The following is a 214,688-nucleotide window of genomic DNA, read 5'->3' on the forward strand; positions in this document are numbered from 1 at the left end:
CAGCTACAAGCCTTTCACCCCCACGTCATACTGTGTATGGTTGTGTGTGTGTGACAAATAAAATTTGAATTTGAATTTGAAATAAAAATGTAGTGTCGCATCTACAAAAAAAAAAGAAGAAGAAGCATACAGTAACTTAAAACTAGCATTACAGACAAATACAGTTTTAGCATTGCCTGACTATGATAAGCCCTTCTACCTGCATGTAGCGAGTCATAGAAGCGAAACCGCTCACATCCTCATACTCAGCTCAAAGTGCAGAACTCACAGCAGTAATACGTGCATGTGAATTACACGAAGGGTAAGACATAAACATACACACAGACAGTCAGTATGTTTTTTCAGCAGTACATCACTTTGCAAAAATTTGGCAGAACAGAGGAATGATTACACTGGACACCCAGTACAAACACTATTAGAAGTAATAATATTGCCAAAACAGTTAGGGTTGTGTAAATGTGCTGCACATCAAAAAGATAAATCAGAAATAACTAAAGGCAATAACTTTGCAGCTAAAGCAGCTAAGTTAGCCGCACAACAAACTGTAGACACATTAATGTCTGCATCCGCTATGCAAATACCATTTGACGTCCTTAAAGACGAACAAAGCGCAGCACCAACCACAGAACAAAAGAAATGGTTAAAGTGTGGAGCACAACTAAAAGATGATCTGTGAAGGAAAACCAATACTTCCTAAGTCCCTACACAGAACAGCAGCATTAGTGACCCATGGGGTAACCCATGTGTCATCAGGAGGGAGGCTCCAGATCATTATTACACACTTTTACACTCTAAATGTCGAAACTTCAGCAAAAGAATTTGTGAGAACATGCATGATCTGTCAAAAACACAATTCACGAGGCAGTCTGAGGACAAAAAGAGGACATTTCCCCACACCACCTCATCCATTTCACACCATTCATATGGACTTCATTGAATTAAGTGAAAGTCAAGGCTCAACATATGCTCTAGTGATTATAGACGTATTCTCAAAATGGCCAGTGAAAAAAAGCAGATGCAATCTCAGTTGCAAAATGCCTATGTAACCATTTCATTCCAACATATGGCATCCCTACTCTGATAAGATCAGATAATGGGACACATATTTTGTCAATGATGCGATCAGTAAAGTCTCTGAAGCACTAGGATTCAGCATAAGAAACCATTGTGCTTCTCACCCACAGAGTCCAGGCTTAGTAACAGATAGCTTTAAGATGGCCTTAAGATGTTTATGCATACTGTTATCATATTAACTTTGTATTTCAGATGCAGTTATAATTATGTTATACACATTGCATATCTGCGCTTATTTTGAGTTGATGTTTGGTTCATTAAGGGTCTTAAGCTTCACTGGCGTGACTGTCCAGGTGATACATGCTGAGGGAAACTAGAACATAGAAGAAATTGCAATACATGCTTACAAAACACTTATATCAGGTTATTTTTATTATCATTGATAAGTTCATATTTTTGTATTAAGCTTTTAGTAGAGGTGCTTGATTAAAACATTTATTTAGTAGATGATATATACATAGTTTCAGTTCAGGTTAGTACATACATGAGAGTGGCTTCTGTCTCTCTGTCTGGTGGGAGGTCAGGAGCTAGTCGGCGAGGTGAAGTAGGGTGCAATTGTGGTTAGCACACACACACACACACACACACACACACACACACACACACACACACACACACACACACACACACTCAGTTAGAGAGAATCATTTATAGGTGAAAGTTTAAGCATGTTTTGCTTGGGGTTGCAAAAGGAGCAGTTTGTCGCAGAACTGCAGCTGATGTGTCTGGATGACAAGCGAGCATCCGGCAGTAACAGGATGTACCTGTTATGATGACGACGGCGGCGTTCTTTTTAAATTGTGTTAAAAGTCATTGTGGTTTTGACCTGATCTATGTATAAAATGTATCTGTGACGTTGAAGGGGCGTCATTAAATTTAAGCCCAGGTGATGTAAAATATCTGTTTATGCTTTGATTAAGTCGAAGATCAATTGCTGTCTGTGGTGATCTTCCCACGCGTGTTTTAAAATCATCGTTTGACTTCACCCGGCCGGATCAGTGTGGTTATTCTTCGATCCCCTCTTGTACCCTTCCTCAATATTGAACCCTTAACAGCTTAAAACAGAGACTCAGAAAATGCATGGAAGAGACAGGAAGACCATGGCCTGAATGCACAGGCCTAGTAAAAATGTGGATGAGATTAACACAAGGCTCTCAAAAACTTACACCATTTGAGGTTGTTCATGGGAGACCTTTTCCACTATCCTTAGACAAATCTGTCAGAGAAGCAACTCTGGCAGAATGGATGGCAAAACTATTAGAATTTGAATGTTATGTTTCTTTCCACTGTGTTCCTGTTAATGATAGACTACAGATTTACCCTAAATTACTAAAATATCAACATTTTAATGTGAGAATCAATTCTAGAACATAAATGACTGTATCGGAGGAATCAATATTTCAGTATTGATCCGCACATCACTAGTACAGGGCTCTGTGCTGGAAAGCTAGCCAGATGCACGTGTACAGAAACCGTGTGTGAAAAGTGGTCAATAAAGAGAAGCCGTAAAGCATTGTGGCGGAGGTGTGGTCCTGGGTGCGGCTGCAGGGGAGGAGTGGTGCAGTGGGCTCAACGGGGCGGTGCTGGAGATGCCGGTGAGAACAGCTGATGGCGATTTGGACTGATAATGGTTTCCCTCCCTTTTTATAGTGAGACAGAGAGGAGCGGAGAGAGAGGGAAATCAGCTGGGACCGACAGCTGTCAGACTGTGTTCAGTCATAACCTGGGAAAATTGTAAATAAATGTGGAACCTGGTGATAAAGACCTGTGTGTGTGTGTGTGTGTGTGTGTACCTGTGTATAGTGCATTTCACAAGCATGTTCATGCAAACATCGTCGGGTCTGCCGTGATATGTTTAACATGGGACTTTTGCTCCTGAACCTCTGCAGACCGGAGCTGTACGAAGTCACTTTCCTCTTTACGCAGGACTGTAAGCTGTCATCTGTGAGGTGTGAGCGGTGTTTGTTTTTATCATAGTTCAAGGTGTGGGATAGCTACTCAAATACATATGTGGAAGATCGACAATCAACAAATTAGGCATACTGGTAGACCGCTCTCATCAGAAACGCAAATAAATCTGCTCAGACATCATTAAATGTTCTGTTTTCTTCAGATATTTTTTTTCTTGCGTTTCTCCATACTTGGCCTACCTGGGGTTGAAAGTCTCGACAGGGGCGGATCTAGAAAAATCTTCTTATGGCGGCATGAGGGTGGCAAAGAAATCAAATGGAGGGGAAAAATCAAAGCCTTTTTTTTTCAAAGACATACGCAGGTGGTTACATATGGTTAAAATGATTCAACTGCAGTAAGTGTGCACGTTTCTCATATCAATATAGTCCATTAGTTGATTATTGTCTGTGGCCCACATGATTAAACACTTTAGTTACATAAAACATGTGAGTTTAGATTTTATCTGCTGTATAGCATGTATAATAAATTAATATGTAGCCCAATAAGTATAAAATCCAGAAAGCTACACAACATGGGGCGGTTCATTTACAAACACAGGTCTAACTTGAGTTTCACACAGTTTTTATTAGAAAACAGTCAAATTGTTAAATGCTTAAAGTACACAAAATGTCAGAAATCTGCACCGTCATGAACACAAATTTAAAGCTAATTTTTCGTGAGTTGTTGATTAACCCTCCGAGGTCTAAATCCCACGTTGTGCACATCAACATCACAGATTTGTACAAATAAAGACATGTTAAATATTAAGCTCTGGAAACAGCTTGTTGTTTTTGTTTGGAACATGTTGTTTTGTTGCCATAGCGATGCCTCCAGGGAAAAGTTAGGGATTTAAGCATGTTTTGAACGAAAACATCAGCATATGAACACAAAACTGAAGAGACACTGCAACCGTATGAAAGCAGACCACTATTTAGTGACATTTCGACGTTTCCCTGAGGATTAACTGCTCTGTAATTTACCAAGAACTAAAGTAAGCTCAAATTTCACTTTACAAACTTAAGATCATTTACTTCAATATAAAGCCTGATTTTCCTGCCTGCCAGGACAGTATTTATGTACTTTACATTGTGCAAGACTAGACTATATTTTCCATCATAGAGAGGATGATGTGGATCTATTATTCAGGAAAACAAATGAAGACTTAACTATTTGTCAGCTGATGTAATATTTGACAAATTATACATAAATGAGAAAATGTTCTTAATCATATCTGAGTGACAGAAGCTCTTTTTAACACGATTATTTTCTTAATTTAGGAAAATAGAGAAGACTTAAGTTTTCAAATTCAAATTTTATTTGTCACACACACACAACCATACACAGTATGACATGGGGGTGAAATGCTTGTAGCTGTGCAATGCCCGACCATTTTGTTCTCCAACAAACTATTAGAATTTCTGAGAAACTGAGGCTGCGTCCACATGTACACGGCTGTTTCTGAAAGCGCAGCTTTGTCTCTGCATTTGGGCCTTTCATCCACACCTAAACAGCAGATTGAGTCACTGAAAGGTGAGATTTTTAAAAACTCCTGCCAGGGTGGAGATTTTTGAAAACGACGTTTTTGTGTTTAGGTGTGGACGAGGAAAACGGACATTTACTCAGGCAATGTCAAAAGTGTGCGCCGCTGTTGACGCTGTGGCCACGTTAGTGTTTACATGAGATCCATTTCTACAATGGCGGATGTAGACAACATACTGTGTCTGTTACTCTTAGTATCTGCAGTTTTTACACGCTTACATATACACACACAGTTACTGTGCCTCCATTTAGAAACACAGAGGCATCAGACGTGGCTTCTACATTCAACACAGACGCTCTCCCAACCCAAATCCTGACGTCAGTTTGGAATAAATGTCATTTAAAGAAATGACATTTATGTATGCTGTATGCATTTTGTCCATTCCAAAGTTGTGAGTCTGTTCCAGCCAAAAAGCTGTCTTTAGTTATTAACATTTGAAACAATGAAGGCACGTGAAAGTAACACAAAATTAGCTGCTTTTCCAGAAAAAGACAAAAACTTCTCAGAAGTACGTAAGGTTTTGTGAGGTTTTCCCACCCAGGCTTCTAGACTTCTGATTGGCCAACATTTCCACACGGTTAAGATTTGGCGTGTTCTTGACAGCGTTTCAGTTTGTTTTTAGCGTTTACATGTGGAAGGAGATATTTTTTCAAAACTGCACATGTGGACTGGATTTTTTTTAAACGAAAAAGGAAAACGTGCGTTTTCAAACACAGCCGCGTACGTTCGGACGCAGCCTGAAGTCATCACAAAAAAAGCAAATTCTCTGAACATGCTGAGTTGAGGTTTACTGATCATTGTTGTTTTGTGTTCCTTGTAGTCAAAATGAGTGGAAGAGGAGATGGATCACACAATAACCGTCATGGTAAGCACATGTGCTCAGTCTTAAAATGGATGAAAAACAGATTTTCAGCAGATAGTTATGGATGTTAATTAAAAGATTAAATGATCTTGCAGGCCGACAGGTTAACCCACAAAGGTTTGAAAGAGGAGATCAGGAACCAGCTAATGAACCAGTTAATGGACCAGTTAATGGACCAGCTTTCGAGCCTATTCATGGACTCCGGGGCTTCCAGATCGATCTTTATTTTCTTCTCAATGATATGTGTTGGATGCTGAATGAGCTAATAGATGTATTAGTGGAACAATATGTTAATTACCGTCACAATGCCAATGACAATAATGTCAACATTCAAAATATGAATGTGAGGGACAATAATGCCAATGCTGACAACAATGAACAGCACGAGGATCATAATGCTGTTGTTGTTGGTGGCATTGAAAATGAGGATTCTGATGAGGCATTTGAAGACTGTGAGGATGTTCACCAGTACATCCCAGAAGAGGATCCTCAGCCAGGTGTATCCAGGAGGAGGTCTAGAGAGATGGATGAAGCAGATGTGGAACCAAACAAAAGAATCAGATGGAGCGAGGAGTTTTCTGATGACGACTCTGACTTCTTCTCTGCTTGTGACACTGATAGCGAGGGCTGTCCTCAGCAGGTAACAGAAGAAGAACCGCAGCCTGGTGGATCCACGAAAAAGTCCAGAGAGGAAGATGTAGACGAAGAAGAGCATAATAGCAAAAAATCCAGGCTTGCAAACTCTGATTCGGGGACCAGCTCAGCTGTGTACGACCACTCTGAGAGCAGCAGTGATGAACTTTTTGAAGATGCGCACGAAGAGCTTGACAACCATGAAGCTGGAGGCTCGAGGAAGCGTTCCCGAGAGGACTTTGAGGAAGAAGAGGAATACTTGCCTGTTTGCAAACTTTGGAGGTGTTCAAATGAGTCCAGCAGCAGCAGTGATGAAGACTAACACTATTTCGACGGGTTTCTTCAGTATCCTTTTAGTAGGCTGATGGCCTACTCAGGTGACCCTGAATCCTCCATGCTGCAATAAGCTGGGCATACACTGTGCGATTTCTTTCAGTCGCGTTATTCAGCTCCTGCTCAAACTGTACGATTGACTCGCAGGGGTGAGAAGTTTGTGCCTCCATCGCTTGTGTCCAGATCACACACCGCACCGCCGTTCGACTCCATCTTTTTGCTCTCATTTCTGCGTTTGCGCGTGGGCAGTGTGAGACGCTGCGGTGACACCCTCAGGACGACCCACAGGATTTCAAACAGGTTTGGTTTTCTTGCGAGCAAACGATTGATGATCGGGAGCTGGTCGTGAGGTTTTAATTGCTTCTCATTACCCCGTTACCCTCGTTATGTAGACGATGCACGACACACGATTAAGGCCAAACTCGGGACGACTCCCAAAACGGTCGCACGACTGAAAAATCGGCTCAAAATGGGCCAAAAAGAGCACAGTGCATGCCCAGCCTAATGCTGCCGCGGGATTCCCATGATGCACTGGGTGTTTCTTCCTCACCCACTATGTTTAACAGACCTCTCTGTACTGAATTGTACTTGTTATTAACCTCTGGCTCTCTTCCACAGCATGTCTTTATCCTGTTTTCCTTGCCCCTCCCCAACCGGTCGCAGCAGATGGCCGCCCCTCCCTGAGCCTGGTTCTGCCGGAGGTTTCTTCCTGTTAAAAGGGAGTTTTTCCTTCCCACTGTCGCCAAAGTGCTTGCTCATAGGGGGTCATATGATTGTTGGGGCTTTCCCTCCCCTGTCTCTATCCTTCTTTCTATCTACCCCCCCCCCCCCCCCCCCCATCTGTCCTCTTAATCTCTTCTTTACAACCCCTCCCCCCCATTTTCATTTCCTCCATCATCTCTCTACCCTGTGTTCACTTTTGAGAACACAGGGTAGAGAGATGATAATAAAATGATAACAATAAACACAATTGGCTACATTTTACATGTGTCGGATCAATGTCTTCATTTAAGTCTGTCTTTGTGTATAATATGCATACTTTACAGACATTGTTTGACTTGTTATCATTCAAGACCTGATGGAGACGTTGGAGCTGTGCATGTTTAATGCTACGTTTCGATCAAGAAATGAACTTGTAGCATAAATGTCTACTCATCTGTGATTGTATTAATCATTTCAGCTTCATAAATCAAACTGACTCAATCACCAAAACCAAAACGGGGCTCACACAGTAGTGTGTCCTTGACACAGCTGGGTCAGATAACTCTAGTGAGAACGCGTTTGTGTACCATCACAGACTAACACATGTACATTATCTCATCAGCAGAGGCTTCTATAATCTTACATTTCATGGCATTTGCATTCTACAAGCTTATTTATTGAGAAGTCTCAATAACAGCATGTTTGTGCAGGTGCTGCTTTGTTGCACAGACACTAACTCACACCAATATTCCCCCTTTTCACAAAATAAGCATTCTGCTTCTCTTATCCTAAAGCGTCTTTAATCTTCCGTCAAATGCCATTCAGTATTACTTGATTCCACAAATTTAAACAACACTCTAATACCAAGTACGCCTGTAAAGATTCCCTAAAATGTTGGAAGTGTTTAGACATAAAATTCACGGAGGTTAAGGTAAGCTGAGAGAGAACAAGGGGTTTGGGGAAAACAACAATACTGAGGCCAGAAATGCAAAAGCATGTCTTTTTCTGGATTCATGTTCAAGGTGGGTATCGGTTTTCACAGGGTCTTCAAAACCCACAACAAACACACCTGTCGAGTTTCCAAGTGACAACAAAGAGCCATTTCAAATCTCAAAGCGGCTAAAAACCGCACACACCCACATTCCAGCTGACAAGCGGAGGATCGTTTTTTTCAGCTGGATGTTCGACCTGCCTTTCTGCCATTTCCACCCTTAAACGTAACTCCTCAGGTCATGACAGATAAGCAATCACATTCAAACGTCCTGGGAATATTACAAAACATGTATCTCATTGCCTCCTCTCTGTGTTGACCCATCTTGTGTTCATTCGCATTTGTGCTCCTCAGAAGAAGAAAACAAAACAAACAAAGTTTTTAGAGCCAGCCTCCACATACCTCTATTAATGATCCTTCTCATATTTTTGGACCTCAACTGGATCTTTGAAAACCTCCCAGTGAAGTCACTGGGATCCAACTTATCCACTAACAGACAGCCGATACGGTCCAGAACGATCCCATCCTGGCCTTCACTCTGGTTCACCCCCTGGTCCTGATTTTGGTTCAGACAGTGGCCACTGGAACGATCTGAAGCACTGCTTTCAGCCCCAAGGCTGGTGGTGCTTTTGACATCTTCTAGAGACATGTCTCACTATTTGCTCATTAGCCAGTCTCCACAGGAGCTCACCGACACCTCGTAGGATATTGTCAAAATGTGGCCCTCCTCAGAAAAGGAAAGACAACCTTACATTGTTCCACAGAAGCCTCAAAAGAAAAGAATCCTTGTTCCAGACAGGTAAAACTTGAAAAGAGGAAGGAAAAATATTTAAAAAGGACATTTTCATTTTCTTCATCACCTTTTTCCCCACATCTTGGTATCCAGTTTCCTTTCAGGGTTTATTCTCTTTATGTTGTGTTCATCCCGAGACACTGAGCTCATCGCTTTGTTGTTACACAGATCTCCTGAGAGTTCAGGTCTTCCTCTCAAAGCTCTTCCTCACAGTTGTTTAAGTTTTTTTTTAGTTTCTTATTTTATTTGAAAGCAGATTTCAGTTTTCTGTAAGACCTTTCCTTCTCTTTGCGTGCCACGCTTCAACTCTCACATGCTCTCGGAGCGTTTCTGTCTATTTCAGCCCTCTGAGGCACAGCTGTGTTTCTTCACTCTCACGTGGTGAAAAATAAGGGAGGGGGCCAATTCCAAGGACGCAGCTTGATTGGGTGGTTTGTTAAATCTGAGTGGTTCTTTTAGCCCCTCCACTCCTTTGCATTTTCTTCTTCTCTTTTTCCTCTCTAAGGCTACGTTCACTCTGCAGGTCTTGATGCTCAATTCCGATTTTTTGATCAAATCCTATTTTTTTGTCTGCTCGTTCACACTACAAATAAAATGAGACAGCAAACGCGCTCTAGTGTGAACCAAAGCGGCCGCATGCGCAAAAGAAGACGTCACACACAACGCGCTCTGTTTAGACCCAGAGCAAACAATACAGGGAGTGCAGAATTATTAGGCAAATGAGTATTTTGTCCACATCATCCTCTTCATGCATGTTGTCTTACTCCAAGCTGTATAGGCTCAAAAGCCTACTACCAATTAAGCATATTAGGTGATGTGCATCTCTGTAATGAGAAGGGGTGTGGTCTAATGACATCAACACCCTATATCAGGTGTGCATAATTATTAGGCAACGTCCTTTCCTTTGGCAAAATGGGTCAAAAGAAGGACTTGACAGGCTCAGAAAAGTCAAAAACAGTGAGATATCTTGCAGAGGGATGCAGCAGTCTCAAAATTGCAAAGCTTCTGAAGCGTGATCATCGAACAATCAAGCGTTTCATTCAAAATAGTCAACAGGGTCGCAAGAAGCGTGTGGAAAAACCAAGGCGCAAAATAACTGCCCATGAACTGAGAAAAGTCAAGCGTGCAGCTGCCAAGATGCCACTTGCCACCAGTTTGGCCATATTTCAGAGCTGCAACATCACTGGAGTGCCCAAAAGCACAAGGTGTGCAATACTCAGAGACATGGCCAAGGTAAGAAAGGCTGAAAGACGACCACCACTGAACAAGACACACAAGCTGAAACGTTAAGACTGGGCCAAGAAATATCTCAAGACTGGTTTTTCTAAGGTTTTATGGACTGATGAAATGAGAGTGAGTCTTGATGGGCCAGATGGATGGGCCCGTGGCTGGATTGGTAAAGGGCAGAGAGCTCCAGTCCCACTCAGACGCCAGCAAGGTGGAGGTGGAGTACTGGTTTGGGCTGGTATCATCAAAGATGAGCTTGTGGGGCCTTTTCGGGTTGAGGATGGAGTCAAGCTCAACTCCCAGTCCTACTGCCAGTTTCTGGAAGACACCTTCTTCAAGCAGTGGTACAGGAAGAAGTCTGCATCCTTCAAGAAAAACATGATTTCCATGCAGGACAATGCTCCATCACACGCGTCCAAGTACTCCACAGCGTGGCTGGCAAGAAAGGGTATAAAAGAAGAAAAACTAATGACATGGCCTCCTTGTTCACCTGATCTGAACCCCATTGAGAACCTGTGGTCCATCATCAAATGTGAGATTTACAAGGAGGGAAAACAGTACACCTCTCTGAACAGTGTCTGGGAGGCTGTGGTTGCTGCTGCACGCAATGTTGATGGTGAACAGATCAAAACACTGACAGAATCCATGGATGGCAGGCTTTTGAGTGTCCTTGCAAAGAAAGGTGCTATATTGGTCGCTGATTTGTTTTTGTTTTGTTTTTGAATGTCAGAAATGTATATTTGTGAATGTGGAGATGTTATATTGGTGTCACTGGTAAAAATAAATCATTGAAATGGGTATATATTTGTTTTTTGTTAAGTTGCCTAATAATTATGCACAGTAATAGTCACCTGCACACACAGATATCCCCCTAAAATAGCTAAAACTAAAAACAAACTAAAAACTACTTCCAAAAACATTCAGCTTTGATATTAATGAGTTTTTTGGGTTCATTGAGAACATGGTTGTTGTTCAATAATAACATTATTCCTCAAAAATACAACTTGCCTAATAATTCTGCACTCCCTGTATTGTTTGACTGATGGCCCTTAATATAAAGACTTCGGACTTTACGTTTCCCAATTTTTGCTTTAAGTTATTTTGTTAATTACATAATAATGTAACTAACCTAATAATGATCCTTATTGCTGTTTTAGAGAGGAGCAGTGCTTCAAAGGATAGCTGCAGATTTCTGTCAGAATCTGCAGATTATACAGTACAAATAAAATGTTCACGTTTCTCCAACGTTGTCTTCCCAGCAGTTTCACCGGATGGTCAGGAAGCGTTCGCGATGTCTTCTCGGGCACTTCACTGGCGCTGATAGTTGGCGTCTGTCTTGTGTCGGTGACGTAAAAGATGGATTTAATGCGACTTGACCATCAAACAGCAGTCACTTTCTGAAACATCAGATATGTATCGGATTCAGCACCACATACGAAAGTGACCCAGATCGGATTTGTGCCGTTCACACTGTCACACCATGATCGGATATGGGTCGCAGAGGGTCAAAAAAATCGGATTTGATGCACTTTCGCCTGCAGTGTGAACGCAGCCTAACTGCCATTCCTTAACTGTGATTCCTCCCCTGAGCATCCCTCTGTTTTTATCCAGTTTTATGTAGACTGCACAGCTTTTCAACCTTAGTTATCACAACACTGCCAACAAAGAAAGAAATGTGTCACTGCAAGTCAGAGGTGAAAGTTGAGCTGAGAAGACAAAGCGGTGCCATCCAGTCTCACGTTCAACATTCAGTCTGGATTGTAGAAACTACTTCCTCCCACATAGTGTGAGTCGGAGACTGTGCCACAATCAATTGTTTTTTGTGGGGTCTTTTATTATCATAGAATTAATTATTAATCTGAGAATGATGGTTATTTTAAACCCTATTTTTTCACATTTTCCTGCTGTGTACCTCTTACTTTAACCTCAGCAGCCCAAAGCAACCCCTTGTATTTCTTGTCTTATCAAATTGCACCATGTGGGACCTCTGTGACAGGGGACTTTTATCTAAAAGTTACATGTAAGAATCCTACATTCCAATTTACTTTATGAACAGTACAAAAGGATTAGCAATGAATTAAAAGTAAGTCACTAAATGTTAGAATTGGCTGGTTGGTGTGTGCTGAACAGGACTGATACTTTATACATGCATGGCTTCATAAGACTGGTTGAAACAGGCAAAGTAACTGACATGTATGTTTACATTTACTGCATGTTTTACTTCTCAGAGTGAAAATGAAACGTTCACTTTTAGCAACTGCATTTTGCGCATGCTTTCAAAACTACTTAGATTTTTGTTTTGTAATGTAAAAGTATGAACACCACACTGTACACTGCATACAAGGTTGTATGCAAAAGAACTGCATTCCATACATGCGTGTAATTATTTTTAGTAAGTGCTGGGGAAGTATCAAAGGCTTGATTGTCAGACTAATAATTCATTTTTGTTGACTTAAAGTAAAACATCAAAGTGATTAAATTGATTAAAACAGCCTGTATAAGTGAAAAGATGTGTCACGAGTTTAAAATTGATCAGGTTTAAAAGTTGTACCAATGCACCACTGCAATGACCATATTATGTCTGCCAGACCCCCACGACCCCCACCTCCTTATTGTGATATTTTGCCTCAGGCTTTCTGCAGGTCTTTGGAAATACGTTTTTAACTCATTTTCAGTGCGGTCCTTGTCTCTGACCATGTCTTTTAATTGTTAAGCCCCTTCACACAAAACTAAGAACCATTCAAACATAAGGCACCTAACTCAAGGGATGAACTGGTGTTATGTCTACACATAAGACAACTTGCTAAAAAGAACTATACATAGTATCTGTTGGGGGAAAACTCTGTAAAAGACCCAGGAGAAATAAAGACACAATGAGACAAAGTTACTTTCTTTATCAAACGTGTACACGGGTGAGCTGCTAAGAACAACTCACACCATGCACAGTGGCTTGGTAATTTTTATAGGCACAGAGCACAGAGACAGTGAGAACAGGATAACAAATAATAAACAGATAAAATAAAACAACTCCATATATGGCGCTAGTCTCGTCAGCAGAGAGCTAGGGAAGATAAAACAATCTAAAACAATATGTCCCAGAAACAAGATGTGTTTGCTGGGAAAGTCTAAAAAGATAATTCTAAACTAATCTAACCATAGGCAGAGGGCAGACAAAAGGCATCTTTGTACATTTAAAAGAAGGTAAAGAAACATAGAATCATTTTTCCTGTAACAGATAACAACCTGTAAACTGGTATTAACAATGAAACATAGTTGGGATGACGACCATGCCCAGAATGAATAGAATGAATGAAAGCAGATAATTCACACGAAGACATATTAAATGAAATAGAGAGATGCATAAGGTATATTAAGGTTGTGTCATTGTTCAGCCAAGGAAAGTGTGTGAAAAGGAAAATGTCTCCAGCTTGGGAAAGGGTGAAACTGCAGATCACCCGAAGCCCTTGATGGATACAAAATAAAATATCAATAAAATATTGTAATTTACTGTTGGGTCTGTGTTTCCACAAGCCCCGCTAATTCTAGAGACTTATTCATCATGAAGAAAACAAGACAGTCGATCGATCTATTATTTGCGCAAGGGAGGCCTCGTCTGTGTCTACCACGAAAATGACCCCCAGATCTGACCTCCTCCTGCTACCTTTTATTGAGAGACAGTTCACACAAAACACGTCAGAACAAAGCCACGCCCCCTTGGTTCTAAGACAAAGCATTGTATGTATATGTGTGTGTGTGTGTGTGTGTGTGTGTGTGTGTGTGTGTGTGTGTGTGTGTGTGTGTGTGTGTGATCCTGCTGATCAAAGGGTCATATAACATAAAAGCACAGGAGGAACATCCTTGGTCATAAAGAGGGTAGTCTCCCCCACACCCTAGATGGTTCACCCTAGATAGCACAGTGAAGCCATACAAAGGGGAGGAATTTTCCCCACATCAAACAGACCTTCACAAGGGTGTTCCTGTGATAATAAACACTACCGCCCCCCTCCCAGAATCTTAAGGATCTGGGGAGGGGAGGACAGAAATAATTCCTTAAAACTATGTACAAATGGTAAACATAAAAATGACAAACATTTAACAATTCAGCTTAACATTTACCATTGCTGTTATATGTAAAAAAAAAAAAAGATAATAACATTAATAATGACATAATATTAATATGAAGAGGCACCTTAGTCAGTTATGATGTGAGGTGGATAATTGTTAGAAGTAGTCTGCATCAAGCTTAAGGTTGCTCAAATTCAGTACAACGACATATGAGATGAAGAAAATATCTAAACTAATTAAGTGCATAGTGTCACGACCTGCGGGATCAGCATCTCTCCACTCCTAGCCCCCCTTTTTCCTCTCTCTCCCTCTCCCCTGTTTTGCCGGGGCGGAACTCATGGCGGGTTCACGCCCTCGGTCCACGCCTTCCCGGATCGTGCACACCTGGGCCTCATCAGACCAGCTGGTATATTAGAAGGAGGAGATCAGCTGTTCAACGCTGGATTGTTGTGAAGGCTCTTGTCAGTACACACCTAGCTCAAGTTTCCCGTGCCTCTGTCTCAGAGACTTAACGTGTTCTTTTGTTCCTAGATTCCCCGGACCCGTCCCCGTGTTTCCCCGTGTGGAGTGTGGAAGGAGTGGCAGGTCGCTAGCGGAGTGGAGAGAGGCTGTTCTGAGCGCGTGTGTGATTTCCCCATTTTCCCTGGAGCCCTGGACCCCTGCCCCTCACGTCTTGTATATAGCACTAACCTCGCACTGTCTGTACATACACTTGGTGAAGATCTGTAATAAACTATCTCTGTTTGAACGCTACCCAGGAGTCCTGCGAGTGGATCCTCTAAGCAACCCGTGACACAGAGGCATTTGACCTGCTTGAAAACCTGTCATCCTAGATGAGACTTTGCTGAGATATAGAGCACACCTATACTAACAACTAATAAGCTAAACCCTGTATGCAACAGCTAAAGCTACAAGATTAAGAAGCTGAATTAAATATGTGGACACTGCTAAGCTTTTTTTTAGAGCAGGAGCTGCATGATATTAAAGCTCACACATGCAGCTGTCTGTGAGCTCAGTTTTTTCCTCACACTTCTGATTTGTTTTTGGCAGCAGCTTTTTTCTTTTTGTGTCCTGACTCATGTGTGTAAAGCGTTCATGCCATCAGCAACTTGTTTTTGTTTGTTTGTTTGTGTTGTTGGTTTGAAAAATAAATAAATTTGTGATCATACTTGTGGATCACAGTGACACATAATGATTAGGCATATGATTTACTAATGTCTAGTTTTAGAGCTGTGAGCAATGCATCCACATTGAGATTAAAAGCCTGGTGCAGACTTTATATGAAGCTGCTATAGAAAGAATGGAACCTTGTGGGAAAAGTTCAAATAAAGAAGTTTTTTAAATCCTAACTTAAAAGTTTGAAATATGTAAGATGTGTGAATTCTTTGAAAAAAATAGAAATGATCTAAAATGCCTTAAATATCATCATCAGTGGCACACCAGTGGAGAGAGTGGACAGTTTCCGATACCTGGGTGTCCACATCACTCAGGACCTGTCATGGTCCTGCCACATCAACTCCCTGGTTAAGAAAGCCCGTCAGCGTCTCTTCTTCCTCAGAAGACTTAGAGACTTCCATCTGCCACTGAAGGTGCTCAAGAACTTCTACTCCTGCACCATCGAGAGCGTCCTGACGGCAAACATCTGCACCAAGCAGGACAGACGAGATCTGCAAAGAGAGGTGCGCTCAGCCGAACGCATCATTCAATCAGAGCTCGCTGACCTGCTGTCCATCTACACCAAGCGGCGCAAGTCCAAAGCTAGGAAGACTATGATGGACCTCTCCCATCCCAACAATGGACTCTTCTCACTGTTGAGGTCTGGGAAGCGCTTCCGCTCCCTTAAGGCCAAAACAGAGAGAATGAGGAGGAGCTTCTTCCCCCAGGCTATTCGGGGCCTGAACCAGGTGTAGGACTGGACTCTCCCAAACACGTCACTATAAGACTGGACTCTCACACACGTCACCACACGCACCACCACACATTTCCTATAATCCTATAATTCCTATAATTTATAATCTTTATAATCTTTATAATCTCTTCTGCTATTTGCACATTCTTTACTGTAAATTCCTAAGTTAATTTGTAAATTTTGTAGTAACCTGTAAATTGTAAATATTGTAAAACTTTTCTTCTGTCATTTAATGGTCGGGCATTGTACAGCTGCAAGCCTTTCACCCCCACGTCATACTGTGTATGGTTGTGTGTGTGTGACAAATAAAATTTGAATTTGAATTTGAAATAAAAATGTAGTGTCGCATCTACAAAAAAAAAGAAGAAGAAGCATACAGTAACTTAAAACTAGCATTACAGACAAATACAGTTTTAGCATTGCCTGACTATGATAAGCCCTTCTACCTGCATGTAGCGAGTCATAGAAGCGAAACCGCTCACATCCTCATACTCAGCTCAAAGTGCAGAACTCACAGCAGTAATACGTGCATGTGAATTACACGAAGGGTAAGACATAAACATACACACAGACAGTCAGTATGTTTTTTCAGCAGTACATCACTTTGCAAAAATTTGGCAGAACAGAGGAATGATTACACTGGACACCCAGTACAAACACTATTAGAAGTAATAATATTGCCAAAACAGTTAGGGTTGTGTAAATGTGCTGCACATCAAAAAGATAAATCAGAAATAACTAAAGGCAATAACTTTGCAGCTAAAGCAGCTAAGTTAGCCGCACAACAAACTGTAGACACATTAATGTCTGCATCCGCTATGCAAATACCATTTGACGTCCTTAAAGACGAACAAAGCGCAGCACCAACCACAGAACAAAAGAAATGGTTAAAGTGTGGAGCACAACTAAAAGATGATCTGTGAAGGAAAACCAATACTTCCTAAGTCCCTACACAGAACAGCAGCATTAGTGACCCATGGGGTAACCCATGGGTCATCAGGAGGGAGGCTCCAGATCATTATTACACACTTTTACACTCTAAATGTCGAAACTTCAGCAAAAGAATTTGTGAGAACATGCATGATCTGTCAAAAACACAATTCACGAGGCAGTCTGAGGACAAAAAGAGGACATTTCCCCACACCACCTCATCCATTTCACACCATTCATATGGACTTCATTGAATTAAGTGAAAGTCAAGGCTCAACATATGCTCTAGTGATTATAGACGTATTCTCAAAATGGCCAGTGAAAAAAAGCAGATGCAATCTCAGTTGCAAAATGCCTATGTAACCATTTCATTCCAACATATGGCATCCCTACTCTGATAAGATCAGATAATGGGACACATATTTTGTCAATGATGCGATCAGTAAAGTCTCTGAAGCACTAGGATTCAGCATAAGAAACCATTGTGCTTCTCACCCACAGAGTCCAGGCTTAGGCTTTGTGGGGATGAACAAAAGTATTTTACCAGCATAATATAATCTGCAGTATGATCATTGCTTTAACAATGTAACAGATAGCTTTAAGATGGCCTTAAGATGTTTATGCATACTGTTATCATATTAACTTTGTATTTCAGATGCAGTTATAATTATGTTATACACATTGCATATCTGCGCTTATTTTGAGTTGATGTTTGGTTCATTAAGGGTCTTAAGCTTCACTGGCATGACTGTCCAGGTGATACATGCTGAGGGAAACTAGAACATAGAAGAAATTGCAATACATGCTTACAAAACACTTATATCAGGTTATTTTTATTATCATTGATAAGTTCATATTTTTGTATTAAGCTTTTAGTAGAGGTGCTTGATTAAAACATTTATTTAGTAGATGATATATACATAGTTTCAGTTCAGGTTAGTACATACATGAGAGTGGCTTCTGTCTCTCTGTCTGGTGAGAGGTCAGGAGCTAGTCGGCGAGGTGAAGTAGGGTGCAATTGTGGTTAGCACACACACACACACACACACACACACACACACACACTCAGTTAGAGAGAATCATTTATAGGTGAAAGTTTAAGCATGTTTTGCTTGGGGTTGCAAAAGGAGCAGTTTGTCGCAGAACTGCAGCTGATGTGTCTGGATGACAAGCGAGCATCCGGCAGTAACAGGATGTACCTGTTATGATGACGACGGCGGCGTTCTTTTTAAATTGTGTTAAAAGTCATTGTGGTTTTGACCTGATCTATGTATAAAATGTATCTGTGACGTTGAAGGGGCGTCATTAAATTTAAGCCCAGGTGATGTAAAATATCTGTTTATGCTTTGATTAAGTCGAAGATCAATTGCTGTCTGTGGTGATCTTCCCACGCGTGTTTTAAAATCATCGTTTGACTTCACCCGGCCGGATCAGTGTGGTTATTCTTCGATCCCCTCTTGTACCCTTCCTCAATATTGAACCCTTAACAGCTTAAAACAGAGACTCAGAAAATGCATGGAAGAGACAGGAAGACCATGGCCTGAATGCACAGGCCTAGTAAAAATGTGGATGAGATTAACACAAGGCTCTCAAAAACTTACACCATTTGAGGTTGTTCATGGGAGACCTTTTCCACTATCCTTAGACAAATCTGTCAGAGAAGCAACTCTGGCAGAATGGATGGCAAAACTATTAGAATTTGAATGTTATGTTTCTTTCCACTGTGTTCCTGTTAATGATAGACTACAGATTTACCCTAAATTACTAAAATATCAACATTTTAATGTGAGAATCAATTCTAGAACATAAATGACTGTATCGGAGGAATCAATATTTCAGTATTGATCCGCACATCACTAGTACAGGGCTCTGTGCTGGAAAGCTAGCCAGATGCATGTGTACAGAAACCGTGTGTGAAAAGTGGTCAATAAAGAGAAGCCGTAAAGCATTGTGGCGGAGGTGTGGTCCTGTGTGCGGCTGCAGGGGAGGAGTGGTGCAGTGGGCTCAACGGGGCGGTGCTGGAGATGCCGGTGAGAACAGCTGATGGCGATTTGGACTGATAATGGTTTCCCTCCCTTTTTATAGTGAGACAGAGAGGAGCGGAGAGAGAGGGAAATCAGCTGGGACCGACAGCTGTCAGACTGTGTTCAGTCATAACCTGGGAAAATTGTAAATAAATGTGGAACCTGGTGATAAAGACCTGTGTGTGTGTGTGTGTGTGTGTGTGTGTGTGTGTGTGTGTGTGTGTGTGTGTGTGTGTGTGTGTACCTGTGTATAGTGCATTTCACAAGCATGTTCATGCAAACATCGTCGGGTCTGCCGTGATATGTTTAACATGGGACTTTTGCTCCTGAACTTCTGCAGACCGGAGCTGTACGAAGTCACTTTCCTCTTTACGCAGGACTGTAAGCTGTCATCTGTGAGGTGTGAGCGGTGTTTGTTTTTATCATAGTTCAAGGTGTGGGATAGCTACTCAAATACATATGTGGAAGATCGACAATCAACAAATTAGGCATACTGGTAGACCGCTCTCATCAGAAACGCAAATAAATCTGCTCAGACATCATTAAATGTTCTGTTTTCTTCAGATATTTTTTTTCTTGCGTTTCTCCATACTTGGCCTACCTGGGGTTGAAAGTCTCGACAGGGGCGGATCTAGAAAAATCTTCTTATGGCGGCATGAGGGTGGCAAAGAAATCAAATGGAGGGGAAAAATCAAAGCCTTTTTTTTTCAAAGACATACGCAGGTGGTTACATATGGTTAAAATGATTCAACTGCAGTAAGTGTGCACGTTTCTCATATCAATATAGTCCATTAGTTGATTATTGTCTGTAGCCCACATGATTAAACACTTTAGTTACATAAAACATGTGAGTTTAGATTTTATCTGCTGTATAGCATGTATAATAAATTAATATGTAGCCCAATAAGTATAAAATCCAGAAAGCTACACAACATGGGGCGGTTCATTTACAAACACAGGTCTAACTTGAGTTTCACACAGTTTTTATTAGAAAACAGTCAAATTGTTAAATGCTTAAAGTACACAAAATGTCAGAAATCTGCACCGTCATGAACACAAATTTAAACCTAATTTTTCGTGAGTTGTTGATTAACCCTCCGAGGTCTAAATCCCACGTTGTGCACATCAACATCACAGATTTGTACAAATAAAGACATGTTAAATATTAAGCTCTGGAAACAGCTTGGTTGTTTTTGTTTGGAACATGTTGTTTTGTTGCCATAGTGATGCCTCCAGGGAAAAGTTAGGGATTTAAGCATGTTTTGAACGAAAACATCAGCATATGAACACAAAACTGAAGAGACACTGCAACCGTATGAAAGCAGACCACTATTTAGTGACATTTCGACGTTTCCCTGAGGATTAACTGCTCTGTAATTTACCAAGAACTAAAGTAAGCTCAAATTTCACTTTACAAACTTAAGATCATTTACTTCAATATAAAGCCTGATTTTCCTGCCTGCCAGGACAGTATTTATGTACTTCACATTGTGCAAGACTAGACTATATTTTCCATCATAGAGAGGATGATGTGGATCTATTATTCAGGAAAACAAATGAAGACTTAACTATTTGTCAGCTGATGTAATATTTGACAAATTATACATAAATGAGAAAATGTTCTTAATCATATCTGAGTGACAGAAGCTCTTTTTAACACGATTATTTTCTTAATTTAGGAAAATAGAGAAGACTTAAGTTTTCAAATTCAAATTTTATTTGTCACACACACACAACCATACACAGTATGACATGGGGGTGAAATGCTTGTAGCTGTGCAATGCCCGACCATTTTGTTCTCCAACAAACTCTTAGAATTTCTGAGAAACTGAGGCTGCGTCCACATGTACACGGCTGTTTCTGAAAGCGCAGCTTTGTCTCTGCATTTGGGCCTTTCGTCCACACCTAAACAGCAGATTGAGTCACTGAAAGGTGAGATTTTTAAAAACTCCTGCCAGGGTGGAGATTTTTGAAAACGACGTTTTTGTGTTTAGGTGTGGACGAGGAAAACGGACATTTACTCAGGCAATGTCAAAAGTGTGCGCCGCTGTTGACGCTGTGGCCACGTTAGTGTTTACATGAGATCCATTTCTACAATGGCCGATGTAGACAACATACTGTGTCTGTTACTCTTAGTATCTGCAGTTTTTACACGCTTACATATACACACACAGTTACTGTGCCTCCATTTAGAAACACAGAGGCATCAGACGTGGCTTCTACATTCAACACAGACGCTCTCCCAACCCAAATCCTGACGTCAGTTTGGAATAAATGTCATTTAAAGAAATGACATTTATGTATGCTGTATGCATTTTGTCCATTCCAAAGTTGTGAGTCTGTTCCAGCCAAAAAGCTGTCTTTAGTTATTAACATTTGAAACAATGAAGGCACGTGAAAGTAACACAAAATTAGCTGCTTTTCCAGAAAAAGACAAAAACTTCTCAGAAGTACGTAAGGTTTTGTGAGGTTTTCCCACCCAGGCTTCTAGACTTCTGATTGGCCAACATTTCCACACGGTTAAGATTTGGCGTGTTCTTGACAGCGTTTCAGTTTGTTTTTAGCGTTTACATGTGGAAGGAGATATTTTTTCAAAACTGCACATGTGGACTGGATTTTTTTTAAACGAAAAAGGAAAACGTGCGTTTTCAAACACAGCCGCGTACGTTCGGACGCAGCCTGAAGTCATCACAAAAAAAGCAAATTCTCTGAACATGCTGAGTTGAGGTTTACTGATCATTGTTGTTTTGTGTTCCTTGTAGTCAAAATGAGTGGAAGAGGAGATGGATCACACAATAACCGTCATGGTAAGCACATGTGCTCAGTCTTAAAAACAGATTTTCAGCAGATAGTTATGAATGCTAATTAAAAGATTAAATGATCTTGCAGGCCGACAGGTTAACCCACAAAGGTTTGAAAGTGGAGATCAGGAACCAGCTAATGAACCAGTTAATGGACCAGTTAATGGACCAGCTTTCGAGCCTATTCATGGACTCCGGGGCTTCCAGATCGATCTTTATTTTCTTCTCAATGATATGTTTTGGATGCTGAATGAGCTAATAGATGTATTAGTGGAACAATATGTTAATTACCGTCACAATGCCAATGACAATAATGTCAACATTCAAAATATGAATGTGAGGGACAATAATGCCAATGCTGACAACAATGAACAGCACGAGGATCATAATGCTGTTGTTGTTGGTGGCATTGAAAATGAGGATTCTGATGAGGCATTTGAAGACTGTGAGGATGTTCACCAGTACATCCCAGAAGAGGATCCTCAGCCAGGTGTATCCAGGAGGAGGTCTAGAGAGATGGATGAAGCAGATGTGGAACCAAACAAAAGAATCAGATGGAGCGAGGAGTTTTCTGATGACGACTCTGACTTCTTCTCTGCTTGTGACACTGATAGCGAGGGCTGTCCTCAGCAGGTAACAGAAGAAGAACCGCAGCCTGGTGGATCCACGAAAAAGTCCAGAGAGGAAGATGTAGACGAAGAAGAGCATAATAGCAAAAAATCCAGGCTTGCAAACTCTGATTTGGGGACCAGCTCAGCTGTGTACGACCACTCTGAGAGCAGCAGTGATGGACTTTTTGAAGATGCGCACGAAGAGCTTGACAACCATGAAGCTGGAGGCTCGAGGAAGCGTTCCCGAGAGGACTTTGAGGAAGAAGAGGAATACTTGCCTGTTTGCAAACTTTGGAGGTGTTCAAATGAGTCCAGCAGCAGCAGTGATGAAGACTAACACTATTTCGACGGGTTTCTTCAGTATCCTTTTAGTAGGCTGATGGCCTACTCAGGTGACCCTGAATCCTCCATGCTGCAATAAGCTGGGCATACACTGTGCGATTTCTTTCAGTCGCGTTATTCAGCTCCTGCTCAAACTGTACGCTTGACTCGCAGGGGTGAGAAGTTTGTGCCTCCATCGCTTGTGTCCAGATCACACACCGCACCGCCGTTCGACTCCATCTTTTCGCTCTCATTTCTGCGTTTGCGCGTGGGCAGTGTGAGACGCTGCGGTGACACCCTCAGGACGACCCACAGGATTTCAAACAGGTTTGGTTTTCTTACGAGCAAACGATTGATGATCGGGAGCTGGTCGTGAGGTTTTAATTGCTTCTCATTACCCCGTTACCCTCGTTATGTAGACGATGCACGACACACGATTAAGGCCAAACTCGGGACGACTCCCAAAACGGTCGCACGACTGAAAAATCGGCTCAAAATGGGCCAAAAAGAGCACAGTGCATGCCCAGCCTAATGCTGCCGCGGGATTCCCATGATGCACTGGGTGTTTCTTCCTCACCCACTATGTTTAACAGACCTCTCTGTACTGAATTGTACTTGTTATTAACCTCTGGCTCTCTTCCACAGCATGTCTTTATCCTGTTTTCCTTGCCCCTCCCCAACCGGTCGCAGCAGATGGCCGCCCCTCCCTGAGCCTGGTTCTGCCGGAGGTTTCTTCCTGTTAAAAGGGAGTTTTTCCTTCCCACTGTCGCCAAAGTGCTTGCTCATAGGGGGTCATATGATTGTTGGGGCTTTCCCTCCCCTGTCTCTATCCTTCTTGCTATCTACCCCCCCCCCCCCCCCCCCCCCCCCATCTGTCCTCTTAATCTCTTCTTTACAACCCCTCCCCCCCATTTTCATTTCCTCCATCATCTCTCTACCCTGTGTTCACTTTTGAGAACACAGGGTAGAGAGATGATAATAAAATGATAACAATAAACACAATTGGCTACATTTTACATGTGTCGGATCAATGTCTTCATTTAAGTCTGTCTTTGTGTATAATATGCATACTTTACAGACATTGTTTGACTTGTTATCATTCAAGACCTGATGGAGAGGTTGGAGCTGTGCATGTTTAATGCTACGTTTCGATCAAGAAATGAACTTGTAGCATAAATGTCTACTCATCTGTGATTGTATTAATCATTTCAGCTTCATAAATCAAACTGACTCAATCACCAAAACCAAAACGGGGCTCACACAGTAGTGTGTCCTTGACACAGCTGGGTCAGATAACTCTAGTGAGAACGCGTTTGTGTACCATCACAGACTAACACATGTACATTATCTCATCAGCAGAGGCTTCTATAATCTTACATTTCATGGCATTTGCATTCTACAAGCTTATTTATTGAGAAGTCTCAATAACAGCATGTTTGTGCAGGTGCTGCTTTGTTGCACAGACACTAACTCACACCAATATTCCCCCTTTTCACAAAATAAGCATTCTGCTTCTCTTATCCTAAAGCGTCTTTAATCTTCCGTCAAATGCCATTCAGTATTACTTGATTCCACAAATTTAAACAACACTCTAATACCAAGTACGCCTGTAAAGATTCCCTAAAATGTTGGAAGTGTTTAGACATAAAATTCACGGAGGTTAAGGAAAGCTGAGAGAGAACAAGGGGTTTGGGGAAAACAACAATACTGAGGCCAGAAATGCAAAAGCATGTCTTTTTCTGGATTCATGTTCAAGGTGGGTATCGGTTTTCACAGGGTCTTCAAAACCCACAACAAACACACCTGTCGAGTTTCCAAGTGACAACAAAGAGCCATTTCAAATCTCAAAGCGGCTAAAAACCGCACACACCCACATTCCAGCTGACAAGCGGAGGATCGTTTTTTTCAGCTGGATGTTCGACCTGCCTTTCTGCCATTTCCACCCTTAAACGTAACTCCTCAGGTCATGACAGATAAGCAATCACATTCAAACGTCCTGGGAATATTACAAAACATGTATCTCATTGCCTCCTCTCTGTGTTGACCCATCTTGTGTTCATTCGCATTTGTGCTCCTCAGAAGAAGAAAACAAAACAAACAAAGTTTTTAGAGCCAGCCTCCACATACCTCTATTAATGATCCTTCTCATATTTTTGGACCTCAACTGGATCTTTGAAAACCTCCCAGTGAAGTCACTGGGATCCAACTTATCCACTAACAGACAGCCGATACGGTCCAGAACGATCCCATCCTGGCCTTCACTCTGGTTCACCCCCTGGTCCTGATTTTGGTTCAGACAGTGGCCACTGGAACGATCTGAAGCACTGCTTTCAGCCCCAAGGCTGGTGGTGCTTTTGACATCTTCTAGAGACATGTCTCACTATTTGCTCATTAGCCAGTCTCCACAGGAGCTCACCGACACCTCGTAGGATATTGTCAAAATGTGGCCCTCCTCAGAAAAGGAAAGACAACCTTACATTGTTCCACAGAAGCCTCAAAAGAAAAGAATCCTTGTTCCAGACAGGTAAAACTTGAAAAGAGGAAGGAAAAATATTTAAAAAGGACATTTTCATTTTCTTCATCACCTTTTTCCCCACATCTTGGTATCCAGTTTCCTTTCAGGGTTTATTCTCTTTATGTTGTGTTCATCCCGAGACACTGAGCTCATCGCTTTGTTGTTACACAGATCTCCTGAGAGTTCAGGTCTTCCTCTCAAAGCTCTTCCTCACAGTTGTTTAAGTTTTTTTTTAGTTTCTTATTTTATTTGAAAGCAGATTTCAGTTTTCTGTAAGACCTTTCCTTCTCTTTGCGTGCCACGCTTCAACTCTCACATGCTCTCGGAGCGTTTCTGTCTATTTCAGCCCTCTGAGGCACAGCTGTGTTTCTTCACTCTCACGTGGTGAAAAATAAGGGAGGGGGCCAATTCCAAGGACGCAGCTTGATTGGGTGGTTTGTTAAATCTGAGTGGTTCTTTTAGCCCCTCCACTCCTTTGCATTTTCTTCTTCTCTTTTTCCTCTCTAAGGCTACGTTCACTCTGCAGGTCTTGATGCTCAATTCCGATTTTTTGATCAAATCCTATTTTTTTGTCTGCTCGTTCACACTACAAATAAAATGAGACAGCAAACGCGCTCTAGTGTGAACCAAAGCGGCCGCATGCGCAAAAGAAGACGTCACACACAACGCGCTCTGTTTAGACCCAGAGCAAACAATACAGGGAGTGCAGAATTATTAGGCAAATGAGTATTTTGTCCACATCATCCTCTTCATGCATGTTGTCTTACTCCAAGCTGTATAGGCTCGAAAGCCTACTACCAATTAAGCATATTAGGTGATGTGCATCTCTGTAATGAGAAGGGGTGTGGTCTAATGACATCAACACCCTATATCAGGTGTGCATAATTATTAGGCAACGTCCTTTCCTTTGGCAAAATGGGTCAAAAGAAGGACTTGACAGGCTCAGAAAAGTCAAAAATAGTGAGATATCTTGCAGAGGGATGCAGCAGTCTCAAAATTGCAAAGCTTCTGAAGCGTGATCATCGAACAATCAAGCGTTTCATTCAAAATAGTCAACAGGGTGGCAAGAAGCGTGTGGAAAAACCAAGGCGCAAAATAACTGCCCATGAACTGAGAAAAGTCAAGCGTGCAGCTGCCAAGATGCCACTTGCCACCAGTTTGGCCATATTTCAGAGCTGCAACATCACTGGAGTGCCCAAAAGCACAAGGTGTGCAATACTCAGAGACATGGCCAAGGTAAGAAAGGCTGAAAGACGACCACCACTGAACAAGACACACAAGCTGAAACGTCAAGACTGGGCCAAGAAATATCTCAAGACTGGTTTTTCTAAGGTTTTATGGACTGATGAATGAGAGTGAGTCTTGATGGGCCAGATGGATGGGCCCGTGGCTGGATTGGTAAAGGGCAGAGAGCTCCAGTCCGACGCCAGCAAGGTGGAGGTGGAGTACTGGTTTGGGCTGGTATCATCAAAGATGAGCTTGTGGGGCCTTTTCGGGTTGAGGATGGAGTCAAGCTCAACTCCCAGTCCTACTGCCAGTTCCTGGAAGACACCTTCTTCAAGCAGTGGTACAGGAAGAAGTCTGCATCCTTCAAGAAAAACATGATTTTCATGCAGGACAATGCTCCATCACACGCGTCCAAGTACTCCACAGCGTGGCTGCAAGAAAGGGTATAAAAGAAGAAAAACTAATGACATGGCCTCCTTGTTCACCTGATCTGAACCCCATTGAGAACCTGTGGTCCATCATCAAATGTGAGATTTACAAGGAGGGAAAACAGTACACCTCTCTGAACAGTGTCTGGGAGGCTGTGGTTGCTGCTGCACGCAATGTTGATGGTGAACAGATCAAAACACTGACAGAATCCATGGATGGCAGGCTTTTGAGTGTCCTTGCAAAGAAAGGTGGCTATATTGGTCGCTGATTTGTTTTTGTTTTGTTTTTGAATGTCAGAAATGTATATTTGTGAATGTGGAGATGTTATATTGGTGTCACTGGTAAAAATGAATAATTTATATGGGTATATATTTGTTTTTTGTTAAGTTGCCTAATAATTATGCACAGTAATAGTCACCTGCACACACAGATATCCCCCTAAAATAGCTCAAACTAAAAACAAACTAAAAACTACTTCCAAAAACATTCAGCTTTGATATTAATGAGTTTTTTGGGTTCATTGAGAACATGGTTGTTGTTCAATAATAACATTATTCCTCAAAAATACAACTTGCCTAATAATTCTGCACTCCCTGTATTGTTTGACTGATGGCCTTAATATAAAGACTTCGGACTTTACGTTTCCCAATTTTTGCTTTAAGTTATTTTGTTAATTACATAATAATGTAACTAACCTAATAATGATCCTTATTGCTGTTTTAGAGAGGAGCAGTGCTTCAAAGGATAGCTGCAGATTTCTGTCAGAATCTGCAGATTATACAGTACAAATAAAATGTTCACGTTTCTCCAACGTTGTCTTCCCAGCAGTTTCACCGGATGGTCAGGAAGCGTTCGCGATGTCTTCTCGGGCACTTCACTGGCGCTGATAGTTGGCGTCTGTCTTGTGTCGGTGACGTAAAAGATGGATTTAATGCGACTTGACCATCAAACAGCAGTCGCTTTCTGAAACATCAGATATGTATCGGATTCAGCACCACATACGAAAGTGACCCAGATCGGATTTGTGCCGTTCACACTGTCACACCATGATCGGATATGGGTCGCAGAGGGTCAAAAAAATCGGATTTGATGCACTTTCGCCTGCAGTGTGAACGCAGCCTAACTGCCATTCCTTAACTGTGATTCCTCCCCTGAGCATCCCTCTGTTTTTATCCAGTTTTATGTAGACTGCACAGCTTTTCAACCTTAGTTATCACAACACTGCCAACAAAGAAAGAAATGTGTCACTGCAAGTCAGAGGTGAAAGTTGAGCTGAGAAGACAAAGCGGTGCCATCCAGTCTCACGTTCAACATTCAGTCTGGATTGTAGAAACTACTTCCTCCCACATAGTGTGAGTCGGAGACTGTGCCACAATCAATTGTTTTTTGTGGGGTCTTTTATTATCATAGAATTAATTATTAATCTGAGAATGATGGTTATTTTAAACCCTATTTTTTCACATTTTCCTGCTGTGTACCTCTTACTTTAACCTCAGCAGCCCAAAGCAACCCCTTGTATTTCTTGTCTTATCAAATTGCACCATGTGGGACCTCTGTGACAGGGGACTTTTATCTAAAAGTTACATGTAAGAATCCTACATTCCAATTTACTTTATGAACAGTACAAAAGGATTAGCAATGAATTAAAAGTAAGTCACTAAATGTTAGAATTGGCTGGTTGGTGTGTGCTGAACAGGGCTGATACTTTATACATGCATGGCTTCATAAGACTGGTTGAAACAGGCAAAGTAACTGACATGTATGTTTACATTTACTGCATGTTTTACTTCTCAGAGTGAAAATGAAACGTTCACTTTTAGCAACTGCATTTTGCGCATGCTTTCAAAACTACTTAGATTTTTGTTTTGTAATGTAAACGTATGAACACCACACTGTACACTGCATACAAGGTTGTATGCAAAAGAACTGCATTCCATACATGCGTGTAATTATTTTTAGTAAGTGCTGGGGAAGTATCAAAGGCTTGATTGTCAGACTAATAATTCATTTTTGTTGACTTAAAGTAAAACATCAAAGTGATTAAATTGATTAAAACAGCCTGTATAAGTGAAAAGATGTGTCACGAGTTTAAAATTGATCAGGTTTAAAAGTTGTACCAATGCACCACTGCAATGACCATATTATGTCTGCCAGACCCCCACGACCCCCACCTCCTTATTGTGATATTTTGCCTCAGGCTTTCTGCAGGTCTTTGGAAATACGTTTTTAACTCATTTTCAGTGCGGTCCTTGTCTCTGACCATGTCTTTTAATTGTTAAGCCCCTTCACACAAAACTAAGAACCATTCAAACATAAGGCACCTAACTCAAGGGATGAACTGGTGTTATGTCTACACATAAGACAACTTGCTAAAAAGAACTATACATAGTATCTGTTGGGGGAAAACTCTGTAAAAGACCCAGGAGAAATAAAGACACAATGAGACAAAGTTACTTTCTTTATCAAACGTGTACACGGGTGAGCTGCTAAGAACAACTCACACCATGCACAGTGGCTTGGTAATTTTTATAGGCACAGAGCACAGAGACAGTGAGAACAGGATAACAAATAATAAACAGATAAAATAAAACAACTCCATATATGGTGCTAGTCTCGTCAGCAGAGAGCTAGGGAAGATAAAACAATCTAAAACAATATGTCCCAGAAACAAGATGTGTTTGCTGGGAAAGTCTAAAAAGATAATTCTAAACTAATCTAACCATAGGGAGAGGGCAGACAAAAGGCATCTTTGTACATTTAAAAGAAGGTAAAGAAACATAGAATCATTTTTCCTGTAACATTCCCTCCTGTTTTAACTTATTTTAAATGTATACAACAATTGTCTGTGAAGGTTATTTATTAAGTATCTTAAGCAATTTTTTAATTTTCAAAATGTCAGCATAGCAGAAATGGAAGTCATCTGGTCTAAAGAATAAAACAAAAGAAAATAATAAAAAGAAAAACATAGTAAATGAAAATCATAGTAAATGAAATAACAAGTGGAATAAACAAGAAAAATAATAAAACTAAAACTACAAAAAATAAAGGATAAAAACCTTATATTTTAAAACGAAAACTACAAAAAATAAAAGGATGAAAACTAAAATTAAAACTTTGTATTTAAAAATGATGAAAACTTCATATGTAAAATGAAAACTTCAAAAAAAATACAAGGATGAAAACCTTATATTTAAAATGATGCAAACCTTAAATTGAAAACTTTATATGTAAAATAATGAAAACTTCATATTTAAAATGAAAACTTCAAAAAATAAAAGGGTGAAAACCTTATATTGTACCTGCATAAACTACTAATGTGTTAATCAGTGCATGATCACTTGAAAAAGGCAGAAGTCATTTTTAATCACCACGTCATTCATTAGCAGTTATTACAAGTTCTCCTCTAACAGAATTGCAACGGGATGCTGTTCTTCTTTAGGCACGGCAACATAAACAGTCATTGTAGTTGTTATCATCTTTGAAATCATTACTCTTAGACATGGCGGTGTAGCTGCTCCAGATGTGTGGTCAGTGACATATTTTTGCAGAATGGACAAATTCTGCAAAGCTTCATAAATGTCTCCTCCAGTTTCGTATCCATCAGGGATAAAAGTGCAACATGTTTCCCCGATCAGCTTGCAAACTCCTCCTTGTGATGCTGTTAGCAGGTCTAGTGTCAGTCTGTTCTGCAGCACCATCGTTCTGATGGCCTGCTGTTCTCCTGCTAAGGCGGTTCCCAGGGTCTTAGTCAAGTTGATGTGTCGTAGCAGAGCATATCGGTTGATTTCCACGTGATCCCGCACCTCGGCAACTCCAATGCCGGGGATCAAGCTCTGTAAGAATTTCACTCCTCCTCAGATGCGAAACTCTGGTTCCTTTACTGCTTGGTGCCGTCCGTGCACATCCTGTCTGGTAATGAGTCTTTGTTTGTAGTATCATTCGGTAGCTGTAGTTGGAGCGACAGTTGAGGCTCATCAGTGTCTCGTTACTGGCACAGGTTTCGTTGAGTGAACAGTCCATACACTTCCTCTCGTTCCTTGGTGGGCAGAAAGTGTATATGTATTTGCATAGCAGTCAGTTTTATTATTCAAGTAAGCTGTAGTGTTCATAAACTGCCACCAGAAATTAGTGGCATAGCCATGGGGAAACTTGGTGTACTTTCCTTTGTCATACAGTGTCTGCCTTTTCTCCATATAACGTGACTTGTTGTCCCTCACGGAAGCAAAGGTGAGGAGCCCGGCCATGGTCAGGGCCGCTGCAGTTGTTAAGAGCCACCACCTCATGACGACGGGACACACCCTCCTGTCGCGAGTAGACCCCCCGGCCAGGAAAGCTGACCCCTCCACCGGGCGAGATCACAACAAGTGGGCAAGCCTGCCGTCAGCTGTGTTTAGATGGCTTCACTTACTGGCTCTGATGGATGCAAGATGGTCGTTCCGCTATTTTGCAAGCTCCAGTTTTTCCTTTGGAGCACTTTGATCAGAACCCAGTCACCGGGCTGTGATCTGCAAGACACTTGATAGACATCATTACATTCTTCGTCATTTACAATCATCTCTTTATTTTCCTACAACTTAGACATACATTTTGCTACTGAAATTGTATCTGCCTTTTTCACTGGGTAGATTTCTGGCCACTTTGAGAATACATCTATAACCACTAGGGTGTATTTTTACCCTTGGCATTCATTTAGCTCAATAAAGTCCATATGGATTGTGTGGTCTCAGGTTTCCCTGAGCATTATATTTTTGACACGTCATGCATGTTCTGACAAATTGTTTTGCTGAGGTTTCAAAATTTACAGTGTAGAATTTACAGTGTAGAAATGAGAGTATTGTGTAGAATTTACAGTGTAGAAATGAGAGTTGACAATACTGGTCAGTCCCCCCGTTGACAAATGCGTACAGCCATGAGTCACTAATGCCGCCATTTTGTGGAGGAATTTTGGCAACACTGGCTTGCCATAACACATCATTAAGTCGTTTGTCAGAACTGCACCGTGTTTTAGCCATTTTGCCTGCTCTGCTGTGCTTGCTGCTTTTTGTTCATTTTTCAACACATCCAGTGGAATCTGATGTGTGTTCACTGCCATCAATGTGATGTTTGTCTTTTGTGCCGCCTATTTTGCTGCTCTGTCAGCAAAATTGTTGCCTGTAGTAATGAAAGAGTCAGTAGGCGTTGTAAGAGGTTGGCATGCTGGTTTGCCAGTTGGTGTAATCATTCCTCTGGTTTTCCAGATTTTTTGCAAAATGATGCACAGCAGAGAAAACATACTGGCTGTCTATATAAATGGTTATTTGTTTATCTTTGTGTATTTCACATGCGCAACAATCTCGTGTGAAGTGACCTTCCTCTCCACGGTTCTAGCAGGCGTTGTCTCTATGTTATCTGCTGTTTCTGCATGGCTGTCTGCGGCCTTGGTGTTTGTGACTTTGCTCGCCTCTCTGTTCCTGATAGCCACCTGCGAATTAGTGTTTTAGTCTGTTGTCAACAGTCAGCCTTATTTTTAAGTTACAGAATGCTTCTCCCTTTTTTTGTTTTTTTGTTTGGGAGAATAGATGCAACTCTACATTTTCACTTAAGGCAGTTTTAGATAATTTCTAGTTCTTCAAACAATGCATGGATCTCACACATTTCAAACTTTCAAGTTAGGGTTGTTTCCCATTTATACAAATATATATATTTAACTTTGCATTGCTCACAGCTCATAGCTCACAGCTCTAAACCTAGGCATTTTTCAATCATATGCCTAATCACTATGTGTCACTGTGATTCTCAAGTATGGTCACAAGTTCGTTTAAATTCATTTCCAAAACCAACAAAATAATCAAACAAAACCAAAAAACATAAACGTGTCAGGACACAAAAGAAAAAAAGAAAAATGCTGCCACCCGAACAAGGCAGAAGTCTGCATATGTTGGCTTGTAATAGCATGCAGCTTGTAACATGGTAGACTAATGTGCCTGTGTTAATTCAGCTCCATATTATTGTGTGAAGTTGCACTGGGTTGGGAGTGGTTTTGTGTGTGTCACATTTTTGGTGAGCCAATGGCTGGAATGGGGTTGGACTAATTAGAGGCAGGTGTACTTGATTGCACTGATACACCGGTCTTCTTATAGCCCACACTACAAACACTGCTGTTTTGTTTTGTCTCTCTGTGCAGGTATGTAATGTGATGAAATCAGATATGATTGGGATGGATGGGTTTTGCCCTATGAATTTTATATTAGGTGTGTCGTTTTGTCTCTCTGTGCAGGCCAGGGCCTATTATATGCCACAGCCTAAAGGCTGCAGGGTTGCAGAGGCTTGAGTGACCACTGACTATATGCTTGCAGGGTGGTGGGTCTCCAAGGACAACTTCTAACCCTGTTAAAGGCAACATGTGGAGTGCAACTTGGCTGTGTGGCATAGCTGGCTCTGGCCTTGGGACTGTGTGTTTTTATACAATTCATAAGTGGGACACTGGACTGTTTTGTCTTTTATCTCTTGATATATTTTTCGTCAACAAATTATCTTTTAGAATTTTATTGACTGACATCTTTTTGCCCACGACTGAGACGGTTGGTCAGACCTAGAGTCTTTCTTTGGGTGTGTTACAGCAGCTTCTGCTCTAAAAGAAACAAATAAATAAAAAGAAAAGAAAATGTGTAACATGCTCATCAGCTTAGCAGTGTCTACATATTTAATTCAGCTTCTCAATCCTGTAGTTTTAGCTGTTGTCTACAGGGTTTTGCTTATTGGTTGTTATTATAGGTGTGCTCTATATCTCAGCAATGTGTCATTCTAGGATGATAGGTTTCAAGCTGGTCAAGTGCCTCTATGCACTTCATTAGTTTAGTTATTCTCTGTATTGTCTTCATCTCACATGTCATTACACTGAGTTTCAGCAAACCTTAAGCTTGATGCAGACTACTGCTTAACAATTATCCACCTCACATCATAACCGATTAAGGTGCCTCTTCATATTAATATTATGTCATTGTTAATATTATACCCTTTGTCTTATATAACAGCAATAGCATAATATTTTATCAGTGTGTACCACTATACTACTCCTGAGCCAATTTGTTAGTTAGGATCATCTTATTCAGCAAACAGATAATTTAGAATTCATCCAATCTGCGGTCACATTTGTTCTCTCTGTTGCATGGCGGACCAGGCAGTTCTATTATAATATATTATTTATATTTTATTTTGTATCCATCAAGGGCTTCAGATGACCTGCAGAATCATCCTTTTCCCAGGGTGGAGACAGTTACCTTTTCACACACTGTCCTTGGCTGAACAGTGACACAGCCTTAATATACCTTATTTATTTTATTAAAATATTTTTGTGTGAATTATTTGCTTTATATTCATTTTATACATGCTGGGCATGGTCATCCTGCCAACTGTGTTTCATTGTTAATATCACTTTACAGGTTGTTATCCTTGCTATTATTAATTTCAAATACTCTAAAGATAATTTCTACTGTAACTTTCCCTTCATCTTTATTTCGTACTTTTTATATTTATATCTACTCAGTGGGGTCTGTTTTCAACCCTTTTAAACTACTACAAAACTACTGTGATCTCTAGTTTTCACTTAATAAGGGATTATTATGTTCTTCCTGATATGGGTGTTGCTGCAGATGCGGCTGCAGGAATGGGTGATGGTTTACTAAAAGGATTGTGGGAACTGCACAGTGTCTCGTCTTCTGGTTTTACTAAACTGGTAGTTGAGTTCTGTTCTTCTGACTGTTTATATTTTGTTTTCTTAAATCTCTCAGTTTACAGACACTGTTTTTGTCCGGCGTCTGGACTTTTCTTTTCTCACCACTGCTCGTCAGCAGGAGTGAGTTTTAATTTCACTTGCTTGTTTACCCATCTTATTTATGTATTTACTTATTTTTGTTTAAGTAATATATACACAATACAGCTGCTATCACCTTCGCTGGTATTAGAGACGAGAGTGGTTGCTCACACGCCCTTCTACTTTCGGACTATTTCCAAAAGCGGTGTGAACTTTACGAGACGGAACTCGACCGTTCTCTCAACTCACCAGCACGTCAGTGAATAGCAGTAAAAGAAAAACACAGTAGGAGCAGCTCAGTCTCCTATTGGACCGTGAAAATTCAGCTTGCTCCATTAATTATAACAATACACACACATACATTCACACTTATTCGCGCGATCGGAACCCTTATCATAAGGGGAGCTGCCAGTCTTTCTGTAGACGAGCTACTTATTCCCTAGACCCTGTCTAGACCCAGCTGGGGGAGCTACCCAGAGCTCCAAACCTAACCCACAGAAGTGGGGAGCTTCCAGTCGACGAGCTCCAAGCTACCAGCTGACGAGCTACTTTAAACCCACAGAAGTGGGGAGCTTCCAGTCGCGACGAGCTACTTTCGCTATTTTAAATTCCCTGAATTTAAAATACGCTTTTACGCAAGATTGTGTCAGTGTGTCTGTATCTACCTGGTCGGTGTCGCCGGGTCTGGTCCACCTCGATCGGGCCCCACCACCGTGGGTCACTTTCTAAGACGTTGGCCAAGACCCGAATTTAACGCTCTTGGTCTTTTTCCACACACCTGGTGTGTGGGCTGTCGACAGGCGAACAACGTGGACTGGTCACGGAGATGGGACACGATGGAGGTGATCCGGCTCGAAGGACCAAGAAATGTTGGGGGAAAACTCTGTAAAAAACCCAGGAGAAATAAAGACACAATGAGACAAAGTTACTTTCTTTATCAAACGTGTACACGGGTGAGCTGCTAAGAACAACTCACACCATGCACAGTGGCTTGGTAATTTTTATAGGCACAGAGCACAGAGACAGTGAGAACAGGATAACAAATAATAAACAGATAAAATAAAACAACTCCATATATGGTGCTAGTCTCGTCAGCAGAGAGCTAGGGAAGATAAAACAATCTAAAACAATATGTCCCAGAAACAAGATGTGTTTGCTGGGAAAGTCTAAAAAGATAATTCTAAACTAATCTAACCATAGGCAAAGGGCAGACAAAAGGCATCTTTGTACATTTAAAAGAAGGTAAAGAAACATAGAATCATTTTTCCTGTAACAGATAACAACCTGTAAACTGGTATTAACAATGAAACATAGTTGGGATGACGACCATGCCCAGAATGAATAGAATGAATGAAAGCAGATAATTCACACGAAGACATATTAAATGAAATAGAGAGATGCATAAGGTATATTAAGGTTGTGTCATTGTTCAGCCAAGGAAAGTGTGTGAAAAGGAAAATGTCTCCAGCTTGGGAAAGGGTGAAACTGCAGATCACCCGAAGCCCTTGATGGATACAAAATAAAATATCAATAAAATATTGTAATTTACTGTTGGGTCTGTGTTTCCACAAGCCCCGCTAATTCTAGAGACTTATTCATCATGAAGAAAACAAGACAGTCGATCGATCTATTATTTGCGCAAGGGAGGCCTCGTCTGTGTCTACCACGAAAATGACCCCCAGATCTGACCTCCTCCTCGTCAGAACAAAGCCACGCCCCCTTGGTTCTAAGACAAAGCATTGTATGTATATGTGTAAGAGTGTGTGTGTGTGTGTGTGTGTGTGTGTGTGTGTGTGTGTGTGTGATCCTGCTGATCAAAGGGTCATATAACATAAAAGCACAGGAGGAACATCCTTGGTCATAAAGAGGGTAGTCTCCCCCACACCCTAGATGGTTCACCCTAGATAGCACAGTGAAGCCATACAAAGGGGAGGAATTTTCCCCACATCAAACAGACCTTCACAAGGGTGTTCCTGTGATAATAAACACTACCGCCCCCCTCCCAGAATCTTAAGGATCTGGGGAGGGGAGGACAGAAATAATTCCTTAAAACTATGTACAAATGGTAAACATAAAAATGACAAACATTTAACAATTCAGCTTAACATTTACCATTGCTGTTATATGTAAAAAAAAAAAAAGATAATAACATTAATAATGACATAATATTAATATGAAGAGGCACCTTAGTCAGTTATGATGTGAGGTGGATAATTGTTAGAAGTAGTCTGCATCAAGCTTAAGGTTGCTCAAATTCAGTACAACGACATATGAGATGAAGAAAATATCTAAACTAATTAAGTGCATAGTGTCACGACCTGCGGGATCAGCATCTCTCCACTCCTAGCCCCCCTTTTTCCTCTCTCTCCCTCTCCCCTGTTTTGCCGGGGCGGAACTCATGGCGGGTTCACGCCCTCGGTCCACGCCTTCCCGGATCGTGCACACCTGGGCCTCATCAGACCAGCTGGTATATTAGAAGGAGGAGATCAGCTGTTCAACGCTGGATTGTTGTGAAGGCTCTTGTCAGTACACACCTAGCTCAAGTTTCCCGTGCCTCTGTCTCAGAGACTTAACGTGTTCTTTTGTTCCTAGATTCCCCGTGTTTCCCCGTGTGGAGTGTGGAAGGAGTGGCAGGTCGCTAGCGGAGTGGAGAGAGGCTGTTCTGAGCGCGTGTGTGATTTCCCCATTTTCCCTGGAGCCCTGGACCCCTGCCCCTCACGTCTTGTATATAGCACTAACCTCGCACTGTCTGTACATACACTTGGTGAAGATCTGTAATAAACTATCTCTGTTTGAACGCTACCCAGGAGTCCTGCGAGTGGATCCTCTAAGCAACCCGTGACACAGAGGCATTTGACCTGCTTGAAAACCTGTCATCCTAGATGAGACTTTGCTGAGATATAGAGCACACCTATACTAACAACTAATAAGCTAAACCCTGTATGCAACAGCTAAAGCTACAAGATTAAGAAGCTGAATTAAATATGTGGACACTGCTAAGCTAATGAGCAAGTTACACATTTTTTTTTTTTTTTTTTTAGAGCAGGAGCTGCATGATATTAAAGCTCACACATGCAGCTGTCTGTGAGCTCAGTTTTTTCCTCACACTTCTGATTTGTTTTTGGCAGCAGCTTTTTTCTTTTTGTGTCCTGACTCATGTGTGTAAAGCGTTCATGCCATCAGCAACTTGTTTTTGTTTGTTTGTTTGTGTTGTTGGTTTGAAAAATAAATAAATTTGTGATCATACTTGTGGATCACAGTGACACATAATGATTAGGCATATGATTTACTAATGTCTAGTTTTAGAGCTGTGAGCAATGCATCCACATTGAGATTAAAAGCCTGGTGCAGACTTTATATGAAGCTGCTATAGAAAGAATGGAACCTTGTGGGAAAAGTTCAAATAAAGAAGTTTTTTAAATCCTAACTTAAAAGTTTGAAATATGTAAGATGTGTGAATTCTTTGAAAAAAATAGAAATGACCTAAAATGCCTTAAATATCATCATCAGTGGCACACCAGTGGAGAGAGTGGACAGTTTCCGATACCTGGGTGTCCACATCACTCAGGACCTGTCATGGTCCTGCCACATCAACACCCTGGTTAAGAAAGCCCGTCAGCGTCTCTTCTTCCTCAGAAGACTTAGAGACTTCCATCTGCCACTGAAGGTGCTCAAGAACTTCTACTCCTGCACCATCGAGAGCGTCCTGACGGCAAACATCTGCACCAAGCAGGACAGACGAGATCTGCAAAGAGAGGTGCGCTCAGCCGAACGCATCATTCAATCAGAGCTCGCTGACCTGCTGTCCATCTACACCAAGCGGCGCAAGTCCAAAGCTAGGAAGACTATGATGGACCTCTCCCATCCCAACAATGGACTCTTCTCACTGTTGAGGTCTGGGAAGCGCTTCCGCTCCCTTAAGGCCAAAACAGAGAGAATGAGGAGGAGCTTCTTCCCCCAGGCTATTCGGGGCCTGAACCAGGTGTAGGACTGGACTCTCCCAAACACGTCACTATAAGACTGGACTCTCCCACACGTCACCACACGCACCACCACACATTTCCTATAATCCTATAATTCCTATAATTTATAATCTTTATAATCTTTATAATCTCTTCTGCTATTTGCACATTCTTTACTGTAAATTCCTAAGTTAATTTGTAAATTTTGTAGTAACCTGTAAATTGTAAATATTGTAAAACTTTTCTTCTGTCATTTAATGGTCGGGCATTGTACAGCTGCAAGCCTTTCACCCCCATGTCATACTGTGTATGGTTGTGTGTGTGTGACAAATAAAATTTGAATTTGAATTTGAAATAAAAATGTAGTGTCGCATCTACAAAAAAAAAGAAGAAGAAGCATACAGTAACTTAAAACTAGCATTACAGACAAATACAGTTTTAGCATTGCCTGACTATGATAAGCCCTTCTACCTGCATGTAGCGAGTCATAGAAGCGAAACCGCTCACATCCTCATACTCAGCTCAAAGTGCAGAACTCACAGCAGTAATACGTGCATGTGAATTACACGAAGGGTAAGACATAAACATACACACAGACAGTCAGTATGTTTTTTCAGCAGTACATCACTTTGCAAAAATTTGGCAGAACAGAGGAATGATTACACTGGACACCCAGTACAAACACTATTAGAAGTAATAATATTGCCAAAACAGTTAGGGTTGTGTAAATGTGCTGCACATCAAAAAGATAAATCAGAAATAACTAAAGGCAATAACTTTGCAGCTAAAGCAGCTAAGTTAGCCGCACAACAAACTGTAGACACATTAATGTCTGCATCCGCTATGCAAATACCATTTGACGTCCTTAAAGACGAACAAAGCGCAGCACCAACCACAGAACAAAAGAAATGGTTAAAGTGTGGAGCACAACTAAAAGATGATCTGTGAAGGAAAACCAATACTTCCTAAGTCCCTACACAGAACAGCAGCATTAGTGACCCATGGGGTAACCCATGGGTCATCAGGAGGGAGGCTCCAGATCATTATTACACACTTTTACACTCTAAATGTCGAAACTTCAGCAAAAGAATTTGTGAGAACATGCATGATCTGTCAAAAACACAATTCACGAGGCAGTCTGAGGACAAAAAGAGGACATTTCCCCACACCACCTCATCCATTTCACACCATTCATATGGACTTCATTGAATTAAGTGAAAGTCAAGGCTCAACATATGCTCTAGTGATTATAGACGTATTCTCAAAATGGCCAGTGAAAAAAAGCAGATGCAATCTCAGTTGCAAAATGCCTATGTAACCATTTCATTCCAACATATGGCATCCCTACTCTGATAAGATCAGATAATGGGACACATATTTTGTCAATGATGCGATCAGTAAAGTCTCTGAAGCACTAGGATTCAGCATAAGAAACCATTGTGCTTCTCACCCACAGAGTCCAGGCTTAGGCTTTGTGGGGATGAACAAAAGTATTTTACCAGCATAATATAATCTGCAGTATGATCATTGCTTTAACAATGTAACAGATAGCTTTAAGATGGCCTTAAGATGTTTATGCATACTGTTATCATATTAACTTTGTATTTCAGATGCAGTTATAATTATGTTATACACATTGCATATCTACGCTTATTTTGAGTTGATGTTTGGTTCATTAAGGGTCTTAAGCTTCACTGGCGTGACTGTCCAGGTGATACATGCTGAGGGAAACTAGAACATAGAAGAAATTGCAATACATGCTTACAAAACACTTATATCAGGTTATTTTTATTATCATTGATAAGTTCATATTTTTGTATTAAGCTTTTAGTAGAGGTGCTTGATTAAAACATTTATTTAGTAGATGATATATACATAGTTTCAGTTCAGGTTAGTACATACATGAGAGTGGCTTCTGTCTCTCTGTCTGGTGAGAGGTCAGGAGCTAGTCGGCGAGGTGAAGTAGGGTGCAATTGTGGTTAGCACACACACACACACACACACACACACACACACACACTCAGTTAGAGAGAATCATTTATAGGTGAAAGTTTAAGCATGTTTTGCTTGGGGTTGCAAAAGGAGCAGTTTGTCGCAGAACTGCAGCTGATGTGTCTGGATGACAAGCGAGCATCCGGCAGTAACAGGATGTACCTGTTATGATGACGACGGCGGCGTTCTTTTTAAATTGTGTTAAAAGTCATTGTGGTTTTGACCTGATCTATGTATAAAATGTATCTGTGACGTTGAAGGGGCGTCATTAAATTTAAGCCCAGGTGATGTAAAATATCTGTTTATGCTTTGATTAAGTCGAAGATCAATTGCTGTCTGTGGTGATCTTCCCACGCGTGTTTTAAAATCATCGTTTGACTTCACCCGGCCGGATCAGTGTGGTTATTCTTCGATCCCCTCTTGTACCCTTCCTCAATATTGAACCCTTAACAGCTTAAAACAGAGACTCAGAAAATGCATGGAAGAGACAGGAAGACCATGGCCTGAATGCACAGGCCTAGTAAAAATGTGGATGAGATTAACACAAGGCTCTCAAAAACTTACACCATTTGAGGTTGTTCATGGGAGACCTTTTCCACTATCCTTAGACAAATCTGTCAGAGAAGCAACTCTGGCAGAATGGATGGCAAAACTATTAGAATTTGAATGTTATGTTTCTTTCCACTGTGTTCCTGTTAATGATAGACTACAGATTTACCCTAAATTACTAAAATATCAACATTTTAATGTGAGAATCAATTCTAGAACATAAATGACTGTATTGGAGGAATCAATATTTCAGTATTGATCCGCACATCACTAGTACAGGGCTCTGTGCTGGAAAGCTAGCCAGATGCATGTGTACAGAAACCGTGTGTGAAAAGTGGTCAATAAAGAGAAGCCGTAAAGCATTGTGGCGGAGGTGTGGTCCTGGGTGCGGCTGCAGGGGAGGAGTGGTGCAGTGGGCTCAACGGGGCGGTGCTGGAGATGCCGGTGAGAACAGCTGATGGCGATTTGGACTGATAATGGTTTCCCTCCCTTTTTATAGTGAGACAGAGAGGAGCGGAGAGAGAGGGAAATCAGCTGGGACCGACAGCTGTCAGACTGTGTTCAGTCATAACCTGGGAAAATTGTAAATAAATGTGGAACCTGGTGATAAAGACCTGTGTGTGTGTGTGTGTGTGTGTGTGTGTGTGTGTGTGTGTGTGTGTGTGTGTGTGTGTGTACCTGTGTATAGTGCATTTCACAAGCATGTTCATGCAAACATCGTCGGGTCTGCCGTGATATGTTTAACATGGGACTTTTGCTCCTGAACCTCTGCAGACCGGAGCTGTACGAAGTCACTTTCCTCTTTACGCAGGACTGTAAGCTGTCATCTGTGAGGTGTGAGCGGTGTTTGTTTTTATCATAGTTCAAGGTGTGGGATAGCTACTCAAATACATATGTGGAAGATCGACAATCAACAAATTAGGCATACTGGTAGACCGCTCTCATCAGAAACGCAAATAAATCTGCTCAGACATCATTAAATGTTCTGTTTTCTTCAGATATTTTTTTTCTTGCGTTTTTCCATACTTGGCCTACCTGGGGTTGAAAGTCTCGACAGGGGCGGATCTAGAAAAATCTTCTTATGGCGGCATGAGGGTGGCAAAGAAATCAAATGGAGGGGAAAAATCAAAGCCTTTTTTTTTCAAAGACATACGCAGGTGGTTACATATGGTTAAAATGATTCAACTGCAGTAAGTGTGCACGTTTCTCATATCAATATAGTCCATTACTTGATTATTGTCTGTGGCCCACATGATTAAACACTTTAGTTACATAAAACATGTGAGTTTAGATTTTATCTGCTGTATAGCCTGTATGATAAATTAATATGTAGCCCAATAAGTATAAAATCCAGAAAGCTACACAACATGGGGCGGTTCATTTACAAACACAGGTCTAACTTGAGTTTCACACAGTTTTTATTAGAAAACAGTCAAATTGTTAAATGCTTAAAGTACACAAAATGTCAGAAATCTGCACCGTCATGAACACAAATTTAAACCTAATTTTTCGTGAGTTGTTGATTAACCCTCCGAGGTCTAAATCCCACGTTGTGCACATCAACATCACAGATTTGTACAAATAAAGTTTATAACAAAGACATGTTAAATATTAAGCTCTGGAAACAGCTTGTTGTTTTTGTTTGGAACATGTTGTTTTGTTGCCATAGCGATGCCTCCAGGGAAAAGTTAGGGATTTAAGCATGTTTTGAACGAAAACATCAGCATATGAACACAAAACTGAAGAGACACTGCAACCGTATGAAAGCAGACCACTATTTAGTGACATTTCGACGTTTCCCTGAGGATTAACTGCTCTGTAATTTACCAAGAACTAAAGTAAGCTCAAATTTCACTTTACAAACTTAAGATCATTTACTTCAATATAAAGCCTGATTTTCCTGCCTGCCAGGACAGTATTTATGTACTTTACATTGTGCAAGACTAGACTATATTTTCCATCATAGAGAGGATGATGTGGATCTATTATTCAGGAAAACAAATGAAGACTTAACTATTTGTCAGCTGATGTAATATTTGACAAATTATACATAAATGAGAAAATGTTCTTAATCATATCTGAGTGACAGAAGCTCTTTTTAACACGATTATTTTCTTAATTTAGGAAAATAGAGAAGACTTAAGTTTTCAAATTCAAATTTTATTTGTCACACACACACAACCATACACAGTATGACATGGGGGTGAAATGCTTGTAGCTGTGCAATGCCCGACCATTTTGTTCTCCAACAAACTCTTAGAATTTCTGAGAAACTGAGGCTGCGTCCACATGTACACGGCTGTTTCTGAAAGCGCAGCTTTGTCTCTGCATTTGGGCCTTTCGTCCACACCTAAACAGCAGATTGAGTCACTGAAAGGTGAGATTTTTAAAAACTCCTGCCAGGGTGGAGATTTTTGAAAACGACGTTTTTGTGTTTAGGTGTGGACGAGGAAAACGGACATTTACTCAGGCAATGTCAAAAGTGTGCGCCGCTGTTGACGCTGTGGCCACGTTAGTGTTTACATGAGATCCATTTCTACAATGGCGGATGTAGACAACATACTGTGTCTGTTACTCTTAGTATCTGCAGTTTTTACACGCTTACATATACACACACAGTTACTGTGCCTCCATTTAGAAACACAGAGGCATCAGACGTGGCTTCTACATTCAACACAGACGCTCTCCCAACCCAAATCCTGACGTCGGTTTGGAATAAATGTCATTTTAAAAAATGACATTTATGTATGCTGTATGCATTTTGTCCATTCCAAAGTTGTGAGTCTGTTCCAGCCAAAAAGCTGTCTTTAGTTATTAACATTTGAAACAATGAAGGCACGTGAAAGTAACACAAAATTAGCTGCTTTTCCAGAAAAAGACAAAAACTTCTCAGAAGTACGTAAGGTTTTGTGAGGTTTTCCCACCCAGGCTTCTAGACTTCTGATTGGCCAACATTTCCACACGGTTAAGATTTGGCGTGTTCTTGACAGCGTTTCAGTTTGTTTTTAGCGTTTACATGTGGAAGGAGATATTTTTTCAAAACTGCACATGTGGACTGGATTTTTTTTAAACGAAAAAGGAAAACGTGCGTTTTCAAACACAGCCGCGTACGTTCGGACGCAGCCTGAAGTCATCACAAAAAAAGCAAATTCTCTGAACATGCTGAGTTGAGGTTTACTGATCATTGTTGTTTTGTGTTCCTTGTAGTCAAAATGAGTGGAAGAGGAGATGGATCACACAATAACCGTCATGGTAAGCACATGTGCTCAGTCTTAAAATGGATGAAAAACAGATTTTCAGCAGATAGTTATGAATGCTAATTAAAAGATTAAATGATCTTGCAGGCCGACAGGTTAACCCACAAAGGTTTGAAAGTGGAGATCAGGAACCAGCTAATGAACCAGTTAATGGACCAGTTAATGGACCAGCTTTCGAGCCTATTCATGGACTCCGGGGCTTCCAGATCGATCTTTATTTTCTTCTCAATGATATGTGTTGGATGCTGAATGAGCTAATAGATGTATTAGTGGAACAATATGTTAATTACCGTCACAATGCCAATGACAATAATGTCAACATTCAAAATATGAATGTGAGGGACAATAATGCCAATGCTGACAACAATGAACAGCACGAGGATCATAATGCTGTTGTTGTTGGTGGCATTGAAAATGAGGATTCTGATGAGGCATTTGAAGACTGTGAGGATGTTCACCAGTACATCCCAGAAGAGGATCCTCAGCCAGGTGTATCCAGGAGGAGGTCTAGAGAGATGGATGAAGCAGATGTGGAACCAAACAAAAGAATCAGATGGAGCGAGGAGTTTTCTGATGACGACTCTGACTTCTTCTCTGCTTGTGACACTGATAGCGAGGGCTGTCCTCAGCAGGTAACAGAAGAAGAACCGCAGCCTGGTGGATCCACGAAAAGGTCCAGAGAGGAAGATGTAGACGAAGAAGAGCATAATAGCAAAAAATCCAGGCTTGCAAACTCTGATTTGGGGACCAGCTCAGCTGTGTACGACCACTCTGAGAGCAGCAGTGATGAACTTTTTGAAGATGCGCACGAAGAGCTTGACAACCATGAAGCTGGAGGCTCGAGGAAGCGTTCCCGAGAGGACTTTGAGGAAGAAGAGGAATACTTGCCTGTTTGCAAACTTTGGAGGTGTTCAAATGAGTCCAGCAGCAGCAGTGATGAAGACTAACACTATTTCGACGGGTTTCTTCAGTATCCTTTTAGTAGGCTGATGGCCTACTCAGGTGACCCTGAATCCTCCATGCTGCAATAAGCTGGGCATACACTGTGCGATTTCTTTCAGTCGCGTTATTCAGCTCCTGCTCAAACTGTACGCTTGACTCGCAGGGGTGAGAAGTTTGTGCCTCCATCGCTTGTGTCCAGATCACACACCGCACCGCCGTTCGACTCCATCTTTTCGCTCTCATTTCTGCGTTTGCGCGTGGGCAGTGTGAGACGCTGCGGTGACACCCTCAGGACGACCCACAGGATTTCAAACAGGTTTGGTTTTCTTGCGAGCAAACGATTGATGATCGGGAGCTGGTCGTGAGGTTTTAATTGCTTCTCATTACCCCGTTACCCTCGTTATGTAGACGATGCACGACACACGATTAAGGCCAAACTCGGGACGACTCCCAAAACGGTCGCACGACTGAAAAATCGGCTCAAAATGGGCCAAAAAGAGCACAGTGCATGCCCAGCCTAATGCTGCCGCGGGATTCCCATGATGCACTGGGTGTTTCTTCCTCACCCACTATGTTTAACAGACCTCTCTGTACTGAATTGTACTTGTTATTAACCTCTGGCTCTCTTCCACAGCATGTCTTTATCCTGTTTTCCTTGCCCCTCCCCAACCGGTCGCAGCAGATGGCCGCCCCTCCCTGAGCCTGGTTCTGCCGGAGGTTTCTTCCTGTTAAAAGGGAGTTTTTCCTTCCCACTGTCGCCAAAGTGCTTGCTCATAGGGGGTCATATGATTGTTGGGGCTTTCCCTCCCCTGTCTCTATCCTTCTTTCTATCTACCCCCCCCCCCCCCCATCTGTCCTCTTAATCTCTTCTTTACAACCCCTCCCCCCCATTTTCATTTCCTCCATCATCTCTCTACCCTGTGTTCACTTTTGAGAACACAGGGTAGAGAGATGATAATAAAATGATAACAATAAACACAATTGGCTACATTTTACATGTGTCGGATCAATGTCTTCATTTAAGTCTGTCTTTGTGTATAATATGCATACTTTACAGACATTGTTTGACTTGTTATCATTCAAGACCTGATGGAGAGGTTGGAGCTGTGCATGTTTAATGCTACGTTTCGATCAAGAAATGAACTTGTAGCATAAATGTCTACTCATCTGTGATTGTATTAATCATTTCAGCTTCATAAATCAAACTGACTCAATCACCAAAACCAAAACGGGGCTCACACAGTAGTGTGTCCTTGACACAGCTGGGTCAGATAACTCTAGTGAGAACGCGTTTGTGTACCATCACAGACTAACACATGTACATTATCTCATCAGCAGAGGCTTCTATAATCTTACATTTCATGGCATTTGCATTCTACAAGCTTATTTATTGAGAAGTCTCAATAACAGCATGTTTGTGCAGGTGCTGCTTTGTTGCACAGACACTAACTCACACCAATATTCCCCCTTTTCACAAAATAAGCATTCTGCTTCTCTTATCCTAAAGCGTCTTTAATCTTCCGTCAAATGCCATTCAGTATTACTTGATTCCACAAATTTAAACAACACTCTAATACCAAGTACGCCTGTAAAGATTCCCTAAAATGTTGGAAGTGTTTAGACATAAAATTCACGGAGGTTAAGGAAAGCTGAGAGAGAACAAGGGGTTTGGGGAAAACAACAATACTGAGGCCAGAAATGCAAAAGCATGTCTTTTTCTGGATTCATGTTCAAGGTGGGTATCGGTTTTCACAGGGTCTTCAAAACCCACAACAAACACACCTGTCGAGTTTCCAAGTGACAACAAAGAGCCATTTCAAATCTCAAAGCGGCTAAAAACCGCACACACCCACATTCCAGCTGACAAGCGGAGGATCGTTTTTTTCAGCTGGATGTTCGACCTGCCTTTCTGCCATTTCCACCCTTAAACGTAACTCCTCAGGTCATGACAGATAAGCAATCACATTCAAACGTCCTGGGAATATTACAAAACATGTATCTCATTGCCTCCTCTCTGTGTTGACCCATCTTGTGTTCATTCGCATTTGTGCTCCTCAGAAGAAGAAAACAAAACAAACAAAGTTTTTAGAGCCAGCCTCCACATACCTCTATTAATGATCCTTCTCATATTTTTGGACCTCAACTGGATCTTTGAAAACCTCCCAGTGAAGTCACTGGGATCCAACTTATCCACTAACAGACAGCCGATACGGTCCAGAACGATCCCATCCTGGCCTTCACTCTGGTTCACCCCCTGGTCCTGATTTTGGTTCAGACAGTGGCCACTGGAACGATCTGAAGCACTGCTTTCAGCCCCAAGGCTGGTGGTGCTTTTGACATCTTCTAGAGACATGTCTCACTATTTGCTCATTAGCCAGTCTCCACAGGAGCTCACCGACACCTCGTAGGATATTGTCAAAATGTGGCCCTCCTCAGAAAAGGAAAGACAACCTTACATTGTTCCACAGAAGCCTCAAAAGAAAAGAATCCTTGTTCCAGACAGGTAAAACTTGAAAAGAGGAAGGAAAAATATTTAAAAAGGACATTTTCATTTTCTTCATCACCTTTTTCCCCACATCTTGGTATCCAGTTTCCTTTCAGGGTTTATTCTCTTTATGTTGTGTTCATCCCGAGACACTGAGCTCATCGCTTTGTTGTTACACAGATCTCCTGAGAGTTCAGGTCTTCCTCTCAAAGCTCTTCCTCACAGTTGTTTAAGTTTTTTTTTAGTTTCTTATTTTATTTGAAAGCAGATTTCAGTTTTCTGTAAGACCTTTCCTTCTCTTTGCGTGCCACGCTTCAACTCTCACATGCTCTCGGAGCGTTTCTGTCTATTTCAGCCCTCTGAGGCACAGCTGTGTTTCTTCACTCTCACGTGGTGAAAAATAAGGGAGGGGGCCAATTCCAAGGACGCAGCTTGATTGGGTGGTTTGTTAAATCTGAGTGGTTCTTTTAGCCCCTCCACTCCTTTGCATTTTCTTCTTCTCTTTTTCCTCTCTAAGGCTACGTTCACTCTGCAGGTCTTGATGCTCAATTCCGATTTTTTGATCAAATCCTATTTTTTTGTCTGCTCGTTCACACTACAAATAAAATGAGACAGCAAACGCGCTCTAGTGTGAACCAAAGCGGCCGCATGCGCAAAAGAAGACGTCACACACAACGCGCTCTGTTTAGACCCAGAGCAAACAATACAGGGAGTGCAGAATTATTAGGCAAATGAGTATTCTGTCCACATCATCCTCTTCATGCATGTTGTCTTACTCCAAGCTGTATAGGCTCGAAAGCCTACTACCAATTAAGCATATTAGGTGATGTGCATCTCTGTAATGAGAAGGGGTGTGGTCTAATGACATCAACACCCTATATCAGGTGTGCATAATTATTAGGCAACATCCTTTCCTTTGGCAAAACGGGTCAAAAGAAGGACTTGACAGGCTCAGAAAAGTCAAAAATAGTGAGATATCTTGCAGAGGGATGCAGCCGTCTCAAAATTGCAAAGCTTCTGAAGCGTGATCATCGAACAATCAAGCGTTTCATTCAAAATAGTCAACAGGGTCGCAAGAAGCGTGTGGAAAAACCAAGGCGCAAAATAACTGCCCATGAACTGAGAAAAGTCAAGCGTGCAGCTGCCAAGATGCCACTTGCCACCAGTTTGGCCATATTTCAGAGCTGCAACATCACTGGAGTGCCCAAAAGCACAAGGTGTGCAATACTCAGAGACATGGCCAAGGTAAGAAAGGCTGAAAGACCACCACCACTGAACAAGACACACAAGCTGAAACGTCAAGACTGGGCCAAGAAATATCTCAAGACTGGTTTTTCTAAGGTTTTATGGACTGATGAATGAGAGTGAGTCTTGATGGGCCAGATGGATGGGCCCGTGGCTGGATTGGTAAAGGGCAGAGAGCTCCACTCAGACGCCAGCAAGGTGGAGGTGGAGTACTGGTTTGGGCTGGTATCATCAAAGATGAGCTTGTGGGGCCTTTTCGGGTTGAGGATGGAGTCAAGCTCAACTCCCAGTCCTACTGCCAGTTTCTGGAAGACACCTTCTTCAAGCAGTGGTACAGGAAGAAGTCTGCATCCTTCAAGAAAAACATGATTTCCATGCAGGACAATGCTCCATCACACGCGTCCAAGTACTCCACAGCGTGGCTGCAAGAAAGGGTATAAAAGAAGAAAAACTAATGACATGGCCTCCTTGTTCACCTGATCTGAACCCCATTGAGAACCTGTGGTCCATCATCAAATGTGAGATTTACAAGGAGGGAAAACAGTACACCTCTCTGAACAGTGTCTGGGAGGCTGTGGTTGCTGCTGCACGCAATGTTGATGGTGAACAGATCAAAACACTGACAGAATCCATGGATGGCAGGCTTTTGAGTGTCCTTGCAAAGAAAGGTGGCTATATTGGTCGCTGATTTGTTTTTGTTTTTGAATGTCAGAAATGTATATTTGTGAATGTGGAGATGTTATATTGGTGTCACTGGTAAAAATAAATAATTGAAATGGGTATATATTTGTTTTTTGTTAAGTTGCCTAATAATTCTGCACAGTAATAGTCACCTGCACACACAGATATCCCCCTAAAATAGCTAAAACTACAAACAAACTAAAAACTACTTCCAAAAACATTCAGCTTTGATATTAATGAGTTTTTTGGGTTCATTGAGAACATGGTTGTTGTTCAATAATAACATTATTCCTCAAAAATACAACTTGCCTAATAATTCTGCACTCCCTGTATTGTTTGACTGATGGCCCTTAATATAAAGACTTCGGACTTTACGTTTCCCAATTTTTGCTTTAAGTTATTTTGTTAATTACATAATAATGTAACTAACCTAATAATGATCCTTATTGCTGTTTTAGAGAGGAGCAGTGCTTCAAAGGATAGCTGCAGATTTCTGTCAGAATCTGCAGATTATACAGTACAAATAAAATGTTCACGTTTCTCCAACGTTGTCTTCCCAGCAGTTTCACCGGATGGTCAGGAAGCGTTCGCGATGTCTTCTCGGGCACTTCACTGGCACTGATAGTTGGCGTCTGTCTTGTGTCGGTGACGTAAAAGATGGATTTAATGCGACTTGACCATCAAACAGCAGTCGCTTTCTGAAACATCAGATATGTATCGGATTCAGCACCACATACGAAAGTGACCCAGATCGGATTTGTGCCGTTCACACTGTCACACCATGATCGGATATGGGTCGCAGAGGGTCAAAAAAATCGGATTTGATGCACTTTCGCCTGCAGTGTGAACGCAGCCTAACTGCCATTCCTTAACTGTGATTCCTCCCCTGAGCATCCCTCTGTTTTTATCCAGTTTTATGTAGACTGCACAGCTTTTCAACCTTAGTTATCACAACACTGCCAACAAAGAAAGAAATGTGTCACTGCAAGTCAGAGGTGAAAGTTGAGCTGAGAAGACAAAGCGGTGCCATCCAGTCTCACGTTCAACATTCAGTCTGGATTGTAGAAACTACTTCCTCCCACATAGTGTGAGTCGGAGACTGTGCCACAATCAATTGTTTTTTGTGGGGTCTTTTATTATCATAGAATTAATTATTAATCTGAGAACGATGGTTATTTTAAACCCTATTTTTTCACATTTTCCTGCTGTGTACCTCTTACTTTAACCTCAGCAGCCCAAAGCAACCCCTTGTATTTCTTGTCTGATCAAATTGCACCATGTGGGACCTCTGTGACAGGGGACTTTTATCTAAAAGTTACATGTAAGAATCCTACATTCCAATTTACTTTATGAACAGTACAAAAGAATTAGCAATGAATTAAAAGTAAGTCACTAAATGTTAGAATTGGCTGGTTGGTGTGTGCTGAACAGGGCTGATACTTTATACATGCATGGCTTCATAAGACTGGTTGAAACAGGCAAAGTAACTGACATGTATGTTTACATTTACTGCATGTTTTACTTCTCAGAGTGAAAATGAAACGTTCACTTTTAGCAACTGCATTTTGCGCATGCTTTCAAAACTACTTAGATTTTTGTTTTGTAATGTAAAAGTATGAACACCACACTGTACACTGCATACAAGGTTGTATGCAAAAGAACTGCATTCCATACATGCGTGTAATTATTTTTAGTAAGTGCTGGGGAAGTATCAAAGGCTTGATTGTCAGACTAATAATTCATTTTTGTTGACTTAAAGTAAAACATCAAAGTGATTAAATTGATTAAAACAGCCTGTATAAGTGAAAAGATGTGTCACGAGTTTAAAATTGATCAGGTTTAAAAGTTGTACCAATGCACCACTGCAATGACCATATTATGTCTGCCAGACCCCCACGACCCCCACCTCCTTATTGTGATATTTTGCCTCAGGCTTTCTGCAGGTCTTTGGAAATACGTTTTTAACTCATTTTCAGTGCGGTCCTTGTCTCTGACCATGTCTTTTAATTGTTAAGCCCCTTCACACAAAACTAAGAACCATTCAAACATAAGGCACCTAACTCAAGGGATGAACTGGTGTTATGTCTACACATAAGACAACTTGCTAAAAAGAACTATACATAGTATCTGTTGGGGGAAAACTCTGTAAAAGACCCAGGAGAAATAAAGACACAATGAGACAAAGTTACTTTCTTTATCAAACGTGTACACGGGTGAGCTGCTAAGAACAACTCACACCATGCACAGTGGCTTGGTAATTTTTATAGGCACAGAGCACAGAGACAGTGAGAACAGGATAACAAATAATAAACAGATAAAATAAAACAACTCCATATATGGTGCTAGTCTCGTCAGCAGAGAGCTAGGGAAGATAAAACAATCTAAAACAATAATTCCCAGAAACAAGATGTGTTTGCTGGGAAAGTCTAAAAAGATAATTCTAAACTAATCTAACCATAGGCAGAGGGCAGACAAAAGGCATCTTTGTACATTTAAAAGAAGGTAAAGAAACATAGAATCATTTTTCCTGTAACATTCCCTCCTGTTTTAACTTATTTTAAATGTATACAACAATTGTCTGTGAAGGTTATTTATTAAGTATCTTAAGCAATTTTTTAATTTTCAAAATGTCAGCATAGCAGAAATGGAAGTCATCTGGTCTAAAGAATAAAACAAAAGAAAATAATAAAAAGAAAAACATAGTAAATGAAAATCATAGTAAATGAAATAACAAGTGGAATAAACAAGAAAAATAATAAAACTAAAACTACAAAAAATAAAAGATAAAAACCTTATATTTTAAAACGAAAACTACAAAAAATAAAAGGATGAAAACTAAAATGAAAACTTTGTATTTAAAAATGATGAAAACTTCATATGTAAAATGAAAACTTCAAAAAAAATACAAGGATGAAAACCTTATACTTAAAATGATGCAAACCTTAAATTGAAAACTTTATATGTAAAATAATGAAAACTTCATATTTAAAATGAAAACTTCAAAAAATAAAGGATGAGAACTTCAAAAAATAAAAGGGTGAAAACCTTATATTGTACCTGCATAAACTACTAATGTGTTAATCAGTGCATGATCACTTGAAAAAGGCAGAAGTCATTTTTAATCACCACGTCATTCATTAGCAGTTATTACAAGTTCTCCTCTAACAGAATTGCAACGGGATGCTGTTCTTCTTTAGGCACGGCAACATAAGCAGTCATTGTAGTTGTTATCATCTTTGAAATCATTACTCTTAGACATGGCGGTGTAGCTGCTCCAGATGTGTGGTCAGTGACATATTTTTGCAGAATGGACAAATTCTGCAAAGCTTCATAAATGTCTCCTCCAGTTTCGTATCCATCAGGGATAAAAGTGCAACATGTTTCCCCGATCAGCTTGCAAACTCCTCCTTGTGATGCTGTTAGCAGGTCTAGTGTCAGTCTGTTCTGCAGCACCATCGTTCTGATGGCCTTCTGTTCTCCTGCTAAGGCGGTTCCCAGGGTCTTAGTCAAGTTGATGTGTCGTAGCAGAGCATATCGGTTGATTTCCACATGATCCCGCACCTCGGCAACTCCAATGCCGGGGATCAAGCTCTGTAAGAATTTCACTCCTCCTCAGATGCGAAACTCTGGTTCCTTTACTGCTGGGTGCCGTCCGTGCACATCCTGTCTGGTAATGAGTCTTTGTTTGTAGTATCATTCGGTAGCTGTAGTTGGAGCGACAGTTGAGGCTCATCAGTGTCGCGTTACTGGCACAGGTTTCGTTGAGTGAACAGTCCATACACTTCCTCTCGTTCCTTGGTGGGCAGAAAGTGTATATGTATTTGCATAGCAGTCAGTTTTATTATTCAAGTAAGCTGTAGTGTTCATAAACTGCCACCAGAAATTAGTGGCATAGCCATGGGGAAACTTGGTGTACTTTCCTTTGTCATACAGTGTCTGCCTTTTCTCCATATAACGTGACTTGTTGTCCCTCACGGAAGCAAAGGTGAGGAGCCCGGCCATGGTCAGGGCCGCTGCAGTTGTTAAGAGCCACCACCTCATGACGACGGGACACACCCTCCTGTCGCGAGTAGACCCCCCGGCCAGGAAAGCTGACCCCTCCACCGGGCGAGATCACAACAAGTGGGCAAGCCTGCCGTCAGCTGTGTTTAGATGGCTTCACTTACTGGCTCTGATGGATGCAAGATGGTCGTTCCGCTATTTTGCAAGCTCCAGTTTTTCCTTTGGAGCACCTTGATCAGAACCCAGTCACCGGGCTGTGATCTGCAAGACACTTGATAGACATCATTACATTCTTCGTCATTTACAATCATCTCTTTATTTTCCTACAACTTAGACATACATTTTGCTACTGAAATTGTATCTGCCTTTTTCACTGGGTAGATTTCTGGCCACTTTGAGAATACATCTATAACCACTAGGGTGTATTTTTACCCTTGGCATTCATTTAGCTCAATAAAGTCCATATGGATTGTGTGGTCTCAGGTTTCCCTGAGCATTATATTTTTGACACGTCATGCATGTTCTGACAAATTGTTTTGCTGAGGTTTCAAAATTTACAGTGTAGAATTTACAGTGTAGAAATGAGAGTATTGTGTAGAATTTACAGTGTAGAAATGAGAGTTGACAATACTGGTCAGTCCCCCCGTTGACAAATGCGTACAGCCATGAGTCACTAATGCCGCCATTTTGTGGAGGAATTTTGGCAACACTGGCTTGCCATAACACATCATTAAGTCGTTTGTCAGAACTGCACCGTGTTTTAGCCATTTTGCCTGCTCTGCTGTGCTTGCTGCTTTTTGTTCATTTTTCAACACATCCAGTGGAATCTGATGTGTGTTTACTGCCATCAATGTGATGTTTGCCTGTTGTGCCGCCTATTTTGCTGCTCTGTCAGCAAAATTGTTGCCTGTAGTAATGAAAGAGTCAGTAGGCGTTGTAAGAGGTTGGCATGCTGGTTTGCCAGTTGGTGTAATCATTCCTCTGGTTTTCCAGATTTTTTGCAAAATGATGCACAGCAGAGAAAACATACTGGCTGTCTATATAAATGGTTATTTGTTTATCTTTGTGTATTTCACATGCGCAACAATCTCGTGTGAAGTGACCTTCCTCTCCACGGTTCTAGCAGGCGTTGTCTCTATGTTATCTGCTGTTTCTGCGTGGCTGTCTGCGGCCTTGGTGTTTGTGACTTTGCTCGCCTCTCTGTTCCTGATAGCCACCTGCGAATTAGTGTTTTAGTCTGTTGTCAACAGTCAGCCTTATTTTTAAGTTACAGAATGCTTCTCCCTTTTTTTGTTTTTTGTTTTTTTGTTTGGGAGAATAGATGCAACTCTACATTTTCACTTAAGGCAGTTTTAGATAATTTCTAGTTCTTCAAACAATGCATGGATCTCACACATTTCAAACTTTCAAGTTAGGGTTGTTTCCCATTTATACAAATATATATATATTTAACTTTGCATTGCTCACAGCTCATAGCTCACAGCTCTAAACCTAGGCATTTTTCAATCATATGCCTAATCACTATGTGTCACTGTGATTCTCAAGTATGGTCACAAGTTCGTTTAAATTCATTTCCAAAACCAACAAAATAATCAAACAAAACCAAAAAACATAAACGTGTCAGGACACAAAAGAAAAAAAGAAAAATGCTGCCACCCGAACAAGGCAGAAGTCTGCATATGTTGGCTTGTAATAGCATGCAGCTTGTAACATGGTAGACTAATGTGCCTGTGTTAATTCAGCTCCATATTATTGTGTGAAGTTGCACTGGGTTGGGAGTGGTTTTGTGTGTGTCACATTTTTGGTGAGCCAATGGCTGGAATGGGGTTGGACTAATTAGAGGCAGGTGTACTTGATTGCACTGATACACTGGTCTACTTATAACACTGCTGTGTTGTTTTGTCTCTCTGTGCAGGTATGTAATGTGATGAAATCAGATATGTTTGGGATGGATGGGTTTTGCCCTATGAATTTTATATTAGGTGTGTCGTTTTGTCTCTCTGTGCAGTCCAGGGCCTATTATATGCCACAGCCTAAAGGCAGCTGGGTTGCAGAGGCTTGAGTGACCACTGACTATATGCTTGCAGGGTGGTGGGTCTCCAAGGACAACTTCTAACCCTGTTAAAGGCAACATGTGGAGTGCAACTTGGCTGTGTGGCATAGCTGGCTCTGGCCTTGGGACTGTGTGTTTTTATACAATTCATAAGTGGGACACTGGACTGTTTTATCTTTTATCTCCTGATATATTTTTTGTCAATAAATTATCTTTTAGAATTTTATTGACTGACATCTTTTTGCCCACGACTGAGACGGTTGGTCAGACCTAGAGTCTTTCTTTGGGTGTGTTACAGCAGCTTCTGCTCTAAAAGAAACAAATAAATAAAAAGAAAAGAAAATGTGGAACATGCTCATCAGCTTAGCAGTGTCTACATATTTAATTCAGCTTCTCAATCCTGTAGTTGTAGCTGTTGTCTACAGGGTTTTGCTTATTGGTTGTTATTATAGGTGTGCTCTATATCTCAGCAATGTGTCATTCTAGGATGATAGGTTTCAAGCTGGTCAAGTGCCTCTATGCACTTCATTAGTTTAGTTATTCTCTGTATTGTCTTCATCTCACATGTCATTACACTGAGTTTCAGCAAACCTTAAGCTTGATGCAGACTACTGCTTAACAATTATCCACCTTACATCATAACCGATTAAGGTGCCTCTTCATATTAATATTATGTCATTGTTAATATTATACCCTTTGTCTTATATAACAGCAATAGCATATTATAATATTTTATCAGTGTGTACCACTATACTACTACTGAGCCAATTTGTTAGTTAGGATCATCTTATTCAGCAAACGGATAATTTTGAATTCATCCAATCTGCGGTCACATTTGTTCTCTCTGTTGCATGGCGGACCAGGCAGTTCTATTATAATGTATTATTTATATTTTATTTTGTATCCATCAAGGGCTTCAGATGACCTGCAGAATCATCCTTTTCCCAGGGTGGAGACAGTTACCTTTTCACACACTGTCCTTGGCTGAACAATGACACAGCCTTAATATACCTTATTAAAATATTTTCGTGTGAATTATTTGCTTTATATTCATTTTATACATGCTGGGCATGGTCATCCTGCCAACTGTGTTTCATTGATAATATCACTTTACAGGTTGTTATCCTTGCTATTATTAATTTCAAATACTCTAAAGATCATTTCTACTGTAACTTTCCCTTTGTTCATCTTTATTTCGTACTTTTTATATTTATATCTACTCAGTGGGGTCTGTTTTCAACCCTTTTAAACTACTACAAAACTACTGTGATCTCTAGTTTTCACTTAATAAGGGATTATTATGTTCTTCCTGATATGGGTGGTGCTGCAGATGCGGCTGCAGGAGTGAGTGATGGTTTACTAAAAGGATTGTGGGAACTGCACAGTGTCTCGTCTTCTGGTTTTACTAAACTGGCAGTTGAGTTCTGGTCTTCTGACTGTTTATATTTTGTTTTCTTAAATCTCTCAGTTTACAGACACTGTTTTTGTCCGGCGTCTGGACTTTTCTTTTCTCACCACTGCTCGTCAGCAGGAGTGAGTTTTAATTTCACTTGCTTGATTACCCATCTTATTTATGTATTTACTTATTTTTGTTTAAGTAATATATACACAATACAGCTGCTATCACCTTCGCTGGTATTAGAGACGAGAGTGGTTGCTCACACGCCCTTCTACTTTCGGACTATTTCCAAAAGCGGTGTGAACTTTACGAGACGGAACTCGACCGTTCTCTCAACTCACCAGCACGTCAGTGAATAGCAGTAAAAGAAAAACACAGTAGGAGCAGCTCAGTCTCTTATTGGACCGTGAAAATTCAGCTTGCTCCGTTAATTAAAACAATACACACACATACATTCACATTCACACTTATTCGCGCGATCGGAACCCTTATCATAAGGGGAGCTGCCAGTCTTTCTGTAGACGAGCTACTTATTCCCTAGACCCTGTCTAGACCCAGCTGGGGGAGCTACCCAGAGCTCCAAACCTAACCCACAGAAGTGGGGAGCTTCCAGTCGACGAGCTCCAAGCTACCAGCCGACGAGCTACTTTAAACCCACAGAGGTGGGGAGCTTCCAGTCGCGACGAGCTACTTTCGCTATTTTAAATTCCCTGAATTTAAAATACGCTTTTACGCAAGATTGTGTCAGTGTGTCTGTATCTACCTGGTCAGTGTCGCCGGGTCTGGTCCACCTCGATCGGGCCCCACCACCGTGGGTCACTTTCTAAGACGTTGGCCAAGACCCGAATTTAACGCTCTTGGTCTTTTTCCACACACCTGGTGTGTGGGCTGTCGACAGGCGAACAACGTGGACTGGTCACGGAGATGGGACACGATGGAGGTGATCCGGCTCGAAGGACCAAGAAATGTTGGGGGAAAACTCTGTAAAAAACCCAGGAGAAATAAAGACACAATGAGACAAAGTTACTTTCTTTATCAAACGTGTACACGGGTGAGCTGCTAAGAACAACTCACACCATGCACAGTGGCTTGGTAATTTTTATAGGCACAGAGCACAGAGACAGTGAGAACAGGATAACAAATAATAAACAGATAAAATAAAACAACTCCATATATGGTGCTAGTCTCGTCAGCAGAGAGCTAGGGAAGATAAAACAATCTAAAACAATATGTCCCAGAAACAAGATGTGTTTGCTGGGAAAGTCTAAAAAGATAATTCTAAACTAATCTAACCATAGGGAGAGGGCAGACAAAAGGCATCTTTGTACATTTAAAAGAAGGTAAAGAAACATAGAATCATTTTTCCTGTAACAGATAACAACCTGTAAACTGGTATTAACAATGAAACATAGTTGGGATGACGACCATGCCCAGAATGAATAGAATGAATGAAAGCAGATAATTCACACGAAGACATATTAAATGAAATAGAGAGATGCATAAGGTATATTAAGGTTGTGTCATTGTTCAGCCAAGGAAAGTGTGTGAAAAGGAAAATGTCTCCAGCTTGGGAAAGGGTGAAACTGCAGATCACCCGAAGCCCTTGATGGATACAAAATAAAATATCAATAAAATATTGTAATTTACTGTTGGGTCTGTGTTTCCACAAGCCCCGCTAATTCTAGAGACTTATTCATCATGAAGAAAACAAGACAGTCGATCGATCTATTATTTGCGCAAGGGAGGCCTCGTCTGTGTCTACCACGAAAATGACCCCCAGATCTGACCTCCTCCTCGTCAGAACAAAGCCACGCCCCCTTGGTTCTAAGACAAAGCATTGTATGTATATGTGTAAGAGTGTGTGTGTGTGTGTGTGTGTGTGTGTGTGTGTGATCCTGCTGATCAAAGGGTCATATAACATAAAAGCACAGGAGGAACATCCTTGGTCATAAAGAGGGTAGTCTCCCCCACACCCTAGATGGTTCACCCTAGATAGCACAGTGAAGCCATACAAAGGGGAGGAATTTTCCCCACATCAAACAGACCTTCACAAGGGTGTTCCTGTGATAATAAACACTACCGCCCCCCTCCCAGAATCTTAAGGATCTGGGGAGGGGAGGACAGAAATAATTCCTTAAAACTATGTACAAATGGTAAACATAAAAATGACAAACATTTAACAATTCAGCTTAACATTTACCATTGCTGTTATATGTAAAAAAAAAAAAAAAAGATAATAACATTAATAATGACATAATATTAATATGAAGAGGCACCTTAGTCAGTTATGATGTGAGGTGGATAATTGTTAGAAGTAGTCTGCATCAAGCTTAAGGTTGCTCAAATTCAGTACAACGACATATGAGATGAAGAAAATATCTAAACTAATTAAGTGCATAGTGTCACGACCTGCGGGATCAGCATCTCTCCACTCCTAGCCCCCCTTCTCTTCTCTTTTTCCTCTCTCTCCCTCTCCCCTGTTTTGCCGGGGCGGAACTCATGGCGGGTTCACGCCCTCGGTCCACGCCTTCCCGGATCGTGCACACCTGGGCCTCATCAGACCAGCTGGTATATTAGAAGGAGGAGATCAGCTGTTCAACGCTGGATTGTTGTGAAGGCTCTTGTCAGTACACACCTAGCTCAAGTTTCCCGTGCCTCTGTCTCAGAGACTTAACGTGTTCTTTTGTTCCTAGATTCCCCGGACCCGTCCCCGTGTTTCCCCGTGTGGAGTGTGGAAGGAGTGGCAGGTCGCTAGCGGAGTGGAGAGAGGCTGTTCTGAGCGCGTGTGTGATTTCCCCATTTTCCCTGGAGCCCTGGACCCCTGCCCCTCACGTCTTGTATATAGCACTAACCTCGCACTGTCTGTACATACACTTGGTGAAGATCTGTAATAAACTATCTCTGTTTGAACGCTACCCAGGAGTCCTGCGAGTGGATCCTCTAAGCAACCCGTGACACAGAGGCATTTGACCTGCTTGAAAACCTGTCATCCTAGATGAGACTTTGCTGAGATATAGAGCACACCTATACTAACAACTAATAAGCTAAACCCTGTATGCAACAGCTAAAGCTACAAGATTAAGAAGCTGAATTAAATATGTGGACACTGCTAAGCTTTTTTTTAGAGCAGGAGCTGCATGATATTAAAGCTCACACATGCAGCTGTCTGTGAGCTCAGTTTTTTCCTCACACTTCTGATTTGTTTTTGGCAGCAGCTTTTTTCTTTTTGTGTCCTGACTCATGTGTGTAAAGCGTTCATGCCATCAGCAACTTGTTTTTGTTTGTTTGTTTGTGTTGTTGGTTTGAAAAATAAATAAATTTGTGATCATACTTGTGGATCACAGTGACACATAATGATTAGGCATATGATTTACTAATGTCTAGTTTTAGAGCTGTGAGCAATGCATCCACATTGAGATTAAAAGCCTGGTGCAGACTTTATATGAAGCTGCTATAGAAAGAATGGAACCTTGTGGGAAAAGTTCAAATAAAGAAGTTTTTTAAATCCTAACTTAAAAGTTTGAAATATGTAAGATGTGTGAATTCTTTGAAAAAAATAGAAATGACCTAAAATTCCTTAAATATCATCATCAGTGGCACACCAGTGGAGAGAGTGGACAGTTTCCGATACCTGGGTGTCCACATCACTCAGGACCTGTCATGGTCCTGCCACATCAACACCCTGGTTAAGAAAGCCCGTCAGCGTCTCTTCTTCCTCAGAAGACTTAGAGACTTCCATCTGCCACTGAAGGTGCTCAAGAACTTCTACTCCTGCACCATCGAGAGCGTCCTGACGGCAAACATCTGCACCAAGCAGGACAGACGAGATCTGCAAAGAGAGGTGCGCTCAGCCGAACGCATCATTCAATCAGAGCTCCCTGACCTGCTGTCCATCTACACCAAGCGGTGCAAGTCCAAAGCTAGGAAGACTATGATGGACCTCTCCCATCCCAACAATGGACTCTTCTCACTGTTGAGGTCTGGGAAGCGCTTCCGCTCCCTTAAGGCCAAAACAGAGAGAATGAGGAGGAGCTTCTTCCCCCAGGCTATTCGGGCCCTGAACCAGGTGTAGGACTGGACTCTCCCAAACACGCCACTATAAGACTGGACTCTCCCACACGTCACCACACGCACCACCACACATTTCCTATAATCCTATAATTCCTATAATTTATAATCTTTATAATCTTTATAATCTCTTCTGCTATTTGCACATTCTTTACTGTAAATTCCTAAGTTAATTTGTAAATTTTGTAGTAAACTGTAAATTGTAAATATTGTGAAACTTTTCTTCTGTCATTTAATGGTCGGGCATTGTACAGCTGCAAGCCTTTCACCCCCACGTCATACTGTGTATGGTTGTGTGTGTGTGACAAATAAAATTTGAATTTGAATTTGAAATAAAAATGTAGTGTCGCATCTACAAAAAAAAAGAAGAAGAAGCATACAGTAACTTAAAACTAGCATTACAGACAAATACAGTTTTAGCATTGCCTGACTATGATAAGCCCTTCTACCTGCATGTAGCGAGTCATAGAAGCGAAACCGCTCACATCCTCATACTCAGCTCAAAGTGCAGAACTCACAGCAGTAATACGTGCATGTGAATTACACGAAGGGTAAGACATAAACATACACACAGACAGTCAGTATGTTTTTTCAGCAGTACATCACTTTGCAAAAATTTGGCAGAACAGAGGAATGATTACACTGGACACCCAGTACAAACACTATTAGAAGTAATAATATTGCCAAAACAGTTAGGGTTGTGTAAATGTGCTGCACATCAAAAAGATAAATCAGAAATAACTAAAGGCAATAACTTTGCAGCTAAAGCAGCTAAGTTAGCCGCACAACAAACTGTAGACACATTAATGTCTGCATCCGCTATGCAAATACCATTTGACGTCCTTAAAGACGAACAAAGCGCAGCACCAACCACAGAACAAAAGAAATGGTTAAAGTGTGGAGCACAACTAAAAGATGATCTGTGAAGGAAAACCAATACTTCCTAAGTCCCTACACAGAACAGCAGCATTAGTGACCCATGGGGTAACCCATGTGTCATCAGGAGGGAGGCTCCAGATCATTATTACACACTTTTACACTCTAAATGTCGAAACTTCAGCAAAAGAATTTGTGAGAACATGCATGATCTGTCAAAAACACAATTCACGAGGCAGTCTGAGGACAAAAAGAGGACATTTCCCCACACCACCTCATCCATTTCACACCATTCATATGGACTTCATTGAATTAAGTGAAAGTCAAGGCTCAACATATGCTCTAGTGATTATAGACGTATTCTCAAAATGGCCAGTGAAAAAAAGCAGATGCAATCTCAGTTGCAAAATGCCTATGTAACCATTTCATTCCAACATATGGCATCCCTACTCTGATAAGATCAGATAATGGGACACATATTTTGTCAATGATGCAATCAGTAAAGTCTCTGAAGCACTAGGATTCAGCATAAGAAACCATTGTGCTTCTCACCCACAGAGTCCAGGCTTAGGCTTTGTGGGGATGAACAAAAGTATTTTACCAGCATAATATAATCTGCAGTATGATCATTGCTTTAACAATGTAACAGATAGCTTTAAGATGGCCTTAAGATGTTTATGCATACTGTTATCATATTAACTTTGTATTTCAGATGCAGTTATAATTATGTTATACACATTGCATATCTGCGCTTATTTTGAGTTGATGTTTGGTTCATTAAGGGTCTTAAGCTTCACTGGCATGACTGTCCAGGTGATACATGCTGAGGGAAACTAGAACATAGAAGAAATTGCAATACATGCTTACAAAACACTTATATCAGGTTATTTTTATTATCATTGATAAGTTCATATTTTTGTATTAAGCTTTTAGTAGAGGTGCTTGATTAAAACATTTATTTAGTAGATGATATATACATAGTTTCAGTTCAGGTTAGTACATACATGAGAGTGGCTTCTGTCTCTCTGTCTGGTGAGAGGTCAGGAGCTAGTCGGCGAGGTGAAGTAGGGTGCAATTGTGGTTAGCACACACACACACACACACACACACACACACACACACACACACACACACACACACACACACACACACTCAGTTAGAGAGAATCATTTATAGGTGAAAGTTTAAGCATGTTTTGCTTGGGGTTGCAAAAGGAGCAGTTTGTCGCAGAACTGCAGCTGATGTGTCTGGATGACAAGCGAGCATCCGGCAGTAACAGGATGTACCTGTTATGATGACGACGGCGGCGTTCTTTTTAAATTGTGTTAAAAGTCATTGTGGTTTTGACCTGATCTATGTATAAAATGTATCTGTGACGTTGAAGGGGCGTCATTAAATTTAAGCCCAGGTGATGTAAAATATCTGTTTATGCTTTGATTAAGTCGAAGATCAATTGCTGTCTGTGGTGATCTTCCCACGCGTGTTTTAAAATCATCGTTTGACTTCACCCGGCCGGATCAGTGTGGTTATTCTTCGATCCCCTCTTGTACCCTTCCTCAATATTGAACCCTTAACAGCTTAAAACAGAGACTCAGAAAATGCATGGAAGAGACAGGAAGACCATGGCCTGAATGCACAGGCCTAGTAAAAATGTGGATGAGATTAACACAAGGCTCTCAAAAACTTACACCATTTGAGGTTGTTCATGGGAGACCTTTTCCACTATCCTTAGACAAATCTGTCAGAGAAGCAACTCTGGCAGAATGGATGGCAAAACTATTAGAATTTGAATGTTATGTTTCTTTCCACTGTGTTCCTGTTAATGATAGACTACAGATTTACCCTAAATTACTAAAATATCAACATTTTAATGTGAGAATCAATTCTAGAACATAAATGACTGTATCGGAGGAATCAATATTTCAGTATTGATCCGCACATCACTAGTACAGGGCTCTGTGCTGGAAAGCTAGCCAGATGCACGTGTACAGAAACCGTGTGTGAAAAGTGGTCAATAAAGAGAAGCCGTAAAGCATTGTGGCGGAGGTGTGGTCCTGGGTGCGGCTGCAGGGGAGGAGTGGTGCAGTGGGCTCAACGGGGCGGTGCTGGAGATGCCGGTGAGAACAGCTGATGGCGATTTGGACTGATAATGGTTTCCCTCCCTTTTTATAGTGAGACGGAGAGGAGCGGAGAGAGAGGGAAATCAGCTGGGACCGACAGCTGTCAGACTGTGTTCAGTCATAACCTGGGAAAATTGTAAATAAATGTGGAACCTGGTGATAAAGACCTGTGTGTGTGTGTGTGTGTGTGTGTGTGTGTGTGTGTGTGTGTGTGTGTGTGTGTGTGTGTGTGTGTGTGTGTACCTGTGTGTACCTGTGTATAGTGCATTTCACAAGCATGTTCATGCAAACATCGTCGGGTCTGCCGTGATATGTTTAACATGGGACTTTTGCTCCTGAACCTCTGCAGACCGGAGCTGTACGAAGTCACTTTCCTCTTTACGCAGGACTGTAAGCTGTCATCTGTGAGGTGTGAGCGGTGTTTGTTTTTATCATAGTTCAAGGTGTGGGATAGCTACTCAAATACATATGTGGAAGATCGACAATCAACAAATTAGGCATACTGGTAGACCGCTCTCATCAGAAACGCAAATAAATCTGCTCAGACATCATTAAATGTTCTGTTTTCTTCAGATATTTTTTTTCTTGCGTTTCTCCATACTTGGCCTACCTGGGGTTGAAAGTCTCGACAGGGGCGGATCTAGAAAAATCTTCTTATGGCGGCATGAGGGTGGCAAAGAAATCAAATGGAGGGGAAAAATCAAAGCTTTTTTTTTTCAAAGACATACGCAGGTGGTTACATATGGTTAAAATGATTCAACTGCAGTAAGTATGCACGTTTCTTATATCAATATAGTCCATTAGTTGATTATTGTCTGTAGCCCACATGATTAAACACTTTAGTTACATAAAACATGTGAGTTTAGATTTTATCTGCTGTATAGCATGTATAATAAATTAATATGTAGCCCAATAAGTATAAAATCCAGAAAGCTACACAACATGGGGCGGTTCATTTACAAACACAGGTCTAACTTGAGTTTCACACAGTTTTTATTAGAAAACAGTCAAATTGTTAAATGCTTAAAGTACACAAAATGTCAGAAATCTGCACCGTCATGAACACAAATTTAAACCTAATTTTTCGTGAGTTGTTGATTAACCCTCCGAGGTCTAAATCCCACGTTGTGCACATCAACATCACAGATTTGTACAAATAAAGACATGTTAAATATTAAGCTCTGGAAACAGCTTGGTTGTTTTTGTTTGGAACATGTTGTTTTGTTGCCATAGCGATGCCTCCAGGGAAAAGTTAGGGATTTAAGCATGTTTTGAACGAAAACATCAGCATATGAACACAAAACTGAAGAGACACTGCAACCGTATGAAAGCAGACCACTATTTAGTGACATTTCGACGTTTCCCTGAGGATTAACTGCTCTGTAATTTACCAAGAACTAAAGTAAGCTCAAATTTCACTTTACAAACTTAAGATCATTTACTTCAATATAAAGCCTGATTTTCCTGCCTGCCAGGACAGTATTTATGTACTTTACATTGTGCAAGACTAGACTATATTTTCCATCATAGAGAGGATGATGTGGATCTATTATTCAGGAAAACAAATGAAGACTTAACTATTTGTCAGCTGATGTAATATTTGACAAATTATACATAAATGAGAAAATGTTCTTAATCATATCTGAGTGACAGAAGCTCTTTTTAACACGATTATTTTCTTAATTTAGGAAAATAGAGAAGACTTAAGTTTTCAAATTCAAATTTTATTTGTCACACACACACAACCATACACAGTATGACATGGGGGTGAAATGCTTGTAGCTGTGCAATGCCCGACCATTTTGTTCTCCAACAAACTCTTAGAATTTCTGAGAAACTGAGGCTGCGTCCACATGTACACGGCTGTTTCTGAAAGCGCAGCTTTGTCTCTGCATTTGGGCCTTTCATCCACACCTAAACAGCAGATTGAGTCACTGAAAGGTGAGATTTTTAAAAACTCCTGCCAGGGTGGAGATTTTTGAAAACGACGTTTTTGTGTTTAGGTGTGGACGAGGAAAACGGACACGTCAAAAGTGTGCGCCGCTGTTGACGTCACGCTGTGGCCACGTTAGTGTTTACATGAGATCCATTTCTACAATGGCGGATGTAGACAACATACTGTGTCTGTTACTCTTAGTATCTGCAGTTTTTACACGCTTACATATACACACACAGTTACTGTGCCTCCATTTAGAAACACAGAGGCATCAGACGTGGCTTCTACATTCAACACAGACGCTCTCCCAACCCAAATCCTGACGTCAGTTTGGAATAAATGTCATTTAAAGAAATGACATTTATGTATGCTGTATGCATTTTGTCCATTCCAAAGTTGTGAGTCTGTTCCAGCCAAAAAGCTGTCTTTAGTTATTAACATTTGAAACAATGAAGGCACGTGAAAGTAACACAAAATTAGCTGCTTTTCCAGAAAAAGACAAAAACTTCTCAGAAGTACGTAAGGTTTTGTGAGGTTTTCCCACCCAGGCTTCTAGACTTCTGATTGGCCAACATTTCCACACGGTTAAGATTTGGCGTGTTCTTGACAGCGTTTCAGTTTGTTTTTAGCGTTTACATGTGGAAGGAGATATTTTTTCAAAACTGCACATGTGGACTGGATTTTTTTTAAACGAAAAAGGAAAACGTGCGTTTTCAAACACAGCCGCGTACGTTCGGACGCAGCCTGAAGTCATCACAAAAAAAGCAAATTCTCTGAACATGCTGAGTTGAGGTTTACTGATCATTGTTGTTTTGTGTTCCTTGTAGTCAAAATGAGTGGAAGAGGAGATGGATCACACAATAACCGTCATGGTAAGCACATGTGCTCAGTCTTAAAATGGATGAAAAACAGATTTTCAGCAGATAGTTATGAATGCTAATTAAAAGATTAAATGATCTTGCAGGCCGACAGGTTAACCCACAAAGGTTTGAAAGAGGAGATCAGGAACCAGCTAATGAACCAGTTAATGGACCAGTTAATGGACCAGCTTTCGAGCCTATTCATGGACTCCGGGGCTTCCAGATCGATCTTTATTTTCTTCTCAATGATATGTGTTGGATGCTGAATGAGCTAATAGATGTATTAGTGGAACAATATGTTAATTACCGTCACAATGCCAATGACAATAATGTCAACATTCAAAATATGAATGTGAGGGACAATAATGCCAATGCTGACAACAATGAACAGCACGAGGATCATAATGCTGTTGTTGTTGGTGGCATTGAAAATGAGGATTCTGATGAGGCATTTGAAGACTGTGAGGATGTTCACCAGTACATCCCAGAAGAGGATCCTCAGCCAGGTGTATCCAGGAGGAGGTCTAGAGAGATGGATGAAGCAGATGTGGAACCAAACAAAAGAATCAGATGGAGCGAGGAGTTTTCTGATGACGACTCTGACTTCTTCTCTGCTTGTGACACTGATAGCGAGGGCTGTCCTCAGCAGGTAACAGAAGAAGAACCGCAGCCTGGTGGATCCACGAAAAAGTCCAGAGAGGAAGATGTAGACGAAGAAGAGCATAATAGCAAAAAATCCAGGCTTGCAAACTCTGATTCGGGGACCAGCTCAGCTGTGTACGACCACTCTGAGAGCAGCAGTGATGAACTTTTTGAAGATGCGCACGAAGAGCTTGACAACCATGAAGCTGGAGGCTCGAGGAAGCGTTCCCGAGAGGACTTTGAGGAAGAAGAGGAATACTTGCCTGTTTGCAAACTTTGGAGGTGTTCAAATGAGTCCAGCAGCAGCAGTGATGAAGACTAACACTATTTCGACGGGTTTCTTCAGTATCCTTTTAGTAGGCTGATGGCCTACTCAGGTGACCCTGAATCCTCCATGCTGCAATAAGCTGGGCATACACTGTGCGATTTCTTTCAGTCGCGTTATTCAGCTCCTGCTCAAACTGTACGCTTGACTCGCAGGGGTGAGAAGTTTGTGCCTCCATCGCTTGTGTCCAGATCACACACCGCACCGCCGTTCGACTCCATCTTTTCGCTCTCATTTCTGCGTTTGCGCGTGGGCAGTGTGAGACGCTGCGGTGACACCCTCAGGACGACCCACAGGATTTCAAACAGGTTTGGTTTTCTTACGAGCAAACGATTGATGATCGGGAGCTGGTCGTGAGGTTTTAATTGCTTCTCATTACCCCGTTACCCTCGTTATGTAGACGATGCACGACACACGATTAAGGCCAAACTCGGGACGACTCCCAAAACGGTCGCACGACTGAAAAATCGGCTCAAAATGGGCCAAAAAGAGCACAGTGCATGCCCAGCCTAATGCTGCCGCGGGATTCCCATGATGCACTGGGTGTTTCTTCCTCACCCACTATGTTTAACAGACCTCTCTGTACTGAATTGTACTTGTTATTAACCTCTGGCTCTCTTCCACAGCATGTCTTTATCCTGTTTTCCTTGCCCCTCCCCAACCGGTCGCAGCAGATGGCCGCCCCTCCCTGAGCCTGGTTCTGCCGGAGGTTTCTTCCTGTTAAAAGGGAGTTTTTCCTTCCCACTGTCGCCAAAGTGCTTGCTCATAGGGGGTCATATGATTGTTGGGGCTTTCCCTCCCCTGTCTCTATCCTTCTTTCTATCTACCCCCCCCCCCCCCCCCATCTGTCCTCTTAATCTCTTCTTTACAACCCCTCCCCCCCATTTTCATTTCCTCCATCATCTCTCTACCCTGTGTTCACTTTTGAGAACACAGGGTAGAGAGATGATAATAAAATGATAACAATAAACACAATTGGCTACATTTTACATGTGTCGGATCAATGTCTTCATTTAAGTCTGTCTTTGTGTATAATATGCATACTTTACAGACATTGTTTGACTTGTTATCATTCAAGACCTGATGGAGAGGTTGGAGCTGTGCATGTTTAATGCTACGTTTCGATCAAGAAATGAACTTGTAGCATAAATGTCTACTCATCTGTGATTGTATTAATCATTTCAGCTTCATAAATCAAACTGACTCAATCACCAAAACCAAAACGGGGCTCACACAGTAGTGTGTCCTTGACACAGCTGGGTCAGATAACTCTAGTGAGAACGCGTTTGTGTACCATCACAGACTAACACATGTACATTATCTCATCAGCAGAGGCTTCTATAATCTTACATTTCATGGCATTTGCATTCTACAAGCTTATTTATTGAGAAGTCTCAATAACAGCATGTTTGTGCAGGTGCTGCTTTGTTGCACAGACACTAACTCACACCAATATTCCCCCTTTTCACAAAATAAGCATTCTGCTTCTCTTATCCTAAAGCGTCTTTAATCTTCCGTCAAATGCCATTCAGTATTACTTGATTCCACAAATTTAAACAACACTCTAATACCAAGTACGCCTGTAAAGATTCCCTAAAATGTTGGAAGTGTTTAGACATAAAATTCACGGAGGTTAAGGTAAGCTGAGAGAGAACAAGGGGTTTGGGGAAAACAACAATACTGAGGCCAGAAATGCAAAAGCATGTCTTTTTCTGGATTCATGTTCAAGGTGGGTATCGGTTTTCACAGGGTCTTCAAAACCCACAACAAACACACCTGTCGAGTTTCCAAGTGACAACAAAGAGCCATTTCAAATCTCAAAGCGGCTAAAAACCGCACACACCCACATTCCAGCTGACAAGCGGAGGATCGTTTTTTTCAGCTGGATGTTCGACCTGCCTTTCTGCCATTTCCACCCTTAAACGTAACTCCTCAGGTCATGACAGATAAGCAATCACATTCAAACGTCCTGGGAATATTACAAAACATGTATCTCATTGCCTCCTCTCTGTGTTGACCCATCTTGTGTTCATTCGCATTTGTGCTCCTCAGAAGAAGAAAACAAAACAAAGTTTTTAGAGCCAGCCTCCACATACCTCTATTAATGATCCTTCTCATATTTTTGGACCTCAACTGGATCTTTGAAAACCTCCCAGTGAAGTCACTGGGATCCAACTTATCCACTAACAGACAGCCGATACGGTCCAGAACGATCCCATCCTGGCCTTCACTCTGGTTCACCCCCTGGTCCTGATTTTGGTTCAGACAGTGGCCACTGGAACGATCTGAAGCACTGCTTTCAGCCCCAAGGCTGGTGGTGCTTTTGACATCTTCTAGAGACATGTCTCACTATTTGCTCATTAGCCAGTCTCCACAGGAGCTCACCGACACCTCGTAGGATATTGTCAAAATGTGGCCCTCCTCAGAAAAGGAAAGACAACCTTACATTGTTCCACAGAAGCCTCAAAAGAAAAGAATCCTTGTTCCAGACAGGTAAAACTTGAAAAGAGGAAGGAAAAATATTTAAAAAGGACATTTTCATTTTCTTCATCACCTTTTTCCCCACATCTTGGTATCCAGTTTCCTTTCAGGGTTTATTCTCTTTATGTTGTGTTCATCCCGAGACACTGAGCTCATCGCTTTGTTGTTACACAGATCTCCTGAGAGTTCAGGTCTTCCTCTCAAAGCTCTTCCTCACAGTTGTTTAAGTTTTTTTTTAGTTTCTTATTTTATTTGAAAGCAGATTTCAGTTTTCTGTAAGACCTTTCCTTCTCTTTGCGTGCCACGCTTCAACTCTCACATGCTCTCGGAGCGTTTCTGTCTATTTCAGCCCTCTGAGGCACAGCTGTGTTTCTTCACTCTCACGTGGTGAAAAATAAGGGAGGGGGCCAATTCCAAGGACGCAGCTTGATTGGGTGGTTTGTTAAATCTGAGTGGTTCTTTTAGCCCCTCCACTCCTTTGCATTTTCTTCTTCTCTTTTTCCTCTCTAAGGCTACGTTCACTCTGCAGGTCTTGATGCTCAATTCCGATTTTTTGATCAAATCCTATTTTTTTGTCTGCTCGTTCACACTACAAATAAAATGAGACAGCAAACGCGCTCTAGTGTGAACCAAAGCGGCCGCATGCGCAAAAGAAGACGTCACACACAACGCGCTCTGTTTAGACCCAGAGCAAACAATACAGGGAGTGCAGAATTATTAGGCAAATGAGTATTTTGTCCACATCATCCTCTTCATGCATGTTGTCTTACTCCAAGCTGTATAGGCTCGAAAGCCTACTACCAATTAAGCATATTAGGTGATGTGCATCTCTGTAATGAGAAGGGGTGTGGTCTAATGACATCAACACCCTATATCAGGTGTGCATAATTATTAGGCAACGTCCTTTCCTTTGGCAAAATGGGTCAAAAGAAGGACTTGACAGGCTCAGAAAATTCAAAAATAGTGAGATATCTTGCAGAGGGATGCAGCAGTCTCAAAATTGCAAAGCTTCTGAAGCGTGATCATCGAACAATCAAGCGTTTCATTCAAAATAGTCAACAGGGTCGCAAGAAGCGTGTGGAAAAACCAAGGCGCAAAATAACTGCCCATGAACTGAGAAAAGTCAAGCGTGCAGCTGCCAAGATGCCACTTGCCACCAGTTTGGCCATATTTCAGAGCTGCAACATCACTGGAGTGCCCAAAAGCACAAGGTGTGCAATACTCAGAGACATGGCCAAGGTAAGAAAGGCTGAAAGACGACCACCACTGAACAAGACACACAAGCTGAAACGTCAAGACTGGGCCAAGAAATATCTCAAGACTGGTTTTTCTAAGGTTTTATGGACTGATGAATGAGAGTGAGTCTTGATGGGCCAGATGGATGGGCCCGTGGCTGGATTGGTAAAGGGCAGAGAGCTCCAGTCCGACGCCAGCAAGGTGGAGGTGGAGTACTGGTTTGGGCTGGTATCATCAAAGATGAGCTTGTGGGGCCTTTTCGGGTTGAGGATGGAGTCAAGCTCAACTCCCAGTCCTACTGCCAGTTTCTGGAAGACACCTTCTTCAAGCAGTGGTACAGGAAGAAGTCTGCATCCTTCAAGAAAAACATGATTTTCATGCAGGACAATGCTCCATCACACGCGTCCAAGTACTCCACAGCGTGGCTGGCAAGAAAGGGTCTAAAAGAAGAAAAACTAATGACATGGCCTCCTTGTTCACCTGATCTGAACCCATTGAGAACCTGTGGTCCATCATCAAATGTGAGATTTACAAGGAGGGAAAACAGTACACCTCTCTGAACAGTGTCTGGGAGGCTGTGGTTGCTGCTGCACGCAATGTTGATGGTGAACAGATCAAAACACTGACAGAATCCATGGATGGCAGGCTTTTGAGTGTCCTTGCAAAGAAAGGTGGCTATATTGGTCGCTGATTTGTTTTTGTTTTGTTTTTGAATGTCAGAAATGTATATTTGTGAATGTGGAGATGTTATATTGGTGTCACTGGTAAAAATAAATAATTGAAATGGGTATATATTTGTTTTTTGTTAAGTTGCCTAATAATTATGCACAGTAATAGTCACCTGCACACACAGATATCCCCCTAAAATAGCTCAAACTAAAAACAAACTAAAAACTACTTCCAAAAACATTCAGCTTTGATATTAATGAGTTTTTTGGGTTCATTGAGAACATGGTTGTTGTTCAATAATAAAATTATTCCTCAAAAATACAACTTGCCTAATAATTCTGCACTCCCTGTATTGTTTGACTGATGGCCCTTAATATAAAGACTTCGGACTTTACGTTTCCCAATTTTTGCTTTAAGTTATTTTGTTAATTACATAATAATGTAACTAACCTAATAATGATCCTTATTGCTGTTTTAGAGAGGAGCAGTGCTTCAAAGGATAGCTGCAGATTTCTGTCAGAATCTGCAGATTATACAGTACAAATAAAATGTTCACGTTTCTCCAACGTTGTCTTCCCAGCAGTTTCACCGGATGGTCAGGAAGCGTTCGCGATGTCTTCTCGGGCACTTCACTGGCGCTGATAGTTGGCGTCTGTCTTGTGTCGGTGACGTAAAAGATGGATTTAATGCGACTTGACCATCAAACAGCAGTCGCTTTCTGAAACATCAGATATGTATCGGATTCAGCACCACATACGAAAGTGACCCAGATCGGATTTGTGCCGTTCACACTGTCACACCATGATTGGATATGGGTCGCAGAGGGTCAAAAAAATCGGATTTGATGCACTTTCGCCTGCAGTGTGAACGCAGCCTAACTGCCATTCCTTAACTGTGATTCCTCCCCTGAGCATCCCTCTGTTTTTATCCAGTTTTATGTAGACTGCACAGCTTTTCAACCTTAGTTATCACAACACTGCCAACAAAGAAAGAAATGTGTCACTGCAAGTCAGAGGTGAAAGTTGAGCTGAGAAGACAAAGCGGTGCCATCCAGTCTCACGTTCAACATTCAGTCTGGATTGTAGAAACTACTTCCTCCCACATAGTGTGAGTCGGAGACTGTGCCACAATCAATTGTTTTTTGTGGGGTCTTTTATTATCATAGAATTAATTATTAATCTGAGAACGATGGTTATTTTAAACCCTATTTTTTCACATTTTCCTGCTGTGTACCTCTTACTTTAACCTCAGCAGCCCAAAGCAACCCCTTGTATTTCTTGTCTGATCAAATTGCACCATGTGGGACCTCTGTGACAGGGGACTTTTATCTAAAAGTTACATGTAAGAATCCTACATTCCAATTTACTTTATGAACAGTACAAAAGGATTAGCAATGAATTAAAAGTAAGTCACTAAATGTTAGAATTGGCTGGTTGGTGTGTGCTGAACAGGGCTGATACTTTATACATGCATGGCTTCATAAGACTGGTTGAAACAGGCAAAGTAACTGACATGTATGTTTACATTTACTGCATGTTTTACTTCTCAGAGTGAAAATGAAACGTTCACTTTTAGCAACTGCATTTTGCGCATGCTTTCAAAACTACTTAGATTTTTGTTTTGTAATGTAAAAGTATGAACACCACACTGTACACTGCATACAAGGTTGTATGCAAAAGAACTGCATTCCATACATGCGTGTAATTATTTTTAGTAAGTGCTGGGGAAGTATCAAAGGCTTGATTGTCAGACTAATAATTCATTTTTGTTGACTTAAAGTAAAACATCAAAGTGATTAAATTGATTAAAACAGCCTGTATAAGTGAAAAGATGTGTCACGAGTTTAAAATTGATCAGGTTTAAAAGTTGTACCAATGCACCACTGCAATGACCATATTATGTCTGCCAGACCCCCACGACCCCCACCTCCTTATTGTGATATTTTGCCTCAGGCTTTCTGCAGGTCTTTGGAAATACGTTTTTAACTCATTTTCAGTGCGGTCCTTGTCTCTGACCATGTCTTTTAATTGTTAAGCCCCTTCACACAAAACTAAGAACCATTCAAACATAAGGCACCTAACTCAAGGGATGAACTGGTGTTATGTCTACACATAAGACAACTTGCTAAAAAGAACTATACATAGTATCTTTAGGCACTTTTCTTCTTAGCAGCCTGTCACAAAACAATAAAACAAAACATAATTTGACCCCATTTCTTTAGTTGAATCGATGAAAATTACCGATATGAGGGCAGATGTGAAGGAACTATCAAGAGAAGTGGCAGTATATAAAAATGCATTTATAGCAGATGAACAGTATCTGAAAGTCATGTCTTTAAGCAATAGAAAACAAGCCAGATCTGAGGTCCAGATCCAGACAGGACCTGAGAGATGCATCTTGCAGTTGAGCCACTGTTTGCTGTAGTCTCATCAGAAATGATCTGAGTGGAAGGGAAACGGAGAAAAGGCCACGGTATGTCAAACTGCACATAAACTTGACTAAAAATCAACAAAAGATGTTAACTACTCGGTTTGAATGATCGTTAATATGTAAGGAAGAGATCAGGAGAGCGGTACAACAGTAACTGGAAAACACAGTGGCGTCTTCTTTTTTTAGCGTGACAATTATTTCAAACACACAAAGCAACACTATCAGTCATGGATTCATCTCTACAGAGTCTGGACCTCAACGTTACTGAAGCAGTGTGGGATCTTGGCAGAGAGCAGAATAAAAGGCAGCAACATCCAAAGAAGAGCTTTGGATGTCCTTCAAGAACTGTTCCTGAAGACTACTTGGAGATATAACACAGTCGTAGTTTAACAGCTGATTATCTTCCATCTGCCATTACCAAGCCCAAACACCGGCTCTACAGTGGTGCCCTCTAGAGCTCAAACGCTCTGCTTACAAATAGTGTTTCTTTCTGAGGAGGTCGGATTTGTTAGTTTGTACGTAAACAAGATTGTTTTGGACACAATTAGCTTTGCCTGCAGCTCAGAAAAGATAAAAACAAGAACTGAGGGCTTGATTTTAAAAACAAAATGAGACATTAAAACACTGATTACAAAAAATGCATCATGGCATTATATCACACTAGCCATTGAAGTGTACACACAAACACAACACAGATGGCTGAGCAGTTACTTTCTGGCAGATTTACTTAAACAATGGAAGGGTGGCCGTGCTCATCCACACCGTACAACCTTATTTAAGCTTCCAAAAATATATTTTGCAAACTTACAGCAATATTATACCGGATTAGTCTCTGCCATTCATGGTAAAAGTTGTCTGATCCACTCGTCATGAGCTCCTTAATTCTGATCTCTGTGACCTGTGAGCGGGATTAAAGAGACTGTCGACAAATACACGGTAAAGCTTAAAAGAGCTCAGCCATTTACACTGACGTGGCAAAAAACAGAGTCTCAAGTATCATAAAAGGGCTTAAAGAAGACTTCTCTACAAAACTCAAGAAACTCTTGATAATAGAGGACCAAAAAGTTTTAAATGATACTCTCACATAGATAATGACTTTGTTTGAATAGTCCATGTTCTTTACAACTAAATGCACAGAAACAAATGCTAATTCAAATTTTAAATAATAAAGTTTCTCTCAAAATGAATCTTTGATGATGCTAAAAGGTAATAAATGCAGGTTTTTTGCTCCACTACAGTGGTGCTGATGTATAAATCAGTCATGCTGCAAAGGCAATTGAAAGCCCCAGTGGGGCAGTGCATTATAATGCACCTCCATATATTCAACAGCAAGTACAAGAAAATTAAAATCTTAAAAAAAAGTTTTCAGATTTAAACAATAACAGAATGACTTCCTTGAAAAAGCTTTGAATCTGTAATAACAATCCCTATCAGTACAAATGCGTGTACTGATGTGCTTATTTAAAAAAGAAATCAAACTAGACTGGTGCAGGGGAAACATGTTCCAAACACCCGTCTGGATTTCAGGAATTGTATACTGGGAACAAATTTAAAGGGATTGAAGGAACTTCAGAGATGCACAGTACTCTGACACACATGTCAAACTGTGTGTGTGTGTGTGTGTGTGTGTGTGTGTGTTACTTGTAGCGTAAGTCCATACACAGAACAATAAGAGTTAACTGGGTCGCTCCTACTGCTGCTGTTGAACTGCTGATCTGCTGTGCACACTTCACCCACAGTACACAACAGAAGGGCACAAAACCCCTATTAAATATCAATCAGATTTCAAAACATTTAAAACAGTCAGCAGGGTAGGGCTGAATGATATATCGCATTTGCGATAATATCGCGACATGATCAAGTGCAATTTTCTAACCGCAAAGGCTGCGATTATACTGCGATTATAAGGCTGTCCAAATTACTACCATATCCCAGAATTCATAGCGCGGCCCAGCCAAACTCCAGTTTCCAGCAATGGCGGCCGCTACTAAGTTTTAAAATTACTCATACTAATCTTTCTGGGTCACAAAATAAACTTTTAACATATTTTCAGGCGAGAAAGTAGTTGTGTAAACATCAAATATCTGCTCGGTTTATCAAGATATCCCATATTTGCAAAAGTGCTTCGACGTTTTCAGAGGCGTCTGCTACCCACCAGCTCGACAGCTAGCCGGGAGCTCGAGGGTTACTGATGCGGCCGAGAACGGCACAACTCCCGGCACATCATTTTCAGATCACCGCGGAGTTTCGCTGCTCGGGTTAAACGTAATATATAAGTCACTTAGACAACCTAAAAATGTTATTGTTGGGCTTTTTTCAGTGTTTTGTTTGTTCGTGAGTAAATCGGTTTGGCTGAGATTAAAGTTATTAGATTAGATCAAATAAAACTTTATTAATCCCCCGGGTGGGTTCCTCCTTGGTTTTCACACAGCTGACTAAACGTCAAACAGAAAACTTATTAAACAGAAGTATGAGACAGTCGAGAATTTACACCAGTGTCTGGTTATATTTTAGATAGCAAGAAGCAGACGGCCGAGTTTATTAAACTCCACCGAGACAGCGGTGACGCTAATCAGAACTAGACCGTCCAATTTCACGCCTTTAAACTTTAAAGGCGTGTTTGTGTGTGTGTTTATACAATTGCTATTATGTTTGCACTTTATGTGTAATGTTACTGACTGCAGAGATCAGTAAGATGTGTGTATTTTTTATTTATTAGTTTTATTTATTTAATATTATTTTTTAATTGAATGACTGTCTAGTAGTTCACAGATGTCGAAAAACTGAGTGTGGTAAAGCCACTGATTTTGTTTATGTATATTTCTGCAATCTGCACATTGTACTGACTTTCATTTTAATGTTTACACCAGGGTTCCTTGTCAGCACTTTATGCTCAGATGTTTGTAAGCTAAAAATAAACTATTGTGTATGTTCAAATATACTGTTGTGATTGAAGAAGTTAAATAAAAATGTCAGTCATCAATTCATGCATCACCTCATGTCATCATAACAGAGGTCTGTCTTCCAGGAAAGAACAGTTTAAAATTAATGTAATATAGTATTGGCCATACTATATGATGTATTGCTTGTCTTTGTTTAATAATACAGAAGACAAAGACCTTAAAAAATAATCGCATATCGCATCGCAATCGCAATATTGGGGCAAAAAATCGCAATTAGATTATTTTCCATAATCGTTCAGCCCTACAGCAGGGTACTGCTGCCTGCTGTGATACATCCTCTAACACTGGCTTCCTCTCACAAAACATCCAAGCTGACTGCTTGGACATCTCAGCAATGAGATAATAACAACGGGAGACCGGATCTCTAGACAACACATTAATCCACAGCCCACAACTCTACATGTCTTCTCAATGAGGAAAAATACCTCATCAGTGAGGGGTCCAAAAGGCCCAGACAGGGTATCAGACAGGCCCCGGAACTGAGAGACGTGCGTGTTTTCTCTTCCAGACGTGACACGCTTTTTTTTTTAAAAATGCTCCCAGACTGTAATCACTGGCAAGTAACACTGCTGCTATTTACATTAGCTCCCTCGCTGATAGCTAAAGTGTAGCGTAGCCATCACTGTTGATTGTTTATGAAGTCTTAATAATATAGCAGGCGTCGCTGTAATATCAGTCAACAAAGTGCTTGGTCCACGTGGTCAGTGGTTCATAACAAACCTCTCTGTTCTAGCCTACAAACTGCACTGGAAAGGCGGTAGCTGGTGGTCTGGAGATGTTTGGACTACAAATCGTCGATATAAGACTGCAACTACACTCAGCCCCGTGGGTTCCCCTTCTCTTAGTATCCCATGATTCCTTGGTGTCTGTGACCTCGCGGAGCACGGGAAGAAGAAGCCGAGCTCGGTCACGCTGTATGCAGGAGGTGGTGCTGCTGGCTGGTTAACTATTGCTCACTTGTACATCATGGCTGCTTCGAAGCCAGTCGAGCCGCAGTCTGGGACTGGACTACCCCGGTGGCAGCTGGCCCTGTTAGTGGGGGCTCCCATAGTACTCGGAGTCGGGGCGGTCTACCTATGGAACCGCAGCAGGACGAAGGAAAAGAAGGGGACCGGGGAGCGGAAAACACCTGAAGGCAGCGCCAGCCCCGTGCAGGGCCAGGACGGCGAATCTCGATCCGGCCGAGAGCAGGAGAGCATGGTGACGCTTCTGCCGCCCTCATTTCACTCTTACCACATTAGCATGATGGGTGTCCGTGCAGTGGGTACACTCTTCTGACTAACGGTGTCATTGCCATAAAAATACAGTCAAGGACATCGGACGTTACCGCCTCCAAGCAGCTGCTCTACCTCCGCAGTGCAAGGCCGGCAGCAGCCGGTCCACTGGAGCCAGATTAGCTTATGCTAATCGCTAGAGAGCTAGCACTCAAGCTAACAGTAGCTAGGTCAGCATGCCTGGCTGCAAATGTTTGCGTCAAAAGACTTGAAAAACGTCCGTATCTGACGCCAAAATTCCCGATGCTGAGCGGTAAAATAGATATCAACCACATGATAATAATAATTACCCGAAATGAGGTTTGAGTTTTGTAACTAATGTTTAGCTGGCTAAGGCTGCTTTCCCAGAAAGTGACGTTGGGCGGGGATGGTTCGAGTCTGTTTTAGGTAGAGACAGTGTAGCAGCCAAAGGTGACTGTCACCTCATTTACTCTCCACTGTCATGCATAATGTCCTCAGTGATGGGCTGTATTTGCTAAACAGTGTAATGAAGCCAGTGCGTTTTAAATAGATGTTAAACATTTTCGGTTTACTTTCTGTTACATGTACATCTTACTAAAGTTTTTACATTATCTTAAAACGGTGTGACACACATGGGTAGGACAATTCTAACTGAAATGGATGAAAGACCAACGTTTTATTAGGTAGATACAGAAGTTTCTGTTCTTAGTTCAGGAAAATCATCAGGACCTTAATAAAACACATGTTAAACTCTTTTGTTTTTGTAAAGTAGGATTTATTTACTTGAGCGAGAAATTCATTTTTGTTTATGAAATAGACGTAAATAACCAAAAAATGCACATATTTCTGTTAAGTATGCCTGTAAGCCATTCCTGGTTATGTGTATAATCAACCCTGATGTCTTTTTTGTGGTCATACTAAATATTAACTTTCGTACAAACTCTGTTTTTGCCTTACATACTTTGCTGCCACATATTTCCCAGTATAATATTAAGAAATTATGAGTGGCTCAAGACATGGCACAGGACCTACTGTGCCTTTCCAAAGGCCTCTAAAATGATCACACTAATTGCTCTCGACACAGTGTAAAAGTGTAGATAAGAGTTCTGTATTTATTCTACCGAAAGGAAGCATCCAGGGTGAAATTACCAAGACTCTGCATGCTACTGAGGTTTTGGGTGAAATTAATTGCGTGTACTTAAAGTTTTTGGTTGTATGCTGGTGTTATGTAGAGTGGGGAAAAGCATTTGTGCATGCAGTGCATAATCAGGCATTCAGTGTGCCCTTGGTGTCAATAATTACTGCAGCAGCTCACCAATTTGTTCGGCAAACCTCAGACTGTCGGTCAGTTGTTGCGTAGTTGTCATAAATTTTTTTTGTTTCCTTGGTCACGTTTCCAGTTTATTGGACAAATCAATAATTGTCCTTCTCTCTCTTTGTTTTTTCATTTAGAGTCCTTTGGATCGGGCCCAAGCATCTAAGAACAAAGGCAACAAGTACTTCAAAGCTGGAAAGTATGAAAACGCCATACAGTGCTACACAGAGGCCATTGCTCTGTGCCCCACAGAGCAGAAGTCGGATTTGTCAACGTTTTACCAGAACAGAGCTGCAGCCTACGAACAGCAGGTTGGCACAACATCCTGTAAACTATGCAGAAGTTGTTGTAGAGTTTAAAAATAATTAAAGGCACATTTTCAGAAGCATAATGTGTACACTGAGCTCCAGCTACCCCAGTTTAAGTGTTATTACTGTTCTCAGTTAGATATTGTCCCCAGAGATGTTCACTAGGTTAAGCTGGTTGGGTTGGACCTAAAATGGCTTTAGTTAAAAAGTCCTGCTGTTCTCACACCCTGATGGCATGCTAAATGAAACAAACTGTGGTTTCTGTCGGCTCCTGCAGAAGCAAACGGTTCGTGTTCTTTGGACAAGATTGTGTTTGAGTCTTAACTTTCCTCTTTTATATTTGAGGATTTACCGCACAAAGTATCTCATTTTGTCTCAGCGAGAGGTTAAAGTGATCTCTCATTGAGACACAGCAGGGATGTTTCAAATTAAAACTTAACTGAACCTTTGATTTCAGATGAAGTGGACAGAGGTGGTACAGGATTGCAGTAAGGCTGTTGAGCTGAATCCACGCTATGTGAAGGCTCTGTTCAGGAGGGCTAAAGCTCTGGAGAGACTAGAAAACAGGAAGGAGTGTCTAGAGGGTGAGATGTTTTTATAAAAATGTTTGTTCCAAGTTTAACTTTTGAGGTGCAACTCTCATTGACAGTCTGCTGCGTTTTTCTCCTGTGATCTCCAGATGTCACAGCGGTGTGTATTCTCGAGGCCTTCCAGAACCAACAGAGCATGCTGCTAGCAGACAAGGTGCTAAAGCAGCTTGGGAAAGAGAAGGCCAAAGAGAAGTACAAGGTGTTTGTTCACTTTCAGATAGAGCTGGGCGATATGAGATTTTTTCATATCACGATATGTTTTTTTCATTTCAGGCGATAACGATATCTATCATGATATAAGCCAAATAACTATATTTGTAAGATTTAAATGTGCCGTTGCTCACAAGTAAAATGTGAAATAATCAGCAGCTTGTTTTTATTTAAATATTTATTTCCCATAATAAGTTCAACAGGGTAGATGTACTTAAGGAACATAAGACTTTTTCAGATAAATAAAGGCAAATATTGCAAACTACACAAAAGGCAGCCGCTAAAGCGTTTAAGTTTCAAAATAGAACAAACGAAACAGACTAAACTGTCAATTCCACTTAGAAACAAAATATTAATTCTAAAAATAAATCTTAGTTTGTTTTACAGAAGAACAGACAAAACTGACTAACTTTTGTCAATATCAAATAAACTGAGAACTAAAAGGAAATTCTCAATCTCTCCTTGTTGTATAGCTGAGCTTTTCAAACAGTTTTAACAGTTACTTTAGTCTGACAAAAGCCGAATGACGAATTAGCGCTTCCAGTCAGAGACTGAGGCTACGTCCACACGTACACGGGTATTTTTGAAAACGGAGATTTTCCGTTTTAAAAAATAATCCCGTCCACACATAAAGGCAGAAATGAAGGAAAACGCTGCTATGAACATGCCAAAGCAGCAGGTGGCGCTAGATTCCTAACCGTGCAGAAATGTTGGCCAATCAGAAGTCTAGAAGCCTCGGTGGGAAAAAGTAAACAAAGCTGGGGCATAGAAGCAGAACCGAGTCGTATGTGTGGAGGGACAGTAACTGTGTGTATATGTAAGCATTTAAACACTGCAGAGAGTAGAATTAACAGTATTGTAGAAATTCATTTCACCGAAACAATAACGTGGCGCACAGTGTGACGCATGCACCAGTTTATTGTATTTCCAGACTTGCTTTCGGCACAATTTACAGTGCAGCTACTCTGTTTTTTGTCAGACTTGAAATAGCCGAAATACCTTCACACTACGGAACTTCTGTGGCTCTTCCGTTCGACAATCTCTCCGGCATTGGAACCATCATCTGTTTTCTCTTCGGTCACGCTCGGTTGATTTTTCTAGTCGGCACACTCATTTCCTCCATTACCCGCTGGCTGCTTCCCAAACAAACACACGTGCGGCTTGGCACTTGTGCTGTACGTAACAAGTCACGCGACGTGACGCTGCGGCTGTGATTGGTTCGGCTCTGCGCTACTTAATTTGGATTGGCTGACCTTTTTTTTTTTTCTTTTTTTTTTTTGAGGACAAGAGCGGCGAGGTCTATCGCGATAGCTTAATTTCTCTATCGAGTAAAAGTTATATCGCGATACATATCGTTCTATCGCCCAGCTCTACTTTCAGACACTTTTAGTTTTCTTTGCCTTTATCTTCACATTGAACTTTTTTTTTCTTTTTCCCAAAAACATTTTGTTGCAGAACCGTGAGCCAATGATGCCTTCGCCTCAGTTCATCAAGTCGTACTTTAGCTCCTTCACTGATGACATAATCTCCCAGCCTCTGCAGAAGGGGGAGAAGAAAGACGAAGACAAGGATAAGGAGGGCGAGGCAGCAGAGGTCTCAGAGAGGTTGGCATATCTTCTTAATCCAAACTTTTTTCATAACCTACGGTTTCTGTTGTTACAGAACAATGTAAAGAATCTGTAGCACTGTGTTTATTTATGGCACCATTCTTGAGAAGAATAATTCAAATCTAACCTGCATGTTGTCGCACGTATTTAGACTAACGAAAGCAGGCAGGCTTAATTAGACTAAAGTTGTCATGGTATGCTAATTTAAAAACTGGTGGTGTGTGCTCATTAGGAGACATTTCTGTAGGTAATAGTTTTCCCTATATGCTTAGCTCTGGGTACCTGAAGGCAAAACAGTACATGGAGGAGGAAAATTATGACAAAATCATCAGCGAATGCACCAAGGAGATCGAGTCAGGAGGAAGATACACCGCTGAGGCGCTGCTGCTGCGCGCCACCTTCTACCTTCTGATTGGAAACTCTACTGCTGCTCAGCCCGACTTGGATCGGGTCATCAACATGCAGGACGCCAACGTGAAGGTACAGACGATTTATTATTGGGGTATTTTGGTTGTTTGTGTGGAAAGACTAAAAAGTCAAATAACGGTCTCGGGTAATTTTATTGTACTTCTTGCAGAATTTTGCCTGACAAGCTAGGTTTTAGCCAGAAGATGAATAGGCTTACCAAGTTGTGACTTTGGGAGCATGCCTGTTTTTTAGATCACATAATTTGTAAGCTCCAAAAACCATTTCTTTACAGGAGTCTTAAAAAGCCTTCTGTACTCTTATCTGAACTTTACAGCTGAGGGCCAATGCGCTGATCAAGCGTGGAAGCATGTACATGCAGCAGCAGCAGCCAATGCTCTCTACACAGGATTTCAACATGGCCGCAGAGATCGACACGAGGAACCCTGATGTGTATCATCACAGGGGGCAGGTACGAGTGAGGGTAAACTAGTAACCTGCTGTTGATTTGGTGTAATAACTGTTAACATCCAGTTATGCATGTATTCTCTCTCAGCTGAAGATCCTGCTCGACCAGGTGGATGAGGCAGTGGTAGACTTTGATCAGTGCATCCTGCTCAGGCCTGACTCTGCTCTGGCGCAGGCACAGAAGTGCTTTGCCCTTGTAAGTAACCAGATAAAGGCAAAGTTAAAAGCAGTGCGGCTCTTCATATGTAACAATGCACAGGTTCAACCACTATCTGAAACTATTCAAAAATCACAGAAGGTAAGATTGTTGGAGAGATCAGTCCACATCAGCACTGATTCAGAACCGGCACACACCAGCAGGGTGTAGGCAGAACTCCACAGGTCACCCTGCAGTCCCAAAGTGATGGTGACAAAATAAAAGGGACAACAAGACAGTGCAGGGTTCCTTAAGCCTTTAGACGGTGTGTCTGAGTAATCTACATATATAATATTATAAAGCAGCGGCCCCCAACCACCGGTCCGTGGCCTGGTCGTTTGGTACCGGACCGTGAGAGTTGAGGCTCGGGTGTGAAAGTTATGGTTTTCAGGGCTTTTATCGTTAACCCGGTTTCCCTGGGTCTAATCTCGTGTTGTAGTTGTGCGTCTTATTTTGAAAGAAATATTTACATATTACCATAGCGACCAGAGTACATTAAGGGGCAGAGAGGAGGATGTTACTCTCAGTGTTGTTGGTGCGTTTTAGGAGGACGCTGCTAATAAAGTTACACAATTACACAGTGAAGTCACGTTTATTATTATTGTAGTATTATTATCGTATCATCTTATTTTGTTGTATTTATCCGCAACAGCTTAAAGGTCTGGCATTAAACCGTCCATGGCACAAAAGGTTGGGGAGCGCTGATATAAAGTCACAATAGAAGAGAGAATTTTAGGGTAACTTTTCCAAAATAGCAGGAATGGCTAATGGTATGAGGAGACCTGGAAGATATGCCAGAAGTCTTTGAAAGTTTGAATGCAAGTCATGTTTGAGATAAAGCCTGAAAAACCTGCTCTCTGGTCCTCAAGCATATCCCACTTTTCACTGATCACTTTCAGTTTCCTCTTAATGGTCTGAGCGTCCCAGTTCCTGCTGTCTGTAACTGCCTGATTTTGCCTTAAATGTTTAATTATTTCTATTCATTATATGATCATATGGTGATTTTTGTCTGTGCCATTTATCATTTTCATTTGACTCTTCTGTCCTTCAGTACAGACAAGCATATACTGGAAGTAATATTTCACAAATACAGACAGCCATGGATGGCTTTGAAGATGTTATCCGGAGGTTTCCAAAATGTGCAGAGGGCTACGCTCTCTACGCTCAGGTATGCTCGGCTGGAGATGGATATAAACAAAATGTGACAGGCTGTAGTGTTGCATTAACACATGAAATAGAAATACCGTGTGTTTCTGTTCTGTTTTAATACTTGTTTGCAGTCTTCTATTTCTCTGTGATAGCTTATTGTAACAAAACTTCTTATCTTGATTTGGCCAACTCCTCATGATATGTATTCAAAATAGCCATAAATCCTTAACATTTCCCACATTTGCTTGGAAATGTGGTTAATATGTGCACTGATTTATTTTTAGTAATTTTGTGAAAGCATTATAATCCTGTTGGGATGGGAAAGTGTCGCTTTCATGCCTGGTGGGCACGTTTTTACCAGTCCTCCTGTGTACTTCTCAGGCTTTGACTGATCAGCAGCAATTTGGAAAAGCCGATGAAATGTACGACAAGTGTATTGAACTGGAACCAGACAATGCTACAACATATGTCCACAAGGGGTAAGGGTTTCTCCCCTGTTATGTGGCTATATTGATCCATATAATGTCTCTGATTTGTTTGTGTAAATGTGACATGTTGTTTGCTCTGTCTGCAGTTTGTTGCAGCTTCAGTGGAAACAGGATCTCGACTTGGGTCTCGACCTGATCAGTAAGGCAATTGAGATCGACAACAAATGTGATTTTGCCTATGAAACCATGGGAACCATTGAAGTTCAAAGGTGAGTCACACAGTATGTGAGTGTTTGTTCCCAGGGATGATTTCTCTGCTGCTTTGTAATGTTTTCACTTGTACAAAGATAAAAATGGTAGCATGCTGGTATTTCTGTCAGGATGTTTTTAGGAGTCCCATAGTGTGCATTTTTCTTCTTTATAAAACACTAAATGAGAGAAAGCAGTCAGCTGCTGCGCTTTGTGCTTTTGTGTTGCCCCTAAAGGAATATATTTGTACCATTTTGAACAGACTGGTTGAAGTGTTACAAACATCATGTTTGCGGTTTAAGGATCTGATTCTTACTTCAGGTGTGACAGGTTCCTGGGTCTGGATGAGCCCTTGTTAATGTTAGGAAAAGGAGGAATAGGAAATATTGTAATCGTGTAACCAGTCTGTCTCAATCTAGACTTGCCCGTGGTGGGAGGCTGTGGGCTGGGGTGGGCATCTTAGTATTCCCTCAACTTGCTCCCTGTAAATTGGGGCTTTTCACGATTGACAAGAGGTTTTTTTTGTTTTTTTTTTTCCCCCTGCACCTTTGGGTCAGGGAACGGGTGCTGACTGTCCTCTGCACTCGCCTAAACAACAGTTCAGCGTATCGGGAGCGCCTCAATGCTGAAGCTGCTGTACTGAGCTGTGGTCACAAGGTGTTTGGCGCCTGTCGTGGGCTGTCTGGCCCGTTGCTAGGAGCCATTCGATCTGTATACAGCCGTTGCAAGAGCTTGGTATGCTTAGCCGACAATAAGTCGAACTCATTCTTGGTGGGTGTTACTCTACCACGACTGCACTTTGTCACTGATTCTGTTCATGATCTTATGGACAGAATTTCTAGGTGTAGCCAAGTGAAGGAAGGCTTCTGCTTGGGCGGTCTCAGAATCTCATCTCTGCTTTTCTTAGATGATGTGGTTCTGTTGGCTTTAGCAGGTGGTGGCCTCCACCTCGCACTGCAGCAGTTCACAGCCAAGTGTGAAGCTGCAGCTCCACACTCGGCTTAGTGATCTTACATTATGGGACTCTTTTGGGAGTAAGATGATGCCTCCAAGAACTTAAAACTCTGATGACTGCTATGGAAACACAGTCCCTGGGAAAAAATTCCTGTGGTGGTAAAAATGATCAAATCTACACATTTTTCAAGTGCTTGGTATAACTGGAGTGTTTTCTTTTTACAGGGGCAATCTTGACAAGGCGATCGAGATGTTCAACAAAGCAATTAACCTAGCGAAGTCAGAGATGGAGATGGCCCACTTGTACTCGTTATGTGACGCCGCCTACGCCCAGACAGAAGTGGCGAGGAAGTACGGGCTGAAACCTCCGACTCTGTAACCGTTTTGCCAATGGATCGCCAATCTCAGTCTTCATTGTTGAATCTAACTGTGTTAAAAGTGCAACTGTCTGACTTCACTTTGATTTGTTAAAAAATAAATACTGGATGATATGGGGGGGAATTTGAAAAAAAGGACAAACCCTGAATATATACTGTTTACGTCACACTGAAGGGGATTATTTTCATGGAAACCAGATTTGTACTCAAAGTCAAACCGAGGCTATGAGCCTGGTCTCTGGTAGACTCAGTGGTTTATCAGGATGTGGGGTGGGGGGTGGATTTTAACCAACACCGCCCTTTATGCTGACACTTAATTCCACAATGGCGTCATTGTCTTTTTTTTTTTATTTTATGGCTCAGAATGAAAATAAAGGTTGTCATTTATGGAGGGAAAGTGTAGATGAGTGAGACGTATACGTGTCAGAAGATGTAGAGAGAATTGAAATGTTCAGTCTGTTGAACCCACAAGGGTTTGGAGACACTTTTAAATCGACAGACAATACTGTGAGAGCTTTATAGTTCCAATGGACTGTTCACTTGTTACTTGATGCTGATCTAAAGTGTTTGTGTCCACCTACTCCCATATTGTAACATACAGTATCAGTTCTGAATGCAAGATTAAAATTATAGTCAAATGTACAATGTCTGTATTGAAATGCTGGAGTTGATCCCAGGATACAAGCCTACAGAGTTTAGGCAAAGTTTTTTTTCTTTCGTTTTAAATGGTGGGATTGCCTGTTTGCTTTTTTATATACTTCGTGCAGCATGTTCACTTTATAAATTAATGTAAATGCAATGCTCGTGCTGTCTTGAACACTAGGAAAACCCTTTTTGAGGCTTTTGTTTTTTTGCAGAACACTGATTAGACAAACTTAGCCAACTTTGTTTTTCGTTTTTTTTTCTTCTTTTTTTAAAAGAAGTTGCCTCTTGTGTCAGAAGGGTATTTAGTGGTTTTTCCCCAGCTCATGTAAATTGGGAAACCTGATTCTTTTTATAGTTTCTGTGATTTTTTTTTTCTTCTTCATGCTACATTTACTTTTGACTGAATACTTAACACGTTGGTTTAATTCTAATTTGCTTTTTTCATCTCTCCTTTTCAAACAACCCGAGCCTTATTGTCTCCAGCCTATGCAGCTCTGAGAATCTCTTGGTACGGTGTGTGGTTTGGTTCTCAAGTAGCATCTGTGCACCACTGATGATTGTACGTCTGGAGCATTTTAAAAAAAAATGCAACAAAAAGCTCCCGTTCTCTGTGACATTCATTAGTCTCACCCCCAGTACACTATCACTGCATGTGTGGTGATGCCAAGGAACCAAATCATGCATTTTGAGCTGCAGCTGGTGAGACGGACTCCAACTAAAACCATATTTACTTAACCTTCAGAACATGGATGTGAACTAGATTTTGGCTGTTTGATATCACTGACATTCTGCATCTACCATACGTGTGGTGACCAAAGTGAAAGAATGAGTCCTAATAAAGTTATAATTCTTGGAATGAGTTTTACATCTGATCATTTCTGTTCACCCGGATTGTGCAGCACATTGTTTTTAAACCCCTGTAGTTAGAAACTAAATTTCGTTCTGATTATCTGAAACTTTGATAGAATTTTACAGTTTTTCTGATTTTCTTGCTAAGTAGCACACGTAAGTATTAAAGATATGTCTATTGAACAGACTATAGAGTCATTTCATAGTATTTCCTAAAAGGCCTCACAGCTGACCTTCCCAGATCTGTTTAATAGGAATTGTGCAAACTTTCCTGTGAGGGATTTTATGAAGACAGGGCTGTTTTTAGATCTTTTTCTGAGGGGCCATTTTAAAATTGCTAATCTATTAAAACACTTAAGCGTGACCTTTCAGATGCTTTAGGGTAAAGCTCTGGCACCATAAATATGAATGTGGACTCTTGGGACTGCTGCTCCATGACGAAGTTGAAACCCCTAAAATATTTGGATGTCTGACCACTGACAGCAGCTCCTGGATATCAGGACATCCTACTGATATTACATTGGATTGATAAAAAACATCACTGTGATATTTCCCCAGACAAGAAATACAATTTAACATTTCATTAAGAGCAACTTTCTGTTATTATTCGAGTCAAAATGTGTGATGGTGTTTGCTCTCTGTGCAGAAATATTTTAGGAACAGCTGTTTGGGAGGTAAGGATATAACAGTGAAGTAGTTTAATACTGACTTATGTTACAAACTCTGTATTAAATTTTCTATATTTCTTTATTGTGTAAAGCTGTGACAGCAACTTTGACAGTTTGCCAAGGATCTGGCTCCAGGTATTGCAGATGCTGGCAAGAAAAAATATATATCTGTGAATGCATTGCTACTAAAATGAAAAGATGGGCAGCAGAATAAATAATATTTAACTATTAGTTCATTAGAAAAAAGAAATATTCATGTCGTCTGGTCTATATGTATTTGGGCATGACACAATTTTTGTAATTTTGTCTTGAAAATAGGTTTTATTTGCTTTGTTATTTGTTATAGAATAACAAGAGAACAGGCCTCACTTTTCCATGAAACAGAACCTAAGTCGACTGTACAATTACTGCTAATCCTCTGGCAATGGCTTTAATTTACAAACATTTCAAACAAGTCTTGATTGTTCAATTTAAAATCAGCTGTTGTGGTGCACACAAGGAAAACTATTTAAAAAACATGTTTACATTTATAACAATACTTACAACTATAATGTATATGCAAAGACTACCACACAAAATCTAAAAAACAAACTTAAGTTTCCATTTATGATTATCTGAAGTTAGGAAAATTTACATTCAAATAAAAATAACTGTCATTCACACGATCAGAGCCAAATGTATAACCTATTTGCATCGATTGCATATGTTTATGTTTTAAGTGAGATATAAAGAATTTCTGACTCCTGACTTTAGTGATGTGTCCCACACTTTCTCACACAAACACAAACTTTGACCCACGTTTAGGATCGTGTCACCGTGTGTAAATTGTTTCTTCATCACACAGGAAGGTTGTTGGGATTAAACTCTGAGGTCAGCACATGTTGATGATGTTTTCTGTTTTTCTCTGTTTGTTGATCAATTATTAACTTTTAGCGCCCAAAATCAAAGCAAACAAGTAGTTTTCTCATCAGTTTCTTATCGCACTTTGATTTCACTTGTCAATCTCGACCCCTCGTTGTTCGGTGACGTCACCGCGCATAACGCGCGTGTTGACGACATCTGACGTGTCTCCGTCAACACAACAATGGCGGATGCCGTGGAGGAAGCTCTTCGGGGCAGCTGGTGAGACAATTTGTTGTTCAGTCAATATTTTCGGAGCCTTTGTCTCGATTGTCAGACAGTCGCGTCGGATTTCTGTCGCAGATTTCCGTGTAAAGTAACTAAAGATGAGTTTTTGTGTTTAAAATAGTGTTGGAGTTTGGTGACGTTACTGCTTACCAGCTAGCCAGCTACATGACAATTAGCTAACCCGGTTCTGATAAATTAACGGTCGATAAATCTCAGACGGATAAAATAACAGCTCTTAAGTCTGTTCGGTGACGAAGTCTACATTTTTATCGGTTTCTCTGCCTCAGTGGGAAGTTTAGTAGCAATGTTAGCCGGACAGCTAATATTTAGGCGGACAGCCGCTTCCCTTTAATCTACCCCAGCCTCACTCTGTTGTTCCAGTTTTATTTTACTCTGAAATATAGAAAAGAGTTTATAGAAAAGTGCTGGTTATATCTAAAAACTTTTAAAGCAGCTGCCATTAAGATGGTTGGCATCGTGAAAGAGGTCTTCATGTGTCAGATTAAAGGAAAAACCTGAACGATAGACCAGCAGAGAGGGCTCTGGTAGCTCTGTTGGTGTGAATGGTGCGTGTCCATTCAGATCTATCGTGAAATGTTTCTACTTTGTTAAGAAAGACCTCTTCTGTGACACTGCCATTTGTCACAGTGCACGGGTCACTGAGGAGTTCCATGAGTATAAAAGTGACCTGGATTTTATACATATGTATAAATGTGTACATACAATCATCGGAGATTTTGAACAAATGCGTTAGACATTGTTCTTCTCCGGCTTCATCAAAACGTCAGATGAGGAAATATCTAAAAATGGTGTTCATCTCTTTGGAGATTTGGAGAACCAACACACAGATTCACAGGGAAGCTGTGAATGCCCCCTTTTATGATGTTGCTGTATTGTTTTCCTCTTGAGTTTGTCACCTGTCTGTATGCGGAGTTAAATTAACATGTATTTTAAAAAAAGGATTAAGATGTAAATTAAGAGCAATAAACAACACAGGGCATTTAGTAAAAGCTGACATAATTTACACAATTACACAGATGTGAATAATGATTGAGTTAAATATGAAGTTAATAATAATGCATGTTGTTAACCCTGTTGCCTCACAGCGAGAAAGTCATGGATTTGAATCCACCATCTGACCCTGTCTTTCTTTGAGTTTGCATGTTCTCTGTGTGATTACTACTCTCGCTTCACCAGTTAACTGCTGTTTCTAAATTGCCCATAGGTGTAAACATTGTCTGTATGTCTTTGTTAGCCTTGCGACAAACTAGCAACCTGTCTCTTGCTCTGTAACATACACTGCAGCCCCCTCGGGAAGATGGATGTATGAACTTAATAAAACGTAGTGCTGGACAGTACAGCACAATTTTGAAGATTGGCAGTTTTGTCGTTTATAGTGGTATTATTAGTAATAATATTGTTTCTGCATCAGTGAGCCTTTGCATGGGTTTACTCTGAACCTTGGTGTAATAATTTACCTTAAAATGAACTCTTCAAATCTTATGTTTTGTTTTCAGCCTATGAACTTTTATCTTTATATTTTGTGGGCTTGTAACTGTGCCGTTCGTTACTCTTCAGGGACCAGGATCTCATTGACGCTCTTGACTCTGGTGGCTCAGACATGGAGATGGAGAGGGGCACCATCCAGGTCCAGGAGCAGTCAGCTGAACACAGGGCCAAGATGTGGAAGGTGAGAACGTTGCAGCAGTTAGATTGTGGTTTCAAACAGTTATTGGACATGTACAACATACTTTGTACGTCTGTGGACAGAAGGCAAGCATTCTTACGTTAAGGTGTGAGTAGACTGGATCATCCCTTATTGGCACACCCAAAGAAAAGACTTCAGTTATGTCTTACATCACATAACAAGAGTCAGTATTGTATGTCAAGCATGTGGATGACAATAATGATGCTACTTATAGGTGACTGACTCGTCTTGGCTTCGCATGCAAAATACCAGCCTGTGAAAAGACACGTCATCGGCTGCACCCAGTTGTAAAGCAGCTTTGAATGGGATGTTTATTGTGTCTGATAATAGGCTGTTTGATAATATCATTAGGAGACCTTTTAGTCACTGTGTAAAGTTCAGAGAGCCTTTAATTTTACACCTCATAAAATTGAATAATTTGGTTTATTATAAAAAAGTTCAAATAATGCTTAAAGTCAAATCAAACACAAAGTGTTTATCAGTGCAGGAGAGCAGATGCAAGATTTCTTTTTTCACTTTAGGAAAACCTTAAAAATGAGAATAAAGTAGGTGTAGTTTTGTTTGTGTCAAATTTTGAAAACATTCGGACCTAAAAGTAAAAATTTGCACTTTGCTCCATTAATCATCGTATAAGTCATAGACTATAAACTGAAATTCACTTGGGCCACACGTGAAATGACAAAAAATATCATGGGCCAGACATTTACATTTGATTGATATGTTATATAATAGTTATTTATTTTTAAAGCTAAGCACTCCATTTACCAAAACAAAGTAATGGATTCTGATTTTAAACAACCTGTTTCACAAGCCTGAATATAACAACTCTGTGGAGTGGGCGTCTGTTTTGTGATAGCACGTCTAAGCCATAATTCCTAGACCTCCTCCTCACCAGTCACTTTCTTTAGCTCCTCCGGGAGTCTTGGGTCTGCCTGAGGGTCATGTCCTAGTTGGACATGCCTAAAACATATGACATGTCCAGGAGGTATCCTGGTCAGATGCCCAGATTACCTCAAAAAGCTCCCCTAGAGCAGGAAAAAAGAAGAAAGCTCATTTCTACCATTTGTATCTGCAGTCTCATTCTGATCATAAGTGAGAGTGGGAACGCAGACTGACCAGTTAATCAACTGCATTCCCTTCATGGTCAGGTTTCTCTTTAACACAACACACTGGTACAACCTTCGCATCAAAGCAGATGCTGCAATCTGGAGCGTTCACTATGGTCTTCTCATTCCTGCAGCTTCAACTTGATAACTCTGTGGTTGTGTGTTTGGAAAAAAAAGAAAAGAATGAAAAGTCTGTAATCGTGTGGTTTCCATGTTACAGCCTGGAGGTATGAAAATGACTGCTCATAAAAAATCTAAAGATATCAAATGAACTTTCAAAGTTGTCGGTGAGTAAATATGGCCTCCCTAAGGGAGACATGAAGAAACGTATCTTTACCACTTTGTTACTTTTCAAAACAAAAACAATTATTTGCTTTAGCTGCGTGCCACGTTCATTGAGATCTGGAGCCTGTTTTACCTGTTCATCGCTCTGCAGCTGTACTGGGGTAAACTGGAGCAGCGGTCTCCAACCTTTTTTGTGCCATGGACCGGTTTATGCCCGACAATATTTTCACAGACCGGCCTTTAAGGTGTCGCGGATAAATACAACAAAATAAAACCAGTACCGGTACCGAAAAAAAGAAGATTTATTCATAACACACCTGAAAAGACCCAGGAAAACCGAGTTAACGATAAAAACGATAACAAAATAACGCTGAAAACCGATAAAAACCCTGAAAACCAGACATTTCACACCTGAGCCTCAACTCTCGCGGCCCGGTACCAAACGACTCACGCACCGGTACCGGTCCGAGGCCCGGGGGTTGGGGACCGCTGAACTAGAGGGTGCAGAGATTTTTTTTTAAATTAATTTCGTTTTTTTTCTCTCAAAATGTTCCAAAAATAATATCAGCAGCTTCTACAGTATTTTCTTCATGTGTATGAATTTGTTGTCCATCAGTGCAGTGAGACTTTGGCCACTTATAGCAGATCAGTCTTTATTTCCTGAATGTCAGGTCTCCTTTTCTCCCCGTGCTCAGCACTGAATCCTTGTTTTGTTTTTGCAGATTGCTCTCAATGTCTCCGGAAAAGGCGACAGCCTGGCTTCCTGGGACGGTGTCCTCGATTTACCAGAACAGAAGCTCATTCATAACCGGAGTCAGCAGCTGATCGGTGAGTAAATGTCGGTGCCTCTGAATACGTTGACACAGTCCTGACTTTTGGATTTGCAGTGAGTTTCTCAAGCGTTTTCTGGCACATCCAACTTGAGAATAAATTTTTAGTTCAGTAAAAGTCAGTGCATTATTTGTGTCAGGAATTTTGCTCTATTTTGTTTTTTGGCTCCATATCTCAACATTTAAGATCCACTGGGTTTGGCTGGTGAGGTTAAGGGGCTAAAATTCAAGAAAAAAAATTATAGGCTGTTTGAGTTTAAAGTTGGATATTTGTGGGGGAAAAACAAGCTCGGCTTAGATGAGATTTATTTTTAAAATTAGGGATAAAATTCACATATTTGAACTCTTTGGATTATTAACTCATAAAGCATGTTAGGTCTTATCTTTAAGTCAGAAAAGAAACTAAAAGCTCATTTTCATTAAATAGAGTTGCTCTGGACTAATAGCACTGGTCTCTGTGTGCAGCTGGCTCTGAGACGACCGTCTACAAAACACAAAGTATTTAGTAATAACATCGATCTGCTGTTTGCAGTTTATCTTATTGCAACTCTTGTCTGATATGATGCGCTGCTAATGGGCTGAATATGAGAGTTTGTGCCTGTGTGATGTTGGTGATCTACTGCTAAGACTTCTGAAGCCCTGATGATCCTCCAGAAATGTTATGTTTGGTTTAAAAATACTTTCTTTAAAGGTTTAAATCTTCTCCCTAATCTCAGTTTCCTATCATGTTCCTGTGAGTTTCCGATGCTGGTGTGGGAGGATACTAACGCTTCCTTGTTGTGGTAGCATTGTCCGCCCTCCATAATGCAAAAACGCCTCAGTGGAGCAGCACTCTTGCTGCTGAAGAGATGCAGAGGAGTTTATTTACCACTTCCTACATTAGATAGAAAAAACGGGGAGTTATACCATCGGGGTAGCCTCGTGAATCATCTAGCCTGCTCTAACTTTGTACTTTTTTCCCTTCTTGTTCAGTAGAATAGCTCCCCTCCCCTCCAGTCTTTGTCACACCCTCCTCTAATTTGAAATTCAAACCAAAAGTCCCGTCATTTATTTAAAGGAGTACGGAGCTGTGAGCATGAACGGCTGTCACAAGTTTAGATTATATGCTGACGTGAAACTATGGGGAGAGATTCAATTGAATAGAAATCTGATAATAATGACATCATTTAATGCATCAATAGGAAAAAAAAAACTTGACCTATTTGGAAAAGATAACTAAAACTGCCGACCCCCTCCGTGTGTCCCATGTTTAGACCAGCTGGCAGTGTCAGAGGAAGAGAGGAGTGAAATGGTGTCCGACATTGAGTCAGTCATCACTTTCTACTGCAAGTCGCGTAACATCACTTTCACCCCTGAGCTCAGCTGGCCGCACCTGCTCAAACCGCTGCTGGGGCTTCATCTACCCCGGAGCGACCTCTACAACTGCTTCTATGCTATCATGAACAAATACATCCCTCGGTGAGTCATCTCAGCCTCCTTGTCCCCTTCACCCCACTCACACAGACCCGCAGGCTTTGACTGTAAAAGCTTTCCCGTTTCAGGGACTGTGTGCCCAAAGGCCGACCCTTCCACCTGTACAGACTACTGCTGCAGTATCACGAGCCAGAGCTGTGCTCGTTCTTGGACACCAAAAAGATCACACCAGACTCCTATGCCATCAACTGGGTATGTTGCCTCATGTTAAATAAGTTTTACAACATTTTTGCCCCATTTCAGAAAAAGATTCAGTCAAAAACAATTAACGGCATACAGCTTCAATTTTGGTGAAATAAAAGTTGGTACCAGCATTTTTACCCCTGCAGAAGTGATATTCGTTCACATACATTTACTCCATATTTTTTCATCAGCTATTCTCCACCTGTGCAGCTCTAGAGCTCAAGTAACACTGCTCTTCATGTGGCCATGGCAAACGATGCGTCTGTGTTTGTCTCTGTTCCACAGCTGGGTAGTCTGTTTTCAAGCCACTGCCTTCCTGAAGTTACCCAGACATTGTGGGACTCGTACCTCCAGCAGGCGGACCCTTTTCTCATCTTCTTTCTCATGCTTATCATCCTCGTCAATGCCAAGTATGCAGCCAGAAAGATAATCCAGCTCGTGGCTGTTTGTGCCAGCTCTGAAAGTTTGTTTTTGTTTGTATCCTCAGAGAGACCATACTTACACAAGAGGGAGAAAGCAAAGAGGACATTATCAGTGAGTTTGTTCCTCTCTTCTCATTTGTACAGTTTTTGAACGTCTTTTTAATGTAATTAAATGTGGGGAAAAAAAATGTCATCCCAGAAATGCTGGAAGCGTCTCCTTCTCTCCTGGAGTCTGAGGACATTGAAGACTTGTTTTCACTGGCCCAGTATTACCAGAGCAAAACCCCTCTGTCGCTCAGAAAGGTGAAGCAAATAAAAACTGAGCAGTGCTGAATATAAACAAAGAGACAACGGCAGCATCTAAAAAAACCTCATTGTTTGTTTCCCTTTGTCTGTTTCTGTAGATGAATCAGAATCTGTTTGGTAGCAGTTTGGTGGCTCTCAAAGAGGAGGACACTGACCTCAGTCAGGCATTGTGCCTCCCTGTGTCTGTCCCTGAAATCCTGCAGGCAAACCAGCTGCAGCAGGTCAGTGACACTTTGAGTGGGAAATTATTAACTGTTCTCAAGTTTGCCCTGTGAGTTTAAGGAAGAAAGAGGATGTGAGGAAACTGGACTTTTTCTTTTTTTTTATTTTTTAGGATGGGGTACGTTTCTTCGTGGTGGATTGCCGGCCTGCAGAGCAGTACAATGCTGGCCATCTGTCCACAGCCTTCCACCTGGACTCAGACCTGGTGAGGGACAGGGGCTTTAGGGATTTGTTGAAAAATATATTTGCAGTAAACGAATATAAAACAAGCTTTATGTCTTCTTACAGATGCTCCAGAACCCATCTGAGTTTGCACTCTCTGTGAAGTCCCTCCTGGAGACACAGAAGCAGTCTTTAGAGTCGGGGTCCATCGCCAGCGGAGAGCACCTGTGCTTCATGGGCAGCGGGAGAGAAGAGGAAGACATGTACATGAACATGGTGTTGGCACATTTCCTGCAGGTGAGCTGTGAAAGTGGGATCCATATATAACGATTACAAACGTTTCCTTTAGATTTTTTCAAACTGTCAAAATCTCTGTTTGCTTATAAAATAAAATAAACGAAGCAGAAGCAGGAAAGTCATTATAATTCATGCTTTAAAAAAAAGTAGTAATCACTGGAAGTTTTAACTGGAAAAATGAGAATTGTGTGACCTTGTTTGGCAAAACAAATGATTTTGTGATCTTTGTGTTGCAATATTATGGATGATATTCTAGCAGATCGGCTAATTTCAAGCTTTCTGTTACAGAAAAACAAAGAGTATGTCAGCATCGCAAAAGGAGGTTTTATGGGTGAGTAGGAAAATGACAATACTGACAAGCACATTAGTCTGCATACACACAGAGAAGTAATATGAACATGGAGAGGCCTATTTTTGCGTGTATGTGTAAGTTATAGTTTTTGTAATGGTTACATCGGTGAGGTGATGCAGCAGTGGCTGTCAGTGATTTGTCAGGATCTTGTTTGGACAAATCCATCATCATTTTTTAGCATGAAATAAAGTTAAAATACTATATTCATTTCTTGTACATATATGTATGTATATAGGGTAGATAGATAGAGAGAGATATGTTTCTGAGAAACTTGTACACATCCACATTTTTATATATCTGTCTTTTGGTCACAACTGCAGTACAGAAAATTGTGAAAGCTAAAATTCACAGAGACACGTGTACTTCCAGCTCTTCAGCAGCACCTGGTAGACATGAACGTCGAGGGGCTTGACTCCTCGTACGTCCACTGGATCGTCAGCACATCTGGATCTCACAGCAGCCTCAGCTCAGCTGATGTAAGAAGTTAGGGGAGCCAGCCAACCCCCTTTATCATAAAGGACATAAACATCACAATATGCTCCACACTGGAGGTGTTAAGAGAGATCTTCTGTCTGATGGCACGGATTGTTACATTTTTCCATGAATACAGGGAGAGTCTCTGAGCGGCCCTGGAGACAGCAAAGGTGTGAAGTCCCTGGTCAACAAAATGACATTTGCTCTCAAGTCCAAGTCGGTCAATGTTAAGGAGAAGATGATCAGCTTCATTGAGAATACCTCTGCCCCCGTCGACAGGTGAGAAACTAGTTCCTCAAAACATTCACCACTGAAGCTCACACTGCAACACACACTCTCAATTTTCTGTGTAAATCATACAGTTCGCTACAATAACAGAATGCAAATTAATATTATAACACTGAAAAAAAATCAAGTTTGTGATTCTTCTCACATATCAAATACTAAAAACCAAAGTACCAGAGCGCCTTCTGAGAGCCAACTGATCCCTCTTCAGATGAAATTCTACCAGAACAGTTCAAATTTACCGTTTTTTGACATCCTGCTAGTTTGGGTTTAGTGCATATTTACACCTGACTGAAAACACCATATTTGCTTTTCCATATTTCCTGTCATGAAATTAAGTTCCTTGTGCCTTATCCCATAATAGAATATCTTTCAATCTACCCTGGCCAGAGAAGGTGATTCCAGATCGGTAAGAGCTCCCAAACATCCAGATGTTTATCACTGGCATGCCCACTGGCTGTAGACCTGCACCACTCCCAGGATTTTGGAGACTTTTAACGCATGCTTAGTATCAGCATCTCCGCCTACACCTGCCTACACTCATGTAACAACACCACACGTTCCCATACAGTACGGGCAGCAGGCTGTCTATGAGATACCGTTTCTTAGAATTTCTCTTCATGCTTTCACTAACAACATAAAACTGCTGTTTTGTCTGCACTGTCGGAGCTGCTCCAGCCTTTTAGGAAGCATTGAGTCATCTTTACATCCACAAGGTCGTCGTTTTCTAGTCTAACTCACCGAGGCCTTTGACTTCACCTTTGTTTGCTTGGAGATGCACTGAAAAGTCTGTCTTTCCATTTCATTATAGTTCTTTCAGATGATAGTCAGGGCTATGCAAAACCATAAAATAAACTATAATTTGCTTTAAATAGCCCTGAATATCATACAACCACTAATCTGTAACCCAGCTGTCGAGCTAGAAATGTCTCGTTTAACCTCTTCCTTTTTGTATTTAACAGCACAACCTGTGGCAGTAGTGGGCTAATATTTTTTTTTTACTGCAGGCTGGAGGTCTTCATGCCATTGATGTTTGTGTGCAAACTGTTTAATGCACTTAATGTATAATTATCTAGTGTGACTATAATGCTCTGACCTGCCTTGTTGCCCTCTGTAATCAGGCATGTGAGCAGCAGCGACCGCGTCGGCAAACCTTACCGGGGAGTGAAGCCTGTGTTCAGTATTGCTGATGAAGAAGAGTACGATACAGGTAAAATTACAGCTAACACAGATTACAATTAGAAGAGGGTATTATTTTGTGAAATATTTAAGCATTGTGAGGGCTTTTATTTTGAAGAACAAAATGATTACTTCCATCTGATCTTCCTGCCAGATGAGATAGACAGTTCCTCCATATCTGATGATGACCGGAAGGAGATTGTCAACATTCAGACCTGGATAAACAAACCTGATGTAAAACATCATATTCCATGTAACGAGGTGAAAGAAACGGGTCACATGTTCCCCAGGTAAGCTGTCAGTTTTGTTTAGGAAACGTTTTAAATGAGTACAGTGACCTTGAAGCATATTGCATGGCAGCCATAATAAGGGCAGGTTGAAGTCTTTAAATACTAAGGTAAGGTGCTTCACTGCTTCCTGAACATAGTTCCTGATTTTCAGAGGCTCCAAATTAATTGAACAAGCTAACATACGTTTAAATACAAGGATTGTTTTTAATAGTTGGATAAAGTCTGGAACCCATGAACATCAATAAATCCTGTGTTTCCTCTGCCACGCCTACCGCGTCTGCCTTCACTTGCTGCTTGTTTATGGGACTTTCTGCTTTCAGTTTTATCTTCAGTAACTGAAAAGAGATCACGTGACTGACTTGGCCATTTCTTTTCCTTCAGAAACTCTTGGGTTGGCTTTGCAGGAAGCTTTGGATCATTATCCATCTGCGCTATAAAATACCATCCCACATGTCTTGCTGCATTTGACTAAATTTGACAGCATTAATCGATAGGGCTGTTCGATATAACGATATATATCGGACGACGATATAAAAACGTCTATCGTTTCATTTTACGCTATCGTTTGTTTCGTGGTGTGGCAAAATAAACTGTTTACAGCAATATTTGTCATGGTTCTGATGGTCACTGTAGTGGCTATATTCATTTCTTAAAGTTCTCTCTTTCTCTTATATTTTATATAACCACACTGCTGACGGACAAGCGCCTGTTTTTATGTGTTGTCCTTAGCAACAACGACGGTAACACCTTCGCGTGTCCGCTTGTTTATGTTCCACGTAAACCTTTCACAATAAAGCTCAAGATCCTGTTGAGACTTTTCAAAATAAACTGAATCACATGAAAGAGCAGATTATTTACGGATGAGAAGTAAAAAAGAGCCGCCAGGTGCTAAAAAATAAACCTTAGACTCAAACGTTAGAACAGGCTTTTCCCCGCAGCACGCCGTGTAATAAATACAAAGAAAACGGCGCCGTTACAACTTATGTCTAAAATGTATCGTTTCATGCATCGGTTAAAACACTCGACTCCAGCTACATGACGCGCAGCTGGAAACACTTCACACAAGTCGAGCTGCCCGAGATTCACAGAGTTTACAGAAAATGTTACATTTTTGTGATTTATATCGTTATCGGACGATAGATGTCTGATATCGGGATATGAGGTTTTGGTCGTATCGCACAGCCCTATTAATCGACTGAATATTAAGAAACTCATTGCAAGTGTCCTGGGAACTCTCAGGATTTTCAAAGTAAAGTGTATGTCTTTGCAAGAAGAGGAGAAAATGTGAATGACTAACATTTCTTGATAATTTAATTTTCTTCACTGAAATCGTGATGCTTCCCATTGAGGTGAAAGTATGTTTTTGGCTTCTTGAGCACAGTTTTTGACATCCTTCCCTGGGTGTCAAAATTCAAATTTTATTTGTCACGTACAGTCATACACAGTACGATATGCAGTGAAATGCTTACACAACTGCTCGTGACCTAAAGAAAAATGAAAAGGCTATGAATAAGATAGGAAATAAATATGAAAATTAAAAAGGGTAAATTTAACTAGGAAGGAATAAAATAAGATAAAATATATAAATTAAAGTTGAAAATAAAATAACTGTACAACAAAATACACAGTATAGAAATATATAAGAATGTATGAAGAAATATATAAAAAAAAAAAAACACCCAGCACGCCCCTGCGGGCGGTTTATCCTTCAAGCTCGGGTCCTCTACCAGAGGCCTGGGAGCTTGAGGGTCCTGCGCAGTATCTTAGCTGTTCCCAGGACTGCGCTCTTCTGGACAGAGATCTCCGATGTTGTTCCCGGGATCTGCTGGAGCCACTCGCCTAGCTTGGGAGTCACCGCACCTAGTGCTCCGATTACCACGGGGACCACCGTTACCTTCACCCTCCACATCCTCTCGAGCTCTTCTCTGAGCCCTTGGTATTTCTCCAGCTTCTCGTGTTCCTTCTTCCTGATATTGCTGTCATTCGGAACCGCTACATCGATCACTACGGCCGTCTTCTTCTGTTTGTCTACCACCACTATGTCCGGTTGGTTAGCCACCACCATTTTGTCCGTCTGTATCTGGAGGTCCCACAGGATCTTAGCTCGGTCATTCTCCACCACCCTTGGGGGCATCTCCCATTTTGACCTCGGGACTTCCAGGTTATACTCGGCACAGATGTTCCTGTACACTATGCCGGCCACTTGGTTATGGCGTTCCATGTATGCCTTGCCTGCTAGCATCTTGCACCCTGCTGTTATGTGCTGGATTGTCTCTGGGGCATCTTTACACAGCCTGCACCTGGGGTCTTGCCTGGTGTGATAGACCCCAGCCTCTATGGATCTTGTGCTCAGAGCTTGTTCTTGTGCTGCCATGATTAGTGCCTCTGTGCTGTCTTTCAGTCCAGCTTTGTCCAGCCACTGGTAGGATTTCTGGATATCAGCCACCTCCTCTATCTGCCGGTGGTACATACCGTGCAGGGGCCTGTCCTTCCATGATGGTTCCTCGTCTCCCTCCTCTTTCTTGGGTTTCTGCTGCCTGAGGTATTCACTGAGCACTCGGTCAGTTGGGGCCATCTTTGTGATGTATTCGTGGATGTTCGTTGTCTCATCCTGGACTGTGGTGCTGACACTCACCAGTCCCCGGCCCCCTTCCTTCCGCTTAGCGTACAGCCTCAGGGTGCTGGACTTGGGGTGAAACCCTCCATGCATGGTAAGGAGCTTTCTTGTCTTTATGTCAGTGGCTTCTATTTCCTCCTTTGGCCAGCCTATTACCCCAGCAGGGTACCTGATCACAGCTTTTGTAGCGGCCTCTTCATGGTTCCCATTCGCCTGCGGGATCCCCAGGTACTGGCAAATATGAATATGAATGAAAAAAATAAATAAATTAATATATATATATATATATATATATATATATATATATATATATATATATATATATATATATATATTAACACAATAACAGCAGCTGTGCAAGTATTAAATGGACATGAAGAAATAATGTCCATGTTGTGCAATCCACATTATGTCTTGTGCAGTGCAAATGTGCTTTAAGTGATGAAGTGAAAACAATGTCCAGAAAGTCCAGTGTGTGTGTAAGAACCATATGTGTGGGTCAGTACTGTGTGGTGGTGTGATTGAGAGACCGTATCGCCTGCGGGAAGAAGCTCCTCCTCAGTCTCTCTGTGTTGGTCTTCAGGGAGCGGAATCGCTTTCCTGACCTCAGCAGAGAGAACAGTCTGTTGTTGGGATGGCTGAGGTCCTTCACCATCTTCCTGGCCTTGGTCCAAGGGTGGACGAGTTTGGCTTCGATGTGCAATGAGAAACGAATAAACAAGCAAGCGCTGCGGCCACTTATTAAACATTAACTCCTAACACTGATTCTTCTTTTGTGTTTCCAGTCATTTGTTGATCACAGCCACTCACATGTACTGCCTGAGGGAGATCGCCACAAGGAAGGGCTTTGCTTACATCCAGTCCAGACAAGCGCTGAACTCAGTGGTGAAGATCACATCCAAAAAGAAGCACCCAGAGCTGATCACGTTCAAGTTTGGAACCAACAATTCAGCTGGAGTGGAGATTTCAGTGGTTGAGAGGTGCTTGTCTGCACGCAGATGAAAAACTAATCAGACATGAATTTTAAAGTAGTGGCTTTACGATTTATTAACATTTTCCCTTTCAGCTAATGTCTTTTTCTCTGTCTCAGATATTTGATTCCCAATGCGGGCGATGCCACGAAGGTCATCAAGCAGCAGATCATGAAAGTCCTGGATGCCCTGGAGAGCTCATAAATGGTGGTGGTGAGCTCGTTTTGGGAGATTAATACAAACTGTAGGAAGAGGCTCCGCCGGTGAAATCTACTCTCCCTCCTGGACAGATCCCAGTGCAGTGTTGACTGTGAAGCCCCGTGTGTCTGTCTTTGGGACATGTGGGCACACTGCTGACTGCAGACCTGTGAGCCAGGCTGCGAGTGTTGAAATATTTAGGTGCTCCGCTGTCATCCAACCATTATATTATACTTATTTAAAAAGAAATATTGGTTGTAGTGTATGTTCTTCTCTACTGTTAGTATAAAAGGGGATCTCATTACAGAGGAGCTCCACTCTGATGAGTTCCCGCTGGCCTTAACGTAGCGTACTGACCGACCAGTGGCGAACTTCTTTCATCCACACGTGACTGACCTTTTCTTTTCCACCTGAGCATTTTGATGATGACCCATTCTTTTGATGTGAGCAGTATTCAGTTTCTCGTAACATGTTGTGTAGATTTAACGATCATCTGGTCAGCATGAGTCAGCCAGCTCGGACATAACGATGCACACCCCCACCCCAGAAAAGCAGTACTGGCACATGAAGCAGATTTCCTACTGCAGTAACTGTTTTTGATAACTTTACTTTTCCAGCAGGCAGCCTTAAATATAAACTATTTGGCGGTTAGTTTATAAATATGTAATGTGTATATATATATTGTGTAAACTGCTCTGTATACAGACCTTTGCAATGTCATTTTGAAAGCATATCCTGAGAGAATATGCAGTGAAACTTGTAAACTTTGCCAGGTTTGAAGTTCCCCTTCTTTCTGATTTTCTGGTTTTATGAAAATTGATTAACCTCATCTCATAGCAGTCTGATGTAGCTCCCAGAAAGCCTTTCTGGACTACATTATGAGCACCTCAGTATTTTCTCGTCCCAGTCAGATTCACCATGTGAATGACATCCCCCGCTCCCCCGATGAGTAAATTATATCCAGAAGGCTGAAACATTAGGGAGAATGAAAACATCACACTAACGAGCTGCAGAGGTTTGAAAGGAATGGACCTGATATGCTCATTTGCAGCTCTATTTTTATTTTTGGATTCAACTAGAGTAGCTTTGCATGACTGGCAGTGCAGAATAATCCTTATTTATGTTGTCCTCCAGCTTCAGTTCATCTGTTGTCTAAAGTTCCTCCTCTTTTAAGGCAACTTGTATTCTGATTGGCCCCCGAACAGCACTGATGTGATCTCTTTGACATCATACAAGTCAAAGTGTGTAACCCCGAGCCCTGAGAGCAGTCGGAAGTCTGAGCTTGGGCTTATGGGGATTACGCGGACATAGCTGATGTGATTATTTGAAAGTGTGGCCATGTTTCATATGTTTAGTATTCGTGTATGACAGGAAATAAGTAAAAGCATATGAAGTCCACTTTAAAGACGGTTTTCACGGTGCACAAAAAGCTGATCTCATTTCTGACCCACATGAACAACTTTTCTGTCCACACAGAATAGAAGAGCAGCACAGGTGGTTCTCAAACTGTGGTGCACAGATCCACAGGTGATTATGACCAGGGGGGAAACATGGGGTTAATCCACCGTGGATGAGTATGATTTTTTTTGAAAGTACAAAAGTAGACAAGAGTTTGGTGTGGTTGTGGTGACATTTATTTCACTGAAATTCAGATTAGATTTTTTTTTTATTGCTATTGATCGTCTCATGTTTTTGAGTGGCAGGCGTGCTACAAAAAGTTTGAGAACCGCTGATGTGAAGTTATCACGACTACACTGATAAATGGGCCGCTGTTGACTTCTGATGGATGTTTCCCACTTACAGGCCCCAGTGTTCATCTGTGCTGTCACAGGATTTTTCGTGCTGACTTAATTTCCAAAGTGATGAAAAGCTTTAAAAAAATAAAAATTATTTTTACAGGGTGAAGATTTGTTTCCCTGGGAAAAAGGCAACATAAGAGGAAAAAGAAAAACGTCATCTATCAGCCAAATTTTTTTGTAACATCAGTACCCAATTTCATAATCGGTGCATCCATATTTATATATAAATATATATCTCTGTCTGTCTCATGTATTAGCTAAAACCATATACTGTGTTAAGCAGTCTGCAGTCCATACTGAGCAGTTTCAGTTTGCTTGCCACTGTTGCCTTCGGCCTCATGCCTGTGACGTGCGATATGGGCACCAGCAGTGGCGTGAAGATCCTCTAAAATCGCGGTTCTGTTCGTAGAGCGGTGGTGTTTAAGGTTCGGCTGAACGGTTTTATTTTGCATGCTTTAACAGCTCCACATGGGTGTCACACTAATGTGCGATTGGTCTGTTTCAGAATTGCCACGCCCCCCTCGATCGCCGTATCTTATTCTTTAGTCATGAAATCTGCTTGGACTCATTCTTGCTTTCTTCCTGCTTATTTATTTGCTTTGAAGTCTAGTTGTGTGTTCAGCCTCCCACAGAGACCTCCAGTGTGACAGTTGCAGTTTAAACTTCAGCCCAGAGGGCATTGGCCCCTTTCTCAGACTGAAAAGCACATTTAAACTATGAGCAAAGTAGAATTCAAGACAAAATCTGTTCCCGACCCTCCCTCCAGTCTGAAGCATTCCTGTGTAATCCATGCGTTGTTGTGCTTTTCTGATATTTTCCCATTGACTGGAACATCCTCGACTGGGAGTCTTTACATTCTCTGTAACATCACTGGATCAGGCTGTCAACCACTAGTCCAGAATGCAACATGTCTCAAATGTAATTTGCACCTTACTGTACTGCTGTTATTTTCTAAGCATTTCTGTTTTTAATAAATGGAGATTATTTGACTGCACGTTTGGACACACTCCTTGTGAAACAGCATTTGACATGCAGTTGTGACCAAAGGTTTTTGGACATTAACTTTAATTTTTTCTGTACAGCAAAGTGGATTGTAAACAAGATGTGATTGAAGTGAAACTCTCAGCCTTAATTCAAGGCTTTAACAAAAGTATTGCAAAATAAAATATTAAACTACAGCCTTAAGATGAACAGTATCAAGTAGAAAGTACGTTATTTGCATTGAAAATATTGTCCAATAGAAGTAGAAGGTAATGTAATGTGAAATTACTTAAAGTACAAGTACAATGAAACATTAAAAGTTTGTAAGCATGTATACTAAATTACCTTTCTCCGTGAGTCCTGCCTGTGCTGACTTTGTAAGACGTTGGTAAGTCAGTAAGACAGCAGGGGTGGGTGGTATGACCCCATGCCACCCCTCTGGACACGCCCCTGTTCTAACAACCTGGAGGAAAATTTCTCATCCTAATTTCTTTTGCTGTTTAAATCTTTGACTAAAAATTATTCAAAACCTGAACAAAATTAATTGTGATTTTAATCATGGCCCACACTAATTTTTTCTTCATTTACTTTAGTATTATTCTGCAAAATATATTTTTCTTAGTTTATCATATTAGTCAAATAAGCAAAAAACAAGAAGCAAGCAAAAAGCAACTTATTTGTTTTATGTCCAGAGAAAAAACATTTAAAAATCTTAATCCTTTATATACTTCAAACAGGGTCACAGTCCTCCTTTTGAATATTTTTGTTTTTCCTTTCCTATATATAGCTTAGCTATTCTCTCTGCAGTGGAAGGTTTGACACTATTTGTGTACCCTGAGTAATCCCCCTATTTTTTAATCGCTGAGGTTCATTAATGCTAGTTCATCTTATTTTTTATTTTTTTTACTTGGAAATACATGTTATATTTAGGAACGTTATTACTGAGCAGAGCCACTGAGATCCTTACATCATTTTTATTGTTTATTAACCAGAAAAGTGAATAATAATGACGATCTTGTGCTGAATCGACCCACCCCCTGTGACGTTACACCGCCTTAAATCTTCACGTTTAACGACCTCAGTTTTTCATAAGCTTAAATTTATATTGTCAACTCACCTAAAAATAACACTTTCGATTTCAAAACAGTCAATATTTTTTAGTACTCTTTATTTATTTATTTTATGTTAAATCAAGAAGGTCTCTTATTTTGAAAACCAATCCGCCACCCGGAATCACATGACCGGACTGTGGCGCGGTGTAGTGAGCAGATAGTCCTGTGTGTACATGTCTACTTTAGCCAAAGTCATGTCCAGTAAGTACAGAGGTCTCCGTGTTTCGCAGTTTAATGTTAAATCGCTGAGCGCGGTTTTGAAGCCTGCGGCTCTCCGTCACTCGCTGAAGTTCCGTGTTTGTTTCCTCAGAGTTCCGTCTGGCGGTGGTTCAGCTGCAGGTGAGCAGCGTCAAAGCAGACAACCTGAGCAGAGCCCGGAGGCTGGTGAGGGAGGCTGCAGGACAGGGCAGCAAAGTGGTGCTGCTACCGGTGAGGAGGAGGAAGGGCGCCTCACGGCTGCTTGTCAGCAGTCTGAAGTGCTTATTTTAAAATACAACCAACTAAACAAGCCAGTGTCCGGGGACAAATACAGCTGTAGATTTTATTTAAAAGACGTGTCCCCTGAGAGGACGGCGCTTTACCATTAACGCGGTGTCGTCTTTGTGTTTTTATGAACTGTTTGTTCCCTTTTCTGGACATCCGTTAGTGCAGGAATGAAATATTTCTAAAAAGTTCCCAGCACAGGACCCTCAGATGACCTGCCTTTTTGGACTGCTCAGATTTACCCTATGAGCTTATGATCTCCCTGTCGTTAACACAGGAATGCTTCAATTCTCCATATGGGACCAGCTTCTTCTCCAGATATGCCGAGAACATCCCAGGAGAATCCACCCAGGTGCTGTCGGAGGCAGCAAAGGAGAACGAGGTGTATCTGGTGGGAGGTGTGAAAGCACCCGTGGATTTAAAGCTATTACATAGAGTACATTAAAGTTCCCTTCTAATGTTACTGTAAAGGAGCTGATGATGCTTCATGTAGTTCAGCTACAGTAAGAGTTGTGTGTATCACGCTGTGGTGGTAGATCCTCAGAGTTAAAAGCTCACCAGTAGTAGAGTTGATATATAACTCCACTGTGTTTCCTGCTGTGGGTTGTCAAGACGATGTGGAAAATGTAATCTGTTTCTGGGTAAACTGTAGGAAAAATAGTGAGAACTTTGCATGTTTAACTCCTGGAAAACAGCTGCTCTGCTGCTTGCACTCTACCGTGTTTTATCCTCTAAGTGTTCCATCAGAAACCTTTTTAACAGATCCATCGCACTAACAAGCTCAAGGTTTCGTTTCACGAGGTCGGTGTATGTGCAAGTAATCCTATGAGATAAAATCTCAGGTTTAAGACTTTTTTTTAACTCTTGGATGAGTACGATGTCACAAAGACTGATCTCTGCTGTTCAAACCTTCTGTTTCCAAGAGGTGGCCAATCAGAAGAAAGGAGAGGGGAGGCGCTGGTCTCAGGCAGAGGATGGACTGATGGGCTTCACCACGGACAGTATAAAAATAGACATGGCGATCTGACCTGTTGAAGTCCTGTTTTTTTTTAAGCATTGAGTTGAAAGTTTTCTCCGTCGTCATGCTGGGTGCAAAGTACAGCAGGTGACGAGGTTTTACAGAATTCTCCCAAAGATTTATTTCTTTGGTTGTCGTGTCTCTTTCATGTGTCTCTGTCAGAGGATAAACACATGGAGATGGTAATGATCGTAACAGGGCCACTTGCCACCCAAGCGTGGTCATCGTTTAAGAAGATTGGGATAACTTTAAATCCAAGTTCAGTTCAAACTACTTTTCATTATGTCGATGTAGGTTTCCAGTTGTCCAGGTCATTGGGGTCTTAACTGAACCTTCTTTATGTTTGTGATGACATCCGTCTCTCTCGTCCAAGAGCCTTTTCATTTGAAACCTCTGGAGTTTTTAAGCTCTTACGACTCGTCATCATCCACAGGATCCATTCCCGAGGAGGATGGTGGGAAGTTGTACAACACCTGTACAGTGTTTGGCCCTGATGGAGAGATGATTCTTAAACACAGGAAGGTATGTGTGGGTCATATACAGTGTGTGGTCAGTTGCAGAGATGAATCCTCTTCATCTTTTTTCTTTCCTCCTCTAAGATTCACTTGTTTGACATCGACGTTCCCGGAAAAATCCGCTTCCAGGAATCTGAGACGCTGAGCCCGGGGAGCAGTTTATCGCTGTTTGACACACGTGAGCGACAGCCGCAGACTCTGGCTTTCTGCCTCGCAGTCTGGATGAGCATACATTGATCTGATGTGTTCCTCCTGCAGCGTTCTGCAAAGTGGGTGTTGGGATCTGCTATGACATGAGGTTCGCGGAGCTCGCCCAGCTCTACAGCAGGAAGGGTAAGCGTCTGAAAGGAGTGTTTAGATTTTGTTTTCCTGTGATGTCCCAGAGCTGATTGGACTGCGCTTTTGTCCTCAGGCTGTCAGCTGCTGGTTTACCCCGGAGCCTTCAACATGACCACAGGCCCCGCCCACTGGGAGCTCCTGCAGAGGGGGAGGTCAGACTGAGGGTCATAGTCACCCACTCCCAAAAGAATAATTTACTGCAGACATGTTAGAGTCATCTTTCAGCCACATATCTGATCTGAGGGTTGAGCTTTCGTTAACCAGACATGTTACTTATAAGGCACAAGAACGCCTGAATGAACACAAGCTGAATAATAAACGCAGCATGACGAGAGCTCAGTGACTACAAACTGAGATCTGCTGCTGTTTAAATCTGCAACGAATCATTTTAATGTCTCTTTATGCAGGGCGCTTGATAATCAGGTGTATGTGGCCACAGCATCACCTGCCAGAGATGAAGCTGCCTCCTACGTGGCCTGGGGTCACAGCACCGTCGTGAACCCGTGGTAAGAAAATAAGATCAAAAATGCAGGGCGTGATAAGGCGGTTAAAGTTTTCAGAGGGACAACTTGAGGCCGTAAAAGTAGAAGAATTCAGGGTTTTAACAATGTAGAGCAGTTGGGGTGGAGTACAGATGTAGAATCAGCAAGCTGTTGTCAGAGTTTATCTCACTGCCGTCTCTGGGTAAGCTGAGGAACTCCAGTAGGAACAGTAGACAAACTTGAAAAGCAGCTTTTTTCAGACGCAAATTCATTGTAACTTTGTATTTCATGAGCTTTAAAAACTTTGTCACAAGGTTTAAATCCAGTGAAGCCTTCCTACGCTGAGCCGTTTATTGTTCGGATGCCATGCACACCATGTAAAGTGTAACTCGGGTAACAGGAGGCAGGTTAAATAGCCCACGGTGGTTTTTTGATTTGGATCTTGGCTGCTACACAAACGGCTTGAGGGAATATTTCACGTTGGCAGGCGCGACCAAAGAGCTTTAAAGTTCATCTGGGAATTTTGGCTTTTCCAGGTGTTTAGTTTCTTTCTGATGACTCCACCCCGTCGTGTTACCTGAACCTTCCTGCAGCTCCGCTGCTGTCATGTGTGGGTTTTGTTTGTCTGTCTGAGGAACAGACGTGTTTCTTTAAGCGGAGGTTGTGTGCTGGGAGCAGTTTGTTATCTTAACCTGTTCTACGGGCATCAGCTGCTGACGTCGAGTGAGTGTCACCAAGAGGTCTGAAGAGTTACTCATCAACTCTGAAAGTGTCGTCAGCTGAAAAGTGTCCAGCGACACGTCCCTGCCTGCCTGTGAAGAATCGACGGCTTACGCCATGACCGTACAAAACAGATGAAACTTAAAGCTTAACTGTGCGTTAGCATTTAAAGTTTTAATGTGTTTCCTGCAGGGAATCTATATGAATGTAAAATAAAAAACAACAACTAGCTCTTATAACATAGAATAAATTATTCAATACTTTTTTGTAAAAATGAAATAAGAAAATATCAACTGTGAGGAAGTTTAAAGGAGCGTTTCTTGTGCTGATTTGTGAATAATTCTGTTGTTACAGGGGGGAAGTCATTTCCAAGGCTGGACCAGAGGAAGCTGTTATTTATGCCGACATCGGTGAGGAAAAGCAGAAGTCTGCTTGTCTCTGTGGAATGTGAAAGTCATTTACAGTTATGTAATCTTTGATCAGCTGGTGAGGAAAGTGGAAAAATGAATTTCTGCTCTGAGAAGAAGTTTTAGTTCACTGCTTTAATGATTTCCTCTACAGAATAATACTAAAAAATGAAGACCTGACAATGTAAAACAGAGAAAGCATTTCAGTCTGGCACAGCAGCAGTTACTGCACAGTGCTCGTGTTTACTCTGCCGTTGCTGTGATTGTGTCTTCTCTCTAAATGTGTCGCGTGTTTTCAGACCTGCAGTATTTGGCCGACATCCGGCAGCAGATCCCGATCACATCTCAGCGTCGGGACGACCTCTACGCGGTGACGTCAGTGCAGGAAGGCTCGAGCTGAACTCTGAACCTCGGGTCCAGCTCTTCAAATCGAGCCAAAAGGATCCTGTAAAGTCTCATCCATGTGATTCTTGTTAAAGTGGATTGAAGAGAGAAGCAGGCCTGCAGCAGCTTGCTGTCTCACTGTCCAGCAGAGGGAAACATGAGAATCAGCTGGACAGTCGCTGATTGGCTGTTTTAAGATAACTTGAATGAAGAAACTTTGCATTAAAAGCTGTGACTTTTGTATCCAGTGCAGATCTAGTTAAAAGCTTTTTGATGAGCAGTGACTCATTTATCATTTCTGGTTACAGATGAATGGGAAGACTGGCCGCTTGTTTGTTTTCAGAGCTTTCTTTGTTTCTGAATCAGTGCTCAAGAATAAAAAACAAACCTGAAATCCAATGCAGCTTTCTTCTACTGTAAAAGAAATATGAATTCACCTCTCGTACGCCTTATAGATCTATGAAGTAAAAGAGGGCTTGGTGTCATTTTGGAAGTCTTTATTAAATCTTCAAATAGGTTAAAAAAAAAAAACTAAACAAAACAACCACCAAGAATTGTTCTTGTACAGTATTTTAAAAACTGTATATTTAAATGGTAATTACAACAAACATATTTACACATCAGTGCTCTGTGGCTTCAGTTTTTTAAGTGACCGTCAGGCTCAAACATCCGTCTCCCTTTGTTCCTGGTTCATCAACTCGTCTTCCAACCTGAATTGATACCGTCTTTTGTATCCTGATGGTGACAAATAAACAAGTTACAAAAGCACAACAAACAACCTGACAGCTCTGTTATACTTTCTCTTGTTATGTGCCATATAAATACTTTTAAAAGTGGTGGATGCTCATATTAAACAGGTTTTATACAGTGAGGTCAGCTTGCGTACAAGTGATTGCTGAGGGAAAAGCTCAGCTCCAGGGTCTCCAAATCATCAGCTTAACAATGAGCTCTTTCAAATTGCATTTTACTCCAGTACAGTACAGACACTTCATTGGCTCCCACCACAGTATAAACTTCCCTTTAAAATTCCTTTTAATAGTTCATAAAACTCAATGGTTTGGACCCCAGTACAGCAAGATGCCCTTAGATCAAAACTCAAAAGCTTTTGTGTTCACACAGGCTGCCATTCAGCAGCTCATCACTCATCCATTTTCTTTCTGTTATCCAATTCAGGGTCACGGAGGGCTGGAGCCAATCCCAGCTGACATAGGGTGAAAGGCAGGGAACACACAGACGTCACGGTCAGTTTAGAATCACCAGTTAACCTGATCCCATTAACTGCATGTCTTTGGACTGTGGGGGGAAGCCAGAGTACTCTGAGAGAACCCACACATGAACTCCACAAAGAAAGGCCCCAGGTGGGATTTTAACCCACGACCTTGCTATGAGGTGCTAATCACCGCATCACTGTGCCGCGCTCAACACTGTAGTTTTTCTGTAAAGTTTTATTTTGAAGTTTTCACTGCCTTAAGGTATTTTAAACCTTCACAGGTTTTTATGTGTTTATCATTAAGCACATTGAGTTTATGTATAAATAAATAAACTGCTCTAAACACTTGATGTCAGGTGTGATTTTCTACATCCAGCTCTGTGTGACGTCTTACAGAAGACGTTCCTAATGCTGTGATCTCAGGCACACGTCATACAGCTCTATTAAAGGAGGCACAGATTTGCTTTGCAGCATGACAGCATGCTCAAACATTCATCCAGACTCATATAAAAATAGAAGCTAAGAGCCTCTTATCAGGGCATTTTTCCCAGTAGCAAAAACATAATTTCCATAATTTCTCCATAAAGTCCACCAAAAAAAAAAACTCCACAGGTTCCAGTCTAACGGCAAAGGCTGCAAATATTTGATTTAACTATTTGCACTATTTTCTATTAAATTCACTGATAAACAAACACATTGATCTGCTTACCTCTCCATTGTTGTTTGTGCTCTTCCTTCTTCCTCTTGTTTATTTTGTCCAGGTGGATCTGATACACCACTCCAGCTATCACCATGATCCCAACCACCACACACAGACCTGTGCTGAACATCCACATGGCCGACGATGCTCGATTCGTCACAGGCCTGGCCTCCACTCCATCTGAGCAATCATCAGGAAAAAACAATAGTAAAAATGTTTTCAGTGTGCCATAGAGCCAAGGCCAATAAATAAAGTGTAAATAAATAAATAACACCTGACTCCAAAAAAAACCTGCAATAAAAAAACACTAAAGAAGAAGATTTAAAATCCAAAGAGTCCAAATCCATAAACTGTATTTAAAAGATGTACATCGTCAAGGTGACTTTTAAAATTTTTGACTGATTGATTAACTGATTGATCCAAAAGTGATAAGATTTAAAAAACAAAACACAAAACTGTCTGTCTTTACATGTTAAACTAGAGCTTTCAAAAATTCAAAGATGATAAAAACTGGACTGGTTTGCTAATGTTAATTAATATCAAACCAGTCAGACACGTGACATTACCCAGTACAGGGAACCAGCTGATAGCAGAATTTGCTTAACTATGAGTTTCACAGATAAGGAGAATCGTGCTGCTGTGTCTGAACACTAATGACTGCACTTACAGGTTGACATCACGGTTTGGTTCATAGATTGGTTATCAATGATGCACGACACAATGGAGTCGTGGGAAATGTTGAGGGTCAAGTGGCTGGTGATGTTGTAGAGATTGTCTGGGAGTGATGTCATCTGAGTCCTCACCGACCCTGCGGGGGGCTCCTCGCTGTCGTTGATGAGCCAGTACACTGCAGGTGTGGGATAACCTCCAGTGGAGTGACACAGGAAGACCTTCTCATCGCCCTGCACTGCCTCTTCCTTCTCCAGCTTTGGGGTGCTGAAACTGGCTGCAAACATGTGTTGATTCTATATTTAGTAATATTTAGAATCTCTTTTCCTCCAGTAATTACATGAAAGAAGCTGAGGGATTAGAGAAAGCATTAAGACATTACTCATCATGGAAACAATGCCTCCAACACTCCCACAATATGATTGTGAATGTTTTCATGCAGCAGTTTATTGTTTTTTATAGTCTTCTAACTGGTACCTACAAATCATTACAGACACGTGTGGCATGGCATAAATGTGCAGGAGTTTTGCTGAAACACATCTGAACTGTTACAATTCAGGTGTTTATATGATAAGATCATCTACCAGTGATGTAAACAGGTGCAAACAAGCAACAAACGTGACCTTATATTATATTCAGAACTCTTTAAACTCTGACTCCCATCTGGACTCAGGCAAAGAGGGAAGAAGAATAAATAATGTCTGTAACTGTGTTGGTGCAAAGTTAAAAGAAAACACTCACTGCATTATATTGCAACGTATATTGAACTGGAACCTGAATGTTGTGTCTGTGCATGAATACAGAGACTTTGGTCACAAACACATCTAGAAAACGTTCAATTTTGTTAATTAAAAAATCCCTAAAATACAAAAAATAAGTGTCTCGTGCTTAAAATTTACGGCTTTTAATGTGTCCTCATTCCGACAAAATTTACAGCCATGGCTGCCACCAACCACCAGAGACTGGACTTCTAAATATCCTTCTTCTGCTTCCCCCTGAATCCCGCGGGACTTACCTGCTGTCCTGAGGCATGTGGTGCACAGCCTGGCGCTCTGATTCTTCCCTAACACCATGAAAAGGCTGTAAGACATTTGGTCTTCAACGGGACGAACCGCTGGCAGGTTTAAAGACACGTTTCCAGTCAGAGGAGCGTCAGCTGGGACTGCGACTCTGTTATTGCTCCATGTCTCCACACTTCCATCGGGCTTCCATACCGACCTGAGTACCAACTCACTGTCTCTCATCCACTCAATGGTGACATTCTCGGAGTTGACTAACTCAGGGAGAACGCAAGGCAGAGACATTGGCCGTCCCACGATCCCCAGAACACAACTGTCATCTGCACACAAAAAGGAGACACGCTATTTACTGTCATTATGTCACCGTGTGATCTGCAGACAGTCAGGCATCTTACCCAAACAGGCGCGCAAACTAAATAAACTCAACAGAAGTCCTGCGCGTAAAAGTGCCACCGGCGTCTCCGGATTTGGGAGCATCTGCGCACAAAAACTAGAAAATCTATCAACAGACGTTTTTCTCTTCAGCTTGGAAAAACAAAACTCGCTCATTTCTGCGTAATTCAAAAGTCAAACTTCACTTCCTCGTCCTCTGCTCGTTCCAACCCCGCGTACACCTCCGACCTCATTAATGTCAGGCATGCGGCGGCCTGTTGTGCCATACCTGCTCTCGCTGCCTCTCTGTCTCTCTCTCTCTTTCTCGCGTCTTTTCTGAGTTAAAAACGTGCAAAAATACCGCTGAAGGATTTAAAAATAAAACATAAAGTAGAAAAATAAAAAATCAAGCATAAATCTCGAGGACGGTTAGTTTCTGTCAGCAGTTTCATGTCAGGTAACACACACCCAAACATACCACACGAAACGTGATGACATCTGACTCTGTGACTCATTCACAGCATCTGGAGAAGAAGCTACAATCAAACTTCCTGTTATTGCGGTTACGTTCGTTTCATCCAGAGGAAACACAACGAGTTTGTGTTTCATTCTTTCACCTGATCGCGACTGTGAAACGGAGAGTATCATAAAAGTAAAAGTAGTCATTACTTAAGTACTGTACTCGGTTCTAAGGTACTTGTAGTTTACTTTCATTTTCTGCTAACTGAACGTGATGGACACGTTAATCTACACACAGTTATTAGCTAATCAAAAACATTATTCTGAAACTTGTCTCATTTTAATACTTGTGCCAGTAGATTACTTTGAGTGTTATTCAACCCCACTGGATGAAAGTACTTACTTAATATACTAAGTTTACTTATGAAGTTTTAATTTACTTTTAATTTATTTAAACAGATCTATCTTTGTTTTATTTCTGTTCTCCTCTGTACTTCTACTACTTTGGATGGAAATATTGCACTTTGTACTTCGTACCTTTTATTTAAAATCTTTGTTTATTGTTTAGGAAATTTCAAAATAAAAGTTTTTTTTGTTTAATTATCAAAGAAAGTATCAGCAGTATCCAAGCAGTTAAAAAAAACCCAAAAAACGTGATAAATACAAAAATTAGTCATTTTTATGAGTTTACATAATGACTTTTACTTTACTTGTGCCATTATTTACGACTTTTACTTCAGTAAAGAGTCTAAATACTTGTTTTATCACTTAAAACAGATAATCAGTATAAAATATTTGTGCAACATAATTTTTCATGTAAAATATCCATAATTAAGGCAAATGGTTTTAAATGAGCCCGGCAATTTTTCTGAACCAATTTTCTACACTTTATTTATTTTTACACTTCACTTCAACTCCATTGCAAAACAAAAAATCCTGGTAACACCATTTTGCCTAAATGAAAGTGTAAAGCCTGCTGTTTGTTCTAACATACTGTCTGTCACTTTAATCTGTAAACGACAGTATATAACTGCTGCTGTGTTTTTAGAAGCTTTGTGATTTTATTGGGAAAATACATGATTTCATATTTTATTTTAAAAATCTCATAGTGCAGTGAAAGTATTTCAAATTAAATGCAATTAGAGAAACAAAACTTTAAAAACATCAACAAATGAAATGTACATTCTGAGTGAAGCATTATTGTTATTATCTCACTTTCATATACCCAATTTGATCTTTCAGTTTATTATTTTATTAATACAGTTTTCTTCAGTTGTTATTGTGCAAGAATCATTTATACTGTCCATACTATAAACATATACATATATACAGCAGTATAGGATGAAATCTGAAATAAAATGAAAATGAAGCTACCTTCATGAGATATATATATATATATATATATATCATGAAGGTAACTACAATACGGCAGCAGGGATCAGTGAGATGCTTGGCTACAAGTTGAACAGCCACAAGGAGCAGTACCCTCCAAGGCTGAGATCAATGTAGCACGGAGGGAGGTTAGCCAACTATCGGAGTTGCAGAAAGGCGCGATGAGGAAGGTGCCTAAGAAGTACAGGAAGCTGTCCATACCTGATTCCTTGGAAACTGCCAAGCAATGACTCACAGCCTTGGCCAGCCGCTTGAGGAGGTACACCAGAGAGATAGAAGGCAGGAGAATAAACCAGCTGTTCCAAGGTGTACTCTCAGTGACAAGGGAACAATATGAGAACAGCACCACCAAGGCTGGAGGCAGAACAATACTGGAAGAGCATATGGGAGAAGGACGCAACCCATAACGGCAATGCTCAGTGGCTAGTGGATCTGAGGGCAGACCATAATGACCTCCCCAAACAGGGTCCAGTAACCATCACAGTGGCAGACATCCAAGAAAGGGTCTCCAGTATGAAGAGTTGGACAGCACCAGGGCCCGACATGGTTCACGCCTACTGGCTAAAGAAGCTGACTGCACTCCACGAGCGTCTGGCAGCACAAATGAACCAGCTGCTAGTTAACGAGAGACACCCGGAATGGCTAACTGAAGGCCGGACGGTCCTGATCCCCAAGGACCCCAAGAAGGGACCGGTCCCCTCCAACTACCGACCAATAACCTGCCTCAGTACTACATGGAAGCTCCTGTCAGGCATCATATCGGCTAAGATGAACAGGCACATGGGTCAATACATGAGCGGGGCACAGAAAGGGATGGGCAAAAATACCCGAGGCGCAAAACACCAGCTACTGGCAGACCAAGCAGTCAGCCGAGACTGCAAGACCAGACTGACCAACCTGTGCACTGCCTGGATTGATTACAAGAAGGCCTATGACTCAATGCCCCACAGCTGGATACTGGAATGCCTAGAACTATATAAGATCAACAGGACCCTAAGAGCCTTCATCAGGAACTCAATGGGGATGTGGCAACACTGGAGGCCAACTCCAAGCCCATAGCACAAGTCACCATCAAGTGCGGGATCTACCAAGGAGATGCTCTGTCCCCACTGCTGTTCTGCATAGGCCTGAACCCCCTCAGTGAGATCATTAACAAGACTGGCTACGGATACCGACTACGGAACGGAGCAGTTGTCAGCCACCTCCTGTACATGGATGACATCAAGCTGTATGCCAAGAGTGAACGAGACATCGATTCACTGATCCACACTACCAGGCTATACAGCAATGACATTGGAATGTCGTTCGGACTGGAGAAGTGTAGTCAGATGGTAACAAAGAGAGGGAAGGTAGTCAGAACTGAGGGGATTGAACTACCAGAAGGCAACATTGCAGACATAGAGGACAGTTACAAGTACCTGCCCAGATAGCAAGGAGACATTGAACAGATGTTGATTTTCCATCTGAACCATCAGAATCGTCAGGTTTGAAATGTCAACACAAAACCAATGTTGAAACAACAGATTTAGATTTACTCTCAGCGGAATTGACCGGAGAAGGCATCAGTTCATGCACTGCACTGGCCTGCACCACGATTAGTATAAGGTAAGAATGAATGACTTTTGTTCTATTCGTTATTTCCACGGTTGCATTTGGATAACAGTAAAAAAAAACCAAAAAAACTTGTTAATGTAAAGTTTCGGATAAAATGTGGGAGCCCGAAATTGTGTCTACTTTCATCTTACAATCCGGCAACAAATAAATTGCACTGCAAACAAAGTCTATCAACAAAGAAAACATTTTCGTTTCATACTTTTCCGTTATATTCCCTTACAAAGCTAGCTTTAACGCTTCGAGGGTTCCTTTGTTCTTGCCGTCGCCTCGGCGCTTGACCCAGACTTTCGCTCTGTAGTTGCTTTTTAGCGTAGTACTACAAAAAATTGTAAATCTGTGATATATGATTGATAAACGTAAAGGTAACTGTATAAATGTGTTCAATGACTTTGTTACTTTTAATGATTGGAGAGCACCCGCGTCGATTCGCACTCAATTCAAACTTTACGCTGCACGCTCACCTAACTTGCGTTTGCACCTTTTGTCCACACGTAAACTGCGTTTAGCATTTACGTGTGGACGAGGAAGACGGAGAAAACGCAGCGTCAAAGGTGTGCGCCTATTTTGACGCCACACTGTGCGCCAAGTTTTTGTCTCGGTGCCATGAATTCCTACAATGGCAGACTTAGACAAAATACTGTTAATTTTATTATCTTCAGTGTTTAAATGCTTACATATACGGGTTTGCTTGTAATTGTTGCCTATATACATTTTAAGCTATTATTTATTATTTAGTTCAATCAATAGATCAAGTTTTGTAGTGACTATGAAATATATTGTAATTCTGTTTCCTGTTTATCCTAGACAGGGCAAAAAAGGACTCCAAATTAAAAAAAAGATAAAAATGAAAGACTGGTGCATTGTGCAGTTTAGCACTGGTGGTACAGAAATAGTCCCTAGATCATGGATAAATGGGGAGAAATTGTCATGGCCTCCATATCCTCCGTGAGACACATTCAGGATCCACGACGCAGTAAAGAGGAGAGTTCATCCTGGTGCAACATGGCTCACCTATGCACCAGTCCGACTTCTAATAAGCCATGGTGGGTATCATCTGGATTGGTGTTGTATAAATGTAACAATAACAAGTTTTTCGTGTCCTAATTTATGTCTGGCCATACATTGTGTTTGTACTTCCAGACACATTTCACGAAGCAGAACGCAGTCTTCAGAAATATCTAAGTGAACACTGTGATATGTCTGACCTTCAGTCCGAAGCTGAAACTCAGACATAAAAGAAAGCACAAGTAAAACTTTTTTTATTTCACAAACATATCTTTGATTGCTAAGAATTTATGATCTTGTCTTTTATACATATCTGTGGTGCTTGCATACTGCAATATCACCACATAATATAGTCCAAAAAGTGGAAGCTTGTAAACTTTTTATAAATGCAAAGCCGTGTACACTTGTGCACTTCAAAAATTCCTTGTATACTGTACCTTCTTGCACATCTCCGTTTCCTGTGTGTGTTGTTATAAATCAAACTGTAACTTTAGGAAAAAATATTCCAAAAGCACATTTGTAATTACTTATGACCATTTTCAACTTTTTTTCTTTAGACCAAATCCCCTGTACACATATAGTGACTCAGAGGATGAGCAGCCCACAAAGAAATGGTTTCCCCAGGCCCCTCGAGTGAAAATACCAGGTAATAAAATACTGTCTAGTGTCTTTGTACATATCTGTGTGTGACACAAGGAAACGTTTGATAAGTTGTCTGTATTCTTAAATACTTAAAAAAAATTATCTTTTTCTGTCAGACCTGACGAGAGCTGTTAACGAACTCCGTGAGGAGGTCAGAGCCATCCGCAATACCGGCTGCAATGAATCGGTAGATGCTGGGGTACTGCCTCTGGATTTGCCCTTGCACAACATTGAGGAGCTAAACAATGCAGAGCCAGCTCTTCAATCACAAGAGGCAAATAAGGCAAAGGTAAGTATATAAAGGTTATGTACACTTTGTAACTATAAAGTGTAATAGCTGTCAGATGTGATTTAAATACATAACAACGGCCTGTTGATTAAACACACAAGCACTTGCATACACATTAAAGACATGAGACACGCTAATTCCATCTCTTAAAATGTGTCTATAGGTGAGACGCTTTGCCTTGATTGGAGCCTGACGCAGCAGTTAGGGGCAAACTCTATGTCCGAGTTTGTCTTTGCACAAGCAGTGCAGAAATGGCTCCGATACGCCCCCAATCGTTTGGGTAGTGCAGGACGCACATCATGCAAAAAATTACAAACTTCTGTGAATCATATAAACGTAAATAGGAAACTGTCTTTTAATAAAGTATTTAGCAAACGAAACATGCCTATTGACCTTTTTTTGTTTATTTTTTTTCTCTGTTACATCACATGCAATGCTTTCTTATTTTAGGATATTAATATTGACATGATACATTGTGAGACATTTGGGGTTTTTTTTATAAAGGGTGTCCAATTTAAGGAATAAGTACAATTATGTGTTTAGGTGGTTGAAGTATTGATGGAAACATGCAGTAGTTTAGTATTGGTTAAAATACCTATAAAGAAAGGTAGATTTCCAGTCATGATTTAACTGTTGTTTTAATAAAAAGCAAATATGCGAAAGAGGTGGAAAATCAACACCATAGCTCAACAGTGTTTCAATATCAGAATCTGACATTGTTTCAATGTCAGCAGTATTAGAAAATATAACGTTGAATCAACGTCAGGTTTCAACATTGATTCAACATCAAAACCTGACGTTGTTTCAACGTTAAAAAAGGGTGCAAGAGTGACGTTAGGTCAACGTCACACTTCAACGTTGATTCAATGACACAGCCTGATATTGACTCAACATTGTTTCAATGTTTCCTTGCTATCTGGGTGGGGATCCCGCAGGCGAATGGGAACTCCATTCGCTCCAGCAGATCCTGGGAACAACATCGGAGATCTCTGTCCAGAAGAGCGCAGTCCTAGGAACAGCTAACATACTGCTCAGGACCCTCAAGCTCCCAGGCCCCACATATATATATATGAACTCAAACTAAGTGAAAGTTAAATCGATGTTGCGCAGTAACGTTTTAGGGGGCGGAATAAATCACAATATTGTGAGTGAAATCAGCATACCTAAAAACACTGAATATAAATATTAAACCTGTGTTTTTAAATAACCTTAAACTCTTATTTTGACAATCAGCTGTGTTTTAGAAAATTGTGGAAACATAACTACAGAGGAAATGACGCAAACAGGAAATACTGGTAAGTCATACTCACATCCCCGGGTTTAGTCTTCCAGGAAACGTTTTCTTCCAGACTGGATCAAAAAAAATCTTATTGCGCTGTTTTTCAAGCGAATAATCTTAAATGTAAATGAGGTTTTATCCCATTCAGGTGTCTCTGTTTAGCTTAAAATCCTTTACTGACGGTAAATTTGTCGTTTAGTGCGAACTCATGGAGGAAATGCTAACTGGAAGGCAAAACGCGGGGACCAAAAAACCCAAAAGCCCCACGAAACTCAAAACACAGCTACTCACGGGCTGATCCTGGTGTGCTTTCGCTCATAATCAGTCATAGTCCAACTTTTTGTATATTTATTGAGATAAATTATGTTTTCTAAACCAAACAGGAAGTGTGATCTCTACAGGTGAGCCTGTAGAAGAACGACGTCAGCAGCGCGCGTGTGTGACCTGCGGTGATCCACGTTGTGTGAACTTCAGGGTTTGATGAGCTTCCTGACAGCCCTGAGGAGGATTAGCTCGTGGATGCCCGTCCTGCAGCGATCCTGCACGAGGAGCTGTCAGGTAGGGGCACGAGCCACCTGCAGACTGCTGCATACACCTGATCACGCACATGCAGTCAACACCTGTCAGCGGCAGAGAGGGGCAACTAGCCTGCAGACCAGGGCATTTGGGCTCTCCGCGTTCAGGCCGAAGAGCACAGATGACCTCGGCAGCAGCAACGGGTTTCATGAGGAGGGCGAGGATGAAGATTTCTTGGAGGACAGCGAGGTGGAGGAGCTGTTCCAGCAGCAGATTCCTGCAGGCATCGGAGAGGAACAGCACAGGGTGTTCATCGTCCACCCAGATGTGAAGTGGGGAAGCAGGAAACAGCATCTGACTACAGGTAACAGCACACACATGCTCAGATGAGCCAGATGGAAAAAGTAGATTTAAATGTATGTTTTTCCTTATTTTCTGACTAATGTAGGTGTCATATTAAACACTGCTAGAGCTCCACCCATGTGCTGTTTAAAGCTTCTGTTTGTGAGAGGCAGCCAAGAAGAAGAAAGTCTGGCAGGCTGCAGTGAGAGCAGTTTTAAGGCAATTATCCTGAGCTATGATTGCTCTCCAAGAACAAAGATACACCAGTGGAGATTATCACAAGTTTGCACCGTTACATTTGCAGCTGAGCTGATGATGGCCGAGGCTGAGGGGCTTGTGAACACCTTGGAGAACTGGACTGTGGTGGACAAGATGATCCTCTCCACCAAGACTCCAGAGAAGAAGAGGATATTTGGGAAAGGGAACTTCCAGACTCTCACAGGTATGATCCACTCCGGTGAATCAGAAGGTCTAGACCAAGTGCTGCTTACATGTGAATTACCTGCTGTTTCCCTGCAGAGAGGATCAGGCAAACAGCAGGAATCACTGCTGTGTTCGTCAATGTTGAGCGTCTGACTCCTTTGTCTGAGGTGAGCATGTCTGAAAACTCTGGCTGTGTTGGATGAAAGGTTTCTTTTGTTGATGATTCTTTTTCTTCTTCTTTATTTTTCTTACTCATTTCTGTTTAGAGGGACTTTGAGGAAGTCTGGGGGGTCAAAGTGTTTGACAGATACTCAGTAGTCCTCCACATTTTCCGCTGCAACGCCAGAACCAAAGAAGCCAAGCTTCAGATCTCACTGGCAGAGATCCCTCTGTTAAGGTACCTTACACTGCTACCTGTGGGTGGCTTGTAAAATGTTTCAGTCTGTTATGATGATGCCTTCCTATCAGTGTTAAGTCACATTTGGTACGTTAATGGCAGATCACGGCTGAAAAATGAAATGGCAAACTTGGATCAACAGGGCGGAGGATCGAGATACATTGGCGGATCAGGTGATGCAGCATCCACAGTGGAAACGAGTCTACCTGTGTGTATAGATGTCTCTTTTTGATTGGTTGTTACCAATACTGTATATAAATCATGGACATAATATCTGGTTCTGAATCCATAAAGCCCTTACACCAATTACCCACATTGAAATAACTTATTTTATATTGTTTCCAGTTAATTAAAATAACTCTAATCTCTAATAGTATAATAAACTCTAATAGCTTTTTAATCTAAATCTAAATTTTATACCCCTGAGGCTGGCTGTGCATCTGCTCCCAGACCGAGGAGCTGTCACATGTAAGGTGGTAACCACTACACCATGGAGCTACCTTCTGCTTCACAAACCATGCCAGGACAATTTTAATAATATATGATCAGTTTTCTTCAATTTGGATCTGATACAGTTATATGTTCGTGCCATTATTGAGGCATGCATCTTATTCCCATAATTTGCAGTCTTTCTAACAGCCAGCAGGGGGCGTCAGGTCTGGTTTGAGCTTCAGCTTCAAACACAATTGGCTTTACAATCAATCTTATCGACCACTTTGTAACATCATGGTGGCTAAGTCCATCTTTTATATACAGTCTATTTGCAAAATAGGAAGTGAGCATTAGGCGCTCCTACGGTGGCTGTGTTTCCCGGCCAGATATTTGTATCAGTGATGAGCAGAAAGCCGTACTGCTGGGAAATGATGATATAAAGTCTCTGGTCCTTTCAGGAGAGACGCTGTACGAGATCCAGCAGAGGCTGTTGAAAGAGCGGGAGATAAAGATCCGCTTGGCGCTGGAAAGACTTCGGAAAAAGAGGCACCTCCTGCGATCTCAGCGCAGACACAGGGAGTTCCCCGTCGTCTCAGTGTTGGGATATACCAACTGTGGTGAGAGGCTGGAAACGTAGAAGACCAGTAAAAAAGCAGATTGTTTTCATATAAAGTGTTAAATGTTACAGCATCCACAACAGTGACACGTTTCTTCTGATTTCATCTGTCCAGGAAAAACGACTTTGATCAAAGCTCTGACGGGGGACACCGGCCTCCAGCCCAGAAACCAGCTTTTTGCCACACTGGACGTTACCGTCCATGCTGGCCAGCTGCCGAGTCACATGACCGTTCTGTATGTGGACACCATCGGCTTCCTGTCCCAGCTGCCCCACCAGCTCATCGATTCATTCGCTGCCACCCTGGAAGATATTAAGCATTCGGTACGTAGCAAACCGAGGTTTATCACACACTCGCTGCAGGAGTAAAACTAAGAACTAAAACGAGGTGTGAAAAACATTTTAGCGATCCAACATAAAAATCTAAACTTGGCGTAAACAATAAAAAATGAAAGAGTTCGGGCTGTTGATACAGGAAAGGATGCTGCTTTCATTTTGTTCGTACCAAATTCTGTCCCTAACCTCTGAATGTCGCGGCCGACATCAAGCCATGTGTTTCCACTTGTCTGTTGTCCAGGTTTGGTGCGCTTGTGTGACTTTGGTTAACTGTTCGTGGCAGTCGAAGCAGCCACACCATCGTAAGCTTTAATTAAATTTAAATTCACCCCTGAATAAAAACTGTAGGGGCCAAGCCGACTTTTAACGTCTTTGTTGAAAGATTTTATTATGTTTATGTATAGAAGTACATTTCATTTGAGGTTCTCTAGATGTGTTTGCTCTTTGTACTAGAGAAGTTACACTGTGCAAAGCTCAGCATAAAGTCTCTACCTTTGTATGTTATCTCTTCCACTCATGGGTCTGTGATCGTTATATGTTATCTCTTCTTGCATGTGACTGTGACGCAAACATGCTTGAGTATAAATAAAGGGTGGCAACTGCTGCGGAGTGTGAGTCTCCGTTTGAGCTCTCACCCGTGTGCACGTTAAACCTGCAAACCTGTCTGAGTGTCATTTATTCTGACCTGAGTTGCATTACAGGAAAACTCCTGACAGTCTTCTAACTGCTGTAAAGTTGCACATTTTAAAACGGGAGACTGTGGTTGTGTTTCTCATCATTTCAGGATCTTCTGATTCATGTTAGAGACATCAGCCATCCAGAGACAGCGAGTCAGAAGGTGAACGTGCTGAATGTCCTGAAGAACCTGCAAATGCCCGACAGGCTGATGAACTCCATGATAGAGGTCCACAATAAAACTGATCTCCTCACCAAGTAAGGGCAAAAACCAGCTCACCTACCACTGTCATCAGCACATATATACAGTAACTTCCATCAGGACCTGCTTATAATGTACTACGTTATTATTGGTATTATGGCTGACATCATATTTCTGACCTGTTTTGTTATGGTTGTCTCTCAGTTACGAGTCTGCAGAGCTCGCTGCTCTGCCTATATCAGCCCTGGAGGGGAGGGGCTTGGAACAGCTGAAGGAAGCAGTGGAGGAGGAGATCTTAAAGGCTACGGGGAAACAAATTTTAGATCTCAAAGTTAACCTGAGCTCTCCTCAGCTAAGGTGGGATTGTCTGTGTCAGCGTATCATTTGGATCAATGGAGCACGTGTGGTAACATGTGTATGCTTTTCCACAGCTGGCTGTACAAAGAGGCCACCGTTCAGGACGTGCAGGTGGATGCAGACGAAGGTTCGGCCGTTGTCAAGGTCATCATCAGCACCGCTGCTCATGGGCGCTACAAGAAGCTGTTTGGAAGCAGATGAGAGGGGAGGAAGGGCGAGATAGCAGAAGTAAAAATGGACTGTACCTCAGTTAAAGAAAAGACTGCTTTTACTGTACAGTATGTTAAAATATATAATGATACAAATCTGTTACAATGTTTTCTTGTAAAAACTCAGATTGCACAAAGATTCAGATGCACAAATGACCCACGAGAGATAAAAGGCAAACTTCAGATGGCTCTAAATGCTCAGTTTCAGAGTTTCATCTCTTTCTACACACACCTGCTGTGAAAACCTTCTGCTTGCGACTGGCAGCAAGTCCGAAGAAAGTTGGCTAAAGGGGGAGGGGCTAAAACAGCTTGTTTTTATGGTAAACTGAGGGTTTCACGAAGCCACTCTAGTCGAGTATAGGAATAAAAAGGTTGTAATAAGCATAAAATGCCCTCATGAGTTGATGTTGAGGCAGACAGAAGTTACAGTTCTTTCAAGTCTTAGTGGAGACAAAAATTCACGTAAACTGTGAGACACCGAGGAACACAGGAAATGAGGTTTGGTGTGGCTAATAATGCTTTTTCATCCGTCTGGAGTTCTTCCGGCAAAGTTTTTGGTTCAGTGCAATCACGGCAGAGCAGAGCGGCAGTGAACCCACAAAGTCTCCCGCGATGATGTTGAGGCTCCCGGCGTCTGATCCGGGACTCTGTTCCTCAAGCCATGTCCTCAAATACTCCCAGTTGCTGTAGGTGAGCGTCCGCAGGGATTCCTTCTGGTTCTTGGTGATGTAATATCTGTCAGCTGTCAGGTTCAGGCCGGACACAAAGAAGCCCTCTGAGGAGAGAAAACGGAGTTTTTAGCCACTGACGCGCATACATATCTAATCTCTACAGTCCAAACTCACCTGGACGTCCCAGGTCTTTGTGCCAGTCCAAGTAAGTCATGACTCCATGTGCTCTGCGCTGGTTGGCCCACCAGTAAGGGACGGGAGGCCACAGCTCCTGATGTCTCACTGCAAGCTGGCATTCATAGGAGAGGATGACCTGGTAACCCGACGCCCACAGACTCCGCAAGGTCAGCGCCGATTCCTGTGGAGGACCAGCGGGCCACTCTTAAGTCCCGGTGCACCAGACATTTTTTGTACCATAAATCACCGGTGCAGAGAGACAAGCTCACCTTCTGGGGACACAGCTTAGAGCCAAACAGTTTCTTCAGGGACCAAATGAACGATTCGTGGCATTTGTCATCCATTCCTTCAAAATGGCTGCAAGCGAGGATAACGATCTCCTTCGGGTGAGCCTCGAGCCAAGCAGCAACAGACTCAAGTGTTTCCTGTTAAATAGGATACTCACTGTAACTACCAGAGGAGCCAGACTTACGCTTTTAAAAATAAACCGAACCCTTTAAGCTCTTTGTAGAAATCTCCACCTCTAAATAAACTGACATACAAAGAACTCCAGCAAAAACTGATAAAATCTGTACCAGCTGGTAAATGCTAATATTGTTTAAAAGACTTTCTGTTGCATCTCAAAATAATATAATCCAATAGAAATGAGATCTATTCAGGTGCAGCAGAACCTTGAACTTTGAAAAAAATTGTGCAGTAGTGATTTGTTTTTTCTAATAACACTAACTGTCAGGTGAAAGTGCTAAACTCACCAGTACGGTCACATGAGTGTATATGACGTGTGTGAAGTACAAGTCGCTGGACGAGTCGTTTGGTTTGTGTGCAACACGAAGGTCAAAGTACCGAATCCCCATTGAAAGCTGTTCTTCAATGGTTTTATCCTGAGAGGAAAGAGGTCAACATGATTTCCTGATGGAGGCGTCACTGAAACCAGTCCTGGATTCAATGACCTCGTCATCAACACCACCTCCCATTTTTGCGTGCATTCATTTCAAACATTTTTTCGACTGACTAATTTCGGTTTACTCTACATGGTTCCATCCAGCTTACCTGTTTCAACCACATGCAAAGTACTTTATTTAACACTCACTTTCTACATCATAACCAGTTTAAACGATTTATCATTTGCGTTTAGATACAAATGATATATTTTTAATCAATAGTTCTTTTTCTCTAGATGTCCAGCACCGTGCCTGACAGTTGGCATGATGACCAAATATCTCCGCTTTGGTCTCCTAAGGACGCTGATCCAGAAATCTTGTGGATTGTTCAGATGCAGCTTTGCCATGTTCTTATAAGAGAGAAGGTTTCTCCTCCCAAACAGCCTTCAGCCTTTTTCTAATTTGTTATCCTGAACTTTAACGATTAACATGCTAACTGAGGCCTGTTGAGTGTGAGATGCAGCTCTTGGGCTTTCTGTCGTTTCTCTGAACATTGCAGGGTTTGACACTGACGGAAATTTGAAGGGATGTCCAGCTGTTGGCAGCTGTTTTGCATGTTTTTAACGTGGGAATAATCTGTCAACACTTGTCAACACACACCTGCATGTTCCAGGCCAGGAAACTGTCACAACTTCTGCTTTTACAGAGATAGTCACGCATGCTGATGCTCAGTTGATAAAGTTCATTTGATTAGCTCGCACCTGGCAGGCACGTGGCCTTTTATTTCCTACAGCAGCAGTAAGTGTGAAAAACAGTATCGCTGCACTTTTTCTGTTTTCTTGATTAGTTTTTTTAGACCTTGGCTCCTGAGCCCTGGTCTGTAAATACATTTGCAAAGCACACTGACTAGTTAAGAACTTTTTTGGCATATAAACAGCATTTTGTACTACAATCAATATTTGTACAGCAACACTGGATCACATGACTACTCACATGTGGAGTGTTTAAATGTATTTCTTCTCATTTTTGCTTTCTATCATCAACTTACAGTCTTTCTGTCTGCAGCCAACAACTTTTTTAAATAAGTATATTAAGAAGACCAAACAACCTGTTTAAACTTGGGACCGTCTCGTCTCAGCACCCATGGCACTGACTTCTCAGTTGTCCTCACACCTTTGCCGACATAGTGACAGCGCAGTGGTTGTATTTTCAGTGCCTACCTGTGTGGTGGCCCATCTAAAAATGGCCGGCCTTGTGAAGCAGCTAAAAACTCCATCCAGGAGCCGGAAAAAGTCCGACTCAGCCCTGACCAACGGGGAGTTTATGTCCAGGCAGTAACTCATGGCATCGTGGCTTCCTACAGGAACACATTTTAAAAGTAAAGAAACTGGTTTGTGGCGCAAGTTGCTTCAAAAAAATTCTTACTTGCTTGTTTATCTGATAAATGTTGACTTTGTTGTTTACTGTGTCTGTGTGTGATCATGACTGTTTTGTGTAACTGTAACAATCCCAGTCTGAATTGTTGTCCAGTGGTAAAAGAAGATCATTTACTTCAGTGAAAGTAACAATACCAGAGTGTAAAATATGTATGTAAATGTTGTATTTGTGAGTGAAAATGTCAAAATAATATCAGAGAAATGTAATTAAATTAAAACAAAAAACAATGTTCCCAGTGAGAGGGGAAAGGTCAGGGTGACCAGGTCTAACTTCACACATCGAGTCCATTCTTTCAGTTTTGTAAAACTAAAAGAATAACAAACAACACAAGCAAAACGGCTCAGCTTCACATGAAAATGATTTTTCAAACAGGGTTTGAAGATGTCGGTGGTGGTGGTTGGTGAGGTCAACTGTTCAGTGTCGCTACAACAAAGGCCCGATGTCCTCTACACCTTAATCTGTTTCTCAGTAAAGGCCAGAAGCATCCAGCCAGCTGACAGCAATGATCTTTTGGGAGTGTGCATAGTTTAAAAACCAGAAAGGTGAGGCAGGGCTAACCCATCCAGTGACTTAAAAACAAACAATGAAACCTATGACGCGCTGCAGCCAGTGTGAAGTAGCCAAAACAGGGGAAATGTGGTCTGGTTTGCACACAGCCAAAAACAAATCTGTCTGTGAATATGCAGAGTTTTAAACCACAGAGATAACACATTTCTTACACTGCATATAAATAATAAAAATATAAAGTAGTTGTGAAATACGTTAGTGGAAGGAAAAGTCTAGTGTTGAAGTACACATGTAAAGTAGAATAAATAGTACTGACATAAAGTATTACCAGGTATTACTTCAATATTAAGTAAACGTATTTAGTGATTTTCCATTGGTAGAAAATTGTAACACTGATGCTTTTGATATTTTTGTGTTTAAAGCGCCTTAAAACTTCAGGTGACTGTCAACATATTTAAACACAGAAATACGACAATTACACGACTGTTGGCTGCGCTGTGCGTCTATAAATTCACGAGGAATCCTAAATGTGCGAATGTACCTGGAATGGCCAGGTGTGTGAGAGGAACGTCCCACAGCTCTTCAGGCAAGGCTGACATCCAGTCCCGGCAGCTCGCATCCATGTCGCTCAGTCACTCACCGAGTTATTGATCCGGTAGATCTGTTTCGAGTGATCGATGCGGTTTTAATCCCCTGTGCGCTGATCTTTAAGCAAACAAGCTACTACATGAGACAGAGGAGGAGGGACTCAGGAAAAGCTTTAATTTCCTGGTTTCCACTGACAGCTCAGTCATATGTGGATCATTTAGGGACATTTGGAAAAGTCTCCGAAAACTTTCGTAGCAGCGGGTTTCTTTGAAGTCACCACGACTTCCCCAAACAGGAAGTTTTGAGCGACACGTCATTTTTATATTTGTCGGTCACTGTTTCTAAATCACTGTAGTTTTTTTTTTATGGTGGACCAAGAGCCGCCCCGCTATTACTTACGGCAGTTCAGCCGTTGGCACAGCAGAGGGCGCTCGGGAGGTAAACTCAATGGCGCTAAACAGAGAAAATTATAATTGTTTTCTTGCTTTAAGACACCTTACACACATACAATAACAGTAGTCGACGAAAAGGTAAATAACACAAGACTCGTATTCTTTAGTTTTCCTACACGGAAGCAGATTTGGGCCATTAAAACGTCAATCTTCTTCTAATGCATGCTGATTGGTCCATTGGAGTGTTCAACCTTGCATATCATCTGTTTCTCTCCCCAACCCTTTAGATTCACACATAGGAAGAATCTGTCTAACAAACCACAGTAAAAGTAATAAGAATATCCGTGCTTTGTTCCAGACAGAATCTCTAACTTTCCCACATGTGGTCTCTTATTGGAATTCCTTTGTCAGTGACATTAACTGGAAAAGAGTATGGACAATTCCTAACAAGTATCTGGTAACGAATAAAGTGAAGGAAGTCTCATTTAAAATACTGCATGAATTTTATCCTGCTAATCATTACATGACGAAGTTCAAAAGGGACATAAATGTGAGCTGTGGATTTTGTGGAAGCCATCCTGAGACTGTGCAGCACCTCTGGATCTGTTCATACACTGGAACATTTTGGAAAGACTTCAGTAGATTCATTGCTGGACATCTCTATAAAGACTTTACTGTGAAACGGGAAAATGTTGTATTTTGTTTCTTTCGAAGGCTGTGACGTCCCAAATACCAAAACTGTACTCGAGACCGGGAAATAAATAATAATTATTAAATGAATGAATAAATAAATCAATAATGGCGCTAACAGGCTTCACAGGATCCACCAAATTTGCATTAAAACCCGCGTACAGCACGAAATTTGCATTATTGGGCCACAGCTTGACGGCACCGTTCACCCCGGTGTTTGTAGGAAACAGCGCGTTCACAAAGTAGTTTTTTCTGTGCCGTTTTTATTTTATTGCAGTCACCAGGCCCTGCCAGGTTCCAGCTGCTGCATAACTGTAGTAAAAATCAAATTCTATTAATAACTCAAACAAGAAAAATGGCACAAACCTCTCAGCGGGTACTGAACCATAAATGTTAAATATTAGAGCACTCACACCTCAGCACATGGTTTTCCTAAGCGGTCTGTGCCTTTTATGATGCCAGGTAATAGCAACATAAAAGGTCTCATTTAAGTGTTTGTTTTGTTGACTTGCCTGGTTCAAGGTTACTGAGTCACTGCACCACCTTGTGGTCTAAACGGGCATTACACAAAGCGCATTTCAGCCCCACAACTTCATGTTTTGAACATGAAACTGTAGCAGTGATTTGTTTGAAATTTGTTCATCGCTTTAGTGAATTTGGTTTGAAACTATTTTAAATACATTAATTTACAATAGGTACCTTTTAAAATAAAAATCCATGGTATTCCTAAGAATGATCATTTGTGACACACATGACACGCATGTGTAGTGTGACACAGATGAGACCCAGATCTTGTAAAATGTATTAATACATCTTTTTAAAATTAACTTCAGATAATGTTTTCTTACATATGTGTCTGCAATATTGTTGTGATTTGGCGCTATATAAATAAAATTGAATTGAATTCAATATGACTGTATGTGGGAGTTATCATGAGGACAAGTTACTACTGAGGGTAAATCTTTTCCCACATGTGTCCCGTGGCCTTCTCACTGATGTGGGTTCTCATCTCGGCTTGTAGTTCAGAGTTACAGCAGAATCTTTTCTGATGTTTTGCGTGAACATCTGATGAGATCTTTGTGGATTTTCATGCAGCATGTTAGTTTATTGCTTTCACCAAATTTCTTTCTCAAAAAAATTGCAGAACTATGGCTTCCTGTTTGTGTGGACTCTCTGGGACCTCCTGTTCCAGACTGGAGTTCCTTTCAGGTCATACAGGTGAGAAGTGGGAACTTTCTCTTCCTTACAGGCGTGTTGCTGTGGGAGTTCTTAAAAAAAAGACAGAGAAATACATGATTAAAAACACAAATCTGGACAAATATATTTTAAATGAAATCTGGGAGCCCTGTTGTTCTGCACACAGTTTTGTTTGCAAAGCTCACAATGAGCTTTATGAGTAATCATAATTTTATGAACCCTTACTAGCAATACTGTGGCTTTGGGTGATGCATGGGTTTAACTGCTAAGTGTCCAGATGTTCTTGCCAGCATCCATATATGCACAATACCTGTTCATTTGAACTTTGATGAGCCTGTATTTTTTTTTAATCCATGACTGTAGAGCAGGGAGGTGTAATTGGAAGGTAGGTGGTTCAAACCCTGGCTGCTCTGGTCAAAGTATCCTAACCCCCCCAAAAAAGCACAGAAAAAGTCCATTTACTATTACATAATCTCTTCAGCCTGTGTCCTGAGTCTGCAGCTGTGTGCCCAAAACACCTCACCTAGCAGGCGTGCAGGGGGCCTTCTAGCTGCTTCTTTTGATATGGATTAGTCCCAGCTCTACTTTGAGTCAGCATCCTGATCATACCCTCAGCTGCCCATAAAAACCGTGAACAAATAAACCCCATGTTTCCAAAACACAAAATAAAATAAAAAACGTGAACTCTTGATTTTATTTTGCATCTCATGAGCCAGTTGTAACAGAACACACAATGAATGAAGTGAGTGGAGAAAAGTTATTTTAACTAATTTGTTTCCACAGGGAAACCAGCGTGACACAGACGGATGATATGAGCTAGCTCTCCTGCTATGTTTCTTTCTTTGAAATCGCAAAGCTGTGATTCTAGAAGTTCACTGAATTCACAAAAGTTAAAGATTATTTGGAGACATCAAATCATAAACAGAAGGGGCTGTCTCCAAAAAGGTGAGACACAGTGGATGAGATTAGAAAGTGACAGATGTCTCCTCCCTCAGCAGCAGGAATGCCTCAGCAGGCCGACACATGTCCTGCTTTAGTCTCAGTGGATAACAAGCCTCCGACAGTCTGACAGAACAACAGCACTGCTGAGAGGACATGAGAGGATACCGAGGCGTTAAGTACACCTTATTCATCTTCTGCTACTTCTTTTGGGTGAGTCTCTCCCATTTTAAGCAATTTATTGTTTAAAAAAATGTAGCATCATACTTTCATTAGTGCGTGATAGTAACAAGCCTGTTGCATAATAGTGACTAAATGCCTCAGTTGCACCATAACAGAGGAAGAAGATGAGCTACAAACAGCATTTTAATATTTAATATTAACTCATTTATCCTTCTGATTTTATTTAGATATGTTGGATTTAACAGTGAAGAAAAGCCAGTATCAGAGAAACATGCTCTCTCTCTCTGTTAGTACCCTTACTGCAGCAGTTTGGATCAGCGAGTTTTTAGGGCAGCTTGATAATAATAAACTACAACAATTGTCCAACCTAGAAGTAATAAATCCATCAGCTACTTTTTCAGCGCCACTCTGAGACAGGATGTTTCCATCTTTAAAGATATTTTGGAAATGCAAGAAAGCAGTCCTACACTGTTTAATGTGCAAATATTTAACAAATCCAACATTACTGGAAGCCAAATCAATGCCACCTAAAGTAAGTATCTGGATTCTAAGAGTTTTAGGGCCAGAGTGGCAGCTCCCAGATGGCTAAGCTCCTCATCCTTCCTGTAATGGAAAGGCCAGCCACCCTTTAGAGGACGCTCATTTCCGCTGCTTGTATCCGTGATTTCTTCACCCTTTTCTGGGTGAGGACCATGACCTCAGAGTTGGAGGTTCACCCAGCAGGGAAATTACTGTAGTTTAACTAGCTGGTGTTTGTCATCTGGCTTCATGAATAGAAACTGGGTATCATCTGCATAGCAATACAAATCTATGCTGTGCCTTTAAATGATGCGGATTTCAATCATCAATAATCTCTAGCAGGGGAGGGCTTCTTTCCCATGAAGGCCAGAAAGATGGCGTGTACAGAAAGTAACAAAGGAGGTACTCTGTAAAAATAACCAGTTATTTTTCATATGTCAGGCGTAGAGATGGACATTGCCAGCATGCTAGCAGATATCTGCTACTCAGTGCTAAATGACATACAAATAGTAGAACTTCACTCAACAAAACCGGAGCACACACTTCCTGGTCTGTTATCACAACTGAACACTGTTAGTATTTAGCTGTCAGCTAAAGAAGCCACATCTTAACAGTGCAAACTTTATTATAAGATTAAATATTTTTTTTTCACAGTTATCCAAGTGGCCTTTAGAGGAACTGCAGGTTTTGATGCTTCCACGATGGCTTCGTTTTTCAGCCCTAGAAGCTGTAGCTTGCTCCCGGGCAGGCTTCTAGAAGCTGGCCAATCAAAATGAAAGTGGGCTCTTAGGGAGGCATTTAAAGAAAGAGGAGGCCAAAACGGGTTGTTTCACAGAGAGGATGAAGTGAGGGGCTGTGTGAAGGGCCAGGATAACAACCACACTGATACACTTTATATTTAAGACGATGTTTTCCAATAAAACCATCTCTGTTCTGTCAAGTATTTTTAGAACAGTTTCAGAGATAATCTCCATTTATACTTACATTCTCACCATACACAAAACGGCATGTATGTGCTGGTAAACAGGAAGCAATAGAAAATACTGCAGAGGAAGAACAATAGCAGAAAGTAAGAGCAGAAATGTGTCTTCTTGGACCGATAGTGAGATGGAACGTAAAGCAGGGGAAACTTTGGACTGGGGCCTGTTTCAAAGTAAACATGGTGGCATACTCGGGAGGCACTGCGAGTGTGACATCCATCGCCAGCAGAAGCCACAACAATGTGAAAACAATATGTCAGTTGAACTGCTCTGGTCTAATCTGTGGGACTGATAAGACCCAATCAGGATGCAAATCTAGGTGTTCATGTCGTCATGTCCAAGTGGGCTTCGTCTCATCCAGGCTAAGCCACAGTCACAGAAATGAAAATGATGTTAATTCCAGTGACAGTAGAGCTAGTTACAGCTGTTCCTCTGTTTTAATGAAATCTGCGTTTCTCTGCCACTTTGCAGGTTGTGAGTGCCATACTTACAGCAGTGGGGATCTATGCTAAGATCGCCAGAGAGAAAGGTGGGTTAGTTTAGTCCACTTTGAATTATTGATTTTTTCCTGGCATTATTAAAAAATGAAAGGAATTTAAGCCTCATTTCTCTGCATTTTGTCTGAATGTTATCTTTATTGTGCACAGTCAAGATTGTATGAAGGTTTGTCTCAGCTTTGTTTTGTCTAATTCTCACATATAGATATCTGGTAGCTATCTCTAGATGAGTCATAGGGTGGGTGGAACCAGGCTACGACCTGGACAGGTTGCCAGTCTACTGCAGGTACAACACAGAGTCTGACAACCATTCACACTCAGATTCATACATGTGGCCAATTTCGAATCACCTTCCATGTTTTGGACTGTGGGAGGAAGTTGATCAAGTTGTCATGGAAACAGTGTGAGAGTGTAACGAGTACAGACCCTACCAGTCTCTTGATATGTAAAATATTAATTACTGGGTTATAAAATCTGTCCACACAGTCACTTTGTGAAGATTCAAACTAATTAAGCAAAGATTTGTTTTATGGATTGTGAAAGTCTCCAAGTCGGTGGTCCTGGAATAACGACTGTATGTATGTCGGGTAATCAAAACAAGGCTTGTTGATCACATTCCTGAGGATGAGCCACAAAGTTATTCAGACATGTTTCAACGTTTACTCGCTCTTGTGTTATCACTGATGTTGAGGTGAATGTTGGCTCGTTCACGAACCTCTGGAAAACAACTGGGATTTAGACCCGGTCAAAGCACTGAGGCAGACTTTGTGAAGGACTTTTCCAGGATTCCCAAAATGACCTTTTGGGTTCCAGGGTCCATTTTGGAATCAGGTTTAAGTCGGGGTAAGTTCTGCTAACAATAGGTAAGCGAGGACATTTAGCCATGTCTTCACTTTTGGAAAGACCTTAAAAGAGATTTTTCAAGGACTTGGGTTTCGGGTCCGTGTTATGATCATCTTTAAGTCAGGATAAGGGTCCTGGAAATCCATTATATCCACAAACATAGAAGTGCAAACATATACTGTGTGTGTATGTGTGTATGTGTGTGTATAGATGTGGTTGACACCCTGACGGTTGATCCCGCTCTACTGTTGATCGTCGTCGGCTCTGTGATGTTCCTCATCACGTTCCTCGGATGTTTCGGGGCGCTGCGTAACACCATCTGCTTGCTGAAGATGGTATGTCAGTGTGCTGGTTTTTATCTTGTTCTGACTCTGGCCGTCTGTTCTAATCAGCTCCTATTTTCCTGCAGTTTGTGGGACTCCTGGTGGCCATTTTACTCTTGCAGATCGCAGCTGCATTCGTGGGATACTTTTTCACTGATACGGTAACAAGACGTCGAGAAATCGTACTAAACCGAAGCAGTAAACAAACCAACGTGACAGTTCTCTTGTTTTTCAGGTGATGGAGAGAACTGAGAGGCTGATGATGAAGGCAATTGAACGATACAGGGAGGACCAAGACCTGGAGAACGCCATTGACTTCATCCAGAAGAAGGTGGAGACGAGTTTTAAGAGTCAGTAATCTTTTTTGTTCTTTCTTTTTTACTGTTGTGATGACTGTGCTTCTGCTTCACTGTGATTGCAGTTCCAGTGCTGTGGAGTTGAAAGCTATAAAAACTGGTCCCGTAACGCCTACTTTGAGTGTTCGGACACCAACCCGAGTCTGGAGGCCTGTGGAGTTCCCTTCTCCTGCTGCATTCGCTTGCAGAACCAGGTCAGAACCAGTCAGTGAGCCAGTCCTGGATGTGTTTGGGATGCCTCAGGTGTACCAAGGCTGTTCCATTCTTTACTTAAGTAGAAATACAGATACTTGTGTTTAAAAAACACTCTAGTAAAAGCTGAAGTACTGAATCTCCTTCTTTACTCAAGTAAAGGTGAAAAAGCTCTGAAATGTTCTCAAAGCAAGAAAGTAAAAAGTAGCTCCTAAGGACAGTTCTAGCATGGATGTTTATGCAAAAGCAACTGAACCCTGCGCTGTATTAATATAATAATAATAAAATAATATTATACATGATAATACAAATGTTCAAATCTAAATTCGGTTATGTAGGACACAAGAGTGACTTCTTCAGTTGCCTCAATAATGGCGTCGTTGTAAATGGTAAGTTTTCCTCTTCATCTAAACAGCTGGGAGCGGCTGTAGTGGCTCCACGTGGGGAAAAGAGTCACAGCTAACAATCATTTCTAATGTGAACTCAGATTTTCTTTGTGTTCAGGCTGTGATCAGCTGACCTGCTGGTCTTTGTGGATTTATAATTGAATTTAACAGGATGTAAGCAGATGTTTCATGAGCTGATTTCCCTTTCCTTCACTAACAGTATGCTGTATTTTGTCTTTACACTAAATCAGCGTAAACGGTTTAACGTCAGAAAATATTTTCACGGACCGGCCTTTAAGGTGTCGCGGATAAATACAACAAAATAAAATGATGCGACCGAGACAAAAACTGTGGTGTTTTGTAAATATAAGAATAAATATTAATTCACTGTGTAACTTTATTAGCAGCGTCCTCCTGAAATGCACCAACAACACTGAGAGTAACATCCTCCTCTCTGCCCCTTAATGCACTCTGGTCGCTATGGTAACGCGTAAATATTTCTTTCAAAATAAGACACAACTGCAACACGAGAAAGACCCAGGGAAACCGAGTTAACGATAAAAACCCTGAAAACCATAAATTTCACACCCGAGCCTCGACCCCCGGGCCCGTTGGTGGTTGGGGACCGCTGCACTAAATCATATACAGTTGGTATAACGGTGGAATTCAGTGAATTAATCTAAGCATCATCAGCTTAAATGCAAACGAATCTCTGCTACACTCGACGTGACTCAACACTGGCCATGAGAACGACAGCCACTGTGTTTGTGGGATTTGAAATTATTTGCCACCTAAAGTCGTTCCTCCCTTTATGCTTACTCTTTTCAGTAGCTGCAGATCCTTTAAGGTACACCTTTTAGGTAGCGTCCTTGTGGAGAGCTAGCACTGGAGGCATTCTTAAAAAAGTCAAAGAAGATCACACGAGACACACCTATGGTATCAAATTTAAATGAGCTTTTCAGAAAATTTGACGGTCAGAGGTCAAGTTTTCTGAAAATCTTGTGAATACGATTACTCGAGGACAAAATTGTAAAATTATACCGTAGGTGTGTCTACTCGGAGACTGGGAGGCAGCGATGGCTGTTTCCAGTTCAGCTCACACCCTGTTTGATGGGCAGGATGAAACAAGATGAGCTGAAACTATTGATACAGGTGAACGTTGAATCCATGCACAAATTAACTTCTTGTCCATGCTGGTGTTCAGTGCATCAAAGCCCTTTTTGTGTTACCTTAAGCAGCTTCTTTCTTTTGCAGACTGTACTGAACACCATGTGTGGTTATGGGATGCAGCAGCTGGAGGAGAAACTGGCCCGTCAAGACATATTCACCATCGGCTGCCTGGATAAAATTGTCTGGTGGGCCAAACACAATCTGCTTCTGGTGGCTGGTCTGACCGCCGGCCTGCTGCTGCTCGAGGTAACACTAGTGAACGTTTGGCTGCAAAAAACCCTCTGAAGTCACTGACAGCAGTTTCTGATCTTTGGTGTGTTTCCTTGAGCAGGTCTGCATGATAGCTTTGGCTGCTGTTCAGATCTGCTGGATAAAAAACGTCCTACAGCGACAGGAAAGAAAAGCAGCTCAAAGCAAATCGCAGAGGAAGGAGAGCCTCTGGTTTCCTCCTTTTGCAGAGTTTGATGATTAATAAAACCCTTTGTTGAGAAAGTGGGGGATGCTGTGTTTACACTGTGAATTTATAGGTTTGAGCTGTGGATTTGAGGTTTGTACAGTGGGTGAACGCATCGATGCTGGGCTCCAGGAGGCAGTTGAAATACTACCTCGTGTAAAGCCCTGAAACTCAGTTTTGTCATTTTTATGTAGCGCTCAGTGTTTCTCTTGCTGCCTTTCTACTAAACAGAATTTATAATTCACCAAAAAGATCTGAGTTAGTCAAAACATGACATGAACAGATATGTTTTTTATAATGTGAAAATGTTTCATTATCATATCATGTGCAAGCTGTTCTTTGGTCAGTGAAATAAGTCAGTCAGCCTCGTTCTGTCCAGTGTGAAGGCTTGTAAAGCTTAAAGTAAGCATAGTTAATGCTGTGAAAGCCTAATGTATTTCTAAAGCTATCCAAGTACATTTGTCGCTCAGCCCCACTCTCCTGGCTGACTAATCTCCCCGACCTCCTGATGCCTGCGTTGCATGTTTATCAGCCAGGAGACTGAAGTTTGCGTCCTGTTTGTGGGACCTTCTGCAGACTTTCATCCCACTTGCTGTTTTGTTTTCAGCCGCCTGCACTAAAAGCTACTCGGTTTGGGCTTGTGACTCTGGATGCAATGTGACCCTTTACACTGAGGAATGACAAACGCCAAAGGACACCTTGTGCATAACTGAAGCACACCTGCTGCTTTAATAAATATTCATCATGCTACAGCCCAGCAATGAGAATGACCTGCATTTGACATGGGAAAAGAATGTGTTGGCTGTTTGGGATCTATAAACAAGAAATGAATGAACATTGAAAGAATATTATGTGCTTACAAAACTAACTAAAGTCTTTATTTTGATCTGTGTTTATTTGGTTTAATTTGCCAATAGATCCGGCCTGGGGAAGCTTTGGTGTAAAGAGACTGCAGAGCATGTGTCTGTGATTGTGTTTGTACTGTTTTATTATGAAACTGTTCTGAACCCTTTATATCCTATAATGTGATAAATAAAATACATATTGTGATAGAAATAGATTTTAAAAAAAAGAGCTAAATTAACAAAAACTCTAAAAGCTGTGTTTGTCTGCACGTCTGCTATTAGCTGTTCAAACAGACCAACCTCTCCCGTCAGGTTGCCAATCTATTGCTGGACTAACCCAGAGAGACAAACATTCACATCTATGGCCAGTTTAGGACAACCAGTTAACCTAACCCCATGCATGTATCTGGAACTCATGCAGACAAACTCCAAACAGAAAGGCCCCAGCTAACCACTGGATTTAAACACCAGGCCTGTGCAGCTTGCCATCCCACTGCCTTACCTAAGTTTTACCATATTACCATAAATTATTATTGTATGAAAAGGCTGCTGCTGAATGACATCAACTATTTCTAAATACCTGCAGAGATGGCGTGCTTACATGCTATTGGGGTGGCTGCAGCTCAGGAGGTAAAGCAAGTCGTTTATTAATTGGTTAGATGGAAAGTACTTACAGTGTAAACTGAACTTTGCTGTTTGCTTTGAGTTTCAACTTAAATATTAACAGAGAGCTCTTGTTTGTGTCTACATTAGGATAAGGGTTGGGTCTCTCAGCAGGGCCAGAGGTGTATATTGTGAAATTATACAACAATACATATCAGGCCATGTTGCAGAGAGAGTAAGCTACTGAAGTACTTTACCAAACCGGAATGAATTATGTGCAATATATTACATTTATGAGTAGAAATTCCAATACTGCTGTGGTTAGTACTCAAACGCTGCTGTGTATCAGTATATTGGTGTTTCCAGATGGTTCTGCGTTTTTCCCTCAGATGGGAGAGTGTGATTGTTGCAGTTTATCTCTAAGATTGAAGCATCCTTGCCTTTAAGTATTAAGCACTGTAGTGGTATTGTAAAGCGCTTTGGGTGCCTTGAAAAGCGCTGTATAAATCCAATCCATTATTATTATTATTATTATTATTAAGCACCTCGAGGTGACTGTTGTTGTGAATAAAATGAAGCTGAACTGACGTGAACTGAATTGGACACAAAATACACTCCTGGAAACAGGTAGTCATGGCAACAAAGACAAAAACAGTGAAACAAGAAAACAGAGAAGGAAGCTGTGTGAAAAAGCAGGACACTATCCCCTCTTCTTTTTTTTTTTTTTTAGTGAAAAATGTGTATTTTTAAAATCCTGAATAAGCATAATAAACCTGGTGTGAATACATTCTCACATCAGAGCCTCGTACTTTGATTATTTATCTACTTTCAATATTTTTATATTTTCTTTCATTAAAAAAGTTACCACATGTAAAATGATTTTAACTGGTACAAGCAATAAGAATAAAAGTAAATAAAAGTAAAATGTGTGCATTATTCACAGGGTTACATGCAAAACTGTCATTATTTGTACCTTTGTTGTATATGGAGGGTCAGAAGTGGCAAAATGAATTGAAAAAAAAATACATAATTTAATAATTAATTAACTGTGTCAATGATTAATTAAAAATGTAATAAATAAATAATTAATTAAATGTGTCAATAGTTAAATACAATTTGAAATAAATTTTAAAAAGTGTTTTTTTAATGTTTTAAATCAAATGAATGGGCATGTAATTAATTATTGAAATATTTATTCAATTAATCAATTCTAATTTTAATGAATGAATGAAACATTTAATTAATTATTAAACTGCGTATTTAATTAATTCATTTTGTCACTCCTGGCCCTCCACAGTTGTACAGATTAAACATGTTATACAACTGCTGGGGTATAATGACCATCTGAGGTGCTTTTAAAGTCTTTAAAAAATGATTACGATTTTGTAAGAAGCTGATTCTGTTATTAGAACATACTCTTTTATAAATGTTCATTCCTGTTTCATACTTTGTAAAACCTGCACTGACTCTATTCCACACTGGTGTTTCCAACCAAACAATGATCTGATTGGACTGGATTCAGTCCTTCGTGCATTTCAGTCTCTGTTCCTCTAGTGCCCCCTGCAGGCTGCATTGTAAATTCAAAACTTGGACAGCAATCACACCAGTGACCAATCTCGTTATCTTGCTAGAAGTCTCATCCTGAGTTACAGAGTTGCAACAAGGCTTGGCATCTTTTAATTTCATTTAATTATTGCTAAGCTAAAACCTCTGAACATCAGGTCATTTTACAACGTGCCCATCTGCTCTGAAAGATTTGCATGCTAAGTAAAACTTACAAAGCTAAGAGACCCCCCTGGTAAACCTGCCTAATCCCTGTTGTTCTTCCCAAACTAATTAAGTCTTCATAGTACCTTTAATCTGTGGTGGATTATTAGCTAAGGCACCTGCAGTTGCATGTCGTTGGACGGATTCAGTCCCGTGGCTCTCACACTTGCTTTACTGGATTAATGGCTGCAGTGCTTTGTGCAGGTAAAAATAACTGCAGTATCGAGCTGCAGCAATGACGTCCCTTTACTGTCCAACCTGCACACTAACAAACTGCAATTACTATCAGTGTTCTACTAAAAGCCATAATTCATTGTACACCGGCTGGCCACTTTATTAGGTATACTGTTATATATACTGCAATCATATGGCAGCAAAGCAATGCAGTATTGTTTAAATGCCACAGCCTACCTTGGTTTTGTTGTCACTCATGGCATGTCTTTATGACCACAGTGTATTCATCTTAAGTTCAGCACAAAAACAAAGGAAAAATTGCATTTGGTGAATTGTTTATTTGTTGTAACAATGCTTAGATCGTTGGATCCTGTTTATTTCCCCTTAAAATATGCTACATTTGTAAGAAAAATCCACTGGTGGGTTGAGCAGCAGAGTTGAGTGGGCTGCACCCATGAAAAACTTCCATTGCCAAACAGATTATTCTGCTGTGGAGTTGATTGTGACTTTTGTGGTTTATTGAATTAGATGATTGAAATCTGCAGAAACAAGCAATTTAACAATTCATTTATTTGATAAACTGTGGCCTCAGTAGCGTGTGGAAGAACACACAGGCACAGCAGCCTGGCACCTCCTCATGCTGCTCACCAGCATGGTCATAAAGATGGCATCCCATTCTTCAATCAGCATTTACTGTAAATCAGCTGTTGTGTTTGAGTAAGCTGTTTGACATTAGCAGATAAATATTTGGCAAGTTTTCCATTGCTGCATTTTTCAATCTGCCACAAAGTGATTCTGGCACACTGTCGGGCAACTTAGTAAGAGAAAGCAGTCCTCTACTCACACAGTATAGTCGTGTCCAAATTCATGGGCTGCATCCTCCTGAGGACCCGGCCTTTGTGGTCTACGTGGGCCTCAGAAGGTCAGGTAGGCCGGAAGTAAACGGCCGTGAAATTGGACGGTCTAGCCTTCAGATTAGCGTCACCGCTGTCTCGGTGGAGTTTAATAAACTCGGCTGTCTTCTGCTTGCTATCTAAAATATAACAGGACACTGGAGTAAACGCTCGACCGTCTCACACTTCTGTTTAATCAGTTTTCTGTTTGACTTTATTCAGTTGTGCGAAAACCACCCGGGGGATTAATAAAGTTTTATTTTATCTAATCTAATCTAATCACTTTAATCTCAGCCAAACTGATTTACTCACGAACAAATAAAACACTGAAAAAAGCCCAACAATAACATTTTTAGGTTGTCGAAGTGAATTATATATTACGTTTAAACCGAGTAGCCAAAGTCCGCAGCGATCTGAAAATGATGTGCCGGGAGTTGTGCCATTCTCGGCGGCTATCGCTATCGAGCTGGTGGGTAACAGACGTCTCCGAAAACGTCGAAGCACTTTTGGAAATATGTGGTGTCTTGATAAACCGAGCAGATATTTGAAGTTTACACAGCTACTTTCTCACCTGAAAATATGTTAAAAGTTTATTTTGTGACCCAGAAAGATGAATAAGAGTAATTTTAAAACTTAGTAGCGGCCGCCATTGCTGGAAACTGGAGTTTGGCTGGGCCGCGCTATGAATTCTGGGATATGATGGGCCACGAAGGACACACCCGACCCATCCTTCAAATTCGGGGAAAAGGAGGACGCATTTGTCAGCTGCATTCGGAGGAGTCTACAAATTTGGACAGCCTTCGGCGCGTCGCTGTGACGTAATCGGTCTACAAACGCGGCCTCAGGAGGATGCAGCCCATGAATTTGGACACGACCTGTATAGTGTGAGTGGGGTCCTGCTGACTTCATCATTAGTCTAACCTCAGATTCAGGAGAAACATTGTGGTTTTTATCCTGGTTACAGAATGCTGGATCAGGTCTCTCTCCTTTCAAAGATATTTGAAGGTGCATCTGGGTTCTCATGGGTTTTGTGAACTTGGTGAAGAGAAGGTGATCAGTTGCATCCCTCCTTTGTGAGGTGCTTTGGCTGTGTGGGTTGTCTGACTTGTTCCCACAAGCCATTTAGTCGGAGTACAACCATTGCAAGAGCTTGGGCCGCATTGTCAACAATAAGTTGGACAATAAGTATTGGGTTAGGGTTAGGATAGGACTCTGCCACGGCTGCCCTTCGTCACCAAGTTTATAATTTTTATGAACAAAATAAAAGGTAATTGTGTCCCTACGCTCACCTACGGTCACAAGTTGTGGGTAGTGACTGGAAGAAGGACATTGTAGATACTAAAAGGTGGAGATGAGTTTTCTTCAAAGGGTGGCTGGCCTTTCTATAGCCCTTTTCCACTAGTACCTACTGGGCCCGGCGTGACTCAATTCTTTTTTTAGGGCTTTCCATTATTTGGTAGCACCTGGTACCAGGTACCTTTTTAGTACCTACTGCTCTGGGTTCCAAGTGAAGCACGCCACTGAAAATGTGACGTCAACAGACTGCATACTGCCGATAGGTCAGTCAGTGGCACGAAGGAGCAGCTCCTTCACAAAAATCAAAACTGCCCTTTTTGAAAGCACAGGAGAGAAATGGCTTCACACAAAGCAACATGTCAGTGCACACGTTTACCACGTTTAGCAGCAGGTATAGCACCTTCTCAATGTTTTCATTTGCTGTGTTGTTTGTGTTACATACAAATGACATCACTGGACTTTCAGCGCCATAGCTATAACGGCCCCATGCACTCTGAGGCTGCACTCGCTCTGCTAGGACGCTGTCCCTGTAACCTGATCCTGAATAAGTCAAAAAAGATGGATGGAGGTCAAGTTCTGCAAGTCTGGAAGTTCTGGCTTTCCATTCATTGCAGGATATTTTTGACTCACTTTGACATATGTACAGAAATATCCTCATGAAAAAGAATTTATGTATATATTAACATGTATTTATTTTAAAAACAAACAAACATAAATGACAAATAACACACCATGTAAAAAAACACAAGTGTCATACAACAAGATGCATTTTGATGAAGACAAAATTTCAGTAAAACTTCAGTAAAAGTTGAAAATGCTAGCGTTTGTTGGGCTGATGGTGTGTGTTGGCAGAAGAACAATGAGGTTAACAGTATTTACAGTTGTGGTCTGAAGTTTACATTCACTCACCATGGGCATTATTGCCATGGTAACACTGAGCTTTTAATGGTTTTTAGTGCTGTTCTTTTCCCAGAGTGGAATAATTGAACATTATACCTTTAATGACTTAAAAAAAATCATAATTGGGTCTAGATCAGGGGTGGGCAATCTCAGTCCACGAGGGCCGGTGTCCTGCAGGTTTTAGATGTGTCCTCGAACCAACACAGCTGATTTAAATGGCTAAATTAGCTCCTCAACATGTCCTGAAGTTCTCCAGAGGCCTGGTAACGAACTAATCATGTGATTCAGGTGTGTTGACCCAAGGTGAGACACCGGCCCTCGTGGACTGAGAATGCCCACCCCTGGCCTCGATGTTTATATATAGAATCAATACTGTATATACATGTACTAACTTAGTTCCTTAAGTTACTGGTGCTGGATTTATCCCTATGATGTATTGTTTGTAACTTCTTACCACAACTGTAGATTAAGGCAGGTCCACATTTTCACATTTAACTCAAACAAACAAACAAACAAACAAACAAACAAACAAACAAACAAACAAACAAACAAACAAACAAACAAACAAACAAAAAGCTACTTTAAAACAGAGACATTCAGGGGCACTTCAAGCAGTTTAAAGAGCTGTATCTCAACCACTGAACATCAACTCATGCAGCATACAAATCTTTAATCTTTCCTTTAATTTCTCCATCTCACTTTTAGCCCTGAAGATAAATAGTCAATATTTCATTCTATTTTTATTTTCAGTACAGACTCCCAAACTCAAGGTAATATACACAGCTAAGAAGTACTGGAAAGGTTAGAAAAGTACATAATTAGAAAACATTAATAACACTATTATTGTGTCAGAATTTCCAGGGATCCATATTGTTTAGATTGATGAATTTCTGACATTCGGACCTGGAAATATTATTGTGAAGATAAACACAACAACAAACACAACATGCAACTGACAACGTTGTGCTCTCAGAATACCAATTTCTACATACCAGTTACTTATTGTTGTGCTTTTAATTTAATATAGACATATGTATTTTATGGAGTTGGGTGTTTTGAAACGTGTTGATTGTTGTGCTGAGACGTAACTTTTACGTTAAAGGCAGTTATTCTCCATATCTGCCTTGTGTTGCAGTTTTTACAGTTTGACTACCATCTGGTGAGTAGCTTTTGAGTGTTTGCATATAATCTCATGTCTTACATGCAAACTATGGGTAACAAACTATGGGTAATCTGCTAGCAACCAAAGCCATCACAAGGAGGCTTTTGGTACAGCACCCTCTTCGTGACCCATTTTATCCATTCACACCGATTCACACAAGCACTTTTTCTATGTAAATGCTTTCTATCTGTCACACATTCATACTCCGATGGATGCATCAGAGAGCAACTTGCCCAAGGATATTTGACATATTGACTGGAGCAGATGGAGATCCAACTACCAACCTTTCAATTTGTAGCTGACATCCAAATTTTTCCCTTGCAACTGTTGGTTGCATCTTGAGCTACATAAGCAAGATGTCACTCAGCACGTAGCCAGTATTGGTATCTTCATCACGCCAACTCAGATGACATGAGTTGTTGTATTACATAGAAGACATATAGCACATACAGTACATCTTAGTGGTTCAGAAAAGCCTTGTCAACTATGTTTTGTCACTGAGGATGGAGTGTGAGCATCAGCTATGCACAAACTTGAGCCCCATAATGCTGATTTTGCTATAGATTATGCAGAGCTCCTTTCATTAATCCTTACAAGTGAATTAGTAAATTGAGAGCACTTATTTGTGGTGTGCTTTTCAGATCTCCTGGCCTTAACAGAAAGTTGGTTTTGTGGCTCCAGAGGCTTCTGATAAATCACTGAAAGTAACCAATTCTGAATGTTTAGTAGACCCAGAATTAAATTAAAATCTGTTCACATTAGCTGCAACTGTCATCGACAAAATTCCACAAATCCACACAGCACTTTGTTTACCTTTGCAATATTCAAGTGAAAAAACAAAAAACAAAAAGAAGAAAATAATGCACCTCGACTTTGCATGAAGTCAGTGAGAACGCATGCCAGCATGCTACTGTATACAAAGGAATCAGAAGAAGGTTGACTCTACAAGAGGAAGAGCACTTGAATTTGTTCATTACACTTTAACCCTTCACCCAGTGTGTGCACCGAGCATCAGCCAATCAGATCGCAGTCCAGTGTCTTGCCAGTGGAAACAGCTCCATGTTTCCACTGGCAACATCAGGAACTGGATTTCTTATATGAAACCAGAATAAAATGAACTTCTCCTGAAAGGAAAACTCATTTTACCTGCAGTTACAAACAATAATAATAAAAACAATAGTTTGACATTTAGGTGGCTTTAATTCGTGACATGTGACACCCAGTCATTCTAACCACATGGTGGCTATGATCAGCACAGCAACACAAACCCATTTATTTCAGCCACAGTGGACCAAAATAAGCCGATGCAATAAAGCCTGCAATTCCTGTAGCTGGAGGGCTTCTTTTAAAGGGACCCTATCTGCTTTTTCTTGTTTTCTGTCCTGCATTCACTGCTGCAGTCTCTGATGTTATTAAATGTAAAAGTAATCCCAGTGAACAAAAAGTGCCAGCTTCAGACTGCTCTGTGCTGTTCATGAGCACTGGGTGCTGCCCCTCTGCAGGCTTCCAGAAAGTGCCTAATCAGATGAATGTGGGCTTATGCCCAGGCCTGAAAGAGACAGGAGCTTTTTTGAGACAACAGATGAGTTGAGGGGTTGCTGGAGTGCTGAAAATGACAACAATAGAGGCTGCTGAAATGTGTTACCTCACACATTTCTTGTCCTTAATGAGCAAGAGAAGCTCCGAAATAAGCAGTCCAGTTTTGGCCACCTCCACCTCAAGTTAGCTTAATCAAGCTGACACCAAGAAGGAGGTTCCTGTATAGAATTAATCTCTTCTTAACAATCCTGTTCAGATGGCACTATGAGGTCTCACAGACCCAGTTGGACCTTTGCAAGGTGAGTTGCTCCACTCTCTCCATTCACACCTGGCAGATGTTGTAGTAGACTGTGTGTGCATTCATCTGGCTCACCGAGTCACCCGTCAAATCGAACGTGCAGTCTTTGTGTGTGTGCATCTCCGTCATTGGCACATCGACCGTGTTGGAGTTTTTGTGCGGAGTCTGCGTCCCATAGGACGGCGCAGGCTGCAGATGAAGTGCAAAAACATGTTAGCCTCTTACTGCAGCAAGATCAGCATGCTTAATCAGCAAACTAGCTACGACCAGTTAGCCCCTGCTTTGAGTTTCATTGCTAATCTAGATTAACTAACTTCAACTTCATTCAGAACACAGAAAAGAACATCTGCCTTCTCACAAAGAGGTGTTTGAAGCAACAAAACAACTCAAGAAATGTTGATCAGTGCTGGTAAGTTGACAGAAACAGCTTCTGGTGTGCTATTAACAGACTGTTCTTCCTGGCAACATGGAGCACTGAGTTCAGTAGATATGGGAGGAGCTAGTCTGAGGCTCAGGATGACAGTAGGAGCTTTAATCCTTTGTAGTTGTTGGTCCAATCTGAACACACCTACTGCTGTAATCGTATTATGTCCATAGACATGAATGAAGAAACAGGTCACAGGCTCAGGTTTATAGTCATCAGGTACATACAGAGATATGTGGTCAGTAAAGTTGGTCATATAAAGACAGTCATATAAATGGAACATGTCCCATAAATACAACGATGAGACACAAATGTTTTTGAATTTGCTGATTTGAGTGAATTTGTTGTTGGGAGTTTTTAAGTATTTTCTATTCAAAACAAACTCTAAACAGTTTGCACATCACTACGTTCTGTTATATTACCCTATTACACAGCATTTCTTTTTAAATTAATCTTTTTTAGAAACAGGATCATACTAATATACAGTTGTGGTCAAAGGTTTACATCCGCTAATCACAGGAACAAATTTCATGGTCATTTTGGGCTTTCTGTTAATTTTTTGAACTGTTCTTTTTCCAGAATGGGATGCTTGTACAGCATCCATCTTTCAGCCTTGGATTATCTCTAACATTAGGCCAGTACAAGAAGAAACAGGCCCAGCCTGATATATGTACATATGATCACTTAAATACTTTAATAAGAGGTGCTGAATGTTCGACAGTGTCTTTTGACTTGACAAGGCCAAGGTCTACAAACTTCTCACATGATAAACATGATTTGTAGTTTTTGCTGGACAGCACTCACTGGACTGACCAATTCTTCCAAGAGGAGTGATACTTTGCCATTGTTCATAGCATCGGTCAATTCAAAGAGTGCTGTCAAGCAAATCCTTTCATGCTGGCAAATAGAAACTACCAGCTGGTTTTACCTTTCCTGCTGTGCTCAGGGGAAAGTCTTTCCGACAGAGGTGCGCAATGATTCCTGCTGCAAGGGCGTCACCAAGAACGTTGATCATGGTACGAAACCTGTCACTGCAGAGAGAAGGAAAGACAAAATGCCACAAGACCACCTCACCAAGGACTGATTCCATCCTTTGAAACCTGTGATTTTCCATAATCAGTACTTACAGGATCCAATCAATGGCTACGATTAGTGTGATGTCATCTGGTGGCAGGCCTACTGATGTGAGTACGATTACCATGGTAACCAGACCAGCCTGAGGAATCCCAGCTGCTCCAATACTGGCGGCTGTAGCTGTGATACTGGAAGACGGGGAGACATGAGGAGAGTTAGAGATCAAAACTGAAAGAACATGAGCAGACAGCAGGCTTCTTCAATGTTTATTATGTATTTTCATAAAGTTTTAAAAGGCTCCACTGGCTACAGGAGAGTATAATCTGTGTCTCCCATGCACACAGACTGGTTCTGTACAGATAAAGTGAAAGTAACTGTTTGTCTCATTTTACCTGATGGTGACCAATTGGCCAAAGTCCAGCTCGTAGTCATTAACCTGAGCAATAAAGATGGCTGCCACTGCCTCATAGAGAGCTGTCCCATCCATGTTGATAGTGGCACCCACTGGGAGAACAAAACGAGCGATCTGCCGGTCCACATGACAGTTTTCCAGCAAACACTTCATGGTGATAGGCAGTGTGGCAGAGCTGTGGACAGGTGGCATTCAAACAAAAGATTAATAGGCCCATATTCTGTTTCGTATCTTCACTCCTCAGTTAGCGTTTAGCATATTTGCTATGAACCTTTCCAGGACTAACTAACTGAAGCGTAGGAAGCAGGTTAAAGTAGGGCTGACCTGGAGGAGGTTGCCAGGGCGATGACCAAGGCCTGCAGGAGGCCACGGATATAGCTGAAGGGGTTCTTCCTGGTGAGAAGGAAGTAGAAGAGAGGAAGGAGGACAAGTCCATGAACAAAGAGCCCGGTGAGCACAGTAACACCGTACCAGCCCAACTTCTTCCCCAGTGTGCTCGGATCCTGCATGTCCAGGATCTTCCCCGCCACCAAAAAGATAATCCCAAATGGAAAATACCTGGAAGAACAGAACATCATTATGAATCCTATAAGAGCTAAACGTGAAGTTTGTCTCTGAAGCTTAAGGCAAAACTTAAATGTTTTACATTCATTCCTTTCATGTTCATTTCACATATTTTTCATATATACCTTGTTCTTGAGTGGAGTTCAGATATCATTAGTTTGTTTAGAATTATGAACATAGATTTCTTGAAGTCCACTGAGCATTATTTTAGAAAATTTGATCGGGTTTTGCAAGAAAGAGTTACTATATTAAAATAACTCGCAAAATATTTTTCAATTTAAAAAATGTAGAAAAAAAACCAGCCTCTCCCATTTAAGATCATCTTCTCAGGAACCTCGTGACTGTTCTTCTCCCATTTTTTGATCATTCCTTAGAAGTCCTGTACTGTTGGTGAGAATGGTTCTGGTTACGGGTGCTCTCACCAACAGTAGCATTCTTTGAGGGTTGATTCAGACTTAGGTGTATACATGCATACAGAATAAAACCTGTAGAGCTGCATCTGTTTGTGTTGAGCGTTAAGGTTTTAAAGCCTTGCTACAGTTTTAAATCTCCTCGTATTTGGTATTTGTCTTGACAGTTGACACATATGACCACAAAAACACAGCTAGTTAAGAATATAATAAAGAAAATATACACAATGCGTGTTGTTGTGACTATTTTCCACCCAGTGGGATTTGTTTTTGTGGTTTAGTTTAATTAAGCTCACCTTTGTTGGGATAGTGAGATTCATTTTCAGTAATGTGAATACCAGTACAGTCAAATGAATCAGTCACTACAAGCTTTCATGGCTCATTTACAAAGCCAACCATGCACTTTTGATTCAAACACAGGTGTAGAAAGCTGCAATTGTAACATAGGCTCTGCATGGCATTGTTCAACCCCTCAAATTCAAACTGAGAGTCTGCACATCAGTTTGTCAATTTGAAGTTATTGTGGGGGTAAACAGACCCCTAGCTGTATGACTGTACTCTGAGTTTTCATCTCACCAAACAGCAGCGTTGATGATCTTCATGACACACTCGTTGATGCACTGACAGACATTGATCAGTGGGACTCCTCGCTCTCCCATCCTGCCCAGCAACAAACCTGCAGCACACATAAACACTGATTATGCTTGCGTTTCTATGCAAGCTTCAGCTCTGTAAATGTTATCACAGACTTTGCCCATAAATGAGGGAGGTCTGGAATGGTGGGAAAACCATCACAGACTGTGGAGAAGGCAAACGAACTCAACAACTTCTTCAACAGGTTTGACCAGCACACAACCCCCCCACCCTCACCTTTACCTACAGAGCCCTCTCCCCACTCTCCTACCTCCCTCGCTTCCCCCCCTTCCTGGCACTATGACACACCAACTCTGAATTATGCCACATTCAGAAGTTTGCAGATGACACGGCCATCATGGGGTGTATCTGGGATGATCGGAAAGAGGAGTACAGCAGTGTGGTGAGGAACTTCGTCACATGGAGTCACACAGACCACCTGCAACTCAACACCTCAAAGACTTAGGTGTGGACTTCGGGAGGTCCAGAGCAGGGCCACTGCCAGTTCAGAGGGGGAGGAGGTGGAGGTGGTCAACAAGTACAAGTACCTCGGGCTGTTTTTTGCACCTGTACAAAAAAGCCCAAAGCCGACTGTACTTCCTCAGGAGGCTGAGGTCTTTTAACATCTGCAGGAAGCTCCTGAGGATGTTTTACCAGTCGGTGGTTGCTGGAGTCCTTTTCTATGCTGTGGTGTGCTGGGGGAGCAGCACAGCAAAGAAGGACTCATGCAGGCTGGAGAAACTGATCAGGAAGGCTGGCTCTGTGGTCGGCATGAAGCTGGACACTCTGGTGACAGTGGCAGAGAAAAGGACACTAAAGAAGCTGCTGGACATTATGGACAATGCTGGGCATCCTCTGCACACGGCCATAAACAATCAGAAGAGTCTGTTCAGTGACAGGTTGCTTCTCCCCAAGACAAGAACTAACAGACTTAAAAACTCCTTTGTCCCACACGCCATCAGACTGTTTAACTCCTCTCTGGAGGGGAGAGGGAGGGGAAACAGGAGGACAAAGGAGGGGGGGACAACTAAGCTGTAGTGCCTTTCACTGTGAAACCGTGCCTCAGGGGGTTGGGAAGCGCATCTGTAACCAGAAGGTCGCCGGTTCAATCCCCGTACTCTCTGTCCTGGTCGTTGTGTCCTTGGGCAAGACACTTCACCTACCGCCTACTGGTGTTGGCCAGAAGGGCTGATGGCGCGATATGGCAGCCTCGCTTCTGTGGCTACAACCATAGCTGCCTCCACCAGTGAGGGAATGCGAGAGTGAATGAATAGTGGCATTGTAAAGCTCTTTGGGTGCCTTGAAAAGCGCTCTATAAATCCAATCCATTATTATTAATATCCAACAATGCAATAGACTTCAATACTTGAAATGTGCAATTCCCTTGTGTTCTTATTCCTATTTATTCTATTTATCCCTTTTGTATACTCTGTATATGCATATATATGTCTCTGTATTTATATATGTGTATATATGGTATATTTCTGCTCACACTCTGTAACTTCTGTTGGTGCTGTGCTATTGGAAACCGAATTTCCCGGAGGAACCCACTTGAGGGATTAATATAGTTTTATCTAATCTATCTACACCCCCATCACCATCAACGGCGCTGCTGTGGAGAGAGTGAGCAGCTTCCGCTTCCTTGGAGTACATCTGGCTGAGGATCTTACGTGGTCAGTACACACAAACAAAACAGTGAAGAAGGCGCAGCAGCGCCTCTTCTTTCTCAGGAGACTGAAAAGATTCGGCATGAGCCCCCGCATCCTCAGGACCTTCTATCACTGTGCCATTGAGAGCATCCTCACTGGATGCATCACCACCTGGTATGGCAACAGCACCGCCTACAACTGCAAAGCTCTCCAGCGAGTAGTGCGGTGCTCTGAACGGATAATTGGAGGTAAGCTTCCCTCCCCAAGACATCTACAGGAAGCGGTGCCTGAGGAAACCAGGAAGGATCATCAAGGACTCCAGTCACCCCAGCCATAAACTGTTCAGACTGCTTCCATCAGGAAGGAGGTTCTGCAGCATCCGGTCCCGAACCAGCAGACTGAGAGACAGCTTCTTCCATCAGGCCATCAGACTGCTGAACACGTCATAGACACCTCAGCTTCACTACTGGAACTTCAACATTATGCACTACATACTGTACAGTAATGCCACTGTTTTGCACGTCTCAACCAACTCTGTATATCCATCCATTCACTTCCGCTTATCCTTTTCAGGGTCGCGGGGGGCGCTGGAGCCTATCCCAGCTGTCATAGGGCGAGAGGCGGGGTACACCCTGGACAGGTCGCCAGTCTGTCGCAGGGCTAACACACAGGGACAGACAACCATTCACACTCACATTCACACCTAGTGGCAATTTGGATTATCCAATTAACCTATCCCCACAAGCTGCATGTCTTTGGACGGTGGGAGGAAGCCGGAGTACCCGGAGGGAACCCACGCAAACACGGGGAGAACATGCAAACTCGGGGAGAACATGCAAACTCCACACAGAAAGACCCCGGCCTGATGGTGGAATTGAACTCAGGACCTTCTTGCTGTGCGGCAACAGTGCTAACCACCGTGCCACCAACTCTGCATATTTTTTATATATTTTATTTTATTGTTTACTCTATTTAATTTGTAAAATATGTATACACACACACACACACACACACACACGTAGAAAAACATATTTTGTATACACATCCAGTACTATTATATATTGTACATATATTTATTAGTTTCAGATGTAGCCATTCTTATATTTTGCTTGTTTTACATTATTGTATTTTGCACAACTCTGTTGCTTGTGAAGCTCGCACACAAGAATTTCACTCACATGTGCTGTACCAGTGTATCTGCACATGTGATGTGACGATAAAAGTGATTTTATTTGATTTGATCTAATCAAAATTAAGAAAAATTGGTCTTGACTGGTTCATCACACAACCTGAAAGTGGAACTATTGTGTTTTCCTTATTGTCTGTCACACTTGCTCGTGCTCATGCACATATTATAAAAGAAGTAATCTCTCCAAGCCAAAAGAATAGACTTCACCGTGCTCTGATTATTCAGTTTCAGACAGTTTTTTTCAGTTCTGGGACCCATATAATGTCATATAAAGAGAATATCTTATAACATTAGTTTGTTATATAACAAAATAGCAGTTTCTGTCATATCTCAGGCTTCTGTGCCTGAGATATGACAGAAACTGCTCAGTTTAGAAAAAAAGATTCAAGGGTTACTCTTAGTAGGCTTTCAAGCAGAAAAGAGTTAAAGGGCCTCACAGCAGGAAAAGCTTGTTTCACAAGGTGGATGAACTTAGGGGCTACACTATAGAAGTATGAATAAAGATTATTTTTAACTGTCAATCATTCAAACAATATTCTAGTGGAGTCCAAAAAGAAATGAACAGGTCATTTCTGATCAGGTCATTTCTGGTTACAAAAACCAACATGTTGGCAGTTAAAACGCTAATGATGAGGTTTCAAAATTTACGATGTTACCAAGCCCGATCCCACTCACCCATAGTTGCAGAGAAGATAACGATGCCAAGGACATTCATCTGCTGGCTGCTGCCTGGACTTGTCTTGTATATGACATCTGGAGGAGGAGTCAGCTCGAGGTACACCATGCGCCCTTTGGGGTCATTGTCATCAGGGATCACATAGACAAAGTTGGGCTGAATTGTTTTGGTTGGGACTTTGAGGATGGGAATCAGGTCTGTTTTGTACTGAAGAAAGAAAATCATATTTAGTTACAGGATTCAAGCTTGTAGCATTAAAGAAACAACACGATTCTGTTGTCTTACCTGTTGAAATGTGGCCTCAATTAGATTGGAAGGAACCATGTTTCTGTGATAAACAAATTACATCGTTAGCTTTAAACAAACAAACAAACAAACTCCTCCCACCCGCTGCCTCTTCTGCATAGGAGGAGCCTAAGATTCCTCCATGTTGTTCTTTTGTTCTTATTAATTTTTTATTTTGGAATAAATTTTATTTAGCAGCACGACTTGGGTGGCTCTTCTACAGGATGACTGTCTGCACCCTTTGCTGGGAGGGGTTCATCACCTCAGGAGGTAAACAATCCAACGAATCCTTCCAACATGGGAGTGACTTTCAAACATGGCACGAGAGCTTGGTCTGCCAACGTGCCACAGCAGAGATCATGCACCGCCACTGACTTGGTTAATCTATCACTTATCCCTGCAGGATTACTAAAAATATACTGATCAGCCCTGCACTCTAATTGGATTTGTGTGTGTGAGAGAAGAAGAGAGAGTGTGTGTTGGTTTTCTACGTTTTGTTGACCTCAGTTCAGCTGAACATGTCAGAGTGGATGTGCATCCGGACGGTGATCTCTAATACCCAAAACAAACTGTAAAGCTGTGTGCACGTTTCTATGCTGCTGTGCACCAATCCTCATTTCCCTGAATCTCACAGAGGCCACAGAGATGCAACAAGCACAATTACAGGACATGTACCAAAGTGAAATAAACCAGAATTATCCTTTTGATGTGTTTTCCTCCAAACCAGCACAACCGAGGTTCATGGAAATGTTGTTGTTGTTTAGAGGAAAATCCTGGCACATTTAGTTTCTGCACATTCTCCAAGTTAAGTGTGAAACTTTTTACGAACTACACAGCAAAACAGAATGAGATTCAGCACACTGAATACAGCGTTTGTATTTTTGATAATCTTGTATTTGTTAGGAGTTGGGTTCTGGTTATGTGGTGTTTGAGTCACTGAACCTGGCACACCTGTTACTCGTCAGCTGCATTCTTCAGAAGTGTTCCCGACAGAAGACTAGTGTCGGAGTATTGACGTTTTTGGAGTCTGTAATTCTGCCCCTGCCTGCTGGAGCCGTTGGATTATTTCTGGTGACTGTCAGGAGTTTTGTTTCCTCCCCAGGATTTCGCCTCGTCTGGTTTGTTTCCGTCTGGAGGCTTATAAACAGTACCAAATCGAGGGCACTACCTGTGTGTGTTTCCGTCACCTGCACGTCCTGGCTCTGCGTCCCCATTCATACGCTATTGTACATACTTGTAAAACCTCCTCATCACAGTAAATAAACTGTCTTCACCACAACTCTGCTCCCTGCGTCCATCTGCATTTGCCATAACAGTATTTTTGTTCTGTATTCTGTGCATTATAGTCTTCTGGTTATAGTGTTATTTTCACATTCCTGGACTTACGATGACCTTGGGTTTTGTGCTGTCAGTTTCCTGATTCCTGATTTATTGATCCTTTTTCTGTCTCCCCAGTTTTGTCCCTGTGTCCGTCCCGTCTCTCTGTGTCCTATCTCCACCGTAGTCTGATTTCCCTTTTTTACTAAGTTTGTACGTTCATGTGTTACGTTCAGTTTTTGCTTCCTCTGGCTTGTTATTTTGATTTTGTTGTGCTGTGTTCCCCAGCCGTGTCCACTCTGTCCTAGTCTCCTCGTGTATTTGAACCCTCAGTCTGCTTCTGTTCTTTGCTGTTTCCTCTCTTATCCCTTATGCTGTGTGCTCATCTGTCTGTATGTTTCTCCACTAGACCTAGTTTCTCAGTCAGTTTGCTCCTGCCCTGCTCTGTCATTGTGTTTTATTAACCAGTCAGTTGCCAGCTAATAAAAGCTGTGTTTTAGGTTCAGCCTGTGTCACAAGTCCTGCATTGGGGTCCTCTTCCTTCCTTCCTTTTTTTTAGCATTTACTTTCACTTTTTCTTTTACAGTTTGCTCTTTCAAACACAGAGAACAGTTATCACCACACAAATAACTGGCAGGGACCCTTCCAGAGTCTCCAGCTGACTTTTGACCTGTCACACCTGATGAGGTCGAGGAGGGCATCAGCCGAGGTCATGACAGGCCCGCCACCCAGCCGGTTGCTCTCCATCTCTGTGCCCACACCTGGTTTGATGATGATCACGAGAAAGATGCCGACCACTACAGCGATGAAGGTGGTCCAGAGGTAGTATGTGACGGTGAGGACACCCATTCGGCAACATGCCTTCGACTCCATCGATGATAGACCCGACATTAAACTGCACAGCAAGGCAAGGACAGAGGGGGATTTAGAAAATAGTCTGGATCCATCAACAGAGAGGATACACAACTGCACCATAGTGCTGACTGAGAGGTACTGAATAAGAAAATCTATAACAGATCTCTGCTTCTTCAGACTATTTGTTTTAAAACCAGTTTGGGGACATATCTAACAGCAGAATCCTGTTCTGCTGTTAGAAAACTACTCTGTACTTACTACTTAAGAAAAGACTGAAATGTTACTGATAGAAAGCCATGGACACAGTTATTTTTGTGGGTGGTCTTATTGCGTAGATTTGATGCTGGGAGGAGACACAAATCACACTGAGGTTGTTTGAGGACGGCCATGAAAGTCTGTGTCAAGTCAAATATGTGGAGCTATCCATGTTTTTCTTTTAGAGGATTTACCCTTCTAGTTGAAAATTTATGGAGGAGAATCTTTAAATCACTCATATGAATAAAGTCCACGAGTCCTGTCATTGGACTGGACTTTGATTTATGTTATAAGTGTCATAAGTGTGAGAATCAGTATCTCGAGGCAAAACTTTCCAAATAAATATGCTGTTAATATGCCTTTGTTTGATATTTTTATACGCATAATTTATGGATTTTCTTTAGTAATGTGGGTGAGGAAACATATGTGGTAACACACAGACAAAAATGTGGTCCCACTGTAAACACCTGCTGGTAGATTTAGTCTCAATTAGAAGGCCAACTGGACTGTTCCTAACAAACAGGTAAAGTACTGCATGTTTAACTGAAATAACTGTAATAATAATAACAACAACAATAATAGTTTAACACAACTGGCACAGTTCATGTTTAACGTCATAGATACACTCTCTGAGGAGCGCAAAGCTGACCTGCAGAAAAACAACACACAGGAAATACAGCAAGCTCAAATGAAGTGGGATGATCCTTTAAGGTGCTTTTGTTAAAACAAGAGCTTTAACATCACAGCCTTCTAAATCTAAGAGTTCTATAGGGGGCTTTTCTCTTCTCACGGGTTCATATGGCCAGAGTTTCAAATAATGAGATCAGCCTCTGTACAAGTAATCCCTGCAAGCCACAAACTCAGGCTTCAGACTGTTCTAAAGGTCGCATCCTTAAATGTGCATCTATGGTTGTGAACAGAGAAGCTCCACTAACCGGCTTCTTCAACCTTTGGGTTGAAGACGTTTGAGAGGAGCATCTTATCAGAAGAAAGTTATATTCAAGGGGGAGGAGCTAAAATAGCTTATTTCCAATGTTTCAGACAGAGGGTGAACTTAGGGTCTGCACTAAGGCCCAGCATAAAAAATAATTATTTGATTGGGACTATTTCTCACAGCCCATGTGCATGACTGGATGGATTATTTGAATCATACAAAGCTACCCTAGTACAAGAATACAAAACAGTCCACTTTAAGGAAATCTAACTGCACCCTACAGAATGCAGACTGTTGCAAAGCCTCATGGTTCTGATTACAGTGATTTTCCTTGTCATACTGTGTGTCGGTGCTTTGACCCACCTGGACGTGATGAGAGGAAGGATGAGCATCTTCAGCATCCTCATCAGCAGCTCACCAGGAAAAGAGAAGTAGATCTTGGCCTGTAGAGACAAAAACAATCACTTTAAAAAAAAAAATAACAAAGGTTTTCATTTGTAATCTGTTAGACTTAAAATGTTCATTTAAGGTCTTAAATCCAGCTCTTTGTAACAGTTTAAACAGATTTTATTCATTTACATTTGATAAGTTGAATCACATGAATTTCTCTGAAAGTTTTAACCAAGAGATTAATGTAAAAGAAATCGATTAACAAAGCTTAAAGTTTTGTTTCATGGCCTTAAACTTTTAGTTGGAACAAACCTTTGGACAGATTTTATGGAGAGACACAGATTGGTCATAGACCCACAGAGGGTCACACGCTGAACATGACGCACATCGTGCTGAATCACTGAAAACTTCATAAACTCAGTGCACATAATGGATAATTACAACATGCCATTTGTCCACACAGAAACTCTGGGTCCATGTTTAAAAAGATATGACGTTTTTAGATAATTGAATCTGACAGGAGTTCCATATATTTCCATTAAATAATGTTAGCATGCAAGTCTGAAATGTGTTTTCACAGAATTACAGCACAACCTGGTTTCCAATCCTCCACGGAGATTTCAGTTTCCAAATTCTCAATCCAAGCATTTATCTTACATTCACTCTGTCTGATACACAGAGAAAATATTCAGTGAGAAGCAGTTGTCTGTTTGAAAATGCCTCGTTGCTGCCAGAGGTCAGAAGATGATAAGATATAATAACCACTAATTACAACCAAAGTATGTGAATCAAGCCTTAAAGCAGATGAGCTACAGCAGCAGGTAAGAATGCAAAGTGGACACTGAAAACCACACAGGCTCACCTAAACGGCACTAAAGAAAATTGGAAAACATGTTGCCTGGTCTGATGAGTCTTCATTTCCGGTGCAACATTTGGAAGGTAGAATTAGAGTTTGGTGTTAACAGCTTGAAAGCATGATTCTAACCTGCCTACAAACAGAGGTGTCATAGGAGGTGTCATAGTGAGCAGATTCTTGTCAGACTTTTGGTGCTTTAGTACCAACTGAGGATCATTGACATGCCTGACATGTCACAGCCTGACTGACCTCCACAGTCACCAGATCTCAGTCCAGTGGAGCACCATCGGGACGTGGTGGTACATGAGATTTCAATCATGGATGTAGAGCTGACAAATCTGGAGCAACTTTGTGATGCTATAATGTCTAATAATGTCTCTCTGGACCAAAATCTCTAAGGAAGTGAGGACCTTCCAGCACCTTGTTGAATCTATGCCACAAAGAATTAATGAAGCACTGAAAGCAAAAAAAGTGGTCCTAACAGGACACCTATCAAGGTGTAACTAATTAAGTGGCCAGTGAGCTATATACTGTTATGTTATATGTTTTCATCTTATTGATTTTAATTCTTTTTATTTGATTATATTATCCCTCTGTTGAGCATTTTGGCAGACAGATGTCCTTTAAATGTGCTATTTAAATAAAGATGACTTGACTGTAAGCTCTTATGAACAGGTTCTGATGAAAATTTGAGACTGAGTCTTTATCAGAAATCAAACACATCAGGTCCTCAATTCGGTCTCATCTGTTATAGACAAATTAAATTTAAACACCAAATAGTAACAACAACAACAACATGTCTGTGAAGGTTCTCAGTCATCCAGGTCATCGTAGTCAAAGGAGCTTGCAAAGAAAAGCGTCTGGACTTCTTTAAGTTGCTTGAAGACGTTTCACCTTCATCCGAGAAGCTTCTTCAGTTCTAAGGTCAAATGGTGGAGAGTCCCAGATATAAACCTAGTGGGAGTTTCCCCCCAAAGAGGGACAAAGGACCCCCTGATGATCCTCTAATCACCTGAGCCAAGGTGTGAAACTGGGTGTGGGTCACAATCAGCCAGAGTTTCGGGTGTGTTCATTGTGAAACCTGGCCCCACCTTATCATGCGAATTCCTGAGGTCAGATGGCCCAGGATGTGAGTGGGCGTTAAGGCGTCTGGGAAGGATCTCAAAACTGGATTATAGATGGCAGAGAGTTGGTGTCGTAAGCCCCGCCTCTGTTCAAAGATGGTCGCTCACAGTGGACATAGATGCTTCTTTCACTCCTCTTTCAAACCATCTGTCCTCTCTGTCCAAAATGTGAACATTGGCATCCTCGAAAGAGTGACCTTTGACCTTAAGATGCAGATGGACTGCTGAGTCTTGTCCTGTGGAGGTGGCTCTTCTATGTTGTGCCATGCGCTTGTGAAGTGGCTGTTTGGTCTCTCCGATGTAGAGGTCTGAGCATTCCTCGCTGCACTGTACAGCATACACCACATTGTTAAGTTTGCGTTTTGGCGTTTTGTCTTTCGGGTGAACCAGTTTCTGTCTGAGTGTGTTGCTGGGTCTGAAATGCACCGGGATGTCGTGCTTGGGTTTAAATCTGGGACTCTCCACCATTTGACCTTAGAACTGAAGAAGCTTCTTGGATGAGAGGTGAAACATCTTCAAGTAACTTAAAGAAGTGCAGACGCTTTTCTTTGCAATTTCCTTAGACAACAACAACAACAACAACAATAATATGCATTAAAATAAAATAATCTTTCTTTTTACAGCCATTAAAATATGGCATCATGCCTCATGTTCTATCATTTAACACAAAGGACAGAAGTTTATCATTCAGTCAGGATTTGTGAAAGTTTGCACCACATAAACGGAGCTTCCAGCAAAGAATTCATCGGCCTCAATATTTATGATCACACTGCTGCCTTTTATTGATACTTGGTTACTTAATTACTTATTCATGACTATTTAGTGTATTTATCTTTCAGAATGATGGATTGGCCACTTTGTGTATTATCTCTATCTAGCTAAAAATAGTCACTGTTAGTTAGGATGTTTGGATGTGTTTGCTGATATGACACAGACCAGTCGTGCTTTTGTTGCATCATTCCTGTCGTTCTCTTCTTTCACGTTTTTTGTTCAGTTTAGGACCAAGCTAAATGGTAGATGTAAAAGTAAATAAAACCAAAAAACATTAATTCCACAAGGATGCAAGAATAAATCTCTGTGTCATAACACATAATGCAAATACTGTGATTACTCTCAGCTTTCTAAAAATGCAGCTCATTCAAAATGTTTTTTTCCTGTTGTTTATTTTATTTTTTTTTATAAAACTGCTGTTAAAACTAAATTTATATAAAGTGCATTTAACTTAAAATGAAGAAGAAGTCTTTCACTTCAAATCAAATCAAATCAAATCACTTTTATTGTCACATCACATGTGCAGGCACACTGGCACAGCACATGCGAGTGAAATTCTTGTGTGCGAGCCCCACAAGCAACAGAGATGTGCAAACACAACAACACAAACGAGCAAAATACAAGAATGGCTAACCTGAAACTAATAAATATATGTACAATATATAATAGTGTATGCATTTCTGGATGTGTATACTAAATGTTTTCCTACGTGTGTGTGTGTGTGTGTGTGTGTGTGTGTGTGTGTGTGTGTGTGTGTATATACACATTTTTACAAATTAAATAGTAAAAAAATAATAAAATAAAATATAAAAATATACAGAGTTGAATATGTGCAAAACAGTGGCATTACTGTACAGTATGGAGTGCATAATGTTGAAGTTCCAGTAGTGAAGCTGAGGTGTCTATGACGTGTTCAGCAGTCTGATGGCCTGATGGAAGAAGCTGTCTCTCAGTCTGCTGGTACGGGACCGGATGCTGCAGAACCTCCTTCCTGATGGAAGTAGTCTGAACAGTTTATGGCTGGGGTGACTGGAGTCCTTGATGATCCTCCCCGCTTTCCTCAGGCAGCGCTTCCTGTAGATGTCTTGGAGGGAGGGAAGCTCACCTCCAATTATCCGTTCAGAGCACCGCACTACTCGCTGGAGAGCTTTGCAGTTGTAGGCGGTGCTGTTGCCATACCAGGTGGTGATGCATCCAGTGAGGATGCTCTCAATGGCACAGCGATAGAAGGTCCTGAGGATGCGGGGGCTCATGCCGAATCTTTTCAGTCTCCTGAGAAAGAAGAGGCGCTGCTGCGCCTTCTTCACTGTTTTGTTTGTGTGTACTGACCACATAAGATCCTCAGCCAGATGTACTCCAAGGAACCGGAAGCTGCTCACTCTCTCCACAGCAGCGCTGTTGATGGTGATGGGGGTGTGTACTTCTCTGCACCTCCGGAAGTCCACTATCAACTCCTTTGTCTTTGCGACGTTGAGGGTGAGATGGTTGTCTTGACACCAGTGGGTCAGGGCGCTGACCTCCTCCCTGTAAGCCGTCTCATCACCGTTGGTGATAAGACCCACCACTGTAGTGTCGTCCGCAAACTTCACAATGATGTTGGAGCTGTTAGTGGCTGTGCAGTCGTAGGTGTAGAGTGAGTACAGGAGAGGGCTCAGTACACACCCCTGTGGAGCACCAGTGTTCAGTGTGATGGGGGATGAGGTGATGCTGCCCAGTCTGACCACCTGGCGTCTGTCAGACAGGAAGCTAAGGATCCAGCTGCAGAGGGAGCTGCTCAGTCCTAGATCCTGCAGTTTCCTGTCCAGCTTCGAGGGAACGATGGTATTGAATGCTGAGCTGTAATCTACAAACAGCATCCTCACATACGTGTCTCTCTTCTCCAGGTGTGACAGGGCAGTGTGTAGTGTCAGGGCTATGGCATCATCAGTGGACCTGTTGTGGCGGTATGCAAACTGTAGAGGGTCCAGTGAGTCGGGTAGTGCAGAGCAGATGAAGTCCCTGACCAGCTTCTCGAAGCATTTGCTTACGATGGGGGTCAGGGCTACAGGTCGCCAGTCGTTCAATGAGGAGATGGTGGAGGATTTGGGTACAGGGACGATGGTGGCCACTTTGAAGCAGGCTGGGACTACAGACAGAGAGAGGGAAAGGTTGAAGATGTGTGTGAACACTCCAGCCAGCTGAGCCGCGCATGACCTGAGGACGCGGCCGGGAATCCCGTCCGGACCAGTAGCTTTGCGTGCGTTCACCTTCCTGAAGCACTTCCGCACATCCGCCTCAGACACAGTGTGCGCACTGACGTCATCCGCGGTGCGCACTGACGTCATCCGCGGTGCGCACACTGTCCGGTCTCATGGTGTTCGCTGTGTCGAATCTAGCGTAGAATACGTTTAGATCCTCACACAGAGAGGCCGTGGTCTGCGGTGTGCTGGTTTTCCCTCTAAAGTCTGTGATCGTGTTTAGTCCCTGCCACATACTCCGAGGGTTGTCAAACTGTTGCTCCACCCTGTCCCTGTACTCACGTTTGGCTGCTTTGATCGTCTTCCGGAGTTGGTAATGTGCGTGTTTGTAGTCCGATGTGTTCGCGGAGGCAAAGGCGGTGTTCCGTGCCGCCAGTGCCATGCGAACATCTCCGTTAATCCAGGGTTTTTGATTTGGGAAGGATTTGACTGTTCTGGATGGGACGACATCTTCCACGCATTTCCTGATAAATCCACAGACTGAGTCTGTGTATTCATCAATGTCTCTGGCGGCCACGTGAAACATTTCCCAGTCCGCGTGATCAAAACAGTCCCGCAGCGCAGACTCCGATTGGTCCGTCCAACAGTGCACCGTCCTCCGGGTTGGAGCTTCCTGTTTCAGCTTCTGCCTGTAGGCGGGCAGGAGCAGGATGGAGCGGTGATCTGATTGGCCGAATGGGGCGCGGGGGAGGGCTTTGTACGCATCCCGGAAAGAGGTGTAGCAGTGGTCAAGTAGCCGGTCTCCACGAGTGTTAAAATGGATGTGTTGGTGGAGTTTGGATGAGACTTTCTTCAGGTTTCCCTCATTAAAGTCTCCGGCTGTGATAAACGCTGCCTCTGGGTGTGCGGTTTCCTCGCTGCTGATCGCGCTGTACAGTTCCCTGAGTGCACGGTCAGTGTCGGCTTGTGGGGGAATGTAAACAGCCGTAATAATCACTGCTGTAAATTCCCTCGGTAGCCAGAATGGCCGGCACTTAATCATCAGGTACTCCAGGTCCGGTGAGCAGAAGGATTTGACCGGGTGCACGTTCGCATAATCACACCAGCTGTTGTTGATCATGAAACACACACCACCGCCTCTGCTTTTCCCAGTAAGATCCTGTGACCTGTCCGCGCGGTGCACAGAGAACCCCGGTAGTTGTATTGCAGAGTCCGGTACCTTGTACCTTCAGTATTCTCTCATAAGTTTGCAGGATTGACATTATTTTATTTGTCATTTATGTTTGTGGAATTTAAAGGAATTTGAAATGTACATTGTGCCTGGGTTTAGAGTGTCTGGAAGAGTCCTGACTCAGTCAATTATAGATGATGTGAGAGGGCGGGTGTGTGTGTTCAGGGCCCGGATGGCTTGGGGATAGAAGCTCCTCTTGAGTCTCTCTGTCCTTGCCTGGAAGATGCAGAACCTTCTACCAGATTGCAGAAGTTGGAACAGTTTGTTGCCAGGATGGGACGGGTCCTTGAGTATTTGCGCTGCTCTAGTCCAGCATCTCCTGGTGTAGGTGTCCTGAAGCGGGGGGAGAGCAATCCTGCAGCAGCGTTCTGCTGTACGGATCACTCTCTGGAGAGCTTTTTGGTCCTTCACACAGCTGTTCCCAAACCACGATGTCATGTTCTGTGTGAGGATGCTCTCCACAGCGCCTGTATAGAAAATCCTGAGGATCTTTGGAGAGACCCTGAACTTCCTCAGTTGTCGTAGGTGATACAGGCGCTGCCTAGCCTTTTTGGTCTGGACCTGAATGTGGGCAGCCCATGTCAGGTCTGAGGAGATGTGGACACCAAGATACTTGAAGGACTGCACCCTCTCCACTGGAGCTCCATTGATGATGATGGGCTTGTAGTCTCTGTGCTGACCCCTTCTGAAGTCCACCACCAGCTCCTTGGTCTTGCCGACGTTCAGCTGGAGGTGGTTGTCCTGGCACCACGATGCCAGATTCTTCACCTCATCCATGTAGGCTGCCTCATCGTTGTTGGAGATGGCACCCAACACCACTGTGTCGTCAGCAAACTTCACAATGGTGTTGGAGCCATGGGTGGCCACACAGTCTGAAGTGTAGAGGGAGTACAGCAGTGGCGAGAGGACACATCCCTGTGGTGCTCCTGTGTTGATGGTGATGCTGTTAGAGACGCATCTACCCACCCTCACCACCTGAGTTCTGCCAGTGAGGAAGTCCAACACCCATGCACATAGACAGCTGTTAAGTCCCAGATCCCTGAGCTTTGTGAACAGTCTGCAGGGCACTTAAGTCTAGCTGAGAGGGATCAATTCTTCTCAGAAAGACCGTTCACACACAAACGGAACTATTTTTAACAAACACAGACTCTGAAGTGCATGTGCTCATAGGTCACAGTTTTAGTTCACATAACCGAGTAGTTTCGTTGGGTTTTCTGAATCTGCAGACACACAGATTGACAGTGATGGAAAATCACATCAACATTTTCAGATTAAGTTAATCTCAGTTAACTTTAAAATCTTTGTTTGATTTGTGAAACAAGACACAGAGGTGTCATTCTGATCATGCTTGCAACAATTAATGTAAACAGTTTTATTTCTCATCTGTAACTTTAATCTTTCTAGATGAACATTTTTAACCGAGTTGGTTTTATTTATTAACATTATATTAGAAGAGTATAATTAGTAACTGTTAAACAATCGCTTAAGAACTTATCCTATGATTTCGTGTTGAAATGTAAAAACTGATGAAAAAAAGATGAATGAAAAAAACTCATGTTGTATTCTGAATATGAAAATAACCAACGGTGATCAAAGTGAGCCATTATTATTATGTTTATACTATCATAGAGTTGTTTTGGTTATATTTACAGTAAGATGCTCAGAGGCTGCACAAACAGCTTTGTTTTAACTGTTTCTTTTAAAAGCTCAGAGAGAAGGAGCCCTCTGAGAGCATGAGAGGCACTCCTTACATGGACGGATTAACGTTGGTGGATTTGGACTGGCTGCTCTTAAAGCTCTGTGACACTGTTTTTCTTCAACTACAGTGTGTCCTCCAGAGAATTAAAAGGCCAGAGACCTCTACATTTCTTGGAAAAGTTCCCCTCAACATGGAAACTTAACAGACCAGTTGTGCTGAAATTAAGTGGCACTGCATATCCTGCATATCCTGCATATCCTGCATATCTGCATCTCTGAAACTGCACGGTGCTCGATTTATCTGTAATCCTATGAGTATCAGGTTGAAATGTAAAAACAGCTATTTATTATGCTAAGTACATTAAGCTTTGCAACCAGACATGCTCAAACTCCTGCAAAGACAAAATGAAATATTCTATTTGATATATGTCCTCAGTATAATGGATTGCATTTATGTAGTGCTTTTTGAGACCCTCAAAGCGCTTTACAATGCCACTATTCATTCACTCTCACATTCACACGCTGGTGGAGGCAGCTACAGTTGTAGCCACCACTGCCCTGGGGCAGACTGGGGCAGTGGCCAACACCAGTAGGCGGTAGGGTGAAGTGTCTTGCCCAAGACATCAGAACAGTTTGATCATCTTTGCTCTGCAGCAGTAGATTTGCTGTTTAAGTGTAAACACATATCTGGATAATTAGCTTCTGATACAAACGTTAGTTTTCCCTTTTATCTCTCTTTGGTGTGCATATTCATCGTTTAACAGTAAGAACTCATTGGACAATGTAAAAACGAATCTTGTTATGAAATGACATTTGTTTAATTTTATTTTTTAAACGTTCATATAGTTCTTCACAGAGCTGACCGGAACCATTACCTGTGCTGGGTTAACATGTTACAAAGTAACTTGTTACTGTTATCCATAATTACGTTACAGTTACAGTTATATTGACACTTGTGTTATAAAGCTTCCTAAGTTATCTGCATGCTGCATATAGAAAGCATAAAAGGACAGAAAAACTTCATTCTTCTGTTAGAGAAATTTGGGGTTTTGCAAGCATCTGCAGAGATACTGTGCAATCATGAAGCTAGGCAACACCCCAGAGTGATGTCACAGCTGAGTCATTTGGGAAATGCAGTAATGTAACACATTACTGCATTAAATTTAATAATCACATTATAGTTACAAGTATGTTGTTGTTGTGTTACACAGGTTCTGATCAGGAGATCAGAAAGATCTGATCAGAAAGAAACATCAATCATGCCTTTGTCAGCTACCAGCTGACTTCAGTTTCTGTGCAAAGAAAAAAAAACTTTTGAAATGAAGCCATAGACACTACTTTTACTTTCAATGCACAAAAGGCCAAGGGCGCGATGGTGAAGAGCAAGCTGCGTCCAGGACAGAAGCAACTGCGTTTATACTACTAACACACACGGGCTCCTAGCAAGCTGCACAGACAGCATATTTACACAAAACTAAAGTGCTGAGTGTGTGTCGACCCCAGGCCAGCAGACAGAGCCCAAACTGAAGGCAACAGAAGCAAGGACGAGCCTTTCTGCCTCTTCATGTTGCTACAGTAGAATCGCTGCAGTGACTTCTTTGAAGTCCCTTTGAGCATGTAATAATGTTGTTGGGATGTTGTTATGAGTAATTCTTGAGAGTAATTCAGTAATAATATATAATACAGATCTTTTAAAAAAGAAGGAATAATTTAAAATACATTACTTTTTTTCTTAGAGTGCCCCAACACTGGGATTGTACAAGAAAATGTGAGTGAAATGTAAACCATAAATTCAAGTGTCACATTTTTACTACGTTTAGTTTCAATAAAACAGTGATTAAAGAAACCTAAACCTAACTGGACTAAACTATCCAAACGCTGGAACTGACAACTTTTCTCTCTTTCTTACCTTCAGCTGTGTCCTTCACTCTCCTTAATGAGAGATATATAATCCAGTAAGCAAGAAAAATTTGATATGAACTAGAAACTAAGAAGCACAACCTATATTACTATGTTGCTAATCAATCACATATAAAAACAATTTTCACTGTCCTTTATTTCTCCCCAGAGATGCTCTGTTGGGTTCAGGCCTGGACTTGTGGTGGGTTTCATTCTGGATCTAGCCTGGCCTGGACTTTCAGTTTTCCTGAAGCCTGTCTTTTTCTTTCTTGTTTACAGTAATGACTGTGTCAAATTCCCTGTGAATTATTCTTCAGGTTTGTCACACTTTTTAAAAAAAAATCTGGTTCTTCTTGTAGAACATAGCAAACTTGGCAGTGCTGGAGAAGTATAGTTGCTGCACATTATCACTTTTCATGCCCCTTCAGAGACTTAGGCTGTAAATAAAGAGTTATCTTGTTGAAATGTAAATGCTGAAATGTTTTTAAAATCAGGATTTATTTTCCTACATCCATCTTTCCCTCTCTAATAGTGGGTCTCCCATTTGCTGCTGCAAAAGAACGATCACCACCACAGAAGCCTACAACAATGACGTCTTCTGTAAAGTTCACCAGTCTTCGTAAAGGAACTCTGGATCTCATTGAAGGTGTGCGAAAGGGTCGTGAGGTGACTGTTTTTGGCACTATTTAATTAAAACTGAACTGAATTCAAGGAAACTGATTCAGTTCATTTCACTGTTATAGTGCCAGTTTACACCAGCAGTCAGTTACCAACGTAGTCTTTACACTCTGATTTTAAATTCAATTTTGGCTTAAATAGGGATCAAAGGAAGAGAAACCAGTACGGGAGAAGTCCCTGTCAGTACTCACAGCAGTATTCTAGATCAACTGAAAGGAGCTTTTAATAATAATGAATTACAATAGTACAGTCTAGAAATAAAAAACGCATAACTAGCGAGTTTTCAGCATCACTCAAAGACAACATGTTTGTCTTTGAGTGATGCACTAACTAAACATCACAAATAATAGAAGATATAATAGCAGAGAGCCCTACATGCTACTTTAATATGTGTGTTAAAGGACATGTCCTGGGCATAAGCAACTCCAAGATTCTTCAAAGTGTTACTGGGGCCTTATAAATATAATAACTCCAGTTTTACCTGAATTCAGCAAATTAGAGGTAATCCAGGCCTTTGTATTTTTAAGACATTCCTGCAATTCAACTAGTTCATTTGTATCTTCATAGATAAAGTATCATCTGCATAGCAATGAAAATGTATGTTTTCTAATAATATTGTGTAAGGGAAGCCTGTATAATATGTGTGTCATTTAAACAATAATGGTTCCAGCACAGAACCCTGAGGGACTCCTTAACTAACTTTTGCGTGCAGAGCTTTTCTCATTTACATGCAAACTGGAGTCTATTAAACAGACATGATTTCATTTAATGGAAGACTTAATTTCTGTAGCAAAATAAAGTAGTTTGTATCCGCAATCTCGTTCTTTCAGTCACTACCCACAGCTCATGACCACGGGTGAAGGTAGGGACATGGATTGATGGGTAATTTGAGGACTTTGCTTTTACACTCAGCTCTCTCTTCACCACGATGGACCGGTACAGCGTCCGCATCACTGCAGCTGCAGCACCAATCCGTCTGTCAAGCTCCTGTCACTCGTAAACAAGACCCCGAGATACTTGAACTCCTCCACTGGAGTTTAGGAGAAGTGGAGGAGAAGACTCCAACCTTTGTATTAAAATATCAAAAGTTCAGCAGTTTTTTTTTTCAGTTTTTTGATTTATCTTCTTTTTTATGTTATTATATGTTGTTAATTTGGTAACTCTTCCATCCCTCTCTGCTACTGTGTGTTTTGCATACTTTTTACTTAATTCCACAAAAAATATATAAAATAAACAGAAAACAAAACAAAACCAACCAAACAAACCAAAAAAAAGTAATCAACACAGAAGCTGAAATTTAAATTTAAAAAGATATATCGCAATAAATCGAGGCACGAAGCAACGTAAAGACATTTGAAATAAAAATATCAACACAAAACTTTAGGTTATTTTAAATATTACCTTCAGCTTCACAGGAAAATGTAAACATAGAAGCTGAAATTTTACATCCTAACAGAGTGTTTAAAGGCAGCTACTGAGCAGAAAGCTGAGCGAAGTAATTAACAGGAAAAGTGTTGGACAGTATCAATACAGGAGCTTAAAGGTGAGCTCCTGGCAGCACCACTGAAGGTGACTTAACAGGATATTTGAAGGAAAGAAGTCCAGTCGACATAATGACGTGATGTAAATGTGAAGCTGAGAGTTTAATGGCATGCTGTTTGCTGTAAGGTGAACAGTACCTGTGTAGACATCTGACTTCCTCTCAACATAAAGCCTAGCGTGCAGCCGGTGATCACAGAGATGACTGACAGCGTGAGCAGCCCATTCCTCTTAAAGAAATTCTTCACCGTCCTCAGGTCCCCCTTCACTGTCTTCAGGAGGAAAGTCTTCATTTGGTCCCCCATCGTCTTCTCTGCATTTCCAGGCACGTACGAGCTGCTGTCAGAGCGCACCTCCTCCTCAACGTTCGGTAACAGAAGTTCCTCCATACCTGTGAAGATCTGAGTGTTTATATGTGTGGCTGGCAGGCAGACAAACCTGTGAGACCCAACCCTTTCCACTAAAGGATTAAATGATCACTGATCAGCAACAAGGTAGCTCTGCAGACAGCCTGCAGACTTACAGGACTAAGAGGCTTAAAGAGGTGGAGGAAATATCACAGGCCTTTGGCATCTGGTCCTGCTGCTAGACTCAATCGTGTTGTTGTTGTTTCGGTTTTACACCTTTTGGCAAAAGAGTCTGGGTGAGCATGGGTCAGAGGAACCTTCAGCTTTAGGAAAAGCTGCTGGACTCTCAATAAGGTTTCACTTTGAAGTCTCAAATCAGGGTCAGGGTGACTGCACGTGACGGAAGGAAATGTTAATGAACCTGTTGGTCAATGAATCTTCATTAACAACTATATTTACTCCAGAGTTCAGTCTCGATTTCTTTGGTCGGACGTTTAACATTCACATGCACCTACGTTTTTTTTAAGGCCCAAATCTTTCGAACACATTTATAAATCAAGAGGCTTCATTTTGTCTTAAGACAGGAGGCCACTTTATTAGCAAACATCTAATCAGCCAATCACATGGCAGCAACCCAATGCTTTTAAGTGCTGAAGTTTAAGACAAGCATCTTGTTGTGAAGAAAGAAAAAACAAACAAACACTGTTCTCAAAGTTTTTGTGCTTTTGCAGTTTTTTAGTTGGAGCTCTTGGAGTTTAGATTATGTAGAGTCCCCATGAGAGTAAACTGGGAGATGTTTTTCCAGTAGCAGGACCTGCAGTCTGTGGGTTTAAGGGTTGAGCTGAGAACAGCAGTGGGCCCTGATCTCTCTCTGACCTTCTATGAAACTTGCTGATTGCTTTTAAAAGTCTAAAAAAAGTCATCTTTTAAACTCGCTTCTTGGTGACTTTTTCTGTTTTGATGTTCTACCATTTTTGTTGTGAAGCAGTTCGTGATATTTATCTTGAAACATGCTATATAATAAAACTTTGACTTTACTTTAGTTAATACACAAGAACAAGCACAGTGCAGCAGATATTTTATTCATTCATTGTGAACTTAAACAGAGAGTATTACAGTAATTCAGAGACAAAATGTTAACAATACAAAGATGTTAACAGTGTACTTCGCGCTGTAACGGCCATAAAGGACATTTTATAGATAGACAGACATTTTGCTTTGAGTGAGAAACAGCAATAAGAATCTAAAGGCACCGACTGAACAAAGCTCAGTTTTTATTGCAGTGCAGAACTGGTGAAGAAGAGTATGTTCTTCACATGCACTATGTTAGATATGAAAAGCAGAGGGCAGTAGAGGCACATTAACTCTAACCAGTTGAAAGCAAGAAGGTTTATTATTAACTGCTCCTGTTTCATTCAAGTGAAGACGCAAAAAAGTCATGCTCGTTGTTCATTTGCTGGCGGAAGAGTTTGTTTGCCAGTTCCTTCTGTTCTGGTGTGGTCAGATACTTGTCGAGCAGCTCTTTATAGTGCTGTTCTGGGTGGCCGTACATGTTGGACATCTTCCAGGTGAAGTAGGCGTTGCAGCAGTTCTCGTTGAGCTGATTGGCTAGCCACAGCCACAGCCTGGAGCAGGGAAGCAGAGCCACGGCGAAGTAAATGGGATCCTGATTCTCCATGATGTCTTTGTAATCAGACAAGTACTTTTTCATGGCAGGGGTTGGGTTAATGTTTGACGCACTCTGTGGATGTGACAAGTAGATTTAATTATTGACACAGGTTAAATATAAATTGTAGCAATGACTTCAAAACAGTAACATTCCAGTTAAATAGAGAAATGTTAAAGGAGGTTGCTGAAGGTTTCTTACATTGAGGTTAAATTCCTTTAACGTGCTTTCAGCATACGTCTTGTAGCTTTCATACCTATCCTCCATGAAATCGTGGAGGTCCTCGGGGACCTTGACTTTGTTTCTCATCTCATCCAACATGTCTGTGACCACCACCAGATAGTTGATGTCTTGGATTATGAATTTGACATAGTTGTCTGCCTGCAGGTCTCCAAGCTGCATGTGCTGTAGAAACGGTGTATGCAGCGTGTGCTCAGCAATGTCCTGGTTACTGACCCACAGGTATTCATAGACATCAATGTTATTAACTGTGGGGGAGAATTTTAAACAGAATTAACCGAAATTCACATTTGCAACTACGTTACAACACATTTAGGGCGACCGTGGCTCAGGGGGTTGGGAAGTGTATCTGTAACCGGAAGGTCGCCTGTTCGATCCCCGGGCTCTCTGTCCTGGTCGTTGTGTCCTTGGGCAAGACACTTTACCCTACTGGTGTTGGCCAGAGGGGCCGATGGCGCGATATGGCAGCCTCGCTTCTGTCAGTCTGCCCCAGGGCAGCTGTGGCTACAACCGTAGCTGCCTCCACCAGTGTGTGAATGTGAGAGTGAATGAATAGTGGCATTGTAAAGCGCTTTGGGTGCCTTGAAAAGCGCTATATAAATCCAATCCATTATTATTTATAACCGAAACAGCCACTTCATGTTTTGACAGTTATTTTCTTTTTGTCTGTTTTTTTTTTTTTTTTTGTCCCGTTTGGATCTTTAGCCATCAGAATTGTTGTCTTAAGGCCAAGAGAGATGCCAAGCGGATTTATTTTACCAAGTGGATCATCATGGCCTTGCCATATTGGTCCATTTGATTGACCTTTATTATAATTATGAATTTATTTTATTTTCGGTTGCTACAAACGGGACAGACATGACTGGGGGATAGGACAGGGAGAAAGAATGAAAGAAAGAGAGGGAGAGAAAGAAAACCAAAGGGGAGAAGAGAGAAAAACAAAAAAACAAAAACAAAAAAAAACACAAACAAAGCACCTGGGTCACCTGTATGGAGAAAAAAAACAGAAGAGAAAGCAAACAGCAAAGAGCAACATCTTTTTGTCTGTTTTGAGGGTTTTTGCAGTTTTTCAGTGAGCAGATTGAAATATAAAGACATTTCTTACCTGATTCCATCTCAACGTATCACTCGGACTGAAGGAAATTGCCTTCCCGGGTTTCCTCCGTGGCGTGAGCGATAAGCAGAGTTCTGTCCTTTCCTTATAAGATTCCTAATTATTCAAAGTAACACTCAGGTATGCCATTCAGCTGGGTTAGTTACGACGTCGGGAGCAGCTTGGGAGAACAAGGAAACACAGACTGCTTCAGGTTGTCTTCCCAAATCGACTCAAAGGTTTATTTGATACACAGCAGTTTATATAGATGAAAAAAGGTTCGTGTGTCAGCTTTCCCAGTTCAAACCGGTACAGACCAAATAAGGAAACGTCTTCCTGCCTTGTGAGCCAAGAAGTATCCTGTGTGTAGTTTATCAGTTCAGCTACAATTTATGATCATCCCAGCAAAATACACTCCTAGACATAAAATACAGAGTTCTTTCATTAGTGAATTCTGAAACAAACCACCTAGCCTTTAACGAGCCTTTTCCAGGAGATAAAGAAAAAGGGAGGATGGGAGTAAGGAAGTGGTCTCATCTCTGTGGTATTTTTGACCTTGAGGTACCAGCCTGTGAGTCTTACACATCAATTCTTGGGTCAGAGAGAAAAATAACTAAAACAAAGGGGCCTTATTGAATGACAGAGTTTTCCTGCATAATGTCACTATAAAACAATATCCAGTAAATGCTACCATGGTACTAAAATACCTAACACGGACGTTGCAGCACAGTCACACAGCAGGAAGCTTCTTCAAAGGTTAAGAATGTCAGACTGATACTGCATTCACAGTTTTGGTGAGTGGGTGTTTTGTAAACTGGTGTAATTTAATACATTTTCACTTCATGTTCTAACTCGTTAGATGAGTCTTCTTTTCCTTGATTTAACAATGTAGTTACACAAGAGAAGGGAAAAAGTCACACTGGTTAGACCTGTTTCAAATTCAAATCAAATTCAAATTTGTATTTGTCACGTACACAGTCATACACAGTACGATATGCAGTGAAATGCTTAGACAACTGCTCGTGACCTAAAGAAAAAAAAAAGGAAAGGGCTATGAATAAGATAGGAAATAAATATGAAAAATTTAAGTGTAAATTTAACTAGGAAGGAATAAAATATAAAAAATTAAGGTTAAAAATGAAATAGGAGGCCACTTTATTAGCAAACATCTAATCAGCCAATCACATGGCAGCAACCCAATGCTTTTAAGTGCTGAAGTTTAAGACAAGCATCTTGTTGTGAAGAAAGAAAAAACAAACAAACACTGTTCTCAAAGTTTTTGTGCTTTTGCAGTTTTTTAGTTGGAGCTCTTGGAGTTTAGATTATGTAGAGTCCCCATGAGAGTAAACTGGTAGGTGTTTTTCCAGTAGCAGGACCTGCAGTCTGTGGGTTTAAGGGTTGAGCTGAGAACAGCAGTGGGCCCTGGATCTCTCTGAGCTTCTATGAAACTTGCTGATTGCTTTTAAAAGTCTAAAAAAAGTCATCTTTTAAACTCGCTTCTTGGTGACTTTTTCTGTTTTGATGTTCTACTGTTAGGTTTGTAGCATAAACCTATTCGCTGGAACGTTAAGACAATATAATTACACTGCAAGCAAGACGCAAGTAGGCAAACTTCTTCATGTTACTCGTGCACGGGAGAGAACCGGACAGAGCGCCGTTCCTTCGCTTGACCCCAGTAGCTCTCGTCCGTCCTCCCATACACTATCCTTTTATTGAGGTTACATGAATATGCATAGGTTCATTAACATACGACGTCTACATACAAACAAAGAGTACCTTGCCTGTGTGTGTGTGTGTGTGTGTGTGTGTGTGTGTGTGTGTGTGTGTGTGTGTGTGTGTGTGTGTGTGTGTGTGTGGACTGCTGATCAAAGGGTCAAACATCCTTGGTCAGGAAGAGGGTAGCCTCCCCCTCACCCTAGATGGTTCATCCTAGATAACACGGTGAGGAAGTCCTGCAGTTCATCTAAACAAAGAGCACTTAGACTAGAACAGACGCAACTACGTTAATCCTACCATAAAACAATAAGACACGGTATGACCTCTCATGCTCCCAAAGTGCTGTCTAATACACACAAAGTTTGCAGACTATCAAGGATCAAAACCTCTACCAATCTACAACTAATTACAAAACTCTAAGCATATATAAGTAAATATTTCTAAGCATAAATGACAATCAACAATACAAATCTAACATTTCCCCCCTTTTTGACCTTTATGCTTGAAAAGTTCCCAGGTATGAATACCTCATGTCTGACAGTTTCAATGCAAACATTTTTATACTCAGCATATGTCAAATTACTGAAAAGGTACACAGTTCAACAAATGTATTAGCAGTTATCCCATTCATTGAGCTCATCTCATGGCAAACTGCATCTTACGAGCAAACAAAGAAATTGTTAATTTAATAGTGAAAATAAAAAAGTAACATTTTCAAAAACATCTCAGCTTGGTAATGCTTCCTCCAGGTGTGCACATCACATGTCTCTCTGCAGAGTGGTTTGAGTTCTGCAGGGCGTCATGAATGTCTCTTCCAGTTGTTTCCATCGTTGTCCATAGGACCAGAGTCCAAATGTATGTAGAATAAACATTCAAACATACCAGTTGGTTTTGTTGTTTGTCAACATGGTTCTCAGCTATTTCCAAAGCTGCAGACCTCTCAGCACTCTAGTTTTATGGCCTCCCATTACCTCACTTCAGGCCTTCGTCCTGTGAGGGGGATATTTATGACTCCTTCATTGTCCATACTCTGCAGAAAACACCTCTGTGGAAAGGGTGCAGGGTTGTCTTACTGCTATTATGATCCCAGCAGCCTTCAGAGTGTCATCGTATGCACAGTACAGTGGCACAGCGTTAGGTGATGTTCATAGGAAACTGCTGTTATCACCACCATAGCTTCTGGTTCCTGTGCTTTTCACAAAATCATGATGTCATCCTCGAACTCCTTCTACGCTGTCGATGGAGCTTGGCACGCTCCCCTCATCCCACGAGTTTTCATGTTCCAACGCTGCTGAAGGTTTAAGGCAGAGCACGTCGTACACCTTAGTTGTCTTCCTCAGCGTCAATATTGAATCTTTCATTTTATTTAAAATCTTGCTGTGGGAAGTCTCCTCTTGATCTCCTGGAAGCTCAGTAGCACAGCTCTCTGTGTGATGTCTGCTGTGCTGAAGATGATCTCTGATCCTCCTGAAGCCTCTCTCCTGGCCTCAGCTCCCATCTTGTGGACGATCCTCTCCTCTATTTTGCAGGCAGTTTCATGGTCCTTGCTGTGGCTCCAAGGTCTGATCTCATGATGGGCCCCAACCAGCTTGACCTTTGACCTCAACCACTGCCTGGCTGTCGGCTATGCCTGGAATGGTTCACGCTTCTCACTGGGTCTCTGAAGATTTCTCAGGAGATTACTGCTGCACCTGTATTTCCTTGCTAAGAAGAAAAACTTCTATTTGGAGAGCATGTCAACAATCATCAAACCACATTCTTTAGTTCAGTGAACTTCACTTATAGGCCATCAAAGCCTCATCTGAACATGGATGCACCACTTGCATAGGTTTAATATTTGTAAATAAAACGGCTAATCACACAAATCACTGCAACAATAATAAAAAACATTGTTTAATGTTAATCCTTGGACCCCTCCTCTTGACGCATGGACACACCCATGCGTCAACTCACCAAACCTGGATTCCTGTCTTAAAGAAAAAGATTAGCTAGATCATATCCCAGGCAACATCAGGGCATCTCCTCCCCTGGAGCAGCACCACCCTGGACCTATAATCCTGCAATGAAAATGTTAGTGTGCCTTGCATATTAAGTTTGCTTAACACCTGGCTCTCCCAGGAGCCTGCATACACACCATCATGGCCTGGAAAGCAAAATCTGGAAGTGAAATCAAACTTCATACCTGTGAACAATTGTATCATAAGGACAAGAAGCATTCAACATCAGCAAGACAAGTGTCATGTGCAGGTTTTCTCAAATCAGTAAACTACAATTATTTTCATAAGTCGCCTCAGACATGGATCATCCCATGTACTCAGGCAACATTAATGTAATCGGTGACTGCTCTTAAGCAAAGTCACTCCACTTATATATTACTATGGGCTCAAAAGTGGCCAGCTAATGAGCCCATATCAAACTATCCCAGAAACACTGTATCTCTTATTTGTTTTACTCATGTCACTTGTCCGTTTCAGCTGAATCTTCCACAGCATTCTCAAAGAAACTAACATTAGCAATACACATTGACTGTAGTCAGACAGAGGTCAGACACAGGTCAACAGGTTCCAGAGGTGCCATAAAAACACCATAAAGTCAACCCTAGCTGTGGAAAGAAGTAACACCAGTTCTCAACACAGGAAATTTCACACATGTTATTCACATTATCAAAGTAACCTTCACATTTTCCCATCAACACAATGCAACAGCATCACCACTCATAACCTGTAAACACAGTTTTCCTCACACATAAACCCAGAAATCCTGTAGTAGGAAAAAACATCAACCAGTTGTCCTGGTATAAATCGCATCATCAATTCACATGAAGAACTGGCACGCTGTAAGAAAAGAAAATGCAAATATTAGCGCTTGCGCAGGCATATGCATACTTTGTCACAGTTATCTCTGTGAGCACACAAGCTAGTGAATGACACACACATAGTAAATTCACAGACACAGAAAATGGCATTTAAAATGTTAAATCATCACGCAACCTCGAGTGTTGCTGTCATCTTTCTGCTTCTGTAAAGGGAAGCACACACAGACTCATCTGCACCCCTGCCAGGCGGGGGTCAACTTCACACAGTCGTGTTACATCAGTAAAGTCTTGTCAGCTTTTACCAGTCAGTCAGTTTGTTTTCCTTTCACTCACTCATTCATGCATTCATTCTTTCTTTCTTTGCTGATAGTGGAACCTATCGTCGCATTTAGTTTCCACTCTCAGCAAAATGACGTCATTTCAAAAGAAAAAGAAGAACTTTAGTTTGGATTACATCGCTGAATCCTTTTGGACTGGGACTGTCATTTAATAATTGTCCCAAATAAGTGGCTTTCTCCAGAGTCCATTTAAATGTGGAGAACTCACTTGGCACAATTTTCTCGACGACGTGTAGCGCTTTTAATTCCCGACGTGCAGATCTGCTTAAAGAACAGAGATCATCGAACAAAACTTTCAGTGCACTGTGAAAGTATCAAAATAAAAAGGCCTTGTTAAGTCATGACACAAGCTCCTCATCTCAGGAGGGTAAATCATACCATTAGCATGGTTCATCATACCATCATACTAATCGGCAGGCTCAACTTCACAACAAAAGAAAAATCATCAGCTAGATTCACTCCAAACCAACCATCAGCTGCACAAAACAACATAACCTTAATGCCTTATTAGCTATGAGTTTAATCCCCAGGTCTGTGCTCTTCACTCATTTAGGTCACAGATCTATTTTATTCAATTTTCCTTTTCCCTTCATCATAAAACATGTGACATGCTGTCATGCACTTCACAAAACAGTCTGTTCTGACGTATTCAGAGTTGTGTATCTAAATACAGGATTCACTCGCACATCAAAGCAGGAAACTCAGTGTTTTAGAGTCTCCACTCAACACACAACAAACTCCAACACATCTCATTCACTCATACTAGAATTCAGTCACCTTTCATTAATCTAAAACCAATCAACTAATTTGCATATCAGCTATTAACCCACTAAGTTGACAGGACGACAGAAAAGCATGTTCAAAATAGTATCACAAAAGACAATTTCCCTCATACAGTAAATCACTTGTGCTGCATTAATCAAGCAGGAAGCTTCTCCCAATTTACCATTTTAACAACTAAATTTATTGTCTGATCACTGGTTGGTCAAACCAGGATCTTTTTTCCCACAAAAGTTAAACTGTTGTCCTGCAACCTGGAGAGTCAATTTTTTTTTTTTTTTTTATTGGATAAATTCAGTATTTAATAACAAGTGTCTGCTAAATTGACACTATTTTAACACTGATGAAAGATAACAAGCTAATTTTCATTGCATGTGTTTGTGTTATTAGGCAGGTCTAATGCATGTCTGTGGAGCTGCATCTCCAGCAGAGCATGTTCTCTGCCTTTCCTACACACTTCTCTGCTATTTGATCATTTCTTAACTAATGTGCTATGAGTCTTCATGAGTCATTTTGTGTTTGGAATTGTTAGTAGGGTTAATGCATGTTCTGCTTGTGTGTGTGTGATTTTGTATATGTTTCTATTTTCGCAATGTTTCAGACTCCGTCTCAATTTTCCAACTTAAGCAGTCAGTTTTCTTTTCCCCAGGTTTGCTAACCCAAATTTTGATTTCCCACATTAAATAATTCCTATGTGTTCTCACCTAGTCTTCTCACTCTGTTGTCCTCTCACTCTTTTGTCCTCTCCCACTTCAACAGTCCCGGCAGTTCTCCTTCAGCTTTGTCCTGTCTAGTAGCTGAAGTGCTGCTGCTGCCTTCTTGGGCGACTTCTTAGCAGCTGCTGCCGGTTTCTTGGCTTTGGCCGCGGCGGGCTTCTTGGCTTTGCTCTCAGTAGCCTTGTTCATCTTGAAGGATCCGGAGGTCCTGGTGCCCTTGGTCTGCACCAGAGTGCCCTTCGCCACCAGGCTCTTGATGGCGGTCTTGACACGGGCCTTGTTCTTGTCCACATCGTAGCCTCCGGCAGCCAGAGCCTTCTTGAGGGCGGCCACGGCTTTCACAATCAGCTCGCCCACACTGGGGCCGACCTTCTTGGGATTGGAAGTCATCGTCTTCTTCTTCTTGGCCTGAACCTCGGCGCAGGGCGTGTTTATGATGGAGCCTTTCCCACCACAGCGCTGGCACGTTGAACGCATCATGAAGGGTCCATTTCTTTCATGTCGCTAGCCGCATGTGGCTTGCCCGAGTCACTCAGTCCTTTTTGAGCATTTCAACATGCTGCCGCCGCAGACCCTGGCCTCAGATCCAGCAAGTTTAGCGCGCTGATCTCCAAAAAAAAGTCCCGAAGGCCAGAAAGACGTCAAATAAGTGTCTCGTGCTGAGAACTCAAACAAAAACTCCTCTTCACGCTGCCATCTTGCTCGCCCCTCCGTGAAATTCAACCAATCAGAGAGGAAGATGGGTTTGCTTTCTTCTTCTGCTGCTGTTTATCCACATTGCTGCTGCTTTGCTGGGACTTTTTGTGCTCAGGACTTGCTGCTGTCTCTTTATCATGTTATTGCTTTGGAGCTGCATTCCTTATCTTCAGGGAGGAGTGAGCTCGCTTGTGAGGTTGAGAAACACATGGCACTGTAAATAAGTCAGCCAGAAACTTGGCCTGCATGTTTCCAATGATGTTAAACTATAACTTTCTTCCGACTGTTGCATGTGGAAAATTGATACAGGTCTGCTTTTCACCTGAAAGTGACAAACTAAAACATGTTCATTATTATCATCACTGCTTAATCAACACACATCTCTCTCTCTCTCTGTCTGTGTTTGTGTGAACAATCCTTTCTTAAAAGCAGAAAATGACATTGTAGTTGTTTTTCGGCTGATCAACACAAAACCTTTTTCCTATGATTATTTCTCTTCGTCTACAATGTAATTTGTCTCTTTTTCACTCTTTTTTTTTTTTCTTCACAATAGCTGGTGGTCTGCAAAATCACCGCTCTCACTCACAATCAGAGGCAATCACTTTTGCACAGTGCACAAAAACACTGTGATGTCAGACACATTCACACTCACTTTTTCATCTGCATAAATAAATCATATGGCTGGAGATAAGTGCCATGGTGATCCATAGGCATGATCACACATTTATTTAATTATTTTCAACCCAACAAAACAAATAAACAAAAACATGATGCTGATGTTATGAACACTCTACACACAAGTCAAGATGCAGGAAAACTGCTCATGGAAACGCTGCACACTCTCTGTTTCCCCCTCTTTGAGTAGTTCCCAGACAGCTCTTGATCTGATAACGTGTAGCTTGCTCATCAGCTCAGAAAAAAAACTGCAACGCAACATCACACAGTAGTTGCATGCTCTGCCCACAGCGGCAAAGTCTTACACTTTCATATTCAACTCAGCTCCTCCATCATGTACTTTTAGATGTTTCATACAGGGTTGAGCATATTAGTTGTTTTCACAGGTGTGCTGTATATCTCAACAATGGTTCATAATAAGACGACAGTCTTCCACACAGGTCAAGTGCCTCTATGCACTTCATTAGTTTAAATATTTACCTATATCACTTCACCTCACATGTCATCGTACTGAATTTAAGCAACCACAAGTTTAATGTAGGTTACTTTTAACAACTATCCACCTCAATTACGTCTATGGTCTGGCACACAGGCTGAAGAGTTAACGTTTTGTGTCAGCAAGGGGTGGGGGGACAGCCACCCACCAGAGCATAGCTGCTGATGTGGGCTGGCCTTCTCCACACGCTCTTCAAGGCTGGTGTGTTTTCTGAAAACTTCTTAACATCTTAATCTCTTCCATTTATAAGCCTGCGATTAACCGCACGGCTCAGGTCCGCGTGAAACCCGCGTGACCGCGCTCGCGTGAACCCGCGCAGCTGTGGAGCCGTCGCTCTCTCTCTTTTTTACATAAATACTTTGTGCTGCCAGGAGCAAAGTCCAGCACAAACGTCTGTCTCCCTCCGACTCACTCTTGGTTGCATAGAAACCCATGATAACAACAACAGTCGGTGTCACAGACCACATGTTCTGCTCCGCACACACCCACACAACAACAACGACGACGACAACAAAAACAACACAAAATAGGCCTACTGTCCAGCACAATCTGGACCCCGCGGAACTTCTCAACACCCCACTGAGCGGTGGAGAACTCACTACAGTACCCCACACAGCGGTCTGTATTTCGCCCCACTAAGACGGCGAACCAAAAAAAGTTCGAACTGCACAACTCTGCGACTTAATGCTTCTGTACAAAAAACCCCACTGAGCGGCTTTGTACATCGCCCCACTTAGACGGCGAATTTTAGCCCCACTGAGCGGCCACGGACAACGCCCCACTGAGCGGCGAAGACGTACAGTTATAGAGTTGGACTCTAAACTTACTCGGTGTTGCTTAGCATGTAATATCAGCCTCGAATCCCGCCAATCGCCATTCATCGAGGAGAAAAGACATACAGCGAATCCACAGGAACTTCCTGGCTGACGTCAGTCTTTCAGCGTGCCTCTCCTCCCCTCGGTGAATGCGATTCCAGGGATCCGGCTCGAAGGACCAATTAATGTTAGGTTTGTAGCATAAACCTATTCGCTGGAACGTTAAGACAATATAATTACACTGCAAGCAAGACGCAAGTAGGCAAACTTCTTCATGTTACTCGTGCACGGGAGAGAACCGGACAGAGCGCCGTTCCTTCGCTTGACCCCAGTAGCTCTCGTCCGTCCTCCCATACACTATCCTTTTATTGAGGTTACATAAATATGCATAGGTTCATTAACATACGACGTCTACATACAAACAAAGAGTACCTTGCCTGTGTGTGTGTGTGTGTGTGTGTGTGTGTGTGTGTGTGTGTGTGTGTGTGTGTGTGTGTGGACTGCTGATCAAAGGGTCAAACATCCTTGGTCAGGAAGAGGGTAGCCTCCCCCTCACCTTAGATGGTTCATCCTAGATAACACGGTGAGGAAGTCCTGCAGTTCATCTAAACAAAGAGCACTTAGACTAGAACAGACGCAACTACGTTAATCCTACCATAAAATAATAAGACACGGTATGACCTCTCATGCTCCCAAAGTGCTGTCTAATACACACAAAGTTTGCAGACTATCAAGGATCAAAACCTCTACCAATCTACAACTAATTACAAAACTCTAAGCATATATAAGTAAATATTTCTAAGCATAAATGACAATCAACAATACAAATCTAACATCTACCATTTTTGTTGTGAAGCAGTTCGTGATATTTATCTTGAAACATGCTATATAATAAAACTTTGACTTTACTTTAGTTAATACACAAGAACAAGCACAGTGCAGCAGATATTTTATTCATTCATTGTGAACTTAAACAGAGAGTATTACAGTAATTCAGAGACAAAATGTTAACAATACAAAGATGTTAACAGTGTACTTCGCGCTGTAACGGCCATAAAGGACATTTTATAGATAGACAGACATTTTGCTTTGAGTGAGAAACAGCAATAAGAATCTAAAGGCACCGACTGAACAAAGCTCAGTTTTTATTGCAGTGCAGAACTGGTGAAGAAGAGTATGTTCTTCACATGCACTATGTTAGATATGAAAAGCAGAGGGCAGTAGAGGCACATTAACTCTAACCAGTTGAAAGCAAGAAGGTTTATTATTAACTGCTCCTGTTTCATTCAAGTGAAGACGCAAAAAAGTCATGCTCGTTGTTCATTTGCTGGCGGAAGAGTTTGTTTGCCAGTTCCTTCTGTTCTGGTGTGGTCAGATACTTGTCGAGCAGCTCTTTATAGTGCTGTTCTGGGTGGCCGTACATGTTGGACATCTTCCAGGTGAAGTAGGCGTTGCAGCAGTTCTCGTTGAGCTGATTGGCTAGCCACAGCCACAGCCTGGAGCAGGGAAGCAGAGCCACGGCGAAGTAAATGGGATCCTGATTCTCCATGATGTCTTTGTAATCAGACAAGTACTTTTTCATGGCAGGGGTTGGGTTAATGTTTGACGCACTCTGTGGATGTGACAAGTAGATTTAATTATTGACACAGGTTAAATATAAATTGTAGCAATGACTTCAAAACAGTAACATTCCAGTTAAATAGAGAAATGTTAAAGGAGGTTGCTGAAGGTTTCTTACATTGAGGTTAAATTCCTTTAACGTGCTTTCAGCATACGTCTTGTAGCTTTCATACCTATCCTCCATGAAATCGTGGAGGTCCTCGGGGACCTTGACTTTGTTTCTCATCTCATCCAACATGTCTGTGACCACCACCAGATAGTTGATGTCTTGGATTATGAATTTGACATAGTTGTCTGCCTGCAGGTCTCCAAGCTGCATGTGCTGTAGAAACGGTGTATGCAGCGTGTGCTCAGCAATGTCCTGGTTACTGACCCACAGGTATTCATAGACATCAATGTTATTAACTGTGGGGGAGAATTTTAAACAGAATTAACCGAAATTCACATTTGCAACTACGTTACAACACATTTAGGGCGACCGTGGCTCAGGGGGTTGGGAAGTGTATCTGTAACCGGAAGGTCGCCTGTTCGATCCCCGGGCTCTCTGTCCTGGTCGTTGTGTCCTTGGGCAAGACACTTTACCCTACTGGTGTTGGCCAGAGGGGCCGATGGCGCGATATGGCAGCCTCGCTTCTGTCAGTCTGCCCCAGGGCAGCTGTGGCTACAACCGTAGCTGCCTCCACCAGTGTGTGAATGTGAGAGTGAATGAATAGTGGCATTGTAAAGCGCTTTGGGTGCCTTGAAAAGCGCTATATAAATCCAATCCATTATTATTTATAACCGAAACAGCCACTTCATGTTTTGACAGTTATTTTCTTTTTGTCTGTTTTTTTTTTTTTTTTTTTTTTTTTTGTCCCGTTTGGATCTTTAGCCATCAGAATTGTTGTCTTAAGGCCAAGAGAGATGCCAAGCGGATTTATTTTACCAAGTGGATCATCATGGCCTTGCCATATTGGTCCATTTGATTGACCTTTATTATAATTATGAATTTATTTTATTTTCGGTTGCTACAAACGGGACAGACATGACTGGGGGATAGGACAGGGAGAAAGAATGAAAGAAAGAGAGGGAGAGAAAGAAAACCAAAGGGGAGAAGAGAGAAAAACAAAAAAACAAAAACAAAAAAAAACACAAACAAAGCACCTGGGTCACCTGTATGGAGAAAAAAAACAGAAGAGAAAGCAAACAGCAAAGAGCAACATCTTTTTGTCTGTTTTGAGGGTTTTTGCAGTTTTTCAGTGAGCAGATTGAAATATAAAGACATTTCTTACCTGATTCCATCTCAACGTATCACTCGGACTGAAGGAAATTGCCTTCCCGGGTTTCCTCCGTGGCGTGAGCGATAAGCAGAGTTCTGTCCTTTCCTTATAAGATTCCTAATTATTCAAAGTAACACTCAGGTATGCCATTCAGCTGGGTTAGTTACGACGTCGGGAGCAGCTTGGGAGAACAAGGAAACACAGACTGCTTCAGGTTGTCTTCCCAAATCGACTCAAAGGTTTATTTGATACACAGCAGTTTATATAGATGAAAAAAGGTTCGTGTGTCAGCTTTCCCAGTTCAAACCGGTACAGACCAAATAAGGAAACGTCTTCCTGCCTTGTGAGCCAAGAAGTATCCTGTGTGTAGTTTATCAGTTCAGCTACAATTTATGATCATCCCAGCAAAATACACTCCTAGACATAAAATACAGAGTTCTTTCATTAGTGAATTCTGAAACAAACCACCTAGCCTTTAACGAGCCTTTTCCAGGAGATAAAGAAAAAGGGAGGATGGGAGTAAGGAAGTGGTCTCATCTCTGTGGTATTTTTGACCTTGAGGTACCAGCCTGTGAGTCTTACACATCAATTCTTGGGTCAGAGAGAAAAATAACTAAAACAAAGGGGCCTTATTGAATGACAGAGTTTTCCTGCATAATGTCACTATAAAACAATATCCAGTAAATGCTACCATGGTACTAAAATACCTAACACGGACGTTGCAGCACAGTCACACAGCAGGAAGCTTCTTCAAAGGTTAAGAATGTCAGACTGATACTGCATTCACAGTTTTGGTGAGTGGGTGTTTTGTAAACTGGTGTAATTTAATACATTTTCACTTCATGTTCTAACTCGTTAGATGAGTCTTCTTTTCCTTGATTTAACAATGTAGTTACACAAGAGAAGGGAAAAAGTCACACTGGTTAGACCTGTTTCAAATTCAAATCAAATTCAAATTTGTATTTGTCACGTACACAGTCATACACAGTACGATATGCAGTGAAATGCTTAGACAACTGCTCGTGACCTAAAGAAAAAAAAAAGGAAAGGGCTATGAATAAGATAGGAAATAAATATGAAAAATTTAAGTGTAAATTTAACTAGGAAGGAATAAAATATAAAAAATTAAGGTTAAAAATGAAATAGGAGGCCACTTTATTAGCAAACATCTAATCAGCCAATCACATGGCAGCAACCCAATGCTTTTAAGTGCTGAAGTTTAAGACAAGCATCTTGTTGTGAAGAAAGAAAAAACAAACAAACACTGTTCTCAAAGTTTTTGTGCTTTTGCAGTTTTTTAGTTGGAGCTCTTGGAGTTTAGATTATGTAGAGTCCCCATGAGAGTAAACTGGTAGGTGTTTTTCCAGTAGCAGGACCTGCAGTCTGTGGGTTTAAGGGTTGAGCTGAGAACAGCAGTGGGCCCTGGATCTCTCTGAGCTTCTATGAAACTTGCTGATTGCTTTTAAAAGTCTAAAAAAAGTCATCTTTTAAACTCGCTTCTTGGTGACTTTTTCTGTTTTGATGTTCTACTGTTAGGTTTGTAGCATAAACCTATTCGCTGGAACGTTAAGACAATATAATTACACTGCAAGCAAGACGCAAGTAGGCAAACTTCTTCATGTTACTCGTGCACGGGAGAGAACCGGACAGAGCGCCGTTCCTTCGCTTGACCCCAGTAGCTCTCGTCCGTCCTCCCATACACTATCCTTTTATTGAGGTTACATGAATATGCATAGGTTCATTAACATACGACGTCTACATACAAACAAAGAGTACCTTGCCTGTGTGTGTGTGTGTGTGTGTGTGTGTGTGTGTGTGTGTGTGTGTGTGTGTGTGTGTGTGTGTGTGTGTGTGGACTGCTGATCAAAGGGTCAAACATCCTTGGTCAGGAAGAGGGTAGCCTCCCCCTCACCCTAGATGGTTCATCCTAGATAACACGGTGAGGAAGTCCTGCAGTTCATCTAAACAAAGAGCACTTAGACTAGAACAGACGCAACTACGTTAATCCTACCATAAAACAATAAGACACGGTATGACCTCTCATGCTCCCAAAGTGCTGTCTAATACACACAAAGTTTGCAGACTATCAAGGATCAAAACCTCTACCAATCTACAACTAATTACAAAACTCTAAGCATATATAAGTAAATATTTCTAAGCATAAATGACAATCAACAATACAAATCTAACATTTCCCCCCTTTTTGACCTTTATGCTTGAAAAGTTCCCAGGTATGAATACCTCATGTCTGACAGTTTCAATGCAAACATTTTTATACTCAGCATATGTCAAATTACTGAAAAGGTACACAGTTCAACAAATGTATTAGCAGTTATCCCATTCATTGAGCTCATCTCATGGCAAACTGCATCTTACGAGCAAACAAAGAAATTGTTAATTTAATAGTGAAAATAAAAAAGTAACATTTTCAAAAACATCTCAGCTTGGTAATGCTTCCTCCAGGTGTGCACATCACATGTCTCTCTGCAGAGTGGTTTGAGTTCTGCAGGGCGTCATGAATGTCTCTTCCAGTTGTTTCCATCGTTGTCCATAGGACCAGAGTCCAAATGTATGTAGAATAAACATTCAAACATACCAGTTGGTTTTGTTGTTTGTCAACATGGTTCTCAGCTATTTCCAAAGCTGCAGACCTCTCAGCACTCTAGTTTTATGGCCTCCCATTACCTCACTTCAGGCCTTCGTCCTGTGAGGGGGATATTTATGACTCCTTCATTGTCCATACTCTGCAGAAAACACCTCTGTGGAAAGGGTGCAGGGTTGTCTTACTGCTATTATGATCCCAGCAGCCTTCAGAGTGTCATCGTATGCACAGTACAGTGGCACAGCGTTAGGTGATGTTCATAGGAAACTGCTGTTATCACCACCATAGCTTCTGGTTCCTGTGCTTTTCACAAAATCATGATGTCATCCTCGAACTCCTTCTACGCTGTCGATGGAGCTTGGCACGCTCCCCTCATCCCACGAGTTTTCATGTTCCAACGCTGCTGAAGGTTTAAGGCAGAGCACGTCGTACACCTTAGTTGTCTTCCTCAGCGTCAATATTGAATCTTTCATTTTATTTAAAATCTTGCTGTGGGAAGTCTCCTCTTGATCTCCTGGAAGCTCAGTAGCACAGCTCTCTGTGTGATGTCTGCTGTGCTGAAGATGATCTCTGATCCTCCTGAAGCCTCTCTCCTGGCCTCAGCTCCCATCTTGTGGACGATCCTCTCCTCTATTTTGCAGGCAGTTTCATGGTCCTTGCTGTGGCTCCAAGGTCTGATCTCATGATGGGCCCCAACCAGCTTGACCTTTGACCTCAACCACTGCCTGGCTGTCGGCTATGCCTGGAATGGTTCACGCTTCTCACTGGGTCTCTGAAGATTTCTCAGGAGATTACTGCTGCACCTGTATTTCCTTGCTAAGAAGAAAAACTTCTATTTGGAGAGCATGTCAACAATCATCAAACCACATTCTTTAGTTCAGTGAACTTCACTTATAGGCCATCAAAGCCTCATCTGAACATGGATGCACCACTTGCATAGGTTTAATATTTGTAAATAAAACGGCTAATCACACAAATCACTGCAACAATAATAAAAAACATTGTTTAATGTTAATCCTTGGACCCCTCCTCTTGACGCATGGACACACCCATGCGTCAACTCACCAAACCTGGATTCCTGTCTTAAAGAAAAAGATTAGCTAGATCATATCCCAGGCAACATCAGGGCATCTCCTCCCCTGGAGCAGCACCACCCTGGACCTATAATCCTGCAATGAAAATGTTAGTGTGCCTTGCATATTAAGTTTGCTTAACACCTGGCTCTCCCAGGAGCCTGCATACACACCATCATGGCCTGGAAAGCAAAATCTGGAAGTGAAATCAAACTTCATACCTGTGAACAATTGTATCATAAGGACAAGAAGCATTCAACATCAGCAAGACAAGTGTCATGTGCAGGTTTTCTCAAATCAGTAAACTACAATTATTTTCATAAGTCGCCTCAGACATGGATCATCCCATGTACTCAGGCAACATTAATGTAATCGGTGACTGCTCTTAAGCAAAGTCACTCCACTTATATATTACTATGGGCTCAAAAGTGGCCAGCTAATGAGCCCATATCAAACTATCCCAGAAACACTGTATCTCTTATTTGTTTTACTCATGTCACTTGTCCGTTTCAGCTGAATCTTCCACAGCATTCTCAAAGAAACTAACATTAGCAATACACATTGACTGTAGTCAGACAGAGGTCAGACACAGGTCAACAGGTTCCAGAGGTGCCATAAAAACACCATAAAGTCAACCCTAGCTGTGGAAAGAAGTAACACCAGTTCTCAACACAGGAAATTTCACACATGTTATTCACATTATCAAAGTAACCTTCACATTTTCCCATCAACACAATGCAACAGCATCACCACTCATAACCTGTAAACACAGTTTTCCTCACACATAAACCCAGAAATCCTGTAGTAGGAAAAAACATCAACCAGTTGTCCTGGTATAAATCGCATCATCAATTCACATGAAGAACTGGCACGCTGTAAGAAAAGAAAATGCAAATATTAGCGCTTGCGCAGGCATATGCATACTTTGTCACAGTTATCTCTGTGAGCACACAAGCTAGTGAATGACACACACATAGTAAATTCACAGACACAGAAAATGGCATTTAAAATGTTAAATCATCACGCAACCTCGAGTGTTGCTGTCATCTTTCTGCTTCTGTAAAGGGAAGCACACACAGACTCATCTGCACCCCTGCCAGGCGGGGGTCAACTTCACACAGTCGTGTTACATCAGTAAAGTCTTGTCAGCTTTTACCAGTCAGTCAGTTTGTTTTCCTTTCACTCACTCATTCATGCATTCATTCTTTCTTTCTTTGCTGATAGTGGAACCTATCGTCGCATTTAGTTTCCACTCTCAGCAAAATGACGTCATTTCAAAAGAAAAAGAAGAACTTTAGTTTGGATTACATCGCTGAATCCTTTTGGACTGGGACTGTCATTTAATAATTGTCCCAAATAAGTGGCTTTCTCCAGAGTCCATTTAAATGTGGAGAACTCACTTGGCACAATTTTCTCGACGACGTGTAGCGCTTTTAATTCCCGACGTGCAGATCTGCTTAAAGAACAGAGATCATCGAACAAAACTTTCAGTGCACTGTGAAAGTATCAAAATAAAAAGGCCTTGTTAAGTCATGACACAAGCTCCTCATCTCAGGAGGGTAAATCATACCATTAGCATGGTTCATCATACCATCATACTAATCGGCAGGCTCAACTTCACAACAAAAGAAAAATCATCAGCTAGATTCACTCCAAACCAACCATCAGCTGCACAAAACAACATAACCTTAATGCCTTATTAGCTATGAGTTTAATCCCCAGGTCTGTGCTCTTCACTCATTTAGGTCACAGATCTATTTTATTCAATTTTCCTTTTCCCTTCATCATAAAACATGTGACATGCTGTCATGCACTTCACAAAACAGTCTGTTCTGACGTATTCAGAGTTGTGTATCTAAATACAGGATTCACTCGCACATCAAAGCAGGAAACTCAGTGTTTTAGAGTCTCCACTCAACACACAACAAACTCCAACACATCTCATTCACTCATACTAGAATTCAGTCACCTTTCATTAATCTAAAACCAATCAACTAATTTGCATATCAGCTATTAACCCACTAAGTTGACAGGACGACAGAAAAGCATGTTCAAAATAGTATCACAAAAGACAATTTCCCTCATACAGTAAATTACATGTGCTGCCTCAATCAAGCAGGAAGCTTCTCCCAATTTACCATTTTAACAACTAAATTTATTGTCTGATCACTGGTTGGTCAAACCAGGATCTTTTTTCCCACAAAAGTTAAACTGTTGTCCTGCAACCTGGAGAGTCAATTTTTTTTTTTTTTTTTATTGGATAAATTCAGTATTTAATAACAAGTGTCTGCTAAATTGACACTATTTTAACACTGATGAAAGATAACAAGCTAATTTTCATTGCATGTGTTTGTGTTATTAGGCAGGTCTAATGCATGTCTGTGGAGCTGCATCTCCAGCAGAGCATGTTCTCTGCCTTTCCTACACACTTCTCTGCTATTTGATCATTTCTTAACTAATGTGCTATGAGTCTTCATGAGTCATTTTGTGTTTGGAATTGTTAGTAGGGTTAATGCATGTTCTGCTTGTGTGTGTGTGATTTTGTATATGTTTCTATTTTCGCAATGTTTCAGACTCCGTCTCAATTTTCCAACTTAAGCAGTCAGTTTTCTTTTCCCCAGGTTTGCTAACCCAAATTTTGATTTCCCACATTAAATAATTCCTATGTGTTCTCACCTAGTCTTCTCACTCTGTTGTCCTCTCACTCTTTTGTCCTCTCCCACTTCAACAGTCCCGGCAGTTCTCCTTCAGCTTTGTCCTGTCTAGTAGCTGAAGTGCTGCTGCTGCCTTCTTGGGCGACTTCTTAGCAGCTGCTGCCGGTTTCTTGGCTTTGGCCGCGGCGGGCTTCTTGGCTTTGCTCTCAGTAGCCTTGTTCATCTTGAAGGATCCGGAGGTCCTGGTGCCCTTGGTCTGCACCAGAGTGCCCTTCGCCACCAGGCTCTTGATGGCGGTCTTGACACGGGCCTTGTTCTTGTCCACATCGTAGCCTCCGGCAGCCAGAGCCTTCTTGAGGGCGGCCACGGCTTTCACAATCAGCTCGCCCACACTGGGGCCGACCTTCTTGGGATTGGAAGTCATCGTCTTCTTCTTCTTGGCCTGAACCTCGGCGCAGGGCGTGTTTATGATGGAGCCTTTCCCACCACAGCGCTGGCACGTTGAACGCATCATGAAGGGTCCATTTCTTTCATGTCGCTAGCCGCATGTGGCTTGCCCGAGTCACTCAGTCCTTTTTGAGCATTTCAACATGCTGCCGCCGCAGACCCTGGCCTCAGATCCAGCAAGTTTAGCGCGCTGATCTCCAAAAAAAAGTCCCGAAGGCCAGAAAGACGTCAAATAAGTGTCTCGTGCTGAGAACTCAAACAAAAACTCCTCTTCACGCTGCCATCTTGCTCGCCCCTCCGTGAAATTCAACCAATCAGAGAGGAAGATGGGTTTGCTTTCTTCTTCTGCTGCTGTTTATCCACATTGCTGCTGCTTTGCTGGGACTTTTTGTGCTCAGGACTTGCTGCTGTCTCTTTATCATGTTATTGCTTTGGAGCTGCATTCCTTATCTTCAGGGAGGAGTGAGCTCGCTTGTGAGGTTGAGAAACACATGGCACTGTAAATAAGTCAGCCAGAAACTTGGCCTGCATGTTTCCAATGATGTTAAACTATAACTTTCTTCCGACTGTTGCATGTGGAAAATTGATACAGGTCTGCTTTTCACCTGAAAGTGACAAACTAAAACATGTTCATTATTATCATCACTGCTTAATCAACACACATCTCTCTCTCTCTCTGTCTGTGTTTGTGTGAACAATCCTTTCTTAAAAGCAGAAAATGACATTGTAGTTGTTTTTCGGCTGATCAACACAAAACCTTTTTCCTATGATTATTTCTCTTCGTCTACAATGTAATTTGTCTCTTTTTCACTCTTTTTTTTTTTTCTTCACAATAGCTGGTGGTCTGCAAAATCACCGCTCTCACTCACAATCAGAGGCAATCACTTTTGCACAGTGCACAAAAACACTGTGATGTCAGACACATTCACACTCACTTTTTCATCTGCATAAATAAATCATATGGCTGGAGATAAGTGCCATGGTGATCCATAGGCATGATCACACATTTATTTAATTATTTTCAACCCAACAAAACAAATAAACAAAAACATGATGCTGATGTTATGAACACTCTACACACAAGTCAAGATGCAGGAAAACTGCTCATGGAAACGCTGCACACTCTCTGTTTCCCCCTCTTTGAGTAGTTCCCAGACAGCTCTTGATCTGATAACGTGTAGCTTGCTCATCAGCTCAGAAAAAAAACTGCAACGCAACATCACACAGTAGTTGCATGCTCTGCCCACAGCGGCAAAGTCTTACACTTTCATATTCAACTCAGCTCCTCCATCATGTACTTTTAGATGTTTCATACAGGGTTGAGCATATTAGTTGTTTTCACAGGTGTGCTGTATATCTCAACAATGGTTCATAATAAGACGACAGTCTTCCACACAGGTCAAGTGCCTCTATGCACTTCATTAGTTTAAATATTTACCTATATCACTTCACCTCACATGTCATCGTACTGAATTTAAGCAACCACAAGTTTAATGTAGGTTACTTTTAACAACTATCCACCTCAATTACGTCTATGGTCTGGCACACAGGCTGAAGAGTTAACGTTTTGTGTCAGCAAGGGGTGGGGGGACAGCCACCCACCAGAGCATAGCTGCTGATGTGGGCTGGCCTTCTCCACACGCTCTTCAAGGCTGGTGTGTTTTCTGAAAACTTCTTAACATCTTAATCTCTTCCATTTATAAGCCTGCGATTAACCGCACGGCTCAGGTCCGCGTGAAACCCGCGTGACCGCGCTCGCGTGAACCCGCGCAGCTGTGGAGCCGTCGCTCTCTCTCTTTTTTACATAAATACTTTGTGCTGCCAGGAGCAAAGTCCAGCACAAACGTCTGTCTCCCTCCGACTCACTCTTGGTTGCATAGAAACCCATGATAACAACAACAGTCGGTGTCACAGACCACATGTTCTGCTCCGCACACACCCACACAACAACAACGACGACGACAACAAAAACAACACAAAATAGGCCTACTGTCCAGCACAATCTGGACCCCGCGGAACTTCTCAACACCCCACTGAGCGGTGGAGAACTCACTACAGTACCCCACACAGCGGTCTGTATTTCGCCCCACTAAGACGGCGAACCAAAAAAAGTTCGAACTGCACAACTCTGCGACTTAATGCTTCTGTACAAAAAACCCCACTGAGCGGCTTTGTACATCGCCCCACTTAGACGGCGAATTTTAGCCCCACTGAGCGGCCACGGACAACGCCCCACTGAGCGGCGAAGACGTACAGTTATAGAGTTGGACTCTAAACTTACTCGGTGTTGCTTAGCATGTAATATCAGCCTCGAATCCCGCCAATCGCCATTCATCGAGGAGAAAAGACATACAGCGAATCCACAGGAACTTCCTGGCTGACGTCAGTCTTTCAGCGTGCCTCTCCTCCCCTCGGTGAATGCGATTCCAGGGATCCGGCTCGAAGGACCAATTAATGTTAGGTTTGTAGCATAAACCTATTCGCTGGAACGTTAAGACAATATAATTACACTGCAAGCAAGACGCAAGTAGGCAAACTTCTTCATGTTACTCGTGCACGGGAGAGAACCGGACAGAGCGCCGTTCCTTCGCTTGACCCCAGTAGCTCTCGTCCGTCCTCCCATACACTATCCTTTTATTGAGGTTACATAAATATGCATAGGTTCATTAACATACGACGTCTACATACAAACAAAGAGTACCTTGCCTGTGTGTGTGTGTGTGTGTGTGTGTGTGTGTGTGTGTGTGTGTGTGTGTGTGTGTGTGTGGACTGCTGATCAAAGGGTCAAACATCCTTGGTCAGGAAGAGGGTAGCCTCCCCCTCACCTTAGATGGTTCATCCTAGATAACACGGTGAGGAAGTCCTGCAGTTCATCTAAACAAAGAGCACTTAGACTAGAACAGACGCAACTACGTTAATCCTACCATAAAATAATAAGACACGGTATGACCTCTCATGCTCCCAAAGTGCTGTCTAATACACACAAAGTTTGCAGACTATCAAGGATCAAAACCTCTACCAATCTACAACTAATTACAAAACTCTAAGCATATATAAGTAAATATTTCTAAGCATAAATGACAATCAACAATACAAATCTAACATCTACCATTTTTGTTGTGAAGCAGTTCGTGATATTTATCTTGAAACATGCTATATAATAAAACTTTGACTTTACTTTAGTTAATACACAAGAACAAGCACAGTGCAGCAGATATTTTATTCATTCATTGTGAACTTAAACAGAGAGTATTACAGTAATTCAGAGACAAAATGTTAACAATACAAAGATGTTAACAGTGTACTTCGCGCTGTAACGGCCATAAAGGACATTTTATAGATAGACAGACATTTTGCTTTGAGTGAGAAACAGCAATAAGAATCTAAAGGCACCGACTGAACAAAGCTCAGTTTTTATTGCAGTGCAGAACTGGTGAAGAAGAGTATGTTCTTCACATGCACTATGTTAGATATGAAAAGCAGAGGGCAGTAGAGGCACATTAACTCTAACCAGTTGAAAGCAAGAAGGTTTATTATTAACTGCTCCTGTTTCATTCAAGTGAAGACGCAAAAAAGTCATGCTCGTTGTTCATTTGCTGGCGGAAGAGTTTGTTTGCCAGTTCCTTCTGTTCTGGTGTGGTCAGATACTTGTCGAGCAGCTCTTTATAGTGCTGTTCTGGGTGGCCGTACATGTTGGACATCTTCCAGGTGAAGTAGGCGTTGCAGCAGTTCTCGTTGAGCTGATTGGCTAGCCACAGCCACAGCCTGGAGCAGGGAAGCAGAGCCACGGCGAAGTAAATGGGATCCTGATTCTCCATGATGTCTTTGTAATCAGACAAGTACTTTTTCATGGCAGGGGTTGGGTTAATGTTTGACGCACTCTGTGGATGTGACAAGTAGATTTAATTATTGACACAGGTTAAATATAAATTGTAGCAATGACTTCAAAACAGTAACATTCCAGTTAAATAGAGAAATGTTAAAGGAGGTTGCTGAAGGTTTCTTACATTGAGGTTAAATTCCTTTAACGTGCTTTCAGCATACGTCTTGTAGCTTTCATACCTATCCTCCATGAAATCGTGGAGGTCCTCGGGGACCTTGACTTTGTTTCTCATCTCATCCAACATGTCTGTGACCACCACCAGATAGTTGATGTCTTGGATTATGAATTTGACATAGTTGTCTGCCTGCAGGTCTCCAAGCTGCATGTGCTGTAGAAACGGTGTATGCAGCGTGTGCTCAGCAATGTCCTGGTTACTGACCCACAGGTATTCATAGACATCAATGTTATTAACTGTGGGGGAGAATTTTAAACAGAATTAACCGAAATTCACATTTGCAACTACGTTACAACACATTTAGGGCGACCGTGGCTCAGGGGGTTGGGAAGTGTATCTGTAACCGGAAGGTCGCCTGTTCGATCCCCGGGCTCTCTGTCCTGGTCGTTGTGTCCTTGGGCAAGACACTTTACCCTACTGGTGTTGGCCAGAGGGGCCGATGGCGCGATATGGCAGCCTCGCTTCTGTCAGTCTGCCCCAGGGCAGCTGTGGCTACAACCGTAGCTGCCTCCACCAGTGTGTGAATGTGAGAGTGAATGAATAGTGGCATTGTAAAGCGCTTTGGGTGCCTTGAAAAGCGCTATATAAATCCAATCCATTATTATTTATAACCGAAACAGCCACTTCATGTTTTGACAGTTATTTTCTTTTTGTCTGTTTTTTTTTTTTTTTTTTTTTTTTTTGTCCCGTTTGGATCTTTAGCCATCAGAATTGTTGTCTTAAGGCCAAGAGAGATGCCAAGCGGATTTATTTTACCAAGTGGATCATCATGGCCTTGCCATATTGGTCCATTTGATTGACCTTTATTATAATTATGAATTTATTTTATTTTCGGTTGCTACAAACGGGACAGACATGACTGGGGGATAGGACAGGGAGAAAGAATGAAAGAAAGAGAGGGAGAGAAAGAAAACCAAAGGGGAGAAGAGAGAAAAACAAAAAAACAAAAACAAAAAAAAACACAAACAAAGCACCTGGGTCACCTGTATGGAGAAAAAAAACAGAAGAGAAAGCAAACAGCAAAGAGCAACATCTTTTTGTCTGTTTTGAGGGTTTTTGCAGTTTTTCAGTGAGCAGATTGAAATATAAAGACATTTCTTACCTGATTCCATCTCAACGTATCACTCGGACGTTGCAGCACAGTCACACAGCAGGAAGCTTCTTCAAAGGTTAAGAATGTCAGACTGATACTGCATTCACAGTTTTGGTGAGTGGGTGTTTTGTAAACTGGTGTAATTTAATACATTTTCACTTCATGTTCTAACTCGTTAGATGAGTCTTCTTTTCCTTGATTTAACAATGTAGTTACACAAGAGAAGGGAAAAAGTCACACTGGTTAGACCTGTTTCAGTTGTTTAGCTCCCATCCCGTCAGCATCAGCACTCTTTTACCAAAGCGTTAAGCCGAAGTTTTCGAAAAGTGTGATTTTTGTCAGAAAGCTTGACGGGTTGGCTAAGGCTACGGCCACACTAGCCCGGATAGATTTGAAAATGGCATTTTCATGTGGACGTGACCTAAGACGCAGGAGGTGAAAGGGATGGCTTCGCAGTATACAGATGAGTTCATGGTCGAATCAGTGACTGCAAAACAAGCTCAAATCACCCACCTATCTAATGGGCAATATCCTCTCAGTACAATAAACTTAAGAGGATATTGCACCTCACACCAACTGTCAACGTGCAGGTGTTTGTGCTCATAGGCTGTGTTTGGTTTTCATCAAATGTGGTGTTTTTGCATTATAGCCAAACATCACTTTGGTCTTCTGTAACAAGGAAATTGTTCCAGAAATCTTGTGTTTGTTCAGATGCAACTTTGCCAACCTAAGCGATGCTGCCATGTTCTATATAGAGAAACCTGTGGCGTTTGAGATGCAGCTCTTCCATGTTTTGCAGTTTCTCTGAGCATTGCACGGCCTGAGCTATGGCTGAATTTACTCCTGGCAATGTGTTAACACACACCTGAATGCTCCAGACCAGCAAACTGGCAAAACTTTTGCTTTCATGGAGGCGTTCATGCTCGCTGATGATTAGTTATCGAATGTATTTGATTTGCAGCATCGTGCTGCTATTTGCTCTCTACTTCCCATGGAAGCAGTAAGGGTGCACTGAAGGTTTTACAGGCCAGTCCTTTGTTTTTCATGACTGCAGTCACCTGATTTCCTCTTTAACCTTTGTCTACTCATGTCCTTCAAAAAGTTTACAATTTCTAAGCCAGTTTTTTTGTTCTCAAGTCAAGTCAAGTCAAGTTTATTTATAAAGCACATTTAAAAACAACCGAGGCTGACCAAAGTGCTGTACAATAAAATACAAATATAAAATACAATAAAACACAAGTACATAAAACACCTCACTGATAAAACAATAAATTAAAACAATAAGTTAAACCTTGCTAAAAGCCAATGAGAAGAGGTGAGTTTTAAGAGCAGTTTTAAAAGTTCCTAGGCTTGTGGAGAATCTGATGTGAGGAGGTAAACTGTTCCACAGTCTGGGTGCAGCCACAGCAAAAGCCCTCTCTCCCCTAGTCTTTAATCTGTACCTGGGAACATCTAAAAGCATCAGGTCTGCTGACCTCAAAGATCTCCTGGGGCGGTAAATGCTAAGAAGCTCTGCCATGTAAGGAGGTGCAGTACCGTTAAGAACCTTAAAAACCAGCAGTAAAATTTTAAAATCAATCCTAAAAGCAACTGGAAGCCAGTGGAGAGAGCAGAGGACCGGAGTGATGTGGTCTCTCTTTCTGGAACCGGTCAGCATGCGAGCAGCAGCGTTCTGCACCAGTTGGAGGCGATGCAGACAGGAACGATCTAAACCAGCATAAAGGGAGTTACAGTAGTCCAGCCGTGAAGTAATAAAAGCATGGACCACCCTTTCTAGATCGTTCCTGCACAGGTAGGACTTGACTTTAGCTAAAATCCGTAGATGATAAAAAGATCCCTTGACTACGGAGCTGATTTGTTTATCAAATTTAAAAGCACTGTCAAAAGTAACACCGAGGCTCTTAATGGAGGAAGTACATTTGGAAGTTAGGGGTCCCATAAAATCAAAGGAAACGTTGGGGTCTTTAGGAAGCCCAAACACAATGACTTCAGTTTTACTTTCATTTAGATGTAGGAAGTTAAGAACCATCCAAGTCTTAATGTCAGACAGACAGGAGAATAACGGCTGCAAAGAGTCCTTACAGTCTGTGCAGCTGCGTTGCTTTTGTCATGTATTATGCATTTAACCTCTTTGTTTTCGAATCTGCTATCAGCAAACCGTATGGTGGTGATATCCTGGGTATACTAAACCTGGTTCATAGCACAGGCCCTAGGCTAAGTTCAGACTACAGTCTGAGTGAAACAACAAACACAAAGCCGTAAATGGATGTATCAGATAGTAATCAGTTTATTTCCAACTAATACACACACAAAAAAAATCACCTTGCAAAACATATTAATGACATCAAGACAAGATGACAAAAAACAATCATAAATACAAACCTGATCCAGATCTCAATATGAACACGCGAAGAAAGAAAAAGCAGCTAAAAGGCTCCAGTGTGTTTGTGTGGGCATTTCTGAGAATACAGCAGGAATGTAAAAACAGAAGAGAAACTGAAGAGCTTTGACAAACTAACAGAAAATATCTGGGATTCACCTTTGGCTCACAGCTCTAGGCTAGGAGAGCAGGACAAATCTGATTCCATTTCTGAGTCCTCTAAGCTAAACGCTTGTTACTGAGTAGACGAATAGTAAATAAAACTATAAACATGGACGTGTTCGGCTTGCATCATCAGTAACATCCCCGCACGCTGATACTGCACCTCTGTCGTCTTCTTGACATCCAAATGTTTGAGTTGGTCTCCCAGTTTGTATGAAAACCTGAATCTCTCTACAGCAGTGCTTCTCATAGCGCAACAACAACAAAGATCACCAATAAAAAATAATGTGGGGGCCACCACCTCAGCCTCCTCCTCATAGCCTCCTATGGTATAAAGTTTTAAATCACAGGTGATTTTCAGAAAAGCCGACCAAGCCTTGTTCTCGAGTTATTGTATTTGCAAACAACAGCTCACCAGCCTTTTATGGGTGAGGGTTAAAAAGGATAGGAGATGAATTAAAAAAGGTCAGCGAGCAGCATCAGAAAACACTTTTTTCCTAAAATAAAGTTGTTTTTCATGGTCATTCATCGTTTGAGAATCACAACTTTAAAGTCTCTCTCTGCATAGACTTTGTTTGTTACATGCAAAGTCTGTGTAAAGATGCAGATTGGCAGAAGTAAGATTGGACAAAGTGAAAATGTGAATGCGTATCCACAAAACTTCTGTGAAAAATTCACTTCACACTATGTTGAAAAAGCTAATCAGCTGATCATCATCAGTGACATCACTTTCCTGATGTCACAGACAATAAGAAATGGAGGACAAGCATTTGTATTCGCAATTTACAGATAGGTGGAGCGGCAAGAATCGACTTCACTCGGAGTTTGGAGAAGAAACGTCCAGGATGTAGCGTGTTTCATAAACGTAAGAACCACTCCTGTCTCTAATAAATAAAAACTGACGTTTAGGCCTGAAACTATGTAGAAACAAATGACCTAAAACTGGGAGGATGCTAGATGTTAGGAACAATATCAGTGAGATGGAATCCTGAGAAGTCAGGTATTACATACTACCTTATGAGGTATGACCAAAAAGGCCTGAGAACGAGTCTATAAAATAAAAACAACCCGACCATATTTAATATGAAACAATCTCTTGGTCAATGTCATCATCTCAGACACATCCAGGTAGTGTTTAGCAGAGCAGCTATTTTTAGATGTCTTGCTGGAAGCCCTGTTCTGACCCCTTTTTCCACATTAACAGACCACCAGATTTGCACTTTTCAGCTTCCCACAAATTAAAAACAGTTCTGGCTTATGTCGACACAGTGAAGGAGACAGAGGAAGCTTAGTACAACAGGACCTAGCAGGGCTTTCATGAAGCAATCTAAAAATAGCTGCTGCCTTGAAAACGGTCTAGAAGTGCCCAAGAAGATGACCTTACATGTAAATCAGTGACGGCTTTTTATTTTTAGGGGCTCATTCCTGGAACTTTTTGGTTACCCCACATATATGTGAATGCAGCGCTAGCCCTATGTAGCAGTCGCCCCCTTCAACCTGCAGTTTCTAATGCGAGATTCAATCACTGTAACGGAAAGGTTTATAAAAATAAGTTAAAAACATTTTAAGCCCCTTTGTTTAGCATCTCCAAGCAGCCTACAAATATCATAAATGGTTTGTTATAGACTATAAAGTAGCTGTAAGGAAATTTGAAGTGTCCTTATATTACAGCTCCAGATGTGCAGCAGCAGCAGTCTCACTGGAGCCACTTACAGATATTAGTTATTAAACACATAAATGAACTCATCCGTCCTTCAGGGGCAAAAGTCTGATTTTAGAGTAATTTCCTGTTTAAAACTGCAAATAGAAACGCCACATGTTCCCGCCTCTCACAACTGATTGCTTCATTAAAGTGAACTCTTAGTGTAGTTTGGCATCGCTGGGTGTCTGTCACCACTTGATGAAGACGAGAGCAGCGAGTGCGGCGTAGCCGATGATGAGGAAAAGCACTTTGAGCAGCCGGTCCTGTTTCTCCTCCAGCTCCCGGGTGAGGATCTCAAAGAAGGTAACAAACAGGAAGGTTCCGGCAGCGAGTCCCTGCAGCACCACGGACACTATGCTGCCCGCCAGCGTCTGGGCCGACTCTATGCCCATTCCCACCACCATGCCCAGCGGAATCATCAGGCTGACTGTCACACCCAGCTTGGTGGCGTCCTTCATGCCGAGAGATGCCTTAGCTACGCTCACCCCAAGGGCGATGGCTGCCAGTGTCTCATGCACAGCCACGCCCAGAAAGAGGCTGCCCAGCTTGGCCCCGTCCTCCTGCAGGCCGAGCGCCAGGCCCTCGAATGCGGAGTGTGCGGACAGAGCGAGGACCAAGCTGACCAGCCGCAGAGGACCCGCCCCCGCCAGCTCGGCCGGGTTGAAGTGTCCGTGGTGGTGGCCGTGGGAGCGGTGACCGCCGTTGCTCGGTGAGCCCCGTGCTGAGGAGATAAAAGGGGTATCATACTCAGAGTCGCTGCCGGCCTCGGAGCCGCCGGCGTTGAAAGTCTCGAGGTCGATGAAGGATGGCTTCTCCTTCCTGAAGGTGAGGACAGCCTGCTCTATAAAGACGGTGAGGAAGAAGCCGAGCATCATCATTGTTTCAGCCAGAGGATAATCGCTGCTGATCTTCAGCTGCTGGAACACATCGACCACCTGAAGGCGCAAAACGAAAACCACAACAATAAGCAGATAAAACTTCATCGTTATCTTAGTATTCTGAAACAGGACATCCTGAGGGAGCAGTTGCTATGAAATACCAACGACAACACAAACCATCAGAGCAAAGTCTTTGCTCTGGTGAGAACATAAGTTACAAAATGAACTTTGTGTTTTGTTTAATCAGACTAAGACTTGAAAGTAGAGACTGAGCCCATGAACTCATCTGGAAAGTTTGGCTTCACTTTTAAGAATGCAAAGTATGTGCAAGGTGAGAGGATGTGTGTTTACCTTATCTCTGACAGTAGGAAGCAGAGCATTGAAGCATGTTGCGAGGAACACGCCCCCTCCAAATGAATTGCACAGAGACAATGGCCTCCTGTATCTCTGTGCTCTATCACAGTCAACGAGCAGGAGACGTACTGGGACCAGCACACCAGCCAGCATAAGGCCGAACAAGCCCAGCAGGCCAAGCAGCTTGGCCACCAGGATCTGCATCCTGATGCTTCAGAGACACTAGAGCGAACGGAGCGGTGAACACAAAGTCATCTCCTGTCTGCTGCTTCTGATGGGCTTTACTGGAGCTGCTGGGACATCTCTGCTGGTTTTAGTGGAGGAGACACAGGCAGATGTTGGTCTAAACACAAGAAATAAACACATGTTGCACTGGTCTGTGCTGGAAGAATGCATCTAAAGATTATGACCGACAAATATCCCCCATATATATTTCACATCTTTCTTATACCTTAATTGGGGTGTTCATCTTTCTTTCTTTAGTTCAATGAGTCAGTTTAGTATCAGGACATTCATGTAACATTAAGTCAGCTAAACAGAGACGAATTAAACATGTTACTAACAGCAAACTATTATAAAATAACTTCTCATCTTTAGGTTTGGATTTTCTTTCAATTAAAAAGCAATACAGAAGTTTGACATTTTATAGAGGAAGGTCAGAGGTCAAAGCCAGAGCCCCTGAGCAAGATGAAGTTACAGGTTAACCGGTGTTGAATTCAGTAAATGTTCTCATTTCCATCATTATTTTCCATGGCACCTGGTTTCATTCTGACCAGCTTTTAGCCAGAGACTTCCTGTTTCAATCATCAGAGATGAGCTCTGCAGTTGTTCTTTGTACCGCTCCCTTACAAAGAAACCATGAAATAAACAAAATGTCAGCAGGTCCAATCTTGTCATTATTAGTACAACATTAAATCCACCATTTCAAATCATTTTAAATAAGTTATGCATCATTTATAGAACAATGCTAATTTTTCTGTTTAGGTGTTCAGACAAAGTCAGCCACGTGTTCTAGCGGAGTACATTCATTAGAATGATTAGAATTTAAATAAATGCTCCTGTTCACGTGTATTAATACTACTTTACTATTATATTGTTATGACATGAGGTTCAGTTAGATTTGCACAAAAACAGAAAAGTCCTTCAAAGACCTGCTTTTTAATTTCACAGCTTAAATACATTCAGCCGTATTTTTCACTTTTATTTGAGTAAATAAGTTGAATCTGTATTTCATCTTCTACCAGTTTAAAAAAAATACAAGTATCTGTACTTCTAAATGAGTGAAGAATGTATGTAATTATACCATATGGGGAACATATAAAAATATAGAGTTTATGCATTACCACCACCTGGAAGTCGATATTTTTGCATATTAATATAATTTTAACTCTTATATCAAATCTTATATTAACTTTCGAACACTTTATGTACACCCCAACTTACACTACCATTAAACTAATCAGAAGTATAGTACAGTGAAAATAAAACTGAAATTTAATTTACTTGAGAGTTTCTTTGTAATGGAGCAACACAAAAAACAGCTGCAGAGGTCATCTCTTATGTACTGAACAGGGAACAGGAAGTCTCTGGCTAAAATCTGGTTGGATGAATCCAGGTGCAGATGTATCACAGCTTAATCTGGTTGGTTTGTTAGAGTCTGCATTGTTCTTTTGTGAGACAATGCCAACAGTTAAATGCCTTTTTGGTGCCTTTGGAGTTTATTTCCTGGTTTGTCATTATTTCCTCCTAAAACATCAGGTGTATGATACACCCGTTTTATCCTCACCAGTTAATCTGGATCACCGGCGCTGTGCCAAAAACGTGACTGTCTGTCACAAAAGTATTGCTGACATTTCTATACGTTTTCTATGTTTAATGCTGTATTATTACTTATTTTGGTAAACAGGCTGACATCAACAGGATTTACAAAGGGGTTATATGTATAACAAAGAAATAACCTGTTTTGAAAGACTGTAATATTGTACCTACTTTGTATTCTACATTAATTTTAATTCAGCCCTATTTGGGTTCCTAAAATCCTTCCATAGAACTGCTTTGTTACATTTGTCGCCATTCCTGCTGCACTCTTGGCCACATGTTTTACTTTTTAATCTCAATCTCAATGAGAATTATCACCTGAGTTGTCGCCTTAACACCAAATAGCAAATATGAAACAGTGGCTTTGCAGGTCACCTAAAGCAGGGGTGTCAAACTCAAATACACAGTGGGCCAAAATTCAAAACTGGAACAAAGTCGCGGGCTAACGTTAATATTTATTGAAATATATTTATTCCTCCAGATATAGGAATGAATCTTTTCTTATGGACTCAAACACATTTAGCTAAAAAACTGAATATGGAACAAGCAAAGCAAAGCTTAATACTAAACAAAATATATATTAGCTGTATAATACCAGTAGGCCAGCTCTGATAGTAATTTGGTATGGCTTCGCGGGCCAAATGTAATTAGGCTGTGGGCCAAATTTGGCCCGCAGGCCAGAGTTTGACACCTATGACCTAAAGCAACACCTGAGTTTAGACACCACTCGTGCTATTAATACATTAACTATTATCAAATATCGAATTTACAAACTTAAATATAGCGTTTCGGAAAAACTGTTACTGAGGGAAAAATGATCTGAATGTTAGGTCATTTGTATTGTCATATGTAATCAGAAGGTGGGTTTTCATTAGTTTGTGGCAGCCATTAAAACGCGTTGTTGTCGCCTTTGACACAGTTACTACCTTTAGTCAGAACACAAACACCGCGAGCTCTCCCATTGTGGAGATTACCCCATTCACCGGTTTTCTGTCCCACTGGTTTTATCCGTTTTTTATTTGTTATATTAATATATAATATGATGCGGGAGAAAAACATGTCAAACCACCAAGCGGAAATACATGCTACTTCCGGTGGGTAATTTCATAATAAGACAACTGGGTCCTCCTTTACGTCTGACAGTCTAATCAATTTGTATTTATTATTGTAATTCAGCGTCACAACTTGTAATCACGTCTTTGGTCCCATTTCATCAAGTGTGTAATACAAAGATGAAAGTTTACACAAGGCAAATAACCGCACTGTTTCCGTGCGAAAACTGTCTAACAGCGGCTAACTTGACGCTAGCATTAGCTTTCTGTCATTTGTTCATGGGGGGCTAAAGAGGCTAACAAACCGGTGTGGCGCTCAGGTAGGGAAAGCAGTTGTTTTCCTTTGCTGTTCACGCTTAACAGCGGCTTTAGCTCCGAAACAACAAGATAAACCGCAAATATCACTCAAACACCGTGTTTACCTGTTAGAACATCCGCTCTCATCTACTGCAGGTGCACAATAATACTTCCGCGTTTACATCACGCAACGCAACCCCCCCGGGCGTGATGACGTAGTCCACAAACAGGGTGACGTGCAGCGTCCTGGCGTGACAAAGGATGGAGACGCACGACCCCTGAAAGGACCAGCCGAAGGAAAATTGTTTTAACGGATTTTTAAGTATGATTTTTTTTTCCTGTCCATACATTTTTTTTAACATATTCCGTTATATGAAAAATATTCAAATTTGATATACGTGTAATTTCTTTAAGGTTTTCAAAAGTGCTAAATATTGTGTCGACCATGTTGTTATTGTTTTCGATTGGTGTGAAATTAGGTTAAGAGTAGTTATTGAATAAACTGGACTTCCTCTTTTTTCTTTTTATTCCTTTGAGTCATGAGAAATGGCCAAACTCTGCCATTCCTACTTCGGGTTTCCTTCTCACTATAATTTCTCCCCTCATAAATGTGTATGTTTTCCTGTAAATATATATTTCTTTCAATATTTTTTTTTAAGTCAACCCATCTTACATTTGACACTTAATTAATTAAATCATCTAGTCCAGTGTTTTACTGGACTCAGTAGACTTCTACTTTTGGAACCAGCGTTTTCTGTTTTTTCTGGCTCTTGATTTGTCTTCTTGTGACTTTTTTTATTCATCAATCCATCCATCTTCATCCGCTTTGTCCGGGGCCGGGTCGCGGGGGCAGCAGCCTAAGCAAAGAGTCCCAGACCTCCCTCTCCCCAGCCACCTCCTCCAGCTTATCCGGGGGAATACCAAGGCGTTCCCAGGCCAGCCGAGAGATGTAATCTCTCCAGCGTGTCCTGGGTCTGCCCCGGGGCCTCCTCCCGGTGGGACATGCCTGGAACACCTCACCCAGGAGGCGCCCAGGGGGCATCCTTGTCAGATGCCCGAACCACCTCAGCTGGCTCCTTTCGATGTGGAGCAGCAGCTGCTCTACTCTGAGCCCCTCCCGGATGGCCGAACTTCTCACCCTATCTGTAAGGGAGAGGCCAGCCACCCTTCGGAGGAAGCTCATTTCTGCCGCTTGTATCCGCGATCTCGTTCTTTCGGTCACTACCCACAGCTCGTGGCCATAGGTGAGGGTAGGGACGTAGATCGACCGGTAAATTGAGAGCTTCGCTTTTACACTCAGCTCCCTCTTCACCACGACGGACCGGTGTAGCGTCTGCATTACTGCAGCTGCAGCCCCAATCCGTCTGTCGATCTCCGGCTCCCTTCTCCCATCACTCACGAACAAGACCCCGAGATACTTGAACTCCTCCACTTGGGGCAGTAACTCATCTAGGGCTGCCACAAACGATTATTTTGATAGTCGACTAGTCACCGATTATTTCTGCGATTAGTCGACTAATCAGATCATCATCCATTGGATGTAAAACGTACAGCTTATTGCACCAGCAGCATCTGCTCTTATATAACTATCATTAGCTTACAGCTTTAAGTGTTTAAGGTCTGTGCTAACTAAAAATAAAGACAAGATAATAGTTTATTACATTTTAATGAAATTTGCAGATTGTTTCGGTGAAGTTTAATAAACTCCTTGCTTTCTAAAATATAACAGGACACCGGAGTAAATTCTCCAGCATCTCACACTTCTGATGATCAGCTGTCTGCTTGACGTTTATTCAGCTGTGTAAAAATTATAACTTTAATCTCAGCCAAACAGGAACAAATAAAATACTGAAAAAAGCCAAACAATAACATTTTTAAGTTATCTAAGTGACTCATATATCATGTTTAACCTGAGTAGCGAAAGACTGCGGTGGGTTTGAAAACGATTTGCTGGGAGTCCGGTGTTCTCACGGCTCTAGTTAGCCTAGCCCCCGGCTAGCTATCGAGCTAGTGGGTAACAGACGTCTCCGAAAACGTCGGAGCGCTTTTGAAAATATGTGGTGTCTTGATAAACTGAGCAGATATTTGAGGTTTACACAGCTACATTCTCGCCTGAAAATATGTTAAACGTTTATTTTGTGACCCAGAAAGAATAATAAGAGTAATATTAAAACTAACTAGCTGCCGCCATTGTTGGAAACTAAGCTGGGCTGCGCTATGAATTCTGGGACACAGCTGCTGCTTCTTCGGGGTTTAACGGCAGCTGGCATCCTTGTACATGCAGTGCTGCCATCTTCTGTTTCAGTCCGTTATTACACTCTTAAATCCTGCTATTATTCCTGCGTCTTTTGGGATCTTACAAAGCTTCAAACGACGCGTCGACTATTAAATCAGTCGTGGACGATTTTGATAGTCGACGTAATCGTGACTAGTCGACTAATCGTGGCAGCCCTAAACTCATCCCCGACCCAGAGTGGGCACTCCACCCTTTTCCGGCTGAGAACCATGGCCTCAGATTTGGAGGTGCTGATCCTCATTCCCGCTGCTTCACACTCGGCTGCGAACCGTTCCAGTGCGAGCTGGAGGCCCTCACCCGATGAAGCCAACAGAGCCACATCATCTGCAAAAATCAGAGATGAGATTCTGAGGCCACCAAAGCGAAAGCCCTCCGCCACTTGGCTGCGCCTATAATCCTGTCCATAAAAATTATGAACAGAACCGGAGACAAAGGGCAGCCCTGGCGGAGCCCATCACCCACCGGGAACGAGTCCGACTTATTGCCGGCAATGCGAACCAAGCTCTTGCAACGGTTGTATGGTCGAATGGCCCGTAGCAATGGGCCAGACACCCCATATTCCCGCAACACCTCCCACAGGACACCCCGAGGGACACGGTCGAATGCCTTCTCCAAGTCCACAAAACACATGTAGACTGGTTGGGCAAACTCCCATGCACCCTCAAGTATCCTGTGTAGCATGTTGACCTATGTTTGTATCAGCCACTAGATGGCACTGTGTCGCTGCAATGTGTGTAATTCACTGGCGAGCAAGAAGCTTCAGGGCAAGGGAAAAGAATAAGAAATAAAGTGGAAGCGGAGCAGAGATCAGTGTGTGCGTGCAGTTAATAAGAAGCTCGGTATACATACAAAAACAACACATGGTGTCAGAGTAGCGGATTCTACGCAATCCCTCGCCGTCGGACAGCGCAGACATGGAGGCTTACGGCGTTCCCACACCGCGTATGGATTGGGACTCCAGCAACCTGCCCGAGGCATGGCGGCGTTTCAAGCAGCACGCCGAGCTAATGTTCGCTGGTCCTCTTCGGGGGAAGGAGGAGGCAGACAAATGCAGCTACCTTCTTCTATGGGTCGGTGAGAAAGGACGGGACGTCTACAACACGTGGACGCTCACGGCAGACGACTCCCGAAAGCTTCAGACGTACTACGATAAGTACACTGATTATATCATACCGAAAGCTAACCCAATCTACGCCCGATATAAGTTTCATGAAAAGATGCAGGGTGAAAATGAGACATTTGAACAGTTTATTACGGAACTGAAACTACTTGCTAAAGACTGTGGGTACCCAAATACAGATGAAATGGTCAGGGATCGCATTGTATTTGCCACTAACTCGCCACACGTCCGAGAAAAGCTACTCAGCCAAGGCGCAGAGCTCACGCTAGAGAAAGCTATAGATATAGCACGATCACACGAGCTAGCAAAGCAGCAGCTAAAAACTATGGGTCACTCCAGGGGCCAAGAAACTGTGCACGCCATCGGCAGGAAATCACACAGACAAGAATATCAAACAAGAAGCGTGAGACCAAAAGAACACGCTAATGCAACACTAAAAACGTGCAGCTATTGTGCCGGACAACACAGTAATAAAGACACCTGCCCAGCAAAAGGGAAGCAATGTGCAAAATGCAAGAAAATGAACCATTTTGCGAGAGCATGCAGGTCAAGACTCCCTTCGCAGACAAAAGCCCACCTCAAATCAGTACACACTGTGAGAGAGAACATAGAAATGTCAACTATGGACACAGATGAGGACCAAGACTGTTTCTACATTGATAGCATCACCATAGAAAATGAAGGAAGAAATGATGAGCAAACATATGCAGACATGCAGCTTGGTCCCCCCCCACAGACAGTGAGGTTTAAAGTTGACACTGGGGCGCAAGCAAACACAATTCCAGCTAACATGTTCCAGACACTCTTCCCACACGTGACACTGAAGCCTGTCACACACAAGCTCACAGATTATGGGGGACACTCACTCAGCGTGGAAGGAAAATGCCAGTTAAAATGCAAACACAAAGACAAGACCTGCACGTTGGAATTCCATGTTGTTAACACAAGCGCCCTACCTGTATTAGCAATGAAAGCTTGCCGTGACCTTAACCTGGTAAGGATCGTGATGGCAGTGACGGAGGAAAGAGGCAAGACAACCAACAGTTCACAGGCAATACTAGACGAATATGCAGACGTATTCAAAGGGATAGGAGAATTTCCTGGTGAATGCAGTTTCCATGTAAATCCAGACGTTGCACCCACAGTCAGCCCACCTCGTCGGATTCCCATTGCTCTGCGAGCCCGACTCAAAGACGAGCTCGACAACATGGAAAGGAATCAAATCATATGCAAGGTCACAGATCCTACGGACTGGGTGAATGCACTTGTTGTCGTGGAAAAACCCAAGACGGGCAGACTCAGAATATGTCTGGACCCCAGACCCCTCAACAAGGCTATACAAAGACCCCATTACCCTCTACCCACCTTGGAGGATGTCACCACAAAACTTGCTGGGGCCAAGTATTTCAGTGTTTTGGACGCCAGATCAGGCTACTGGGCCATTAAGCTAAGCCACGAATCATCTCTGTTAACCACATTTAATACTGTGTTTGGCAGGTACCGCTTCCTCAGGTTGCCATTCGGCATAATCTCAGCCCAGGATGAGTTCCAGCGACGCATGACGACAACCTGAGGGCCATGCTGCAGCGCAGCAGAGAGAGAGGTGTAAAACTGAACCCTGACAAGTGCACCATCTGCGTCAAAGAGGTCAGTTACTTCGGTCACACATTGTCACACGAAGGGCTGAAACCAGATCCACAAAAAGTAAAAGCAGTCCAAGACATGGCGCCCCCACAGAACAGGGCAGAATTGGAAACAGTGCTGGGGATGGTTAATTATTTAGCAAGATTTGCCCCACACCTGTCAGAGATAAATGCTCCGCTCCGCCAGCTGTTAAAGCAGGACAGTGAGTTTGTATGGGACAAGAACCATGACAGAGCCTTTCAACGAATGAAGGAGCTGATCACTAAAGAACCAGGCCCAGTTCTCTCCTTCTTCAACCCCAAGAAAGCGCTACGACTCCAGGTCGATGCATCCAAAAGTGGCCTCGGTGCTGTGATGCTACAGGACGGCAAGCCAGTCGCCTACGCATCCAAGTCACTTAACAGCACTGAGCAGAACTATGCCCAAATAGAAAAAGAGCTGTATGCTGT

The 214,688-nt window shown here is 41.7% G+C and overlaps 16 protein-coding genes, 1 long non-coding RNA gene and 2 pseudogenes across 26 annotated transcripts; 10 read left to right on the plus strand and 9 right to left on the minus strand.

The window, feature by feature from the left end:
• Nucleotides 1–3,870: 3,870 nt before the first annotated feature.
• Nucleotides 3,871–7,210, plus strand: LOC146558924 (uncharacterized). The gene is made up of 3 exons (XM_085247843.1): nt 3,871–4,015; nt 5,385–5,429; nt 5,522–7,210. The coding sequence occupies exons 2-3, from the start codon at nt 5,390–5,392 to the stop codon at nt 6,379–6,381; spliced, it is 900 nt and encodes a 299-aa protein (XP_085103969.1). The 5' UTR covers nt 3,871–4,015; nt 5,385–5,389; the 3' UTR covers nt 6,382–7,210.
• A 13,089-nt stretch (nt 7,211–20,299) lies between these two features.
• LOC146558925 (uncharacterized) lies at nt 20,300–23,612 on the plus strand. The gene is made up of 3 exons (XM_085247840.1): nt 20,300–20,426; nt 21,796–21,840; nt 21,923–23,612. The coding sequence occupies exons 2-3, from the start codon at nt 21,801–21,803 to the stop codon at nt 22,780–22,782; spliced, it is 900 nt and encodes a 299-aa protein (XP_085103966.1). The 5' UTR covers nt 20,300–20,426; nt 21,796–21,800; the 3' UTR covers nt 22,783–23,612.
• Nucleotides 23,613–42,943: 19,331 nt separating this feature from the next.
• On the plus strand, nt 42,944–46,420 carry LOC146558926 (uncharacterized). Its single transcript, XM_085247860.1, has 3 exons — nt 42,944–43,070; nt 44,440–44,484; nt 44,577–46,420. The coding sequence occupies exons 2-3, from the start codon at nt 44,445–44,447 to the stop codon at nt 45,434–45,436; spliced, it is 900 nt and encodes a 299-aa protein (XP_085103986.1). The 5' UTR covers nt 42,944–43,070; nt 44,440–44,444; the 3' UTR covers nt 45,437–46,420.
• A 19,215-nt stretch (nt 46,421–65,635) lies between these two features.
• LOC146558927 (uncharacterized) lies at nt 65,636–68,949 on the plus strand. Of its 2 annotated transcripts, none has more exons than XM_085247842.1 (3): nt 65,636–65,762; nt 67,124–67,168; nt 67,261–68,949. In XM_085247842.1, exons 2-3 carry the CDS (start codon nt 67,129–67,131, stop codon nt 68,118–68,120), a joined length of 900 nt encoding a protein of 299 aa, XP_085103968.1. In that variant the 5' UTR covers nt 65,636–65,762; nt 67,124–67,128; the 3' UTR covers nt 68,121–68,949. The 2 variants fall into 2 exon arrangements, with proteins under 2 accessions (XP_085103968.1, XP_085103967.1); XM_085247841.1 differs by lacking the exon at nt 65,636–65,762 and adding an exon at nt 66,195–66,301.
• A 9,812-nt stretch (nt 68,950–78,761) lies between these two features.
• Nucleotides 78,762–88,894, plus strand: tomm70 (translocase of outer mitochondrial membrane 70). The gene is made up of 12 exons (XM_085245889.1): nt 78,762–79,102; nt 80,590–80,763; nt 81,218–81,344; nt 81,440–81,549; nt 83,016–83,164; nt 83,440–83,647; nt 83,910–84,044; nt 84,129–84,236; nt 85,288–85,404; nt 85,767–85,864; nt 85,960–86,082; nt 87,242–88,894. Exons 1-12 carry the CDS (start codon nt 78,869–78,871, stop codon nt 87,393–87,395), a joined length of 1,737 nt encoding a protein of 578 aa, XP_085102015.1. The 5' UTR covers nt 78,762–78,868; the 3' UTR covers nt 87,396–88,894.
• Nucleotides 88,895–90,558: 1,664 nt separating this feature from the next.
• Nucleotides 90,559–106,836, plus strand: tbc1d23 (TBC1 domain family, member 23). 2 transcript variants are annotated; one of them, XM_085245887.1, is made up of 19 exons: nt 90,559–90,677; nt 92,262–92,373; nt 94,505–94,610; nt 95,866–96,070; nt 96,154–96,277; nt 96,554–96,678; nt 96,756–96,802; nt 96,890–96,993; nt 97,095–97,217; nt 97,331–97,423; nt 97,507–97,677; nt 97,966–98,008; nt 98,399–98,505; nt 98,640–98,782; nt 99,153–99,197; nt 99,910–99,998; nt 100,122–100,257; nt 103,660–103,854; nt 103,965–106,836. In XM_085245887.1, exons 1-19 carry the CDS (start codon nt 90,640–90,642, stop codon nt 104,047–104,049), a joined length of 2,091 nt encoding a protein of 696 aa, XP_085102013.1. In that variant the 5' UTR covers nt 90,559–90,639; the 3' UTR covers nt 104,050–106,836. The 2 variants fall into 2 exon arrangements, with proteins under 2 accessions (XP_085102013.1, XP_085102014.1); XM_085245888.1 differs by lacking the exon at nt 99,153–99,197.
• Nucleotides 106,837–107,977: 1,141 nt separating this feature from the next.
• Nucleotides 107,978–112,677, plus strand: nit2 (nitrilase family, member 2). The gene is made up of 10 exons (XM_085247066.1): nt 107,978–108,136; nt 108,246–108,364; nt 108,696–108,816; nt 109,870–109,958; nt 110,036–110,129; nt 110,210–110,284; nt 110,364–110,442; nt 110,698–110,796; nt 111,847–111,902; nt 112,199–112,677. Exons 1-10 carry the CDS (start codon nt 108,109–108,111, stop codon nt 112,297–112,299), a joined length of 861 nt encoding a protein of 286 aa, XP_085103192.1. The 5' UTR covers nt 107,978–108,108; the 3' UTR covers nt 112,300–112,677.
• Nucleotides 112,678–112,742: 65 nt separating this feature from the next.
• LOC146558931 (T-lymphocyte activation antigen CD80-like) lies at nt 112,743–116,762 on the minus strand. 2 transcript variants are annotated; one of them, XM_085247065.1, is made up of 5 exons: nt 116,543–116,762; nt 115,878–116,201; nt 114,861–115,139; nt 114,203–114,373; nt 112,743–113,018 (listed from the first exon to the last, which is right to left on the minus strand). In XM_085247065.1, the coding sequence occupies exons 2-5, from the start codon at nt 116,164–116,166 to the stop codon at nt 112,945–112,947; spliced, it is 813 nt and encodes a 270-aa protein (XP_085103191.1). In that variant the 5' UTR covers nt 116,167–116,201; nt 116,543–116,762; the 3' UTR covers nt 112,743–112,944. The 2 variants fall into 2 exon arrangements, with proteins under 2 accessions (XP_085103191.1, XP_085103189.1); XM_085247063.1 differs by having other exon boundaries at nt 116,277–116,762.
• A 2,886-nt stretch (nt 116,763–119,648) lies between these two features.
• LOC146558932 (uncharacterized) lies at nt 119,649–120,947 on the plus strand. Its single transcript, XR_014888689.1, has 3 exons — nt 119,649–119,709; nt 120,523–120,761; nt 120,859–120,947. It is a non-coding gene; the product is annotated as an uncharacterized LOC146558932 (long non-coding RNA).
• Nucleotides 120,948–123,005: 2,058 nt separating this feature from the next.
• gtpbp6 (GTP binding protein 6) lies at nt 123,006–127,633 on the plus strand. Its single transcript, XM_085246604.1, has 10 exons — nt 123,006–123,813; nt 124,096–124,233; nt 124,311–124,381; nt 124,481–124,611; nt 124,714–124,784; nt 125,502–125,660; nt 125,775–125,983; nt 126,780–126,928; nt 127,077–127,229; nt 127,304–127,633. The coding sequence occupies exons 1-10, from the start codon at nt 123,414–123,416 to the stop codon at nt 127,428–127,430; spliced, it is 1,608 nt and encodes a 535-aa protein (XP_085102730.1). The 5' UTR covers nt 123,006–123,413; the 3' UTR covers nt 127,431–127,633.
• plcxd1.2 (phospholipase C, X domain containing 1, tandem duplicate 2) lies at nt 127,578–132,042 on the minus strand. Of its 2 annotated transcripts, XM_085246605.1 has the most exons (6): nt 131,653–132,042; nt 130,388–130,524; nt 129,039–129,167; nt 128,556–128,711; nt 128,284–128,467; nt 127,578–128,213 (listed from the first exon to the last, which is right to left on the minus strand). In XM_085246605.1, exons 1-6 carry the CDS (start codon nt 131,732–131,734, stop codon nt 127,948–127,950), a joined length of 954 nt encoding a protein of 317 aa, XP_085102731.1. In that variant the 5' UTR covers nt 131,735–132,042; the 3' UTR covers nt 127,578–127,947. The 2 variants fall into 2 exon arrangements, with proteins under 2 accessions (XP_085102731.1, XP_085102732.1); XM_085246606.1 differs by lacking the exon at nt 129,039–129,167 and having other exon boundaries at nt 131,653–132,041.
• A 2,967-nt stretch (nt 132,043–135,009) lies between these two features.
• On the plus strand, nt 135,010–143,193 carry LOC146558935 (tetraspanin-33). Of its 2 annotated transcripts, XM_085246608.1 has the most exons (8): nt 135,010–135,130; nt 137,071–137,128; nt 138,150–138,274; nt 138,349–138,423; nt 138,498–138,593; nt 138,684–138,812; nt 140,451–140,612; nt 140,698–143,193. In XM_085246608.1, exons 1-8 carry the CDS (start codon nt 135,074–135,076, stop codon nt 140,836–140,838), a joined length of 843 nt encoding a protein of 280 aa, XP_085102734.1. In that variant the 5' UTR covers nt 135,010–135,073; the 3' UTR covers nt 140,839–143,193. The 2 variants fall into 2 exon arrangements, with proteins under 2 accessions (XP_085102734.1, XP_085102733.1); XM_085246607.1 differs by lacking the exons at nt 135,010–135,130; nt 137,071–137,128 and adding an exon at nt 137,145–137,939.
• A 3,884-nt stretch (nt 143,194–147,077) lies between these two features.
• On the minus strand, nt 147,078–173,784 carry slc1a8a (solute carrier family 1 member 8a). The gene is made up of 11 exons (XM_085245935.1): nt 173,478–173,784; nt 161,338–161,417; nt 159,610–159,825; nt 157,614–157,656; nt 157,328–157,535; nt 153,758–153,857; nt 152,532–152,765; nt 152,188–152,382; nt 151,849–151,983; nt 151,650–151,752; nt 147,078–150,486 (listed from the first exon to the last, which is right to left on the minus strand). The coding sequence occupies exons 1-11, from the start codon at nt 173,724–173,726 to the stop codon at nt 150,322–150,324; spliced, it is 1,728 nt and encodes a 575-aa protein (XP_085102061.1). The 5' UTR covers nt 173,727–173,784; the 3' UTR covers nt 147,078–150,321.
• A 965-nt stretch (nt 173,785–174,749) lies between these two features.
• On the minus strand, nt 174,750–177,407 carry LOC146558937 (uncharacterized). The gene is made up of 3 exons (XM_085245937.1): nt 176,696–177,407; nt 175,552–175,838; nt 174,750–175,425 (listed from the first exon to the last, which is right to left on the minus strand). The coding sequence occupies exons 1-3, from the start codon at nt 176,703–176,705 to the stop codon at nt 175,096–175,098; spliced, it is 627 nt and encodes a 208-aa protein (XP_085102063.1). The 5' UTR covers nt 176,706–177,407; the 3' UTR covers nt 174,750–175,095.
• Nucleotides 177,408–182,654: 5,247 nt separating this feature from the next.
• On the minus strand, nt 182,655–196,686 carry LOC146558938 (histone H1 pseudogene; annotated as a pseudogene).
• On the minus strand, nt 186,667–189,333 carry LOC146558939 (uncharacterized). The gene is made up of 3 exons (XM_085245936.1): nt 188,622–189,333; nt 187,469–187,755; nt 186,667–187,342 (listed from the first exon to the last, which is right to left on the minus strand). Exons 1-3 carry the CDS (start codon nt 188,629–188,631, stop codon nt 187,013–187,015), a joined length of 627 nt encoding a protein of 208 aa, XP_085102062.1. The 5' UTR covers nt 188,632–189,333; the 3' UTR covers nt 186,667–187,012.
• LOC146558940 (histone H1 pseudogene) lies at nt 194,579–196,055 on the minus strand (annotated as a pseudogene).
• Nucleotides 196,687–198,590: 1,904 nt separating the features above from the next.
• On the minus strand, nt 198,591–200,666 carry LOC146558941 (uncharacterized). Of its 2 annotated transcripts, none has more exons than XM_085246819.1 (3): nt 200,546–200,666; nt 199,393–199,679; nt 198,591–199,266 (listed from the first exon to the last, which is right to left on the minus strand). In XM_085246819.1, the coding sequence occupies exons 1-3, from the start codon at nt 200,553–200,555 to the stop codon at nt 198,937–198,939; spliced, it is 627 nt and encodes a 208-aa protein (XP_085102945.1). In that variant the 5' UTR covers nt 200,556–200,666; the 3' UTR covers nt 198,591–198,936. The 2 variants fall into 2 exon arrangements, with proteins under 2 accessions (XP_085102945.1, XP_085102946.1); XM_085246820.1 differs by having other exon boundaries at nt 199,393–200,426; nt 200,546–200,606.
• A 2,133-nt stretch (nt 200,667–202,799) lies between these two features.
• On the minus strand, nt 202,800–209,532 carry LOC146558942 (zinc transporter ZIP3-like). Of its 4 annotated transcripts, none has more exons than XM_085247397.1 (3): nt 209,305–209,532; nt 206,010–206,355; nt 202,800–205,715 (listed from the first exon to the last, which is right to left on the minus strand). In XM_085247397.1, exons 2-3 carry the CDS (start codon nt 206,214–206,216, stop codon nt 204,969–204,971), a joined length of 954 nt encoding a protein of 317 aa, XP_085103523.1. In that variant the 5' UTR covers nt 206,217–206,355; nt 209,305–209,532; the 3' UTR covers nt 202,800–204,968. The 4 variants fall into 4 exon arrangements, with proteins under 4 accessions (XP_085103523.1, XP_085103526.1, XP_085103525.1 ...); XM_085247400.1 differs by having other exon boundaries at nt 206,010–206,316; nt 209,305–209,378; XM_085247399.1 differs by having other exon boundaries at nt 206,010–206,319; nt 209,305–209,378.
• Nucleotides 209,533–214,688: the final 5,156 nt, after the last annotated feature.

The sequence above is a fragment of the Mchenga conophoros genome, linkage group LG15, assembly GCF_057382185.1.
Source record: "Mchenga conophoros isolate Kocher_MC1m ecotype Shallow Benthic linkage group LG15, M_conophoros_male_GT1.1, whole genome shotgun sequence".
Taxonomy (NCBI): Eukaryota; Metazoa; Chordata; class Actinopteri; order Cichliformes; family Cichlidae; genus Mchenga; species Mchenga conophoros.

What these genes read in the sequence shown, in the direction of transcription:
- slc1a8a (XM_085245935.1), bottom strand. Translation starts at nt 173,726, where the DNA reads ATGGAGGAACTTCTGTTACCGAACGTTGAGGAGGAGGTGCGCTCTGAC. An exon ending in GCCCTCCTCGACCTCATCAG is followed by an intron (nt 157,657 to 159,609) that starts GTGTGACAGGTC and finishes TGTTTATCACAG; the next exon opens with AAACATGGTTCCTTCCAATC. An exon ending in TATCTTCTCTGCAACTATGG is followed by an intron (nt 153,858 to 157,327) that starts GTGAGTGGGATC and finishes TGTGTGCTGCAG; the next exon opens with GTTTGTTGCTGGGCAGGATG.
- LOC146558926 (XM_085247860.1), top strand. Translation starts at nt 44,445, where the DNA reads ATGAGTGGAAGAGGAGATGGATCACACAATAACCGTCATG. An exon ending in ATCACACAATAACCGTCATG is followed by an intron (nt 44,485 to 44,576) that starts GTAAGCACATGT and finishes ATGATCTTGCAG; the next exon opens with GCCGACAGGTTAACCCACAA.
- tomm70 (XM_085245889.1), top strand. Translation starts at nt 78,869, where the DNA reads ATGGCTGCTTCGAAGCCAGTCGAGCCGCAGTCTGGGACTGGACTACCC. An exon ending in ACAACATATGTCCACAAGGG is followed by an intron (nt 85,865 to 85,959) that starts GTAAGGGTTTCT and finishes CTCTGTCTGCAG; the next exon opens with TTTGTTGCAGCTTCAGTGGA. An exon ending in GGAACCATTGAAGTTCAAAG is followed by an intron (nt 86,083 to 87,241) that starts GTGAGTCACACA and finishes TTCTTTTTACAG; the next exon opens with GGGCAATCTTGACAAGGCGA.
- LOC146558937 (XM_085245937.1), bottom strand. An exon ending in TAAAGGAATTTAACCTCAAT is followed by an intron (nt 175,426 to 175,551) that starts GTAAGAAACCTT and finishes TCACATCCACAG; the next exon opens with AGTGCGTCAAACATTAACCC.
- LOC146558924 (XM_085247843.1), top strand. Translation starts at nt 5,390, where the DNA reads ATGAGTGGAAGAGGAGATGGATCACACAATAACCGTCATG. An exon ending in ATCACACAATAACCGTCATG is followed by an intron (nt 5,430 to 5,521) that starts GTAAGCACATGT and finishes ATGATCTTGCAG; the next exon opens with GCCGACAGGTTAACCCACAA.
- gtpbp6 (XM_085246604.1), top strand. Translation starts at nt 123,414, where the DNA reads ATGAGCTTCCTGACAGCCCTGAGGAGGATTAGCTCGTGGATGCCCGTC. An exon ending in GTCTGACTCCTTTGTCTGAG is followed by an intron (nt 124,382 to 124,480) that starts GTGAGCATGTCT and finishes ATTTCTGTTTAG; the next exon opens with AGGGACTTTGAGGAAGTCTG. An exon ending in GCAGAGATCCCTCTGTTAAG is followed by an intron (nt 124,612 to 124,713) that starts GTACCTTACACT and finishes CGTTAATGGCAG; the next exon opens with ATCACGGCTGAAAAATGAAA.
- nit2 (XM_085247066.1), top strand. Translation starts at nt 108,109, where the DNA reads ATGTCTACTTTAGCCAAAGTCATGTCCA. An exon ending in GAGCTCCTGCAGAGGGGGAG is followed by an intron (nt 110,443 to 110,697) that starts GTCAGACTGAGG and finishes CTCTTTATGCAG; the next exon opens with GGCGCTTGATAATCAGGTGT. An exon ending in AGCACCGTCGTGAACCCGTG is followed by an intron (nt 110,797 to 111,846) that starts GTAAGAAAATAA and finishes CTGTTGTTACAG; the next exon opens with GGGGGAAGTCATTTCCAAGG.
- LOC146558935 (XM_085246607.1), top strand. Translation starts at nt 137,792, where the DNA reads ATGTTGGCTCGTTCACGAACCTCTGGAAAACAACTGGGATTTAGACCC. An exon ending in CCATCTGCTTGCTGAAGATG is followed by an intron (nt 138,275 to 138,348) that starts GTATGTCAGTGT and finishes ATTTTCCTGCAG; the next exon opens with TTTGTGGGACTCCTGGTGGC. An exon ending in CCGGCCTGCTGCTGCTCGAG is followed by an intron (nt 140,613 to 140,697) that starts GTAACACTAGTG and finishes TTCCTTGAGCAG; the next exon opens with GTCTGCATGATAGCTTTGGC.
- LOC146558927 (XM_085247841.1), top strand. Translation starts at nt 66,214, where the DNA reads ATGTACACGGCTGTTTCTGAAAGCGCAGCTTTGTCTCTGCATTTGGGC. An exon ending in GCAGATTGAGTCACTGAAAG is followed by an intron (nt 66,302 to 67,123) that starts GTGAGATTTTTA and finishes TGTTCCTTGTAG; the next exon opens with TCAAAATGAGTGGAAGAGGA. An exon ending in ATCACACAATAACCGTCATG is followed by an intron (nt 67,169 to 67,260) that starts GTAAGCACATGT and finishes ATGATCTTGCAG; the next exon opens with GCCGACAGGTTAACCCACAA.
- LOC146558925 (XM_085247840.1), top strand. Translation starts at nt 21,801, where the DNA reads ATGAGTGGAAGAGGAGATGGATCACACAATAACCGTCATG. An exon ending in ATCACACAATAACCGTCATG is followed by an intron (nt 21,841 to 21,922) that starts GTAAGCACATGT and finishes ATGATCTTGCAG; the next exon opens with GCCGACAGGTTAACCCACAA.
- LOC146558931 (XM_085247063.1), bottom strand. Translation starts at nt 116,430, where the DNA reads ATGAGCGAGTTTTGTTTTTCCAAGCTGAAGAGAAAAACGTCTGTTGAT. An exon ending in TAGTTTGCGCGCCTGTTTGG is followed by an intron (nt 116,202 to 116,276) that starts GTAAGATGCCTG and finishes TTTTGTGTGCAG; the next exon opens with ATGACAGTTGTGTTCTGGGG. An exon ending in GCACAAACAACAATGGAGAG is followed by an intron (nt 113,019 to 114,202) that starts GTAAGCAGATCA and finishes TGTCACCATCAG; the next exon opens with GATACAAAAGACGGTATCAA.
- plcxd1.2 (XM_085246605.1), bottom strand. Translation starts at nt 131,734, where the DNA reads ATGGATGCGAGCTGCCGGGACTGGATGTCAGCCTTGCCTGAAGAGCTG. An exon ending in TTAGATGGGCCACCACACAG is followed by an intron (nt 129,168 to 130,387) that starts GTAGGCACTGAA and finishes CTTTCCTCTCAG; the next exon opens with GATAAAACCATTGAAGAACA. An exon ending in CAAAGACCTGGGACGTCCAG is followed by an intron (nt 128,214 to 128,283) that starts GTGAGTTTGGAC and finishes TTCTCTCCTCAG; the next exon opens with AGGGCTTCTTTGTGTCCGGC.
- tbc1d23 (XM_085245887.1), top strand. Translation starts at nt 90,640, where the DNA reads ATGGCGGATGCCGTGGAGGAAGCTCTTCGGGGCAGCTG. An exon ending in ATGAACAAATACATCCCTCG is followed by an intron (nt 96,071 to 96,153) that starts GTGAGTCATCTC and finishes TTCCCGTTTCAG; the next exon opens with GGACTGTGTGCCCAAAGGCC. An exon ending in GAGATTTCAGTGGTTGAGAG is followed by an intron (nt 103,855 to 103,964) that starts GTGCTTGTCTGC and finishes TCTCTGTCTCAG; the next exon opens with ATATTTGATTCCCAATGCGG.
- LOC146558941 (XM_085246819.1), bottom strand. An exon ending in TAAAGGAATTTAACCTCAAT is followed by an intron (nt 199,267 to 199,392) that starts GTAAGAAACCTT and finishes TCACATCCACAG; the next exon opens with AGTGCGTCAAACATTAACCC.
- LOC146558942 (XM_085247397.1), bottom strand. Translation starts at nt 206,216, where the DNA reads ATGCAGATCCTGGTGGCCAAGCTGCTTGGCCTGCTGGGCTTGTTCGGC. An exon ending in TTCCTACTGTCAGAGATAAG is followed by an intron (nt 205,716 to 206,009) that starts GTAAACACACAT and finishes TTGCGCCTTCAG; the next exon opens with GTGGTCGATGTGTTCCAGCA.
- LOC146558939 (XM_085245936.1), bottom strand. An exon ending in TAAAGGAATTTAACCTCAAT is followed by an intron (nt 187,343 to 187,468) that starts GTAAGAAACCTT and finishes TCACATCCACAG; the next exon opens with AGTGCGTCAAACATTAACCC.